Genomic DNA, 288358 nt, shown 5'->3' on the forward strand with positions numbered 1-288358 from the left:
TGGAAGTGAGTTCACGTTGGTTGTACGAGTGATGGAGAACTGAAATGTGCCTTTTTATGATATATAAAGCAAAGGAGCGGACAAATCGCCTGATGGTAAGCAATTATTGTCACCCATGGACACCTACTGGGGCCCGTTTTTCAAAAGTTTGTAACTTGTAAACTTGTAATACAAGCGGATGTCACTTTTTGACAGCTTTTGTTAGAAAGGGACTTTCACTTGTATTACAAATTACAAGTTTTTGAGAAACGGTGCCATGCAACACCAGAGGGGCACATTTTTCTTGAAGGTCGTATTGGACCGGAATACGGCGGGTGATAGAACAGTTTAGCTCTGCGAGGCAGGAAGTTTCTGAAGACACGCACAGTTTCTGGAAAAGGTTTTTCGGGACCTGATGAACACAACAGAAGAGAGGTATTTAATAATTTTACTTTAATCGAACTTTAGACTGAAAGGCCATGCTCGCTAAGCATTTGCAATTATGTCTGTTGGCATGGCGAAAGTAAATACAGCCGTAGGAACCTATTAGGAACTCGTTAGAAGCACGGAATCGATAATATTAAAGTAGAACGTTATATTAACAAGTCAAACGTTTGAAAAAGAAAGTCGGTTAAAAATTATTAGGTACCCGGTGATTATGATATCTGTTAGGTAAAAAGTCAAAAGCTGAGCGGGCTATCACTTAGGTGACACCAGTAACTATTCTAATAACTTTTTTCTACACGCGAAGAAGGTTAGAGTTAGACCAAGAAAAGTCTGCAGCGATTTTGATAGCCCACGCAGTGCAAGTGTTGTTTACAAGTCATAAATTCATAGAAGTTTGACGTTTAAAATGACGCTTGTACTGCGTGGGCGAGGCGTGGGCTATTAAAATCACTGCAGACTTTTTTAATCCAGTGAAATTGTAGAATTTTGTAACGTGGCTCTTCTGCGTCAAATCCGGTAGTTCTGATTTTGTGCAGACTTATTTATGATGTTGGCCCAATTAATAATCCAGGTTTGTGACCTCGAGCGCCGAACGCAACTTTGTCAAAAAACGAAAAAACCGCGAAAATTTCGGTTTTCTTTTAGATTTGGGCGATTATAACCCTATAAATGACTAGTTTTTGATAGTACTTTCCTTAAACGTTTTTAAAGAAGATTAAATTTTCTATAATCCGAGATTAGAACTGTCTCTGTAGATTGAACAGTTTCCGAGATAAAGGCTTTCTAAATTTAGATTTTTTTGAAATTGAGCTCGTAAGCTAAGTGAGTGCAGTGAGTATGAACTTTTGACTCAGGCGTTGCCGCTTGGCACGATTATTCCTAAGGTCAAACAAAGCTGATTTGGCCCAGTAGCTACGAGATCGTACCGTGCCTACCCCCAAAAAGGGAGGGGAAAGGGTCGGATCCCCAGGTCCAATCTAAACTATATTTCTTCCTGCTCTTAGCAACTAGAGCAAGTTCTATATGATTTTCATATAATTTAGGGCTTCCTTATTCTATAAAGTATCACTTCTAAGCAGGCATTCATACATTTTTTGTAAAAATATGAAGCGGATTGAGTGACGATTTCTATAGAAATGTAATTTTGGCCAAAGTCAAAAGTTAAAAATCTTTAAAAAACACTTAACTTGGTGTTTTAAAAGTATGAATGTAATGTTTTCATCCCTAAATTGTATGAAAATGATATATAACTTGCCCTAGTTGCTAAGAGTAGAAAGAAATATAGCAAAGATTGGACCTGGGGATCCGACCTTTCCCCTCCCTTTTTGGGGGAGGGGGGGTAGGCACGGTACGATCTCGTAGCTACTGGGCCAAATCAGCTTTGTTTGACCTTAGGAACAATCGTGCCAAGCGGCATCGCCTGAATCAAAAGTGCATACTCACTGCACTCACTTAGAGCTCAATTTCAAAACAATCTAAATTTTGAAAGCCTTTATCTCGGAAACTGTTCAATCTACAGAGACAGTTCTAATCTCGTGTTGTAGCAAATTTAGTCTTCTTTAAAAACGTCTAAGGAAGGTACTATCAAAAACTAGTCCTTTAGGGTTAGAATCGCCGAAAACTAAAAACAAACGAAATTTTCGCGGTTTTTTTCGATTTTTGAAAAAGGTGCGTTCGGTGCTCGAGGTCACAAACTTGGATTATTCATTGGGCCAACATCATAAACAAGTCTGCAAAAAATCAGATCTACCGGATTTGACGCAAACGCAAAATGTATAAAATTACTGGATCATTTCTCGGTCTGACTCATACTCATTGGTCTGACTCTGCCGACTTACCGCCATTGATACCAGTGATATCGCAGCTGACATTCACAAGGCTTCATGTTAAGCCTGTCTGAGACATTTTGTGAGTTATTGTATCAGGATTTAATCTTGGTTTAATCGTAAAAATCTGTAGCTAGCTTTTTTATCAAAATAGTTCACAACATGGTCGCCATTCATTAAACACAAAGTCAAAGACCTCAGTTTTATCATCTTATACATAAATTATAATTTCGGAGATTCGGAGACAGACTTTAAAAAAGTATGCAAAAAATCTTATACTGAATATTTTTTGTCGATAATAATTTAATAGATGTCTAGGAGCTGTACGCCGATCAACGGAGTTGTTAACCTTGATTATAATTGCGCCGTTTGAAAATATACAGAAAGAGAGAAATAAAGCGGTGTTTTCTTGCCTGGCCTGTGACCCTACAACTTGTGACTGTCTGATCGATGACCTTTCTGGCCTAGTCAGGGCTATATAACACTTTAAAATCTCTCGTTTTGTACACATATTTAATTACACAAACGGATCTACCGCGATATAATTTACTGTAATTAAATATGTTGTCAGGGCTAACCGCGAAAATCCAAGTTCGTCAATTGAGGGCATTTTTCTCTGTCACTCTAATTACGTCTTAATGAGAGTAAAAGAGAAAGATCCCCGCAATTTGCGATATTCGGTTTTCGAGAGTCAAGGATGTTTTCTATTTATAACAGTAGTTAGCGGCGGCCTTAGAATTCTTATAAATTACTTGGTTGACTCTGGGTAGGTATTAGCTTAATGTTTGCGAGGCCTTTATCTTTTATGCTAAGAAAAAAAATCTCTCCGCTCTGGTTGTTAAACTGCGACTGCCCTCTTAGCTAACCTCTAAGGCCCTACTGACAATGAGATACCTAATATCGCTACCTAATTACATACTTACAAAGTTCAAACCTTCTATCTCACGGTAGAATTTGTCACACTATGGTACTTAGGTACTTCGTGGTTTGCTAAACTAGCAATATCAAAAACAACAATAATTGTCGAGGTTCCCATACGAAAATACTTCTCATTGATCGGAGTATAATTCGCCTATCACAGTGACTCACTTTAAGAGACCAAATAAAGCAGAACCCTCTCTGAACGCTAATTCTTACAATGTAGGGGTCATAATAAATTGGTTCGAGAAACCAGACGTTTTAAAATCTGGTTTCGAACTGGGCCACAAATCTAAGGATTAGGAGCGTTCGTATAATAGCCGCTGTAGCTTCAAACTTCATTATTATTAAGGTTAGTACATTTTAAAAGTGCTTTTTAACAGCCTCCTTTGCGCTCAATTGTCCTAATGATTATTGTTCCTGACCTACAATACGAAATACACGCTTAACTACCTATCATCATCATCATAATCTTAAGCGTTGTCCCGACTCCCGCCTTTTGGTCAAAAATAGTCAAAATGACAATGCTCATGATATCCTGGGGTTCGTTTAGGTAGGTAAGTACTTGGAAAGTGCCTGGAAAGTATCTTAGGCCACAGAATAAATAATAGTACTAACACTAAGTACAGAAGACTCACTCTGTAACAAAACGCGTCTGTTACGATCAGCACAGATATGGCCGCTAGGTGGCGACAGCGCCACGCGCGGCTTATGGCTTTCCCCAAAATTGGGGCCGAACGGATGTACTTTTAGCGACGAAATCGCGGAGTGAGACACGCCTGCTTAGGCACCAAATGCCTAAGCTATCAAACGCTGGTTAGTTCGGCGATGCACCTGTTTCGAGTTTTCCTACAGTGAAAACGAAACCCAAACCACGATCATTAAATACACAACATTATAGTACCTAAAATCTAAAACATTATTTAACTTTGCTAAATCTGTAAATTACGCCATCTATGAAAAAACTTTTGTACAACATTAAATTTGATTTTAACGCCATCTATTTATTACGTGCGGCACTATCGTGTCGTGAATAGAGGAACTAATAATAATGTGTTTGTTTCATATGTTTTATAATATTTAAAATACGCAAATATTTCTTTTTTAACTGATAAAAATAAGTCAACGATACGAACAATATTAAATTCAACTGTTATTGATTGGCAAACAACAACTACGACATGTGAATAAGTTATATTTTTGAACGCAGCTCAAGGATCGAATACAAAAATGATACAGAAGAAACATGGCAACTCTGATTTTGACAGTTCACCGATTGCCTTCTGCTATTGCTGTCACTGTCAGTTAGTCAATTCGAGCGAGCGATGGTGAATGGAGAGCGGCGATGCGCTTTCTAATCGCCATCTAATTCGATTGTTATTACACGCGTCTAAAACAAAATAACGTACGTCTCGAATACCGCGTCCGTGGAAAATGAAAGTTTGTGTTAAAACTGTATAATTGTCTGTACACGAGGCGAAGCGCTCAATTATAAAATTATTTTACGGTTTATTTCTTAAAAGATGGACAAATATCGCGATCGTTGTCTGTTATTTGTGTCCTAACGTAGTGTTCCGTGAAATGTGATGTATAGTGGCTGATTTAAGGATTATTTAGCCATTTGTAAGTATATTCGTGTGTGCATTCGATTTGAAATAAGTGTTTTGCAAACATCCGTTGCGTCCCCTCTGGTTCAAGTACCTCGGTATTGTGTTGTACGCTCGGCATTATGACATCAATTTCTCAACAATGATTGGTGTCAATAGTTTATCAATGCTTTATTATGATATTTTCTGTTATATTTTACTTGGTTAATGAACTAATATACCTTAATCGCATTACGTAAAATGATACGTTACTAGTCATGGCTTCCAGTTGTGTTTTGGTTTGACTTTGTTTTGATACGTAAACTGACTTGTAAATGAGATAATCTCTGATAAAAGTAAACAGATAAGGAGATTCACCTTGAAAACGTTGTACACCAATATTTTGACACAGTATTGCTTTATGTTTTACTTATGAAATAATGATTTTATCATTATTTTATTGACACTGTTCGCATAATAGTATTAATGAAGATTGTATAGATAAGTTAATGCCTCCATTACATTTAGTACCTCAAAAATTAATCCTATTTTAATGGAGTTTTTTAAGGTGTTGGTAAACTGATAAATAAAAATAAAAAATACTGAAATTGGACTAGAAGTCTAGTAATAATCAGTTTACATAACTACATAGTACATATATACCAAAAATAGTTACAACCGAAAACAGAACCTCCTCCTTCTTGGAATTGAAGTTGGTTAGTAATATTGCATTTTGAAAAAGTCTGCATAGCTGGTTTAAACCAAAAATATATGTAAGTAACTCCGTATAAGATAAGTACAGTCTTAGTAAAAAACAGACCTCAGAAAATCAAGAAAAATGTATGCTTGAATAGTTGTTGCCGTACATTTGGCCTATACTTAAGTAGATGGTGACACCATTTCATATTTAACAATTTTAACACATATCAGTGAAAGAACATGGGTCAAAGTCATATGGCGTTCTAAATTTTTTTTTATATAAATCATTTTTCCATATATATATTTTTTATTCATTTCTAGTTTTAATCCTGTGTCGAAAGATGGCAGTAAATTTACTGTGACTACAAAATTTACTATGACAATAACCCTATACACTGTATTCTCTTTGTTTAAACTATGGAGATAGACACATATCTCCATACACTTACAACTTAACTTTAACAGTAAATTTACAGTTCTTCAATGTAATGTACAGTCATGTTCCATGATTGTTACGCCATTTAGGGTTCTAGCTAAATTGGACATTCCATAGCGCAGCCATACTCTAAGTGTGTTCCGGTAAGACACCCCTGCAGGGGTTCCGCAAGAATTTAGAACACTATGCTTTAGTCGCCTCGAAAAATTTTACTATGCCGCCACTGTATTGTAGGGTTCCATCAAGTATTTCGCTTTCCAAAAGGGTTCCGTCAAAAAAAAAGATTGAGAACCGCTGCCATAGCGTAAGTATGGAACAACCCATTTAGCTAGGACACTTAATGGCATAACAATCACGTGTGGTGACTGTACAAGTAAGTTTGTATAGTTTTCATTATCTTGCAGGTAGACCGATGCAGCCATGTCCAGCGACGAGTCAAGCGTGCGTGTTGCAGTCAGGTAATTGTTAACTACTTAAAAAATGTCTTAAGACAATTTCAGATTAGGTACCTGAAACAATCCTATGGTTGCTAAAAAAATTGCTGTTATTTGTTCTTTAAAATGTCATGCCAAGTGGACTATAATAATAACATAATGGTAACTTCCGTAAAATTGGATACTCTATTAGGACACCCTCTCTGTAGGGTACAGCATCATCACTCGTCCATGGCCCCGACGGCATGTGTTGTAATGTTAAGTGTAAGTTTTATTTTTGTTCCTCTTTTTTATCTGTTATTTCTTTATTTCTTTTTGCCACGTATAAACTATTTCTATTCTATTTTATTCTATCATCGTCATCATATGAGCCGAAAGACGTCCACTGTTGGACCGGTCTTGCCCCTCTCAATACCTCTCATCCATCGGCTCCCTGCGACCTTAACCAGATCGTCGGCGTCGATGCTAGACTAAGGGCCTACCGCAAACCACGTTCGACGTGATACCTCCCTGTCACACACACAATTACGTACGAATTTACAAGTGCGACAGAGAGGCAACACGTCAAACGTGATTCGCGGTAGGCCCTCTGTTTGCAAGATCGGACCATCTGGCAAACAGTCTAGTAAAGAGGAGATGGAGTATTTTACACCCTGTACCCCTAGTGTAAATTTCATTTGATAACGTGACGTGATGTGCGCGTTTGTGTTAAGTCTCATTCTGTATGACATTTTGAGTTTTGAGTGTGCGCTCGCTGTTCAAAATCCCATTGAAATTTACACTAGGGGTTCTGGCGGGTGCTGTCTCTACATTTTACTACAGCATAATCAGTTTGGTGTATTTCTTTTATTTCGTCATATTGCTGAAAGGGCTTCTCTACAAAATATAATTACCAACTATTTAATAAAATCACCATACTTACAAATAATACGTAAAGTAACTCAAGACTTGAGAACCGCCAGGACAAAAGCCTTGACACAAAGACCTGACCCTAATGACAATAGTTGACAATCTTTCAATGACAAATAAAATTTCCACCGAATTACCACACCAATTTTCATAGTTACGGCCACAATGGAAAGAATGGTGTGGGTACAGTAGGCAATAATGGTAAGCTTTTATTGATGTGTCATTCCTTGCCCAATGATTTATAACTCAAGATAGGTTATAGGCGTTCCAAAATTGAAGCGTTTACCTTGTGACAAATTGGACAAGTTGCCTTTAGACGCGGCTGGACAAGCGAGAAATGTGCACGTGCTAACGAGCTCCCGCACACCGAAAGAGAAAGAGACGACCTTATGTTTAACAACCAGTGTGACAAAGATGGATGGAATGAGAAAATTAATCAAAAATAACAAATTTCTTCGGAGGCACAGAAATAAATATGGAAGTATTTTTTGTGCTCCTCAAGTATGAGTATAACCTATCTATGGTTATATAATATCATTGTCCTTGCCCAGTCATTTTACCTATGAATTGCGGTTTAATGTTATTAGTTATTACTATTACTATCTATAAAGCGAATTTACAAAAAGTACACGCTTTAAGAAAAGATTGTTCAAATCTTTCGTTCGCAAAATAGATTCTTCTTCCTACTTCTGTTCTGACTAGATATTCAATTAAAAATGGCGACCAACTTTCAATATCATGCTAATTATCATACTATTTGGGGACTTGACTTTTAAATAAAACCAAAATTTTCTCAAATTACAAAAGCACGTTTCGAACCTATCGGTTATTATGCCTGAATATTTTGACTTTGACTTAGTTTGAAAAATGCCTAAGTACAACATGAAAAAAAACAAGAGGTGCGTAGATTAAATCAAGCCATATGACACATATTTCTAACATTTTGCTAACTCTACTTGCTAACAAACACTTAACCATCAATTATTATGTAAATTACAAAATATGTATGCATACCTATCTGTAAATGTGTCATACCTGTATACCTTTGTTTTATTTATAATGTAAGTGACATGTGACTAATACGTTCTCGTATATAGTCCGGGGACGTAATATTTCGTCTTTGACCGTCGCATGTTAATTTCACTTTCAGTATTTATGGCGGCAATAATTATGACCTCTCTATTAGGTTATTGTGTGGGCGTAGTTATAAATTGGCGAGATAAAATGTGAACATGTCATAGAGATTAACAAATAATTTGTGAGAATTTAAACTGAAAGGTACCACATTGTCGGTTGTCGATAAGGTTGATTTCAAATTGAAGCATTATAGAAATAGCGCCTTATTGACAACCGACAATAAGTACCCTTTTGGTTGAAAACGGCACATTTATTGTCATAGATAATTTTTAAAACAGATATGCGGTTGATATTATGTATTTCTTAAACTTCTCATCTTGGCGCTTTCCTGCTTGTGATCATTCTCATACAATGTGACAGCCTAATTGCCACGATTCCATACAATTTACAGTCAGCAGCAGAAGTTGCTAAGAGGGCCAGGTGTGATCTTGACGCGACTTTAATGTTAAGGGAATAAGAGTGTGTCAAGGTAATTTTAAACACCTCGCCCGCTTAGCAACTTTTGCTGCTGACTGTATAAAAGGTCTGATTATTAGATGCAACCGCAGACATGTTTTTAGAATGGTCGCATCCGCATGCATACTAAAAGAGTCCGGGGTCGCAAAGCTATTTTGTCCCATTCCCATCATTTGTACATTTTTCGACATCAACTGCTATCTGATCCCCAGCATAGATAGAGAAAGCACGAACTGCCAGGTTATGGCGAAATTCAAGTGCACCGAAGAACAAGTGTTACCTACCTAAATTACAGTATTGCAGCGACAGGGTTTTCCTAAATTTTTAAAAACTATTACAGCCCATATAACTCTGTCTGTATAATTTACTTCGATCAAAATGCGCGCTCGATGCTCAAAATCCTTGATATATTGCAACTACGGAAGCTGAATAAATATTGGCAGTAAATGCACACAGTTTGACGCTATACATGGATCGATAATTTTCGTGAGGAATGAAATGTGTTCTCAAAATACGTAGTCTCTTTAAAACTCGAGAGACAAACATTAAGAAAGCCGTAGTTTTTATAATTAGCAATGTTGGCGTCGGCAAAACATATTAGGAGGCAAGATAAACGCTAGAAGAGGAAAAGGAAAAGCGATCCGAATTTCTGTTGGGTTTAATAATGAAGTTTATTTAAATAAACTTATAGTTTAAATTAGTAAAGTGTTAAGGCAGAAATTAATCGTTTTGATAGGGCTCGTCAAATATCCTTTACGACTTTGTGCACGAATGGTCGCCTGTAGAATTGACTTTGCGTGCAGTGAAGGGAAAAAATACACCTACATCAAAGGTTTGCTACGTAAGACTAAAGTCCATGGAGCCTAATCATAATCATAATCATTTATTTGTACATAAAAAGGGTTTTACATAGAGGTGTTATAAAGTTACATTTCCAAGCCTTTTTAGCTGTTTTTGACAGCATGCAAATGGGTCCTTATAATACATTAAATTTGTAGGTACATACGACTGCCTTACATTAACTTAATTGCTAACTACATTAACTTAAATTAAACTAAAATAGAATGCACAATAAATTAACTTTACAATATACACATACAGTCCCAACCATTGATAATAAAATAATTGAGTATGTCACAGGCACAAGTACCCGTACCATGAGTCACTGACAGTGTCAAAACTGACATAAACGCTGAACGTCTACGTAATTTACTTTCTATACATCTCGCTCGTACTCGCATATTAGTGCGAGCGAGATGTATAAAAAGTAAATTACGTAGACGCATGCATAGGAAGTAGGTTACGCTCTTTAAGCGTTTATTTTATGTCAGTGCCGAACTAGTGGTAGCCACACAGGACTGTTCGTGCCTCTACTCCTATATGAAATCGTCTGTGTGGGCCTACACAAACCAATTGCACTTAAACTGCAGTCCAATTGGAAAATTGCATTCGAAAGCTGTTTTATAATATAAATAAGTACATATTAGTTCAATGGCAGTTCGTTGGCCTTTTGTGTAACTATCTAACAAGTTATGTTGTAAGAGTTATAGTTATACAAATACTCTTTATGGCATACCTTAATGTCCACAACTGAAGGAAATAATACAGAAATATCATAGCACACATATTTTATAGTATGTTTAACTCGTTTACGTCTTTCTTGTAGACATCGCAAAGATAAAGGAATCTAAAGCTTATTTTTTACGCTGCATCTTTATATATTATACATACATACACGGGGTATTTTTTTTTCAATAAAATCTCATTAATTGCACCCACGATTTACCTACTCTTGACTGTAACTAATTTCTAAAGAGTACCTCTACCAGTAGGCATGGTAAACATATGATTACTAATGAAATTATGGAGTACCCACCAACGCTCTGTCATCTGTTTGCCGTGAACTCTATGTCATATACAGTCACACACATACACAATTACATATGTATGACTAATGGCCAAAGGCCCCATATGAAAACAAGAAAATTTCGTATTATACTCGTCTCTAATATGAAACTGATAGAATGAACCTTTTGCATAACTTTTTAGAATCCATATTTGCTTAAATTAAATAAATGTTAATGTGGATGTAGGTTTGGCTACGGTATCGATTGGTATATTGAAGTAGAAAGTAACGTAAACTGCAGATTAGAATAATAAAAACTATAGTTCCGCTAAAAATAAAACAACAATTCAGATATAAGTATGAAAACTTGTTTAATTATTTATTATTGCAGGGCAGTGTATATGATAAGGCTAAACTGGATGTAATCTAGGATATAAGCATTGTCTGGGAGAGCTGAATAGATATATTAGGCCAAATAACCTTCGCAGTCTACCCAATGAACCTAATTTTATGAGGATCTATATCTGAATCCCTAAAGTCTTTTCTCCTATCTTTGCATTCCCTAATATTGTTTGTCATAATGATCAGTTGTCCTAACACTAAAAACCCTAATTTTGGTTTCCCTAATTATTGATTGCTTATCCTAATGTTATTAAGCATATTTTCTTTTTTGCGAGGGTCGCAGTTCAAACCCTAACCTAACCCACTTTTGTAGCAGCAAGTTCTAAAACCTAACCATTTTTCAGAACCTTACATTATGGAAAATAATCGTTATGACATTTGATCGTTAGGACATGTGCCCATTAGGACAAACCAGTTAGGGCAAGTGACTTTAGGACAAACGTTGTTAGGGATTCAAAATGACACCCATTTTATGATGACTACTAAAAATAATAATGAATATGGTAATAGAATTTGTTCCTCTTGCGTCCCTAAAGCTCTAAACAGCTTTCCCAGTGATGTAATTGAAAACATAAATAAGAAACCTAGTAATATTAAGGCTATTGTTAAAAAAGCATTGATAGAGATAAATGTAAAAAGACTCAGTAGCATGTAAAATATTTAATGGTAATTCAATAATTTCATAGGGGTTGCTCCCCATGTCCTTTAGTTCATATAATCTTAAAAATGTAAGATTAGTACTAAGTAATTGTAATGTAATTGTATAGAAAAATAAACAGTTTAAAGTTTTTTTTTTACGTAAATTTGTACAATCAAGTCAAACAACTTGATTTGTAGGTAGCCCAGCCAAATATCTTGTCTATACGACATTGATTTTGACGTTATAATGTAAGTATTACTTTTTGTAGTAGAGGCTGTATAAGTAGGTATAAAGTAATTTGAGTGTAGTCTTAATAATTTGTAACAGTCAAATTTACAAAAACAATATATCGCTGAGCCCTTACAGTAAACGCTATTAAAGAAGTCTCTATAAAAAAAAGTATTTCGATTTATAATACGAGTATAACATCTTCTTAAACCAGACATCATGCACAAAAAATACTTACAAATGAATTTATCTACCCATTTAGAAAATGGGCTGAAAAGTTTGGCATATTAATTATTAAGTGCTTATAATTTATATACCAAACTTCTGTAAAGTGTAGGTATTTTGTAAGGATACATATATGTATCCATGTTTACTTGTAATTGGAACAAGGAAAGCGAATGACCTCTAATGAAAGTCTAGCCAAACTCCTGCAATTAAGACTGTAATTTGTACCTATTACTGTCTCAAGTTTGTCTAATTGTTATAAATGGCTTTTGTCCTGAATGTTAAGGATTGCCTTAATTTAAATTACCTACAATGTTACTCAAAATAAGGTAGATTTAGTATTAACGGTTTCAAGAGAAAACAGTTTTTTTTTTAAATTCTGTTTTCATGGCTTTATTACACTTGCTTTTAATTTAGGGTTTTTATATGCCAAATACCAAAATGACAGTTTATGTTCCCTAATTACCATGCGGATCTATCATTAGCATACAATTGATCTAAAAGCAGGATGATCCGGAAATAAATTAGTCAATCAAATTCTCGAAAAGACCTAAACGGTATTATACTCGTATAAGCACTAAGAAAGCTTAATTCTAAGTAACTACCACATATGTTTCTGTTGCTTTTCATCACCGATTTCGCTTACGTCCAAAATCGCCAAACGCTATTAGTACATAAATAGTGCAATCGCAGAATTCTCAATGCTAGATCACGTCACTATTTAACGCGGGGCGTTTATAGCCGTATAACTGCCATTATTGCCATTAACGTAACTAACTGATGCAATAAAGACAATCTTAGAGGACAGTGTGAATTACTTTAGACTCGTTCAGTTCGTTTGTTTCTATTTATAATACTCTAAAGCTTCAGCCGACGAAACGCACTCTCCATACATATAGGTGATAAGGATGCCAACCACTCAAACAACTGAGTATTGCACCGACAAGAGATTTCCTCTTAAATTCGAACGATGGTTCACAGGAAAAATCCCCAGTTATGGCAGTGTTAGCTGTACGTCCAATAAATGAAAAAAAAAATATTTTCCATCGCCAGGCATTTAGACATCGTCAGGCATTAGGCGTTAGGCACTTTTTCTTCGTTGTAGTTAAAGTCCGAAAGTTAAAAATTCTTCAAACCAGTTTCTTAATTTCTACAAAAGAATGCAAAGAGAACTCGTTAAGCTTGACACTCTAAATTAACCTCCTTAGTTATATAGATAACACAAACATTAACTTCCGCATGTAATTCTCGTCTCGTTATGTATGGCTAATTATAAAATAGTATTCATTCCTTTTGCGATTTCTTAGTTAAGCGTGCCTGGCGGCCGTTCGAGCGAGAACAATGCAGTAGGAACATTCCTAAAGTTTGTTAATATCACAGAATAGAGAATAGAGCCAAGTCTCAAATCCGGCACAAAACAGTCTTTCTCGAATCAATACGGCAAGTTAATCGCTAAACTTTAGCAACTTTTTAAGCTACAAGTTTTCTGTTGTCAACTTTTTTCCATGCATTTAGCACACATACGTTCATTTTAATTTTGGCAACTTTTGCGTCCCGTCAGCAACCTTTGAAATTCCGAGTATCAACTGTTCAGCACTCTATTTTGCCTGATTCGACACGCACATCGCCGGTTGACTGTACCAAGGAATTGGACACATCAACTCACAGTTTAATAGTAACGTAATTAATAAATTAAATGCACCAGAAATATACCAACACTGTACTGTTAAGGTGACATTCGAATGTCAACTGTTGCTGCACTACTGTTCATTTTACTATGGAAATTGACAGTAATAGCGACGCGTTCAGTACCAGTAGTGTAGCTGCGGTCAGAAATGGAATGTTACCCTTATTCTCTACGCTTCGTTACTGCCTTTTGAAGATTCTCACCGTAGAGCAAAATAGCTTAACATCAAAGCACACGCTTTGACGGTTCGCGAATTTCCGCAATTAGTGTTCAGCACATTCGTCTTCGTTCAGAAGATCGTAAATCATAGCAGACTGCAAACTGGGGCCCGTTTCTCAAAAGCTTGTAACTTGTAATAGAAGCGGATGTCACTTTTTGACAGCTTATGTTAGAAAATGACTTCCACTTACATTACAAGTTACAAGAAACGGGCCCCTGGTTTAAATTTACCGAGTGGACACCAAACATAGTGCGGCGTCACGGCAGACCTCGAAGGAGAAGGCGGCACGATCTTGACGTCCTTCGGAAAGATTGGCCTAATATTGCCATTATAACGGGACGCGTGGAAGAAATAGAGGGATCTTTTCCGAAATGATGTAAGGCATTTTTGCGCATAGGAGGTTTTTTTAATTTTTTAATTTAATTGTTTATTTTTTTATGTAATTTTTAAAGCTGGCTTTGCAAACCCGTGCAAGTCTCAAGGCAGGGACAAACTAAGCCCACGTACGCAACATCATGCGTTGCGTATGACAAGATATGTTTCCAAGCATACAAATTTCAGACTTCGGATTAAAATCTCAAAAATATAGAATAGAATATAATATAATTTATTCGTAAGCACAAACAAACGAGACAATACATAATATAAAAGAAAACACAAAATAAGATTAAAGTGCCACGAAATGGCACGAAAAGCATGTTGCTGGTGGCTTCCAGCGCTGGTCTTCCGATAAGACCATCACGTGAGAAGAATCACGGAGGGTAACAGACAAGAAGAAAAAGACATGAAATAACATACAGTGAACAAATAGGTAGTTAAATAAGAAAAAGTTACACAGAAAAAAGATACAACATAACATAACGACTATATCTGTACGCTTTACCAGTAGACTTCAGATGTTTCGACAGCATTTCCTCTTCAGAAATAACTGTGTTCGATTGTTATGGCGATAATGTTAGCTGAATGGAGCGGCTCGATGGTTATGCAAATGGAATTGGACCTTTGAAAGGAAATACGTTGTTATGAAGCGCTCGGCATTCTGATCGCGTATTGTTGGTGCCTTCTCGTCTCACTGCGAGTTTCAACAGAGATATGAGAATATAAGAAATATGTGAATTAGAAACTGTATTTTGTCTTTTGAAATGGGTACTGCTTTATGGATGTTGGTGTTACTAATGTTGTACGGTGCATTTTCGTCGAGATTTAAAAAGTAATAAAAATTATTAAAATACGACCTGCAGAGAACATACGGACATACGAAAGTAAATACTTTTTCCTTAGCTGAAACGGAGACTTTCGCTTTGCTAACGCTCGGCCAATAATGTGTAAAAATCTTCATAGAACCTACGATCTTTCGATCAAGCAACCTTGTATATTTTCCGAGAGTTTGTTTGTTATCATTAGTCAGCCGTCATGAGGACAAATTAGGAACAAACCTTCCTTCCCACACACGTTTCATTTGACGCATTACTCGATGACTTTTGTCGCCTGCTCTTCTACTGCCATACTCCTAACCTAGACTTTATATCTACTAAATAATATCGCTTCTGCCGTAACTGCCGTAATAAAGGGGCCCACAGATTACCAGATCGCCGGACGATATCCGCCTGTCAATTAAACGCAAAAGGTGACAGTTCCGAACAACTGACAGGCTGATATCGTCCGGCGGACTGGTAATGAGTGGGCCCCTTAAGTATGCCGTCTGTCTGTTATTTTTCACGCTTTAACCGCCGGTTCAGCGATGAAAATAGGTAAAGGGAAGGACATAGGATAGTTACAAGATCATAATTCCATGCTGACGAATTTGCTGGCAGAAGCTAGAACCCTCACAAAAGTACAAGTTCCAATAAGCTATCTGTAAGTAACTTATAATTACACCTGTTTATAACTACCACAAAGTCCACAAACAAGCGTTATTAGACCTATACCTACTTATATCATCAACAGAATTAACAACACAGTTAACTCACCAAACATACATTACTGCAACGACATAAAGTTTAATACCTACTTACCTAAGTTACTGTACATACGACCTTTCGGATTTGATCCAGCGTTTGACCTACCTTTTTAATATTACATTAGACACGTGGGAAGCTATCGATTCCGTCTGTCATCCTCGTCGTCCTATTTCGTCAACACCTGGAATTATTAATGGTTTTACTAGTTTCCCAACCGTGTAACCTAGATGTCTGTCCTTCGACCGATATAATTTTTAATACCTAGCCTAGAACAAATTGTTGGATAAGGAATTGCTTTTATTTTCTTTTGACTCGTTCGCCTATAGACTGATGCGTATTATGGACTTATATTTGAGCGTTGTACTAAAATTACTAAATCATTTGCATGAGTCTACATTTGCCGTCAAAAATCGTATATTAAATCGGTAAATAACCGATTTAAGCTGTTACTGAAATGATACTATCCTATTAGTAGATTCGGTTCATTTAAACGTTAAGATTTAAATTAACTTGTAATAAAAATTGATACCTTTTTTTCAACCATTATTGTCTTAGTTCAGTCAGGCTTATGAAAACCATGATATATACCATCATATATGTACTCGTATACAGTCCTCTAATTTTAAGAATTACTTAATAAACTATCATTATTACAAGAATTCAATATCCAATCTGACGATGCGACTCATTGACAGTCTTACATAACAGTGACATCCGGTACAGTCTACGTGACACGACTTGTCAAAATGTAAACTTCACGTATGTGTATCCTTCCATAATGTCAAACGTATACAGGGAGGGCCCGAGTAAGACTACAATTTTTAATATTTCTCACATATATGATGCTTAATAGTCAAGAATCGAAACATGTCGAGTAGCGCTGGCGGTACACCGAGAAATTCAGTAAAATGCTGCAAATGATGTTAAAGGTATGAAAATCGGTACGATTGATCTTTAGAACATTTGAAACAATTTGACCCAAAGCACCAACAAATAAAAAAAAAACAAGAGGAGTTATGACGTCATCTTTTTTTTATATGGAATTAAAAAAAAGTGTTTAGAAACCTATCGTGTGTGATATTAAACGAAAAGGCTTTCTGAGCAGATTCCAAAAATATATCACTACATTTTTAGAAATTTTTCAAGTTTACAAAGTGTGATCTATGAATCTCTCAATTAAATATTTAAAAAGAAAGCATAAAATTAATATAAATATAACGGTTTTTTCAGAATGTCGCTTATATCTCGGAATTTATAAGTCGTAGTAAAAATTGTCTATGTAAGAATTAACTGAAAAACTCACCTTTAAGGGCCACCCCACATATAGCGTCTTTCGAGCGTCGGCGTCTCGTCGGCGTCTACAACTCTATGGCCCTGCTCGACGCAACGTCGACGCAACTGCGCAGCGACGTCATTTTCCATAGCGCTGACCGACGCCGACGCCTGAAAGACGCCAGATGTGGGGTGGCCCTAACGCTCCCCCTTTCCCCGAGTTCTCCACCCCCTACTCATCAGAACTTTTTCTTCTTAAAGCTTAGATATACCAAAGGAACATGTAAACCAAGTTTGAATACTCTTATTTTACCCGAATGACATTATACTCGTATTGAGTAATTCGGCAGGGGTATTATACTCTGTAAAATTGAAAAATTAAAAAAAAAAACTAAATGTAAATATTTTCAAGATTTCTTTATTTATATTAGAATTAGATATGAGGATATTAGGTATAATTTGAGGTATATTTTACAAAAAAATATTGAACGGTATTGTATCTGGAGAAGCCCAAACTTGGTGTGTTTTGAAAATTATTTTTATTATAATTTAAATTTTTTTTAACTAAAATGTAGTTTACAACACTAGTTTAAGTGTGTCGGGTTCTTTTGGCTCTCCCTGTACATATATGCGGCTCAACAATTATTCCACGCATCACCTCTTTAACAATAAACTTGACATGTTTATTGTTTAGCCGCCTGCATTGCCAAGACAATTAACAAGCTAATTAACACCTTATGTTTTATTAAATAGGGTTCATTTGTCGGCAAATAAGGTAGGCGGTAAAAGTTAAAGCTAGTCTGTCGGTAACATTGTATTTTGAATCGAATTATATATAGGCATATTATGCCCACGTCTCCACCTGTAAATATTACACCACACTCTTTAGCGGTGTGAATTTTGCAGGCCGAAACTACTGTATCTGTTTTGTGCCGAAACTGTATTTTTGGTAGTGTTCGATCGAAGTCGGTTTCGGCAGGCATTAAAATCATGTTTTTGTATTATAATGCACTTAAGAGCCACCCCACACGAGCGTCGGCTCGGCGTCTAGTAACTCTACGGCTGCTGCTCGACGCAACGTTGACGCAACTGCGCTGCAAGGACGCGATTTTCCATAGCGCTGGCTAAACGCCGCGCCGACGCTCAAAAGACGCTAAACAAGCGGGGTTTTAGCTAAGATTTTAAAGAACTATACCTACTTCTGCGGCTGTGCTGACCTCACGTATCACAATCATGTTAGAATTACGTAGTCCACCTACAATGTAGCGTGGAACTGTGTAGTCAATCGCATGAATATATTGTTGTTTGGTTTGGCATGAGAATGTGTCCTCGGCGATTGAATTTTTTATTCGATTGTGCAACGACTAACACAGCAAAGCTCAAGCGATAAATTGATATCTCTTTCGACCTCGTTACTGCTGCAGCTGTGCAGTCTGCAGTAATGACGCGCTGCAATACTGCAGCAGTAATGATGCTGTAGCCTAAATCCGAACAGAACCTTAACGTCAAAACTGACCTGATCTTGGTCTAAAAAATGTTTAATTTTTATTACGCGGGTGACATACCTACTCGTAAACTAAATATTTCAATAATTAGGCAAAATAAGGTTTTTTGCGAAAAAAAAACGGTATATTTTAAAGGTTTGTACCGTATTACTTACATATTTAAGGCCACCACCAGCGCCAAGGACCAGCTAAATAAACTTGAGCGCCTTCAAAACGCATGTATAAGGTTCATATTTGGCTTACGCAAATATGACCACGTCTCTGAATTTCGCACCCAGCTCAAGTGGCTCCCTATTCGCCATCGCCGCAACTCTCATATTCTTGTTCTTCTTTATAATATTCTCTTCAACCCCACTACCCCCCTATATCTTAAACAGCGTTTCAGCTATCTTTCTTCTGTCCGGTGTGCGGAGAAACTTCTCCTTGCTCCACCATCTTCTTCATCAAAATTTTATATAAACTCTTTTACTTTTCGTGCTGTTCGGTTGTGGAATGCTTTGCCATTAGACATTAGACGTGCTGAATCCCTTCCCATTTTCAAATTTCTTTTAAAATCACATTACCTTTCGCTGCCTTAATTTTGCCTTTATTTATGCCTGTATAATATTTTATGTATGTATGTATATATGTATTTATGTATTATATTAAAGTATGTAATGGTTTTCGTCTTGTTTTATTTTAATTCTATTTTTTATTAAATGTATATCGGCACTACCCGTTCAATGTTGTTAGTCCTTAGTTTCCTGCTACTGAAAGGTTGTCTGGAAGAGGTCGCTTCTTAGCGATAAGACCGCCTGTTGTTACCTAGCTTTTAATCTGAATTTAATTTCTGTGTATTTTTAATTGTATGGTGCACAATAAAGAATATTTATTGTTATTATTATCTCCGTTTTGAAACTCTCGGGTCTTTCGAGCCCGGTCATTTATAAGGCGTGCGTGGGGATATAGATCCAACACGTAGAGTCCATTTGGAGAGATTTGATGTCATGTAGAACGCCTGCTGGAACCCATTCACAGGTACATCAATAGATACCCGTGAACCGGTTTCAGCAGGCATTGGAAGCTATTGTAGAGAATATGGACAGAGTGCTGGTCTATGGTTTAAATCTGGGTGGAAAAAAGACTGGGCTATTGCAAAGAACACGGACACCTGCCATAACATTGCTCGCACAAGTTATCGAGGCAGGCGCCTGACTCGCCGCTCATTAGGTGGGCACCTGATGCGCCATCGTAAAGACGGCCAGGCGCAACACCGGCGTGAGCGACTCAGGGGTGTCGAGAGGTGTGCTGCGCTTTCTCCGAAGTTACTCGCGGCGTTATGCCCTTTAACACTTCCAACCCTGGAGCGTACAGCTCCAACGACTCCTCTCTGGACGGCCAATTAAGGCAAGCCAGAGCCGAGAGTCCTGCGGGTCCCCTTGGGGTTCCACTCCGACCGACGAAGACACGCCGGAGACGGAGGCCCTGACCGACTCTCTAGAGCACTCGGGTCCGTGGGGTCGTTACTCCCCAACAGCTCGCCACAAGCTGCCCTGCGGGCTTATTATTATTATTATTTCATTAGTCATTACAGTACCTAAAGCCTAATCTGCCAACGGCTGAAAATCATTACAAACTTAACGGAAATGGAAACGAACCAAAAGCAAAAAAAAACTAAAATACGATTCCAAATCGAAGGTCAAATGCTAACTAAAGTAATGAAAGTTACGCCGTTTTTACAACTTAATCGAATGTATTAAGTCATTAAACGAATTGCTTCAGGCCGTAACGCCAAATTGTCCTGTGGCACGGGCACGGATTAGCACAGATAGGCAATTGGCAAAATGGCGTGTGCCCATTGTCACCGATTGTGCCATCGTTGTCACCGGATATTATGGGGAATTGGCTCGATCGTTTATTAAACGGCTATTGTGGTTTAAGTTGAAAGATTACGAGCTATTTTGATAAAGAAAGGCTTTTCACCGTTGTTGTGGTTGGGTTCTTTTTTAATACATACGTACTCCGTTGGCTCAGCGACCCAAAAGAGACTTGGCCTCCGTCACAAGACAGCGCCACTTTTCTCGGTCCTGTGTGACCTCTCACCAATTGTTGACTCGATCGCGCAGATCCGCGTCCACCATGTGGCACCACGGCACCAGCGATACCTGGGGCGTCCGATACATGATGAACTAAAAAAGATGATAAATGATGCGCAGTAAACTCTACAAATATAGGAAATATGAATATTCTCTTGCTTTTATGGCAACACAAAATTATAGGGGTTCAGAAAACACCTAGGGGGCTCGACATTAAAAGATTAAACGCAATAAATTGCGCTAAGTTTTCATTTTTCGACTCTACATTTAAAGCTTGCTGGTTTGAAAAAGACTGGCGAAAGAAGCTTTGGTCTAGATCAGCGGTCGGCAACCTGCGGCCCGCGGGCCACATGCGGCCCGTGAACCTGTCACTTGCGGCCCGCGAGCCTTTTTGGCTATTTGGTATGTAATATTGACAAACGACAATGTCTGATAAAGTCATAAATATTAACAAAGTGCGGCCCGCGTCAACTTCGTTAACTACTATGTGCCCCTTGGCTGCTAAAAGGTTGCCGACTGCTGGTCTAGATCAACCACCAACGCTCTATTTGACTGCATTCCTATGTTTGGTAAGTAGGTACATTACCCCACGCTCGCGTTCGGTACAATGTTACCAAAGCATATAGCCCAAATCAAACTAGTAAGCGCAACAACGTGCAAAAACCTTAATCATAACACTAGTCGTAGCAAAACACTTCAAAAAGCAGTATGTTCATACTAGTCTTACATTAACGTGCGCCTTTTGGTATCATGGTGTAACCGGCTTAACCAGAGATTAGTGAAAATGAAGACTGTCAAAGTTCTTGCGAAATCGGGTTGCCATAGTTATTGAAAATGGCGTCAAATAACACTTGGGCTTCAGCTTTCCACCATTTGTTTTTCTCTCTCTGTTCAAGTAGCATAATGAGATATTGAAAAGTATGGAAATAATCCTCAAATAAACATGAATAAAACTTTAGATTCTAGTCAGGACAAAAGAATATATTTTCTAACACAAGACATTGTCAACGTGATCGAACATCATAGACAACCAAGGCGGGAGGATACATACCAGCTCCTCCACCCTTAGCTGAAGAACCGGAAGACATAAATAAACATTATTAACTAAAATCAATATACTGCTCCTAAGTTATACATAAATAACAACAAACAGAAACAAACATTAAACCTTATAATTTACAACCTTCCGGGGTCTCAGAACACGATCCCCTAAGCCTTCAGCCTCAACTGCCGGTGGTGATAATTCTGTTGCTTCCACCGTCACTGTAGGTGTGGGCTCTCCGACCTCTGCCAGCGGCACTTCCCTCTCCACGAGCTGTTGCGGCAGCTCTCCTACATCTACCTGCGCTTCCCCATCCGTCGCGTCTTGCCACTCGTCCGCGGGGTCATCGTCTATCAATTGGAATGGCGTAGAAGAGACGGGTGACGAATTTGCTACCTCGCGCTCGAGGTTTACATCTGGGCTACTAACGTAACGCCTCAACTGGTCAACATGTCGTTTACAAACTAAATTATTTATATCTAATTTAACTAAATACATCCGGTTACCTATCTTCTCTAATATTTTACCCTTATGCCACACGGGTTTCCTATTAACATATGAGCGACACCATACAAAATCATCCACAGCAAATATCCTAGAACCATCACTAGTTTGTATAATTTTCTCTAAGTCATCAGATTGTTTTTTACACGGTGGATGTAACAAGTCTAACCTACAACGTAAGTCACGGCCCATCATCAACCGCGCAGGGGACGCGCCGGTCGAGCAATGTACGGTATTTCGATACTCAAACAGATATTCTTGAAGCTTTTCATTAATTTTATGTTTACACGTTTGAGTATCTAAGATAGCTTTGATCATTTTTTTACATGTTTTAACGCTACTCTCCGCTTGTCCGTTGCTGCACGGATGATAAATTGGCGAAGTAAGATACGAGATACCATTAAATTTACAGCAATCAATAAATTCTTGAGAGGCTATTTTTACGTCATTATCGGACACAATCGTTTCAGGGAGGCCGAACCTAGAACACAACTCGTTTAATTTTATAAGCAAGTGTTTGGTAGTTGTACCACTCGACATATCAATACACTCTAGCCATTTGCTATAAGCGTCAATGACTACTAAATAGGTTGATTGTGCGACCGTCATGTAGTCAATATGTATCCTAGTCCACGGTCCCGCTGGTCGCGGCCAGGGTTTAGGTACGGCGCGCGGCGGCGCAGGTCGCAGCGCCACGCACACGCGGCAAGCGCCTACTGCCTCCTCGATGTCGCGGTCGACGCCGGGCCACCATAACCGAGAACGAGCAACGCTCTTGGTTTTAACGATGCCTTGGTGAGACCGGTGGAGTTCTTTTAAAATATCATTTCTGTACTTAGCGGGTATTACTACTCGATGCCCTCTAAGTAAACAACCATCGATTAACTCCAGATCTGTTTTACATAAGAAGTAAGGTAAGATATTCTTGCATACAATTTTACGTGGCCAGCCATCATTCACATATTTAACTACGGTTTTAAGCACGGAATCTTTTGACGTCGCTTCGCGAATGTCTTTGTAAGTGACCGGCAATCCTTCTAATTGAAGTGAATGCAAGGCGGGTGAACAATGTTCTAACTCGTCTCGAGAAACCTCTTGAGGTACCTTGTCTAGCGGGGCCCTTGAAAAAAAATCAGCAACCACGTTTTCCTTACTCGATGTGTAATGAATTTTATAATTGTACGCAGAAAGGAATATTGCATACCTTACTAAACGTGAGGCTGTGGTCACCGACATGCCTCCTTTCTGGCCAAATATTGCCAATAAGGGCTTGTGGTCAGTCTTTAGAATAAACGGATCCTGTCTGCCGTACAGATATTGATGGAAGCGTTTAACACCAAAGACAATGGCAGTCGCTTCCTTTTGCAGTTGACTATAATTGCGTTCACTCTGGGAAAGGGAGCGGGAACCGAAAGCTAGCGGACGTTCACAGCCAGCGGCGTCGATTAGCGCTAACACAGCTCCAAGACCCGCAGGTCCAGCATCAACGGTCAGGACCAGTTGTGCCGTCGGGTCGAAATGTGCTAACACGCGATCGCTGCTTAGTTCTCTCTTCACCCAATCGAAAGCCTCCTGCTGTTTATCCGTCCAAACCCACGGTGCTCCGTCACGCAATAGTCCGTGAAGTGGCGCAAGTATAGTCGAAGCATTAGGAACAAAATTCCGGTAATAATTTACCATACCTAGAAATCGCTTTAACTCTGTTGTATTAGACGGCTTAGGTACTTTAGCGATTGCCTCCACCTTTTTCGGACATTTGTGTAGACCATCTTTATTAATGATATGGCCCAAATATGTAACACTGTCCTGAAAAAAGGCGCATTTGCTTTTTTCTAATCGAAACCCTGATTCCTGAAATCGTTGAAACACTTTTTCTAATCTCTCTAAATGTATAGTTTTAGTCGGACCTGTCACACAAACGTCATCAAGGAAAACTGTCACACCTTCAATTCCTGCCAAGAGGTTCTCAATAGTGCGCTGAAAAATCGCCGGAGCGCACGCCAGTCCAAACACGAGCCGCTTGTACATGAACAACCCCTTGGTCGTATTGATGGTCGTCAGTTTTTGAGACTCTTCTGATAATTTAATCTGATTGTAGGCCTGACTACAGTCTAATTTCGAGTAATGTTGACCATTGCTTAATTTAGCAAAAACCTCTTCTATCCTAGGCAAGGGGTACTTATCAACGTGAATATCTTTGTTTAACGTTACAGAATAGTCTGCACATATCCTAATACTACCATTAGATTTCGGAACCGGTACAATCGGTGTCGCGTATTCAGAGTGGTTTACTGGTTCTAATATACCAACCTCAACTAATCTTGCGAGTTCGGCCTCAACTGTGTCCTTAATGGCAAAAGGCAAAGGGCGTGCTTTACAAAATTTCGGACTCGTACCTTCTTTCAACCGTAAATTAACTTCCGATCGTGTATAACAGCCTAATTCCTTGTTAAATAATTCTTTATACTTGTTAACCAATTCTTGTATCTCCGGGTTATTTGCTGGAAATAAATCAATTTTATTTGTTTTAGACGTTATAGTCATATCAAATGTGGACATAAACTCTCGCCCAAGTAGCGGGGAACCGCCATTTTTGACAACAAAGAATCGAATATTTCGTGACCGCCCTTCAAATTTGGCTTGTGTGTGAAAATGGCCTAAAGGCGAAATTTTATGTCCGTTGTAAAAGCACATTTTAACATTTGTTTTAACAAGTTTCTTGTGTGAAAAATGTTTGAAATAGAGCTCGCTTGACATTACATTCGTGCCTGACCCAGAGTCAATTTCCATGGTAAGGTTAACATTGTCATCAAGAATAATAGGAACTAGGAATGGTTCGTTATTAACTGACCTTAAGTTAAAAAGTTGACATTCTTTACAATTACTAATTGAATCCGCTTCATCAGAACTTGAGGTTGTCCCCACATTAATATTGTTAATGGACTTAATCTTGGAACTACACATTTTCAATAGATGGCCCTTCTCCTTGCACCTTTGGCAGCGGTAGTTTTTGTACCGACATGTCTCGGCCGCGTGGCTCTTCATGCCACAGACTGCGCAACGGTCTTCTTTCTTGTGTACCTTCTCCGACGCACCAGTTCGAGTAGCGTGCGTCCACAACAAGGGTTCCTCCTTGATTACTGTAGTAGCGGTCGACGTAGCGCAAGCTGTAGTTGCGCGCGCCTGACTCGCGACCACTGTCTGTTGCGCTACTTCTAAGGCCTTGGCGAATGTAAGTTTCGCCGCATCTTGTTCACACACGCGATCTCTTACCTTTCCTGGTCTCAGTCCGAGAACGAAGCGGTCGCGGTACACCTTATCGAGAGAAGATGCAAAGTCACAGTGTACAGCCAAGCCTCGCAGCCGCGCTGCCCAATCCTCCACGCTTTCTGCCTCCGCTTGCATTGCGTTATAGAACTTACTAAGGTCCGCAAATGTTGCACGTTTCGGAGTCAGATGTTTATTTAATGCTTCTATCAACTCATCAAATGTAGAACTTTCTACCACCTTAGGATGAAGTAAATTACGGAGCAAAAGATAAGCTTCGTCGGATAGATGAGTCAATAATACGGCCCGTTTCTTGTCCTCTGAATCTATTCCATTTAACAAAATGAACTGTTTTACCTTGTTACAGAATATTTCCCATTGTTGCGTTTTGGGTTCAAATGCACTTAACGTGCCGATAGTCATCGTCGCCATGTGAAAAGTATGGAAATAATCCTCAAATAAACATGAATAAAACTTTAGATTCTAGTCAGGACAAAAGAATATATTTTCTAACACAAGACATTGTCAACGTGATCGAACATCATAGACAACCAAGGCGGGAGGATACATACCAGATATATAATAAAGCTATTAGTGACGCATGGTGCATATGAAACTATAAAAAGCGGCCAAGTGCGAGTCGGACTCGCCCATGAAGGGTTCCGTATTTAGGCAATTTATGACGTATAAAAAAAAACTACTTACTAGATCTCGTTCAAACCAATTTTCGGTGGAAGTTTACATGGTAATGTACATCATATATTTTTTTTAGTTTTATCATTCTCTTATTTTAGAAGTTAAAGGGGGGGGGACACACATTTTACCACTTTGGAAGTGTCTCTCGCGCAAACTATTCAGTTTAGAAAAAAATGATATTAGAAACCTCAATATCATTTTTGAAGACCTATCCATAGATACCCCACACGTATGGGTTTGATGAAAAAAAAATTTTTGAGTTTCAGTTCAAAGTATGGGGAACCCCAAAAATTTATTGTTTTTTTTCTATTTTTGTATGAAAATCTTAATGCGGTTCACAGAATACATCTACTTACCAAGTTTCAACAGTATAGTTCTTATAGTTTCGGAGAAAAGTGGCTGTGACATACGGACGGACAGACGGACAGACAGACAGACATGACGAATCTATAAGGGTTCCGTTTTTTGCCATTTGGCTACGGAACCCTAAAAATCACATCAAATCATTAATTTACAGTCAACAAGTCCCATAGATACAAACATACCTTACAAACTAACATACATAAAATCTTAAATACTAATAACTCATTTCTGCGACGTAGGTTTTCTATTGAGTCACCTGATCTGTTGTAGGATTCGGCAGATGCCCACCGAACCGCCTAAATACGCCTTCTTCGGCCAGAAGGTTCCAGTAGCGACCAAATGATCAAAAATCAATTTTGAATGAATAAGCAGTCCGTTTTTCATTTGTCTCTGTCATCACTCGTAACGCAACTCAATAAGGTTATGTGGAACGCAAGTGGGCGAACTCCCGCGCAGTGTGGGCTGTTCTGATACTTCTGATTCACAAAGTTACACCAGCCAGCTTAAGCCTTACTTCCGTCTCCCTATAATTGTTATTATTGTAGAGATCAAGCTATACTAGTCTTTAAACTGTTTTTGAATCAGACAGGATAGAAATGCCCTTTCGCTCCAACCCTGACTTTTGTGCTAATTTGAATATTATCTTTGCTGGTTTTCCTTGTACGTTAAGACGAGATAATTTCCATTGGGGATTTGCGATATTGCCAAAATTTTAACACTTTAGTAAAGGTCACTTAATATAATAGTTCTAGAGACAAAAATTTCAGATGTGAATAACACCCAGGAAATCTATAAGTTTTCTTTATTACACAGGCGTTATCCGCGAAAAAAAGACAATAAAGATCGAAAAATCGAAGTTATTTATCAAATTTGCCGTCTTGTTATCGGCAAATCATACAGGACTTCGTGGAACCGCCGCCATCTTGAAAAATGATCCCCATTCTGGAGAAACTCTTTCTACTTGAAATCTACCTTCTCCGGTCTTTATAAACGCGTTCAGTCTAAGAATTAAGCTATTTTAAACCTTATAGTTTGATACTTAAGATTCAAATAACTAGAAACACTATAAAACAAATACCAGCCCCATTGTTATAGCAAGACGGTTTCTCGTACGTACATCATCTTAAATATGTACACGTTTTGGAACTCTATCTCAATGGGATAACGTGAAAATGTGTACACATATTTATGACAATGGATTCTTTACACGGTCTTCTGATAATTATATAGAGTGTCTAACAAGTTGATCGCTTAATTAAGATTAGTACAGTCGCCATCAGATATATCGGAGCGGCCAAGATGTTCACAATATCTGAACACGCACTCTAACGCCTTGACAATAGAGGCGTGTTCAGATATTTGTGATCGCCTTGACCGCTCCGATATATCTGATGGCGACTGTACTTGGAGTCTGAGAAATATTCGTATCATCAAGATCTAGATTACAAATTAGCGAAGAAATGGGAGCAGAGAATTTTCATGGAGACAACAATACTTTCGGTTAGTAACAGGTACCTAATGTAGTCTTTGGTTCGCGTAAATATACCGTTGATGTACCTATATACAGTGTGTAAGTCAAATACGGGCAATAAATTAAACCAGATATAGAATTTACCCGTCTTATCATTAATTAAGATGTTTTTTTAAGTTACACTTAATTATGACCCCGTGATTAATTTTTTCCACATGTACCGAGCAGCAATGTACTGTAAACATTAAGAAACAAGATGATAATGACATTACGAGATACGAGCTTTTCATAGTAACTGCCAACAAGCGTTGACAGTTACTTTAAAAAGCTCGTAACCCGTAACGTGTGTGGTGTATTACATTGCGGGCCGAATTATTTTGTATGGTTATAATTTTCAATGCATTTCTAAGTAAAATCTATCTCAATATACTTTTTAGGTCCTATGCTAACCACCGTTTAAATATTCGCCCGTATTGGATTTACACACTGTATAAGTATACAATTAATTGTACACAAGGAATCTAATGATTAGTACATTACATACCTAGGGAGGTGAATTCGTGAATGCTCCGAATCGCAGGTGTTTGTGTCCCGAACCGAAGGCGAGGGCCATAAATATGCGATCTGGGGCTTTACCAATTACCGCCCGTGGTTTGTCTAAAGTTTTACGTCTTACCTTGGCCAGGAAGTGAGATTTTCTCCTCGCGTAGCGGGGAGGTGACGTAAAATATTTGTTGTAGCTAAAAAAACTACTTAGACTTTGAAACGGAAGTTTTGTTAGTACTTTTTTTATAATTTCCATACATTGTTTTGTGTCCAATTTACTGTGATAAATTTCTTTTTTTTTGCTTCATTCCTTAATTTATTAATTGAATAAATTTATGATAAATAATTTCTTATTTTCTATCTCAGAATTTGATATAACTTTAAATATGTGTCATCATCCCAATATTAGCTATTTTATGACCATATTCGCCTGACAATGTCACGAGCACGGATTCCCCCGCAGGAACTAAGCATCACTACAAAGCGTCCACGATTGAATTATGCCTACAGGAAGGGCCAATTATGCGTCCCGTCAACAGCCCGTGACCTTTCCAGACGCGTTGGCTATTAAAAGGCATCCTACACCACATCCTAGTATGCAGTCTTATGAGTTTGTTGACGGATGCACCTGATGCATACATAAAAATTTGACGGGATTTTTTATAGTCTGCCTACAACCAAACATCAACAAACAGGCCAATTCGAACGTACCAGTGTATAAAAACGTTCGAATTGGCCTACAGGCCATTACAATGTCAGTACATTAGAATGATATTTGAATCATATTATTTAGTTATCTTGCGTCTCTCTCACGCCAATACATGTACAGACAAGTACGAGTTATTTAGGTACAGTCACCTGCAATACTATCTTTTGCAAAAAATATGTGGCACGCTCTCATGGCGCTGCAAATAAAATTATCGAAGATATTTTTGCGTCTTTCGTTGTGCAAAGTATTATTGCCGGTGATTGCACAAGTAACCAAGAGGGCCTAGCCAAGATGCCAATCGTTTGCGCCGTAGCGAACGAAACGGTAATCTCTCTCTATCACTCTTCCTTACTATTGCAACAGAGAGACATTAGCTTATCGTTCGCTACGGCGCAAACGATTGGCATCATGGCTAGGCACCGGTCTGATAACTGAAAATACCGACCGTAAAAGACGAAATTACCTTCATTTGAAATTGTAGATTTATATATTTAAAGCCACTTCAGACTGAGCCAAAAATACTCCCATACATCAAATGCACTTTACCCATTCATGTATGCGATGTGTCTTGCATGCTTCAGTGGCGGACCACACATGCACTTACTCGCACGTACGGCTTGGCAACTAAACGACATAAGTGCATATGCATATGCGCGCAGAGGCGGTGTAGTAGGCTAAAGGTTCCGCCACAAAGGCGCGTTTTCTGGGCGGGGCGTGAGCGGGTCTTGAGCGTTTTATATGTTAAAGCGGCGCGCCCCGCTCACGCCCTGTGTGACGAAGCCTTTAGTACAGGAGAGCGGCGCAACATATGTCGCGCGTAATACCCTATCTTTCTTTTTCTAACTGTATTAATTAGAGACGCAAGAAGCGCTGGTGGCTTAGCGGTAAGAGCGTGCGACTTGCAATCCGAAGGTCGCGGGTTCGAACCCTGGCTCGTACCAATGAGTTTTTCGGAACTTATGTACGAAATATCATTTGATATTTACCAGTCGCTTTTCGGTGAAGGAAAACATCGTGAGGAAACCTGACTAATCCCAATACGGGCCTAGTTTACCCTCTGGGTTTGAAGGTCAGATGGCAGTCGCTTTCGTAAAAACTAGTGCCCACGCCACTTACTGGGATTAGTTGCGAAGCGGACCCCAGGCTCCCATGAGCCGTGGCAAAATGCCGGGACAACGCGAGGAAGATGATGATGATTAATTAGAGACACTTTACGTTTTCATAGTGGTATTTTCCCCGTTTTTGGACAATCCTTATTATTATAATTATTGAAATATCGAGCCGACACTTAAAATTATCTAAAGTCACCAGGAATAAGTTCACGCTCGTATGAGTTGCATGAATGGATGGATTGGATATCCATTTTCCTCTTAAGACTTTCCAGTTGTAAATACAACACGAATCAGTCATAGCAACGCTTCCACGTTCCTTATATAGAACTTCCGCTTTTGCCCATAGCCGCGGTAATAGGTAGTATTACTGCAATGTTTTGCCGCCAGAGTGCAGCACTAGCGCCTTTAGTAAACCATAGATTAACTTATACATATTGTACATTAAACTGTTTTATGACAAGTTTTCACAGACAATCAAATGTGACATTGATACATCAAGGCGGTTTGTTTACAAAGGGCCTACCGGGAAACGCGAAATCGAAACTCAGCTATCTGCCTCTTTATCGCTCGAATATGCAAGGGTGGTAGAGAGGTTAGATAACAAAATTTCGACTCTCTCGTTTGCGGTAGACCCTTAGATTGTGACTTATTGTGGGAGTGGCGTCCCCTACGCAGAGTTTCGCGTAATATTCCCTATTGTGAATGTCGGCGATTCTTATTGATTTGTCAAGTGTACGCCGTTTTGATGGGACTCAGTTGGTGTATTCCCATCTGTCCCCGCCGGGGATATTTTGTTAGCAGACGGCTGTACAACACAAATTTAACATTCCATTGTTTCACAGAAATTATAAAAAAAATATATCTAAATGCTATGAATTGCAAAACCGATAACCGCTGGCGTAAAAGTACTCTCGATGTAGATAAATGTCACACTTCAATATAATTTATAATTATAAAAAATGATAAGAATTTAATTTGATTTCCTCGTATCTAGTTTTGTACAACAATGTTATCCCTAACCTGAAATGAAGTAAGTACTTAGGTTAAATGCACTGTACCTATTAGGTAATCAACTTCAAACTAAATTTTGTGTAACTTCAAGTATAAAATAAAAAAACCAAGCGAAGACTGTAAGGCTACGCTGAGATATTTTTCTAACAACATCAGCTAAACCACCATAGGTATTCCCACAGTTACCATACTTGTTACGAATTTCTAGGTCCTACTTATATTGGTCCGACGTAATGCCTCGGTAAATGGAAATCACAGGGCTGACGTCGCGTGCGGTGCACATTGCAGCCATTACCTCGGCTAACAATGGAAACTGTGTCAGATTCGAAGAGAGTAGTTGCGTGCCTATATGCACTACCTAGGTGTATAAATAGTCTAAACTTAGCTTACAGTCAATGGAGCCAAGTTAATGCTGTCCGACTTTTGGAACAGCTAAGCTACACGATTAGCTGCATAAGTACAACGCCAACCATGTCACTAAAGGTTTCCGAGTGCATTGTAGTAAATAATGGAATTAGTATGTTTTAGTGACGATGCAACTGACAGGGATGATTGGCTAGGCTAGCATATTTATAAAAATATTATATATCCCAGATCCCGGCTTCTCTATCATCTCTCTCTAAGGACATTTGAACATCCAGTCGAATAGGTTAATAAGAATATATCTCTCCGTACAAAACACCAACTAGGGGTCTCCCCAGATATATCGACGCGCATTCGGTAAAAGCCGATAGGAAAAAGCTTTATGTCCGCGCAATAAGAGCGAAAAAGTCGTCGTTCGGGTCGGCTCGCATCGGCCGGCGCCTGCCGACGCGTCGACGGCTTTTTCGCTCTTATTGCGCGGACATAAAGCTTTTTCCTATCGGCTTTTGCCGAATGCGCGTCGATATATCTGGGGAGACCCTAACTCCACCTCTCGTTTCAGGATACGGCCGCAAACGCCAGGAGAGGTCGTCGAAGGCTGCGCGATATGCGCGCGCGCGGGCGGCGCGGCCGGCGAGGGCGGTGTAGCCCTCGGCGCCGAACGGGGCTTCACCTTCGACTTCGCTTTCGAACCTAGCGTCGACCAGCAAGAGGTTTACGAAACATGTGTGCGAAAGCTGGTGGAGGCGGCTCTCGATGGCTACAACGCCACTGTTCTGGCTTATGGACAGGTTAGTACTCAAATACCAAGAGAAGTAGATTAGAGGTCGTCGAAGGCTGCGCGATATGCGCTCGAGATTGCAGAGTTCAACTGTTACTTAGCAAGGGAATTTATCGGAAGAGTAACCTACTTACCCCCATTGCATGTTTCAAAGCTGTAGGAACAAAGGAATTATGCAAGTGCACACTCCTTGACAAGAGAATTCTTGTCAAACTGTCTTGGCCAAGTCTTCTGTATTTGGAACCAATACATAAACGTTAGCAAAGTTTGCAGCATTTACCTATCGGTAGTTTAAAAGATCTGAAACGCGCAAATGTTGTGTTTATTTTATATACAGTCTCTTTATGTAACCGCTAATTAATTGTTTTTTCTGTACTTGCCGTGTCAGTGCACTCACTCTAATTGCGGCGTCTGTCAAAACGGCTTAATCGGACGAGCGTGATAAAACAATGAAGAATTATAACAACGTTTCCGTGATGATTTGCGGCAAAAACGCTAATTGTGAAGTAATACCGTACTATAACTGAATCGACATGCGGGCAGTGGACGGAATCTTTTATCAATCAATTAGTACATTCCATAGGCTTTTAAAGACGGACCAAGCTAACTCTGCATGGCATTTTCAATGATACAGTGTGGTAATGTCATCATTCATGTAAAATTTCTATGTTTAAAATAACATTGTTCTGTTATAATCGGTGAAAAGTTAGCTTAGGCTTAGACGGACTTTACATTAGGAATTTAAAAAACAACGAATACAATAGGTACCCATTTGCATCTAATAACGACATCAAATCAATTTGAATGATGTTAAATAGTAAATAGGCATCTTTGTAAAAATATAACCTGTTGGTGATGTCTAAAACATGCATAGCATAGCAGTGGAAAGGAGTCAACAACTTTAATAGTGTAGCCACTCCAGTCAATATGGGAGCGGCGCGGAGACCACCAGTCTAGCAGGTGTTACAACTGGCTCGAGGCGAACATTTGCCCATTTGATGGATTTTAGCTCGCTTATCGAATATCCTGCCTGTTATTACACTTATATGCACTCCAGGCAGATACAAATTGCTTGAAGTGATTAAAGGTGATGTTCATAAAAGCCATCCAGGCCGTATTTAACTTTGCATTACAAAAGTTAACTGTGGTGTGGATGCACCTCAACTACCTAAAGTGTCGTGGACGTGAGCTGCTTCGTTTGTGGATTGAGGTATATGGACAGTTGCCACCCGGATCTTATGGCTCCTCTACACGATGGGCCAACGCCGGCCACTCCAAGGGACGCATTTATGCGTTAGAGGGAGCAAGTGATATTGCTATCTCATTCTACCGCATGGCTGCGTCCCTTGGAGTGGCCGGCGTTGGCCCATCATGTAGAGGAGCCATTAAACAAGTAGACAAAAAAAGTTGATTTCCTCTTGATTTTTCTATCTGTTACACCATAGGAGCGGCAGCAGATGTTCATAGATATTTAAAAAACACTTTAAAAAAATTCTTCTTGAAAAACAAACCGCTGGGATTCCATTCGGCTATTTGGTTGCAGATTTTAGGATATAACATGGTGGGGCTGGTGTCACACAACTAGGAGGCTTACACACAGTACACACGGGTCAATTTTTACCAATTTTTTACCTATTATCTAAGTATTTTATCAAAAATTATCACACGACATGCACAAATACTCACACTTACACTGTACGATTGTTTCCGACGTACGTAAATACTTCTTCGTAAATATATTCTTTGTTGTGACCTGGGTCCCGGCAGAAAATCAGTGCTTTGCTCGAAAGAGCGAAGCGTATCACTGAGCCGTGACCCTTTTGTCCTGCTGCAACGCACACAGTTTGTACCTACCTACCTACTTTTATTAAATTTTACTTTTGTACCTACTCATTTCTATGTTATTTTCTTTGTTAGTGTAATAATAATTATTTTTTTTCCTTTTCTTTTGTTATGATGATTGTGTGTAAATTTATATTGTGTGTCATTGCAGCTGTCAAATAAATGATTTATCTATCTATCTATCTATCTATTTAAGACGCATCTGGTTATGTACTTGCATGTTTCTGTAATCTATTTTTTAAGCTTCGTATGGCTTCGTCCACTAGTTTTCAACATTCACGGCATTACAAAGTGAAAGAAAAACAAACCTATCCTTACTGTTCTAAGGAAAGGTATACAAAGAGAGCTTTTAGCAAACATTTTCGCAAGTCGCATGCATAGTTCTAAGTGTTCTAACCAACGCCTGTACTTGATTCCAAAAAGATGTAACGTCACAGAAGTGTCAACAGTGCTCCGCCCTTGTGTACACTAGTAAGGGTTCTTGACCCGTTGCATAATGAAGCCAACTGCAAGTATTGTTCAGGGATGGTATTCTGTACACCAACCGCCGTCTCTAAACCAGTATTATAATACCTAGAACCATAAAAGTTTTGAGGGAACATAGTTCAGACTTGAAATGGTTTTTCTGTTGTTGATTTTGTTTGGAGAATAGCAGGTGTAATTTTAACATTCGGGTCAACCTTCCGTTCACAATTTGGAGACTTCTAAAACATTGCAAAAACACTAGTTTCTTGTGTTGGTGATTGCACTGATAAGTTTGATTCGAAGAACAATACGTACTCGTGAAGTGAGTTGGAATTGGAATAGCTGTGAATTAAGCTGCGAGGTTTTTGGTTCTATTCATGGAGCAATTCCGACATTAATAATGGTTATTGAGTTTAGTAAAACATGGTTGAAAGTAGGTTTTAGGGTTCAAAATGCGAAGTTAGCTGCTACGCATTTTTCAAAGGAATAGGTACAATACAACGTCGTGTAATGACTAATTTCATGAGAATCAGCACAAGACTTGAATCGAACAAAGTGAGGAGTTTCATTATAAACGTCAGATATCTAAAATTTGTGATGGGGTCGATTTTTTTAATATCAGATTGAGATCAAATTGGGTGGATAGACAGAGGTCCATGTTTTAAGACAGAATAAGATCAATTTCACCATATGTCGTGAATAATCTTTCCCTGCGTTACGAAAAAGAATGGTATGTTCGAAACTCACAGAAAAATTTCATTTATTTTTATTTTGGCAAATTGTGATTCAGTATCAATTTCGCCCAGAATGAGGAGCTTTTTAAACTTACCAAAATCAAAAATGTGACGAAAAAACCGGCCAAGTGCGAGTCGGACTCGCGCACGGAGGGTTCCGCACCATCAACAGAAAATAGAGCAAAATAAGCAAAAAAACGGTCACCCATCCAAGTACTGACCCCGCCCGACGTTGCTTAACTTCGGTCAAAAATCACGTTTGTTGTATGGGAGCCCCACTTAAATCTTTATTTTATTCAGTTTTTAGTGTTTGTTGTTATAGCGGCAACAGAAATACATCATCTGTGAAAATTTCAACTGTCTAGCTACCACGGTTCGTGAGATACAGCCTGGTGACAGACGGACGGACGGACAGACGGACAGCGGAGTCTTAGTAATAGGGTCCCGTTTTTACCCTTTGGGTACGGAACCCTAAAATCTAACCATTTCCATACCTACGTCTTTTTAAAACTAAAATATCAGATGTGCCGAAAGACACCGACTCATTTGCCAAATTAAACGTAAGGTCACTGGCCATCTAACATCATATTTAAAAGAAGAATGCTACATAACCTTACACTACTGTACATATTACACTGATTATTCGTAATCCTTATTGCAACCGCATAAGGTATACCAATACTCAATTAAACGTGCCGCTGTTACGTATACAAACGACCATTCGCTTCCAAGCTATCCGATAACCGGCTTAAACACTTAAAGGAAAATAGGATTAACAGTGTATGAATTAGGTACAATCATACTTGAGACTAATGTCGCTTGTGGTTATTGGAAGTAGAGGGTTTACCGCGAACACCGAAGTTCGCAAAATTGCGGGCATCTTTCTCACTCACTCTAATTACGCCTTAATTGGAGTTGAAGAGAGATGCCCGCAATTTGCGAACTTCGTTGTTCGCGGTAGGCCCTCAGATCCGAGACCGCCTGGCTACTCTGAGGTCTTATCGTGACCCACATTGACATGTTACTGGTTTTAAATGTCGTGATACTTAAATTTTTATGTTTTGCCTTTTACGTGAATGGGATGGGAGAACGTATACGTATAGTACTTCATTCAAAAGTAATAATACTAAGCTGTGTTTTCAAGTGTAATTGTCAAATAAAACCAGGAGATTAGCTAGAAAGTAGATTAGCCAAGCAAGCTGTCCTTTTATTGTTTGGAATAAGTATTAGGTTTAAAAATTATAACTTTCATGTATCTTTTAATTTCTAATCGTGATATTATTAAATACTTAAAATACCTCCTCAAAGGCGCGACTCTGAGATAGCAGCTCACCACTCTACCAACTGAGCTACCAAGACTTACTCGTCTGCGGCGAACCATAGGTTTAGCCGAATCCTTTTAAACAATACAATTCTAAGGATCTGTAGTGTCGTATGATCACAGATGGCAATGTCATGCGCAGATCATATAAAGTTACGACAACAATCCTGCCACCGTGAAGGGCAGAACCGGGGCCGTGACTGAGTTAAGGTTAGCGCACACTTATGTACTATGGGTTAGACATCGTGTCAGCTCTAGTTGTTCAGTCTTCTAGGTATTATGTAACCTAATACAACAACGCGCATTTAGTGAGTTGATGATATCAGCTCCAGTGAAGCTCCAGTGGGTGTACAATGAAGTGAAAAATATGAGTGAAGACCACTTACTCGAAAATATGTCCCACAGTTCTTAATTCGCTGACATAAGAGCTATGTGACATCTTTTTGAGTATGATTTGTGCACCCATATTTTTAAACTTTCGATTAGAGTTGAACAGTCTGTCTGGTCGGTCTGGCTGTCCGTCGTGAACTGATCTTATTTTGTCGTGACGTTGTCATGTCTAATTTTTAATTTAAATGTCCGTAGTCCCAAATATGTATGTCAGTCAGCCAGTCCGTCAGTTGGTCTATGTCAGGTCGCCACGGAGGTTGGAAGCCACGACAAGAGTTGAGGCGCCTGTTGCATGGAAGCTTGAAAAGTGTAATACAAGCGCAAGTTTCTTTCTAACACTAGAAGTTAAAGGGGAATCGGGCGCCTGGTCGACGATTGATTGCACGCCGACTAAACCGAATACCTCGTTTACAGCAATATGAAGCTGCTAACCGGTGCAGTTGTAGTGTCCTATAAGTGTTCGTTAACCTTTAATTGTAACCGGTAATTAGTGCATCTGTTGCCTTTGAGAAAATACCTTATTTAGAGATATAGATAACCTTGTAAGGACAGCCTAGAAAGGAGTTATATTAAAAACTTTACGTTTTTATTAATTAAACTTAAAATTTTATTAATTAAACGTGCTGGAAATCAGTTTTGAAGAACAAGTAAAGAACCCAATGGGACAAAAAGAAGGGTGTGTGTATGTGTTATATGTTGGACGCCAATGTCTGTCTGTCTGTCTGTGGCATCTTAGTCGTAGCTGTTCGACAGATGGACCGACTTCCATGCGATTTTTTTAACGTGAAAGCAAGTTTTGTTGCGGTAGTTCTTCATGTTTGATATGGATTGGCGTGAAATGGATTTTGTGGCCTAAATAACGTAGGGGGTTTAGGGGGTAATTTATAGTTATAAATAAATAAATAAATATTATAGGATATTAATTACACAGATTGACTAAGTCCCACCGTAAGCTCGAGAAGGATTGTGTTGCGAGTACTCAGACAACGAATCTATATAATAAACAAATACATAAATACATAGAAAACATCCAAGACTCAGGAACAAATATCTGTGCTCATCACACAAATAAATGCCCTTACCGGGATTCGAACCCAGGACTATCGGGTTCACAGGCAGTGTCACTACCCACTAGACCAGGCTAGTCGTCAGGCAGTTATAGTACGACGCCTTCAACCAAATTCCAAGGAAGTATTTGTGACTTTCGTACAAAAGTATGGTAAAAGTGTATGGCTGTATTAAAGACCTAATTTTGCAGTAAACCCGGCCTTCAATAACATTAATCCACCAAACTTGGATCAACTGACGGTAATGTCAAAGTTAGAAAGTATCGCGTGTCGAAAGCTATTTAGTCGTACAAATTACATAATTGCACACTATAAGTTTCAATAAAAGTGTTTGTTGCGGTTGATTACAATCGTAATTATCGATTATACTAATCTTTAACGGCTAAAGAAATGACAGGCACAATGCAGTAAAACACTTTGGAGAAAGAGTTGCAAATAACAGTCGATGACAGGTTATTGTCTACCTGTAGTCTGTAGTTTTACTTATGTTTATACCATGTCGGTGGCAAACAAGCATACGGCCCGCCTGATGGTAAGCGGATAACGCATCAGCCTATGGACGCCTGCAACTTCCTGATAACGGCCGGTATTTCGCTAATCTTTCCTAAAACAGCTACCATAGACAGTCAGTATCTAATACCTTGACTGCAGGGCGAGTATATTATGTTACTCATGTCACAAGATACATACTATTAAAACACGAGAAAATAGGCTTGACTCTTGAGAATCTATGTTGACCGTATTGTTTAGAATTGCACGATTCAATTGAATATTGGCAAGATGAAAGTGTACGATAAAACTCGAACGACGGTACTGTGTGCATTTTGAAAGGCGCCATTTGCGATTTAAACGAGCTTTATTAGGACTTGTAAATTGATGTTTTACAGTAGTATAAGATGCTAGGTAATTTATGCATAATATTTACCACTGACTTCTGACCGCGACTTCGTCTCTGTAGAATTATGACGATGACTGTTAAAATACTACCCTGTGTCCTTCCAGGACCTCAAAGTTAATTTTGTATATCCGTTCACCGGTTTAAGGGTGAAAAGGTATTGTTACCTTTTCATCCTTTAACCGGTGAACGGATACATACAGAGTTACTTTCGCGTTTTTATATGTTTGTAGGGATATTAGTAGGAATTTTAAGAGCGCATAATAGTGTAATTTTTCAAAAGCCAATAGGGAATTTCCGACTGTGATATAAATGGGATAATAAAACAGAAAATATATCTAAAAAAATAGCAGATTTCAGAAATTGTGCGGCTATGATATCCTTATAAATAATCTTGCTTGAAGTCACGACATTAGCTATTATAAAAACCTAAAGAGGACTTTGAAATAATAATATGTTACCTGTCAAATCTTAATATATATCTATAAAGTAGCCATATTATTGATATCAGCTTGCGAAAATAGAAACCTTATTGGTTTTAAATATTAGACAGTAATAAATAATTCCATCCTTGTAGTAATAATACTTGTACAACATCCGTTAAAGAGTGACGGTTACTGGTAGACGCATTCGAATTTCGAAAATCCAACTAGATTTGATATTTATTTGATACTAGTTCCTGCCCGCTACTTCGTTGATCATGATGATTGATAAAAACTACCCTATGTCCTTCTCCAAGCCTCAAACTACATATCTCCATACAAAATTTCATGTAAATCAGTTCAGCGGTCTAAAGGGGCCCACTGATTACTCGTAACAGTCCGCCGGACGATATCGGCCCGTCAGTTAAACGCAAAAGGTGACAGTTCCGAACAACTGACAGGCCGATACCGTCCGGCGGACTGCTGGTACCTAATCATTTGGGCCCTTCAGCGCCTTTACGGCTCGGCCACGACATTACGCGAATGGCGACGGCGGCAGCGACAACCATAGGTGGGAAGTGGGAACGAAAGGTCCGATCGCTGTGTCTCACTCCATTCTATGGTTATCGCTGCCGTTGTCGCAAGTCGCTCAATGTCGTGGCCAAGCCGTTATAGGTACGAGCGAGTTGCACTGTGCGTGATGTCTAAAAGTTGAGACTTTCAAAGTTCGAATCCGGCCCTCGGATTAGGCAGCGTTATTCAAGATCATTAGTCATCCTATTAAGTTACCAAGGCCGTTGCAAATCCAACAAAAACTTGGCTAAATTTATTCTCTTTTTTAACACCATCACTAAATAAGGATTCCGTTCGACCAATGTGCTAATACGATGTATAATGTATTAAGCAAATAGTGACACGTCATCATTATATCGACCGAAAGACGTCGTTTCCTGGACTTAGGTTCCGCAAAGGGTCTCTAAAACTGACTCATCCAATGGCTTCTGTCATCAGTCAACCCTTTTTGAGGCCTTCTCTCGATGATCTTGAGTCCTTCGTCAATACAGAACAGAAAGAGTCATTTGTCATGCAAAATACTAAGTAACACACTTAAACATTATCTTGCGTATAGGGTATTTTAAACTCATAACCTTATTCTGAGAGGAAAATATAGTCCATCGAACCAATCGCGAAATTGCCAAAAAAATAGGCTCCCATAGAAAGCATCAACATCTGATCAGCTGAAATGTGTGTAATCGCCATTTTTGCAGGTTTCTGGGTTGACGAAAATCCAGCCGAAGATTGCCTAAGATGCCTAACGGTTGAGAGAACTTCTGTATGAAAATCCCACAAATACTTTCGGGAGTACCAATTTATGATACATTCACGAGTTTTGTAAGTATAGCGTCATCTCTCTTCAATTTGTTTCGCCAATTTTCGCCCTTTGACTCGCATAAAGGCGTTATTGCATTAGTGGTCACGGCCAATTGGCATTCAAGCTCGTGTCAATGAGCCTTTTTAGGGTTCCGTAGCCAAATGGCAAAAAACGGAACCCTTATTTTAATGGTAGAATTATACCATTGGTAATTTTATTCCGCACGTGGTTGGTTCATAATTTTATGATGTTTTTTATTGAATTTATCATTCCGTTGGCTCAGAAATTATGGATTAAGTCGGGTATTTACAACAGAATCTATCTTATAAGGCCAATCTAATTGCATTAAAGAAAGGCTTATAAATGTATCAAGACTATTACAGTCTTCCTTTTACTCTTCGTGAATGCTTACAATTCAGCTTTTTTATTGTGATTTTCGTAAATTTACAAAATAGAAAAGAGTATATTCCAAGATGAATTCCTACAGTGCCGATAGATAGTTTCACATGTAAGCTCCACGCAGATGGCGCTACCGTGAAACGGTTCAGGTAAGATTTAGTGATTTCAAATGCCATATTAGGGACATTAGGGTACTGCCCTTGCAATTCCTAAATACAGACGCTTTGAGGAAAGAAAGGGGTGACAGGGGCCTCCTGCCTAGCCGAGATGAAAATCGCTTATTGATTTATCTTTATTGTACAGTAAAATATATACAGTAACGAAAGGCGGACATTAATGCCACATCGTTGATAGGAAACGTCAATAGAAACTTAAATAATGAATGGAAATAATCACGTGACTTTTCGTAGTATCTGTCATCCCAATACACCTTTACTTTTCAGTTGCCCTTTAGCGATGTATGCTTGTCATCTTGGCTATGCTCTCTAGTTATATCTATCGTATCAATTTAAAACTCACAGCCATATATTTATCACCGCTCAAATGTCGAGGTACCAAAGCTGTATTTCCCTGAATAAGATTGATTCTGGATTCTAGACCCAGCTATTGATCGTCTTTGTTCAAGCATTGCAATATAGCCCTTTGTTCCCGTATCGCCTTTGTATGGTGCAGCCGTCATAAATAACACTGACGTAAATATTGAACTACTTAAGGTGACAGTCCATTTCCAACCGCAGCTGCAATACTGTTCATTTTACTATGGAAATTGACAGTAACAGCGACGCGTTCAGTACCAGTAGTGCAGCTGCGATGCGGTCAGAAATGGAATGTTACCCTTATTGAACGGTCTCCGTGTTGCTATGGAATGGACGAATAGAGTTATACCTATTGACAAGTAAATTCAATTGAATATTCACAAGTACTTCTTTAAGATCTATCGCACACTATCAAGTCAAACCAATTAGGTTATCCTAATGAGGCACGAGGCACACCAAAAAACAATACTAATACAAAAAAATGCAGTATACAAATTCCTACACCCACACCGCATAAACTCAATGAAACCTCTTAATACTTGTATAGCAGGCTATTACAAGGTCCTAATGCCATATGCTAATTAAAGTTACTTAGGATCATTGCAAAATTATATCAATGATACCGCCGCAAACGTTCAATGACACAAGGTTCCAACTTGTATGTTAATGTGGTGAGTTAAAACCTTGTAGTAATATTTGCATAAGTCATACTCATAACAATAAAAGTAGATGCGCGGGCGGCGGTCCTTGCGCCTACTGTTACAATCCGGAACCAAGATGGCATATGAGCTATGAAAAGTAGTTGTTGAAGGGGCCCACTGATTATTGGGGATAACTAAAGGGGCCCCTGAGCGCCTACCGCGAACCACGTTCGATGTGTTGCCTCTCTGTCGCACTTGTAAATTCGTACGTAAGTGTGACAGGGAGGTAACACGTCGAACGTGGTTCGCGGTAGGCCCTCTGATTATTGGTGACAGTTCCGAACAACTGACAGGCCTATATCGTCCGGCGAACTGGTAATCAGTGGGTTTCTAATCATTTAGTCACAGAATAAATAATAGTACTAAGTACAGAAGACTCACTCTCTAACAAAACGCGTCTGTTACGATCAGCACAGATATGGCCGCTAGGTGGCGACAGCGCCACGCGCGGCTTATGGCTTTCCCCAAAATTGGGGCCGAACGGATGTACTTTTAGCTACCTGTATTAGCAAAGCGACGAAATCGCGGAGTGAGACACGCCTGATTTAGTTTAGAGGAAAAGCATGCTAGAGTTCCGAACTCTAATTTTTAACTGTGACTTTCTTCTAAATTCAAGTTCAAGAAACTTTCACTCTGCGCACAAGCACACAAGCGTTATCCGCTTACGTAAAAAATGAAGGGTTTTTTTCTCCACTGAAGAAAGTAATGACGAGGGTTATCACTTCTTATAGAAATGTTCATACAGTCGCCATCAGCCATATCGGAGCAGCCAAGGTGCTCACAAATATCTGAACACGCCTATTGTCAATGCGTTAGAGTGCGTGTTCAGATATGTATTTTTGAACACGTCGGCAGCTCCGATATATCTGATGGCGACTGTACAAAGTGTATTGTTTTCTTCGCGCTGTAAAGGTTAAGGAATTTGTAGGTACATATTCTTGTGCGTTTCGTTCCGTTATTGAGCGTCCTCCGATATTGAATAACTATACCTCTTCCTACCTCTACCGCAGAACTGCATGACTGTAACCTCGAGCCGCAAGAGGCTTCCCTACCGCTCGTTATCTTTCGAATTTGCAAGAGCGATAGAGAGGTAGATAACGAAATTTCGATTTTCGCAAATTGCGAGCATTTTTCTCTGTCACTCTAATTACGCCTTCATTGGAGTAAAAGAAAAAGATTCCCGCAATTTGCGAAATTCGGTTTTCGCGGTCGCCCCTCTGTTCGTTGTCCTGCCTACAGCGGCAAAGTATAAACAAATTAATAGTCCTTTTGGTTTACACGCTGCGCCTACGCAGTTCCTTGGCTAATATGGATTACTATTTAATTACGGCTGCGGCAGGCTTAGCGGTGTCACGGTTTTTGACTTACTGGTTCCGATTACTCTTAATGACAGTTTTATTGCCTGTCCTTTGGAAGTTTATGAGTTTGATTTATGGTAGTTTTGAGATATAAATCCAAGAGCAAGGCCGTGATAACTTTCTAGTAACTAAAGTCGATTTTTTTATTCGGTAGACTAAAATGACATTTCTTAGTATGAACATGAAATGTCATTTCATACTATTAAATGTCATTTTAGTCTACCGAATAAAAAAATAGACTTTAAAACTATGTCCTTAAAAAATTGTTCCGCAAAATTTTTGCTGTTTTAACAGTGTTAACACATGTATAGGTATTTTTCAGCCGCATCCGATTCTAAGTAAATAATTAAATATGTAGGTATATAACAATACAACAACAGTACCTGTATACAATATATATCAGTACCGTATATTTCGTTTTTCTTTCTGATGTGTATAAACTTGACACAACTTGCGTTTCGCATCTAGACGCTAGAAGTCATAATTAAAAACAGATGCTAAGCAAACAAAGGAAACTTAACTATTGTCCTAAGTTTAGTACCGTGAACGTTTATCTGTCAAGTTATCACCGGAAATCCGGTACTTAGCCACTTATGGAGCCCTTTGTGGGAATAACTCACTGATAATTCGTATGGTGTGTCACCGCTACGGAAAATTCGCCTTGTGTAATCAATAACAAATATGTATTATCTACCCCTTTGCCTATGTATTATGATTGTTATAATAAATGCTTGATAATGTATAACAAATATAAGCGAATCCTCTTTCAGATACATATATCGCTCATACATAAACTTTGTCCGTTGTGGGCGTGCTATTTCAAACTCTTATCAACCAAATACGATCAGAAGCTTTCAAATAACACACCATATGTGAGATAAAATGTCGTTACTACACACGAGATGAAAGAATGAAGGAAATCATGCTAATACATCCGTTTATAAACGTATATAAACATGTAAACTTGTTTGCCGGCCTTGGCCTTGCCTTTACATAAGGCGTTGGCATACTGTTTGCTGACGATTGTGGTCGATTTTTAGCAATGATAATTTTTATTTACTATTCTTATGTCACTCCAATCAACTAAGGAAAAATATAGACGTATTGTGGTAATGTGGTACCATGTAAGTGAAAGATTAAACGGATTTTGCCAACAAGAATGCTATCTTGAATTAGAATATCGAGCTAAACATTTTAATAATCTAATGTCCTGTCCATAATAAATTAATTTAGAAAGTAGTCGTAGTTTTGTAGACAAAAATAGTTTATGTTAACATGAAAGTTTTATCTAGGTACTTTTCTTTTGCAATAAAGTGGTAAAATTTTTCACGAAGACATCACGGGTAACAAAAGAAATTGCGGCCGCGGGTAACATTTAATATACAATTTGTAGTTTCGGTCATATTCTCTTTTTGATTTGTATACAACAGTATTTGATTTGCATCGCTTATCATCGCTCATATCTTCAATAATCTTCATACAACATAAGCCTACAAACTTTACGTAAATACATTGCTAATGACCATCAAAATCGCTAACACAACATACCTCTCTATCCTTAATCTATTAAACATACTGATTGATCAAATGATATAATTATTGACCATTTTAATCATGCAAACGGTTATTTTTATGATAACCTGTTTCATCAATATTAAAGTCATAACAACACGATGATTAAAATCTGCCTTTATAAGGCAAAGTTAGCTTATGTATGATAATGTATGGAACTGCAATCCGTCTATATTAGTCGAGAATAATTATATGCACCACGTATATGTATGCTCCAACGGCAAAGTGCTTTAGATGAGGTAACAGACATTTATGAAGTCTAGGTTAACACTTGTTAAGGTATAGAACAATAGGTACTAACTAGAATACGCTATGATTACCATTACCATACTATTTACATACACATGAAGAAAATAACGCTCGACTATTCATACTAAATGTTGTAGGGTTTTTCATTTATTTAAATAATATAAAATCGTGTGTCATGTAATATTTAGTAAAAATATTAGTAAATATCAGTCTTTTGCTAAGTTAAATTATAACGTTTATTGTAGTTTTAAGACATTGAGGGTTACAGTACATATTCTTTCGTTGCGACTTTTTTTACCCGACCATGATCTTATGTTACGATTGCTTTATACTCTTCTGATTCGCCGTGAACCACCCGTTAGGTATTAAGGTATGTGCTTCCTTCATCGTCATCATTTTCCTTAACCGTTTTTCCCATTTAGTTGGGGTCAGCTTTTTCTTCCAGCAAGTTTTGCTTTAAATTTTGCATCTTTCATGTATTTTTAACTGTCGTCACACATGTTAGCAAAGTTAATGCGTGGTTCCTGAACGCTTCCTTATAATAATACAGTAGCTTTAGTATAGAACGCCATAAATTCTATTCTGTTTTCGCACTTTTATGTTTAACAGCTATAATACCGTCATCTAAGTAAAAATGTATCTTTTAGTTAATATATGTTAATACGTTGACAAGGCGACGTTTGATGGCTAACCATATACTAAAGATCACGTCATCGATTTACGTTAGACGCAGATATCACATTACGACTACTTCAAGTTCTATCGTCCTTGCCAAGGTGACGAATTAGCAAAATAACTCAACAGATCATTTATTATTTATCATACATGAGAATTAATGTATTATTCTGCATGCTTAAAGGCCTTTGCATAAATACAATTACATATTAACTGTAAGTAATCTTTTTATCACAGCAAGCTAATTTATTTTTAAATGTACCTATAGCTGGTAAAAAATGCCACAAACCAAGAAATCGGTAATCAGTACTATTTACCTATGTTGTTTTATTTTATTTTATTTTATTTTATTTATTAAGTACAACCACATCGTATGTATTACATCGTTGTTGTAAGTAAACCTACATAAATGTATTTCCAAAAGCAAAATGACATTTTAACAACTAAAATTGTACCTATAGATTCTTCATTGCTAAGAATTCCTACATCGGGCTATCAGAGATTTTGAAGAGGCTTGCTACACGCTTGATACACGTCTTAAGAGATCGAATTTAAACTGTTGTGAGACATACTAACATTGACAAGCGCGTCTAAAGTGTCTAAACCGTAAAATTATTCAATGTTCAGTCTTAAGAGATGTTTCTCAATTACATATCTATCTAATCTATCTAATACCTTTAAACGAGTAATTCTTGTATATTTATTTATTTATTTATATATTTATATGTATATACAGGGTGGTCCAAACCTTGACGTCCAAATTTTTTTTTTTAGATTCCTCACGTCGTGGGCTATCAAAATATACCCCCCTGTATGTTAGCCGATTTTTCGTAGTTTCCGAGTTATGATTTTTTAAACTTTTAACTTTTGTTATGAAATTCCGGGGTTCCCATACAGAGTGGCTAAAAAATAACTACATTCCCGTTGCCAGGGAGGTTTTGGGATTATACTGAGCAACTTTTACTATGGGACCAACCCCGAAATCGCGAACAAAAAATTTACACTTCCATAGAAAATGCGGACCGGCCAAAATGTATGAAACAGACAATTTTTTTTTGCGATTTCGGGGTTGGTCCCATAGTAAAAGTTGCTCAGTATAATTCCAACACCTCCCTGGCAACGGGAATGCAGTTATTTTTTAGCCACTCTGTATGGGAACCCCCGAATTTCATAACAAAAGTTAAAAGTTTAAAAAATCATAACTCGAAAACTACGAAAAATCGGCTAACATACATGGGGTATATTCTGATAGCACACGACGTGAGGAATCTAAAAAAAATTTTTGGACGTCAAGGTTTGGACCACCCTGTATATTTCGGGGAACTCGGGAACGGCTCTAACGATTTCGATGAAATTTGCTATATGGGGGTTTTCGGGGGTGACAAATCGATCTAGCTAGGTTTTATCTCTGGGAAAACGCGCATTTTTCAGTTTTTATACGTTTTCCGAGCTCTCCCAGATATTATGTTATATAGCTGTAGGTTGATACAGCTACTTTGTTACTAGTCAGAAAAGATACCTACCTTTTGCATCTCATTATATGATAATGTATTTAATATTATATTATATTTTTTATATTTTTTGTACTGTGACCTATAACTTTCATGTTTGGCAATCTGCTGTAAATGTAAGTTGGTTAAATAAATAAAATAAAATAAAATAAATAAATATTAAGATAAACACAGAACGCAGTCCCAAATACGACAGATGTGGGTGTACCAAACTGCATTCACGCATAATCGCAGAACTGTTTAAATGCTAATCGATTTGTATTTCGTAACACTTGCATTCAATTAGGCTCCCATACTAATATGTATAGAATAAACAGATGATATGACAAACAGGATAAACTTAGCCAGCGAAACCATCCAATCTCCATGGATTGATGATTGAATTGTTGTAGACCATGGATTGGGCCATGGGAAAGGAAAGGCACATAGAATTATAATGACATATGCATCGTAAGAGCTGCAGACAAAACATTAGCCAACCACGAGATCCATATATCCATATTTAGAGTCTCTACGCCAAAACAACCTAGCCCCACAACATCATCTTCCTGGCGTGGTCCCGGCATTTTGCAACGGCTCATGGGAGCCTGGGGTCCATTTGACAACTAATCCCAGGAATTGGCGTGGGCACTAGTTTTTACGAAAGCGACTGCCATCTGACCTTCCTAGCTTCCTAGCTTCCTACCCCCACAACACCGTCAATATACCTCTTCGCGACCTCACATTGCAATACGCATTCGTGTATGATGGCAATCAATCAAGTTTGTGTAACATCACAAGTTTATTTATAACCTTTTGATCGCCGTGCCGTTTGACAAATGACTTCCACTGCGTTCCGTAGAAATGGATAAAGTTAAAGGTTACCGAAATAGGAACTAATGGGATGATAAAACATATGTCTTATAATTTAATGCAATCACATGTTACTAATTTGGGAACACACATCGCGTAATCTAGAGACGCCGGTTTGAATCCGACCTCCGCCACTAAAGGGCTTAGTCGCTTTTTCTTTAGTACATATATGGCATCTATTTTAGTTTACAATGTAAACTGTGTGTCAAAATTTATGAACATTGATCAAGAAAAATTGTATAATATCGTTTATTGGTTGATTTATATGTTAAGCGGACTTTCTTCCGGAACACGTACGCATCAAATCCAAAACGTTGGAGGTAGTCATTAAATTCATTTATTTTTATACCTACTCCATTATTCAACTGAAACGGGACTTCCATTTCAGTTGGAAAATACATGAAAATCGGTAAATCACCATAGTGAATTTACCTAATAGTGCAATGTTTACACCCACCTCTTTTTCTCCCTTCCATTTGCATATAGAAAATTACAAAACAGAGGGCGCTCGCTGGCTTTTCTCGATAATTGAGGTATATTTAACAAAACCGTTCCAAACTTCTCCGTTTGATTTAACATTCATAACCGTTGACAGTCGTAGTCTCTAGGAATCCGGCTGCGCGCACCGATATAGATCGCATGCGCCGGCGCCCTTTTACGGACGGGACGGCGCTAGCGACCTTACCGTGTGTCATTCGCTGACATAATTGGTGCGGGACTTGACAGAGTTCATTTGCCTATAAATAGCTGAGGTTACACTTGTGAGAATTATTTAATTACTTAAATGGTACTTAGATGCTTTTAATTTTTAACCCAGAAAAATTCATCTTTTTTTTGTTACATTTTCACGCGCTCAGGTGCAGTAGGAGTTGAAATGTAGTACCTATGAGATTTTAATATGTATATTATGTATATAATTTTATTACATATTTTTATATACCTACCAAGAGGCAGAGGCTAGCAAACTCATTTTTATATCAGAATAGAGCATTTGCATGCGTGCTTCGAGGAAGAGGATAACTATACATATTAGTTAGGTACTTACTTACCAAAGTTTCCCCAAGATACAAAGCCATAGTAATACGACGAAAAAGAATACGCAAGGTATCAGTGCTGAAGTTGCAACATGACTGAAAGTAAATAGTATAGTTTACGTTGCTTTTTATTTTGGGGAAAAATAGATGATAATAAATACCTGTAGCTCACGAGTTTCATGGGAATTGTTGGCACGTGATTGAGAAAAGGAATCATCTAGGAAAGTAGGTGTCGCATGTTATTGTAGTATCGATGTGCTCATTTACCCATAGTTTGATAAGAGTTATCGATCGATACCGCGCTACTGTTCTGAGCGCAGATTATTTCTGTCGAGAACAACTGTGTTTAGGACCTAAACATCATAAATGCATTATTTTATTTGCGATTATAGCGTTATGTCTTGTAATAGCGTAGACATCACATGGACTTACTACTGTTGCGGAATTTTAACTAAGTACGATATTTCAATGTTTTGGTTAAATTATTATATCTGTAACAAAAGTGCTTTTATATATCTTTTGACGGCTTCCTAGCCTAGTTGACGGCGTCCTAGTTCAGTCGGTAATGAGTTGAGTTATGAATGTTTTCTATGTACGAGGGGCGTTCAATATATAATGAGAATGAGATGCAAACTCTTTAAATATTAGGAAAGTAAATACTGGCCGGTAAAGCTAATCTACCTAGCTGATTGCCATGAAAAAAAAAAACTAACTGTTTTTTGTTTAAAAATAAAATACGGCGATTTCTTTGCGATGCTATTGAGTACGTTAGCGAAAATGGAGAAAATTGAACTGCGCGCCGTTATCAAATACTTGTGTTTGAAAAATTTTTCTACGGACCAAGTCAATTTAGATTTACGGGACACTTTAAGGTCTAATGCTCCTCCGTATTCGACAGTCGCACGTTGGTGCGCCGAATTTAGACGTGGAAGAACATCGACCATGGATGACCCCCGCTCCGGACGCGATACTACAGCAGTAACTGAATAAATTGTGAAAAAAGTCGAAAACTTAGTTTTGGCGGATTGTCGTGTCACGGTTCGTTTTATTGCTGAAAATGTAAAGATTTCAACGGGGAGCGTGCATAATATTTTACATGAACGCTTGGGTATGAAAAAGGTATCAGCGCGTTGGGTATCCAGAATGCTTACTGACACACAAAAACTAACTAGAGTCGAGATTTGTCAAGAAGCTTTGGACCTGATACAGCAAGACCGGGAACTTTTTTGGCGCGATTTATAACAATGGACGAAACATGGCTCCATCATTACGACCCTGAAACGAAACTGCAGTCTATGACATGGAAAAGGCCATCATCTCCAACTCCGAAGAAATTCAAGGTGGGCCCATCTGCCGGTAAGGTCATGGGCTCTGTTTTTTGGGATGGTAAAGGGGTCGTAATGATTGAGTATCTCGAGCATGGAGCCACTATTACGGGCTCTTTATATGCCAAACAAATAGCAACATTGCGCAATGAGATCCGTGAAAAACGGCGAGGTAAACTCTCGAAAATTGTGTTGTTCCATCAGGACAATGCACCGGCACACAAGTCCGCCGTTGCAATGGCTGCAATACGTGATGCTGGGTTCGATATCCTTAAGCACCCTCCGTATTCACCAGACCTGGCCCCTAGTGATTTCTACCTATTTCCGAGATTGAAGGAATACCTAAGAGGCAAGAAATTTGAAGACGACGACGCGGTAGTCGCTGCAGTACAAGATTTTTTAAGTACTCAAGATGAAACCTTTTTTAGAAATGGAATTTTAAGTTTAGAAAAAAGATATACTAAGTGTATTATGCTAAAAGGTGACTATGTCGAAAAATAAAATTACATTTAATAAAAGTTGTATATAACATACTCATTCTCACTTTTTATTGAACGCCCCTCGTATTTATATACCCACAACACAAGCCTTATTGAGCTTATTGTGAGACTAAATCTATCTGTGTAAAATAATATTTATTTTTATCTAAGAGAGCTCTGTGTGCTCTCAATCATGTTAAAGAAATGGACTTATAGGACACGCACATCTTTCTTCAGTCAGCTAAAAACCTTCAAAATTAAAAATATATTTGTCTATCAATATCCAAGAATCATATGCTCTTTTATAACTACACTGCGAACGGCCACTTATCTCAGTGATGCACATCTCCACAAATAAGGCAACTGGGATCCGTTAGTCAACCAACATGTCAGGCAACCCAGGCAATTACAAAAGTTACCATTGCCTTACTGAGCACTCCTAAAGAACCTATATTCTAGATCTTCAGATCCGTAACAACTATTAAGGATTAGCTTATAGGTATCGTTTTTCTAGTGGTTAAGACTCAAGTTCCTTGAGTCCTCTGCTTTAAGATACGACTCAGTTTTCCACTCTATATAAGTCAGGTCGAAACTTGAATTATCAAGACCTGAGTCAAATTATGTACAAGATTTTTAAAACGCATTGTCTCTACATCTAAGTAATTACAATCATTCGATAACTCCCATTTTCAATAGTGTTCGTTTTGATAAAACCTACAGATTTTTTGTCGAAGTCTTCCGAAGGTTCGAGTCGTCTTAAGTTGCGCCTAAAAGATCATATTTATTTGTCTAGTTCCATTTTCCAACTTAGTGTATTTAAATTTATAGACAAATGACTCATATCTATTTTTCCCTAAGCGCCACAGCGAATTTATTCTAGATAAGCGTGATAAGCCTTAGATAACACGTCTACACACGATACAGATGACCGCGTGTGTACCTATATATAGCCTCGTGGGCGGCACCATACAAAATTATAGCCAAGGAAATTAGAATCTTGTTGTATTCTCAATTAGGTTGAATTTCATTTGCTCGAAAATTTTACGTGACAAATGAAATGATATCTACCTTGTTTTTAATTAAGGTTGACATTCCATCGAAACTGAGTGTACATCCTAATGTACAATGGGCGGCACGAGGATAGGTACGTATGACATTAGCTTATTTTAGGTTAACTCAATGCTTTAAAGATAAACTGTCCTTGAGATTAACCTGTAGTCAAAATGTTTGTTTAACATTGAGGGCCTATAAGCGGTATTTTTAAATATACACTTATGGATGCCATACATATGTACATAATAAATACATAGTTTGGATTTTTGTTAGTGTTAATTATCAAAGTAGGCACCTTTAAAAGCCAAGAATTAAGAGCCAACAGGAGCTAAGATTGAAATATTTTAGGTAAATATACCCGTCTCGCTAACGGAAGCGGCTCCTAAAACTAGTGCGATAAGGACAAGGCGAAAAATCCTGCGTAAAAATATCAAAAATCGAGGTTTCGTACTCGACTGTTTCCTCCTCCAAAACCTAACCAATCGTAACCAAATTTGGAAATCTAAATGATTATGACATTATCTGTGTCGGACCGTTTTGCTTTTTTGACTAATTGATGTCAGTTTTGAATAGCACGCCTCTCATTGCGGCATAGTCAATTAGGCCATTTTGGCCATTTTTGAAGGGCTCTAGCGCCTTAAGAAACAAAAATATCAAAAAAAACAAAACGGTCCGACACAGATATTGACAATATTAATCTGTGTTGAAAAAATCATTGCTCTAGCTTCAAAACCCACGGAGGAAACAGTCGAGTACGTTTGTATGGAGAAATGACCACTCCTGTTGGCTCTTAAAGAATAGACATCGTGAGTTGTGTTGTGTTGTGCCTATGCCTAATTGCCTATACCAACGAAAACCCTTGTCAATTACTAATGGCGTAATTTATAAGAGTAACCTTCATGCTTTCCAGACCGGCTAGCAGCTAGCATGAGTTGCGTTCTCGCGCGCGAGTCCATACTTGAAGTCGCGCAAGATGTATGGAGTCGCGCGCGAGAACGCAACTCATGCTAGTAGGTCAGGAAAATCTTACTAGGCCAGCTTGTACCAATATGTTCGGCGTGTGCATGATATTATTCGATATGAAAATGTCCATAAAAAGCAAAATAATCAATTGCGAACGAGGTACAGTTAGTGCTCCCATATTTTTGCACATGAAGCTATAGAATGTTAAACACGTGTCATAACTCAAGGCGGTGCATTTTTCTATGGCTAGCACGATTTTATGAGTATAGACACTCTAGACAGCACTGTTTTACGGCTAAAAATGCGCGCGGCATACTTACTAGATGCATTGTCACTTTCAGTTTCTATATGGTAGCAGCAAATTCTACGATTGACGCAGCATATGTAATAGCAATTACTTTCCGAATTATCTTAATCAACCTCTGCACGCGACTTTGTCTCTTGATCTAACTGATCTAAACCTAACACAAATATTTATCCCTTCAAAACATTATTATTGATTATCATAAGATAGTAGGATTGTCTCGAAGTAATTAGCAGCAACCGCCATTCTTTTAAACAAATTCCTATTATTACAATATATTACAAAAATCTTCACACTTATTATAGCTATTACCTCACAGTATACATTCGTATTCGCAACAGTTTACATAACACAGTTTACCTCGGACCGTTAAGATTCGCAGATGACATCAGAACAAACAGAACGTCATGCGCACGAGTTGATTCCTTGTCCACCTGTCCGGCGCAAGTGATAAGCGAAAACATACATTAACCATTTTATCATGTCAACATATCAAAGCTCTAGAAAAGTTGTTTTGTTAAGATATAGGAAGCAAACGAAAAGACGAATCGCGTGATTGATCGCGCGCTTGGACACTCGCAACATCAGAGTGGTACGTGCGTTGTTGGATTCAAGATGGGAGTACGCTCTTTTCTTGAAGATTTGAAGGTAGTATCGGTCCGGAAATACTGTAGGCGACAGTTCATTCCACAGTTTAACTGTAAGCTACAGCAGGAAGTTCGAGCATTTCTATGCCAAAAAAATGTACGAACTCGTGTCGTACAACTAATTTGCTCTATACCATCTCTATACGGCTTTTGCCATGCTAAATGCTGATCCACTTATATTGAATTTACATAATCGCTTTGACTTCTGACTCGGACCAGTTGTAAGATGATATAACAACACCATACCGTACTTACGGAGGATCTAAGTTGCTAGTAAACATATTAAAAATGTATTGATTTATTTCATGGCCTTGTCACCTTATAATTAAAAACCGAATATCCGTTTTGATTGGTTCTTCGATTCCATTTTGGCATGTCACAAATCAATATCAAAGGATTCAATTCCACATTGCTTTATTTTATAGAGTTCCGTAGAGCGAAGGGAAGACTAGGGGTTTTACATAGAAAACTTATACTCACTTTATTTTATTTGTACCTACTTACTTAGAGGATATAATCAAACGGAGACGCCTTGTCTGTAATTTTCTGTACAAAACAGTCTGCCGATTTTTGCGGGGGAGGGGAACGTCAAATGTATGCGTAACGTAAAAATAGCCATGTCAGATAAACGTCAGTCCATACATTGTGTATGACCATTGGCCGTCTATTTTCGACAGAGGGGAAAGCTTGTTAATGGCTACTCCGTTTAGTTGTATCCTCCAAGCCTACTTATAACAATTTTTAGCAAGAAAAACTTGTATCAGTTCACGACAAACGTTGTGAGAGCAAGAGTTGCAAAAATATGCCAAAAAATATTTGCGCGTTATGACTTGCGTTATTAGCTAAACATTATACTTAAGTGCATACTTAAATCTATTTATTTCAAATACGAGTACTTGATAGTGGCTATCAAACCTTATTTCATTTCTGCAATGCGCAGCGCGCGCGCTCTTATTTTCTTCCGTGTCTATAATGCATAAATCGAAATGTCATTCATTGTTGACAGTCTTAACCATAATTGACTTTATAATCCTATATCGTAGCAATAAGGTTTACAAATAGAATAACTATGATAGATTGTCTATTAACTCGTGTTGTCGATAGTACTTCATCAAAGATTCACAACACTCGACGTACTCTTAAATTTTCGCTCGGCCTTGTGCCGTTTACGTGGACATGTTTGTATGAAGACGATAATTTGATCGGCAAACTACCTTCCGCAATAATTATGTTGATAGACATACTTAGTGGAGGCCAGTTGATAGACAAACTTGAGCATACTTATTAAACAAATGTCAAATATTTGTCATTTGTTTTTGGTAAACTTTACTTTTACTAGCCAAAATACGCCTCAAAGACAAATATATTTATTCTTCCAATCAAGCATGCTTTAGCCGCCCAGACACCAAAACTTGCCAAGACAAATGCAATTTTGATTTGTCAAAATAAAGATTCAAATTACAGTGGAATGAAAGACCTTTTTATAGGCCTCTGGGCGGATAGAGGATAGAGGATTACAATGTTAGAGTAAGATCTGTCTGAAGATGTAAGTACCGTAGCTCGCTTAAAGTCAATAATGCATAAAACCAGACATTTCCTAGTGTTATCTCTAAAGAGAAAGTAAATGGACATTGCTAAGTGCTAAAATCTTACCAAAGCATCGCCTCTTTAAATTTAAGTAGCCAATCGATGTATAGAGGTATTATAAACAAAGCTCCATTGACATTTAGCCGTGTCGAAACGCTGACTTTCCCTGCACGACTATCTGAGAGTCACGAGGTGTCGTCACATACGGTCATATATATTTCAGCGCTTTGTCGGTACGAATGAACTCGGAGAGGCACTTGGATGCGTAGTGCCGTACAGCGAATTTCGAAAATCGGAGTTTTGTGGGTCGTTATCTCAGACATTATCGCAAGAGCGTGATGGCGATGGGATATATTCGAGTTTTGGAGTAGCCCTCCAGGTCTGGATGTTTAAAACATCCTTGGACCACTAAACGCCGTTTGTATAAACTGTCTTTGTTAACTAGCCGAATGTAAGCGTAAAATACATCGGGAACCGATGACAATAATCAATCATGTGCATATTTTTTCTGTAGGCATTTCAGTAGCGCCTTCAAGATTATTATCTTTTTATCATTTGAAATTTAAACGATACCTACATCAATTAATCGACACTATATGATTGTAACTCGTGGTATATGTGATGTCTGGACAACCTTATATCATAGATTTAAGTTAGTTCAGATACATTATAAGTTATGAGTCGAGGTTGCAGTGGTGGACCACTTGAGATTTACGAGTGGAAATTCTTCATTTAGGGCTCATTTAGACGGTTCGAGAACTCGCATGCGAGTATCATTACATTGCGTCATTTGGTCGGTCGGCTGAATTGATGTAACCTCAATGGTCCGCAATGTACCTAAAATCGTAGGTATACGAGTTCGCACGCCGTCTAAATGAGCCCTTACAATCTTCTTCAGTTTCTGTGAAACATATTTTATTTCAAGTTTCGAAATGCAAGTTTCTTAGAACAAAGAAGATTATTTTAAACATGATATCCTTATCAAAATCTTACAATGCTCGGGTTAGTCACTATAGAAAGTGAGTGCGGTTGCGCTCCGTGACCGTGGAACCCCTCTGACGTCATTCTGACGGTCTAATTGTTATATAGCTTATGGCGGTCACTCACCTTACCTGTGGAGTAATTCAATGTATGATTTAGAAGTACGATAGGCTTGGAAGATTTTGTTAGATGTTATAAATCCGATTGTATTTATTAATTTATGAAATATAAACTGTATTTGGAGTAACTAAATCCGATTAGAAATCATAAGAAAATATTCTATTGTACAGTCAGCAGCAGAAGTTGCTTAGCGGGCGAGGTGTTAAAAATTACCTTGACAGTCTTGACACGCTCTTATTCTCTTAACAATAAAGTCGCGTCAAGATAATTTTGAACACCTGGCCCGCTTAGCAACTTCCACTGCTGACTTGATTGTAGTTTATGTTTTCAATTGCAACATTTTGACGACAACCAGTCAAACCATTACACATTCAGTCAAACCATTTAATAACCCTAAAATTATTAATTTACCAACTTAATCCATCTTTTTTTTAACAGACTGGATCCGGCAAGACCTACACAATGGGCAGCGGTTGGGAGGGCGAAGACAGCGATGAAGACCGAAAGGGCATCATCCCACGCGCCATCAGAGAACTGTTTGCTGGCGCGGAGGCGAGAGCGGAGTCCGCGCGCGAGCAAGGCCAGCTGCCGCCGGAGTTCTCCGTGCAGGCGCAGTTCATAGAGCTGTATAACGAGGATATTGTGGATCTGCTGGACCCCGCTAAGGATCCCTACGCTAAGGTAACTAGAACAATCCTTACATACATAATGGGCAGTGGTGGAAGGACGACGGAGACCGAAAAGGCATCATACCACGCGCCATCAGAGAACTGTTTGCTGGTGCGGAAGCGAGAGCGGAGTCTGCGCGCGAGCAAGGCCAGCTGCCGCCGGAGTTCTCCGTGCAGGCGCAGTTCATAGAGCTGTATAACGAGGATATTGTGGATCTGCTGGACCCCGCTAAGGATCCCTACGCTAAGGTAACTAGAACAATCCTTACATACATAATGGGCAGTGGTGGAAGGACGACGAAGACCGAAAAGGCATCATACCACGCGCCATCAGAGAACTGTTTGCTGGTGCGGAAGCGAGAGCGGAGTCCGCGCGCGAGCAAGGCCAGCTGCCGCCGGAGTTTTCCGTGCAGGCGCAGTTCATAGAACTGTACAATGAAGATATTGTGGATCTGCTGGACCCCGCTAAGGATCCCTACGCTAAGGTAACTAGAACAATCCTTACATACATAATGGGCAGTGGTGGAAGGACGACGGAGACCGAAAAGGCATCATACCACGCGCCATCAGAGAACTGTTTGCTGGCGCGGAGGCAAGAGCGGAGTCCGCGCGCGAGCAAGGCCAGCTGCCACCGGAGTTCTCCGTTCAAGCGCAGTTCATAGAGCTGTATAATGAAGATATTGTGGATCTGCTGGACCCCGCTAAGGATCCCTACGCTAAGGTAACTAGAACAATCCTTACATACATAATGGGCAGTGGTGGAAGGACGACGGAGACCGAAAAGGCATCATACCACGCGCCATCAGAGAACTGTTTGCTGGTGCGGAAGCGAGAGCGGAGTCTGCGCGCGAGCAAGGCCAGCTGCCGCCGGAGTTCTCCGTGCAGGCGCAGTTCATAGAGCTGTATAACGAGGATATTGTGGATCTGCTGGACCCCGCTAAGGATCCCTACGCTAAGGTAACTAGAACAATCCTTACATACATAATGGGCAGTGGTGGAAGGACGACGAAGACCGAAAAGGCATCATACCACGCGCCATCAGAGAACTGTTTGCTGGTGCGGAAGCGAGAGCGGAGTCCGCGCGCGAGCAAGGCCAGCTGCCGCCGGAGTTCTCCGTTCAAGCGCAGTTCATAGAGCTGTATAATGTAGATATTGTGGATCTGCTGGACCCCGCTAAGGATCCTTATGCTAAGGTAACTCTATATACAATCCTTACGCCACGCCTATAGTGTACGGCACGTCATCATGAACCTTGTCTGAAAGCACGAAAGTTGATTTTGGACTGTAGCCGCGTGCGTCAGTTGACATATATGGCGGTTAAATGGCTGTAGCATAAACTAAGATAAGATAAGTACATATTTCTAAAATGACAGCAAAAATTACACACAGAAGCAATGAAAATAGTTCACTTGTGTAATGTATATGGTACAAGCGTGCGACTTTAAACACTGTGTGAAGAACAACAAGTTTACTTTGTCAGATGTTGCGATATTTTTAATTTATATTATCATTTAAATATGTGATGTAAGAACATCCTTTACTCAATTAATTGGTTAATCAGATCGCCAATCACGTCTCAATTGTAATTAAATCAGATAAGACCCCAACAAGTCTGATTGACCAACAATATCCTTTTACGTTTGCAATAAAATTTACATACGATTGCTGAATGAATTCGCTCAATGAACGAGGCGATGTTATCGGAGGATTATTGAGCCGTGACCTTTTTTATAGTACTTGTTAAGTTTTATTAAGACAGGTTGTTTTGACACTTTGAACATTTATTGGCATTCATGTTTGTTGCGCAAGAGTATATTGCATTGTTGAATTGTCGATGTTAACGTAATGACGGAAGGAAATCATAAAAATTCTAATAGTCATCAATGCAAAAGTTTAGGTAGCTAGTTACCCTTGTCTAGATTTTATTGCTTCAGTTGTGTTCAATATACTTAGAGCCACTTGCGCCATTCAGGGTTAGCCACTAACTTGGTGTTAACCGGTTAAAAAAAGTACAATTTAACCCTGTGTTAACGTCCGAGCCGAGTCAGTGGCTAACCCTGGATGGTGCAAGTGGCCCTTACAGGTTTAATGTCTACGATAATCTAAGAGTTGAATATATTATGTGTGTGTGTTGAATTTGTCATCTATAAATCGACATAATATGGTTCGCCGAAATGTATGAAACCGCAATTTTTTTTCGCTATTTCGAGTTTTGCCCCATAGTAGTTGTTCCGTATAAAAACATATTTATGTTAGGTTTATCGCAAATTTATTTTTTATATCTCAATTTTCTCATGCTCTGAAAGAGGGTTATTGTTGTTCTAAAAGGTGTCCAGAAAATGATACGTTTCTGCACTAGAGCATTTTACGTTCCAAGTACGATTTTATGTTTTTTTTTAGGATGAGCAACTGAAATTTGGGTTTAAATGGATTTGTTATACAATTACCATTCTGATATTTAACTTCCCGTTCCATAAATAACGATACTTTTGACTAAATTATTAATTGAAAGTACCCTCAAGATTTACTATAATATTTTATACTTAGTCATGTTTTTAAAAATACACATGCGTTTTACTTTCCTCGTATTCGAAATGAAACGTAGAGTGTTTAACTTGGGTGAAAGGCATCATTTCAGCCTCGGACTATTGGAAATGAGTGCCTTTCATCCCTTGGTTAACAATCTACTATTGTTAAGTACCTTTATTTCCGACGTTTCGGCGCCGGTTACACTGGTCGTGACGCGATTTTTAAAGTCCCTGTAAGTAATTTATTTACTCCGTGAAAAAACTGTAAAGGCATGTTCTAAATGGCCCTCGCATTAAAAAAAGTTCGAGAACTAAAGTATTAACGAAGTGTCTTTCTTTCCAGGGCGGCCTCAGAATAACAGAAGACGGTTGCGGCGGCGTAAAAGTCGTGGGCGCATCCATGCGCGCCGTCCGCTGCGTCAAAGAAGCTCTCTCCGCCCTGCGCGCAGGCGCTCTCGCTCGCACCACCGCAGCCACCAACATGAACTCGTCGTCGTCTCGCTCGCACGCGGTCTTCACCCTACTCATGAGACAGAGACGGCTAGCGGCCGACCAGGAGCGGGACGCGGAGACGGAAGCGCCTGAGCAGTATGAGACGTTGACTGCTAAGTTCCATTTTGTGGATCTGGCGGGTTCGGAGAGGCTGAAAAGGACAGGTACCAGAATCAAGTGCTATTTCATTTATTATCCTGGTAATTATGACATAGTTATACTCTGGCACAGCGACCTTGTCAGTAGAAAAAGGCGGCAAATTTAAAAAAATGTAAGCGCAGAGAGTTGACTTCCCATAGAAACCTTTTGTATTGTTTTCGAGCTCCCGATATATGAATCTTGTTCACGGGTAGTGAATGCCACTTTAGTAACACAAGGGTGTCAATTTATGTTCTGATCGAAATATATTGTTCTTTTATTTTTCAATAAACGTGCGGTATAATATATGTATAACTAATACACCGACCGGAGTTTCAGTTTCGGTTTCGACATGAAGATTATGTATGCCGTTTTTTTGCCGAAACTTTAGCCGAAACTGTATTTTAGATAATGTCAGGCCGAAGTTTCCGTTTCTGTTTTCGTGGGTTTCAGCATAAAAAATAATTACCTACAATTTAGATCAGCGGTCGGCAACCTTTTAGCAGCCAAGGGCCACATAGTAGTTAATGAAGTTGACGCGGGCCGCACTTTGTTAATATTTATCACTTTATCAGACATTGTCGTTTGTCAATATTACGTACAAAATAGCCAGGGAGGCTCGCGGGCCGCAAGTGACAGGTTCACGGGCCACATGCGGGCCGCGGGTTGCCGACCGCTGATTTAGATAGTAAGTAAAATCTAAACAATTTTAAACATGATTTTTTCTTTTCAGGGGCAACCGGCGAACGCGCAAAAGAAGGCATTTCCATCAACTGCGGCCTGCTGGCATTAGGAAACGTCATCTCCGCTCTAGGAGACAGAACACGAAAAGTCATGCACGTGCCGTATCGAGACTCTAAGCTCACTAGGCTACTGCAAGACTCGTTGGGAGGTAAATAGAACCTTTTTGTATATGTAACAAAGTTCATTTTAAATCAAAATAAAAAATGTCATCTCGGCTCTCGGAGATAGATCAAGGAAAGTCATGCAAGGACCATATCGGGACTCACAACTTACTAGGCTACTGCAGGAGTCGTTGGGAGGTAAATAGGACCTTGTTGTATATGTAACAAAGTTCATTTTAAAGCGAAATAGAATGTCATCTCGGCTCTCGGAGATAGATCAGGGAAAGTCATGCAAGGACCATATCGGGACTCACAACTTACTAGGCTACTGCAGGAGTCGTTGGGAGGTAAATACGACCTTGTTATATATGTAACAAAGTACATTTTAAAGCGAAATAGAATGTCATCTCGGCTCTCGGAGATAGATCAGGGAAAGGCATGCAAGGACCGTATCGGGACTTAAAACTTACTAGGCTACTGCAGGACTCGTTGGGAGGTAAATAGGACCTTGTTGTATATGTAACAAAGTTCATTTTAAATCGAAGTAGGAAACGTCATCTCCGCTCTAGGAGACAGAACACGAAAAGTCATGCACGTTCCGAATCGAGTCTCCAAGCTTACTAGGCTACTGCAGGACTCGTTGGGAGGTAAATACGACCTTATTATTGGTGCCATAAGGTACACTTAATATTTAAAACTCTTCTATCATCGGTAAGTACGGCTGTAGCTTACGGTTACTACTACTTAAAACTCGTTGGGAGTGGGAGGTAAATGCGATCTTCATGTCTTCATAACAAGGTGCAGTTTTGATTAAAAGCTTTTCCATGACAATGTCATCTCCGCTCTTGGAAATAGACCAATAAGAAAAGTCATGCATGTAAGTACCGAATCGAGACTAAACTTACTATGCCAGGACTCGTTGGGAGGTAAGTACGACCTTGTGTTCTATGTAATTGCTTGCTAAAGCTTACTAGGATACATTAAAACATGTTGGCAGGTAAATGCAACCTTGTATTCTATGAAATAGGGTGCATTTCTCAGTGAATTGTCTCGTGCCTTCGCCGTACCGAAACTTGAAGCTTTCTAGGCCACTCTCAAGAGCCAGTTGCACCAACTACAGTTAACATACTGATCAACATCACGCAGCAGAGATCTATGAAACTTGGAAGGAGGGTTATTCATTGTTTTTTCAACTTCCAGGCAACAGCAACACCGTAATGATAGCCTGCGTGTCGCCAAGCGATCGCGACTTCATGGAGACCCTCAACACGTTAAAATACGCAAACAGGGCGCGCAACATCAAGAACAGATGCGTCGTCAACCAAGATCTGACGTCTAGGACCATCAACCAACTGCGACATGAGGTGGCCAGGCTGCAGTTAGAGCTGGCTGAATATAAACAGGTAGGATACAAACACCGGCCAAGTGCGAGACGGACTCGCGTTCCAAGGGTTCCGTACAGAGATGTTGCGAATATCCGCATCCGCATCCGCAACCGCGGAACTTCCGCATGATTTTCAACATCCGCATCCGCATCCGCGTAAAATCGATGCGGATTTAATGCGGATGCGGATGTGGAACAGGTCGGTACTGGAACGTCTTAGCATTGGCGTAAGTGCTAGACTGCTAGGTAATTTAGTCATTAACCAAAAAAACCTATTAGAAATGAGCAGTCAAGCGTGAGTGGGACTTAATGTACGGAACCCTTGGAACGCGAGTCCGACTCGCACTTGGCCGGTTTTTTGAAATAAAAATTACTAAACTGTAATATTTGACGTTTTTTATGGTACTATCTTGACATCCGCATCCGCATCCGCATCCGCGGATGTGAGCCTTTAAATATCCGCATCCGCATCCGCGGATGTCAAAAAATCGGCATCCGCAACATCCCTGGTTCCGTACATTACACAATTTTTAACAAACAAATAATTTATTGAGAAAAGTATAGTACAGTGGTTGCTATTAAAGACTAAGAATTTATAAAGACAAGTGATTTACAAATGCCTGAACTAGGATTCCCTGTGTTTCAGGCAGCAAAGGACACAATATTAATTATTTATTACTTATTCACTTAATTATAAACTATAGGTAGATTACACAATATTAGTCTTATTACCTAAACAAAAAGTGGGTTCTTAAGTCTTAAATATCAGGTAATCATTTTACGACTATTAGTAAGTTCTCTGTATCATCGTACGTAATTTAACAATATGTTTATTTAATGAAAAGTGAGTAAAATGTCTTTAAAAAACCCGTAGGGGTCGGATCAAAAACTAAGCACTCAAGTCCGACTCACGCTTGACTGCACATTTTTAATAGGTTTTCCTGTCATCTATAGGTAAAGAACTATTTGGTGTATTTTTTTTTTCAAAATTTTAGACCCAGTAGTTTCAGAGATATGTTTGTTTACGTTACATGTCCGTCTTTGGGTCACAAACTTACATATGTGTGCCAAATTTCGACTTAATTGGTCCAGTAGTTTCGGAGAAAATAGGCTGTGACAGATAGACAGACAGACGCACGAGTGATCCTATAAGGGTTCCGTTTTTTCCTTTTGATGTACGGAACCCTAAAAAGCATAAAGTGGGAAAGTTATCCCGATTGCTCGCTAGATGGCGCTGTACCGAGCGCATCGCGCTAACGATGAGCTGACGAAAAAGCCTCAAATAAAGAGACTGCAGGTTTTTTTTTATAATAGAGTATGGAACTGAGCCACTGAGTCGAGTCTGAAAGCTGACGACTCCAAATATTTAAATTTGGCGCCAACACCAATATTATCTGCATAGGCCGGGTAGCCAACGTGCCAATCGCTTACGCTCCGTAGCGATCGAAACTCAACTGTCACTTTCGCACTAATATGGAAGAGTGATAGAGAGACACAAAGCGTTTCGTTGTCGAAGCGATAGCGATTGTCACCTTGGCTAGGCCGGCAGTACCTAAAGCCTAAGTTATATTACATTTCAAATACCTTGGTATTTGAAATGTAATTTTAAATGTAATTTTTAATCGGGCCTTGGCCCGATTGCACTTGAGACGGTCATTGGGCGTTAACGATAGGATTAGTGATAACAAAAGATACCTGGCTAGACCCTTTTGCTTAAACGCCTTTTAAACAATGCAGATTGCACCGACGCGTGCCAATTTGAAGTGCTCCAAATTAGATAACAAAAGGCAAACATTATGAGCCCCATTGTTAAGTTTCTAAGTTACCTTTAATGATTATCTTTCCCAGGGCAAACGCATCATATCGGAAAACGGCGAAGAGGGCTGGAGCGACGTCGCACAAGAGAACGCCATACTGACAGGCGAAGTTGAATCCCTCCGGCGAAGAGTCAAGGCCATGCAAGGCACCATAGACCAGCTCTCGGCGAAGAATAGCGACCTGATCGCCGAGAAGGCTCTCGGGAACTGGGGGCCGAAGGATGGGAGTCCTGAGGCCGCCGATTGCTCGCTTACTGCTTTAGTTCAGGTAATTCCACGCTTCCTATGGGGTTGGTAACTGGTTTGCAAAGATTGCGCCATCATGGCTTGCCCCTTTTTCTATTAGATTTGGCTTAAAGGGCTGGCATTAAAAAAAAAAACAAAAAAAATTACACATTTCTAGGGATTGACAGGGCAATGATGGCGCCATCTGCTACATACTTCGACCGGCCAACCCCATTGTTTCAAAATACTTCATAATATCGTTAATACCTAACATCCCCTAACATTGTGACTGTAGGTATTATCATGCCGCGATCAGAAAGGGATTAGAAATAACAGATTTCCATACACTTACGTCAAAATCAATATGGATTGACAGCTATCTCAATCCCTTTCTAATCGCGATTCAGTAATACATCGCTGCAGAGATAATTGAACCTAACACACACAAACAAGTATCCATTCAAGTATCTCTGCAGCTTACTGTACTTACAGAATTTGTAGAGTAAGTTTTTCTTTCAAAATTCTGGATGCTGAGCTGACAGCTGGATGATAAGCGATCACCTTAGCCTAAGGCCCAAGATACACTTGTAAGTTTTCCTTACGTAAATAGGGACACAGCTATACCACAGAATGATAGATGAATATCGTTATCTCATTCTAACAAATAGCTTTGTCCCTACTTACGTAAGTAAAAGTGTATCTCAGGCCTAAGGACGCCCGCATTTCTAGGTTATGGTAGTCAACTGATTTTCTAACTTTTAAGATACGGAATTGGCAATGTGCGAAGTCGGTGGAGGGGGAAGTGGCGCTGATCGTCACAAATTCAGGTAATCTTATGGAATGTCCGATATTAGTACTAGCGGCAGCCGCTTGAACTAATTTTACTCCATAAGATTTAACGTAGAAAGTCCGACAAAATGAGGGCAGCACCAGTCGTGCACGTAGCGAATAGTCGTTATGAACTTAACCTTAAAATTTAATTTGACAGGGCTACGTAGGCGAGATAGAAGAACTCCGCGCTCAACTCATGGAAGCCAACGCTCTATACGAAGGGAGTCGGCGACGTGAAGCGATGGTGGCACGGACACGACACGAGTCCGTGCACGACACGTCCTCGGTCATCGACGAGGCTAAACGTGAACTGTACAAGGTATGTGAAGTTTAACGTTCTCAATGGAGTTAGTCGGCGACGAGAAGCGATGGCGGCACGGACCCGACACGAGTCCGTGCACGAGACGTCATCGATCATTGACGAAGCTAAACGGGAACTGTACAAGGTATGTGGAGTGGAGTTATGACATTTGTGTTAGAAAAAACCGAACCTTTATTAAAAGAGGATATTACTACGCAGATTTTTTACGTGGAACTTCCAAAGTGACTGAAATAAAAATAAAGAGTGGTTGTTATAAGTTTATAACCCGTTGACTTGTTGCTTCTTGTGTTTCTGATTTATAAGTTTGTAACTTTATTTTTACTTATTGGAGCGATAAATTAATAACATTTACTTATACTTATTACCTATGTACAGTCGAAAGTTTTAATTTAATGACCCATTTTGTATTTTGTCACAACATAGTATGAGGTCTCTAGCGACTTTCATATTGATTGTCACTGTGATACGAAATTCAAGTTGGCAAACCTGCCTGACCAGCCTACCAACATAACGATAAAAATGCCAACTCGTGCCTACGTTCACCCAAGATACACCTCTTGACGTTCCAAAGCCTTCTACCTGTCATTTTAGTTCAACAATACGCCAATAGATGGCGATACTATCTACGCAACTTTATTATTCCGTTACAACTAAGTAATACGTAGCCAAACATTGCTAATCGACTTTATACAGGCGTTTAAAGATATGAACTGTAAGTCTGTAACGCTGCGTAAATACGTAAATACGTCTTTCTGGTGTCTCGCTCCGACACGTATATCACTAAATTTTATTTCCTTTACAGGAAAAAGAGCTCCTAGCCCGCAGCATGGGCGAGCTCGAATTCCAACGCAAGCTGAACATGAGCGACAGCATGACCAGCGCCGCCGACGCCGACGCCGACGCCGACGCGGCGCTCGTCGGCGAGCGCGAGCGCGCCGAGGGCGAGAGCGCCGACGACGAGTCGCCCTCCGACCACGAGTCCGACTCGGAGGCGGACGAGCGGGAGGAAGAGGAAGTTAAAGGTGAGAACTTATTCCAACGCAAGCTGAACATGAGCGACAGCATGACCAGCGCCGCCGACGCCGACGCCGACGCCGACGTGGCGCTCGTCGGCGAGGGCGAGAGCGCCGACGACGAGTCGCCCTCCGACCACGAGTCCGACTCGGAGGCGGACGAGCGGGAGGAAGAGGAAGTTAAAGGTGAGAACTTATTCCAACGCAAGCTGAACATGAGCGACAGCATGACCAGCGCCGCCGACGCCGACGCCGACGCCGACGTGGCGCTCGTCGGCGAGGGCGAGAGCGCCGACGACGAGTCGCCCTCCGACCACGAGTCCGACTCGGAGGCGGACGAGCGGGAGGAAGAGGAAGTTAAAGGTGAGAACTTATTCCAACGCAAGCTGAACATGAGCGACAGCATGACCAGCGCCGCCGACGCCGACGCCGACGTGGCGCTCGTCGGCGAGAGCGCCGACGACGAGTCGCCCTCCGACCACGAGTCCGACTCGGAGGCGGACGAGCGGGAGGAAGAGGAAGTTAAAGGTGAGAACTTACGGCCCGAAAACTGCCATATGTTAACTTGCCGACCTTTTAGGGATTTATATTTATACTCCTGTTAAGTTGTGTCCTATTCGCTGGCTTGGTCACCTGGAGAGGATGGGGGAGGATCGTGCTGTTAGAAGAGCGTATGTGGGGCGCCCGGGCGGAAAACGTCCGTCTGGACGTCCCAGGTACCGCTGGAGTGACGAAACCCAAAAAGACCTGTCCGCCCTTGGAATACCCAACTGGCGCGAAGTGGCACAGAATAGGGTAGAGTGGCGCTCTCTTGTGTCAGAGGCCAAGATCCTCTTTGGGTCACTGAGCCAGTGATGTATGTATGTATGTACTCCTGTTAAGAACTCCATCTTCAGGTACAATAAATTATCATACGTGTTTGTCTGTTAATTACTTCTCTACTCTGTGATATTTCTTTTTTTATTAGACTGTCTTTTGTTTTTTATGAAATTGAAAAGAATTTTGTATTATTATATAGTTTTGAACTTATCTTCTGTTATATCTACAATTTGGAATGAAAGGAAGAATTGCGATAAAACTCTTTACTCTTTATACGGCTTCTATTAATCTAGCCTGTAGTGACTTTGGCTACATGATAATCCGTCGATACGTGTAACGTTGTCGCATAATATTTATAAATTGCCATACTACTTTTTTTCCACAGCCCAACGCGCGCTCTCCGCCCAACTAACCGCATTAAGCGACGACATCGACACTAAAGCGCGTCTCATCGAACAACTAGAGTTGTCGCAACGACGACTGGCGGCGCTGAGACAGCACTACGAACAACGGCTCGACACGCTTCACACGCAGATCAAGGCCACACATGCGGAGAGGGACAAAGTCCTATCTACTCTTAGTAAGTGTCTTGATTTGACCAAATATTAGTAGTGTAAGACGATCAAAGCGCGTCTCATCGAACAACTAGAGTTGTCGCAACGACGACTGGCGGCCCTGAGACAGCACTACGAACAACGGCTCGACACACTTCACACGCAGATCAAGGCCACACATGCGGAGAGGGACAAAGTCCTATCTACTCTTAGTAAGTGTCTTCATTTGACCAAATATTAGTAGTGTAAGACGATCAAAGCGCGTCTCATCGAACAACTAGAGTTGTCGCAGCGACGACTGGCGGCGCTGAGACAGCACTACGAACAACGGCTCGACACGCTTCACACGCAGATCAAGGTCACACATGCGGAGAGGGACAAAGTCCTATCTACTCTTAGTAAGTGTCTTCATTTGACCAAATATTAGTAGTGTAAGACGATCAAAGCGCGTCTCATCGAACAACTAGAGTTGTCGCAGCGACGACTAGCGGCCCTCAGACAGCACTACGAACAACGGCTCGACACGCTTCACACGCAGATCAAGGCCACACATGCGGAGAGGGACAAAGTCCTATCTACTCTTAGTAAGTGTCTTCATTTGACCAAATATTAGTAGTGTAAGACGATCAAAGCGCGTCTCATCGAACAACTAGAGTTGTCGCAGCGACGACTAGCGGCCCTCAGACAGCACTACGAACAACGGCTCGACACGCTTCACACGCAGATCAAGGCCACACATGCGGAGAGGGACAAAGTCCTATCTACTCTTAGTAAGTGTCTTGATTTGACCAAATATTAGTAGTTAAAGAAGATCACAGCGCGTTTGTATTATGATGGTATTCCATTGCTTTACTTACAAGTTTAATTAACTCTTAGTATTCTCAGAAATATCGAAAGAGCAGCATTTGTAAATTACACTGGTGGAGTAGATCATTTGTGCACTTTTCTATTCCAAATTTACTGGAAATATGTTAAATAACAAAGGTACATCAATCTTTAATTTAATGCTCAACGCTCAGCTACTTAATAGTAGTTTATGTGACTGCTACATAATGCCTAATTATGTACAGTTACATACACTACTTTATCTAAACACATACTTAAAACTAACTAAAAGATAAACTGTACGTCAAATGGCGGTGAATGAAAACTTTTTTCACGCATGTCACACATCCGTAGTTTTTTTAAATTCCTAGACAAAAGAATGAAGTCCATATTCTCGTGTCACTCGAGATCAAATATCAAATATCGTGCGGTTTATATTAAAAAAACATACTAAATTGACGTTTCGTATCGATTTAACTGTTTTAATATCTACTACTACTAGGATACTAGAATAGAGACCCACTTGAGTTTTGACTGCTGTTCCAAATTTAAACTCATAACCTTACAAAAATCTATAACGTTACCTATATACTCGTACATTAAAGTACAAATTTTCCTACTACCACAGATAAGAAAGTTCTCATAGTAAAATTGGTTGTAATAAAGCTTGTCATTTCCTACGGTTTCTGAACGCATTATAGAGCACTAATGACATGTGTGTATATAAAATTATATTAATATATATAACTCCTATCTTCCACAGCGTCCCAAGCATCACCACCCAGCGAAAAACTCAAACGGGTAAAGGACGAATATGAGCGACGCCTCAGCGGCATGTCGCGCGAGCTCAAGCGACTTCAAACTGCGGCCAGGGAGCATACCAGACTGCAACGGTCACAAAGACAGACTGCACAGCAAATATTGACGTTGAAGAACGAACTGCACTCCATGAAGAGAGATAAGGTAGGTTGTTTTTTATGTAATATCTCTAAAACGTCTTTAAAATATACCAAACTGAAACACTAGCAATGGCAAACGGAGCAGCAGCTGACTTTTAACAATAGACGACACTACATTGATAAGGTAAGATACGTTTGTCCATAAAACTCAAGCGAATGCTGAAGCGTCTTCAAACTATGGCTAGAGAATATACTAGACTGCGACAGTCACAAAGACAGACTGCACAACAAATATTGACGTTGAAGAACGAACTGCACTCCATGAAGAGAGATAAGGTATGTTGTTTTATATATAATGTCTCTGAAACGTCTTCAAACTGCGGCCAGGGAGCATACCAGACTGCAACGGTCACAAAGACAGACTGCACAGCAAATATTGACGTTGAAGAACGAACTGCACTCCATGAAGAGAGATAAGGTAAGTTGTTTTATATACAATATCTCTAAAACGTCTTTAGGGATACTACAACGGTAGCTGTTATATATTGACATGTGTGGGTAGATAAGAAGATCTGCGGGTACCCCCAGTTCGGTTCTAGCCAGCAAGCCAGCACACGTACGTAACATTCTGGCGACGGGATTTAATTCGGAAATAGGCTAAAAGTGCATTAAACATAGTGTTTGAATGTTTAAAAGTGTTATTTAGTGTGGTGAATAAAATGGCGGTAAAATTTTGTGAATTTCATATGGACAAAGACAATTGGAAAAATTACGTGAATAGGTTCGACTATTGTTTGCTCGCGAATAGTATTCAGACGGATGAGTTAAAAAAGGCGAATTTCTTTGCAGTTTGTGGTCGTGATTTATATGATCTCGTTGAGTCGTTAATTTCACCGAAAAAGATCACAGACATAACCTATACAACGGTAAAAACCACGTTAGACGATCATTTTAATCCAAAACAAAATGAGATAGTGCAATCGTATAAGTTTCATATGAGGTGTCAATCGAGCAGTGAAAATATAAAAGAGTACGTGGCTAGTTTGCGTAAATTGGCTATAGAGTGCAATTTTACCGATTTGGATCGTACGTTGCGCGACCGGTTAGTATGTGGCATTCGTGATAAAGATATACAAAAGCAACTGTTGCAACAGACAACGTTAACTTTTGATCAAGCGGTAAAATTAGCGTTAACGGCTGAAACGGCGGACGCCGGAGTGATAGTCATGGCGACGCCAGCGACGGCAGCGACCTCTAGCGTGGCGCCTACTAGTACAGGCGGTGACGAGCCAATGGAGGTTAATAAAATTAAAGCTAAACCGTTGGAACCGAGCAAGGATTGTTGGCGGTGTGGCAAAAAGCACGGAAATTTCTGTAGGTTCAGATATAGTAGGTGCTATGTGTGTAAAAGAATGGGCCATATTGCAGAGGTATGTTCGGAGACACGAGACAAAAGTAAGTCAAAGGAATCGAGTCGGGTTAATGGATTGTATGAGGATGTCTCGTGTAATTGGGTGTCGAACAAAGTGGCTCCATTCTATGCAAATGTAGAATTAAATGGTCGACTAGTCAATTTGGAAGTCGATTCTGGAGCGGCATTTACCATGTTGAGAGAAAGTACAGCGAGGAAAATTTGGAATGGAAACTTACCAAGGTTAGATGACTCAAGAGTTAGGTTAACAACCTGGACGGAAAATCAGGTGGAGTTGTTAGGAGAAGCCACAGTTGATGTAAGGTTTAAGAACATACATACAAAATTAAACTTGCTGATAGCGAAAGGCAATGGGCCTGATTTGATGGGCCGTGATTGGTTTCCAGAGTTAAAGATTGATATTCATGGAATTTATAACGTGAAATTGGAGGACGGAGGTATAGATACTTTACTGGAAAAATATAAAGAAGTTTTTCAGTCTGGTTTAGGAAAGTACACCGGCCCGGTAGTAACCATACCTTTGAAACCTGATGCGAAACCAAAATTTTTGAAGTGTAGGCCTGTGGCGTTTGCAATTAAAGAGAGAGTTTTACAAGAGATTGATAGATTAGTTGCAGAAGATGTTTTGGAACCGGTGAGTCATTCTGAGTTTGCCAGTCCTATAGTACCTATCATTAAGAAGAATGGGAAAGTCAGACTTTGTGGGGATTACAGGGCCACTGTGAATACGGCTACTGAGACTGATACTTACCCTCTGCCTACGTTAAATGAAGCTTTTGCGGTTTTGCAAGGAGGAATTATTTTCAGTAAGATAGATTTAGAGCAGGCTTACACCCAGGTGGTAGTCGATGAACCGACTTCAAAACTACTTACTTTAAATACTCCTAAAGGATTGTTTCGGTGCAAAAGATTAGCTTTTGGGGTTAAAGCCTGTCCTGGAATTTTTCAGCGCATGATGAGCAACTTATTGGCAGGCGTGTCAGGAGCAGCAGTACTGTTGGATGATATTGTGGTCACTGGACGCACAATACAAGAACACAGTGACAGACTTCAACGCATCTTGCAGGTCCTAAAGGAAGCTGGGTTAAGAGTCAACAAGGAGAAGTGCAAGTTTGGGAAGGCAAGTGTGGAGTTTCTGGGACATGTGATTGATGCCAATGGCCTACATCCTTGTGGAGACAAGATCAAGGCTATAATGGAGACGTCAGCACCAAAAAATGTAAAGGAGTTGCAGGCTTTTCTTGGATTGCTGAATTTTTATGACAGATTTATAGCACAGAAAGCAACGGTAGCTGAACCACTGTACAAGTTGTTATTGAAAGGAGCCAAATGGGTATGGTCACCAAATTGCCAACAAGCTTTTAGTCTCTTGAAAAGAATGTTGACTACAGGGAATACATTAGTACATTATGATTTAAAGAAACCGGTGGTTATCACATGTGATGCTTCGCAGTACGGTCTGGGTGCAGTTCTGGAACACAGGATGGAGGATGGTTCTTTGAGACCAATCATGTTTGCTTCCAGGACTATGAGCTCTCATGAACGAAATTATTCGCAGATTGATAAAGAGGCTGCTGCAATTATTTTTGCAGTACAGAAATTTTACTCATATATTTTTGGCCGTAAGATAGTCATTCAGACAGACCATAAACCTCTTTTGGGTATATTTGACCCAAAAAAGCCAATAAATACCTAATGTGATATCACCCAGGATGTTAAGATGGGCTTTATTGTTAAACTCGTACGATTACGAGTTACAATATGTTGAAGGGAAAAAAATTGGGAATGCTGATGCCCTAAGTAGATGGCCCGGCCCTGAAAGCAGTGGAAAAGAAGAAGAGCTGCAAGAGGTGAATGTTTTGTTGCTCAATGAGACACCAGTGGAGTTACAGATGACGGCTAAGGAGGTGGCTAAATTGAGTAAAACCGATGGTATATTAGCAAAGGTGATGTTCTGGATTAGGAATGGTTGGCCAAGTACAGTAGAAGAGAAATATAGAGATTATTATGTAAGAAGGGATGAATTAACAGAATACAATGACTGTATATTGTGGGGAGGTAGAGTAATTGTGCCTCAGAAGCTACGTGAAGGCGTTCTTCAAGAGCTCCATAACAATCATGATGGTATAGTTATCACCAAAGCAATGGCAAGGAGTTATTTCTGGTGGCCTGGTCTCGACAGAGATATAGAGAGCTTGATAAATAATTGCCAAACTTGTAAGGAAGTAAGGAATATGCCAGCCAAAGTGACGCACAGATGGATTACCCCACCAAAGGCTTGGTCTAGGCTGCATATTGATTTTGCAGGGCCTTTCATGGGCAAAGTTTTCTTAATATTAATTGACGCTTACTCAAAATGGCCGGAGGTCAAAATAGTTAGTGACCAAAGTTCAAGTATGGTAATTAATAAGCTAGAGGAGATATTTGCTGAACAAGGGCTGCCAGACACCATAGTGAGCGATAACGGGAAAGCGTTTACGTCAGAAGAGATATGTCAATATTTTAAACAGAATGGTAGACATATACTGGTACCTCCATATCATCCTGCGTCTAATGGACAGGCAGAAAGAACGGTCCAGACAATAAAATTGAAGTTAAAAAAGATGTCACATCTCCCATGGTCAACCAGACTGCAAAAGATATTGTATGGGTTGCGGACAACACCCAGTTCTGTCACCGGTAAAACACCCGCGGAACTCCTTAACAATAGACGTTTCCGAACTAAATTTGATAGGCTACACCCTCTTTCGATTCAAGAAAAGGAGACAGAAGATATCCAGGAAAATGAAACAAAACGTGTGAGAGAATTTAGAGTGGGAGAGACAGTCTGTTTCAGGAACTATAGAGCTGGGCCGAGATGGTTAGAAGGGACAATAGTCAAAAGGATTGGAGTGTTAAGATATAAAATTAAACAAGGAAATAAATTATTTATTAGACATGTCAACCAAATGCTTGGTTTTACTAGAAGTGGCACAGAAGAAGAACCACAAGCGGAAATCAAGGCAAGTAATAGTAAAGAAGTTCAACAAGGGGAAGAAGAAAGAGAAGATGAGGGTTTTGGCACATTAAGAATCCCTCCACCAAGTCAGTGGGCAGAGATGATTGGTGTTAAAGGTCCAGAAGAGTGTGTAGTACTGGATTCGGATGATACAGTGCCTAGAAATGAACTGAACAGTAATAAACGACCCCGGTCAAGTGAAAGCCCACCGTCCAGCAGACCATCCTTGAAAAAGATAGCTCTTCAAGGATATGGTAGTACAGACATTGAGTCTGATAGTGGAGATGATGAACATTAGAGTGCAGATAGCCAATAGTTAGGTAGTTACTAAATAATAACAAAGACTATGAAAGCATGTTAGGGTATTAGTGAACAATATAGTTTAAGTGTATAAACAGTGTAGTGCAAAACTGACTTTAAATATTGAATTCGAAATATAGTGAAGTGTCATCTATCCAGAGGGAAAGGCATGTTATATATTGACATGTGTGGGTAGATAAGAAGATCTGCGGGTACCCCCAGTTCGGTTCTAGCCAGCAAGCCAGCACACGTACGTAACAGTAGCAGCAACCAACGGAGCAGCAGCTGACGTTTAACAATGAACTGCACTACATTGATAAGGTAAGATACGTTTGTCCATAAAACTCAAGCGAGTGCTGAAGCGTCTTCAAACTATGGCTAGAGAACATACTAGACTGCAACGGTACCAAAGACAGACTGCACAACAAATATTGACGTTGAAGAATGAACTGCACTCCATGAAGAGAGATAAGGTAGGTTGTTTTATACATAATGTCTCTGAAACGTGTTCAAACTGCGGCCAGGGAGCATATTAGACTGCAACGGTCACAAAGACAGACTGCACAGCAAATATTGACGCTGAAGAACGAACTGCACTCCATGAAGAGAGATAAGGTAAGTTGTTTTATATACAATATCTCTAAAACGTCTTTAAAATATACCAAACTGAAACACTAGCAATGGCAAACGGAGCAGCAGCTGACTTTTAACAATAGACGACACTACATTGATAAGGTAAGATACGTTTGTCCATAAAACTCAAGCGAATGCTGAAGCGTCTTCAAACTATGGCTAGAGAATATACTAGACTGCGACAGTCACAAAGACAGACTGCACAGCAAATATTGACGCTGAAGAACGAACTGCACTCCATGAAGAGAGATAAGGTATGTTGTTTTATACATAATGTCTCTGAAACGTGTTCAAACTGCGGCCAGGGAGCATACCAGACTGCAACGGTCACAAAGACAGACTGCACAGCAAATATTAACGTTGAAGAATGAGCTGCACTCCATGAAGAGAGATAAGGTATGTTGTTTTATACATAATGTCTCTGAAACGTGTTCAAACTGCGGCCAGGGAGCATACCAGACTGCAACGGTCACAAAGACAGACTGCACAGCAAATATTAACGTTGAAGAATGAGCTGTACTCCATGAAGAGAGATAAGGTAGGTTGTTTTATATATAATGTCTCTGAAACGTGTTCAAACTGCGGCCAGGGAGCATACCAGACTGCAACGGTCACAAAGACAGACTGCACAGCAAATATTAACGTTGAAGAATGAGCTGTACTCCATGAAGAGAGATAAGGTAGGTTGTTTTATATATAATATCTCTGAAACGTGTTCAAACTGCGGCCAGGGAGCATACCAGACTGCAACGGTCACAAAGACAGACTGCACAACAAATATTGACATTGAAGAACGAACTGCACTCCATGAAGAGAGATAAGGTAGGTTGTTTTATATGTAATGTCTCTACAACGTCTTTAGGGATACTACAACGGTAGCAGCAACCAACGGAGCAGCAGCTGACGTTTAACAATGAACTGCACTACATTGATAAGGTAAGATACGTTTGTCCATAAAACTCAAGCGAGTGCTGAAGCGTCTTCAAACTATGGCTAGAGAACATACTAGACTGCAACGGTACCAAAGACAGACTGCACAACAAATATTGACGTTGAAGAACGAACTGCACTCCATGAAACGTGATAAGGTAAGATCTCAATCTATTCAATAGGGAATATTACGCGAAACTCTGCGTAGGGGACAGACAGTAAACAATTTCGTCATTTTCGTTTGCCATATAACGAAAAGAGATGATGAAACGTGACGTTTTCAACTAAAAGGTATCACATTCTTGTCGATAAGGTTGATTTCAAATGCAATTTTTATGGAAATAGTAGGTACCTTATTGACAAGCGACAAGGTTACTACTTAAACCTTTTGATTGAGAATGGCACAAATGTTTAGGCAAATCGCAATACCAAACTGTTATGTAGCATCACGTGCATTTAAACCTTTGAACAATTTACGAATGTTCGTAAATGTAATGTAAAAATAAATATGTATATCAAAATGAATGTAAGCGTAATTTACTTAGATTAAACGCTTTACTTAGATTAATATTTATCTGTCACTCTTTTTTATAGGTGAAATTGATCCAACGCATGCGCGAGGAGGCAAAACGTCACCAACAGGCCGAAGCGGCAAGAGCCAAGGAGGTAAAAACAATTATTAATTAGTACAGATCAAAGATCTGTATTTATAAAATCATTTATTTTATAGTTATATTAACCAACGCGCGTTTTATACTGAATCACAACCAACTTGTCAGTAGAACGAGGTGCGAAATTATTTTTTTCTATAGGAAGTCAACTTTTTCTACTGACAAGCGCCAGAGTATAATTAATTTAGTGTCTGTCGACAGGTGGCTCAACTACGGAAAGAATCTCGCAAGAATGCCAACATCATTAGGTCTCTAGAAGCTGAAACAAGATTAAAAGAACAGGTAAAATACTCGGTAACTATAGTTCGTTTATTTAGCATTAAAAAAAGACTACGCGGTCTTGACGTGTCTTTTAATTGAAAAACGCTTTTAAAATCGGTAACTATTACTTATGGAAGCATAAGAATGTAAATAATCGTTATGGTTCATAATAGGCTACATGACAAAAAAATTTTTATGGTATCAATCGATCGGGTTTGTTTTTAGGATCAAATGTCTATATGGGACCCATTGCATTAAAGTAACACAAAAGTCAGAAATTGTAGTCAAAGTCCGACAGTCGCACTTCACTCGCGAAACGCCCTATACAAAACGGACAGAGGCCGTGACGTCATCGCCCATCTTGTAGTATGGACAAAACAAGAAAATTGCGTTTTTGTCGGTGAAATATTGCGTTTATGTATATAGTTGCTATACAATATTTTTTTGGATGAAATGTAAGGAATCGAATGGTACCCTTACTTTTATCGTTTTTGGAAGTTAAAAAAAAACTTAAAATTTTAAACTTTCAGGTCCTGTAATTTTGAAATTTTTTAATATTTTATTTTAATATCCACATTATTGTGATAAATTGCTCGTTTGCTATCTATTTTACTAGATTTTGTTATAAAATTCAACATGTGTCATCATCCCTATTGTTACATATTTGCCGTGACTTATTCAAAAGTGTTTTTAATTAAAAAGACACGTCAAGATTGTTTACCTTTTTTCTAGTGCTAAAAAACGAACTATATGTCGATTACTGCATTAGAATACTACATACCACTAAATTTGTGTTATGTCTCGTAAAAAATATTTAAAAGGTGTCAACTATACAATTTTCTTCCCCTAAAATCGATAGACAATACTTGCCTTCAGAATTAAATTTTATAAACTGCTTGTGTGGATGCGGGGAGTACAATCGCCCACACTGTTAACTGTCCATCGGTGGACCGCATGGTATAATAATATACTCCGACTGGTACTCTCTTCCGACCACGTGACTGACACAAGCCTACGTCATCATGCGACAGCGCTATATAAAGTGACAATGTTATTGTGACGTAGGCTTGTGTCACACTGGGAAGAGAAGACCATGTTTTATTAGACTATGGGTGGACCGTATTACAAAAGGCATAAGATCCACCGATGGAAAGTCAAGAGTGTTACAGTTTGTACTTGAGAACTTATCAAGTTTTTATATTTTATTTTATTTTGTAGGTATTAAAACGGAAACAGGAAGAGGTCTCTATATTACGACGGGGCCATCGCGACAAGCTCAGCAGTCGGGCAGCGGGAAGACTTCGCGGTACGCCCTTTTATTAACGCATCTTATTTCTTATACAAAATACTAAGAGAAACTCTCTTATCATATTAAAATACTTAATTACACAAACGGGTCTACCGCGATATAATTTCATTGTTTTTACCTTAAATTTCGACGTTTCAGCTGAGTTGCACCAGCTATGGTCACGGAAAGACCATTTTGTGTAATTAAATATGTGTACAAAACGCGAGAGTTTAAAATGTCATATTAAAATAGTCATATTGGTTGAGCTTGAGGCTTATTCTGATTGTAATAACAGGTTATGAATTTGATCTGTATTTGTTTTGGGTATGATTTTTCAGCTGTCAACAGTGACAGTTGAGGAAATGTCATCAATTGATGTGCTTTTTGCTCTTGGATATTGCAAGCATATCAAATATAGTTGGTCAAGCAGATCTTGTCAGTAGAAAAAGGCGGCAAATTTGAAAAATGTAGGCGCGAAGGGATATCGTCCCATAGAAAACTTGAATTTCGCGCCTTTTTCTACTGACAAGATTTACTTGACTAACTATAACAATCGATGTTGACGATGAAAGTTGTACCCTCCGATAATATTAGAATATTGTTTAGAATACGTAACTTGATTTGTGTTTCATATTTCTTCTCTTTGTCTACAATCCTGCACTAAGTATAAGTTTTCTGTTTGACCCATTGGTTGACTGGTAGAGAATGCCTTAAGGCATTAAGTCCGCCATTCGTACAAATTTTATCGTGCAATAAAGTTTAAATAAATAATAAAGTATACTACTTCCAGGCAACCGATCTCGTACCTCCTACCGCGAGACATGGGCCAGAGTTGAAGCCTGGCTATCCCGCGCCTGCGCAGCGCGTTCAACCCTCGGCGACCTCGAGAGCGCGCTGGAAAGGCACCTTAAGCAACGGGAACGGGCCAATCAGGAGGGCGACGGGCCTTTGCTAGAGTATCTGAAGGGCGCGATAGCTGATACGCATCATCAGATCATGCAAATCGAGGTATGTGTGAAATATTTTGAACTTTGTTACTATAGGGATAAGGCAGAAGTCAGAACGCGCTCGGTGACACGGTGACCTTGACAGCGTTCTGAAAAGGCACCTTAAGCAACGGGAACGGGCCAATCAGGAGGGAGATGGGCCTTTACTTGAGTATCTGAAGGGCGCCATAGCTGATACGCATCATCAGATTATGCAGATCGAGGTATGTGTGAAAGATTTTGAACTTTGTTACTATAGGGATAAGGCAGAAGTCAGAACGCGCTCGGTGGCCTCGAAAGCGCGCTGAAAAGGCACCTTAAACAACGGGAGCGGGCCAATCAGGAGGGAGATGGACCTTTACTTATCTGAAGGGCGCCATAGCTGATACGCATCATCAGATTATGCAGATCGAGGTATGTGTGAAAGATTTTGAACTTTGTTACTATAGGGATAAGGCAGAAATCAGAACGCGCTCGGTGGCCTCGAAAGCGCGCTGAAAAGGCACCTTAAGCAACGGGAACGGGCCAATCAGGAGGGAGATGGACCTTTGCTAGAGTATCTGAAGGGCGCGATAGCTGATACGCATCATCAGATTATGCAGATCGAGGTATGTGTGAAAGATTTTGAACTTTGTTACTATAGGGATAACACAGAAGTCAGAACGCGCTCGGTGGCCTCGAAAGCGCGCTGAAAAGGCACCTTAAACAACGGGAGCGGGCCAATCAGGAGGGAGATGGACCTTTACTTATCTGAAGGGCGCCATAGCTGATACGCATCATCAGATTATGCAGATCGAGGTATGTGTGAAAGATTTTGAACTTTGTTTCTATAGGGATAAGGCAGAAGTCAGAACGCGCTCGGTGGCCTCGAAAGCGCGCTGAAAAGGCACCTTAAACAACGGGAACGGGCCAATCAGGAGGGAGATGGACCTTTGCTAGAGTATCTGAAGGGCGCGATAGCTGATACGCATCATCAGATTATGCAGATCGAGGTATGTGTGAAAGATTTTGAACTTTGTTACTATAGGGATAAGGCAGAAGTCAGAACGCGCTCGGTGGCCTCGAAAGCGCACTGAAAAGGCACCTTAAACAACGGGAAAGGGCCAATCAGGACGGCGATGGGCCTTTACTTGAGTACTTGAAGGGTGCTATAGCTGATACGCATCATCAGATCATGCAGATACAAGTAAGTGTGAAGGATTTTAAACCTTTTATGTATAGGTATAAGTCACAACACGCACACCCCTCGGCAACCTTGAGAGCGCACTGGAAAGGCATCTTAAACAACGGGAACGGGCCAATCAGGAGGGAGATGGACCTTTACTTATCTGAAGGGCGCCATAGCTGATACGCATCATCAGATTATGCAGATCGAGGTATGTGTGAAAGATTTTGAACTTTGTTTCTATAGGGATAAGGCAGAAGTCAGAACGCGCTCGGTGGCCTCGAAAGCGCGCTGGAAAGGCACCTTAAGCAACGGGAACGGCCCAATCAGGAGGGAGATGGACCTTTGCTAGAGTATCTGAAGGGCGCGATAGCTGATACGCATCATCAGATTATGCAGATCGAGGTATGTGTGAAAGATTTTGAACTTTGTTTCTATAGGGATAAGTCAGAAGTCAGAACGCTAAATTAAGTTACTATTGGCAAAGAGAATAGATACCTAGTATAGAGGGGTCCTGTCATAGTAAATTTTGTAGTCACAGTAAATTTACTGCCATCTATCGACACACGATGAAAACTCAAAATAAAAATGTAAAAAACTAACAAAAAATGTATATATAGATAAATGATTTTATTATTTTTACATCATTTTGACCCAAGTTCTTTCACTGATACCTATGTTTTCTAATTGTTAAATATGGAACTGTGTCATCAACGTCATCCAGCCGAGCATAGGCCAAAGGTGTGTGCACCATCTATCCGAGAATGACTTTCTTGATTTACGAAGCACGTTTTTAGGGTTCCGTAGCCAAATGGCAAAAAACGGAACCCTTATAGATTCGTCATGTCTGTCTGTCTGTCCGTCTGTCCGTCCGTCCGTATGTCACAGCCACTTTTCTCCGAAACTATAAGAACTATACTGTTGAAACTTGGTAAGTAGATGTATTCTGTGAACCGCATTAAGATTTTCACACAAAAATAGAAAAAAAAATTAATTTTTGGGGTTCCCCATACTTCGAACTGAAACTCAATTTTTTTTTTTCATTAAACCCATACGTGTGGGGTATCTATGGATAGGTCTTCAAAAATGATATTGAGGTTTCTAATATCATTTTTTTCTAAACTGAATAGTTTGCGCGAGAGACACTTCCAAAGTGGTAAAATGTGTCCCCCCCCCCCTGTAACTTCTAAAATAAGAGAATGATAAAACTAAAAAAAATATATGATGTACATTACCATGTAAACTTCCACCGAAAATTGGTTTGAACGAGATCTAGTAAGTAGTTTTTTTTTATACGTCATAAATCGCCTAAATACGGAACCCTTCATGGGCGAGTCCGACTCGCACTTGGCCGCTTTTTCGTTAGACTTTATTCATCTTATACGGTGTATGTCTTTACTATTGGCAAATTTACTACTGAAATTGTTTTGTACAGGAAGAAAACGACGAGAATGAGCTTCCTCGCCTGCTGGAACAGATCGACTGCGCGGAGGCGGGCCGCTACGCCCTCTCGCGGCTGGCGGGGCTGGCGCTGCAGCACGCGCACGACGCCGCGCGCCACCAGCAGGCACTAGCCGACGCGAGGGCACAAGTCGCTCAGGCAAGATGAACCTTATTCTATGGTTAATGAAGTCGAATCTTTCAAGAGTCAAAGTTTGCTGAGTTGTGCGCTAGATGTCGCTGTACTTGTCGAAGAGATTTCTGCATCTCGCTCGTGATAATATATGACGACGTAAAATCGCTTTGCTTGAAGCTTTGGTTTACTCGGAAAGCGGTGCCGTCATATTAGTCATATAGCAGACGCAAACAGACGGCCGTCTTTACGGTGACATGTGGAAAGTTCCACGGCGTCATAATAACACACCGTCAGCCACCAAGGTCAAACGAAACGTACTTGATCACGCCTGATAAAACTACATTTTTATTTGTAGATGGAAGAAAGCGCCGAACGGGCGGCAGCGGCGATGCGGGCCGTCGGCGACCACAACCTCAACCCGTGGGGCATGGGCGCGGGCGCGCTGGCCGCCATGCTGGCCCGAGTGTCGTCCGGCACCAGCACGAGATCCGTGTCGCCGGTGGACGGGTAAACTTAGGGCTGACGAACTCGCATGCGATTATCGTTATAGTTTGTAGCTTTCTAATAGACCCCGAAGGCTAATCCTATTGTCTATTGTTAAGAAAAACCGCTCGTGCCACGTGCCACAACCACCTGCATAAAAAATCGGTACTTCGGTTACTGAGTGCCGGCGAGTCGAACGCTACAGAACCAGTCTAAAATGTGTCATCGAGATGCGTAACAAAGGCGCGTTATCGGAGAGCGCACCTACACTGGTTTTTTGAGCGTTGGACTAGCCCGCGCTCAGGTGCCAAATAGAATAATTAGGACCCTTTTTTGCAGGTAAGTAGCACGTGCGGTTTTACTGAACAATAGACAATAGGATTAGCCTTCGGGGTCTATTAGAAAGCTACAAACTATACCTTGCGGACTGTTGGTTACGTCCAAATCAACCGACCGATCAAAACCCGCAATGTAATGAAACTCGCATGCGAGTTCTCGCCTCGTCTAAATGAGCCCTTATCCATATCATAGTACGATGTCCAGAAAACACATCGTTTTCAACGCTGTGATTTTCTTTTGTCATAAAATCGGTACCAATTTTCTTACACTTGTACGGAAAGTGGTCGCACTAAGTCGGTCGGCATGGAAACTGCATGGCCTAGCCACACCAAGCGGAGTCTGCAGCGGAGGTATATAAGATAAGAGCATGAAGTGATGTTCAGAGCCCGGAATTTTCGCGGCAAAACAAAAGACTGTCGCAATCTTGCTAGAGTTAGAAACATTTTTTTTGTCGATATCGATAGTTGTGTAGGTGTGTTGTCTAATAGAAGAAAAAACAGTCCACCAAATAAAAAAAATATTAATAAGAAAATTTACGTGAGGTTTGTATAAAATTATGTACAAACAGATTGACAGATTTTGGGAACTACGAGTATATTGCTGTTCTTACATTGTTTGATATAGAAAGAAAAAGGAAACTCAGATTTTGGTTTAGAAGTAGGTACTACGTTGTTACACTTGAATAGCAAATATTATATTTTCACCTCAGCAGCTCGAACAAGGGTACTTTGCTACTTAAAAACAGTGAGCAAAATCGCATTTTGCTCACTGAGTGAGACAAAATGACATTCAAGTGACCTTAATATTCAAATGTCATCTCAACATGCGGGGTCTAATACAAGTTCGAAATACTTGGATTCTATTATCTGTGTCCCTTTCACGTCTTTAGCAAAAAGAAAGAGACAAAAAAGTTCAAACTACATTCAACGGTACATTGACGGTTTATAATAGACCCCCGAAAAACGTCAGAACGCATCGTTCCAAAATACATACGAGTATGGATTCTTAATAATTAATTAATGAAAATAAAATTTAAGATTTGATAAAAACTGATAAAAACACTATATTTTACGTAATTAATTGTACGATTAAAATAATGAACTCAAAAAATACACATAATATCACGTTAATTAAATAATTATAGTTTTAAGAATCTCTACTATAGTTTACAAACAGTAAGTATCCGCAATTCGGACCGTATCTTACAATGTTATTTTTTTTACAAAAAAAAGTTGTCGATTGAAGTGTCAATCAATTGATGGTCGTTGTTTCCATATATTACTTATTTAACTGAATTTTACTACGTTTTGTTTTTGTGTTTGATTGTGGTAATTCAACTTAATTGTTAGTATATCTTAAGAAAGCATGAGTGAATAGGTAAGTGATGAAGGAGGATTACATTTTTCAGGTTGTCTAATATGTTCTCACTGCTGAGGTGAAAAGTTTTGTGAACTACACGAGATCAAAGTTATTTACATCTCGTGCGCTTTTGAGTCCCTTACTACGCTCAAGATTCTAAATTACTACGCTCGTGAATCTACTATAGAATCTTTCGCTTGCATGGGACTCAAAATAAGCACTCGAAGAAATATCAAACTTTGATCTCTTGTTGTACAAATAACTATTTATTAACAGTTCGTTCCTCGAGCGGCCAGTGGTGACCACGAACGGCGCGCGGGAGTCTCACACGGCACCCGCTTCACCGCCAGATGACAACAGGAACTCGCCCTTCCAGCGTAACACGTAAGTACCTACTGTCGGGTACCGTGTTTAGGCAACGAAGCTTGCTGAGTTGCCTAAGTAAGGTACGAGATTGAAAAAATACTTATGTACTTATACAGCGTGTATTAATTAAGCACGTACTTTATTATTTGTTCCAAACATCGCACTTACCTGGGGTCGCCATTACATTCGATTCCTTACATTTTATTTAAAAAAATATTGTTTTGCAACAATATACATAAACGCAATATTTCACCGTGGTGACGTCACGATGTATTGCCATTTTGTTAGAAGCGTTTCGTCAGTAAAGTGCGGGTGCCAGACTTTGACCATCATTTGTGACTTTTGTATTGCTTTAAGACAATGGGTCCCATACAGACATTTGGTCCAACAAACCTGATCGACTGATACCATGCATAAAATTGTCAAATACCCTATTACAGTCATAAGTTTTTTTTTTTTGCTTAACATCGTTTTATATCACTTACGTCGTTAAAGTTGTGATTTTTCCTTGAAATGAGTTTATTTCTCTTAGGGTACGACGGGGATCAGTGCGTCTTCGAGACCTAGGCGTGTATGGCAGTGAAAACACGGAGGCCGACGTCATGACACAATCGTTATACGAGCCTGTGTCGCCAAAGCCCATACCGCTAAGTCGCGTGCCCAGTGCGCCGGGCAGCTTAAGGTAAATTGTACTTTATGCTTAATTATTTAGAGTCGAATTTACAACGTTACAATTCCTATAGGTACATACATCGATCGAGCCATAAGGATCTATAACCGGCCCAGTGCGTCGTCTTAGGCTGCTTACAGACGAGCGACAGTACGCGACACACTGTCGGCGACGGTCGCTGACGACCGCCTGCGACGGCTATCGGCGACGGTCGGTGATAGCTGTCGCGGCGTCGCTCTTGTGTTACAGCACGCAGTTGTCGATGTGTAGTTCAAGAGATAGCACGTATTTTCTTTAAACAATAATGCATCAGCATCAAAATCGTCATTACTCATTTTGAAAAAGAAAATACGTGCTCTTTCTTGAACTACACATCGAAGACTGCGTGCTATGACACAAGAGCGACGCCGCGACAGCTATCACCGACCGTCGCCGACCGTCGCCGACAGTCGCCGACCGTCGCCGACAGTCACCGACCGTCGCCGATAGCCGTCGCAGGCGGTCGTCAGCGACCGTCGCCGACAGTGTGTCGCGTACTGTCGCTCGTCTGTAAGCAGCCTTAACTTAAATTACATCTTATGTACACGACAAGAAAGTCGAATAGTCAACTTTATATCATATATTGTTCGAGAGTATTATAAAATCATAATGACTTAAAAAACTTATAGGTATATAATAATAGAGTAATAAATATTTCACGCAGCGATACAATTGCAAATGACTCGCGTCCAAAGCGTGCCAGTTTAAGGTAAACTGTATCTTTATTCAATAAATTTAAAGCTTTAATTTCAATGTCAGCACTATTGTCAAGCAATTTTTTGACCACGTAGTCTATATTTTTTAATTGTATTGTCTTAATTATTAACACACACACAGGCATAATCGTGATAATCGTCTTATCGTTATTAGCTATAAAATTGAACCACAATTATAGGAGTATACGTTCCACTTTCGCATAAATGTTCTCTGTCCACACTGTGACGTCACGCACATTTCCAGAGGGCTGCAGCCAATCGCGTCGCCGCTCACGTCACGGCGGGCCCCGCCCCCCGAGAGCCCTCGGCCAATCAGGAGGCAGCACAGCATAGCCAAGCCGGCATCATTGTACGTATCGTATTTTTTATTGTAACTCTCGTAGCACAGTTTTGTTATGGAACTGCAGTGGCTGTAATATTTCGCTATGTATTTCTTATTTGGTATTTTAATTCGTTCATATCATGGACATCGGAATGCTAAGACGCGTAGAGTAAGACGAAATAATCTGCTGTTTTGGGCAGATAAAGATAGTATATCAATGAGGCATATTTAATATTACAACGAACGTCAAATAAAGCTACACCGCACCGGCTCTAACTCTACACCTCTGCCTCTAAAGTTAATACCTAATGAGATTGTCAGGCGCTAATATTTTAGTTCATTTATTACAAAACGTATGGTGCTCTACAACGCCATCTGATTCAGCTTTGCGGCTACATAATTTTAATACCTACGCCTTTTAGTATTCTTTTGTCTATTTGAACAATGGATGGATATAGAAATCGATCAAATTACGCGATGGAAGATTATAATTTATTTATTTTTAATATTCGCTATTGCAGTTCTATATAAAAGTTATGCTACGAAATGAAACGATTCATTAAATTAATCTATTCCACTTTGCCAACTGCCATGGCATTTCAGTACCATTGTCTACACCTGACCATTCCTAAACCGTATTGCAAAGGAATAAAGTCTATAATTGGTTACTTAAGTGTTTGGCTGTTACAATTTGCAATGTTGGGCAAAGTGCGAATAGGGCTTAAAATATAGCAGGAACATATCGCTTGGTAACTGTTGCATGCTTCTTTATAATACTTTTGTTTTATGTACTATGTATATTTAGCAATTTATACAAATAATAACAAAAGACAAAAGTATATAACGTGTTTTAGTAGCCAACGTTTTGTAATATAACCAAATTGTCTTTACAACTTTAAACTTAACAATCTAGCTACCGAATAATAAATAAACATTTCAATGTTTTGTGTCAAAAACGTCACTCTCTGAAACAAAACATATTGGAACGACAGTTCACAAGTATTACATTTACTGCGAAAGTTACCAAGTTTGTATTGTATGTGTACCTGTCATGTAGTATGCATGTTAGTCTGTCTCTCGGAAACCTGTGTGCATGGTACACTGCTTGGGTATATGTGCTATGTAAGTAGTATGGGTGTAGATTTCTACATGCGCCTGGTATGTTTTTATGTCAAGACTTTTTAAAACATTAACATTTCTTTTATCATATATCATACGCTGTATAATACGAGTAACACTTTTTTTTTCTCTCATTAGAATCGATAGAGCTTGTGATTCTTAGTAGAAACAATATAAGATAAAATTATCCAAATCAAATAATGTGCTTTGCACAACTTTAATTAAATCGGCCCGCTTATGGGGTCATGTTTAAAATGTTGCGATAAGTAATGACATGAAGACATAACTGGCGATTAGTGTTAATATTCACTTAAGGATGACACTTTTCTGAGTTCAAGCTAGTGCTGGTCAAAAAACGTGCTAGAAGTCAAAGTGCTGAGACTGCTGAAGGGTACAATCAACCAATTTGATGCCTAGGCTACTGTGGAACCTTGTCGCGTTAACTACTAGATACATGTCATACATCACTAAAAAAAACATTGTCGTAGACGATAATAAAATTGATACATTATGGGTTCTACGTGGCCTAAGAATCAAATTAGTTTACTGTACTAACAACAATGAAAACTACAGAATTATACACAGATCAACATTTAAAAACTGAAAGCAATATCTTTTTAACTTATTAATGTGTATAGTCAGACGCTTAACCATTAATGTAGTTCCATAGATACAAAAAATTGTACTTCATTGGCTAAATAACCAATACCCGTGTATTTTTCTGTGTAGGTATATGCATTTCAGATCCGGAAAAAATTTTAGAAAATTTTATATTTTCTAGATTATTATAAATAATTTAATTTAATTATAAAAACTTTATCGGCGAGTAATTATTGGTTAGTTTTCGTATGACAAATACCTCAGCACTTTCACATGAACCGAAGGTTGGGTTACAATACAAAATATCACGATCGTGCGCTCAATACTTTAAGAAAATTCTTGTATATATTTATAAAATTAATTTGTGTATATAAATATAATCAATTATTTTAACGACCATACTTTGAACGCACGATCGTATGTAACCGTGGTGGTCGGGTAAACTGGGTGAAGTTGGCACGGGGCTCAAGCGTGTGCTTGCTTGCAGCCTGCTGACCGACCTGAACATAGTCGAGGACTGAGGACCGGGACAGAAGACGCACGTAGCAAAATGTACATATGTGTTAACCGCGCTGACATGACGTTGCTTACACACACTTATCTCTATTTGGTGTAAAATAATACGCTTTCAAATGTAGTAAAGATTCTTTTGCCATCGTATTTTCTCGGAAAAGTACGTATTTGTCATGCTACTTCAGTCAACCTCAATACTGGGACTAGCTAAATAGCATAACACGTTCGTGCGTTTCCGTGAAAATACGATGGTAAAGGATTATTACTACATCTGTAACCTCACAACTGGTCCGTGATTAGAGTTTATTTGTCTCTTTATTTGTTTATAGTCTTCATATTATAATACATGGTAGGTGTACGAGTACATATTAGAATAATAAAAAATAAGAGCGATAGATATTTTGACTAAAGTATCTTTTCAAGGTACAAAGTAAAATTAATATATTTTTTCTTATGACTTTTATGGGAGAGAGGGATTTGTATAATATAAAATGAATTGTAATCGTTTTTACTAGTCTAAAAATAGATAATAAAGGTAATTTAGGTTTTTAAAAACAAGTACTAAAGTCTGGGATCACCGTAAAAATAGGCCACGTATACAATTATATGTCGTACATTAAACTGTCAGTGCCATTATAAATAAAGAATTCTTGTCTCCAACCTTTTTTACCCGTATGTGAGGGTGATATATCTTTCGCCTCTTCCTAAATTATTCATTCAATTTTTTACCAAAATAAGATGGGACCCAGTGTACTGTGTAGGCAACGTATTTTGCAGATATGTTTATATTAGTCTTACTAATCAACCCAAAGGAGAATTGTATAGCTTGAAGCGTAAATATTGCATTTTCTTTGTTGTAATATAGTTTAGTAGCCAATCGCCATCTACGCCTGCTAGGATTAAGAGTACTAAAAGCTTTAACTTTTCATTAATTTTCGCCGTGAAACTTTGTACATGTGTACAATTAGCTAGGTAGTGAAAATGATACTGAGATAATTTTTCAATTTAAAATTATTACAAATTATGTTCGTATATCGGTTAATTTATAGCTACAAATTCTATAACATAAATTGAGACAGATGATGACAAGATTGTACTAAAAAGTTACTCGAATTATAATATGTACATTGTATACATATACATTTAAAAAAGCTAACTAAGCTAACATTATTAATTGATGTTCTTGAGAATCTGTTTAATCTTAGCTTTATTCATTTAGTAATTTAGTAGCATCAGAATTGCTATATTTTTTTCGAAATAGTTATTTTTGTTCCAATACTCACTGTATCGTAGTGTGAAAGTTATTTTCACAAATGTGGAACTGTCGTTTTCTCATACACTTACTTGTTAGATAAATTCAATGGCGTAGATTGTACATTGGAAATTTAAGCCGGCTACATACCACAGCGATTTAGGAGTGCCAACACTAGCGCCTTTTGAGCGTCGGCGAAAATGGCGTTGCGCAGTGGCGCCAACGTCGCACCATAGAGTAAACTAGACGTCGATGCTTAAAAGACGCTAGTGTGGGGTGGCCTTGACGTCGATGCTTAAAAGACGCTAGTGTGGGGTGGCCTTTATCGTACAGGATCGTACAGATTTCTCTGTGAAATTTTTTGCGTAGTCGTGTGAAAGTGTGTAAGGTAAATCTTTGCTGATTATTTCGTAAAAGTTGCGACTAATCGGTGCGATCATCCATACACAACTACGCAAAACTGCGCAAATGGACTATACACGTACAGTTACCTAAATAGTTGTGGTATATAGCTGACTTTATAGAAGTATGTAACGTCACAATGTAACCCTAGCTTTAACGAGGCAGCTATGTGTTATAACTGTAGTAGGTATGTATATATATAGACATTAATAAACAATTGAAGTAAGCTTGTTTTTGTTTGCATCTTGCATGGCGCACCCTTGCATGCTTGATTTTGTACCTTAATATTAGCCTGAGAGGCTATATTTGGAAACTTTGTGTATTTTTTTTTATTATAGTTGTAGTTCACAGTTAGTGTTTAAATAGCACTATTTTTGTATTGTAATTGAAAAATCCAGTCTTTAGACTGTTTTCTTGCACGTAAAGTAGCGTGTATATTTTTGACATAGGTGTGTATTAATTAGGTATAGTCGCTTTATTATGTTGCACATTTTGTTAAAATAAATAAGACGTTTCTAATGCTATGATTATATAAAAAGTAAAAGCCTGTACATAACATTTTAGTAGTTTTCATTAAATAATTAAACGCTTAATTACGTAAAATTAGTCCTGGGGTAAGTCATTTATGTGTTTTTGTGAAATGATACTATGTGTGTTGCTTTTGTTACCAACATAGCTACATTACATGTCATACCCTTATTGTCATGGCTAATTATGGTGTTCATTCCCATGTTTTCATTAATTTGTCAGATTTACGGCTTAGATCCACAAAACAATCAATTGAGCACAAATTCGATCATATTTGGCATATAAATATATAATTCATATTAATTTCAATTTCATTCATTAGGTATAAATAATATAATAATGACATTCGGTATTAGGTACTTCATCAGAGCAGGGTCTATTATACATCACATACATTAGATAGCATCTTTGGTTAATACATAAATTATTTAGGTATTTCGCCAAAATTGTTATAATTCAAGTTTTTCTTCGACTTTCGTCCTTTTAAGAAAATTCTGTATAGGTTACCTATAACTATATATTTCGGTCCCTTACCAAAAATATCATACTCATACTATAAAGGATTAGTAGGTAATACAAATATGTACTGCATTCCTAAGAATAAAGGGATTTACAGACCAAACCATTTATAGAATACTATACATATAATCAAATGACAACATAAAACGGCGAGCAAATCATACGGGTACTTCTGTAGATCCCTTTAAGTCTGTTCATGTTTACATACCCCATTTTGCTTGCTTCCCTAACGCTTGGACTAACACAGAGAGGCGAGCGGCGACACGCCGCCCGCGTCGCCCGGCGCTGCGAGACGGGCACGAGACGACGACGTGTTTCTGCGGCTCGCTCCGGCGTCAAATGAAGCACCCATGGGAACAGTCAAGGAAATCGCACCTAAGGTGAGCATCGAAAACCACCCTGATTTACTTTTGTACTATCTTCGTAAAGGTAGTGGTGAGATAAAAGTTGCCTGTGTCGCTTGCTGCTGTGAGACGGGCACGAGATGACGACGTGTTTCTGTGGCTCGCTCCGGCGCCAAATGAAGCACCCAAGGGAACAGTCAAGGAAATCGCACCTAAGGTGAGCATCGAAAACCACCCTAATTTACTTTTATACTCAGTTCGTAAAGACATAGGTGGTGGTGAGATATACGGTGCGAGACGGGCACGAGACGGAGACGTGTTTGTGCGACTGTCGACCGATGATGACAGTCAAATATGCGACATAACAGCCTATAAAGAGAGTTAAGCGCAGTCTGCGTCGCCTGGTCCTGCAAGACTAGCTCCGGTAAGCTGTGAGGCACCTTCACTAGGGCTATTTTATATTTATCGCCTCTCAATTGTGCCTCATCAAATTTAATATTCAACTTTTCTAATTTCTCTAGCATTATTTCGTGTGTTGCGTTCCCCTAAAATAAAGTTCACAACCATATTTAATACATGACACTCTTTTAACTTTGTGAGCAATGGATTAATATATGGTTTTTCCACAGCGAGTTAGTGGCGGTACTGGTGCGTGGTTACAATGCACTCACATAGCGGAAGGTCACGCGGGCGCTGCGCTCTCATTGGCCGTAGCACCGGATATCCTCTATAGTGGAGGCGTTGGTAAGTATTTTCGATATTTTATATCATATATGTTTTTAATCAAACTTATTCAGAATCAATCAATAAGAAAATACTGCCATAAATAATTAATTAAAAATCGATCTTGCTTTACGTTTTAGATATATATATGTGGGAACAAAGTGTAAAATTTACTATTTTTCGAACGCTTGGTAGAAACATGTAGTTGCCAATTGTAGAAGAGGTATTAAGTCTAATGGCCGGTTGCACCAATCACAATAATGACGGACTGATCAACGTCAATCAGCAGAGCATTGTGAAAACCCCTATGCAATAAATTTACCGAACGTTTTAGCGGTGATAGACGTGCTGTAACCGGCTCTCAGTTTGCTCTGCTCTGAGTTTGACATTAACCTGTCGAATCCCACGATATGACGTCACCATAAGCGTTCTGGCTCATATATGAGCCGTGGGAGCTGACAGATTAATGCAACGTTGCCAGATCGCACGATCCGCGGCTGGGACCTCCGCTGCGGCGTGGAATCCTGGCGCGGCTGGTGCGGCGGCGGCGTCAGCGCGCTGGCGGCCGGCGCCGAGAGCGGCGGGGACTCGCGGCTCGTGCTCGGCGCGGCCGGCGCGGCCGTGAGGCTGTTCGACACCAGGACACGGACGCCGGTGCATACGCTGTGGTGAGTCATGTGACATGTAGCCCCTGAGTCAACGTTTCCAGATCCGGACACCGGTTCATACGCTGTGGTGAGTCATGTGACATGTAGCCCCTGAGTCAACGTTGCCAGATCCGGACACCGGTTCATACGCTGTGGTGAGTCATGTGACATGTAGCCCCTGAGTCAACGTTGCCAGATCCGGACACCGGTTCATACGCTGTGGTGAGTCATGTGACGTGTAGCCCCTGAGTCAACGTTGCCAGATCCGGACACCAGTTCATACGCTGTGGTGAGTCATGTGACATGTAGCCCCTGAGTCAACGTTGCCAGATCCGGACACCAGTGCATACGCTGTGGTGAGTCATGTGACATGTAGCCCCTGAGTCAACGTTGCCAGATCCGGACACCAGTTCATACGCTGTGGTGAGTCATGTGACATGTAGCCCCTGAGTCAACGTTGCCAGATCCGGACACCAGTTCATACGCTGTGGTGAGTCATGTGACATATTGTAGCCCCTGAGTCAACGTTGCCAGATCCGGACAACAGTTCATACGCTGTGGTGAGTCATGTGACATGTAGCCCCTGAGTCAACGTTGCCAGATCCGGACACCAGTGCATACGCTGTGGTGACTCATGTGACAGATGAGTTATGTGACATGCAGCCCCTGAGTCAACGTACAGCGAAACAGCTGGGTATTAAGTGGTCTAATCAGGGATCAACAATTGAAATGTTAAAATTAAGTAAGGCTTTGTGTCTCTGGCTGAAGATGATGTGAAGTAAAAGTAATACGAGTATACTGTTGACATACAACAAATACACACAAATAGGACTTTTGGAAAAAAATTCCGGTAAAGTTATCTATTTGAATATTCGGTTTGAAATGCAACAAATTTATTTATATAACCTTGAGATCTTTATAAACTGAGTCGATTTAAAAAGCTTTATTTTTGCAGGTCATCAGGAGCAGTAGGCGCAGTGCCAGCAGCTAGAGGAGTAGCGGGCGAGGTAGCCATCACCGCTCTCGCTCTAGCATCACCTCGACGTCTCTATACCGCCGCTGGTGACAAGCTTCGGTTGTGGGATCTGCGCATGTGAGTTGAAAGGCATATACACAACTTTTCTTCATAAAAAGATTGCAGACCTTTAAGCTGTGTCCAGACGGGCTGGGCAAATCGACCGATTTGATCAGGAAAATAATTGGCGTCAATCTCCAATTTAATTACCAATTTAAGATTTATGGTGATATTTGAATAAGAATAAGAATTGTTTATTGCCACTATACATGAAAATAAAATAGAATTAGAATTACTTACATAATAAAATAAAACAGTTATCATATACAAAAGTGAGAAGATCTTTGTATTAGGCAAAGGGTTCCAGTCTCAGCGTGTGCCGGGCCTAGGTGCCCGGCGCTGGTTTTCAGACCGGTCCCAGACTAAGGACGGTCGGAGAATATTACCTACATTATTTATGACAAATTACAGTACGTTTGAGCCCTCTAAGTTAAAAAATAATCTCCAAAACGAAAATACTAGCGTCACAAATTAGTATTCTTGCGTCCGTACCCCATTTTATCGGTAATATCGGTCATAATCGGCGAGCCAAATTGGCGTTTGCGTCCGCACGTCCTGATTTAATCGGACAATTTCATCAGATTGGCGAAAAATTGTCTCATCTGAACAGAGCTATAAGCATTTTGACCGATTAATTTTCGTGTTTTTTCTTTGCAGGATGGAGTGTGTCTGCAAACTGTGGAGCGGTCACGCGGCCGCCGTCATGTGCTTAGCGCTAGGCCGAGCGCCGGCCGGGGACCTAGTAGCGACCGGCTCTAAAGACCACTATGTCCGGACTTTGGATATGTGTCCGCAAGACACAGGTATGTCTAATAGGGTATTTTACATTTTTTTATAAATGGTATCAGTCGATCAGGTTTGTTTTGAGGACCAAATGTCTGTATGAGTCCCATTGTTTTAAAGTAATACAAAAGTCACAAATGATGGTCAAAGTCCCCGCACTTTACTGACGAAACGCTTCTAACAAAATGGCAATACATCGTGACGTCACCATGTAACGTTAGTATGCGTTTCGATGTATCGAAAACAAGGAAATTGCGTTTTTGTCGGTGAAATATTGCGTTTATGTATATTGTTGCTATACAATTATTTTAATAACATGTGAGGAATCGAATTTTTTAAAATAATGTACAACTCACAGAACTATTGTTCTACCAATGAGTTCTGTATCAATATAATTATGTAATTGGTTTGACGACCGGTCTGGCCTAGTGGGTAATGACCCTGCCTGCTAAGCCGATGGTGCTGGATTCGAATCCCGGTAAGGGCATTTATTTGTGTGATGAACACTAATATTTGTTCCGGAGTCATGGATGTGTTTATCTATATAAGTACAATGTATGTATATCGTCGCCTAGTACCCATAGTACAAGCTTTGCTTAGTTTGGGGCTAGGTTGATCTGTGTAAGATGTCCCCCAATATTTATTTATTTATTGGTCGATTCGAGACACGTTTTTACGGTTACAATGTCTTAAAATATTTGTTATAACGTATGCGGTATAGACAATAATATTTTTTTTTTCAGGAGGCTGGGAGGCATGCAACCGTCGGCTACTAGAGCCGCCGCACTACGACGGCGTGCAAGCCCTGGCGCTCTCGGGCTCCGCCCTGTTCAGCGCGTCTCGGGACTCCAGCCTCAAGCGGTGGAGTCTCACCGACAACACGCTCACACACGTATGTAACTTACTAGTAGTTCGCCCCGAACTGAGAACTCGCGGTTCGCCAAAATGCACTGACAATCCAACCTCTAGACTGAGCTTAGGCCAATTCTTTCATGAAACCGATGCTGCCAAAAATACGGGGGTGCGGGGGGACGAGGTGAGCGAATCCCGTGCCGTGATTGGTTCGTTCAAAGACACGGACCAATCACGGCACGGGATTTACTCGAAGATGGAGTAACGCTACCGTATGTGTGGCAGAGGGGGTAGCGCGACTATGCTATGTCTAGAGGTTGGATTGTCTGTGCCAAAATGTTACATTATTATTTTAAAATGGTAAATTTAATAACTATATTATAAATGTGTAAGCCGAGCACTTTCGTTTGATACCAAACTCGACCATACTTTCTTGCTAAAAAGATGACCAGAATAGCAAGACTCCTCACAAATAGCTTTTTAGCCTTCTAAGCTCTTCTAGCTCAATAACCCCTTGATCGAGCCTGCTCATAATTTAATGACTAAAATACAATGCTCTCAACTACACGTTTCCCCAATTTCATTTAAATTAGAACAAATTTACTTAAGTTATTGTGTATCAAACTATCCTCTGATAGTTCAGCTTAAAAACATAGAAATGCCGGGACGTGCCCTAGCCAGCCGTGTGCTCCAAGTTGAATGTAAGAACTTCACTTCGCTTCGCTCGCTCGTTCGATTAACGGCTTATCTAAACGACTGTAAGGCTCACTTGCACCATCCCACTAACCCGGGGTTAAGCGGTTAAACCGTTTACCTAGTGTCAAATTGTACTGGTAACCATGGTAACTCCAGGTTTAACCGGTTAACCCCGGGTTAGTGGAATGGCGCAAGCGTTTTTCACTAGACTTATATAGCCCGGGATATGAACCGTGATTACCTTGTTTCTTTAGTTTGTTCATATCCCGGTCTATATAAGTCTAGTGGAACTAACCGTGAATCATTCAAAACTGTTACTTGCCTTTTTGACAGAACGAAGCTCGATATAGCTTGGGCAAAATTGCTTTCTTATGGCCCACTGCTCTTCTCTACAGATCGCATTTTGCAACCGATTTTCGTAAAATATTGCGAGCATAAATTATTAGTGGACTTTTTTGTCGGTTCAGTTATTTTATTTTTTCAAAATGGCGGATTGGAACTCGCGAGATCTACAAGTTATAGGGCCACTAGACTGGTATACTGAGTCATAGAGAAAAAAAATACATTGAGTAGTGGAACTATCAGTACTGTATCTGACAATAGATGTAGCACGGACCGGAGAGTCTTATGCTCAACAACATAAGACTTTCCGGTAGGTGCTACATCTATTGTCAAGTAGCAGTACTGATAGTTCCGCTACTTGATGCTAGATGTCTTTTTGGTACCAAAACTGACGTATGGAGTGAGCACTCTTGTCTTACTATATTTCTCTATTATTGAGTATACTGAAAAATTAAGCGAAATGATAGACCTTCTCTCTTCCCAGACCGTGATGAACGCCCACAAAGGCTGGGTGACGGGCGTGGCCGTGGTGGGCTCCGAGTCCGGCAGCGGAGCCCTAGTGGCCTCGTGCGGCCGCGACGCCTCCCTGCGGCTGTGGAGCGCCGCCCTACGCCCCGCCGCGCCACCCGCCTCATTACAAGACGCACCACACGCGTTGAAGGCCGGCCATCATGGCGATACGCTGTACACTGCCGGGAAGTGAGTATTGTTGATCAAATTGTCCGTCAGATGGCGCTGTTCCAATTAAATAAATAAATAAAATAAATATTGGGGGACATCTTACACAGATCTACCTAGCCCCAAACTAAGCAAAGCTACTATGGGTACTAGGCGACGATATACATACTTATATAGATAAATACATACTTATATACATAGAAAACGTCCATGACTCCGGAACAAATATTAGTGTTTATCACACAAATAAATGCCCTTACCGGGATTCGAACCCAGGACCATCGGCTTAGCAGGCAGGGTCACTACCCACTAGGCCAGACCGGTCGTCAAAATTGGGGCGATGTCTACATGCGCTAACGATGATAATGCCAATGGACCGAGGCCATTGTTGGCCACTCTGTTGTTTTAGATATTGAATCGTGAGAACATGCGACACAACATCAGTCATGTAACAAATGTGTACAGACAAGGGAGCGTTCAAGTATTACGTAACGCATTTGGGGGGAGGGGGGGGGGTCTTGTAAAACGTTACGATGCGTTACAGGGGCGGGAGGGGGGTTTGAACTACGCGTTACGTAACATTGATTTTAACCCTTCAGCCGGCCTAGCCAAAGTGACAATCGCTATCGCTCCGTAGCGATCGAAATGCAACTGAGACTGTCGCACTAATATGGAAGAGTGAGAGAGAGACACAAAGCGTTTCGTTGTCGAAGCGATAGCGATTGTCACCTTGGCTAGGCCGGCAGGTACTTTACGCCACATGATTGTGGCCTTTAGGTAAAAAAATTGTCACTTGGTGGTTACGTAACGTTTTACTAGGGGAAGGGGGGGGTACAGAAAAACGTTACGGCGCGTTACATGGGGGGGAGGGGGGGTCAAAAATGTCCAAAAATTGCGTTACGTAATACTTGAACGCTCCCCAATAGTGTTGGCCGAAACGTTAATGCAATTGACCATTAACCATTACAAATTGAATCCTAAACTGTAACCGTCCGTTACGGTTTACGGTTTATGTCTTGTTTGGCTGGGTGGCAATGAATGTGTTAAGCGACTCATGTGCAAATGCGGCAACGAAAGAAATTGACACTGTCCGAGTCAACGCCCCGCAGTAACGAATTTTTTTTTTTTTTAATTGGGAAACAAACAGCTTTCAATCTTACACAATATGAATTAATATTAATAAATCACAAGCCAAAACAGTTTCCACTAGTAAATTAAAGCAGATATGCTCAAAGGGAAGTACTTAATAGAATACAAAAAATACAAAACGTATTATCCAAAGCAATCAAGCAAACTGAAAGTTATTGAACTACATTATTGTTTCGTTTTAACTACTGTATTATTTTAACTAAACTTGTTAGTTAAAGTAATCTCAATCCTTATGTCAGTGTTAAGCTTTGGATTCCTCCGAAAACGGTGCCGTCATATGACGGCCGTCATATAGCGGCAGCAAAAGACGGCCGTCTTTACGGTGGCGACATGTGGAAAGTACCACGGCGTCATAACACACCGTCATCCACCAAGGTCAAAGCGGCAAATTTGAAAAATGTAGGCGCGATGGGATAACGTCCCATAGAAAATTTGAATTTCGCGCCTTTTCCTACTGACAAGATTTGCTCGATCATCTATAATTTACTTGGAGGATGAAATATCATCAGAAGAGGAAAATAATCGTAGTACGGAATCATTTATTCAAATCTCGTGTCATTTATTCAAAATGGCGTCACCGCTATCTAATAAAACGTTCACGAAACTATCGACAAGGTCATGACGGCCGTCATCTTACGTTACGTTGACAATCAACGTAACGTAACGCCGTCTAGGAAACCGCGCCATCTTGTTTACATAGACAACGTTCTAGTGACGTCAGTCAACGCTATATAGCGGCCGTAATATGACGGCACCGTTTTCGGAGGAATCCAAAGCTTAACAGTGAGTGTGTTGCAGCGGCGGCGACGTGCGCGTGTGGCGCGTGCTGCAGGACTCCTGAGACCCGCCACAAGGTTGGACAGAGTACTGACAGTTGCTATTATAGCTGCCATCACGCTACCGCACCGCGTACTTCAGACCTTGTTGCACAGATAGGATAATTCGCCAGTAACTGGCCACTGTTAGTAATAGGCTACATGACTATTTTTTTTTATGATATCAATCGATCGGGTTTGTTTTTAGGATCAAATGTCTATATGGGACCCATTGCATTAAAGTAACACAAAAGTCAGAAATTGTAGTCAAAGTCCGACAGTCGCCCATCTGGACCGCATCGCCCGTATGGACAAAACAAGAAAATTGCGTTTTTGTCGGTGAAATATTGCGTTTATGTATATAATTGCTATACAATATTTTTTTGGATGAAATGTAAGGAATCGAATGGTACCCTTACTTTTATCGTTTTTGGAAGTTAAAAAAAACTTAAATTTTGAAACTTTCAGGTCCTGTAATTTTGTAATTTTTCAATATTTTATTTTAATATCCACATTATTGTGATAAATTGCTCGTTTGCTATTTATTTTACTAGATTTTGTTATAAAATTCTACATGTGTCATCATCCCTATTGGCTACTTTCCTACTAGTCAAATCAGCTTCTTTTTTAGAACTGTCAAAACGATTTGCTAATATGGAATTTATATAAAATCATGTGTAGTGACGTCACGGTCAACTCGCCTACTTTTTTTATTTCAATCCGATTTATTAAATAGAAATTGTGTTTAAAAATAACTGCTATCTATGTTTTTCTTATAATTATCTGGTGTTTTATTTCGTGCACTGTGTGAAATAATTTACTTTTAGTAGAGGAAAGTACCCAATTGACCACCAAATGGATTCTATTCACCTATAAACAGAATTCATTTTAGTATTAAGGTTTCAATAACTCGCCAACCTTCAATAACTAGCAGCCATATACTAAAATGAATTCTGTTTATAGGTGAAAAGAATTCATGTTTATACTTCGTTTTTTTAGCTTTAGAAATAAGGTAAACAATTTTGATGTGTCTTTTAATTGAAAAACACATTTTAAAAATAAGTTACGGTAAATATGTAACAATTATGAATCTAATACGATCTTTTATAGTCTTCTGCTTTCATAAGTAATAGTTATTGATTTTTAAAAAGTGTTTTTCAATTAAAAGACATGTTAAAATCGCTTACCTTCTTTCAAGTTCTTTCTAAAGCTAAAAAAACGAACTATAGTTTAGGGCGGCCAGTTACTGGCGAATTACCCTACTAGACAATCTTTTAAAATAAGCTCTCTGCTTCAGTTTGTATAAGGACGTGCTATCCTGGAGTCTCGAGTACGCGTCTCGTCATAGTTAGATAATTTTTCCTTTAACCGTTTGACCGCCAAAGACGTCAGGTGATGTGACAGCCGATTATCAACCTTCGTGCATTCCGACAAGGTACACGATGTTGCGCCGCACACAATGCCGCGTCCAAAGGGTTCTAAAGGGGTTTCCAAGTTTAATTAAAATATGATATTGAAAATGCATTTGTGCAACTGGGTTTTTCGTTTTATCGGTGCTATTCAATTTTTATCTGCAATTCAAGACAAAGACAGTACCCTATAGCTACAGTCACGCTTGATTTTCTCAAATAAAAAAAGGTTAAGATAGTGTTAAAATCACATTTGTGCCGTGATACTTATCATTGTAGCTCGTTTTGATTTTTTAACTAGTTAATTTTGCAAAAAAGGAACAAAATAACATGTTCTTTTTTTTCGTATCGCTTAGTATCACGCATCGCCGCCGCTTCATCGCATATCACTGCAGGCAAAACTGCGCTTCACTACATTCCCCTACAATCTATTCTTCTATAACTGTCGTAGTCACTAACATGAGCTTTCGATGTATGTACTCTCTTACTCACACCTTTAACCAAGCGTACCATGTTTTTTTTCCACAAAGTTCGAGTCCTACCAAGTTTTAACAGCAAACAACCCACGAGACTCAGATATATAAAAAAATATTATTGTAATTGATAACATAATTCATGTAAACAAACCTATCGACCAAAATGCGATCTGATTTACTTGTAAGATCTATTAATAATTTATATTAATATGTCCTACCAAGTTATGTACCTCCTAAAATAGTTTGATAACCACACATCGATAGAATTTTCAAAACAAACATATGCATGTGTTATCTGTGTAATCCATTGACCTTTTCCTTTTTAATCTCAGATGTAGTACCAATGAATTATCTTGGTAGGATTCTGATTAAACTACAGTAGACATTCTTGTAGTTTTTTGAATCCAAATTTAACCTGTATTTTGGTGTTGTTTTCTAATTTTCACGTTCTTTTTTCCCTATATTTAGGTAAGTTTCATTTTCACATTTTACATTGCTATTGTTCGCATACAATACATACTTGGCTGTAACGCGGCCTTAGTGTGTTGTAAGTTAGTCGGGAACTATAAAACGGTGCAGTAAATATAATGATACTTATATTTCTATAATTTTTAGTCTGACCAACCATTTTCAGCCCAAAAAATACAAGATAAATCAGGGCTAACTTTCTGCCCTTATACAGGGTGCTTCCTGTAACAGGAGCAATAAATTCAACTGTAGGATGTACTCCTCAAACTGACCAACATTTGTTCAGCAACTTATAACTCATGTTTTGATTTTTATCAAGTACACGTTAAAGTTTATTCTAAGACGCAATGTATTGCAAATTTTGTTATGTTTAAAGCGTGACAAGCAACGTCAAACACACTGATGTCAGCGTACATTGAAGGCAATATTAATTTTGTATGAGAAAGAGGAAATCTAAAGGATTCGTAATTTTTAAAAGTTGCTGAACAAATTGGCCAAATGTTGGTCAGTTTGAGGAGTACAGCCTTTAGTTTAATTTATTGCTCCTGTTACAGGAAGCACCCTGTATATTTTAATTCGCACTATTTTTTATTGATGAGAATAGTTGGACAGACTAAAGGTACATAAACATATTGTCTAATTTGTACCTGCGATAATATGTTACTCTTCCAAGGCCACCAAAATATGTTACACGCTCTTATGGTTCTAGTACATCTACAAATAAGATCGTGATATCGTGAATAATATCTTTATTGCGGCCTTCCTTGTATAACATATTATTGCAGGTGACTTAACATTCAAATTTCAAGCATTATCATTACCTATCATAAGTTACCATAATGCCGGTTGTACACACTCGGCGAGAGGCGCTCGCCGAGAGTCTCGGGAGAGATGCTCTCGGCTCTTGACTCGGGCCCAAAAACCAAGCGCAATCGGGGAACGACGAGACGAGACAAGGAAGACCAAGACAAGACGAGAGCAGTCTGTACGCACTCGCTCTGTCTCGGGGTGTCTCGACGAGTGTGTACAGCCGACATTATGGTAACTCGATAGGTAATGACACTGACAATCCAACCTCTAGACTGAGCTTAGGCCAATTCTTTCATGAAACCGATGCTGCCAAAAATACGGGGGTGCGGGGGGACGAGGTGAGCGAATCCCGTGCCGTGATTGGTCCGTTCAAGACACGGACCAATCACGGCACGGGATTGACTCGAAGACGGAGTAACGCTACCGTATGTGTGGCAGAGGGGGTAGCGCGACTATGCTATGTCTAGAGGTTGGATTGTCTGTGGGTAATGATAATGCAATATATATGTTCTCCCGCAGTGACGGTCGAGTGCGGTGCTGGCGCATCCGAATGAGATGACCGTCCCCCGCCTCCCCGCGGCCGCCCGCCTCCCCCTCCCCCGCCCCGCGCCGCCCGCGCGTCTGGAGGTGACGTCACAGCCGCACCGCACACGAGTGGCGCTCTGGATACTTCTATTAGCGGTACTGTGGTTCTACTTTCATCGACATAGTTAACTCATTCGTAGACCTTATTGCCATGAGATAAGGTCGAAACTATTGGCACAGTGTAACTACTAGTTGAACGTAGACAACTTAGTACATCGACGAATTTGAATGACAAATCATGTTAAGTAAAAAGACAAATCCTAATACTAGGACAAATCACATACTACAGTAGATAAACATAACATTTTGACTTACCAGTTTAGAATTGGGCCAGTGCCTTTTACTATGGACTGGACTTGTTTAAAAGGTGATGTATAGTCTGTTACTGAAAGACAACTACCTACCTACCACGTATTATAATTTTTAGTTAATTATGTTAGAGAATTTTGTTTAACTGATTTCTCCATACCCAATTATTAAATAGTTCATATTTATGCCCCGCGTCAAACCCCCCATATGTTTTTTTTTTATTATTTTACACACAAATATCATGAAAGTTGAATCAATCGCCTATTTTCCAGTAAGTATTTAAAATACTTATGTAGATGAATTAAAATTATACAATCATATGCAGTGTAATTTTACAACCGAAGTAGCAATAGATTCAATTACAGTTTAAACAATTTTAATGAATTTTAGCACTTAAATCATTATGAGGACAAGTCAAAATATCGATCCTAAAAGTGTACCTTTGTGTTTCATATATATCGTGTTTAACTAAAACGTATTTAGTACCTAATATGTATCATACTTTATCTAAGTAAATTACCATGTTTGTTGACGTTAACTGTGGTAGAATATCACAAAAAAATAAATTTAAATGTCATTTTTTACAGCGCCGGCTAACGACTAGGTCTGTTTCACATCAAACTGTAGATGTAGTGCATAATAATTGTTTTCCATCGTATTTTCTCGAAACCGTTCATATTTGTCATGCTACCTACCTACTTCAGTCAACCTCAGTACTTTATTTACCGAGACTGACTGAAATAGCAAGACACATTCGTACGACGACAATGCACTATATCTGTATACATTATTTCAAAAATGCCCTACATTTTAAATAATGACTTTATAAACATATGTATACTTACCGATGGAGGAAATCATATGGTCACAACTTAATGAATTATATGTAATAAATGTGGCCAATAAATAGTTACTTTTTACGGTAGCTAGATTTAAATTAAAATCAATTTATTACGAAATAAATCAAACTAGTTTACGAATTCATAAATTCATCCATAATTTTTAAACTATTATTTATACGAATGGTAATGCAACTATCTGTTATAAGTACCTAGTTATATAAGTATACCAGGCGGCCTAGCCAAGGTGACAATCGCTATCGCTTCGCCATCGAATCGCTTTGTGTCTCTCTATCACTCTTCCATATTAGTGTGACAGTGACAGTTGCGTTTCGTTCGCTACGGAGCGTTAGCGAATGGCATGTTGCCTACGGGGCCAGTTTAGTGAATATAATCATACACTTATCAGCTATAGCAACAATGGCCTTTATAAAGATAATAAGTATTACTAAAACAAAATCCTTTTAACGGCCTTACTTAGTAATTAGGAAATCTTAATTTTAAACAATATGTTTTACGATTACCATGTTTTTATCAGTATTGGAATCTTTTACTATTTTATTCCTATTACCAGTTATTATTTTATAATATTGTTCACATCATATATTGTCAATGCCAACGCCTTTTTGCCAAAATTGACGCACAACAAATCATGTAACGGTAGTATAAGTCATCACATATAAGCTTTACAGTAGATATAAGTAGTGTCTTTTATGGAACTTGCTAACTATGTAAAAAGTCGCTAGTAAATCGACATTCAGAGACAATTTCAATATAGCGGTTTGTTTACATAGTTAGCAAGTTCCATAGAACGGCACTTTAGGGCAACATGCTTCAAGTACATACGGGTTTTAGAACACAAAGTTACCTCTACAAATAACGTTTTTTCGCGTAAGGTTTATTCGGGTAATTCCGGAAATCGGGTAATCACGAAAATCATTGTAAAATCACTCATATTCCGTTGTAGTAAGAGTCAGCTTTCGGAATTATCCGCCACTTTCGTTCATTCGGAAATACCCGAATACACCTTACCGCCCCAGTAATCAAAGCTTCTAAAAATGTCGCAATTTTATTTTAGCTCCTAACTTTATGTACCTACCTAAATAATAATATGACAATCATCAAATTGAGTAAAAAATAAAAATGTGTTCCGTAATGTCAGTATCTAAAAAAGAAAATGGGGATTATGTTTGTATGGAGATGTGGTCGTCCACTTTCCTAAGACTCATGGATACCTTAGAATATTATTCAAGTAATTGATTTCTAAATCATATAAAACTAATTCATTATACCTCCCTGGCGCCCGTTTCTCAAAAGCTTATAACTTGTAATACAAGTGGAAGTCCCTTCCTAACAAAAGCTGTCCAAAAGTGACATCCGCTTGTAATACAAGCTTTTAAGAAACGGGCCTCTGATCTGAAAATATAATCTGTCAGTACTTGAAGCTATGCCAATTAGGCTCACTATAGACTCACTTCAATTAAGGTAACCTGTGATTAACCGAGCAAATATTTTTGTACATTCCTGAGTTACGGGTAGGGAGACTAGGTAGCGTTTCACGTAGCGTTTGTAAGGGTAGCGGGTAGCTGACACTAGTAATCGATTGTATGGGCTAGTTATATTGCGATAATACTAGTGCATTAGAAATATAACACTTTAAACTCTCGTGTTTTGTACACATATTTAGTGATTAGGATTATCGAATTGGGTTGCGTCATCATGCGTGACCACAGCTGGTGCAACCAAGTTGAAACGTCTTAAAATAATGGAATTATATCGCATTAGACCCGTTTCGAAAAATGTTATAACAGGCCACAATAGACCAGTGACAATTATGAATTTAAACGACTTTTGGCATAGAATTTGGCCCGCAAATCCGTGTCACAAGGTATTTTATCATACAGCGTATACAATCGCATATGGTGTCATAATATATCGTCATATTTACAAATGTATAACGACGAATAGTTGAAAGTAGGCAAATGTTTCTATGCACTAGTGTTATTATTACTATAATGAAGGTAAGGCATGCTACGGTAGCCCTTGTTATTCGGACATACAGTAGCATGCCAGTAATACCTATAATAATTCTAGAGTCCCTAAATTACTTAGGTACCATGTCCAAATATTAACGTAGAAAAGACTAAGAAAGATATAATTTTATTCAAATTTTATTTAAGCTTATTGCGTTTGTGGTGATTAATTTTAAATCGATTTTAAAGTATGTTTTAAAAATGAAATTATTATGTTTTTTGTGTGTTTGCTGTGTTGTGTGTATTCTCAGTATTATTAAGATTTAAATTAAGTTAACTTGAAACCCATGATGTCTTATTATTATAAACTAAAACGGGACTTAATCGCGTCACGGTCAAAATGTTACAGGTTGTGTTAAATTTTATTGAATACGCGAATTAGTCTATAATATTGTGTAAAAAATATCCGTTTAGATTTGATCCGAATTGAGAGATCAGTACATACCCTTTGAATTTGTTAAGCGGAAAGCTTTTAAAAGTTTTAAAATATATTTATGTCGCGTTTTTAATTCATTTCAGTGTCAAAATAAAATTATAAAAATGGCTGTTTGCAAAAATTATAAGCAGATATATGTTTTAGTAGCGCTAGCATGTAAGGTATTGAAAAGTATTAAAGTATATTTTGCCTTAACGTCAACAGAGGTAGGAACTTCTGAAGATTACAATATCGTCAGATGACAAGCAAAACTCACTAATTACTAAACAATATATTATGTACACAAAAATCAACCATTAGTACTAATATGGTCACTATGGCTATGAACTTGTGGTTGTAATTAGTGAGTTTTGCTTGTCACCTCACGATATACTGCTGCAATAAGTATACGTATTACGCTTTGGGTCGACTAGTGGGTCAAATTTCCGGCGAAAACAACTGACTGAAAAATTTTTTTTATTTTTTTTTCGTGGAGACCCTAAAAATTATACACACGGTTTTCTTTTTTCGAAATTGGACAGAATGCGAGCGCAACAACGCTATGCAATTTCCACTGTTGACCCATAATATAAACATGCTGAGGCTATGATTAACAATAGGAGCTTAATTGATGATTATATCTATCAGTGTTACATTTGAAATATATAACGTATTGAAATTAAATATATATATATATCGCCTAGCAACTAGTCATGTAGTGACAAATATTTAATGACGGGGCCCCGTTTAAAATGAACTTGTTATGGCCCTATACTAGAAGTAACATTTAATTTCAGTGACTATATGGGGTCAGAAGTACTAGCACACTATGGATGGGGTTAGGAAATATACATCGCTAGGAAGTATAGTAACGTTGGAATACCTGTTTATAAAAGAATTTTACAATATCGCTTCCAAATCCTGTTTCATAACCTATTGAAGTACCTACCTATTATCCTGTAAAAATCCGTGAATTATTGACATTTGACAACTCTTAACTCGTGAAAGATATTGTAAAACAGAAAATGTGATCTTATTCCCATAGTCGCAAGGTAGAATTATACATTACCTATCTTTAACTACGTAAATAGAAAACTGCCTTTAGCGAGTTTCGTTTGCCACCTAAGTTTTCTTTAGCCTTATAACGATACCTAGTGTGCTAGTACTTCAAGATATTTGTGCGTAATTTTAGAAAATTATCATGGCTTGCTCAGTTTTCATGGATCTTTTATTTTACTTTAAGCTCTCTACTTTAAACGAATTTTTACGTGTGAAATAATTGTTTAGCCTCAAAAATATTTTACAGTGTGATCGAATCGTATAAATCATTTAGATATATTTTATTGATTTGTGATTAAATGATTTTTGTAAATGTTTTCGAATTGTGTTTGTTTTAGGTGAAATGAGTAAACTGCAATGAAATTAAATGTTTATTTAAATAAAAATTTACAATCATAAATTGTAATTTCATTTAACCTTTACAAATTACAATGTAAGCACAAAAGTGGTTACAATACCAAGGTATTGTGTGTACCAAGGTAGGTTGTGTTTGTGTGTCAAGACACACGAACACAAACACCATACCATACACACCATAAACACATTCACATTGTTAAAATTAATAAGCCCTTGATTGTCGTTTGTCCTTATCGTAATTTCGACATATGTGTTTGTTCGAAAGGGACAAAATTTAACAAAGGTTTGTTAAGTTTTATAAAAACATTGCTGTTAGCACCAAGCAATGCATACTACGCGACGGGGTACCGAAATTCACGGCTTTCAATCAAAAATGCAATAGTAGTTTATGCAACAGTGATATAATAAGGGTTCTTAAAATTCAAGGGTCGAAGTTACAAAACGAGACGTAGTCGAGTTTTGTAAAAAAAGACGCGAGAATTTTAAGAACCAATTATGAGCTGTTGCATACATTACTTTTTCTATGACAGCTGCACCCGACACAAAACAGTTGAGACTAAGAAAATGGGTTACTTTGTATGAATTATTATGCACACAGCAAAACATAGAAAAAAAAGAAAAAAAAAAAGTTATTATTGTAAATGAAAACTTATCTCTTTCAATCAAGATGATCGGAAGTTGTATCTTTAAAAAAAATAAAGCAGTTGTATTATACTTATAAGATGACTGCTAGCAGTCATCTTATGAGCCTATAGACAAATCATTCAAATGACATGGCTTTAGATATCACTGTCAGTCATTTAATTGACACATTTAAGTGCTGGAGTAGAAAAAGATATTTATGGCATTTGATATGTTAAAACATAAATCACTTCCATACACGATTTTTTATTTTAATTTATCTTAAATCTATTTACAAACACATAGTGCATTCTTACAAAATGTTTATAAGGTAGTAAACTCGATAACAGCTCAGAGCCTATCATCATCAATAGCATAGTCTAATAAAACATGGTCTTCTCTTCCCAGAGTGACACAAGCCTACGTCACAATAACATTGCCACTTTATATAGCGCTATCGCATATTATCATATAGCGCTGTCGCATGATGACGTAGCTTGTGTCAGTCACGTGACCACGAATAGACGGGAAGAGAGTACCAGGCGCGGTATATTATTATACCATGATCAATAGTACAAACAGCAACACTCTTAACTGTATATCGGAGGACCTTATCACAAAAGGCCACCGATGTACGGCTAACATTGGGCGATGGTACAACTAGGCTAGGTCCCTTGATCTATTTATTTCTGTCACCTTTGTCTAATCTCGTAATACCTTCTAGTATTTGTATTTAGAGTGTTTGGCGTGTTTCCTATGATGGTGCGAGGGGGGCGTGGCGGGCGAGCGGCGCCGCCGATGGTCGCGCTCGCGCTCGCGGCGCTCGCCCGAACGTTCGCGGTCGCGCGAACGGGAACGAGACTTGCGATCACTGGAACAAATGTTTTATAAGTGTAAGGCCTGTGTGGACGCTTGGAGCTCAGCGTTCGGCGGGGCGTGCAGCGTGGCTGTGGGCTCACGCGTGATGTGAGCAGCGTGCACTAAGGCCGCTCCTATACGCTTGCATCTGTTTAACATGCACGCCGCACGCCCCGCCCCGCTGCACGCCCAACTAGAGCGTCCACTCAGGCCCATATAGACTAGGAATCCTCTAGACTGAGTTTAGAGCAATTATTTCATGAAACCGATGCTGCCAAAAATACGGGGGTGCGGGGGGACGAGGTGAGCGAATCCCGTGCCGTGATTGGTCCGTTCCAAGACACGGACCAATCACGGCACGGGATTGACTCGAAGATGGAGTAAAACTACCGTATGAGTGGCAGAGGGGGTAGCGTTACTATGTATATGCTCAGTCTAGAGGATGTCTTGTCTGTGCTCAGGCCTTACACTAATAGCAGCTGCTATACCAACAGGCGACTGAGGTCATAATGCGATCTTTTTCACTATTGGTTGGTCTCAACAAGGGTAAAGGAGATAGCATTATGACCTCAGTCGCCAATTGGTATTGTGGTGAGTATAGTTGCTATAGAATTTGTACTGGAGGGCTGTGAAAGGTGCTTTAAATGAATGAGCTCGATGCCGGCAGAGGTGGTCATGATCTCATGATTAACCATTACTTTTTAGATTGGACCATGCTGGATTGGTGGACCATTGGATGTACTGTCAATTTTCCCCATAAAAATACAGTGAGAGCAAATTATATAATCACACAATAAAATTTAACGCATGGCCCCAGGGCCCCATCATATCATTGTCGGAGATTCCGTTGCGTGATCGTCTTACGAATAATAGGAAGTTCGAACCATACTGTTCTACCTTAGAGGTGGCCAGGGGGCGCCATAAGCCTTCAGTAAGAAGTGCATATACTTGGAAAAATTCGACCTATGCCGCTGTGGCCCGGTGGCCGAGAGGTAACAGGCACCTGCCGCGATATCAGAGAACGCTGGTTCGATTTCAGCCTGGGGCACTGGAGGCTTTGGTCACTTTTTCTTAGTATATGATATTTATTTGAGTTTATAATTTATATAGTAGTGTTTCTACTTGAATTAAAAACTAATTACAATATTTTTTGAAAATAATTTGTATAATTTGTTCTAATACTTCTAAGAGAATAGGAAGTTCCCTAAAATGATAGTAATAAGAATGAGAAACAATATTTGTTAAATGCTGATAGACGTTTTTGTTCTTATACTGACCCATAACCTAGAAGATAACATACATATTTATTTTAACAGTGAAACATGAGTGACGTTAACAAATTTCTGTGAAAAATTACATATAACCCGACAAGAAATTGTAGAAATTAAAAAGTACACTCAAACTACAATGTTGCCACTTTTTAATTTCTACAATTTCTTGTCGGACTGTGTGCCTACTCTGGCTGATTAAGCATAAGAATATTATTTTATGTAGAAAGTGGGATAAAATGGTTGCTGGTACAAAATTATGTATGGGCTACAAATAAACAACATACCTGTGCCGCGATCTCTTCACAGGAGGTGAGAGGGATGCATCGCGAGATTTCTTGGACTTTTTCGATGAGATCCTATAAAACATCGTATTGCGAATTAAAAAAAAACACCAATACTTACCAAGTTACGGATTGACTATAACAACCAAACATGAACTTAATGACAACTAACGAAATAATTCCAGTTTTGTACAGTCGACGTCAAATATATGTTTACACTATTGCACCTTACTCCTTTGTAATAAGGCGAAAAATGTAACGCTCCGTGATTGTTGAGCCATTTAGGGTTCTAGCTAAATTGGACATTCCATAGAGCAAGTATTGAACAAACAATTTAGCTAGGACCACAGAATAAATAATAGTACTGGGTACAGAAGATTCACTCTCTAACAAAACGCGTCTATTATGACAGATATGACCGCTAGGTGGCGCAAGCGCGAGCAGGCGTCCGTTCCGCAGCGGTGCGCGGCAACTACTATGGCTAGACACCAAAATTGGTGTGGGCCGCATGTACTTGTAGCCACGCCTGCCAGGACTCTAAATGGCATAACAATCGCGGAGCGTGATGGTATAGTTTGTAGCTTTCTAGTAGAGCCCGAAGGCTTATCCTATTGTCTATTGTTCAGTAAAACCGCACGTGCTACTTACCTGCAAAAAAGGGTCTTCATTATTCTATTTGGCACCTGAGCGCGGGCTAGTCCAACGCTCAAAAAACCAGTGTAGGTGCGCTCTCCGATAACGTGCCTTTGTTACGCATCTCGATGACACATTTTAGACTGGTTCTGTAGCGTTCGACTCGCCGGCACTCAGTAACCGAAGTACCGATTTTTTATGCAGGTGGTTGTGGCTCGTGGCACGAGCGGTTTTTCTTAACAATAGACAATAGGATTAGCCTTCGGGGTCTATTAGAAAGCTACAAACTATACCTATTTGTGAAAGTAACAACTTACGAGTATGTGTCGTCTTCGGGAGAGAGGGGCCGCCGTCTCGGCGAGGGCAACTCTAATGATTCTTCTACTGCCTCTTTCGCTTCTCGGGACGCCTAAAATTATAGGACGGGACGTTGTAGAACTTATCAATATAATAAGTATTACAAGTAACGTACACAGAGCCATAGAGAAATATAGTAAGACAAGAGTGCTCACTCCATACATCAGTTTTACTATTAATTTCAGTGTCTACATCTAGCATCGAGTAGCTTATGCTGTTGAGATAAGACTTTCCGGTCGGTGCTACATCTATTGTCAAGTAGCAGTACTGATAGTTCCGCTACTCGATACTAGATGCTAATAGTCTTTTTGCTACTAAAACTGATGTATGGAGTGAGCAATCTATGTATTTTTTTCTCTATGACAGAGCTAAAACCATGCTGTGTCGGAAACATCCTGTTTCTTTTACTAAAATTCTCGTTTGTAATTGCTAGCTCTCAGCCATTCTTCGTATTATGCAAACGCGCGCCTTATGTGCCATTACGGCGCACCATTTTGGGGCACGACAACAGTGGCGGAGCGACGAACGGCGCGGTTATGTAAAACGGTTAAGCTTAGGAATGTTAGTAATTACATAAAGAATTATTTAGCGGCCAACCAGAAGGCATAATAGGAAGGATTATTTATTCTTTTATTTATCTCCTCCTTTTATTTATCCTCGGTTTACAAGACTAACTCGGCACTTATCAAGGTTGAGTGCGATTTTACATCGTTTTTTTTTTTGTTTTTAGTGAATTAGTACCTTCTTAATAAGCTTCCGGCGGTAGTGTTGCAGCTGCTGCTGCGGCGTGAGCCCCGGGCGGCGCGCGCGGTGCCCCGCCTCCAGCTCGTCCGCGTACTTCAGGACTTTCACCTCGATGTCGCGCAGGACTGAACGCTTTAGGGAGAGTTCTTCTGACATCGATGTGGTGGTACTGGTGGTGGTTGGCCTATAATATAAAAAAAAAACGTTCTGGGGACTAAAAGACGGGAACTCGACCTGCCTCACCAGGGTTGCCAAGCTCACTGACGGGTTTAAAATTTATAGCTGGTCAACCAAATCTTGTCAGTAAAAATAGGCGCGAAATTCAAATTTTCTATGGGACGATATCCCTTCGCGCCTACATTTTTCAAATTTGCCGCCTTTTTCTACTGTCAAGATCTGGTTGACCAAGTATAAATACACTTTGACTATTAAGATGAGATTAGATGTTAAACCAAAATATTCATAAGAAACCGTACGTACAGTCAGCAGCAGAAGTTGCTAAGCGGGCCAGGTGTTCAAAATGATCTTGACACGACTTTATTGTTAAGAGAATAAGAGTGCGTCAAGGTAATTTCGAACACCTCGCCCGCTTAGCAACTTCTGCTGCTGACTGTACGTATGATTAGTTTGCTACCGAGTAAATTTTCCGAGTAGTCTTCTGTACTCTTGACAAACAATCACGTATTCGCGTAGATTAAATAGCTGCAGAACTTATAAATATTAGTAGCACAATGCTCCTTTATATTTAATTTTGAAAATGATCCCTTATTGACCAACATAAAAGAAGTTTAACGTAATAAAATGTGAGCTATAGTTCGTTTTTTTAGCATTGGAAAGAAGGTAAGCGATCTTGACATGTCTTTTAATTGAAAAACGCTTTTTAAAAATCAGTAACTTATACTTATGAAAGCAGAAGAATATAAATGATCGTATTAGATTCATAATTGTTACATATTTGCCGTGACTTATTTTTAAAACATGTTTTTCAATTAAAAGACACATCAAGATTGTTTGCCTTTTTTCTAATGCTAAAAAACGAACTATAGCTCACATTTTATTGTTTATTACGTTATGAGCATCATCTTCTTCTTCCTCGCGTTGTCCCGGCATTTTGGCCACGGCTCATTGGAGCCTGGGGTCCGCTTGGCAAATAATCCCAGGAATTGGCGTAGGCACTAGTTTTTACGAAAGCGACTGCCATCTGACCTTCCAACCCAGAGGATAAACTAGGCCTTATTGGGATTAGTCCGGTTTCCTCACGATGTTTTCCTTCACCGAAAAGCGACTGGTAATAATCAAATGATACTTCGTACGTAAGTTCCGAAAAACTCATTGGTACGAGCTGGGGTTTGAACCCGCGACCTCCGGTAGTAATGAGCATCATGTTCTTCGAAAAAAATTCAGTTTTTTTACAGATTTAACTAAGATAAGTTCATTATGAAAGAAAAAAAAACAAAACAGTTTGTACAAATAATCCTTCACTACGTACATATCAGGTTGTGGTGTGGGAGTGATGGAGGGTGCGGGCGGGGGTTGCGCGGGCTCGGGCCACGTGTCCGCGGGCTCCACGCTCTCCCACTTGGAGGGGATGAAGCCCCCCGCGGGGCGGGACTTCTCCACCTCCAGGGGTATGCCGTCGATGTCTTCGTCTTCCTCCACTGTACGATAATAGACAGGAATAAGTTGTATTTGAGATGCATCAAACACTACCCTAATGTTTGTCGTGAATAGATCTTATCGTAGAGTACGATTGGTGCGGCATCGGGCCACGTGTCCGTGGGCTCCACGCTCTCCCACTTGGAGGGGATGAAGCCCCCCGCGGGGCGGGACTTCTCCACCTCCAGGGGTATGCCGTCGATGTCTTCGTCTTCCTCCACTGTACGATAATAGACAGGAATAAGTTGTATTTGAGATGCATCAAACACTACCCTAATGTTTGTCGTGAATAGATCTTATCGTAGAGTACGATTGGTGCGGCATCGGGCCACGTGTCCGTGGGCTCCACGCTCTCCCACTTGGAGGGGATGAAGCCCCCCGAGGGGCGGGACTTCTCCACCTCCAGGGGTATGCCGTCGATGTCTTCGTCTTCCTCCACTGTACGATAATAGACAGGAATAAGTTGTATTTGAGATGCATCAAACACTACCCTAATGTTTGTCGTGAATAGATCTTATCGTAGAGTACGATTGGTGCGGCATCGGGCCACGTGTCCGTGGGCTCCACGCTCTCCCACTTGGAGGGGATGAAGCCCCCCGAGGGGCGGGACTTCTCCACCTCCAGGGGTATGCCGTCGATGTCTTCGTCTTCCTCCACTGTACGATAATAAGACAGGAATAAGTTGTACTCGAGATGCATCAAACACTACCCTAATGTTTGTCGTGAATAGATCTTATCGTAGAGTACGATTGGTGCGGCATCGGGCCACGTGTCCGTGGGCTCCACGCTCTCCCACTTGGAGGGGATGAAGCCCCCCGCGGGGCGGGACTTCTCCACCTCTAGGGGTATGCCGTCGATGTCTTCGTCTTCCTCCACTGTACGATAATAGACAGGAATAAGTTGTATTTGAGATGCATCAAACACTACCCTAATGTTTGTCGTGAATAGATCTTATCGTAGAGTACGATTGGTGCGGCATCGGGCCACGTGTCCGTGGGCTCCACGCTCTCCCACTTGGAGGGGATGAAGCCCCCCGAGGGGCGGGACTTCTCCACCTCCAGGGGTATGCCGTCGATGTCTTCGTCTTCCTCCACTGTACGATAATAAGACAGGAATAAGTTGTACTCGAGATGCATCAAACACTACCCTAATGTTTGTCGTGAATAGATCTTATCGTAGAGTACGATTGGTGCGGCATCGGGCCACGTGTCCGTGGGCTCCACGCTCTCCCACTTGGAGGGGATGAAGCCCCCCGAGGGGCGGGACTTCTCCACCTCTAGGGGTATGCCGTCGATGTCTTCGTCTTCCTCCACTATACGATGATAAATGAAAATGAAATGAAATGAAATTGTTTTGTTCCGGAAATCGCTTCCATAAAATTACAATAAAATAAAATAAAAATTAAACTATTAGACTGTACAATAAAATTAAATTATTCACTAAAGTCTGCAGATAAATACAAATTAAAACTTAATATTAACTAGACGTGTCGCCCATAAGACAGGAATAAGTTGTACTGCAGATGCATCAAACACTACCCTAATGTTTGTCGTGAATAGATCTTATCGTAGAGTACGATTGGTGCGGCAACGTCTAATTAAGTAAACCTACATTACACTGATATTAATTGTACGTATATACAGTTTTCTGTAAAAACCCGAATAATGTTAATACATAGTGTGTATTAATATAGACATGGGTTAAAGTCAGAGGTCAGAATTATTTTTCAGAAACGTGTTTTAATTGTGGTCGGGCCAAACGCCTGATTAAGCAGATGTGATGCTGCGATTATCTAATGGATAAATATGTCAAGACAGCAATTTGAAAATAAAAAGGCATTTTCTGTCGGAAAGCGAGACGTGATGAAGTGGAACCGCCAATGAAAATCATAAAATATTGGTCTAGGTATCTATCGGCTTGTAAAGTCGTTTTTTCTTTGTTAAAATGAAGTTAATGCCTGACCAGTAATATGATCATTGTCAAGAGGGCGCTGTTAATCTCATGTATAGGGTGACAGTTCAGTATAGTATGAAAAAAATAGTTCCAGTGAAATTCCGCAACGTGGCGCGGTTCCTGGTCAGGCTTTAGGAAGTTGTGTTTGAGTAGGGTAGACCGGGGACAATTGAACCATTTTTTGGATAATGGTTCCTAGTTCAAAATGTATAGGAGGTGAACCAAAACTGTACGTACATATGAAATAGTAGGTTATTGATTTACGTACTTTTGAGGGTAATTGTTAATAAACGGTAAGAGTATGGTAGATAATCCCGTTTTTCGTCAATGATTCCTTGTGGTACAATTGACCCTTAGTGCGGGTCAATAGTACCAACAATTCGAACGTAAATAAAACCCAAATAATATGTTTATTATATAAAGAGAGAGTTGTATTGTCTTCGATCAACACGGAAGGGATGCGGCATTCGCACTATTTCCCCTCTGCCTAGGTACAAGATCAACTGATCTAGCGCGGGTAATAAAACTAGTTGCGCTCGGATTTTTAACTAGACCGAGTCCAGACGCGCGAGTGAACACAGCAGCAGAAAAAATGCCTAATTGCTCGGTTTTTTGTTGTAAAAAGAGGTCGGGGACATCAAATTTACAAAAAGAAGGTGTTATATTTCACACGTAATATTTTTTTTACATGTCATACGTTTAATTATATTTAAACACAATTATTATATTTTAGTCTCATGTAATTGCTGGATTTATCGATTTTTCTCGCCGAGTACAAATTGCGGATCGGTCGAGCAACAAATCCGACTTCTCATCTCTTGACGAAAATGTGTTAGTGTGCGTGTTGTGACACTTGTGACTCGTCCGTACACAAAAACAGATCGACGTGTGCAAGATTTGTCTGTGTAGGGTGTCATTTTCTATGTATTTGTGTCGTCATTACAGATTGGATTTTGTATGCAAGTGTGTGAGAAGTGCTACTGTGTGCACGTTCCCCCCCGCGAAAAATGGCAGAATGATTTGAATGTCAAGATATCGCTTGGGCCTATCCCTTCCGACCTGTCGGAAGCCCGTGTTGATCGAAGTGTGTACGTTACCCGGCACGCCGTCGATGTCCGGCGCTTGGGGCTGGCGGCCGGCGGCGAGGCGGCGCAGCGCGGCGCCGTCCAGCGGCGCGCCGCCGCCCGCCCACGAGCCGCCCGACGCCGGCGACGACGACCCCGACCCCGCCTCCGACACGCCGTCTATGTCCTCCACCTCCGGCTGATCAATTACACGCTTTTACGATAAATGAATGAATGAATGAATAACATTTATTTCAGGACAAGTCCCATAGTATGTTAGTAACAAGATGAATACTTAAAATTAGTGTTAGTGCAGAACATAAATAAAAATTTAACACAAATAAAAACTTAAAAACCTATAACCTACCTACGTGGAGCGCGAGACATGGAACTGCGTCCATCGACGCATCAGCGCGGAGTCCCAGCGGTCCGCGAACGCGCTCAGGATCCCGTTGGTGCTGCAGCGAACTCGGGCTAACAAGGAGGCGCACCGCTTGCGCATTATGGCAGCAAAATCGTCGGTCCGCGCCTCCGCAAACATGCCCGACGCACTACAGTGCCGCGGCAACCCCAACAGAACCCTAAACGCGTTGTTATATTGGACTCGCAGGACTTATATTGGAATATCAGGGATGTTGCGGATGCCGATTTTTTGATATCCGCAGATGCGGATGTCAAGATAGGTACATAAAAAACGTCAAATATTACATTTTAGTATGGTATGGTACGTATTTTGTAATCTGTGTCTGAATTGTGTGTTGCCACTCGTTTAGTCTTAGTTTAGATGTAGATTAGTTTTAAGTCAGGTACCCACTGAAAATCAGCGTCATGGCTTGCCGTGGCATTATGCTGAGTGGGGATCCTGTTTAGCATCTAAGTTGTTTGTGTTACTTGTATTGTGTGTTACTTGTACCTGATGCTAAATAAATGTATTTCTTCTTCTTCTTCTAGTAATTTTTATTAAAAAAAAACCGGCCAAGTGCGAGTCGGACTCGCGTTCCAAGGGTTCCGTACATTAAGTCCCACTCACGCTTGACTGCTCATTTCTAATAGGTTTTTTTGGCTAATGACTAAATTACCTAGCAGTCTAGCACTTACGCCGATGCTAAGACGTTCCAGTACCGACCTGTTCCACATCCGCATCCGCATTAAACTCCGCATCGATTTTATGCGGATGCAGATGCAGATGCGGATGTTGAAAATAATGCGGAAGTTCCGCGGTTGCGGATGCGGATATTCGCAACATCCCTGATAAATATACATATACGTATTAATAACTAGTACCCCGTAAACGACACAGAGTAGAACAAATTCCACAAAAAACATTTTCATGCAAAATGTTGCCAAGACGAAACCGTAAGGCTCGCCCTGTCAAAAAGTTATCAGATCTCTTGTAGAGCCAAGCTTCTAACTGTACGAGCCCTAAATTCACAAACTTTACGCCTAAGTCAAAATATGTGCCTTGGCCGTTTCGATTCTTGGCCGGCCTTTTATCATACAGGTTAAAAAAAGTACAGGCTAAACATGTATCTATCTATAGGCTGTATAAAATGCAAAAAGACTAAACATTCGGTTAGGATCGCTTGTATACCTAGTGTGAATTTCATGAAATGATTTTTACGGCTCGAACCCTAATCTGTTAAACAAAGGTACACATCCCAGTCCGTATCCCTACCTTGTCCGTGCCAACAACAAGTCGGCGGGGTACACGGCCCAGTCGGCCCAGGCCTGCAGTATGTAACGTACCTTGTCCGTGTCCGTCCGTCCGCGGAAGGCGTCACTGGCCGCTAACAACAAGTCGGCGGGGTACACGGCCCAGTCGGCCCAGGCCTGCAGTATGTAACGTACCTTGTCCGTGTCCGTCCGTCCGCGGAAGGCGTCACTGGCCGCTAACAACAAGTCGGCGGGGTACACGGCCCAGTCGGCCCACGCCTGCAGTATGTAACGTACCTTGTCCGTGTCCGTCCGTCCGCGGAAGGCGTCACTGGCCGCCAACAACAAGTCGGCGGGGTACACGGCCCAGTCGGCCCACGCCTGCAGTATGTAACGTACCTTGTCCGTGTCCGTCCGTCCGCGGAAGGCGTCACTGGCCGCTAACAACAAGTTGGCGGGGTACACGGCCCAGTCGGCCCAGGCCTGCAGTATGTAACGTACCTTGTCCGTGTCCGTCCGTCCGCGGAAGGCGTCACTGGCCGCTAACAACAAGTCGGCGGGGTACACGGCCCAGTCGGCCCACGCCTGCAGTATGTAACGTACCTTGTCCGTGTCCGTCCGTCCGCGGAAGGCGTCACTGGCCGCCAACAACAAGTCGGCGGGGTACACGGCCCAGTCGGCCCACGCCTGCAGTATGTAACGTACCTTGTCCGTGTCCGTCCGTCCGCGGAAGGCGTCACTGGCCGCCAACAACAAGTCGGCGGGGTACACGGCCCAGTCGGCCCAGGCCTGCAGTATGCGCGTGACGCGCGCCCGGAACCCCTCCTGCTGCAGCCGGGACCCCATGCGCGACCACGCCACGTGGCAGTCGCGCATTATGTCAAGGAGACGGGATTGGATGCTGTCAATAAATATAATGAACATTTTAATAACCCCCCGTCTATAAGATTATTGGAGCTGATGATTTTCAAACGGCTGTACAGACATGAAACATGACTAAGAACACTCGGGATAAAATTATCTATGATACGGAAAAAAACGATAATCGGTTCATCCGTTTGGACGCTACGATACCACAGACAGATACACAGACAGACACGTTAAACTTATAACACCCCTCTCTTTTTGCGTCGGGGGTTAATAAGGGCTCATTTAGACGGCGCGCAACTCGTATACGATTTTAAGTACATTGCGGACCATTCAGGTTACATCAATTCAGCCGACTGATCAAATGACGCAATGTAATGAAACTCCCATGCGAGTTCTCGCACCGTCTAAATGAGCCCTTATAAGAGGAAAACGAGCAGACGAATCGCCTGATGGTCAATTACCGTCGCTCATAGACATGGACACCGATGTCACTATTTGACACTTTTGTTAGAAAGGGACTTCCGCTTGTATTACAAGTTACAAGATTTTGAGAAACGGGCCCCAGGTCGACGTTAGATGCACATCAATAATTAAGAATCAGGGATGTTGCGGATGCAGATTTTTTGACATCCGCGGATGCGGATATTTAAAGGCTCACATATGCGGATGTCAAGATTAGGTACTTAGAAAACGTCAAATATTACATTTTTAGTATTTTTTTATTTAAAAAAAAACGAAACATTTGGTATTTGAGCAAGAATATAGGTGCGTTATATTTAATAAACAGTAACTTGGCCGACTTTTCTGGATCTAGACGATTTCGTTATAGGTAATGACGAAATTACCTAACACTTACGCCGCCGCTAAGACGTTCCTGTACCGACTTGTTCGACATCCGCATCCGCATAAGCTCCGCATCGATTTTATGCGGATGCGGATGTTCGCAACATCCCTGTTAAGAATGTTCACGCAACAATGAACTTACGCGCTCCTAAACGCGCTGGCATTAGTCATCTTGGCCTGCGCGTTGTGCAGTATGTCGGACACCAGGTACAGCCGGGCGACCCGCTTGTGCGGCGCGGTGTCCTCGCCCGCGAGCGCCTCGGCGAGGCACTGCGCCACCTCGCCGGCCGCCTCCGCGTGCTCGAGGCACCACGCCATCGCCTCGCCTACGGCCGTGCGGGTGGGGGTCAGCCCACGGATTACATAGGTTCGATGCGCATCAATAAAAATGTTCACGCAACAATGAACTTACGCGCTCCTAAACGCGCTGGCATTAGTCATCTTGGCCTGCGCGTTGTGCAGTATGTCGGACACCAGGTACAGCCGGGCGACCCGCTTGTGCGGCGCGGTGTCCTCGCCCGCGAGCGCCTCGGCGAGGCACTGCGCCACCTCGCCGGCCGCCTCCGCGTGCTCGAGGCACCACGCCATCGCCTCGCCCACGGCCGTGCGGGTGGGGGTCAGCCCGCGGATTAGCTCTTCCAGGCGATCGCGTTGGCTGGACAGAAAATTCATATTGTACAAATAGTACGAGATATTTTCTAATAAATAAATAAATAAAATAAAAAGGGCCAAGTGCGAGTCGGACTCGCCCATGAAGGGTTCCGTATTTAGGCGATTTATGACGTGTAAAAAAAACTACTTACTAGATCTCGTTCAAACCAATTTTCGGTGGAAGTTTACATCATATATTTTTTTTAGTTTTATCATTCTGTTATTTTAGAAGTTACAAGGGGGGGGGGGGGGACACATTTTACCATTTTGGAAGTGTCTCTCGCGCAAACTATTCAGTTTAGAAAAAAATGATATTAGAAACCTCAATATCATTTTTGAAGATCTATCCATAGATACCCCACACGTATGGGTTTGATGAAAAAAAAATTTTTGAGTTTCAGTTCGAAGTATGGGGAACCCCAAAAATTTATTGTTTTTTTTTCTATTTTTGTGTGAAAATCTTAATGCGGTTCACAGAATACATCTACTTACCAAGTTTCAACAGTATAGTTCTTATAGTTTCGGAGAAAAGTGGCTGTGACATACGGACGGACAGACAGACGGACAGACAGACAGACATGACGAATCTATAAGGGTTCCGTTTTTTGCCATTTGGCTACGGAACCCTAAAAAAGCCTTTATTTCTTACAGAATTAAATCTACAGTTACGGTTTAAAGTTGTTAGTAATTAAGTATCTTGAAAAACGAGAGTTAGCGTTAGTAAATTTAAGATAACAAAAACAATTATTGGAATGTTATGAACATACATTATAACATAACATTTTCTAATATGAACTGCTAAAAAATGGAATTGACCGTTTCATTCGCGCTCATATTTATCACAAATAAGCTGGAGATTTTTAATATGTGTCCAAATAATGAAATAGATTATTTATTGTGACATAAAAATACAAACTAAACAATAAAACTAAACTAAGTACATGCATTATAAAACTAAAAATAATCTTAGAAATAAACTTATAAATAAAACATGCTCCCTAGGTCGCTGTCCTGAGTTATGGTGCCCAGAAGACTGGCAGCGTTACCTCTTTGAATGGCCAGACTTAGTATAATTAATTTGAATGGGTTATTTATTTTACCCTGTCGCCACATTCTATATTGTAAAACTAAGAGAAATTGTTACCCAAGAAAAAAATCAGTAAGGTATACCTTATTATTGTATTTGTGTAGCAATTCTATTTGACGCATTTTTGTTTTGCCATATGTTTGAGATAGAGGTATTAAGGCACTAAGTCTGCATTTAGTATTAATGTTACATGTAATAAAGTTGAAAATAATTAGATATCCTCACTTATTGGACAGCGTGCCTCTAATATTCTCCTTGGATTCGTCCTCGTCGACCAGCTCGTCCGGCATACCCGCGGTATACAGGTTCATGACCGGGGGACGCCATACTGAACCACCTGTAGTAAATTGTAACAAAGTTAAGAGAAAGATAATCCAATTATTTTCACCTCAGCAGCTCGAACAAGGGTACTTTGCTACTTAAAAACAGTGAGCAAAATCGCATTTTGCTCACTGAGTGAGATAAAATGAGCAAAATGCGATTTTGCTCACTGTTTTTAAGTAGCAAAGTACCCTTGTTTGAGCTGCTGAGGTGAAAACTTAATTGTTGGTATATCTTAAGAAAACATGAGTGAATAGGTAAGTGATAAAAAAGTAATACATTTTTCGGGTTCTCTAATATGTTGTCACTGCTAAGGTTTTATGAACTACACGAGATCAAAGTTATTTACATCTCGTGCGCTTTTGAGTCCCTTACTACGCTCAAGATTCTAAATTAGATTCGTTGTACAAATAACTATTGTTTGCCACAATACACACGAGATATTCAAAGTACAACAATGACATACAAAAAGAATCCAGAGAAAAATGGAAAATTACAAAGACAAATAATAGTCACACAGATTTTTACAAAATAGAAAAAGAAAGAAAACATACATAAAAACACTTTTCACACAAACAAAAATGCTGTGTGCGTCGCAGCAAAACAAAAGGGTTCCGGCTCAGTATTACGCTTCACCCATCGGAATGGAGAAGCACTGGTATTCTGGCAAAGTTAATAGAAAGAAGACTAAAAATCCACAAGGTTGTGGTTTCGGATCGAGATGTAAGATGGCATTTTTGGTTAATGAGAGAGGGGAGGGAGGGATAGAGGGAGGTTGATATGGAGGTGGGGACTTGGGGAGGGGAAAGGGGAGGGAGGGATAGAGGGAGGTTGATATGGAGGTGGGGACTTGGGGAGGGGAAAGGGGAGGTAGGGATAGAGGGAGGTTGATATGGAGGTGGGGACTTGGGGAGGGGAAAGGGGAGGGAGGGATAGAGGGAGGTTGATATGGAGGTGGGGACTTGGGGAGGGGAAAGGGGAGGTAGGGATAGAGGGAGGTTGATATGGAGGTGGGGACTTGGGGAGGGGAAAGGGGAGGGAGGGATAGAGGGAGGTTGATATGGAGGTGGGGACTTGGGGAGGGGAAAGGGGAGGGAGGGATAGAGGGAGGTTGATATGGAGGTGGGGACTTGGGGAGGGGAAAGGGGAGGGAGGGATAGAGGGAGGTTGATATGGAGGTGGGGACTTGGGGAGGGGAAAGGGGAGGGAGGGATAGAGGGAGGTTGATATGGAGGTGGGGAGGGTGATATGGACAGAGGGTTAGAGAGGTCAACTGGAGAAACGGAAGGTCAGAGGAAGGGTGATATGAAGGGAAAGAGGATTAAAAGTAGGGTGGAGTTGAGGGAAGGAGGGTTAGAGGGAGGGTGCTTGAGATTAGGAGGGTTAGCGGAAGGGTGATATGGAGGGAGAAGGGTTTGAGAGGGGGATATGATAGGAGAGGGAGTTCGAGCAAGGATGATATGGAGGTAGGAAAGGGATAGAGGGAGGGTGATATGGAGGGAGGGAAGGGGTTTTTAAGGGGTTGGAGAGAAAAGGAGGAGAGAAAGATGGAGAGGGAGGGCACTATACCTTTGAACATGCGGAAGTCGTTGCTAGACCAATGTTTAGGTGAATCGCCCTGTAGCATGGAGAACAGTTTCCAGCGGTAGTAGACGTGGGCGGGGGACTGGTTCTCGAACAGGAACCGGAAGAACGGGTTGTTCATTTCCTTGTTCATGATGATGGCCTCGAACATCGGGCCCTCGCGGATCACGAACTCCACCATCCGGTGGATCAGCATTAGGATGTTCCTGTCGAGGAATCATAATTAGTAGGATCATAGAGAAAAAAATACATAGATTATAAATAATAAATAAATAAATATTGGGGGACATCTTACACAGATCAACCTAGCCCCAAACTAAGCAAAGCTTGTACTATGGGTGCTAGGCGACGATATACATACGTATATAGATAAATACATACTTATATACATAGAAAACATCCATGACTCCGGAACAAATATTAGTGTTCATCACACAAATAAATGCCCTTACCGGGATTCGAACCCAGGACCATCGGCTTAGCAGGCAGGGTCACTACCCACTAGGCCAGACCGGTCGTCAATACATCATTCCTCCATACATCAGTTTTAGTACCAAAAAGACTATTAGCATCTAGCATCGAGTAGAGGAACTATCAGTACTGCTACTTGACAATAGATGTAACACCGACCGGGAAGTCTTATGCTGTTGAGATAAGACTTTCCGGTCGGTGCTACATCTATTGTCAAGTAGCAGTACTGATAGTTCCGCTACTCGATGCTAGATGTAGACACTAAAATTAATAGTCTAACTGATGTATGGAGTGAGCACTCTTGTCTTACTATATTTATCTATGGTAGGGTATAGTTATTTTCACCACATTATTAAATTGCACAACGGGACTTAAGCGTATTTAAGTTTTAAGATTTACCTCCGACGTTTCGAGGACGGCGTTGTCCCCGTGGTCTCGGAGAAGACTGGCTAAAGTGGACATCAACATCTACCCGCGCGAGTTTTTCGAACTAACCGCACTTGTGTTGTACAATTTAATAATGTGTAAAAATCGTGAAAGTTTAAATCAGTATTTTCACCACACCAGCTGGTTTGATACTTGTGAAAACTGTTAAGAAAGTTGCATTTTATCAGCAATAGTGGCAAATTTTTAGTCCTTACCTCTCGGTTGGAATCACTACTTTGACTATCGACTGTGAAAGTATCTGAAAAAGAAATATTCCATGTTAGTAAAAGTTATAGTTATAGCAAAAGCTGTATTACGTTTGTACAGTCGACGTCAAATATATGTTTACACTTTTGCACCTTACTCCTTTGCAATAAGGCGAAAAATGTAAACATATCTTTGACGTTGACTGTACTATTAGGTATACTCTAGCGGCCCAGACACCTATAAAAATACCTCCCATTCCATTTTATTATGAAGCTTTATTTTGACAAATGATTTCATTGACAAAGAGGCACGGCCGTACCATCCTTTTCTCGAAGCGATTCAGGCCATTTTCGACGTCCTGTAATTTTGTGCTGGCTAAAGCTAGAACCCTGAATTTTCAGTGACATGTAGGGTTTAACATGCTTTAGACATATTCTCAAAAACATTCAATTTGAACTTGTAGTTTAATTATTATTGATTGTCAGTTGTCTTGGAAGTTTTTGATGTAATAGTCAGCAAACGAGCAAACGAGTCGCCTGATGGGAAGCGGTCATTGTCGCCCATGGACATAAGCAACATCACAGGAGCCACTTAAGCGTTGCCGACCCTTGAGAACCCTAAATACCCGCTTCTTGAAGAATCCTATGTCGTAGCGCAAAGGAAATACCTCAGGAGGCAAGTCATTCCACATTCTGCACGTTCTGGGAAGAAACGAGCGAAATGCCCGCTTATTCTTAGGTTAGGTTGCTTTGTAGGCGGCTAGACGTTATACATGTATACACCGTGTTTTTTTTTTATTTCCGTTAAATTCAAGGGTGCATTCCTGAGCTTAAATCAAGTAACTTTCTCAAAGACACCGATATTCTAATTAACTCCATTTCGGAGATAATCAATAATTTATTTTTTTCCTATAAGGCCTCTACAAGCGTGTACACGTTTGCCGGTTTACATATTGATTAGTGTTTAGAATGAGTTCATACATTTGCTACTAAACTAAGGTACAATCTCGGTCGATCGATGTTCGAAATGACATTGATATGTCACAGATTTCAATTGTTTGGTTGAGTTAAATGTAATGCCCGTGTTACAACAACGCTATATGCTACATTTAATTAGTTTTTGAACTTAATTTTTTTTTGTAAAAAAAGCAAAAAAATTTTTTTTTTTTTAATTAACTATGCCGTTTAGTTCTCTTAAACGTACTTAACCATACCCCGAAGTTAACGGAATTCAATAAAAACACGGTGTATAACATTTCTCCATGGCTAAAATATACCCTGTAGGTATTCCAAAACACGTACCTCCTCATAAGCCTGCCTGTCCTCCGGGTCGCTCGGGTAGTACTCCCCTAGCCTTACTCGCGGTATCTGCAACAACACGAAATTGAACCTTAATTTAAATCTAGCTTTACTAATACACTATCGGCTGTAATGGCCTTGTGGCCATATAACTATAGATGAAGTAGATGCCTAGTAAGCAGGTAGTAAAAACTGGATCTATGTAAACAATTTTCAGAAATAAACAATTCTTATTAGCTATTACGTTTTTAGGGTTTCGTAGTCAACTAGAAACCCTTATAGTTTCGCCATGTCCGTCTGTTTGTCTGTCCGAGGCTTTGCTCCGTGATCGTTAGTGCTAGAAAGCTGCAATTTGGAAAAGTTAATATTTTCGGTAATAATCGATCTGAAAGAAAACAAATGTGTCCCTGTCCCCCCTCTAACTTTTGAACCATGAGTCCAACAAATGTGGAAAAAATCGTGAAACAAAAGCTTAATAAATACTTTGAATGAAATCTATAGCGAATATGATCGGTCCAGTCGTTTTTGAGTTATTGCAAAAAATCTTCTCTTCTTAGTAAAAAGAACAAAGCGCTGCAAAGGTACTCCCTTATACTGGTAAGATGTACAATGTACATGACACTTACTAACAGCCCCCGTTTGGCCTAGTTTGTCAGAATGGTAGGTAACTACGAAACCCTACACTGAGCATGGTCCGACATGCTCAGTGTAGGGTTTCGTGTTTCATGCGACGAGTTTTGGGGCTAAGACTAGTTTATGTATTACATTTTAAGTTACTGAACGCGATACAAGTCGGCTTCATGCTGCCAAGCCTTCGAACCTCCAGACCGGCTCAGTTAAATGATTGTTATAGACCACTGACAATCCAACCTCTAGACTGAGCTTAGGCCAATTATTTCATGAAACCGATGCTGCCAAAAATACGGGGGTGCGGGGGGACGAGGTGAGCGAATCCCGTGCCGTGATTGGTCCGTTCAAAGACACGGACCAATCACGGCACGGGATTGACTCGAAGATGGAGTAACGCTACCGTATGTGTGGCAGAGGGGGTAGCGCGACTATGCTATGTCTAGAGGTTGGATTGTCTGTGTTATAGACATACCTTGTTGGCCCTGTGCTTGGGCGGCTGCGCGTTGAAGGGCAGGCCGGAGGGCGGCGGCGGCTGGCGCGGCGCCTGCAGCGCGGGCGGGATGTAGATGGGCACGGGCGGGATCACCACGGCCTTGCCCCACCCCAGTTTCATCTCGTAGCTCATTATCTCCTTGCCTGTAACAACACATTCTTTTAAGAGTCCCCGGAAAACTCGGCCGAATTTCACCTTCCCATACAAACGGAGTTTCGTTCTCATTTTAAAACTATACGTGTTGGATTGTAATGAAACTTTGCACATACAATGACATGAGGTATATCTAGGTCTGTAATTATTTTATATAGCTCCAGTTTATAAAGCAAACGAAATAGAGCAGAAAACTGGTTTAATTTAGGTTTTGCTTCAAACTTTTCTTGAGAACGCGAACGTTTTAAGAACTTTAGTGTAACCTAAATAAACCAGTTTATTCAGTAAGGGAACAAGTGGTTGTAAGTTTAATTAGGGAGTTTCCTAGCCCCACTCAGGCAGAGATTTTTTTAACGGAATGTGATGATTTCAAGCGAGTTATTCGTGAAAATCTTTACATTATATTACTCCTCCTAAAATTTAGTCAACTATCTTTGGAATAAAGTCGAAATAAATTATAACAATTAAATAACTAAAACCCGCTAACTAAAACTAAAAGCGCTGGTGGTCTAGCGGTAAGAGCGTGCGACTTGCAATCCGGAGGTCACAGGTTCAAACCCCGGCTCGTACCAATGAGTTTTTCGGAACTTATGTACGAAATATCATTTGATATTTACCAGTCGCTTTTCGGTGAAGGAAAACATCGTGAGGAAACCGGACTAATCCCAATAAGGCCTAGTTTACCCTCTGGGTTGGAAGGTCAGATGGCAGTCGCTTTCGTAAAAACTAGTGCCTACGCCAATTCCTGGGATTAGTTGCCAAGCGGACCCCAGGCTCCCATGAGCCGTGGCCAAAATGCCGGGACAACGCGAGGAAGAAGAAATAACTAAAACCCGCATTGCTGACGTAGGCGAGAAAACCGCTAGGCTCAAATGGGACTGGGCCGGTCACGTATACCGCATGCATCCGGAGAGGTGCTAGCTTAGTCACAAAGTGGATGCCGGTAGAGGGACGTGGACGGTGCAGACCCGAACCAAGCGTGTCTCACTCCGCGATTTCGTCGCTTTGCTACAGGTAGCCAAAAGTACATCCGTTCGGCCCCAATTTTGGGGAAAGCCATAAGCCGCGCGTGGCGCTGTCGCCACCTAGCGGCCATATCTGTGCTGATCGTAACAGACGCGTTTTGTTAGAGAGTGAGTCTTCTGTACTTAGTACTATTATTTATTCTGTGCCCGAACGGAGATGGCGGGATGACCTGAACAACTGGCCAGAGGAAACACTAAATCGGGAGTCTTCGAAATCAAGGGGAGAGGCCTTTGCCCAGCAGTGGGACACTCAGATAGGCTAGAATTTTTAATAAATAAAAAAAAAAAAAAAAAAAACGTTTATTCAGAGATCTTTCTTATAACTAATTACATATATTCTTCTGCCAAACCACAGAGTGGTTTGTTGGCAGACGAGGCTCCTTTATGTATTTGCAAGCTAGGTAGTTGATAGGTAACTTAAACTTAGGTATCTACTTAACCCTTTACCTCATGCGCAGCCCTATATAGCAACTATTAAAGTTCATTTTTAAACAAATACTTTTTATTTATGACATGAAGTAAGAGGTTAACTCTATATTCTTAGCGTACAGTAAAAGAAAATCAAAATAAAATTAAAATGTAACGTATTATTGACTTACCGTTTACTTTTTATGGTTGTCTTACCGTTGATACACCGCAGCGCTCGCTCGCCGTCGCGGCGGCTCATGAACGCCACGAAACCGCAGTTGCGGCCGCGAGCCTTCTCCTCGTCCGAGCGAGGCCACATGATCTTGATGCTGGCTAGCGGCCCGTAGCGGCCGAAGATCTCCATTAGCTGCTGCTCTGTTATCTGCAGGCAATTGTTACATTTAAGACTTTGCATTTGCACATGTTAATGGCTTAAAACATGTTTAAAAATATGGTTTTTAACTATGTTAATAAAAAAGGGACGGCCCGGCTGGTCATATAAATTAGTCAATTTGAGAGATAAATGAGTTAAAAATTTATCGTTCATTTAGTTTAAGCAAGACTTGTTAGTAATAGTGTCAAACTGTAGCCAACACAAAATACTAACGTCACCATGCATGGCATGCATGAAATAAATATTTAGGAAAACCGTAGACAGCAATAATTTTTTGACACATTATTTTCTAATAAATTGAAAAGAACTACAAAGAGACTGTAAATTAACTGAGACGGCACAAATCAGGGCTAGTTGTTTGACAGCTCGAAAAAGGAGGTTTTCAGTCAAACACAAGGCAACTCTACCTTAGGATTGAGGTTGCCCAGGTACAAATTGGTTGTATTTGGGTCCCCAGTATCATAGGAGCCGACGTCAGGCAGGATCTCCAGTGACGCTGGCTCGGCGCCCACAGGAGCACCCCGTTCTCGCAGTACATTCTTATATTTGTGCCGTTCTGAGCGCTCTTCCTGTATCCTTAAATAAATAAAATATTGTTGCAAATGACACTATATTGATGACTTCAGCTATTTGAATATGTATCAATTTTGATTCAATGCTTAGCTCGAAACTCAGTCCTTATTTGAAGATGATTGTAGGTACTTTAAGCATGGGGTCTATTCATATACTGCTTTGACATACTTAGTCAAGGCATGACTTAAAACTTTTTCCATATGTCATCTACAGTCTAGTTTTTTATTCGGTAGACTAAAATGACAGTACATAGTATGAAATGACACATGATCTTCAAACTATGAAATGTCATTTTCGTCTACCGAATAAAAAAATAGATTTTAGTCATAAAGACAAAAATCTCACTACATTTGTTTTGGTATGATCAACTTTGAGTATTACAATATTTAGCATTTTAAGTTTTAGTATCTTCCTAAGGCCCAGCCATACAAATGAAAAATCCAAAATTTGCCACTGAAATTTGAACCTATGGTGCAGGAAGTCAAGTTGATATTGCGTTGTTTGAAAATCGAACGAAACAAAGCAAAAGAGACTTTGTTCCAATTGAATATGATTTAAATTTCATCAAACTGAAGAAGTACTATAGGTAAGGCCTTGGGCATTAGGATGGTTTTCTGGTATTAGAAACATACCATATAACATAATAATATAAGAGCCATGCTATAATAAAAGGTTAAAACATTTTTACATTCTCAATTCCTCCTTAAACAGTTCAAGATTGCTCTTCTTCTTATCCTTGCTCTGCTTGGCTCGGAGCCTGCTCTGCTCGGTGGAGCGCTGCGCCAGGCTGCGGACCACATCCTCTGCACTGGGCCGCTTGTCTTCAAACCTTGATGTTGGCTTGTAGAGCTTACCGCGCTCTGACGTGTCTTCCTCTGGAAATTTAATAATGTAAAATATATTAGAGATTTGTTTCTACATTACAACACACAGTGGTGGATTATCTTTTAGGAAAACTAGGCATGTAACTTTGGACTAGTGGAAATAACTAAGTAACTCTGTTGTTTGCCAATTTGAGAGAGATTGGTCTCTTGGAGTATTGGAGTAAGATCACCTGAGATGTATTATTCTAAATAAAAACTCACTTCTGGCGCCAGCATCATACGTTCCAGCTTTCACCCAAACCTTAGAGGTGGTGCTTGGTGCTTCTTGGAATGTCTCCACAAATTCCTTGAACACCTGCAAATACACAACATTACTTTCGTAACTAAGTACCACTGACAATCCAACCTCTAGACTGAGCTTAGGCCAATTCTTTCATGAAACCGATGCTGCCAAAAATACAGGGGTGCAGGGGGAGGAGGTGAGCGAATCCCGTGCCGTGATTGGTCCGTTCAAAGACGGACCAATCACGGCACGGGATTGACTCGAAGATGGAGTAACACTACCGTATGTGTGGCAGAGGGGGTAGCGCGACTATGCTATGTCTAGAGGTTGGATTGTCTGTGCTAAGTACAGATGAAAACATTACAAGCCAATGTATCTTAGGTTCAGTATATTAATGTGACTAGGATATCCAAATCTGGGCCAGACTCAATCTCAAATCTGTACTATGAAATAGGCAATGAATGTCTCAACTCTATGACTATTTGTTGTTAAGCAAAAACTGTCAGTGAAAGATCTGGAGAGAATCTTGGTCCAAACAGTATCAAGTAGGTACTCTGTAGGCTAGATTTTAATCACCAATTGGCAAAAACGTTTACGTCGTATTTTTTACATATTTACGTAAATAAAACACAGGAAAACCATCAAAGAAATCAACCACTAGTATCGCAGAATTTTGCCTGAAAAATATTATGTTACAACTTACATGAGCTGCTGCTTCCTCTTCTTCCTTCTTCCGTAATTCTTCTAGTTCTTTCTTTGATAGGTTCCGGGCTCCCACCGACCCAGCTGAGAACGCTTGCAACTTCTGCTCAGGTATTTTCTACAAATATTGGAGACAACGTAAAAACATTTGTAAATCGGCGATTACACGGCTACAATTCAGGGTAATTTTATTATTAATAATGACTAAGAACTAACCTTCATGGTTCCATGAACCTGATTCAGACTGTTTTATTACAAATTATAACTATAAACAATTATTATTTTAATTGAAAATGGGAAAAATATCACTATTTTGTTTTATAACCTCAATTTTCAGCAATTGGCTGTCACTTCACTGTCAGTTTATTTAGTCGACGCAACATACGTTCTTATGCACGCAGATTTTTTCATTGAATCGCTAGTAAAATCTACCACTAACATGAAGTCCAAACATATAAAGTTTAAAACTAAAATGAATTTTCATTTAACTTTACTTCATAATATTTAACTGTACTTCAAATTTTTCGTTCTTTATTACTACTGTAACCTATAGAACGAACGCATTTGATTAAACTTTAAAGTTTAAAGCGAACTGGAACGTCGTGTTTCAAAATGGCGGGAGCGTTAGCATTTGAAACATAGATGGTAGATTAGAATAGAAAGAAAATGAACGAAACTTGACAAAATATTAACTAATTTTAAGTAGTAAGTAATGAATACAATAGTGATTACTGTTCCCTCATTTTATTTTAATCGACGAATTGATTGTGGACTAGTGTTTCATCGCTAAGTTAAAGGTAAGTGTAATCCACTGCACATACTTTAGATAAGTAACAAAAGTAAATCTTATTTATTTTTATCAGACCTATTCAAGTCTGTATTAAGGATCGGATCGGAGGATCGGAGGGCTGTATTAAGTGATAGTTACGTTTGTTCATATCATACTCCTGCGATGGTATAAAATATTCGGTCCTAAACCTTTATTTTATTTAGTTGTTAAGTATGTTTATGGCGACTACCAGCTGTGTAATTAATAACCTCACAAATATTTTAAAGGCCGGCTTCTTACTAGTGTTCAGTCTGTGTGTGTGTTGTGTGGTGTTAATGGGTGAGCTTCAGAAGTTTATTGCGTGTATTTGAACGTCTCCTACAAGGTTGGAAACGAGGCTTCCGACAAAATTTACCTAGGTAGTTCCTATGTAGTTTTATGTGTGACGATTTGGTTTGCCACCAAATTGTAGGTATTATGCTCTGGCCTCAAGGTCATTTGACATTTATTCCAATATTATCAAAAATAATAACAATCGTAAGTTACATTGGGCAAATCAGTTTTTAATAGGAATTTATTGCGCAAGAATACACAAAAAATTTAACGAATTTTGAACGCACAAAGAGAATATAACCACTACGTTAGATATGCATGCGTGCTTGGGCAGAACCCGGCGGCAAAGTTTAGCTAAAAGGACACATAAGAAAAACACATCAATGTTATTGGTTAAATATTTATTGAAAAAAGTATACATCAAAAAGTTTTCGATGTAAAATTAAAAAAGAATGTGTAGGTAGTGCGTTTTACTATTCATGTTTTTGCAAAGGACTTCGTATGACTTTAGAGCATGAAAAAATCAAATCACTTGACTGAATTTAATTTCCATTGACTCCCAAAGAACGATTTCACATGACATTTTAAAGAAGAAATAATACTATGATTTCTGGTAATGAGTTCAATTTTACAGCCAAGTGGTAGATATTGAACTAGAAACGCGTGAAGAAAGAAAACTATTTGTTCAAAGTCTGAACTAAAGTACAAACATAAAGACGGACCCCACACTTAGCGTCTTTTGAAAGTCGGCGTCTAGTCAGCACTATGGAAAACGTTGTCGCTGCGCAGTTGCGCCAACGTTGCGTCGGGCAGCAGCCATAGAGTTGGGTAGGCGCCGACGCTCGGGAGACGCTAGTGAGGTGTCTCTCTAACATGTTTTTAAAGCTTGATAAAAACGAGAACGTGGCTTTGCTCTTTTACTATACATATGTAATATTTATATTGATCTATCTACAATGAGCTAATATTCTCTCGTGTTATATAATAATCAGTTAATACCAAGTGAAATAATGTTAGTCAACGAAAAGATTTAAAGCACCCATCTTTTGTTCCTGTCTTTATATTTTATTTCGATTTAAAAACGAGAAGATTTGCTACATTCTCTATTTAGTATGTTGAGATAGACACAAACAGTCACAACTAATGTCTTATATCTTTTATTATAATATAAACATTATAAACACCGACTTCGCTTGGTACTTGTACTTATTTCTGCCACATATGCCTCAATAAAATTACCTGTTGGCTGTAAATCCTCTTTCAAACTAACCGTTTACGTATACAAAACCGTTTTAATACTTACATTAGAATACATAAATAACACAACTGTATAGCAACAGAAACATTATCCATTCAGAGTAATAATAATGCATTGATATTCATAAAATAACGTCATCACATCATCTTTGTCCTGTAGGGTTACTAATTTTAATTTCAGTTCTATGCGCAAATATTTGTATGCTACAGAACCATTTTATAACCACGTAGACAATGTTTTAGTAACCCGTTATAAAATTAGATCATATTACTTATACAATTTTAGTGCAAGTATCAAGCTCCTTTGTGCGTGGTTGGCATTACGCCATACCATCGCTGTATCTTTCTCAATTCAGCCACATCTAGTATGTACAAACCGTCAAAGAATATTATAACTTGTCAATCTACAAAATCCAAAAGATACAGCTTCGAAAATTGTGCATTATAAAGCTTAGTACACAAGTAAACATGCCACATAAATTACACAACTATTTGTACAGAACAAATGTACACCAAACAGATACTTTATCATAAGACTGTGTGTACAGGCCTTTAGTCGGGCCTAATGTACACTGACGGAATCAATAAACATTTTTACAGTTATAGCCTGTGCGGAAAGATAAGAGTCGTGAAATGTAAGGGAGCCCATACATTCTACGACTCTTCTCTTTCCGCACAGACCCTACATAATATTATGAGGGCGCTACTCTTCAATTGTATACTTACAGTTAGCCAATGATAATATTCAACAGAAAATTGCTTTGCAGTCTTTGCACGAACTGCCAATTCAACACTTGTTAATATCAAAAATTAATTTTTCAGTTGAAAAAAATTAACAAGCTTCTATTAGTAGCACTTTAAAAATAAGCAAAAGAAACGATTGACTGGAATTTTACGCGTAAAGAAACTTAAATCAATTTTAACCAAAAGGTTGCACACGCGGTCAAAAGACCGCTTAGAATTTTTCATCGCGCGTGCTCGGTTCTCCGCCGGTGCGAAGTTACACGAAGTTTTGTCTTGTTTATCAGACTGCGGCTAAATGAGCTGGATATTGTATGTCTTATATTCAAGACCACGGCGGTTAAAAGGTTAAAATTATGCTGGCAGTTACATATCTGAAGGAAAACGTTTTGTTAAACCGCGTGTGACCTCTGCCTAAGGTGCAATATCTATAAAAGTGCTCAATATTTTCACAGGCTAAATGTAAGTATAACTTTATACCATACTTATAAAACGCCTATTACGAAAAGATATTACTTAATGTGCTTTGAAATTTGAACACATCACGCACAAAACGATAAGGATATGTAAGATGTCCGGAATCATAAACTGCGTTTATATTTCAGGTACTAAAATGACGGTCCATGCAGTGGCGTAGCGTGGGTCTCGGCCGCTCGGGGCGGGTGAAAATTTTGCCGCCCCCTAGCTTACGTATTTCAATATAATAAGTGCGACTGAAATAGTTCAAATATTTATACGATATTATTGGTATTTATTCTGAAATTCTGCCGCCCCCTAAAAGTGCCGCTCGGGGCGGGCCGCCCCCCCCCCCCCCCCCGCCCCCACTACGCTACGCTACTGGGTCCATGGCCAGTTTACTTACAAATTCATAAGTACTGCTTTTGTAACCTCGTGTCGCCCAATTTACATTACGATGTACACTCGGTTACAATTTTACAAATGTACATTACGATGTACACTCGGTTACAAATGTACACTACGATGTAGGTACATTCTTTTACAATGGCATACCTATCATTATCAACTTTCATAAAATTAAAAAAGTAGCATTTCGTTTGACTAATGAAATTTTAGAACAAATGAAATTCAACTCAATTCAAAATAGATTCAAACATTCTTAGCTATAATTTTGTATGGTAGGCAGCGTGAAGGTATCTGTACCTACCAATTTTGTACTAACATAACAGATCAGGCCCCTATTTCACCACCCTGACAATCTCCGCCCAACGTCGACAATGGGGTTGGCCGGTCGAAGTATTTAGCAGATGGCGCTAGCATAGCTTGCCCTGTCAGTCCCTAGAATTGTGTCAAATTTTTGTTTTTTTTAATGCCCCGGATGCCAGCCCTTTAAGCCAAATCTCATAGAAAAAAGGGCAAGCTAATGATGGCACCATCTATGCAGACCTTTGACAGTTGCTAACCCCATTTACCGTACATAGCTGGTCCATTAAATAAATATTGACGTGCTCCGTCATTACAGATGTAGTAACATAATCCATTACCATCGTATTTTCACGAAAACGTACGAACGTATCATGCTATTTCAGTCAGTCTCAGTACAAAAATTACTGAGGTTGACTGAAGTAGCATGACAAATACTAACGTTTCCAAGAAAATACGATGGTAAAGGATTATGGCTACATCTGTGTTTAGCGGTCCAAAAATGTATGAAAAATGTACAGGAAATCTTCAGTGTCACGTGTCAATTGCCAGCACAGGGCTCAGTTGGACAAATAGAATTAATCGAACTGTCATTCTTTGAATCATTTTCGTATCTGGAATATAAAAGTCAACAAATATAACATCTAATGATAATAATTCAGCTAGAGAATAAATTCTGTCTGGAAGGCCACAGCAGATCTCGACCGTCCTACCCCCGACTACAGTAAACACCGACTACCTACGTGACTATAGCGACGGACGCGGCGGCGCCGAGTACCGAATAATTGCATAGGTTTTAAACAATAGTGTAAATATAAAGTCAATGTGGCTAATTCCGTCATAGGGACTATTCCGTCTACTAGCGTTTTTCTCGAACAAAATTGATAATTTCATCGACAAAGCAGCGATTGCTTTTAGTTTCAGCAATCAATAGCAGATGGTCTTTTTTCCTATAATTGAAAATCAAGGAAATATACGTTCGTGGACGGAATAGTCCCCTATGGCGGAATTAGCCACATTGACTTTATACTTTTTTGTAACCAATCTCTTTTCTGCTATTTTAGACGTGGGGTGATTATTGGGCACTACATAGTAATTGGCCACTCCTAACAATAAGGCTTCAATTGTCTTGTTTCTTTTTGATTTGTTAGTAGTGGCCAATGGGGTTGGCCGGTCGAAGTATTTAGCAGATGGCGCCATAATAGCTTGCCCTGTCAATCCCTAGAATTTTGACAAATTTTTGTTTTTTTAATGCCCTGGATGCCAGCCCTAGAAAAAGGGACAAGCTACGATCGCGCCATCTATGCAAACCTTTGACAGTTGCCAACCCCATTAAATAAATAAATAAATAATAAATATTAGAGGACATTCTTACACAAATTGACTAAGCCCCACGGTAAGCTCTAGGCTTGTGTTGTGGGTACTCAACCAACGATATATATAGGTAATATACAAATACTTAAATGCATAGAAAACAACCATGACTCAGGAACAAAAATATCTGTGCTCATCGCACAAATAAATGCCCTTACTGGGATTCGAACCCAGGATCGCGGCTTCACAGGCAGGGTCACTACCCACTAGGCCAGACCGGTCGTCATTACTATGTAGTGGCCAAAACTATAGCACCCCAGGTACATTTGCGTTAGCTAAATCTTACCTATAAACCACTTAAACGTAAAATTCAAAATTAACCCTGTCATAAGTATATATATATATATATATATATATATATATATATATATATATATATATTACGGATGATATTACATATGGTATAAGCGTAAATTCATACAACAATATTTTCACAATTGTTTCTACATCTATACCATCATTGGTACTATTATATTACTTTGTTCTAGAACCAATAACCAAGATAGACAAATCCCGTGGCGCCGCCTGCGTCCTCAGCGCGATATAATCCCAGTATATTTCGTAGCATTTAAAACTCCAACAACAATAAGGAAATATATACTTACAGCGCTACTTCAAATTAAATTACATTACAGAGGTAAAAACTATTTTAATCTATTAAATGCATATTACCAACATATTGTACTATTTAAACAAATCGATGGCCGACCGTTTTAAAAAAAGCTTGTACTCGCATAATTTGATCAATAAAAAAAACTATTAAAATAAATTTTCATATACAATATACATCGAATACAATATAAAATCTCCATTGCATTCATTGAATTGTGAATAGTCAAATCCTCTCGAAACATTATACACTGTACAATTGTACATCGATAGAGAATATTTTTGGACAGTCGCTCATCGGTCGCGTATGTGTGTGAGCGAGACAGCACTACACGTATGTAGCGATATCCCGCTCGCTCACCGGCGCATCTAACGCGAACATTCGATTAAATCGGGTATTATGTAAGTTTTTACTACCAGATCAGTCAACAACATTGATACATTTATAGACCAGACGAGGACGCACATTCATATTTAAACAATTTGAAATTCGTTCACTCACACTGCGCGTGTCGATCGTCAAATAATATGTTTCCGTCGTGAAATAGTACATTACATAACTAGGGAGGTGAATTCGTGAATGCTCCAGATCGCAGGTGTTTGTGGCCCGAACCGAAGGTGAGGGCCATAAATATGCGATCTGGGGCTTTACGAATTACCGCCCGTGGTTTGTCTAAAGTTTTACGTCTTGCTTTGGCCAGGAAGTGAGATTTTCTCCTCGCGTAGCTAGGGTGACGTAAAAACATTAGTATAGTGAAATAGAGGTTAATAGAAATGACCAAATATTTTTGGCCATTTCTGTTAACATCGGATTGATATAGTCGGTCAAACAAGTTTGCCAGTAGAAAAAGGCGCGAAATTAAAAATTTCTATGGGATTATAATACTTCGCGTCAATTTTTAGGGTTCCGTAGCCAAATGGCAAACAACGGAACCCTTATAGATTCGTCATGTCTGTCTGTCTGTCTGTCTGTCCGTCTGTCTGTCCGTCCGTATGTCACAGCCACTTTTCTCCGAAACTATAAGAACTATACTGTTGAAACTTGGTAAGTAGATGTATTCTGTGAACCGCATTAAGATTTTCACACAAAAATAGAAAAAAAAACAATAAATTTTTGGGGTTCCCCATACTTCAAACTGAAACTCAAAATTTTTTTTTTCATCAAACCCATACGTGTGGGGTATCTATGGATAGGTCTTCAAAAATGATATTGAGGTTTCTAATATCATTTTTTTCTAAACTGAATAGTTTGCGCGAGAGACACTTCCAAAGTGGTAAAATGTGTGTCCGCCCCCCCAGTAACTTCTAAAATAAGAGAATGATAAAACTAAAAAAAATATATGATGTACATTACCATGTAAACTTCCACCGAAAATTGGTTTGAACGAGATCTAGTAAGTAGTTTTTTTTTTATACGTCATAAATCGCCTAAATACGGAACCCTTCATGGGCGAGTCCGACTCGCACTTGGCCGCTTTTTTTTAAATTTGCCGCTCTTTTCTACTGACGAAAATGGCTTGACGGAGTATATCTAATGTTTGATCCGTGTTCCTATATTATTCAAATTGTCTTTTCAAACGGCGGAAAACATCATGTGTGCGTTGCATTATGATGATATAGGTCGCGTGTGTGTGCGTTTGTGTGTGTGTGTGTGTGTGTGTGTGTGTGTGTGTGTGTGTGTGTGTGTGTGCGTGGCGCTCAGTTGTCGGCGTCGGCACCTTTGAGCCGGAGACGTGCGAAGTCCTCGAAAATTATATCGTCGTCCTGCTCTTGCCCGTTCTCATCGCTGAAACAGAATGATTCTACTATTAGAAAGGCTATTTATTACACCACTAGATTTTGCCCGCAACTTTCTGTGTAGAATCAGTATTTGTACTTCACTACATAGTATAAAAGTAAGTCACTTCCCGCTGTCTGTTTTGTGTTGTCTGCACGCAACGGATTTTGATGCGGTTTTTTTAAAATAAATAAGAGTGATTCAAGAGGAAGATTTATGTAGGTATAATTTGTTAACCCGTGCGAAGCCGGGGCGGGTCGCTAGTCAATAGTAATTTTTTCCACCCCCTTTTTCACAACCTGTTAAGGAATGATTTCTGTAATAAAAATTATCCTATGTTCTTTCCTGGGACTTAATAAAATGTATCTTCTTTGTGAACATGAACAGACAGTTACTTTTGCATTTATAATAAGTCTGTCCTAACAAATAAAAACAAGGAGTTCGTAACTAGTTACTGGACGTACCAATAAGTTGATTTTCCATGAGGGAAAACATTGTACCCGTAAAATACTGGACTATTCTCAAAAGCCCAAAAATGCCTATTAGTTTCTTATGGGACGAAAAGTCGGATGGCGACCCTATGTCAAACTACCCAGTTTTTATCTCAAAAATCACCCTTTAAGGGGGTGAAAAGGGGGTGGAAGATTGTATGGGGAATCTTAAAAAGCAGATTGGGTAAAAATAAGCTACCCAAACACAGACAATCCAACCTCTAGACATAGCATAGTCGCGCTACCCCCTCTGCCACACATACGGTAGCGTTACTCCATCTTCGAGTCAATCCCGTGCTGTGATTGGTCCGTGTCTTTGAACGGACCAATCACGGCACGGGATTCGCTCACCTTGTCCCCCCGCACCCCCGTATTTTTGGCAGCATCGGTTTCATGAAAGAATTAGCCTAAGCTCAGTCTAGAGGTTGGATTGCCAGCGTACCCAAATTACTAACTCCACGCAGAAGTCGCGGGCAAAAGCTAGTAAATAAATTATGGTAAGTGAAGTGGAAAAAGGCAATGAATAGTTACGGCTGCGGGTCCAGCTGTATGAGGTCGTGGTCGACGTTCGGCGCGGGCTCCGGCAGCAGCCGCGGCGGCTCCTCCTCCGGCTTGGGGTGCATCAGGATGAAGGGCAGCTCGGCGCTCAGGTCACTGGAACCAAACACTCATCTATGTCACAAACAAATGCTAGTTGCAGGCGTCCATAGGCTGCGGTAACTGCTTTCTATCACGCAGGCCGTATGCTTGGTTATAGTTTGTAGCTTTCTAATAGACCCCGAAGGCTAATCCTATTGTCTATTGTTAGTAAAACCGCTCGTGCCACGTGCCACAACCACCTGCATAAAAAATCGCTCGTTCACTTTACCCAGGTAATTGAATTACAACTCCTAAGGAAATTGCAATAAGATTCAAAATGAACTAATGGATAAATATTTTGTACCGATGTGTGTGGTCAGTACTTCGGTTACTGAGTGCCTGCGAGTCGAACGTTACAGAACCAGTCTAAAATGTGTCATTGAGATGCGTAACAAAGGCGCGTTATCGGAGAGCGCACCTACACTGGTTTTTTGAGCGTTGGACTAGCCTGCGCTCAGGTGCCAATTAGAATAAATAAGACCCTTTTTTGCAGGTAAGTAGCAAGTGCGGTTTTACTGAACAATAGACAATAGGATAAGCCTTCGGGCTCTACTAGAAAACTACAAACTATACCACCGACGTGGTGTTTAAAAGCGTAAAATAATATACAAGTTGTGAGCAAGAGGAACATTAAGGTGAAAGGAACACGGAAAGTCATGTTCCTTTTGTCCCGGTAAAAATTAACTACCTATGTCCTATGTCCTTTTTACCCAACCTAATGTCAAATATAATAAATTCATCTGAGTGACTATTCAAATTTGGCGAATTAAATTATACCTGTTCTGACCTCATGCAGACTAATTAATATATAGGTCTAGGTTTACTATCTGTTTAAATATTCAAATTAACGGTATGTTTAAGTTCTTACCCGCCTAGTGGTCCCAGACACAATTTCACTTTGACCTTGTATTGTACTATAATTCCCAGGTTCTCTCTTTGCGCCGGATCTGCGATTCTGTGAACACATCATAAAAAATTGTTACATAACTATATTTATTAGTTTTTTGTCAAAATTTTCATTTTTGGTACAAGCTTTTATCGCGGACTTTACAGTTTTTCTTTCAACGTGCAACACAACATACAAACACAAATTGGGTTGAGTTATTCTATCACAAAGTTCCTATGGCCACCTCCTGTCTCCATCATCAGGTCAGCAATATTAGTTGCACCTGTAAATTTTCACGCTGCAACATCGGTGCACCGGTTAGAGCAGTGGTTCCTAACCTGGGGGTAAAACTGGTATTTTACGGGGGTAATAAGCTTACCTAGTTTAACAATACAACAAACTTACACGTTTTATTTTTTATTACCATTGGGAGGAGGGGTAAAATCAGGTTCTCTAATTAGTCATAGGGGTGACCGGACTGAAAAGGTTAGGTTAGGGTTAGAGTAAACCGTCTCCAATACCTCGGCCACGGAATTCACGCTCACTCGCATTTACGCTTGACGCTGACGTCGATTGCCATACCAGGCCCCGTTGACAACATGCCAATTGCTAACGCTCCGTAACGAACGAAACGCAACTGTCACTGTCATACTAATATGGAAGAGCGATAGACACAAAGCGATTCGATGGCGAAGCGCGAGCGATCGTCACCTTGGCCAGGCCGCCGGGCCCCGTTGACAACATGCCAATTGCTAACGCTCCGTAGCGAACGAAACGCAACTGTCACTGTCATACCAATATGGAACAGCGATAGACACAAAGCGATTCGATGGCGAAGCGCGAGCGATTGTCACCTTAGCTAGGCCGCCTGTGATTTAACAAGTGTGTGGCGATCGGCGTCAGAATCATACTCACAGTGTGCTGGAGGCCAGGTTGGTGTCCTCGTGCTTGAGCTGTCCGTCCAGCGCGAGCCCCCACTTGTCCTTGTTGTTGGCCAGCAGAGGTGTCAGCGTGAACACCTTGCTCAGCGTGAAGCCCGGGCCCACGGGGCAGCCCTCCCTGTCGACAAACATTTGCTGAATAAACGCCGATATACATTACAGACTGTCTTTTTAACGTTTAACCATATGCGAGCAGAGCTGCACCACCAGACCAGCTATCATGGTCGCATTTTTATCACTTGTCATGCTATGCGTCACTTTCGCACTTACATATTTGTTAGAATGTGACAGCCGTGGTGACAAATGATAAAGAGCCGGACATCTTAGCGCTACAGGTAAAGATGGTTCGAAACTGGCCTGCGAGTATCAACTGTACCTAAATCATCAGATTTAGGTATGCCTATGTCATTTTTGGTGCGGTTTAGGCGATAGTGCCGGAGTAGAAGGTGTACAATAAGTACACATTGAATTCGCAATTCGCGAATATGGCTAAACGTTGCAAAAACACTCTGTTAAAAGCTAATAGGCGAAATAATTTAATATACAAGCTGTTTTACATCAGAAATATGCCTAGCTGCGTATGCTATGGATGTGTGTGTTGTCCATCAATTAGGATTATTTATTGACATAGTTTCTTAACACTCCGAATCTGGGTGCTGAACCTGACCAGATCTATCATGACGTAAATCTAGGTCTTGGCCTATTACTAATCATGTCTAGTTAATATAAAATAATATCTAGTAGTATTATTTAGTAGAAGATCCCTTTCCCATATTACCAAAATCCAAAAGCCCTTGAATGTAAATCCATGATATTTAATCCTTGGAGAACCATTTCCTAGTAGATATAAAATGATCCTATTGTAAATATTTTAAAGTATGAAACTATTTGTGTATGTTACAAAACTGGTATAATTTAGTGATGTCTAAATTGTACTAGCAGTTTGCAATAGATTAACTACGTGCCTAACTCCCAGATTCATTAAAACTATTGCGTGTAAGCGACCAAATTCATTTGTATTTAAATCTATAGGAAGGGGCACAACACACCAAACCAAGGGAAATATTAAACTTCACGTATACTACAACTAAACCCCATTATATTTCATTCAACAAACCGGGTTGAAAATTGAAATAAACTCACAAACTCATTAAATGACTAAATTCGAAAGTTAGTGAAAAACACTATAAGAAAAGAAGTACCAAAATTGTGATATAATATGTATATATGTACAGCTTAGAACCTTGCACATGCAGTGAAAAAAGCAAACAAACTTACAGAGACTCAATTTTTAAGTTCTTATCAGAGATTCCGATAAATGGGAATTTAAACTTTTTCTTCACCTTCGCTTTTGGTTGCCTGAATAAGAAATACAAAGTAAGAAAGTGTTAAACTGTTAAAAGTGTTGTCGGGTAAACATAGGAAGTAATATCAATGTGTTTCTTGGACACAATTGAACAAAATTTTAACCAATAAGATCTCATTTGTGCGCTTAAACCACTGAACTTATTAAAGCAGTTTTTTTTGTGAAAAGTATGAATTTTCCGAGTAGGTGGTAGTGCATATAAAATAAAACACTCTAAATTCGGCAGTCACTTAATATTGTCGCGCTTTCGCTACGACTATGAATGTAAGTCGCTTCATATGTACTTGTTTCTGTGGTGGTTAGTATATTAAATACCTAACAACTAAACTTACCTACAAGTTTCACTACTTACGTTGGCGGCGGCGCAATTCTATATCAAAGTATCCCACAAAGCCTGATTATCATCACCGAGCGGGATTTGTTCCCCACCACATAATAATGTGGTGATATGCTGTATTAATCTCCTCCATCTTAGCACATGTGTAGTCGATCGCGACACCATATTAACATTAACTACCCTATTAGTTAGTCAGCTACTCACTCGCTCTCTGCCTCGGCGACGGTGCACTTGTACTGCGCGGTGGAGAACGGGCAGATGTCCGCAAACTGCCGTACGGACACTGTTTAGGAAGAGACAGCTTGTGTAACACTCACTCGCTCTCCGCCTCGGCGACGGTGCACTTGTACTGCGCGGTGGAGAACGGGCAGATGTCCGCAAACTGCCGTACGGACACTGTTTAGGAAGAGACAGCTTGTGTAACACTCACTCGCTCTCCGCCTCGGCGACGGTGCACTTGTACTGCGCGGTGGAGAACGGGCAAATGTCCGCAAACTGCCGTACGGACACTGTTTAGGAAGAGACAGCTTGTGTAACACTCACTCGCTCTCCGCCTCGGCGACGGTGCACTTGTACTGCGCGGTGGAGAACGGGCAGATGTCCGCAAACTGCCGTACGGACACTGTTTAGGAAGAGACAGCTTGTGTAACACTCACTCGCTCTCCGCCTCGGCGACGGTGCACTTGTACTGCGCGGTGGAGAACGGGCAGATGTCCGCAAACTGCCGCACGGACACTGTTTAGGAAGAGACAGCTTGTGTAACACTCACTCGCTCTCCGCCTCGGCGACGGTGCACTTGTACTGCGCGGTGGAGAACGGGCAGATGTCCGCAAACTGCCGTACGGACACTGTTTAGGAAGAGACAGCTTGTGTAACACTCACTCGCTCTCCGCCTCGGCGACGGTGCACTTGTACTGCGCGGTGGAGAACGGGCAGATGTCCGCAAACTGCCGTACGGACACTGTTTAGGAAGAGACAGCTTGTGTAACACTCACTCGCTCTCCGCCTCGGCGACGGTGCACTTGTACTGCGCGGTGGAGAACGGGCAGATGTCCGCAAACTGCCGTACGGACACTGTTTAGGAAGAGACAGCTTGTGTAACACTCACTCGCTCTCCGCCTCGGCGACGGTGCACTTGTACTGCGCGGTGGAGAACGGGCAGATGTCCGCAAACTGCCGTACGGACACTGTTTAGGAAGAGACAGCTTGTGTAACACTCACTCGCTCTCCGCCTCGGCGACGGTGCACTTGTACTGCGCGGTGGAGAACAGACAGATGTCCGCGAACTGCCGCACGGATACTTTGATCCTCTTCACCGACCGGTTCGAGTTGTTCGCTATGTGCACGTTCACGGCTATGTTCTCGCCGTGGTGGTACAGCTCCTGAAATTAAAAAAAACGTCGGAAATTGGTATCAACAGTGTAAATTCAACATGGCAGCATTCATGTCATCTTGGCTGGTACAACCACGTTTTGCGAAAACCAGAAAGTTGCGTGGATAATGCCTCTGCCTGGGCCTGGAAGAAGGGGAAGGCGAAATTCAGGCTGGACCTTTGACGGATGATTCATGTACGAAAAACGATGTCGAAGATCGTACTTAGTGGGGGACCAAAGTACGCTAAGAGGGAGTGTAAAACAGTTGTATTGAGAATATGTATGCTTAGATCTTTAAAACTAAACAACAGATTTTGATGCGGTTTTTTTTTAATAGATAGAGTGATTCAAGAGGAAGGTTTACGTATAATTTGTTAACCCGTGCGAAGCCAAGGCGGGTCGCTAGTATTATATGATGAGTAAGTAAAAAGTTGAAAAACTTTGTCCAAAGTTACTTAATTGATAAAACGATGACAAATAATATATAGGTATGGTAAATAACTTTGAGCCATAAGCCTATTTTCAATATAAGTTATGTCAATTCATTAACAACTGTTTAACTAGGATCTATATCTGAATCCCTAAAGTCTTTTCTCCTATCTTTGCATTCCCTAATATTGTTTACCATAATGATCAGTTGTCCTAACACTCGTATAATTTTGGTTTCCCTATTATCGAATGGCCGATTTTTTTTGTCCTAATATGTTTTTCCCTAATGGCACTTTCCATATTGAGTATTTATCCTAATGTTATGTAGCATAATTCTTTTTTTGCCTAATTATTGTTAGGCCTAAAAATTATATATCCTAATCATCATGTTACCTAATTTTACTTAGCCTATCGTTGCTTGACCTAACACTCGTATGCCCTAACTTTGATTTGCCTATTATCGAATGGCCGATTTTTTTGTCCTAATATGTTTTTCTATAATGGCACTTTCCATATTGAGTATTTATCCTAATGTTATTGTTCTTATCTGGCCTAATTATTTGTAGGCCTAAAAAAAGGTCATACGTCCTAACCTAACCCACTTTTCTGGCAACAGTTCTTTTTCATGAGGGTCGCAGTTCTAACCTAACCCACTTTTCTGGAAACAGTTTTCTATCGGACTCCGCATCTGCTCCGGCGCTACGGGCAAATCAGCCCCTTCGCCCTTGCGTATCAAAGCGCAGGCCCTAATGCTCGCCTTCGTAGCTTCGGCTTACTGGTCGCCTTCGGCGACCAGCCTCAGCCGCTACGGCTCACATTGTGCTCTGCGCTTTGCTACGGCGGGCGAGGGCTGCTTCCCCTCCGCGCCTCCGGCTTTTTACATACACTCTAGGGGTAGGACAGACAAGACCACGTGGATAGTGGGGTGCTCCGATTCAGATTTTGTGTGCTAAATATATATATAACACGCTTTAAACATAACAAAATTTGCAATGAAAAATATTTTTTATGACAATTGATCATTAGAGCAATACCCATTAGATCAAACCAGTTAGGGCGTGATGTGTTAGGCCAAACATTGATAGAAATTTCGAGGAATATGGTAAAAAACATTAAGGATATTGATAGTTATGGTAGAAATGCTTAGGACATATGCGTTTTAGGCTAAACATTCATTATGGAAAGTAATTGTTATGATAATTGATCAATAGGAAAAGTAACTGTTATGACAATTGATCATTAGGGCAATAGCCGTTAGGTCAAAGCAGTTAGAGCATGTTATTTTATGCCAAACATTGTTAGGGATTTCGAAGAATATTGTAAAAAACATTAGGGATCTTTATAGTTATGGTACAAATGCTTAGGACAAATGAGTATTAGGCTAACCATTACATTATGGAAAATAATCGTTATGACAATTGATCGTTAGGACATGTGCCCATTAGGACAAACCAGTTAGGGCAAGTGACTTTAGGACAAACGTTGTTAGGAATTCAGAATGACACCCGTTTAACTACAGTATAAGTCAAAACGATACCTTGTCGAGTGACGCTTCTAAGTATAATTTGTTCGGGCTCATCATGAATTCTTTAGAGACTTCGACCGACGGCTGCTCGCCCTGCTTGCTCGGCGCGTACATTATCTTCCTTATGGCTAGACGAACGGAATTCCTGGAAATATTATTAGGTTTAATAAAGTTTTCCCTCTCTAGGTTATACGTCTCGTTGGTAGTAAATTGACAAGCCGAATTAAAAGAACAAAATTAAGGCTCACTTTAGGTCTTTTTTATCTTTTTTTATCTTAAAGTTATGTTAGAAAATGGCAATTTTGGAGAAAAATGTGTAAGTGACTTTAAAATTAGAAAATTACGTATGAAAAAGTAGGTAAACAGGTAGTTACTCCTAATTATGAGTAAAATAGCCATATTTGAAGTAAAAAGTAGTAGAAAATACACGTTTTTCTGAAAACGCCGATTGACACATGATTATTCTCAATCTGCACATATGAAGTAATTCGATAATTTATTCTTATAATTATAATTCGCAAAAGGTCTGAGTCAACAGTTATATTTTGTACTTGTTTACGTAACTCTTCCAGCTAAACAATGTAATTCACACACAATGACCAAGGTTACTCTTAAGCTACATAAGACTAAGCTACAAAAATATTACGGAATTTCTCATATGATGGTCGTGTTCCGTACGCTCGTAAAATAACGTACAAGGTTGCGAGAGGTCGTGGATCCGAGGAGTAAAGAAAAGGCGTGCCTTAAGGCAAACGTTTGCATACAAATATTGTCTCAGTACGTAATTTAACCGTCCCGAGCTCTGTTGCGTATTTATCTTTCGGATGTCTAATGTTAATCAATCATGCATAATGTCGGGCATATGAGGAAAGGAAGTCAGGAGTCAACACAGGGAATGTAGTTAGCGTCACAGGAAATTCGTTTCGTATTATTTGTTACTATTATTAGATACGGTCGATACGGAAAATTTAGCTTATCACATTTAACCTAAAATACAAATATATCATAAAATAATACAGCTACTTTAGGTTATACCAGCATAGGATTTTAAACATGTTATAAACACATCCCTGGATCACGAGAAAATGTTATCCTATGATCATATACCTACATATACTGCATATACATTTTATGAATAAAATAAATAAATAAATATTATAGGACATTCTTACACAGATTGACTAAGTCCCACAGTAAGCTCAGACAACTGAATGAAGTTACCGATGCCGGCGATTCAACATGTCTATTATTAGCCGAATTATTGTCAAGAGAAATTCTCCAGACTATAGAATAGAATAGTTTTCTACTCATAAACACACAGACAATACACATAATTTTAATTTTTTAACAAGCAGAAACGTCTGCGAACCACCTGTCCTGATTCATATCCAGGATTGCTATTAAGCTTAAAAGTGGAAAAATTACTGTCTTGGGTGAGACTTGAACTCACGGCCTCTGGATAGATACTCAAAAAAAAAAAAAATTACACAAAAAGAACATAGTGAAAATAAAGTGTCACGAAATGGCCCCATAATGAATTTGCTTTAGGTATTTCGTTACCTTTTATGCGGCTTGTCATCCTGCGAGTCAGCCACGAACGCCTTCAGCTCATAGTCCACCCCGCACGGCTTCCCAGTGTCTCCGGGCGCTGGTTGCAGCGTCACCGAGGCCGGACAGTGAGGGGGCAGCTCGAAGTAGAAGGGGTGCGCGGCCGGCCCGAGCTTGCGGACCAGCCGCTCTTGCAGCCGCGTCAGCGGTCGTTTCAGGGTCGTCGTTGCTGGGTATATCTGGAAGCAATGGTGGAGTGAATAAGCAATGTTGCTTATAAACGGCCTGGCCCCGTAGACAACATGCCAATCGCTAACGCTACGTAGCGAACGAAACGCAACTGTCACTGTCACACAAATATAGCAGGGTTATAGAGAGACACAAAGCGATTAGATAGCGATCGTCACCTTGGCTAGGCCACCTAATGGTATTAATTAAGAACATCTGTTATTGCCAGTATTATCACGGTTGAAGTTGTTCTCAACTGGTCCAACCTGTGGTCAATGATCAGCACGCTATCTAAAGTGAATGTAAGGGTGATATAACAACAACCTGTTCTCACCTGTTCCGCTGCAAGGTACAGATCCTTCCTGAAGGTGAGGCCGAGCACGTCCAGGTCCTCCCGGCCGTACCTGAAAGCTGCCAGCACATGTCCGAACACCTTTCTGTCCTTAACATATTCTGGATCGATTAGCACCACGCCGTCTGCAAGGAAAACCATGATATTTGCATAACAATACAATATTTCTAGTAATTTTAATGTGATTAAACAGTAGAGACATAAATAAAAGAACTAAATAAGTTTAATTTTCAACATTACATGAGGATACGTCAATTCTTGTGATTAGTTGACAAGCGGACCCCAGGCTCCATGAGCCGTAGCAAAATGCCGGGACAACGCGAGGAAGAAGATAACTACGGTATTGGTACATGGATATCTTATATACCTATCATTGATAGTGACTATTGACCCCGATTATAGTATATAATTGGCAATGATCAATTCAGAGGCAATTGCTACTTATGGCACCTAAACACGGCTTTAAGGATTAGCTGACATACATATGTATGTTAAGAAACTAAATGTAACTAATACTCGATACTCGATGACCAGTTGAATTAATATATTTAGACTTCAGAGGATATTAGAAGTGTCTGTGAATGTAATAAGGTAATAACGATATATTAGGCACGGAATATTTGCATTTAGTTTTATACTTACTTAACATAAATTTCAAACCCCACCTGGCGCTGTAGATATAAGCTCTTAACAAACTTAAAGTACCTACGCAAAATTAACCAGGCTAGGAAATTAGCAGATTCTACAGTTTCGGAACGGGTTTGGTGAACATTGTTTCAATGTTAAATCAGTTTAATTTATGAAAGCGAGTATCCCGCTTACAAACGTTTAGCGTAAGTAGCGTAACCCAGATTTCGTCAAATGGAATTTCTATATGTATAGTGAACACAAACTGGCTTCATTTATACTAAAACGTTCCTATTCCACAATTTGGAGCGGCCCGTATCAACCACTCTAATCATAAGTTTCGGGCGTTAAAATTGGGGCAATTTACTAAAGCCTAAAGCCATTGTAACTAGCACGAGGTTTCAATTACATTTACAGGTTCATTTGATGTGCTCGTAATATAAATATTTTATCTAGCGTTTAAGTATGATATTTGTTTTAAGAGCCAACAGGAGTGGTCATTTCTCCATACAAACGTACTCGACTGTTTCCTCCGTGGGTTTTGAAGCTAGAGCAATGATTTTTTCAACACAGATTAATATTGTCAATATCTGTGTCGGACCGTTTTGCTTTTTTTGATATTTTTGTTTTTTAAGGCGCTAGAGCCCTTCAAAAATGGCCAAAATGGCCTAATTGACTATGCCGCAATGAGAGGCGTGCTATTCAAAACTGATATCAATTAGTCAAAAAAGCAAAACGGTCCGACACAGATAATGTCATAATCATTTAGATTTCGAAATTTGGTTACGATTGGTTAAGTTTTGGAGGAGGAAACAGTCGAGTACGAAACCTCGATTTTTGAGATTTTTACGCAGGGTTTTTCGCCTTGTCCTTATCGCACTAGTTTTAGGAGCCGCTTCCGTTAGCGAGACGGGTATATTTACCTAAAATATTTAAATCTTAGCTCTTGTTGGCTCTTAATTAAGGACATTTTATTTAGTCAATTTGCCTATTGTTTTAAGAAATGCTATGCTCTTACTCGTTCTTATCACACTCTTTCGTCCGGACGGTCTTGAATCTTAATAGACTATAAGATTTTAATGTACTGGCGTTGCAAATTATCTATAAAACCCCTGCAAAATATCGTTTCGTAAGGTTTCAGCGATTTATATTCTAGTATATTAATAGTGCATGCTCTATTTTAATCAAATATATATTTATCCCTAAATTATGGATATAATAAACGTGTGAAAATCAAGGTAAATAGTAAAGCGGGACATACCAATCGGGTCTACATGTGAGATGTGGTCTACGAAGTCTCTCTTTCCTAAGTATACTGTTATCTGAAAAGGAAACAAAAACGTTGATTTATCTACAAGTATCATGCTGTTCTGGACTTCTGGTTTAGCATATACGGAACACGATCAGCGGAGAGGGTGGTTTATGTACAGGAGCGGTTTATTTTCAACAGAAATTCATAAAAGAGTTTATTTTAGAAGAATTCAAACGTATAGTGTTGAGTCGCTCACTCGTGAGGCACCTCATTTGTACCACTCATTTTGTTAATTTGTCGCAGTACTTCGTACCGCAAAAATGTCTTACTTCACTATTCATTTTACTTGATTCTAAAATTATCTTTCTCCTAAAAGTTCTATTCTTAACCTCCAGAATTGCACTCCAATTAAATGTTACTTTTATTTATTTATAAAGGAAGTGATGAATACATAAATATGTATATACATTAAATATTTTTGTCGCCGTTGGAATTAATGGAATAGTCGACGCTGAAAATATGCTAGTACCTCACCTCATTTGAAGTAAGACATTGTAACACCTCATTTTAGAAAATGAGGTACTCATACAAACTCATTTTAAATTGATGTCCTACCCATCACTACAAACGTACATTCGGCCTGAAAATTTTAGACATCCTTGACTTCAAAGCAAATGTAACAAAGTTCTCTCGGCCTGATTCTAATTTTAAATTAAACGTCAAAAATTAGATTTCAATACGTCTGGATACTGACAGATATGATCCATATCGTATTGAGATCAAATTTTTGACGTTTATTAAAATTACAACCAGGCCGTCTCTCTTTTTAACGCTGTGTCTATACCTTGGTAGTGCAATTTACTGTGTGGTCACTGATGCTTTATCTCATTCTCATTATGTAAACATTTTTGAAATTCCATTACCTACGTATTGTCGCAACATACACAATTTTTGGTAAGGAAGATCGAATCTAGTCATTTGGGACGAAGTTCAATTGTTCGAAAAGTTAACGAGAAAAAATAAATGCTACTTTAAATGTTTTAAGAAAGATTTAAATTCTATTGAAACCAAGTGTACATTGGGCGGCACGAGGACAGAACTATCAGCATGAAGCAATGCAGCAGGACAGTAAGAGTTACCTTGCCATTCGGGGAGCTCTTCTTGAAGACCCTCGTGGCCTGCCGCTGCTTGTTGCTGCCGGCGTCCTCCATCCTGCCACCGCGCCCTCCGCAACACTGCTGTCAAAATTGCTAAACTTTAGCAACATTCTACAGGGCTGTCCGGCAAAAATGTTATCATTTTAGTCTGACGTATTTAGCGTTCTTACTGATTTTTGAATCGCATTTTCTACTTCCTTTATTATAGAAAAAAACTCGTATACCCACAAAAAAGCGGTTAAAATTTTCGTGGATGGCTTCAATTCCCCTTTCAAGCATAACGGAAGTTTACAGTTTTTCTACATGTAATTGACTTTTTTTTGTTGTTTGTAAGCGTATCAAAGTTTGATGAAACGGCCTTCCAACATCTTATGTGAAATATATAGATTACCAATTGTAACGCACAGGAACAGCATACATCTTGAAATTAGTTGCATAGGCCTAAAATTACGGTCAAATATACACGACCCGCATGGATTTTGAAATAAAGGAATATACATTTAGTGCCAGCTTTTGTAAATCGACCTATACAGGTAATTGTGGGGAGGTAAAGTAATTGTTGAAGGAGATACTTACGTGGACCCTCGCGTGGCTCCAGGTTTCGCGCCACCGCTACAAACTAACGCTGCGCAGCCTTGCCGCCCTGCAACAATAACACTAATATTATATAAAAGCTGATAATAAACCATAGTTTCAAATATTGGCACTTGGCAGTGCATCGTGAGAAAAATCTGATTTAAAATGTGTGTGAATAAGTCAACATTGAGCTATCGTTAAAACTATAAGAGTACCCGTATATCGCCCTTTACAATCATCTAAAGTTGTCAAGCCATCTTGGAACACATTTGTTTGCCTCCTCTTAAAGTAATATACCAAATGTGTTCCGAAAAAGGAACCTCAATTTTGAGCATCAATCGTGTCGCAACATAACTCAATTAAATAAACAAAATACCGACAAGAATCCTCTTTACGCTAAAAGCTATGGTTTTCAATGCCATGTGAAGAGGTGTAATGTTTCAAATGAAACAGTATATTATGCCAAAACACGAACATGTCTACGAAATCTATTAACTCTGTTAAAAAAAATCCTTTCAAAGACAATAAAACCCGCAATTTAGATCGACGAAGTATCGGAAAAAACAAGAAAGATTATGTTTCTTGTTACGGTATTTTCACAATTTCGCAGATTTCAGATACCTAATCTTAAAGCTTTGGAGAACTCGTGTAGAAGGAATATCGGCTTTACAGAAATGCACGTAAGAATCAAATTACATTCTCGGATAATAGTTTCTTTGAAATTGAACCTTTTTATTATCAGGGCACGAATTAGGCGGGATAAAGCCGGGTAATACCTACGCTGAACCTACATCAATACAACTTTTGCGAAAATTTTGCCTGTTACTGAATAAAACATGTTATTCTAATCTAAGCATTAATGCTTTATATTGTTACGAGGAGATCCTGCGGTCGCGGTAACGTTACATAAACATGTGGTTTACATTTATAAGCTTCGATGGCTGTGTGTATATTTACAGGTATTTACGTAGACATAATTAGGGACATCGCCGCCCAATTACGCTTGTTTTGTACGGTCACTAACAGTAAACCATAGCCATACAGGGCTTACGTCAGGTAGTTATGTCCAATTACGTGGTTAACGCATTGGAAATTTGCTCGTACAAAAAAGTTAGAATTCCTACAAGGCACTTGTACAATGATGGTACGACGCTGGCATTTATAATGACGAGCATCAGGTTACCCAGCACGGATAGCTTAAACCGTATTCTAACAAAATATCACGTTCAAAACCATTCTGAATTCTGAACAGTTGTCACATTTTAATATTATCTTCAGCCCCGACTAGTTCGGATTCTTTCAACGTAAATAAATTAGATCGGTATCGTATCGGCGTGACATCTTATTATCATTGTTCGAATTGGGCCCTATATCTGTAACCTACGCATAGTACAAATAACACAATTTCGTCGAGTTGATATATTCCCAAAGAATAGTGGTTGGCTTAGCAAAGTAAAATGCTTGTATCGAATCGAAAATACTTTACAGTAACATGTTGGTTGGTGCGACACTTCCGAGTACGCGAATATATACCTAACATACCGGATCCTAACAGCTATCCTATGCCGGTATAATCCATCCCAAACTGATGCCGCGCTACGCCGAGCGTTACAAATTGCATTAAGGCAACTCTCATCTACGCGCATCAAGTCCGTGCATAAACCAGTGTAACTTGACTGTGAGTTCAGTAACAAAGGTGCGTAATGAAAGAGAAATTTTAGACTGGATATAGCGAATAGAGCGATCAATAAAATGCAGAAACTACCACCTACAGACTACGCATTATAAAGCGCATATGGATACGGAGACGGCGAGGTGACCATAAACAGGCGCCATTTTAATTGTAAATGCAACGCCGAAGTCGTTTGTACATAATACCTACAACAAGCCAAGTTTACCAGACCTTATTTTTTGTTGATATTTGCAAGTCTCTCTCATCTTAGCGTTGGTTGCATCTTGAGCTACTGCTTAGGAGCGCAGGATCAGATTAAATTTACATGAGCACGGGTCGTAAACGTAGGTACAACTGGCAATTACGCTTAGGTATATACTAAATTAGTATGGGAGCCACAATGCGTACCTACTGACCGCGAGTTACAACAGTGGTAAAGCAATTGATTTGCGATAATGGAACGGAAAAGAATACATAAATATCATAATCTTTAATTTTGTAACAGGAGCAGACATGATGATTGATGACATTGTAGAAAGATATAGCAGATCTATTATAATAAGGATGTACAAAATCATTTAGCGGAAGCATAAGTTTGACAGGCATTTGTTTCTAGGAAACAGTAAACGGCAGATTATTTAAAGATGGATGGCGTTATTCATAAACGTCTGTCAAATCTATTGTTGATAATCGTTTATCCGTATGTCATTGTGACATTTGAGAAATAGATTTAGTAATCTTACTCGCAGGTAAGTGGTCTGTGCTAGAATAACATCCAAGGCTGCATAGCATATTATCCGCGTGCCCGGGTAATCATTTTATGCAGATACGAGTGAATGTCGCCATAATGGAAATGCGAACAGTCAGTGAGAGCGGTTTCGAGAAACGGTTCACTTTGTACGCGTAGCGTGGTGGCGAAAAAATGAATGTCTATTTTGGGCTGTACCTAAAAGCCTAGAATTATGCTTCCGCACAAACGTAGTATGGTTTTAATTTGACAGTCAAAGGTTTTTCATACGAATTATATGATTATGATAGAATTTTAACGATTTTTCCACCACGATGATATCCCATCGGCCGCCTACGTAACCGGGGCTTCGTAACCTGGTTTTGATCGAAGCTTTTTTTTTACTTCTCCTAACTGGCTTCGGTCAAGCACTTTGTTTTACTCGTACGTAACATGCTTGATGATATATATGCGATTAGTCTAAAAAGATGCAAGCAAATGTGTTCCAAGATGGCTTGACCAATTTAGATCATAGTTTTGAGCAGGGCGATATACTATCGGGCAGTGTTGGGCATTCAAGAATAAAATCATTATTTGAATAAGAATTCGTAGGAATAAAATCATTTTCGATTTCATTCCCGTCAAAAATATTCAAATTATTTTGATCGGGAATAATTCGAATGAGAAAAAATTTAATGAGAATAACTTATTCTTAATCAAATAAATATAATCATGATTTTTATTCGAAATAATATTCCACGAATAAAAATGAAGTCTGGGTACCGTATAGGTACTAATTTAATTACGTATAGTTAGGTAGATGTAATAATAATAAATAGTAGTTAATCTCTTGTCTATTTTATAGGTACCTATTTTATGGAATAAAATCTTACAAATTGACTGTCGCATAGTTTCAGTACCAGTATTATTTCTAATTTAATAACCAAATCATTAGGTTCAATTTAGCTGGTCTAGGGGCCTAGCCAAGATGCCAATCGCTTGCGCTCCGAGAACGAAGCGCTTTCTGTCTCTATCACTCGTACATATTAGTGCGATAGAGAGACATATACCGTTTCGATGTAGTAGCGCAAACGATTGGCATATTGGCTAGGCTCCCAGAACAGCTACATTGTACCTAATGATTTGGTTATTAAATTAAAAACAAAAATTGTCATCTTGGCCAGGCACTTTGGGTGCTTAGCCAACATGCCAATCGTTTGCGCTACGACAACGAAACGCTATCTCTGTCTCTCTATCGCACTAATATGTAAGAGTGATAGAGAGAGACTGTACGCAACTCTACGGAGCGTTAACGTTTAGCATGTTGGCTAAGAACCCTGATCGGATGATAGAACTAGATAGACAGTGTATAACGGAATTCTTTAATGGGTACTGTACCTAAACTATAAAGTAACAAATATCAAATCAATCCAACTTTTAAATAGAAGGGTGAAAATCAACTTACAAAATATAACCGATTGTACTACAAAAATTAACTTAAATCTAAATAACATTTTAATTGAATACAACCTTATTTAGAATAGTCCCACTTCTAGAATAATTATTCTGTATTTTATTCCGCATTTAAAATAAAAGTCACATGATTTATTCACCTTAATTTTATTCTAAAATAACTAGTGCAAGAATTATTCTAATTCAAATCGATTTGAATAAGAATAAAATTTCTGTTTTTATTCTTATTCAAGTTAATTTTTGCCCAACTCTGCTATCGGGTAATAATGTACGTTACAGATTGACAATGTTTAAGTGCGTGTTTAGTTAGTTTAGAGTAAGTACTACACTTATTTGATATCGTAGAAATATTATTGGTGGCACAAAAGATACCCTCGATTAACATCCAATCATTTTATTGAATGAAAATACAATGCTTATACGCGCTAATAAAAGGATTTCGTATATTAATATCCGAGGAAACGCTTAGTCAGCGTTTTAATATTAAAATAATGAAACAAAATAGCTAATCGAATAATATCGGGTTACGCCTTCGCATTATCCGCCGGTATCACAAAGAGCTGGGTAATGGCATCTAGGTGACCTAAGGTAATTCTAGAACTGGTAAACGATATTAACCTAGATCGCTTCGATTCTCGGTACGGTTGGCAGAACAACTAACTACGCAATAAGATAAAGATTAACAAATATATTAAATCGTTTCTACTTCCCCGTGAAATAAGGTAGTTATAGTCCGTCAACCAAATCTTGTCAGTAGCAATGTAAAGCAAACTAAAGTAGGGCAACACTCAAAGAGCAGTATTGCGCTAAGAATAGCAGCAATGTACATCGAACCAAAAGATTTTTTTTTCCGCTGAGCGCGCCCTGCGTACGTTAATTCAAATTGTCACTCGCGGTTTATTGAAAAAATTTGAAACATGGACGGACAATTTAAAAGCGATGTTAAAACAATGTTAATCAAAATGATGAACAAATTTGAAGATATCAAAAACAACTGCCTATCGTAGTGCTTATATTCTCTTTGTTCCCTATCTATGTCTTCTATGTTTACTAAAATAAAATCATATCAAAATGCAGATAATTAGATAGTGCATATATTTGTTATTTACAATATAATATGCCACTTGTTAATGTAAATTAGTGTACTCTTCTGGATGAATATGACATACCTGTGTAATTTTTTTGATTGGTATATATTGTACAATAGGATTACATATTAAAAATAAAACAACTGATATTTGGGTGTTTATTTAATTTAAAGGTAAATAAGATAAGGGTCACTTTAGCTTACACTATAATTCAGGTCATTAATTGAAAAAATATAATGAAGTTACCAATGTTACCGGGTCACTTCAACCAAGCATAATACTCTGTAGTATTATTGCATCTTTGTAAATAGTTACAAGTGATTGCTGAAAATATTAGACATGTGGGCCTATGGACGGTTTCCAGGGCACAATTTATGGTCTTGTTGGATAGATTTAGGCATACGTTTTAATTTTATTTATGCCTTTTAACCCTAAAACAAAAAAACTGAACATAATCTTAAAAGTTCGAAAGAGTTCTTCCAGTATGTACTTGTCATAACCTCAATTTTTAGTAATGTTTACCGTCAACGAGCATGATTGTACATTGTAGGCCCCTTAGCTTTGCTTATTCTTATTTAATGTATTGGTATTTAATGGTGACAGCAGAAATATCTCTTGAAACAGAAACGATTCAGAATGAAAACCAAATGAAAACAAATAAGGTGACGGCTGTCGTTCACGATCCACATTCCACAGATAAAACACAGATGACACGCATTTTGGAATTATTCGAACACAGTGTTGCTAACCCGCGATTTTTCAAATTTGCCGCCTTTTACTACTGACAAGATTTGGTTGACGGACTTTAACGGTCAAGATTCTGTTTTGAAGAACAGTTTCATAAGTGGATTAGTTTTTGACTATTTTGTTGTACGAAAAGCAGGGATCGGATACCGGTATTTTTTGTATGGGAACGGAAACGGTATTTTTTCGTTCTTTGCTAATTACTTCATTTCTAATTGGGCAATCTAATAATACGAAGTCGTAACCTACAAACACAACTGAGTGCTACATTTCGAGTATAAAATAATTCGAAAAATATGGTTATTTCTATGTTTTTGCAAAAAACCGGTTCCGATCCCTGACGAAAAGAACTGAAAAATTAGATTTGTAAATACATGGGCGAATAGATGGGTCAAGTATCAGAAAATCGAAACTAAAAAACTAGCTGTTCAAAAGGAACTGTTGTCATAGTCTAAAGACTCAAAAGCTACCTACCACCAGTGTTGGCCGAACGTTAATCCCAATTACCATTAAAAATTAACCATTGAAAAGGTTAATTCGAATTAACCATTAACCATTGAAGGAAAATTAATTGTCAATTCGCATTAACATCAATTTGCATTAATATTAATTTATTTCGAACCATTAAAAATTAAAAAGAATTAATGGTTAATGCTTCACAAACCATTAAAAATTAAATCAATTTTTAATGACAATTAAAAATATTATTGATAATTATCAATTAACAAAAATATATCGTAATTTTATAAAGGCGCCCGTAATTTTTATCTAGCTAGTGGACCTCAGGTTTGGTGCAACATAGAAACACGCCGTTTGGTCATCCGACTCGTCTTGATGAGCACTTGGGAGACCAGTACCCAAGATAGAGCTGATGCTGAACCCTGGGTGTACCTAGTGGAATTCAGGTTTGGTGCAACATACACACACGCCGTTTAGGCAATTCGACTCGTCACAATGAGCACTTGGGAGAGCAGTACCCAAGATGGAGCTGATGCTGAACCCTGGCTGTACCTAGTGGAACTCAGGTTTGGTGCAACATAGACACACGCCGTTTAGGCTATTCGACTCGTCACAATGAGCACTTGGGAGAGCAGTACCCAAGATGGAGCTGATGCTGAACCCTGGCTGTACCTAGTGGAACTCAGGTTTGGTGCAACATAGACACACGCCGTTTAGGCTATTCGACTCGTCACAATGAGCACTTGGGAGAGCAGTACCCAAGATGGAGCTGATGCTGAACCTTGGCTGTACCTAGTGGAACTCAGGTTTGGTGCAACATAGACAAACGCCGTTTTGGTCATCCGACTCGTCTTGGTGAGCACTTGGGAGAGCAGTACCCAAGATAGAGCTGATGCTGAACCCTGGCAGTACCTAATGGAACTCAGGTTTGGTGCAACATAGACAAACGCCGTTTTGGTCATCCGACTCGTCTTGATGAGAACTTGGAGAGCAGTACCTAAGATTGAGCTAATGCTGAACCCTGGCAGTACCTAGTGGAACTCAGGTTTGGTGCAACATAGACACACGCCGTTTTGGTCATCCGACTCGTCTTGATGAGCACTTGGGAGAGCAGTACCCAAGATAGAGCTGATGCTGAACCCTGGCAGTACCTAATGGAACTCAGGTTTGGTGCAACATAGACAAACGCCGTTTTGGTCATCCGACTCGTCTTGATGAGCACTTGGGAGAGCAGTACCCATGTTAGAGCTGATGCTGAACCCTGGCTGTACTTAGTGGAACTCAGGTTTGGTGCAACATAGACACACGCCGTTTTGGTCATCCGACTCGTCTTGATGAGCACTTGGGAGAGCAGTACCCAAGATAGAGCTGATGCTGAACCCTGGCTGTACCTAGTGGAACTCAGGTTTGGTGCAACATAGACACCCGCCGTTTTGGTCATCCGACTTGTCTTGATGAGCACTTGGGAGACAAGTACCCAAGATAGACCTGATGCTGAACCATGGGTGTACCTAGAGGAATTCAGGTTTGGTGCAACATACACACACGCCGTTTTGGTCATCCGATTCGTCTTGATGAGCACTTGGGAGAGCAGTACCCAAGATAGAGCTGATGCTGGACCCTGGCAGTACCTAGTGGAACTCAGGTTTGGTGCAACATAGACAAACGCCGTTTTGATCATCCGACTCGACTTGGTGAGCACTTGGGAGAGCAGTACCCAAGATAGAGCTGATGCTGAACCCTGGCAGTACCTAATGGAACTCAGGTTTGGTGCAACATAGACAAACGCCGTTTTGGTCATCCGACTCGTCTTGATGAGAACTTGGAGAGCAGTACCTAAGATAGAGCTAATGCTGAACCCTGGCAGTACCTAGTGGAACTCAGGTTTGGTGCAACATAGACACACGCCGTTTTGGTCATCCGACTCGTCTTGATGAGCACTTGGGAGAGCAGTACCCAAGATAGAGCTGATGCTGAACCCTGGCAGTACCTAATGGAACTCAGGTTTGGTGCAACATAGACAAACGCCGTTTTGGTCATCCGACTCGTCTTGATGAGCACTTGGGAGAGCAGTACCCATGTTAGAGCTGATGCTGAACCCTGGCTGTACTTAGTGGAACTCAGGTTTGGTGCAACATAGACACACGCCGTTTTGGTCATCCGACTCGTCTTGATGAGCACTTGGGAGAGCAGTACCCAAGATAGAGCTGATGCTGAACCCTGGCTGTACCTAGTGGAACTCAGGTTTGGTGCAACATAGACACCCGCCGTTTTGGTCATCCGACTTGTCTTGATGAGCACTTGGGAGACAAGTACCCAAGATAGACCTGATGCTGAACCCTGGGTGTACCTAGAGGAATTCAGGTTTGGTGTAACATACACACACGCCGTGTTGGTCATCCGACTCGTCTTGATGAGCACTTGGGAGAGCAGTACCCAAGATAGAGCTGATGCTGGACCCTGGCAGTACCTAGTGGAACTCAGGTTTGGTGCAACATAGACAAACGCCGTTTTGATCATCCGACTCGACTTGGTGAGCACTTGGGAGAGCAGTACCCAAGATAGAGCTGATGCTGAACCCTGGCAGTACCTAATGGAACTCAGGTTTGGTGCAACATAGACAAACGCCGCTTTGGTTATCCGACTCGTCTTGATGAGAACTTGGAGAGCAGTACCTAAGATAGAGCTAATGCTGAACCCTGGCAGTACCTAGTGGAACTCAGGTTTGGTGCAACATAGACACACGCCGTTTTGGTCATCCGACTCGTCTTGATGAGCACTTGGGAGAGCAGTACCCAAGATAGAGCTGATGCTGAACCCTGGCAGTACCTAATGGAACTCAGGTTTGGTGCAACATAGACAAACGCCGTTTTGGTCATCCGACTCGTCTTGATGAGCACTTGGGAGAGCAGTACCCATGTTAGAGCTGATGCTGAACCCTGGCTGTACTTAGTGGAACTCAGGTTTGGTGCAACATAGACACACGCCGTTTTGGTCATCCGACTCGTCTTGATGAGCACTTGGGAGAGCAGTACCCAAGATAGAGCTGATGCTGAACCCTGGCTGTACCTAGTGGAACTCAGGTTTGGTGCAACATAGACACCCGCCGTTTTGGTCATCCGACTTGTCTTGATGAGCACTTGGGAGACAAGTACCCAAGATAGACCTGATGCTGAACCCTGGGTGTACCTAGAGGAATTCAGGTTTGGTGCAACATACACACACGCCGTTTTGGTCATCCGACTCGTCTTGATGAGCACTTGGGAGAGCAGTACCCAAGATAGAGCTGATGCTGGACCCTGGCAGTACCTAGTGGAACTCAGGTTTGGTGCAACATAGACAAACGCCGTTTTGATCATCCGACTCGACTTGATGAGCACTTGGGAGAGCAGTACCCAAGATAGAGCTGATGCTGAACCCTGGCTGTACCTAGTGGAACTCAGGTTTGGTGCAACATAGACACATGCCGTTTTGGTAATCCGACTCGTCTTGATGAGCACTTGGGAGAGCAGTACCCAAGATAGAGCTGATGCTGAACCCTGGCTGTACTTAGTGGAACTCAGGTTTGGTGCAACATAGACAAACGCCGTTTTGGTCATCCGACTCGTCTTAATGAGCACTTGGGAGAGCAGTACCCAAGATAGAGCTAATGCTGAACCCTGGCTATACCTAGTGGAACTCAGGTTTGGTGCAACATAGACACATGCCGTTTTAGTCATCCGACTCGTCTTGATGAGCACTTGGGAGAGCAGTACCGAAGATAGAGCTGATGCTGAACCCTGGCTGTACCTAGTGGAACTCAGGTTTGGTGCAACATAGACACATGCCGTTTTAGTCATCCGACTCGTCTTGATGAGCACTTGGGAGAGCAGTACCGAAGATAGAGTCAGCTCTATCTTGCATCAGTGCTGAACCCTGGCTGTACTTAGTGGAACTCAGGTTTGGTGCAACATAGACAAACGCCGTTTTGGTCATCCGACTCGTCTTGATGAGCACTTGGGAGAGCAGTACCCAAGATAGAGCTAATGCTGAACCCTGGCTGTACCTAGTGGAACTCAGGTTTGGTGCAACATAGACACACGCCGTTTTGGTCATCCGACTCGTCTTGATGAGCACTTGGGAGACCGTACCCAAGATAGAGCTGATGCTGAACCCTGGCTATACCTAGTGGAACTCAGGTTTGGTGCAACATAGACACATGCCGTTTTAGTCATCCGACTCGTCTTGATGAGCACTTGGGAGAGCAGTACCGAAGATAGAGCTGATGCTGAACCCTGGCTGTACCTAGTGGAACTCAGGTTTGGTGTAACATAGACACACGTCGTTTTGGTCATCCGACTTGTCTTGATGAGCACCTGGGAGAGCAGTACCCAAGATAGAGCTGATGCTGAACCCTGGCAGTACCTAATGGACCTCAGGTTTGGTGCAACATAGACAAACGCCGTTTTGGTCATCCGACTCGTCTTGATGAGCACTTGGGAGAGCAGTACCCAAGATAGAGCTGATGCTGAACCCTGGCTATACCTAGTGGAACTCAGGTTTGGTGCAACATAGGCCCACGCTATTTAGGTCATCCGTCACATCTTGAACCTGCGGGTACTGCCAGGGTTCAGCATCAGCTCTATCTTGGGTACTGCTCTCCCAAGTGCTCGTCAAGATGTGACGGATGACCAAAACGGCGTTTGTCTATGTTGCACCAAACCTGAGTTCCATTAGGTACTGCTAGGGTTCAGCATCAGCTCTATGTTGGGTACTGCTCTCCCAAGTGCTCATCAAGACGAGTAGGATGACCAAAACGGCGTGTGTCTATGTTGCACCAAATCTGAGTTCCATCAGGTACTGCCAGGGTTCAGCATCAGCTCAATCTTGGGTACTGCTCTCCCAAGTGCTTATCAAGACGAGTCGGATGATCAAAACGGCGTGTATCTATGTTGCACCAAACGTGAGTTCCACTAGGTACTGCCAGGGTTCAGCATCAGCCTTATCTTGGGTACTGCTCTCCCAAGTGCTCATCAAGACGAGTCGGATGACCAAAACGGCGTTTGTCTATGTTGCACCAAACCTGAGTTCCATTAGGTACTGCCAGGGTTCAGCATCAGCTCTATCTTGGGTACTGCTCTCCCAAGTGCTCATCAAGACGAGTCGGATGACCAAACCGGCGTTTGTCTATGTTGCACCAAACCTGAGTTCCATTAGGTACTGCCAGGGTTCAGCATCAGCTCTATCTTGGGTACTGCTCTCCCAAGTGCTCATCAAGACGAGTCGGATGACTAAAACGGCGTTTGTCTATGTTGCACCAAACCTGAGTTCCACTAGGTACTGCCAGGGTTCGGCATCAGCTCTATCTTGGGTACTGCTCTCCCAAGTGCTCATCAAGACGAGTCGGATGACCAAAACGGCGTTTGTCTATGTTGCACCAGACCTGAGTTCCATTAGGTACTGCCAGGGTTTAGCATCAGCTCTATCTTGGGCACTGCTCTCCCAAGTGCTCATCAAGACGAGTCGGATGACCAAAACGGCGTGTGTCTATGTTGCACCAAACCTGAGTTCCACTAGGTACTGCCAGGGTTCAGCATCAGCTCTATCTTGGGTACTGCTCTCCCAAGTGCTCATCAAGACGAGTCGGATGACCAAAACGGCGTTTGTGTATGTTGCACCAAACCTGAGTTCCATTAGGTACTGCCAGGGTTCAGCATCAGCTCTATCTTGGGTACTGCTCTCCCAAGTGCTCATCAAGACGAGTCGGATGACCAAACCGGCGTTTGTCTATGTTGCACCAAACCTGAGTTCCATTAGGTACTGCCAGGGTTCAGCATCAGCTCTATCTTGGATACTGCTCTCCCAAGTGCTCATCAAGACGAGTCGGATGACTAAAACGGCGTTTGTCTATGTTGCACCAAACCTGAGTTCCACTAGGTACTGCCAGGGTTCAGCATCAGCTCTATCTTGGGTACTGCTCTCCCAAGTGCTCATCAAGACGAGTCGGATGACCAAAACGGCGTTTGTCTATGTTGCACCAGACCTGAGTTCCATTAGGTACTGCCAGGGTTTAGCATCAGCTCTATCTTGGGCACTGCTCTCCCAAGTGCTCATCAAGACGAGTCGGATGACCAAAACGGCGTGTGTCTATGTTGCACCAAACCTGAGTTCCACTAGGTACTGCCAGGGTTCAGCATCAGCTCTATCTTGGGTACTGCTCTCCCAAGTGCTCATCAAGACGAGTCGGATGACCAAACCGGCGTTTGTCTATGTTGCACCAAACCTGAGTTCCATTAGGTACTGCCAGGGTTCAGCATCAGCTCTATCTTGGATACTGCTCTCCCAAGTGCTCATCAAGACAAGTCTGATGACCAAAACGGCGTTTGTCTATGTTGCACCAAACCTGAGGTCCATTAGGTACTGCCAGGGTTCAGCATCAGCTCTATCTTGGGTACTGCTCTCCCAAGTGCTCATCAAGACGAGTCGGATGACCAAAACGGCGTTTGTCTATGTTGCACCAAACCTGAGTTCCATTAGGTACTGCCAGGGTTCAGCATCAGCTCTATCTTGGGTACTGCTCTCCCAAGTGCTCATCAAGACGAGTCGGATGACTAAAACGGCGTTTGTCTATGTTGCACCAAACCTGAGTTCCATTAGGTACTGCCAGGGTTCAGCATCAGCTCTATCTTGGGTACTGCTCTCCCAAGTGCTCATCAAGACGAGTCGGATGACCAAAACGGCGTGTGTCTATGTTGCACCAAACCTGAGTTCCACTAGGTACAGCCAAGGTTCAGCATCAGCTCCATCTTGGGTACTGCTCTCCCAAGTGCTCATTGTGACGAGTCGAATAGCCTAAACGGCGTGTGTCTATGTTGCACCAAACCTGAGTTCCAGTAGGTACCTACTGCCAGGTTTCAGGGTCATTTTGTTGTCTCATTTTAAAATATCACGACCTGATAATTCACTGAAGCTTGTATTCATATGCTTATTTTTAATTTTAATACCTAGCTCCTAGTTTCTAAGCAATAGTAACATTAATTTTTAGTTTATGAAAAAATTGATTTAATTGCATTAAACGTTAATTTAGATTGACAATCAATGTAATTAAACGTCTCAAAATTCAATTCTAATTAACTTAATTTAAATTGATGCGTAATGCAATTGACTAATTGCGGATTTAATGGTTAATGGAAATGATTAATTGTTAATTAGAATTACACATTACGGCCAACACTGCCTACCACATTGACGTTACTAGCATATCATGATTAGAATTGACAACCGATATACATATCTTTTAGCTGAATCCGTCACAATCTTCATTAGGGTTTGCCGAAAAAAAGGGTAACTTTTAATTTACTACCAACTTTGCCATTTGCCAAACATTAATTGAGTTTCTGAATTTTTCATCAGCATAAAATATTCCGTAGCTTTTATTTTGCCCGAATTACCTATCCGTGGTCTGACTGCAATATTAATATTTAATAATAAAATCTGTGTGTAATTTTGAAAGGCAAATTAGGCAAACAGGTCAACCAAACCTCCCTCCTGCATATTTAAATTCGTCACTTGAATTAAATACGAACAAAATAATAATTCTACAAGCAAAGTTTGGCGTTGTAATATATTTTTTTTTGGATAATATATAAGAGTTGGGTGTACCTGTAAAACCCTGTTGTATTGCTAATAGTTTGGGTCTAACTACTAACGCACCTTCCATCTATATCATGAACATCCCAGGTCTAACAGGGGCAAAAATGCACCAATGCAGATTACGTTCGCTGCCAGCGACCCGTTAGGCGGGTTCTCTGGCGCTTTTATCTCCATACGCTTTTTCTCGTATTATCGGCTACGGTCGTAGCGCGTAGCTTTTTAATAGTTCCATAACGGTACTGTCTCACGTCATAATTTTATCGAATCACAAGTTTCACTTCTCCTCGCACATATTAAACGTCAAACCAATTTTGTAGGATCATGAAAGACAAACCGGGGTAGGATCATGAACCTCATCTTCTTAGGAAGGCTAGCAGTATTTCAAAGTACCTACTGTGACATAATTGGTGTGACAGCCATAAATTTCCGAGCTCTTACGTAAACAGTTCTGTTTCGTTTTGATAACAGGCAACGAATTAAATTAAAACATTAGCCTGGAGCTTGAAACCTCGAGTCTGCACCAAAAGAAATTAAATTACCTTATCCTTGTTTTGGACGAACCCAGGATTTATTATTGCGTCGTGTTTTAGTACGAATTACATAATATATACCTATCTTAAATAACAGGTATTTATAACAATACGATTCAAAAACATTAAATATCTTATCAAAAACAGCGCAGAACAGTGCATTATCATTATTGGGATTAGGGTATCCCCACACCTATCAACGCGAAATCGGCCGAACGGTATCAACATTTAAAAAAATAGAACCTATCCTTCCATTTACAGCTCCAGGGTAATAATCACACTGTATTTATCTTCATTTATCCTGTTCTTTATAAAACGGGCTAATTCATCAAGGACCCCAATGAATCAAACAAATTTAACAATACGAAAAAAACGCTGCTATTTTTATGGAAAAGCGGAATCATTGTTTACCTTGGCGTAAACTTTCTTTAGCGAGGAATAATGACGCGATAGATAAATCATCCGCTCAGATCCGTGTTTACTTTACAAACTCCCTCAATATTAAAGTTTTGTGAAATGAAAATGGTCCTGAAATCTGACTGTGTAATTCATGTAACTTACCGAGCGTATGCTAAGTAGTCGAAGCCGCAGGTTAAACAAGTTAACTGTGTTGGCTAGTTAAGAACAAAGTTGTAGTTCTTATACTGAACTTTTAGACATTGTAATTACACAGTTTAAACTAGAACCTCTAGGTATTTAAAAAAATGTATTATTATTATTAATATTTGCCACCGATGTGGTATAAAAAAAATACGAGTGGCGGACTAAGGTTTCTGACTTGAGGGCTTAGTGACTTTTTCTTTACAAATTACATCTATTTCAGTTATAAGGTAAAATAACACAAACCGAACCAGTTAAACATAATCCCAACAAAAACACTGGTCGACTCGCTTTCAAAACAAGCGATAGGAATTACCTTAAATACGACTTGAAGTTCCAAACACGGGAACAACCCTTCCACGGTCGGAATTATGACAGATCCCGCAAATAGTTGCCGTTTAGTTCTCACACGGCTTTTCCATTAGCAAAAAGGTTCTGAACAGGATTGATAACTTTGTAACTCTCAAATGAAACTGAATATTTTAGTAAAATATCACTTGAGAGTACCTACAGATTACTTACTTAATAGATGGAGCGTATGAGTGGACTCATGGTTACGTCGGTTACGGTTACCACAAATTGGCGAAACGTAGGGCAAAGCGGAATCATAAATTGCATTATGTGGACGAACTTTTTCAGAAAAAAAGAATGAGCCATTTACTTTTCCGAAATGTTTATAAGTTTTGGGTTATTTCTACACAGAATCAGTACTAGCCCTAACAGTATCCACATTTCTATAAAACTAGTATGGCGACGTGTATCATTGATAAAAAAATACGACCCAATATGTGTCACATTTTGGGCTATTTTTTACATAAGTATTTACATTTTGTAGGAACCATCACAAAACTGACTATTTAGTATGGAAAACTTGATAATACCTTTTCGTTATTTTTAATTATTAGGTATTTCTCATGATTCTGAGTAGAAATAATACAATATTTTATAAAATGTCCAATTAAAGTAGTAATGCCTAAATTATACACTTCTTCATTAAAACCCCGGGTGGTGGTCTATTTCAGAGTTTAGAGAGCCATTAAAACTTTTTTCGTATAAAATTACAGACGATATTTCGGCGGTAGGTCGCTAGTCGCTAATGTATTTTCGTGGAAATCAATCAAGATTGTAATGGAGTCGTTACAGTATTTAGGTAAACGGAGAGTAATCAAAGTTTGATAGCCAATATTAAAGCACTTAGGAGCATCCATCATGAATCCATCTCGTTGTGTTGGAGCCGTAGACATATAAATAAATAGACGCCGCATAGTTAACGCGAGTTACGAAAGTTGCTGGGTAATCCAGGGTTAGTAAAAAGCTAAATCCCGCTAAGTATATGTGCTAAGGTAAAAAGTGAACTTTCCCACCGTGCCCGTCAGTTTCCCGTCAAATGTGTTATTTTTTTATGAATTTATAAGTATCAACTATATTCGACAGGAAAATAGGAACGAATATGTATGTAATTGCTATTCTTAACACAAGTTTGGAAAAGCATATAATTTGCTTCTATCTCAAATACAAAAATTGTGCTCTGACTGCGCATACATTTTCTCTTGGCACGTGAAGCTGGCATTATTCATAAACTTCTGTCATACTTAAAATACCGTCGAATTTAGTTCGACCTTTTCCAGGAGACAAAACTGAAATATGCTTTTTAATGTTTACGAATAAGAGGCATAATAATAAGGGGTCGATAGGGCTATTCTAAAAATATTTGAGTATTCCAAAAAAATATGTCTGTGGTCGTGGCAATGACCCCGGTTGGCCCTTCTCAGCATTCGAAGAGTGTCTCCATCCATCACGGCCGGGGGGCAGGCAGGTGTCGCGGGTGCGTGATGGGAGGGGGTGGAGGGAGAGGGTGTTGTTTAGAATAAACAACGATTCCATGTATGAGAATGGGCTAGGGCTACCTGGGCGATTTCATGAAAGCTTGCAACTGCTTTGCTTAAGCAGAGGCCTCTTTTTTAACTCCTTTATATTAAGAAGAGATTTCGACTTGTGTTATTCATTATTCATTACAAGCTTTCATTCATGAAAGCTTGTAACCTTCAGGTGACCCCTGAAAACAGGGCTTTTACTGACATGTCACGAAATGTTGGTCGTTTGAATCTTATGGCGAATAAAAAGTTATAGAAGCAGTCAATTTTCCTGATAAAATGTAGGAATGTTAATAATTGCGGCAGTAATGTGGCGGGGAATGTCACTCATTTTATCAAGTATTTGACAGATACAGCGGCGGCAACAGCGACACCGCAACAGTAATGCAGCTGCAGTAGATATCCGGATAACATCCAGTTGACGTTCGGACGAACGTAACTTTTATTTATAAAACTTTACAAGCCTCAATTAATTAATTTATGTTTATCCCTTTCTTATAAGTATAAAGTCCAAATGCCAGATTACAACAACAATTATTAATACCTAATAGCCTTATAATTGTGCTCTGTTAATAATACTGACAACCCTACACCGGGTTGCGAAATTACAATACCCGCTACAAATACCGGGACAGCTCAAGTTTACGACAATATTAACACAGTGCAACCTTGATAACACTCAAGGGAAACGCCAAAACAATGTTCATCTTATGAAGGTTTAGCTTAGAGAGCTCCTTGGGTGACTTTTCAACTATTTTGACAAATGTCACAGACGTACAAAATTACACAAAGTGAATCTTAAAAATGTATTTGACTTACAAACGTTTTAGTTATTAAGGTCATAAGCGAAAAACATGTATCTTAAATAGATTATTGCCCGTTATATCTATAAAGGACAATAATTTTTCGATTTATGGAGCTAAAAATAATAGTGGACTTCTACTTCAACTGAATTATGTTGAATATTTCGTATTAACGAGAATTTCGCCTTATCGAGGTTCAACTTAATAAGGAACGGAATCTGTAATATCGCCATATTAAATCTATTAATAAGCTTTACCGTAATGAAGCTTGCTTCTAATAATAAACTCCATTAATGAGCCAGTTGTTTTGATTTAATTGAATTCGATACTACGGCTAATTAATCCGACCTGTGATATCCAATAACATCATCTGAGTGAGTCGTTTAAATAAATTAATTAAATCTATCTATAGCAGCCTTTATAGCGCGTCTTCGAACATGGGTCCCTTCGTTTCTCTACGCCTGTCAATTCTGTAACGAGTTTTCGATCCCTCGTTGACAGATGCGGTTATTTCATCTCAATTCTCGTGGATGTTTTATGGCTGTTTTACTGGACTTATATATTCACTTTGATCACCTGCGACAATAGAATTTTACTCCTAAGTATGATTCTGAATATATCTGTCCGCTAAAATTCACATTATAAATGTATTTGCATACTGATGGGCTCAGTGGCGTGCACTTCATAAAGGCAAAAAGGCACTGCCTACCCTACTATAATTCCGATATCTATCCTTTTAAACTACTTTAATTTATACTTGATCGTATCTGTAATCTATAAAACATTCTAAAAAATTAATAAGCGCTCCTTCTACCGGTGTCCGTTGTCGTCATCTATAATTCTACGCAACGAAGTTTACACCACGCGGGCCACGCGGCACTAGCGCCGCTGCGCGCCTGCCGCCTTGCACGGCAAAGACAGAAAACATTTCGGCCTAAACCTTTCTATGTGTGCATGTCCGTGAGTCGTAGTTACGCGGTAACAGTGTAGTGGGCCTTCCTATAAATACGAGCACACAATGATACAAGTAATGCACACATTTAGACGCTGATAGGCAGCGCCTATCGTTCGAATCCTTAACGATGAAGGCCGAAGGTTTCCGAATAGTTCCGATGCGATGCATGATTACGTGACTATTTTAAAAAGTAGCATTTGTTATGGTAACTTAGTATAAAGACGAGACTACTTTTTTATTCGTTTAGTTTACTTATTTATTTACATTTTTTTTATTTTGTTTTGGTGAGATAACGATAACAGTTACCGGCAATTAGAATAATTGTGATTAGTGAAAATATGGATATTTTAAATTGTGAACGTTGTACGGTGTGTGTGTGTGTGTGTGTACCGACTATTAAAAATTATGCATACTCAAAGCTTTCCTTTAGCAAAAAAAAGTGATTGAAAAGGGCCGATGAACATCGGAATTGCAGTTAACACAAACAAGTGGTAAAGTAAAATCAATCAGTTTTCGTATATTTGCCGTGGTTAATTACATACTTAATTACGTACGTCATTATTAACCGACTTGACAAGGATGTGAAACCATCACGGATTTTTGTTGGTAAGGTAGTAAGTAGCTCTTATTTGAAGGGTTCCGTACCCAAAGGGTAAAAACGGGACCCTATTACTAAGACTCCGCTGTCCGTCCGTCCATCTATCTGTCACCAGGCTTTATCTCATGAACCGTGATAGCTAGGCAGTTGAAATTTTCACAGATGATGTATTTCTGTTGCCGCTATAACAACAAATACTAAAAACAGAATATAATAAATATTTAAGTGGTGTTCACATACAACAAACGTGATTTTTTTGCAGTTTTTTGCGTAATGGTACGGAACGCTTCGTGCGCGAGTCCAACTCGCACTTGGCCGGTTTTTTTTTGCCTACCCAGTCTCAAATCTCTGTGCACGCCACTATGGGCTGTGCTTACGAGTATACCGAACTGGCGCATCCGGTAGGATTGATTGTAGCCTTATAAGGCAACAACGTAGATATCTATAATATCTAACGTACAATCCCAAGCAATAATAATATACACCTAGCGGATCTTGTATCTCTATCGTTGATTATAAATCAAAACATCCTGAAGCACACAGCCACAAGTGCCTATTCTATTACTGATAGCTATCATTCTCGAATTTCAATAAAATATCGCCATTCCCTTTTCCTTAATCATCAAGTTTCAATCCGCACGTTAAGCGAAATTCGCTTTATAGGGCCTCGATAAACTTTCATTGCGAGATAAAAACGTGCCCGGCCATAGATTGATTTCGGCAATAAATAAACATGCCGGGCCTAACGAAATTCCTGAGTTTCGTGGGCCGCATACAAGAGTTATTATTTCCCGTTAACTTTTCTAATCACAAATTTCAAGTTGCCGAGTATTATTTTACGTCGAAACGTTTAAAAGTTAACGTCTGCGAGTGACAAGAGCGTCCGACATTTAAAGACTTTCGGTACAGGCTTAGAGGGGAATGAGGGGGGGATGTTCCGAGTTTTAATGAGTGTGATACAGTGGAGACGTAATTTAGGTTGGAAAAGGCTTACGTATGAAAGGCCACGTGTTGAGGCGAGGCTATTGAGGCTGGAGTGCGGCTGTAACGAGCACGTTGGAGATCACGTGTTACTAAAGGAGTTTTTACACTCGGTATCGACGTCAACCGTCACCTGACGATCTAGCATGAGTTGCGTTATCGCGCGCGAGTCCATACTTGAAGTCGCGCTAGATGTATGGAGTCGCGCGCGAGAACGCAACTCATGCTAGCAGGTCTGATGTTACTGACGACTGCAATCTCAATCTGCTATGTTGAAGTCTTGGTAAGCAATATCATATAACCACGACACAAGGATAACCCAACACTGCTGCCACAATGAGTTCAAGTCATCCATATCAAGTGCGCCTAATATTGAATCGACAATGCGGAACAAAGCATCAAGCGGGAAGAATAGCTACTAACAATAGGAACTTTTTTCATACAATTTCCAATTCGGGAGAAAACGGTTTCCACTAACTAAATCTTCAATCACTTATAAACCTAGTTTTTCATTGTGTCAATAACATACTAAAAATTCATGGAGAAAATATTTAGTGTAAGGCCTGAGTGGATGCTCGAAGCGGAGCGTTCGGCGGGGCGTGCAGCGTGACGTCGAGCTCCCAAGTGATTTGAGCAGCGTGCACTAAGGCCGCTCCTATACGTTTGCATTTGTTTAACATGCACGCCGCACGCCCTGCCCCGCTGCACGCCCAACATGAGCGTCCACTCAGGCCTTACACAGAAGTGGAAAAACATTTTCTCTTTTTGTATGGACGAGTATGTGGTACCTATACTTCCCTCTTAAAGAGTATTCGTCGGTCACCGTAAGGGATTCCGTCATCCGTGCAGAAGTAGAACAAGTGACACATAACGCTCTTCTTTGCTTGCGTAAAAAAACGGTTTATGAACGCGTCTCCACGATTAGTGTGTTACCTCCATAACCCACTGACACTTCTTCGCTACATATTCAATAGCATAGGTTACAAGGGGCACTAACTAAGGCTTCTCAATTGACAAAGGCCCTTTTTGGACCCGTGGCCTTCGTTAGCAGGAAATAAACTAGGTAATTAGGGTAGGAAGGAAGCCATTGTGTTTAAATATGTATATTCTCATTCCACGTGATTCGTCGTGGTGATTTCGTGATTTAGTAGCGGTATAATGTAGGCGTGTTAATGCCTATCTATCTGTCGTAGTCAGATTGTATAATCCGCCGTATTACATTACGGCTAGCCGTTTTACAAAACAGGGGCGTTTTGAAATGCGGCGGTTCGACGATTAGCCGGATTGTCATTACGATACGTTCTTCAATAAGGCGGCCTACGTTTAGCCGCATCGTATCTACTATTTAAATTGTAGAGTGACCATTCTTTCGGTCGCCTACGTAACCGGAGTTTGACAATGTTTGCAATTTAATTTATTTTTACCATGGTCCCACCGCACTTCATGTGTTTCTTTTCCAAAACATTTCCTTCACAACTTAAATAGACGGAGCCCCGCTTCGCGGGGCTCCTATTTCTGGGCGGTTTGCCCTTCGGGCATCTGAAGCTACCTAACGAACCTAACCTACTTACCTACCTACGCTTTTTTCCCCGAAGTGTAATGTTTTCACGGACGTCTCACTAAATCAATAGCTAGGTAGGTTAGGTTCATTAGGTAGCTTCAGATGCCCGAAGGGCAAACCGCTCAGAAATAGGAGCCCCGCGAAGCGGGGCTCCGTCTAGTTAAGTTGCAAAGGAAATGTTTTTTGAAAAGAAACAGTCCGACGAACTCCAGATTTGATGGACACCCCAGCGTTTTTCATAGTTTGTTGTTGTTATGTCAGGCAGCGCCACGAGTGTTAAAAATGGGCACTAAAAACTGTCAAAGCGGCGGCTAATGACTCGCTGTATTACATTACGGCTAGCCGTCTTGAAGAACGTATGGCGCCGAATACATTCCGGCGGATTTTCATTCAGCCGCATTCAATCCGGCTAATCGTCGAACCGGCGCATTTCAAAACGCCCCTGTTTTGTGAAACGGCTAGCCGTAATGTAATACGGCGGATTATACAATCCGACTGCGACATATCTAATACCTTTAAACGAGCAATTCTTGTATATTTATTTATTTATTTATATGTATATATATTTCGGCGATCTCTGGAACGGCTCTACCTAATGATTTCGATGAAATTTGCTATATGGGGATTTTCGGGGGTGAAAAATCGATCTAGGTAGGTTTTATCTCTGGGAAAACGCGCATTTTTGAGTTTTTATATGTTTTCCGAGCAAAGCTCGGTCTCCCAGATATTTAAATTAATAAATGACAACGAGCCATTTTATTTTACAATTTACCAATTTACATGCAGTTCCATAAACTGTCATGTAAATTTATTGTTAACTGAATAGGTTAGTTCCCGATTCGCCGGATTCTTGTTTCGCCGAATTCTTGTTTCGTCGGATTCTCGTATCCGACCCCGTAGAGTCCGTTTAAGCTAACTTTACACCGGCATGAATAGAAAACGAGGGAGTGTCATTTATTAACCGTCATTTTTCATAGAAATTTGACACTAATAATGACATTGCCACACTTTCTCATTGCTTACTTCTCATGCCGTGCAGAGTTAGCTAAGTCCGTCTCTATAAGACAAACTCCAGAGACAAAATTACAAAAAACTAGCCAAAAGTAGGTCCTGGGGCCCGTTTCTCAAAAGCTTGTAACTTGTATTACAAGTGGAAGTCCCTTTCTAACAAAAGCTGTCAAAAAGTGACATCCGCTTGTATTACAAGTTACAAGCTTTTGAGAAACGGGCCCCTGGTCATTGTTGAAAAAAGATAATAATTATAATATGAATATCCAAAACGCCACGTACGCCACGGTATTGAAACTCATATTATTAATTCGAAACTCCAGTGCCCTGTTTATCAAAAGCTTGTATAACTTGTAATACAAGTGGGAATCTCTCTTTTTGACAGCTTTTGTTAGAAAGGGACTTCCACTTGTATTACAAGTTACAAGCTTTTGATAAACAGGGCACTGTTCTTTTCAACTTGTTAGAGACGCGAGTTTTTTGTAGAGCCGGTCCTTTTCAGAGAACCTCTCATTTAAAAAAAATTAAATGAATTGTCTTCATGTAAAATTTATTCAATAACGTTTATTTTCTTTACTGGTTTAGATTTTATTTAGATAAAGCCTACAAAATTGGTGACGGAGTACTTATTCGGAGGCTTGAGTTCTTTTGAGTTGCGCTAAAAAAAGACCCGACTCGAGACATAAAATCGAGTTCTTCAAATTTAAGACTTAAAACACTCGAGATCCTACCAATACTAGAATTACAGGGCTGGTTGCCTGTAGTTTACGTCACTACAACGTATTTTCAGAATAAACAGTCTACTATTCCACCGTACAACCGGCACGGCACGTGTACTTCTGGGAACAATACTGAAATAACAATTATATTCTATGATTAAAAAAACACACCCGGTTGAAGAAAATGAGAGTATTTTCTTTGCACATTGAAATGAAGCCAAGGAGAAATTATTAAACTGAAATTCATTTCGCCGCTTTAGGGCAGGTTACTAAATCTATAAACTCACAGAATAAAAATTATTCAGAACGTAAACAACAACTAGACTAACAAATGTCATAAAAACACTTTAGAACGTCGCTGAAAGGGTTTCCACTCAGCTGGTGGGTGTCAACGTACGAGTACGACTGTACACACCATTATGAGACATAACGTCAGCCTAAACCAGTTAGCATTATACTTATCGCGTGTAAAATCATAAACTCGAATAAAAGTCTCGGTATAAATACTAAAAGAATGGAAAATGTGCTCCTTAGGGGGTGAGAATAGAATTCTTGCCTTGTTTTATGAATGGACATGGCATGTTTTCTTTTTCTCTTTTATGCTGTAGAAAGGACAATAATGGACGTTGTACTTTTATTACATTGTTTATGGATAAACTGTCGACAGGTGGCATAGGTAATACTTCAGAAAATAATAATAATACACTTGTGTAGACGCGTGAGTGATATCAATATTAAAAAATTACATCATTAGTGTTTCATGAAGCAAGTTTAGTACGAACCGAATAAAAAGAGTTTACAGAAGTGACAGGTGTGAAAAGACCGCATAAACGTTCTTCTATAAGCCTGATTGACAATACTGGCACAGAACAGAATCTCTATAATATATACTTACGAGGGCTGTTTGATAAGTACCCGTTTATGAAAAAAATAATGAGTTGTTTTTGTTTATATGCATTTATTTTTCTTCATAGTCTCCTTTTAACTCTATATTCAAGCTTCAATAAACCATCCAAAAAGTATGATTTCGGAAAGTCATTAAAATAGGCCTCTGTGGCGGCAATGACTTCGTCATTTGATCCAAATCGCTTACCACCGAGCCATTTTTTCAGGTTGGGAAACAAAAATAAATCGCATGGGGTCAAATCTGGAGAATACGGGGGGTAAGGCAATAGGGCGTAGCGTAATTGTGTTAATTTAGCCATCACAACTCTAGACGAATGAGCTGGTGCGTTGTCGTGATGAGACAGTACTTTTTTATTTTTTAAATGGGGTCGTTTGTCCTTCAACCCAGCGTCAAATTCATCCAATAAATTGGCATAGTACTGCCCTGTTATCGTTTTCCCCTTTTCTAAGAACTCAATATGTATAATACCCTGCGAATCCCAAAAAACGGTCGCCATGACCTTTCCAGCCGATGGAACGATTTTTGCTATCTTTCGCGCAGGTTCACCCGGTAAAATCCACTGCTTCGACTGCCCTTTCATTTCCGGGGGGTAGTGGTGACCCACGTTTCGTCTACGGTCACGAAACGACGCAGAAACTCCTTCGGGTTACGTTTGAACACGGCCAAACACTGCTCCGAAGTAGTCAGTCGGTTCCGTTTTTGCTCCTCCGTGAGTAAACGCGGCACCCACCTCGCCGATACTGTCTTCATACCCAATTTTTCTTCTAATATGTTTTGTACCCGCTCGATTGGAACATTTACAGCATCAACGATTTCTCGAAGTTCAATTCGGCGGTCGGCTAAAACGATATTTTCAATTTTCTTAACCATATCGTCTGTAGTCACCTCAATTGGGCGGCCTGGGCGATCCTCATCAAAGACGGTTGTTCTCCCCCGCTTAAACTCGTTAAACCAGTATCTGACGGTTGTCATAGAAGGAGCACATTCATGGTAAACCGCTTGCATTCTTACTTTTATTTCATCACATGTTTTTCCTTCCAAAAACAAGAATCTAATTACAGACCGATACTATAAAGATAAGATAAAGATAAGATAAAAGATAGTTTATTCAAGTAGGCATAATTACAATGCGCTTATGAACGTCAAATAAAGCTAGGTAGACCGGCTCCAACCCTACACCTCTGCCCCGAGAAGATTTAAATCCCCCCTCAATTGGAGGAGGGTATCCCAATATGGGACCGGCAACAAACTCGGCGGGACACATCTTTTCAAAAATAATTACATCTTATAATTAACTGCTCTTTCTCCATTTTCACAATTTTAAGTTCACGCTTTCACTGAATCGCTGTCAAATGAGAAAAAAACAAAAGAATGCTGTTTTTTTTTAAATTTTCCCACCTCTGAAAAATGGCTTAAAACGATTGTATACATATTTTCGGCCCGTGATATTAATACATTTGGAAAACGGGTACTTATCAAACAGCCCTCGTATTGACAGGTCCGTATACGTTCTGCGAAGCTCTGATAATTCTGGCTGGTGTATAAGTATATACACATTTTATTGTAGGTTGGTGAGTGTTGTATTGAGTGCTCAATAAAGCAATAACCAACAAGCCTAATAACCGATACTCCAATAACCGCTTCACATAAAGTTCCACGTGGACGCCTATACATATGCCTATAACAGTTTATAGGCAGCACGTTGGCGGTGATACTGATATCGAGCCCCGATCGGAGCGGCACTTAGCCGAAGCACTTTATCTAGCTAGATCACGGCGCCTAAGTCATTAGGCAACTTCGCCGTCGAGACATCGAGAGACGTGCACTTGGGGCCGTGCTACGAACGAGGTGTCCCATACTAAGCGTATTTCATATAAACTTGCAAGTTGTATATACTCGTACTTAAGTATATACTCGTACCTATCACGTAGTCAGTGATATCTGGCTTCGATTAGAGCAACTTTCTCATAAAATTTGAAGTTCTAATAAACGAGGGTTGCGATCCCCGCTATAGGTAGTGCGAGCTTTAACAGACTATCCCGTGGCATCATGGAGGCTTTTGAGCTGGCCACCATTGAACCACATTTGCAGCTTTCTGACAAAGAACAAAGCCTGCTTTGCGGAATGCGGATTATAAACTACGGATTATTTTAATAAGTAAGTGTAACATAAACACCGCTTAACGGCCTCCTAGCCTAGTCGGTAGTAGCCCTGCCTACGAATCAGGACGTCCTGGGTTCAACATTTATTCCCGAGTTGTGGGTACAACCTACTATATCGTCGTCTAGTACCCACAACACTAGCCTTATTGAGCTTACTGTGGGGCTAGATAAATTTCTGTAAGATCGTTCCATAATATTTATTTACCTCCGAAATAATATTAGAAAATTTTAAAAGTTATGCGGCAGCCGGAATACCGTCTCAACCCTGTACCTCTGTCCGGGGCGTAGACAGCGGGTCACGAGGTGCAAGACGTCTCCGACACGTGCAATGAAAGTGGGACGCCATTACACATAATACCTACCCTACCTTCAGGAAAGTGCATTGGAACCGATCTAACTTAAACTGGAACACCGGCTAGGTATATAACTTGAAGCGCAGTTGAGACCATTAGCAATTTAAACGTAAATTTTAACGTAATGTGCACCAACGACAGTTGTTTCTTCTTTTTACAAAAGATAAAGACAATTGAAGCCTTAAGGACTATTGAATTGTTTCTTTCTTTAGTCCTTTTTATGGAAGGAATACATAAGATAGTTTTAAATACAACTCGCCCGCTTAGCAAGTTCTGCTGGTGACTGTACATAAACTTCCTTTCCACAGGTAAGGCCGTTCTATCTAACTTTAATTGGAACAGTCTGTTACTGAATACACAATTCCAGTGATTGTGAAAGCAATCATAAACTTCTGTAGTTCAGTTTGCGGAATTACAAATTTGACTGAATGTAATATTTCAATATTGTACCGGTAGTTACGAGAACGAAAGGTTGAAATTATGTACCTACAATATTAGAGCGATCTTTATAGCCGTAACACACTACCACACCGCACCGCGATCTTGGTGCGGTGCGGTAATAGTGTGTTATGGCTTTTAACTAGCGAGCGAGAAAAAAGCTCGTGTCCGTAACTCTCTGGCTTAAGAGAAGGGTGTAAAGCTAGGAAATTAGAAGGGAACAAAAGATAAAGGCGCGCCGCTCGAAACATGCGACGGAAGATTTAACGATCGCGTGTGAAAATTTTACTGATATAGTATGCAGGGTAACGATAGGCTACATGACTAATTTTCATTTATGGTATCAATCGATCAGGTTTGTTTTTAGGATCAAATGTCTATATGGGACCCATTGCATTAAAGTAACACAAAAGTCAGAAATTGTAGTCAAAGGCCGACAGTCGCACTTCACTCGCGATACGCCCTTAACAAAACGATAAATGAACGTGACGTCAAGGTCTCTGTGAGCCTATATTGTCGTATGGACAAAACAAGAAAATTGCGTTTTTGTCGGTGAAATATTCCGTTTATGTATATAGTTGCTATACAATATTTTTTTGGATAAAATGTAAGGAATCGAATGGTACCCTTACTTTTATCGTTTTTGGAAGTTTAAAAAAAAACTTAAATATTGTAACTTTCAGGTCCTGTATTTTTGTAACATTTCCATATTTTATTTTAATATCCAGATTATTGTGATAAATTGCTTGTTTGCTATATATTTTACTAGATTTTGTTATAAAATTCAACACGTGTCATCATCCCTATTGATTTTTTTTAAGGTTTTGCTCAGAGTCTGCCTTCGCAGCCTAGTTTCCGTGTGGTTTTTTTTAGGTTTTGCTCAAGAGTCTGCTCTCGCAGCCTAGCTTCCGTTAGTTTTTTTATCCCTTGATTAAATCGTTTAAAAACTACAATCTTGCGTTCCTCTTAGCATTAAGTAGATTTAATTTGGAACAAAAAAGGTGAAAATTAGGATGCAAAAACGTTTCGCCACTTCGTTGACGCTTTGCTCTCAAAAAATGGGACAGTGACCAAATACCATATTACAACAATTATGTACAATTTAATGCACCTCTTTTAAAATACATATTTCAATCATTGCAATATTTGAACTGGCAGAGATCCAATCACTCGAAGAAAGCACCCGTTATATCAAACCACTGTGGATAATGAATTAGCTTTAGAAAGTATGTAGCTAAGTTAGAAGACGCAGAGATTTTTCAAAAGTCAATGCCTCAAAGGTGGAAAGTTTAGGCACATGAAAAATTCAGGAGGAATCACGAACAAAAAGCAATATAAAATCGGCTGTAGAAATTGGAGTCGTGAGATTGTTTGATAAATATTTATGAAAACGAAATATTAAACTTAATGGATTCCATGAAACCTATGTCAAGAGTCAGTATCAGTCACTATCAGTGTCAAAAGTGATATTTCCTCAACCCGAAACTACTTACTTACAGTCGATATCAGAAGTGAGACACAGACAATTTAGCATACTGAATTCCCCTGGCAGTCCGCATAGGATAAAATATATGTGCTAAACCTTTCCACCGTCGAGGCTGCCTTAGCGTCCCTTGTGAAATGTAAATGAGCTCCACGTCACTTTGCATACTGATTACGGGGCTAGATTCTTGATCTAATATCTTGGAAATGTGAAGGACCGCTCGAAAATCTCTTTTTGTGTGGGGTCCGGCACCTTTTAGAAATAATATATTCTAAATATAAAAAGTAAAAACGTCGAAAACACACCTTGTAAAGTATCAACCCAAATCAATATCATTGAATACCGCTCAATCAGCTTTTACCCGCTGAGAAAGGCCGAAGACAGAACCTTTCAAGATAAAATCTGAAGTGTAAGCAGCTTTGCTACTGAACTCTGAAGCTACATTCCAATTTGAACTTACACTAACATCAGAATGATATTAGAATCATGTTATTTAGTTATAGTGCGTCTCGGCCGCGTCAGTACATGCACGGATAAATACGAGCGAAATGCCCGATATCTGAATTACATCAGTTAGGTGTCATTCTAATATCAGCGTACGTCCGAATTAGCCTGCTAGTGGATACAAATTGAGGGACTCGACAATTTCGGGATTTGAGAGCAAAGCGGGTTAATGTTAAATAAGATAGATCAGGACTTTTCACTAAATCGGGATTTAATCGCGTATAAATAAACTTGAAAATTACCTCCGAAGTGATCGTTGCTGTTTTCGAAATGTCGTAAGTCCCGTTTTAATTAAAAATTATGTGTAAAGAAAGACGTGAAAGTTTTTGGACTTATTCTTATGGATCACCCAGGCTTTGTGAAGCCGATGAAAAACGGACACTGTATCTCACACAAAATGACGCCTTTATTAGTCTTGAGTGTATAAAGATCCGTTCATATAGGAAAGTGTTTTGAACCTGGCTCTCACGGTCCTGAGCCTACCGTCTTCTTCTTCCTCGCGTTGTCCCGGCAATTTACCACGGCTCACGGGAGCCTGGGGTCCGCTTGGCAACTAATCCCCAAGACGGCCTAAGGGCCTACCGTCAACATCGGAAAATCGAAAATCGTCATTAGCGATTTTTGATGTTGGCGGTAGGTATTTGCTAAGTAAGATGGTTAACAACGTATGAGTATATAATTTTTTACTCTAGCAGGAAGTAGAGCTGCGCCCTGCCTTGCAGTTTTATGAGTACTACGTTTTTTAATGATTTTTCTATGTATCTAATGAAATAACACTCCAGCCGGACGGCGAAATCGTCCCGTCTTATTACAAGTCTTTTGTGTCGTGTTATGGCGGCATTGTCGTAAAAACTTGTAATATTGTCCTGTGGCTATAAAAAGACGCATTATTTGTTATAACTTTGGCTATGTACGGTTATTAACTATGATAGTAAAAACTTGTGTGTAATTCGGGAAAGTATGCCAGGATATTTCATATATTTCATTTTAGATAAAAAAAATCTCGCAGAGTTGTTTTTAGATCTGCTGATTACAAAGACGATCGTTAGGTGCTCTAATTCAATGAGGTATCTACCTACTATAAAAGACTGTTACCACAACTCAAATAATTCGAACTCAATATATTTGTAATTATAACTTTTAGCGATTGTTATTAATGTTGTTAATATTTCAAATAGCGAAATTAACGTTTTAAAATTTCATATAATTTTTCAAAAACGACATATTTGCCCAATGCCATAATTTTGACACAAGTTACATTTACCACGTAAAGATTAATTATGAGATATGCATAATTTGTTAATAGACAAGGTTGTCTCGCTATAGGACGTCGAACAAGTTCACCCATGGCCCCACGTCTGCAGACTTTCCAAGTATAAATACGCGACGAACTCCCGAAAAGTAACGACCCACTGGGTAAGCCCACAGCCGTCCCTCGGGTAAAGAGTGTTCTTTATTTTCGCCAGCCCTGTGTCAATATAATTATGTAGTAGTTGTAGCCATTGGCTATAAGGTATCGTGTATATAAATGTATATTTACTTTTTTGCTCCACTAGCAAAGCCTTGTACGGTCGAGTTCCGTTCTTAAAAAAATATACACAACTGTACAGTATCTTAGAGGCGTGTAAATATATTTTTAGACCTTTAACGTACTTGTAAGTCCCTAGTGCCGAAACTACCTAGACGATTTCGATAAATTACATGTAAAATTACACTTTCCTTATTACCTTGTGTAAAACTTTATAAACATCTAATGTACCATGTCTCTGGGAAAATAAATAATTTCAATTTATACTTCGAATAAGTTATACATAAAAATAACAGAGACATGATTTTAATCACGAATTCACGAACAATATACAAAACATGTATGAAAGACACAAAAATAAATACATGCAGGGGTGCTAAGACTGCTAAGCTAAAGTTTTGCTGACTGCACCTACCTACACAATCAAGTTTGATTTGGAAAGATTATTATATTATTATAAGTATTTCAATTAATCCGGTCCTTTTCCCCTCTCTCTATAATAGTTGCAATCCTACCTTGCCTTATTTCATAAAAAGTAAATGAAAAACTAACACTCTTTCATGCACCAGTCTAATTACAATCCCAAATTACAGTAGGTAAAATAAAGTTGGAACAACAGTAACTCCACAGTAACATTGTAGAGCAGCTACGCTTTCAACACTGATTGCATTTCAGGCTGTGTGCTCATTGCCTGCCGGCAAAAGGAATCAACAAGCGAACCAGCCTGTAGTTAACAATCAAACTTGTGCTACGGCTAAATGGCCCAGTCATCTCATCTTCAGCCAGTTTTACGGTTGACTATATCTTGAAATCGCTTGTTCGAAACATAACACTCTATACAATTCTTACCTAAATTAAATAGTATTAGACCTATAGAAACATTGATATTCGCGAAAAACCGATTTCTGACATTTTGACCTGGTTTTTTTTATATATAATAAACTGACCGGCGATTGGCTCTAGTCATACCTGATGGAAAGTGAAGACAGAGCCTAAGGTGTTCACCGGTTCAGTATTAGCCAAGCCTTTTAGAATAGAATAGAATAACTTTTTTTATTCGTAAGCACACAAACGAGACAAAACATTATATAAAAGAAAACACAAACATTTAGAACACCGTTATGAAGGTGTATTATGAGAAGATTTTTTTTACTTGTCAATTATTTTCACGCAGCTCTATTTATTGACACATTTTTTGGTAAAATTATTATTTTAATATTTGAGGCGAAGTTAAAGTTTCCTACCGAAGATAGGTGAAAAATGAATTGCAACATTGATAACGAGGTTTCGTAATAGGAGAGCGCACTTTTACCGGTTCGGGTCCCCGTGCTCTGCGAGTGATTCTAATAATATTCTAGAGCAGGGCTTCAAATGTAATAATAACAGCGCTGAACTTACAGGGTTGTCATAACAATTCCAATGAGTTTTCCACTTTCCCTTTTATAGACAAATTGAAATCATTTAACATACAAACGTAGGCATCTGCTTGATAATAGTCAGTTATTTTTTTTTACTCACTTATGTAAGGTAAAATCACCTGTTACGCGACATCCTTAACGGCCCTTAATATTTACCCCATGCTGCCGCGTCATAATCTATTCCAATATGACGTCTGACATTTATTACATTATTTTGCGCCATATACCGTTTAAATCGAGGGGATGGCATGAGTGGTGGGGATAACTGACAGAACGGGATAGTCTTATGTATCTTTCACTAGGAGTAGCAGAGAAAGCGCTATTATTGTTTGTCTTTGTCACAGTCTCATATTTTTTTATTCCACACCGTAGTTTATGGTGGGATACAAACAATGCGTAAACGTCAAATTGGTGTGAAACATATGAACAGTGCAAAGATTATCAGGAAAAATATTGAAATCAGTGTTTCGTGTGCATGTAGTAGTACTTAACAATTCAACAAATATGGTGAAGTGCTCAGTTTTGCGCTGTACAAGTGACTGCCGGCAAAAACAGGACAACGTAACATTTCACAGGTAAATACAGTATTTTATACTTCGGTCACATTATCATGCTTAGTAACAGCATCCTACAAGCTATATAAATTAAAATCTGAGTAGAAAAAGCATTTACAGTAAATAATAACTCGGGTAAAAATATTAACCTATAAATATTTCCTGATAAATTAACCGACCAAATTACGTACGCATATTGACAGTAAGCCGTCACCCTTTTAATAACGTGTATTCAATTTAGTCGCATTGCTATTATTCGAGGGATACCAGCCCGTGATGCATACAATTACCCCAAAATTCGGGTATTTTGTATTTTAATAACATTTTTATAAATAATTTTGCTGTAGAACTGGACATATACGAACAATAAAATTGAACAGTGTTTACATTTTTTTTTTAATTAGAATGTAAATTATATTAACGTTATAGGGGGTTTTGCCACGACTCAGAGAATCTAATTCTATGATATGCTGCAGGCACTAATTCTTAATTTTGCAATAAGAGTGACAGATTACAAAATGAATATTTCGTTTATTACCTCCAGATTTCCACAAGATGCAGGCACGCGTGCTAAATGGATTTTAGCAACCGGAAGGAGAAACTGGGCACCGACGCAAAACTGCCGGATATGCTCAAAGCATATTACGAAAACCTATCTTTTCTATTTCTTCCTGTGGCACACAGTATGCTAAAAATTCTTTCTTTAGGTGTACTTGTAATATGTATAATGAATCGCTTAATGATATAGACATTTTTGTTCATAGTTTGTCCGTTTTCAAGAACAAAGTTCGGCATATTTTGTTTACTAGTAATTGAAAAATTGTTTCAAGTAAATATTTTGCATTGTTTTCTTACTTTATTTGCGTGTTGTACTCACAACTATACCTACGGGTAATTTATAATTAAGTAACCTATTTACTTTTCATTGTAATAGTCAACTTAGTAACGTATGAAACTTTAAGCCTATTTTTAGTCATTTTTGTAAGACTTATTTGTAAAAGGCTGTTTGTTTTCTAAATAAATAAATAAATAAAATAAAAATATTGGCCCATTGATATTTTATTTATCGCTGCGTCTTACGTAGGCGAACAACTCGCGAACGTGATTAAAATTACCCCAATATTTGATAATATTGGGGTAATTTTTACCTATATGGTATCCCCGGGTTTGTGACGTCATCTATGTCTATCCCTTACGAGGGCACGCGGTAGGCCACATCTATAGAAATACTACCATCTATGGTTTAAATGTAATGTTTTATATTTGTATGTAGGGGAAACATTTGGGAGGTTTGTGAAATGTGATGCTTTTATGATATTAAAATTTGACTTGATGTAGGTATTGTGTAGACGTGGGAATATACGAGTAAGTATTATGAAAAAACATAAGGTAATACGGATAGGTGTGGCTGCGGGGCGAGTGTGGCTGGCCTTTAAATTGGGGTCGCACGAGTAATACGTAACGTACGTAAATGATTTGTTCACCTTAAAGGTGGGATAAGAAAAATATTTTTGTAAAATCAGTCACAAACGTCTGCGATCAAAATGTCTAGTACCTATTGTGTTGAACCTAGACTTTCGAAGGTTGTTTTGTTGTTTAGCAGACTTATCGATTGCTGGTTTGGTACCTATGCGTGTTTAAACGTAGTTTGCTGTATTCGCTATGTGTGCAAGGTTTGAGCACTAAAATAGGTTCGGTCATGTGCTTGCTATTGGGCAATATTGGCATTACAAATGTTTACATTCCGTATGCTTTCGGACGTTTATGCTTCCCAATGGCCTCTCCAACATTATGTTTAGGCAGCTGTGGTGATTTTCCTAGAAAAAGAACCAGCGGCAGTTTCTAGTAAGAAACGGTCAATCATTGGGTAGTTTACCCTATTTTACATGGGGATCACTTTTGTAACAAATGGTAATCTAGGCCATGGATAATCAAATTTTGATAAGTTTCGGGAAGTTGAGTTAACGTAAATAATCGAATTTACAAATTGATCTCGCTAACCGTCAGATTGAATTTTTTAATGAGATAACTGAGGGTAATTTTGTATTTTCTTTGATGCCAATCAGTTTAATTTCTATTCAGGATCAAAAGCCTCTTACAGAACAACCTAGGTTTGGGCACTAGAAAAGTCACAAATGGGAGAAAATAATTTCTATACCTTTATACCTAGGTTACCTAGGTACCTTGTCTATGGCATACCTTGACTATTTTATTATATAGCTGTTTTAATAACTTCCTTATGAAAATGTAGTTATTTTCTAAGCAAATTAAGTTCCACGTCTCAAGAGGTTACGAAGTTAGCAGTTCTCTTTATGAGCTCTTACTGCTCTTAGGCCTTCCTGAGTCGAGTCTAAGGCGTGTAACTGATTACATTATTGGAGCAATATACAGGCCTTACATGTAAATAACTGTACACTCGACAGCAGAAGCTAACAAGTACAGGCAAGGAATTTCTTTACTGTGCTAATTTGTATTACTAATAGTGTCCGATGGAAGTACCGGTATCAGTTTCGGCAGGTTTCGGCTTATAAAAAGCGAGAGCGTCAATTACTTTAGTTTTTTCTCGTATATTTTTGTGACGTATTTTATCTATAGGGAGTATTACTGCAATATTTTGCCGCCAGAGTGCATCACTAGCGACTTATACCATATATGGTATACTTATACCATAGAGTAACTTACGAGGGTAATTTGAGAAGTAACTTGTTTCGCCTACGTATAGATGGCGTTGGCGTCAACTCTGTATGTATTGATTTAGTTTAGTAATTAAACATATTTAGGGGTCCCGTTGTTTCCCATAAAGTTTTAAGTCATAATGTATTGTTTGTCATATTATCATTACTCATAAAACTGAAACCGTTAACATTTCAAGATTTTAGTTAGGTTATCCTATAGATAGGTTAGGTTAGGTTAGATTTGTTTTATGGCAATCCTGAAAAGTGACGCGTTTCTGAACTAAATGAATTATGACTAACGAAAATTCGAGCAAACAATACATTATGGCTTAAAACTATTTGGGAAACAATAGAGACCCACATATTTAATATGTGGCGTCATGTCATTTTTGGCAGGAATTTGACATTTGACAGTAGTTCAAACCAAACTGGTCTGAGTTACGCGGGAAAATGGAGAAAATTGGAATTCGTGGAGTTTTTCAGTTCTTTTTTTGGAAGGCAAAACTGTGAAACAAATCAATAAAAGGATTTTACCTACGTTGGGTAGTTCGTGTCCTTCCTAGGGAACGATTTGACTTTGCGTAAATGAGTTTAAGCGAGGCAGGACATGCATTAAAGATGCACCTCGCCCTGGAGCCCCGAAAACAGCACTTTTACCCGAAATCTTCGATAAAATCCATGATTTAGTTTTAGCCGACCGAAGATTGAAAATACGCGAATTAGCTGAAGCCACAAACATCTCTTCTGAGCGGGTGCATTTTATTTTACACGACGATTTGCACAAGAAAAAGCTTTGTGTAAGGTAAGTGCCGCGATTACTGACTCCAGAACAAATGCGTATTCGCATGTGAACATCTGATGAAGATTTGCAGGTGTTTAAAAAAAATCCAACAGATTTTATTCGCCGTTTTGTTACTATGGATGGAACCTGGATCCATCACTACATCCCGGAGACGAAACATCAGTCGAAACAATGGGCTGGTCATGGTGAGCCAACTCCAAAGAAAGCCATATGCATTCCGTCTGCTGGAAAGGTGATGGCGTCTGTGTTTTGGGACGCAAAGGGATACTTTTAATTGCCTACCTGGCCAAGGGAAAAACTATAACTGGAGCATACTTCGCATCACTTTTGGATCAGTTACAGGCGGCAATAGCTGAAAATGTCCAGGTTTGGCAAAAAATAATGTGATTTTTCACCATGACTACGCTCCGGTGCATTCAAGTCGTGTCGCTGCACAAAAATTGTCGGAGTTACGATTGGAACTTCTTCCACACCCTACTTATTCACCAGATTTGGCTTCGTCGGACTATCACCTCTTCCCGAAACTGAAAACATTTCTCTTAGGGAGAAATTTTAAGTCCGATGAGGAGGTTATATGGGAGGTCAATGCGTATTTTGAGGCCCTTAAAGAAACGCACTTCCGTGAAGGCATAGAGAAGTTGTAGACTCGTTGGGACAAGTGCGTAGAACTTCGGAGGGATTACGTAGAGAAATAAAATAAATACATTTGCAATACTATTATTTTTTGATATGAAACCAAGTTACTTCTCAAACAACCCTCGTATACATACTGTACCTTAAACTGTTTTTTTGACCAGTTTTCACAGACAATCAAATATGACATTGATACATCAAGGCGATTTGTTTACAAAGGGCCTACCGGGAAACGCGAAATCGAAACTCGGCTAACTGCCTCATTATCGCTCGAATATGCAAGAGTGATAGAGAGGTTAGGTAACAAAATTTCGGCTCTCTCGTTTGCGGTAGACCCTTAGATTGTGACTTATTGTGGAAGTAGCGCCCCTTACGCGGACATTCGCGTACAACAACTACTATTATGTAGTAACATATAATACGCGGATAACGCTATCAAACTATCTGTTATGACGTCAGGAAGCAGAACAATGGAAGATATGGATACTTTAGATAGAATTGGATCTCTAGCGTTTAAGTAACCTGAGCATGCTAGTGACGTAAATGTGACGTAAAAAACATGCGACCTGCAGAGAACATCCGGACATACGATAACATTGTTGCCTAAGCTGAAATGGAGACCTTAGCTAAAGCTTGGTCAATTATTCGTAGCATGCTAGTCAGGTAATTGTGACGTAAAAAACAATATATTTTATAAATAATAATAATTAATTTGTAAAATTAAATATGACTACGGCAATGCCAATGAAGACGAAAGGGGACAAAGTAAATGGACGTTATTTTTCGCTCCTAACACGCTATGAATACTGTACAATAAATTGTAAATAAATATTTTAAATAATGTCCAATATCCAGGGAAGAAAACCCGAACTATGTTCACAATCCTTTTAACCTACCATGCCATCTAAGCATTGTCTGGCTTGAAGAAACAGTGATTCTCTACCAAACAGCTGTCTAAATCTAATTCCTAATTTTAATCCAACGAGATGGTGTGACCAAATATCCGCCCATATGGACATCACGCTAAGCAACGCTTTCCACAAAGCAACCGATAGTGAAAAGTGGAGAGCTGCCATAGGGAAAATTAGCAAGCGGAGTCACGATTCTCAGCAGTGAGGGACCGACTTAGAAGAAGAAGAATGGGAGATAAGTAAGGCGAATTAGACAACTTAGACATGGTAGGCAATGTTAAGGAAGTTTACGATTACGATACAGTAGGAAGGGTTGGTAAATTGGAATTACATTCTGGAATTACAATCGGCCATAACCTACGGATGTTCAGACGAGTTAACTACCGGCATTGTAGCAATCATTCGTTCTCCAATTCCCAGCTCTCTTTTACAATACCGCTCTATTTGATCCAATGCAAAGGTTCGTACAATCACGAGAATTTTCCGTGGCCGTTCCCGATGTACGGAAGTGGAATTTTTAAACAAACCGGTTTTTATTTTTAGATGTTTGTTTGGTGCGCAAACGGGTTTTCTCGCTTCTGAAGTTCTGGGCGGATGGCGATATGAAAACTGGTACGAGTCAACTCACGTTGTAATACAACTATTTTTATGAGTTCATTTTATAAACTCTTGGGCCCCAAAGCCGGAGGTGAAGAAAAAAATATATTTAAGGCAAGGTCACATTGAAACTAGAAAAAAGAAAAACTTCGGGGATCAAGGAGGATAATAATAAGAGGCCCTGACGTGAAAACCGAAAACTGAAACGGCTTTATCTGACGAGAGAGAGCTTTGAGAGAGATATAAAACGCAATTTCTCAGGTAAGCTACGCGGACCCAATATTATCTACGCTGAAGTGTGTTTTTATATCTTAGACATTAAAATGACAAGTTAATACATACTTCAGACTGACACAAACACATTATACCGGATTAACAAAGTACGAAAATATAAGGACTTTTTTATCCGAAAGTGACATCTGCTAGAACCCCTAAAATAAAAGCTTTGAAAAATAAATTTGAAAGAACCCCAAAGATTTAATGAATATAAACTTTCCATCGTACTCCCGGCGACGTAATCCGTGAACATTTGTCCTAATCTAAAGAACGTTGGACGCGCGAGAGTGCCCTCGTGGCCTATTTGCGGAAAAGTTTGCGATAGTTCGCGTGAAAACCTATGGACCAAATGAAGAAATCAGGAAGAAATGTGGACCTCGTCCCGCGGTAATAAAAGCTAAATTAGCCATGTACGGGATTGTAGAAGTTGTCGTGGGGCTGCGTTTGAGTAAATAGGGAACTATTGTGAGAGAAGTTTAACAAACAATTTGTTGGGTAAGGGAAATGAGTCGGCTCGAGTTCTGTATCTGATTAGTTCTGAAGTTACCTCCAATCAGCTGTCTTTTGTATGGATCAGTATAATAAATATAGTTTGTTTTCATAGCCGGAATGTATTTATTGGTAGCTCTCTTTATGTACCCAATTTTCACAAAGGTTTTTAAAACAAAATTAAATTCATGTATCATTTAAATACTTAATTGGATCAAATCAGGAAAACGTTCGATGTATATAACTCAGAATTTAATATAAATGTTAATCCCTGATACATATTTAATTTAGTACAATCAAAAAAACAATATTAACAACGTTCCGTTTTTCCCCTCAAAAGCAATAAGGAAAATTATTTAATATATTTCCAGTTCAGTTAATTCATATAACAAGTATTACATATTATATAAGTATAATCTTACATAAATAAGGAAGTCATAAGGAACCTTTGAACGAGTAATTCTTGTATATTTGTATATATATATATATCGATAAGTTTGCTATAATATGGGGGTTTTCGGGGGCGAAAAATCGATCCAGCTAGGTCTTAATATTTCTGAGAAAACGCGCATTTAATTTTTTTATGTTTTCTCTCCTCCCAGATATTAATAATAAAATAAGGAAGTTTCTTAGTATTGCCCGACACATGGCATGAGCGTTTTATATAGAGGCCTATTTCTCGAACGGTACTTATTGCCAGTATTATATGCGTGTTGTCAAGGAAAGATACTGGATTTCACAGTTCGCATACTAACAATATTAGTCTAATAATAGACTACGAGGGTGTTATCCTTTTTGCAAAAGATCAACATTCTGGTTATAGTAACTTGATACTAGTTTCAACAGTAACGTTTCCAACGCTCAAGTATCACGTAAGGATTATCCCACCCGAGTTCCTTAGCGGTGCGAATCGTTCTATTGTTTGATTAACTTAGCTCACGGAGGGCGTGGGAAAGTGTGTAATGTAATCAAAACATTGTGTTAATTTAGCTAGAAAAACAGTTTTAATTTACATTACTAGTAAACTAGGGCCCGAACAATATGGTTTAATACAGTGAAGTCGGTTGACTGCCTGTACTTGTACAGTAGTGCGCGGTTTAAATGCTACAAGGCAACCGCCTACAACTTATCTGCTTTGCCCGAAGGTTGACTGGTAGATAATGCCTTATAGCTGTAAGTCAGCCTTTTGTACGATTGTGTTTTCTTTTGTGCAATAAAAATTAAATAAGTAAATCCATATACGACAAAGAAGAAGGAGAGCTTTGCAGGCAACTACGTTGTTGCCACTTTGGACTGCTACTGTAGGGTACCGTTCGCTTCCCTCGCTTGGCTCGCGCGCTCTTTGGTCATGGCACGATTACAACCTAACTTTACAGGTATATGAGAGATTAGAGCCCATACCATGAGTCACTGACAGTGTCAAAACTGACAAACACACTATCGAGAACGTAATTTACTTTCTAATCTTTCTCTAATAAGCGAGTACGAGCAAAATGCATAGAAAGTAAATTACGTTCTCGATGTCGTTCATGTCAGTGCCAAACTGGTGGTTAGTTTGCGGCTTCAAATTATGTTACCGTATAAGCGGCGTATATATACCGGCATATGATTAAAGAGACATACTTAATAAAGACATGTACTTTCATAATCTACATATACCTATTAGGGATGTACCGACTAGTCGGGAAAGCTGACTATTCGGCCTCATTTGTAGTCGGCGATTAGTCGGCGACTAGTCGGCGACTAGTCGGCAAAAATGGCCGATTAGTCGGCACTTCATAAGTGACAGAAAAACAGGGCAAAAAGAAATAAACAACACATATTTTCATAAGCTTTTTAGCTATTTTACCCAAATTTTTATTTAGGGTGCTTACGAAAACTTTTGTTAGAAATTATTGACCTTGTGGTCGCTTTTTTATGTCCGATTGTGCGGTCGCCGTATGAAATAACCTTAGGATTTTTTATTTAATTTTTTAGCGTTACTATATGATAAATAGCGCGACGAAAGAGTAAAAGGACTGTTTTTTAGTGCATTTGAACCGAACTTAGACCAAACTAATGATCTCGCCGACTAGCCGACTAATCGGCCATCCGAGCGCCGATTAGTCGGCTAGTCGGCCAAATCAATAGTCGGTACATCATCATCACTAATACCTATTTCGCAATGGGTACTGGCTGAATAGATGGAACCGTCCGCATATCACGTGCGGATCATGCCCGGACCCGGACACTGCATAACGTCTGTTTGTTTAACTTGGCCCACAGGCGTGGGAACGTATAATGTAATCAAGTCGATCAGCGCGGTAATCTGGTTACGTTGGAAAAACAAGATTGGGAAGCGTTTCGATTATTTAGGTCATCGCCTGTTTACGCATTAACAATGGATGTTCGATTCGATTGAAAAAAATTGTTATGTTCGCTTACTTTGCAGCATTTCCTCAATGTCGCTTGCCTAAAAGTAAGTATTATTTTAATATTGGCTTGGTTAAAACTAAAACAGTGTTACCTTTTTTAAATTCACGCAGATGGTATTATGGACTCAGAATGTACTTCTGTATTGAATCATCGACTTACCTGCAAAAAAAGAAAAACCATTAAATAAGTACTGTAAACAAATAAATAAAAAAAATAAAGCTTACGATGCAGCATATGTACCTACACATATGCTGCATCGTAAGCTTTATTTTTTTTATTACACACACCTTCTTTTCACATTTTTATACAGCGCAAAATAGAAAACTGTTATTCTATATTCATCAAAATTCAAAAATGGGCATTAAAATTTATTACGTTACTCTCAGGAAACGTAAAAACGAAGAAAGCATCAAAGAAAGAATAAAATTATAAAAGGGAATTTTAAGTCGCACCAACAGTTCGCAGCTCGTAAAATATAAATTCGGCTACAGGTATGTCGCAGTCTTCTAGCACTGAGTTTTTATTCCCCTAGCTAGGTTGGTGAACGCATCGCTACAAGATTATTATTTTCCATTTAGAGTAAATAAATGCATAAAACTGCAAACACTTTGCGAAAACTAGTTTTCACAGAAAAATCCCAGTTGAAACTAGTTTTCACCAAAGCCTTCCAGAGCCCGTACCATGAGTCATTGACAGTGTCAAAACTGACATAAACGCTTTCTAAAACGTAATTTACTTTCTATACATCTTGCTCGCACTAATATGCGTGTACGAGCGAAATGCATAGAAAGTAAATTACTAATTAGTTTATGTCAGTGCCAAACTGGTGGTAGTGGTACAGAAAACTAGTTTTAACTACACGTTTTCACTGAGGTGATACGGAAAACGTAGTTTTAACTAGGAAAACGCGTTTTTTTGCGAAAAATTGGTAATCGTTCCATTTTGGCTGATTTTTTGCCTTGGTGTCCGGTCTATATAAGCCCAGGGGGATGGTACGGACTAGTACGGAGGGTTCTCGGGGGTGTAAAACAGAAGACCGTGCGTTCAGTACATAGGTTTATTACCGGACCGACAACCATTACAAAATAGCCGGCCGGCCCCAGAGGGCGCGCTGGGAGACTTAACCCTACCCAATATCCAATATACATACATAACAGTATTCTCTCATACCAAAACGTCTTGAGCCTATCAGCTCGGCAGGCCATTAGAACACCACCCGTGTAGTCTGTAACAATGTGTCAGTCACAGTGAGTCCCGCGTCACACCCAATTCCAAATAAACTGACACGAGACAAATTATTGCGAGTATGGGTAATCGCGATCGCGCGATAACGACTTTTCTGCTACACAATAAAGGCAAAATATCCTTTCCGCTTACAATTAACTTACAAAAAAAATCCGCACTATAAGGTTTTTATGTGTCTTTAGAACAAGTCAGAAAACTGTTCGTTCGAATTTCAAAAAATAAGGTAAGTAGGACTTGGGTTTTCTTTGCAATTGGCACAAATAAATAAAATCAGCTTCAAATTGGCACAGATAAATAAAATCTCAAAATAGAAATACGCAAACTCGCTACTGTCAATGTCACTGGCACGACGATAAACATTTAAAATTCTTTGATCAAACCGTGATCCTAATTAAGTCAAAGTCAAACACGAGACACACTTCTGTTTAAATAATTAGTAACCTTTTAGACCAACTCGCAGATTTGAGCTTTATTATTTAAATGAAATCTTTGTCAGAGGGCCATTTCAAATGCCTAATGGTTTTATCCTGTTGTGAGAGTGTTTTTGAACAACAAATTAATAATATATGTGTTGTTATATTCAGCTAAGGCTATGTACATACCGATTCAATAAATTTGATTTAATTTTTTTTTTTTAATATAACAACATACATACTATATTGTTGGCCATGGCCATGGCAGGCAGGCCATGGAGCCACCCGGTAAGCCAATAAATGCCTGTGTTGGGAGAATTATGTTTATAATTATTTTCCATTGATTTTCTGTGGTTTTTTTTTTACATTAATTTAAACATATGATTTCATAAATTAAGCTTAAATATACGCGACTAGCAGCCCAATTCACGAACTTTAAGATACGTCAAATATTACGGCTAGATACGATATGGATTAGGTATGTCAGTATCAAAAGTGACGTTTTTGTATGAAGAAACGTCACATTTGACACTGACATATCTAATCCATACCGTAATCGGGCCGTAAGCGTCGGTTGCATCAAACCTTCTGTCATCGCGTTATCGTTAAAACGTTCGCAAAATTTTATTGCATCGGAAGTTTCATAATTAACCACTGAGTGACGTTGGGACGTCCGTTAAATATGGTTGGTGCAACTGGCCCTAAGTCCCATTAAATTAATAATACGTTTTTTAAGTAAATATGATACACCAATGATAGCATGTCTCAACTCAATACCATTTCGTACATTTTCACTCCTCTCACAAGCCACGTAGGAAGAAAATCGTTCCTCATTTGTGTTACATCACTAAATTATCTCACTCATTCACTCACTCACACTTAATTATGTCAATCACTAAATTAAGTGAAAACGAGCGTGTCGTCAATTAATGTTTCTTCGAACGACTCCGATTCCTTTAATTTGCGAAACGCTGAATCCATACAAACCTAGCAATTAGTTTAGGAAAATCAAGATGCTGAAACTCGTTTCACGAGTTTATTGAGAAATATCAACCGTTTAAGGTTGCACAAGATATTCGATCGTCAATACTATTAATAGATTTATAAGTATAAGACAAACAGTGGTTTTCAAGTTTCAATTCTTATTTTTTTACTTTAATAATACATGTACCTACTACCTCGTTATGGCGCAGAACTGGCTTAACAATTTTCATTTCTAATTGTGTCTAAAATATTTAAGTTTCTGCATATGCATGGGGCATATTCAAGCATAACTGTACCATTTCTATTCTAAGTTACGACGCTACAGCGCAGAACCGGCTTAATAGTTTTCATTTCTAATTATCTTTAAAATATCTAAGGGCCCGATTCGGATTTTGTAATAGACATCTATTAGATATCTTTTAGACATCGCCAAGATACGATAACGATATGTTTAAGATCTAACCTGTCAAATTTGACATTTCCGCGATTCTGGAGATACTCTTAAACGATTTCCGCAAGATATTACTTAGAGATCTAATTCACATCTAATAGATATCTAACACGATCTATCGTAAAAGTGACATTGGTTGCCCGAATTGAGCTGCAAAAGAGAACTAGTTGAAATCTAAACTATAACGTATCTAGAATGGATCTAGTACGTGTCGTCTCTTGTGAATATCTTAAAGTTCGAATACGGCAGTAAGTTTCTACATATTCCCGGAGCATATTCAAGCACAACTATACCATTTCCATTCTAAGTTACGTCGCTACGACGCTACGCCGTAGAACCGTAGCACGGGGCGTAGCACCGTTAATTAGTATTAATGGAACGCGCACCAATGTATACTACCGGTTTACTGTTAGGGCAGTGGCACTAGGGTTGCCAGATGGTCGGGATTTTACGGGATTCTCCCGATTTTTAGCATGTGTTCCCGATTCCCGACCAAGTGCAAATTGTCCCGAAAAACAGGTTCACGTTATAAAACAATGATTTCAAGTTTCGAACTGTCGATGAGCGCGGGGCGTGCGTGGCGAGAGATTACGCGGTGAGGGAGCGATGGTTTTTTTTTTCCCGACTTAAATCCCAAAATCCCGAAAAATTAATATTTTTTTCCGATAATAGCGCCTTGCGATCTGGCAACCCTAAGTGGCACCGAGGCAGTATTCTGTTTGGAATAGCAGGTTATAAATGTATTCTGGATTTCTTACGGATATGATCGGTCAGTGTCAAAAGTGACGTTTCGATGTTCAGTCGATTGGGACTCACAAACTTACCGTCAACTTGATTCCATTTTGATAAATCAACCGTGCATCATCATTGGTCTTAAAGTCTATTACAGACTATTGAAACAGTGTCAGGTAGGGGGACAACGTTTTTCGTGGCTATGTAAGCCAATACGGGAGCGGCAAACACGACCACAGGCCTGGCAGGTGTAAATTACCCGTGGCGAACAAGTGTCGGGCTGATGACGCTTGGCTCGCTTACTTGCGAGTGTCTTAAACCAAGCGTCGTCGTGAATTTTACGCCCATCGAACACCAGTTTGCGCCACTTGTCTCTGTCCTCGGCAAGCTCCTCCCATTTATGAACCGGGATGTTGAAGGAGTGCATGTCTCGCTTGGCGCAGTCTTTGTGCCGTAGCATCGGCCGACCGACGCTTCTCTTGGCATCAGCTATGGCGCCAAGCAAAACACGCCGCGGCAAACGAGAAGGTTGCATTCGATGCACATGCCCCAGCCATCGTAAGCGTCTTTGCTTTAGCAGCGCAAAGAGGCTGGGCAGCTGAGCAATCTCAAGAACCCTCTCGTTCGTGACCCTGTCCTTCCAAGATATGCCCAATATGTTCCGGGCGCAGCGCATGTGGAAAGCGTTGAGACGACGTTCGTGCTTGGTATACGATACGATGTCCAGGTCTCAGCTCCGTACAAGAGTATGCTCAGGATGCATGTTTGATAGACAACCATCTTGGTTTTCCTGGTTAGATGTTTATTTTGCCATACTCTTGCACTCAACTTCCCAAACATCGTTGCGGCTTTTTCGATTCGAACGTCGATTTCTGCATCCGGTGAGAGATTGCTAGTCACAGTCGACCCGAGGTAGCAAAACTTGTCGACTGACTCGAGCGGGGCACCATCCAACAGAATTGTCGGTATTTCCGCACACCCTTGAGCCAGTACAACAGTTTTCCGGGGATTGATGGACATAGAGAACAGAGCACAGGCACGAGAAAACTTGTCCATAATAGTCAACCGTGCAACTGTCGTACTTAAATATGCGCTACAAATAATAATATATCTGTGTCGCATCTCTTTCCTTGAAATAGAAAACCAAAATAGAATATGCCTGGTTGAAAATCACGCTTTGAAGTTAAGACACGTCTACCTTAATCTCGCTTATCACGGATAACCAGGCCATTGAAGTAGTGGTAGTAGTAGTAGAAGTAAAAGTTATAATACAATAAATTTGTACAAAGGCGAACTACCGTAAATCCGGGTTACTTAACTCACTAAAGGATAACTTAAGAACCACAAATAGGGTCTAATAAAAAATATAACAACAACTGGAACGGGTTGCTAAAACCAACAACATTCATTCATTCATATTTTTATTTTATTTATTAGAGATAAATCACAATTACATAATATTTAGATCCAAAAGCATCTTTAAACCACAGTGGTTTGTCTCGATACTCCATTCCGCAGTACTTAAATAATTAAATATACAATAGGCACTTAAAAACACATCTAATTCGTAAACAGCATAATGAATATAACTATTGCAAAAAATTACAAACTGAGCACATCTGTTATCACACCGGCCGGCCGAGCAAGACAAGAACCGGTCGGCGCATACTCGGTACAGGCTGCTCCATTTATGCTAAATGGAATAACATAATTATGCATTTTAGTTAAAATAATTTAGTTGTTTAAGCATTTCTTTTTTAAGAATATTTCCTATATTATTTGGTGTTATCTTATCTTTCCATTCTTTAGGTAACTTATTTATTAAATCTGGTATGATATAATCTGATGTTCTTCTACCATAAAAATTATTAATTATCTGGTATGATATAATCTGATGTTCTTCTACCATTAAAATTAACATTAACAATTTATTCACAACATAAATATTAGGTAGGTAAGTACTTAACAGGTACATAGGGTACTAATTTATTTCTGCATGCATGGCATTATTTTCCAACGTGACAAGACAATATGCCATAATTTCTGTGAAATGATAAAAACAGCAACTAATTAATTCCAATTACCATAGTTACCCCACAGGGACCCGTCTTATGGTATTACATTATGGTGACAGATTAATGCAAATCTCGTGCTAACTATAATGAATCAATCTATAACTAACCCCCAGTACCCCCACGTGTTAAGACGACCTTGTAACAGGGAAACTATATCAGTCAATAAGCTACCAAAAACTCGCCCGGGAGAACGGTGAAATCCGCCTCCGTCTTATATTAGGTGATGTTGACAGTTAGCTCGTTTTCCTTCCACAATCATTATCAGAGGTCGGATAGGGTGAGCTATTTTAATTTATAATTTGGCATGCCTTACGTATGTATGGCAAATAGACTCACCCTTTCCGACCTCTGATCATTATATAACAAAAAACATGAGCAAAACTTTATACAGTATGTGTAAAACCTCTATTAAACAAATTCCTGCGCGATGTGGTTATTCTCGGAAATAAAAAAGGAATTATTGACAAAAATAGCAAGCAACTAGAAGATTGCCAGCTATGACTATCTTTTATCCAATAATCCCTAAATTTCCAGGACTCTAAATTTGCCAGCGAAAATACTACCTTATTTTTTTCATTTAGAACAGAATTTTCTTTCTGCTGGCACGATATCACTTCGGTGGCTTGCGAAGGCTTAAAGTTAAATCCAAAGATGGATTGAAAGGATCGACTGAGGTCTTAACTCTGATATTCACCTGAAATTTTAGTAACGTATGCATTGTGAACGGTATTATCGTTATCGATTCAATGCATCCAATAATGGGATAATAGCGTCCATGGAATTGTTCCCATACGTTATTGTTGGGGCGAGGTAATAGGAGTGGACAATGAATAGGGCGTTTTAATTTATCTTCATGTCGTAAATTGAAAAGCGTATGATGATTGAACTTTTATCGCTTATCGTGTTGTGCGTCACTCTCGTTTTTAGGGTTCCGTAGCCAAATGGCAAAAAACGGAACCCTTATAGATTCGTCATGTCTGTCTGTCCGTCTGTCCGTCTGTCTGTCCGTCCGTATGTCACAGCCACTTTTCTCCGAAACTATAAGAACTATACTGTTGAAACTTGGTAAGTAGATGTATTCTGTGAACCGCATTAAGATTTTCACACAAAAATAGAAAAAAAACAATAAATTTTTGGGGTTCCCCATACTTCGAACTGAAACTCAAAAAATTTTTTTTCATCAAACCCATACGTGTGGGGTATCTATGGATAGGTCTTCAAAAATGATATTGAGGTTTCTAATATCATTTTTTTCTAAACTGAATAGTTTGCGCGAGAGACACTTCCAAAGTGGTAAAATGTGTGTCCCCCCCCCTGTAACTTCTAAAATAAGAGAATGATAAAACTAAAAAAAATATATGATGTACATTACCATGTAAACTTCCACCGAAAATTGGTTTGAACGAGATCTAGTAAGTAGTTTTTTTTTATACGTCATAAATCGCCTAAATACGGAACCCTTCATGGGCGAGTCCGACTCGCACTTGGCCGATTTTTTAAATACTTGTTATAGAGTGAAGGCTAATGACAGATGACAACAGGCGCAATCGTCGAAGGGCTGCAGGAAATGAAATAGATACAGAAATAGTGCAAAAGAAATGTTACGCTAATTTTATGTGAAAACTATACAAGAATATCAATGTTTTGACAGATACTACAGTCTACTATGACTACGAGTGCTTGAAAGGGCTCGACACGGTTTTTATTAATCGTTATATTCGATATAATTCCTCTAAATTGTTCTATTTCATGAATAACTATCGCAGAAACCGAAGACGACACCATAATATGGACGACTGGGCGTGTCATAAGTTTATGCATGATTCATTGTGCAAGATATTATGGAGGGATTGATTAAATTACGAGGAGTACAAGTAGATACTCATATTTTTCAATATTACGCCAATTAGCCCTGTTATGTAGTTATTCTAAAGCCACATATTCGATTTTGTACGGATACTGGCAAGCGTTGGCAAAAGAAACACAGAACGCCCTTGTATTACACAACCATTGTTTTCCAGTAGATATACACGCTGTTTCCGCCCGTAAACTTCAAAACAGATTGGGAGGAAAGCGCACCAACATTATCTAATATCCGGCGACGGGGGCCGACATTGATTTGATTCGGGCCCCGGGAGATTGTTAGTTTATCGACTGGTCAGGGATTTCGCGTTGTGTCTAATACAGCTTCAAAATGTTGAGGAATTTACACGAGATTTATTGTAACACGTCAGTATTTTTGTTATATGTAGACATTTCGTAAAGTGTCATTCTATAGAACTTGCTAACATGTAAACAAACCGCCATATTGAAACTGTCAAAAAATATGAATTTACTAGTGACGTTTGTTTACATAGTTATTTGCAAGTTCCATAGAATGACACTTTACCTTAGGAACCAACGAATAGGGTATTTGACATTTTTTTATGTATGGTATCAGTCGATAAGGTTTGTTTTGAGGATCAAATGTATGTATGGGACCTATTGTCTTAAAGCAATACAAAAGTCACAAATGATGGTCAGTCTGGCACCCGCACTTTATTAACCAATTAGGGGGTGCAAAAAAACTAAATTCAGAACCCTCAATTATCAAAGCTAAACCAACACCAACGGCAATTTAGTCAGCAATTAAAAAGCTAATAATAAATAAGAGTTGGCCATTTTTCTCATTAACCGAGTACAAGTTGATAGGCGGGGGTTTATATCTTAATGGAGGAGCCATTAGAGTAATGGCCACGGCCGCGACAATACAGCTGGGAGATTGGGGAAAAATGGTTACTGAAATCACTAATTACAAGCGCTCAATAAAATTCGACATTGCTTTTTCGACTGTTCCGGATATCGCTGTGTTTAAGTCCTATGACGATGTTTCTGTGAACTTAGTAAACCTTTTTAGGGTTCCGTAGCCAAATGGCAAAAAACGGAACCCTTATAGATTCGTCATGTCTGTCTGTCTGTCTGTCCGTCTGTCTGTCCGTCCGTATGTCACAGCCACTTTTCTCCGAAACTATAAGAACTATACTGTTGAAACTTGGTAAGTAGATGTATTCTGTGAACCGCATTAAGATTTTCACACAAAAATAAAAAAAAAAAACAATAAATTTTTGGGGTTCCCCATACTACTGAAACTCAAAAAAATTTTTTTTTCATCAAACCCATACGTGTGGGGTATCTATGGATAGGTCTTCAAAAATGATATTGAGGTTTCTAATATCATTTTTTTCTAAACTGAATAGTTTGCGCGAGAGACACTTCCAAAGTGGTAAAATGTGTGTCCCCCCCCCTAATTTCTAAAATAAGAGAATGATAAAACTAAAAAAAATATATGATGTACATTACCATGTAAACATCCACCGAAAATTGGTTTGAACGAGATCTAGCAAGTAGTTTTTTTTTAATACGTCATAAATCGCCTAAATACGGAAACCTTCATGGGCGAGTCCGACTCGCACTTGGCCGCTTTTTTATTAGTTATTTATAGCCTAGTGTCCCACTGCTGGGCAAAGGCCTTCCTTCTCCTTTTCACGTACCATCGGAGTCTTGACCCGTCTCCCACCAGTTCCTATCAAACACGTCAAGATCATCTCGCCAACGCCGACGAGGTTCGAGTAAACCTGCCCTAATAAAAAATACAATGCACCTTGCATTGGGGTAACTTGATAACTTCGAAAGCGGGGTAATTTTGAAAATGTCAAATATCTACTAAAGTAGCACTTTCTACAGTGGTAACAGTAAGCATGATGCCTTGGTAAGCGTTGCAGTAATGTACGTAAGTGTTGCTAAAGTATTAAGTGTTTGTAGTTTAATAGATATTGTGCCATTTTGAAAGTCACGTCGCTTTCGAAGCTATCCAAATGCACTACATAGGTATATACATAAATATGTCATACACAAATATAATGGCTAAGATATAAAACACTAGATAATTAATGTGATATGAAAATGTAATTACTTGACGAAAATAGTAACATCATGAAATCCCCACTCATTTAACACACATCATCAATTTTCATAAATAATGGTATCAATCCAATTAAAATTGACAAGCCGCGAGGAAATGCAATTATCCGAGCTGACTGATGGCTTTAACACAGCTAACCCCATTTAATAACGGGTACATTTTATGTTTCATAAACGGAGCATGTGAGGTGAAAAAAGTGAGGAGGCTTCCACCCAGCAATGGGATCTGCAGTCAGCCCCAAAACAAAGTTAAAAAAACAAGAATAATAACAACCTGACTGTAGAACAAACGAAGCTTTAATAAAAAAAACGGAGCATGTGTGCAATCGATACATGAGTAATTCACAAGGGAGCAAAACGATGGCGTACATTGAATCCTGATTCCGTCAGATTTGAAAAATGATTTCCACCTTGGGCGTTAACACTTGAATCCCTCACTACGCTCATCATTCTATAGTACAACATAGTGGCTTAGAGCATTTAGTAACTGGAGACGCCTTGTCTGTTATGTTCTGTACAAAACAGTCTGCCGATTTTTGCGGGGAGGGGCACGTCAAATGTATGGCATGGCTATTTGTACGTAACGTACAAATAGCCATGTCAGATAAACGTCAGACCATACAAAAGTATGTACAATTGTGCAAGGTTTTCGACAGAGGGGTAAGCTCTTAAAGGAGACTCCGGTTATTAAATGCTCTAACAATAGTGGGAACACGGCCTTAGTTGATTGTCAGTAAAATATCATGATTCACCACTAGAGTCTGTTTGGAAAGCGAATAGTCGTGAAATTTATGGGATCCAATACATTTTACGACTCTTCTCTTTCCGCACAAGACTCTACCTATATTCCTTTCAATATAATAATTGCTGGGAGTATCTTTTCCCGGTTAAAGCTCTTCAATCCGTGCACCAAACTGAAAGTAAATGTAGCGCAAAATAACGTGATTCGTAATAACGACTCCCGATGCCCGCGTTCGGACCGGACTCGGCCAAGCGCGACGGTAATTGGTAATGACATTAAGGTAGGGACCACTGGAGCGGTGGGATCAACTTTGAACAACTTGACGTTCGGTTACAAGGGTATTTTTTCTCTATGATGTACGGAAACGTGGTCGTAAATTTCGAACCCACCCACAAATCAAACCGTTTCGGAAAACACAAATCATGTCGTATGAATGTTTATTTGTACAATATCTCAGCTCAAATCTTGCTGTTAATGTTTGTGTTATAAACAATGCAGGTTATTTTGCTTTATAAACAATCCTACAAGGTTTAATTTTAGGAAAAAGCGTAATTTAATTCAGCAATGTACGTTCTACGCTATAAATTAGACTTAATTACAATTTTTGAAGAGCACAATACATTCATCGGCCTAAATACCTAGAGAGTGCGTGCTTCGAGTTACTAAACAACCTAGCTTACGCTTTGCCGTGAAGTCAATAATCCTATTTGCTCTAAAGACTATTTTCCCTAAGATAAAACCTTATAGGATTGTTTATAATACAAAAATTGACCCATACAAAGATAATTTAAATTGATCGAATCTTTTTTGTTTTTGTTTGTACAAAAATCTAGGACAATGGTTGATTATATTTAACAAAATGATATAAACAACAGTGCAATAAATTGTGTCCGCGAAAAGTCTTGTAATCATAAAAATGTTTTACCAAAAACTCATTACATTTGACAAGTCGCAAGGGACGGCGCGGTGGGCGCGTTAATATATCACTTTGAATAAAAGTCAGCGTCAGAAGTCGTTATGAATGTGGAAAAATATAGGTACGTTCACATAGAGCTAGTGAAAGGTGACCCTATTAAAATCAAATACAAATAACACGATGACGCATGAAAACTGTTAGCTCATATTTGAATGGAATTCACTTTTCTCACTCAAGACTTTATCAACATAATACGTTTAATCGAACGAAAAGCCAAATCTGCTACTTCAGACGATTTTACTCGTATTTTAAGTACTTCAGTGCCACATGAACGCAAATCAAATAGGGCGTCAGTCGGATTGAATATTTTTATCCTGAAAATATGTAACGCGACACTTTCATAGAAAATAAATATGTCAGCTATTACCATATATCCCGTAAGGGAATATAAGCCAAGTTGGGTGAAGACGTGACTCGAATAAGGAATTTGTGACTATAAGTTTCGGTTCAATCGAGCGAAGGTTTGTTGTATCATGGTATTCATGGTTATTTTCATATTTATTGAATATTTCAGAATTCAGATTCTACTTTAGGGCTATGATAGAAGCGGTAAGAATAACAATTTAAATTGATATTTGAACGTTATTAAGGATCAGTCAACTAACAAAGAGTTGATATTTTATCAAATACTTAAACGGCCTCCTAGCCTAGTCGGTAGTGACCCTGCCTACGTAGCAGGAGGTCCCCGGTACGAATCCTGGCACGGGCAGTTATTTATGTACGAGTATTTATCACAGATATCTTCTTTCATATCTTTTATTCATCACAATCACATCACAAGCTTATATCGTAGAACTTATTCGATTTGTGTAAGATTATCCCATAATATTTTTGAAGTGAAAACTTCTTTAGCGGCGCTGGGCACTTTTTGAGGTGGGGAAAAAATGATAAACTCGAGACAGCGTAAGGCGTAAGGCGTAACCCTCTCTTTCTACCGCGCGGCGAAAATGTATGCCTGAGCCTGCTGTTTCGTTTTTATTCACCAAAGAACTTTAGTCATAACATATCATAATCAGGTCAATTATTTAAAACTGGACGTTTATATTAAGCAATAAAGCTCAATGTTCTAATCTTGTACGGGCTGAAATACGAGGATCTCACAGTTACATTCTAACTTTATATCACTCAAATATAATTCAATAAAGCTACATCTTGATGAAATCGCTAATAAAAGTGAACTCTAGTACTGGCGAATAAAACTCAAAATATCATGACCAAATATATTTAGATGCGAGGTCTGCAAGGTAACTTTACAATTTCTATTCGAATTTTAAACAATTAACGCTACAAATTTGAATTTCGAATTTTAAACAAGCTCACTGACCAGCAATTTCGGAACTAAAGTTTTTCAGTAGAAAGGAAGATGGGTCGGATCAATTATACATACTTAGTGCTGCAGACATTTTCGACTAGTCATTGAGTTTTCACTTCTGTCGGCACTCCCGGAGTGCAACCCGTTTTTTTTTATTATTGTTTGTCTTTACAAATAACGGAACAATGCAATGGTGTTCCGGACATTTGGACGACAATGCGCGGAGCCGAAGCCAACACGTACAGCGGATGCTGCCCATGCTCTTTCATGGGGCGCATGCAGAGGCAGCACCCGCCATCGCCTGCCCGCTATTTGGTGAAAGTGATGAACCAAATACTGGGCTATGGGATGGGACAGCCCAGCAAACTGTGTTACACACTATCAGATCGATACACGATCGACACATCGGTCAAAGCTTAACAACTGATTAGAAAAGTTTATCAACTGACGATAATTTGTCATTGATCGATGCGTCGATCTACGACCGATGGGTGATGGGGCTGATTGGGAAAGGCAAGGGTCATTAACATAAATATATGTCTCTCGAAGACACTGTTACCACTGTTAGATATGAGAAGTCTATATGGAATAACATATAAAACAAACACCCCACCTGCACGATGTCTACGAAAAATCCTCTGATAAAATGTCCTCTTGAAATTTTTCTAGCAGTTCCTACGTTGAACGTGCAACACGTCCGAGGTTACATTTACGATACAAATTGCCTTTTCATTGGATGGCTAGACGGACGGTATAAAATATGTATTTATGTACCCCAGTGGTGCGATTCAGACAATTCGCACAGATACATGTGCTGTCCGTTTTAGTTTGGTAAACCGATTAGAAGACGGATGCAGTTGCTGGGCATTTGCTTGTTTACTAGTTTTACTACATATACCTACTTAAGCACCGGGGATGTGTTGCAGAGGGATGAAAATCATGTGACGAGAATGGTATTACGAATGAGTGTGGAGGGAACTAAGAGGAAAGGAAAACCGAGGAAGAGGTTGATGGATTGCGTAAGAGATGCTATGAATTGAACATCATAGATGAATGATTAGATGACGGTCGATAGGGAAGTATGGAAGAAAAAGACACGCAAACCCTAAGTGAATGGGTTAAAGACAAGCGAATGATGATGACCTTCCTAAGTGTACCTGGCCGCTATTTATAAGTGGAAGACAGGATTAATCTTCATTTGCAAAAATATGTATGTAGCAGCTAGCAAGTATGGTTACTCTAGTAACATACTTAAGTAATCTGACAACAATAAATTAAAAGAAATATTTTATTAGGCACTTGTTCTTATGTACTTATTGTTATTCTGCTAGTCTAAAGCATTATTGCGTTATCACTGGACAAACATAAGCCAACTCTCTCTCATTTTACAACGACCCTTATTTATCCAAATTACTCAACCAATTTCCAAGTCCAGAAATAAAAATTAAAGAAGTCGAGTAAGTAATATCACACAAAAATAAAATAAAAGTACTGAACGCTGAAGAAATCGGTTAACAATTTCCTTTTTAGTGTTTCTTAGAAAACTTTGTACACGGAACACTTACGGGATCACTTCGGTCTTGTTTGATACTGTTACGTAAGATATACAATAGCAGGCGAGGTGATCCATCAAGTGTGACAAGTCACCGGTAGCTAAGTACCCGTGACCACCTTTCACGTTCACTCCCGAGAGTTGTTTTCTATTTTAATCGCTTTTATACAATGCCTTAGCGGAGAAGGCATCATAATCTCGTCAACGAAAGTTGGCACTTTATTATTTCTTAGGTACTGTTATGTAAGGCCTTGGGCTTGACATTCTAATAGCAAGCGAGGTGATCGATCAAATGTTACAAGTCATCCGTGACCACCTTTCGCGTACACGTCGAGGTGGCTTTTATCAGTTAATCGCTTTCTTTTAAAATCTTATCATTTATTTTCGGGCATCTAAGCCCCAAAGATACGTGTCTTACGTACTAACATATTTACAAAAATATACATACTCGTAGGTACATCATTTCTGTTTTTTATTGCATCAGCGGTGAATCCATCCATTTCAGAAATCAGAAACCCGAAAGATAACACATATAAAATTTAATACTAACTTAACTGTTAATTCTTTTTTTTTATTGTAATTATGAAAAACGACATGTAATATGAATTATTATGAATATACGAATATGAATATGAATATAATCACACAACATTAAATTTCATAGCTTTTATAACATGTTTGAGCTCAGGAAGTAGCCGGTACAAGATTTTTCATTTTTTTAATCATGTGCAGTAAATTGAAAAGCAATCGCGTCCCGTAAAGTGTACGTAATACGTTTCATGTGTCCGAGTTAATTATTTTTCAATTGTGTTATTTCGAAATAATTGACGCGATATCAGTTTAACTCCACTCCACTGTATTTTAGTTAGCTTCACCTTTTCACAATATTTTAATTTTTAATCAAAATATGCACGTGTTCGTTGTAGTGTTATTTAATTTCATATGTTTAATTTTCGAAATCCGTCGAGATCAAACATTAGGTCGACTTAAGCATATAAGCTGAGCCTTTATCCCATATTTCATACAGACATATGTATTACCTAAACGAGAATAACAACACGCCACGTACTCGTAGGAGGCCTAAAGTAATTACTTTGTATCTTAGTGAAACCTCTATAATTGGCAGACTGGCACCTGGTTAACGAGCAAAGTAATTGCTACCAAGAACCCGATTAAATCCAGGTATACGTTTATTTATTTAGGCGCATATTATGAAGGATATGGTAGAAATATTCGCTGCCATCGGGTAAGTTTCGGTAGCTTAGTTAGCAGAGCGATGGCCTGGTGTCCAGAATTAGCGAGTTCGAGTTTCGCCCAAGACAGTAAGTTTTTCTAATTTTCCTTTATGTGTCAAGTTTTCCTGCTGTAAACTAACAACGTCCTAACTAAACCAACATGTTTGTTACACTACCAGTTTCTTATAATTCAATTTACCCAGGTTTCACTGTATCTAGTTGGCAACAATCGCACGAATACTCGGGTTTCATTAAAAGTAAGTTTGCGCCAAGGACGCTGGGCTCGGGAAATATCTCCGTAGCGAGCTATTGACTATCAGCAGTATCAGCTATCTGCCTAGTCACAGCTAAAATGTAAACAGTACAGTAAGTCCGAGCACTATAGTTCGTTTTTTATTAGGAATTGGAAAAAGTCGCGTACTTGACGTGTCTTTTAATTGAAAAACGCTTTAAAAAAATCAGTAACTATTACTTATGAAAGCAAAAGAATGTAAATAATCGTATACGAGGGGTGTTCAAAATATTCTCGGTATGAGAATGAAAACAAACAAGTACGAAAAGTTTGATATTTTTATTTTTCAATATACTCCCCCCCTATGTTCATACACTTAAAAGATCGAACAATTTTTTTTTTTAATCCCTCGTAAAAATATTTTTTATCTTTCGTGTAAAAATGCTCCTCCACTGCCGCCTTCAATGCTTCATCGTCAGAAAATTTATTTCCACGCAGATCCTTTTTAAGATTGGGGAGCAAAAAGAAGTCGCTGGGGGCTAAGTCCGGACTATACGGTGGGTGAGTAACAGTTTTAAACCTACATTCAACAATAGCTGCCTTGGCAATATGAGCAGTATGGACGGGGGCGTTGTCATGCAGAAGCAGAATACCTTTGGTTAACTTTCCTCGCCTCTTTTCTTTAATTACATCCTTTAATTGACGTAGAATGTTAGCGTAGTACTGTCCTGTGATATTTACACCTTTTTCTTTATAATCGATTAGTAATACTCCTTCACAATCCCAAAATATCGTGGTCATGACCTTGCCAGCTGAAGGGATGACCTTGAACTTCTTGGGATGAGCTGAACCCTTAATGTGCCACTGCATGGACTCTTGTTTACTCTCTGGGTCATAATGATGAACCCAGGTTTCATCTCCAGTAACTATTCTTTGCAGCACCTCATCAGGATTTTCACCGCACAGGTCAATAAAATCGGAACAACAAGCTACACGCATGTCTTTTTGAAGCCGAGTCAGCATTCGCGGAACCCATCTTGCACTTACTTTTGACATATTAAGATGGTCATGTATAATATCATGTACGGTACCAATAGAGAGATTGGTTACTTGTGCTATAGATTTTACCTTCACTCGACCGTCTTCCAATATAAGTTTTTCCACTTTATCAATATTTTCTTGTGAAGTAACTACTACAGGCCGGCCAGGTCTAGGGTCATCTTCAATACTCTCCCTTCCGCGTTTAAACTCGCTTGACCACTTTTGAATGGTAGATAAAGAAGGAGCAGACTCACGGTAAACACAATCCATTTCCTCTTTTATGGTTTTTTGATTTTTACCCTGTTTTGTCAAGAATTTTATCACGCATCGATGTTCTAATTTAGTTAACATTGTCAATTCGCACATGATGTTCATGTTTGTTCAGCAATTGCAGAAAAACAAAAGACTATCTCGGTTCGAATTATACTTTTTTTTAATGTCAATGAATAAACCTTAGCGGCCAGTAACGAAAGAAATTTTAGAAGAGGTCGTAAGATATCAATACCGAGAATATTTTGAACGCCCCTCGTATGATTCATAATTGTTACATACTAGCCGTGACTCATTTAACAAAAGTGTTCTTCAATAAAAAGACACGTCAAGATTGTTTACCTTTTTTCTAATGCTAAAAAACGAAGTAAACGAACTATAATAAAGGAAGCGGCATGTTGTAAATTTTCCCCCCACGTCTGTTGTCCGGTCATCGGTCACAACGCACATCCGCAAGAGATTACACAGGTGTAGAATTGATATGAAGTCATAAAGATTTTTTCGCTTTATAATCATGAAACTTTGCTGACACTTACCGAAAGAAACATGCCCAAAGAAGATGATGACGAATACCGGAATGAGCCGGAATAAGAAAAAGGCAAACAACAAATATGACCAAAGATGAGAAAGACCACCGACGAACGTGACGAATGTAGAATGGGTGACGAAAGCAGAATAGGACTAATTTAAGAACTTGGCAAAAAACGAATAGGACGACCCAAGACGATAAGTACCCATTATCTAATACGTAAAACTCGCAATCTTTTGGTAGTTTAAAAACCGCAGCAATAAATCCAGCCTAGGAGCTTGATTGCACTGGCTATCCTGTGTTATTGATCAGTCGATCTAGGGTAAGTAAACTAGTTTTAGCTAAAGTCACTTGATGGTCTCGTCGGAAGATCAGCCTGGAAGTCACCAGCAACATGCTGAGATAAGGCCATTTCATGGCACTTTATTACTTTATTATTTCTACGTAACTACGCATTATAAAACAAAGTCCCCCGCCGCGTCTCACGCGTCCGTCTGTATTTATATTGCGATTATCACCTATCAATAGAGTTATTCTTGAAGAAGGTTTAGGTGTATAATTTGTTAAGTTGCTAACCCGTGCGAAGGTCTCTAGTTTTTTTACATGTTCTTCGTCTCGTTGGTGTATTTACGAATAAAAATATTTTTCTTTCTACTTCAAAGTAAAAATCCTGCCAACACTCACAACAATATCGCGCCCCGCTCACCTTCAAACGCGTTAATCTCTGTTTACCGCACACCGGGAACAATAAGTTCCGCAAACTCTTGCCGATAAAATTAATCCCGGGAGTTACCAACTTTGTACGTTTTGCACGGGGCTTAGAGTTGATAAAACCTGGGCTGTTGTTCGTAACGCTTGTCAGTTCGTCACCTTGGGAGTGTAAGTGTGCCAAGATTACAATCGTTGATAGAAAACGCCAATTTAAACTTAAATAATGTATGGAAATAGTCACGTGTCTTTTCACAGCATCTGTCACCCCGGGATAAACATTTTCTCTTCGTTTGTTATTTGTCGATGTACAATAGGCTACATGACTAATTTTTTTTATGGTATCAATCGATCGGGTTTGTTTTTAGGATCAAATGTATATATAGGTCTCATTGCATTAAAGTAACACAAAAGTCAGAAATTGTAGTCAAAGGCCGACAGTCGCACTTCACTCGCGAAACGCCTTATACAAAACGGCCAAGGGCCGTGACGTCATCGCCCATCTTGTAGTATGGACAAAACAAGAAAATTGCGTTTTTGTCGGTGAAATACTGCGTTTATGTATATAGTTGCAATACAATATTTTATTGCATGAAATGTAAGGAATCGAATGGTACCCTTACTTTTATCGTTTTTGGAAGTTAAAAAAACTTAAATTTTGAAACTTTCAGGTCCTGTATTTTTGTAATTTTTCAATATTTTATTTTAATATCCACATTATTGTGATAAATTGCTCGTTTGCTATCTATTTTACTCTTGGAGGATACAACTAAACGGAGTAGCCATTAACAGGCTTTCCCCTCTGTCGAAAATAGGCGGCCAACGGTCATACACAATGTATGGACTGACGTTTATCTGACATGGCTATTTTTACGTTACGCATACATTGACGTTCCCCTCCCCCGCAAAAATCGGCAGACTGTTTTGTACAGAAAATTACAGACAAGGCGTCTCCGTTTGATTATATCCTCCAAGATTTTACTAGATTTTGTTATAAAATTCAACATGTGTCATCATCCCTATTATCACCTTTGCTAGGCCCCCTGGTATGGTCAGTCCAGATGTGACGAACGAATGCGTCGTTGGCAAAACATTCGTGAATTGCTCGACGCCCGTTAAACATCATAGTACAAATTGTCACATGAAATCCGTGAATTCGGCGCTGAGCAGACTAGCCCTCTAGAGCTATGCCCTACGCTCGTGATTCTTAACACTCTCCCGTAAAGGGATCCCAGATTTATTATAAAGGGAGGTTAACGCAGCGGGTAGTAAGCTTTGTGAATTATGTAATAAAGTTTGATGAAGTTTTGATTCCTTAAAGCTTATTTGAATCTCGTAATGGTCCAACTATCGAGCTATCTGACGGTCAAATCTTAATTATTTTTGACAGTATAATTTAAGATTATGATTGGTTAGGGATTATAATTGACATAATACGTATAAGGAAGTTTGTATGGGGAATCAATAAAAAGCAGATTGGATAAAAAATAAACTACCCAAATTCCTAATTCCACCTACTACTACTCCAAAAGCTACTCTCCTTAATGAGTATTTAGGCGGGGGAAGAAAAAATTTTGCTTGCATTAATTCGTACAGTTTCGAAAGCTTTTTCTAATCAATATTTAGGGTTTACAGATGCCCACGATACGATTATCTCGAGTACCGTAATTGAGCTCTTCATGAAATTAATGACCCTAGGGTCAATATCTAGAACACTATACAGACTAAGTCATACAGTCGGGATAATGTATCAATTATATGTCTTAAGTTAGTTCATGATTAATAACAAAGAAATCCCGAGAGTTTCCTGTGAGCTGTGTACAGTAAGCTCAATCTATAGTTATTTTTTAAATAATCGATATAAATGTAACTTAAAAATTCCTACACAATTCGAAAATTTGATGATTAGGTCATAATATTAATCTCAATTGATATGGAAATTTGCACCACTCGGATACCGTGAGATCTATTTATTATGATTTTTAATTTTTTATTTTATGCTTAAAAAATATGTTTATTCATCCTACACTCGAAAATTTTATATTTCTACAATTATCTGTTTATTTAACACGTGTTATCAAAAAAATATTGGAATAATAACAAGTGCTTTGCGAGAAATCAAAATAAATAACAAATAACTTGAGACCAATACTTTTAAAATTGCTACGCTTAAAATAGCTACGTTCAAAAAGCCTAATGACAATACTTTGAAAGTCAATATCAAAAAAAAAAGTCACCTTTCTCACTTGTTTGACCCTGACATATCCCATCCATACAAGTGTCAAGAGTGACGTTCCTTCAAAAACGTCACTTTTGTCACTTGTTTGACACTGCCATAGCCCATCCATACATGTCAAAAGTGACGTTTCTTCAAAAACGTCACTTTTGTCACTTGTTTGACACTGACATAGCCCATCCATACAAGTGTCAAGAGTGACGTTTCTAAAAAAACGTCACTTTTGTCACTTGTTTGACACTGCCATAGCCCATCCATACATGTCAAAAGTGACGTTTCTTCAAAAACGTCACTTTTGTCACTTGTTTAACACTGACATAGCCCATCCATACAAGTGTCAAGAGTGACGTTTCTAAAAAACGTCAATTTAGTCACTTGTTTGACACTGACATATCCCATCCATACAAGTGTCAATAGTGACATTTCATAAAAAACGTCACTTTTGTCACTTGTTTGACAACGACATATATCCCATCCATACATGTAAAAGTGACGTTTCTTTAAAAAAAAAATGTCACTTTTGTCACTTGTTTGACACCGATATATCCCATCCATACAAGTGTCAATAGTGGCGTTTCATAAAAAACGTCAATTTTGTCACTTGTTTGACACTGACATATCCCATCCATACAAGTGTCAAGAGTGACGTTTAAAAGTCACTTTTGTCACTTGTTTGACACTGACATATCCCATCCATACAAGTGTCAAGAGTGACGTTTCTTAAAAACACGTCACCTTTCTCACTTGTTTGACCCTAACATCCCATCCATACAAGTGTCAAGTGACGTTTCAAAAAAAAAACGTCACTTTAGTCACTTGTTTGACACTGACATATCCCATCCATACAAGTGTCAAAAGTGACGTTTTTATTTGAAGAAACGTCACTTTTGACAGTTCATGAACGACCAAAAATCGTGATGTTAAATAAAATTATCAGTTTCGTACGGCAGTCCCCACGCTAGCCCAATGCGGATTGGGGACTTCACATACACCTTTGAATTTCTTCGCGGTACGGTAGACTTTTTAAACTTAGGTCAGCTAAACGTGGGACACATGTCGTTACAAGTTTCGCAATTTATACATTTTAAACTTAGGTCAACTGGACGTAGGAAAAAAGGTCGTTAGTATTTTCGTGCACTAGCAGACATTTAATTGCTGGTGACTGTACGCGTACGCTCGTATAAAACGCTACTCTGTAACCGCCCTAAGATACCTTCATCCTATCCAATCCGTTGCTTTGCGGCCGTGCGGCCTTGAGGTATCGCCATCGCTTCCCCTCCCGCCCCGCGCCGATCATTTAAATAATTTAACGATAGCCATTTTTACAATTGTGACAAAAGCTCATTGTATTAATAGGAGATTCTTTGACGTTGTGATAACATTAATTACAGGCTGTATGGTGCATTAAGAAAATATACTGTAGAATTAATGCGCGTGGGGTAAAATACGTTATAATTGTTTAAAAAATAGTAAAAATAAAATCCCCTGGTTTTTTATTTTATTAGATTGAGTAGAATAATTGGCGTAACAATATAGTGGAAAATCACCAAGTGTTTAATTAATGTTGTATTGTAATTATTTATTTCAAACATTTTTATTGCTCGTGACGTATGCACCACTAAAAAAGTGGTGCATATTTTACTTACAGTGTAAAATATTTAGTTATGCCTTTTGAACAAAAAATCGCTACTGTAGAATTTGATGTTTACATCTTTTTAAAAACTAAATTTTTAAATTTTTTTTTCCAAAAATCTCAATATATTTTTTAGAGATTACTTTACACATACATTCACAAAATAGTGTTCTATTATATTCCAAACACAAATATACTGTAGGATATAATGTGATGCTCTCGAACAATTTAAAGTTTAGTAACCGGCCTAATTGTTATTGATGTTACTTACGTTTCTGTTGGCGGCTAGGCGGCTTGGAGCAACTTCAACATCGGGTTTACCTGTTGAAATAGATAATAATAAATTAATTTTCAAACATTGGGACACTTTTTTGCTCCTATTAGGCCTGAGACACACTTGTAAGTTTAACTTACGTAAGTAGTAATAACAGTAAAACGCACTAGGTCTTGATTAAAGGATTTATTTTTAACTGGATACACGACAATGCCTTCGACCGACGCTTCCATGGTTTTCGCGGGAAGCCATCTTGACAGAATGCCCCGATGACAGCTAGCTGCGCTGTCAGTTAGGGCTACGTTCGAAATGCCGCTAACAGTAGGGACAAAGTTATTTGGTCACTTATTTGTTAGAATGAGCTAACGATATCCATCTCTCATTCTGTAGTATAACTGTGTCCCTACTTACGTAAGTATAAAACTTACAAGTGTATCTTGGGCCTTAGAATCAAATGAGCTCGCGATTATGAGTAGAAATAACATAGTTTTCCAAATAAAACCAAAAGGTGAAGTGGGCAACTTAAAATAGAATGGCTCTTTTAATACCAATGTATATCTACAGAGCAATTTGGTAAATAGAAAATATCTAGGTCACAGTTCATAGAATTTTTATATTGCACTTTTCCAGTTAAAAGAGCAGCCATAGCGCACTAGATCAGATGTTTTTGGCTGTGTGCCAAAGAAAAACTTACTTTATCCGGACGTAGAAGAGTACAAGTTTCTGCATTCGGGCGTATCGTTAAATTAGCATTTTAAAAGTTTTACATTCTAAACTGCTGCTACGTAAAACTCTATCGGCGCGATTCGGAAAATGAATAAGAGATTCACTAGATATGAAATAGTAAAGATATGTGACGTTCCACGGCAAAAGGTACCATTGCCCCGGCTGAATATTGGAGCGGCGTTAATAATAGCGTAGGCCCCAGCCGCCATAAGATACCTTTTACCGTGGAACGTCACATATCTAGTGAATCATTAATTCATTTCCCGAATCGGGCCGTATCTATAGTTGGTCGGTCAAACCAATTAGTCAGTAAATAAGAACGAAAAAACCATTACCCATCCTTTTCTCTTGGGTGCTAGTATTTACTAGTGTAAGACAAAGATAGTATGGTTCTCTCTGTCTATGTTTGAAATGAGAGAGTCCTTTGACAAACTATATTTACTTGATTGGCTAGGCCCTCAGGCACAACTCAAGCCTTACCTATTGGGCTTCGGTGTGGGCACAGACTAGGAATCCTCTAGACGGAGTTTAGAGCAATTATTTCATGAAACCGATGCTGCCAAAAATACGGGGGTGCGGGGGGACGAAGTGAGCGAATCCCGTGCCGTGATTGGTCCGTTCAAAGACACGGACCAATCACGACACGGGATTGACTCGAAGATGGAGTAAAACTTAAGGAGTCCGGTGTTTAAGCGCTGCATTTCTGTTCACATGGACCAGAACAGAAAATGACTCGGCACTTAAAATGTGCGATCTTGATTTATTTTAACATTTTTAATATGAGTGGCACCCCTCTACAGTGTCAGTAGTTTTAGTTTTAAATTAGTTTTAATGCAATTTGTATATGGGTACTGCCTGAAATAAAAGCATTTTATTTTATTTATTTATTTTTATTATAAGTGGCAGAGGGGGTAGCGTTACTATGCTCAGTCTAGAGGATGTCTTGTCTGTGGGTGTGGGACTAATAGGTGTAAAAATAGTCATAACAAAAACTAAAGAAAATTCCTCATTCACTATGACATTCCAAAGCAATGACGCGATGACGCCCATCGGTGTAACAAAGACACTCATAACATATTCTATTAACCATGGGCTAATTTTAGATCACTTAAAGACCCAGTACAATGACGTTTACAAATGCTAGATGCTTCTTCAATGACGCGAACCGCAAGTGACGCGCATGTTCGAATACAGAACGCCGCGTGCGCATAATGCATTATTACAAAGCACGTGGCATAAGTATTATGATAATTTATATGGAAAGAGGCGTAAATAAAGTACAATAACATGCAATTATATCTTACATACGTGTATAACGCGCAACGAAGTGCGAAAAAATATAGACACTATGCGTTTGGTACAGTCGCCATCAGATATGTCGGAGCGGCTAAGGCGCTCACAAATATCTGAACACGCCTCTATTGTCAGGTATTGTGAACACCTTGGCCGCTCAGATATATCTGATACTGAGACTGTACTGGTCGAACGAATGTGGGTCAATATAGTAGTTTAATCATTAGCCTTTGTTTGAATGCGATGTAGAGCAAGTGTATGTTTGTAGAGCCATATTAGAACGTCTCATACATTTCTGGGCGTCCCGTTGTGAAAGAGAATTAGTATTGCTCGTTCACCGACAATCAGCTTTTGAATTGAATACTTTGGAACTTAAATCAAAATTATAATTCGTCGCATTAACACGTTTAAAAATCCTTTGAACGCACACCTATCGAGCGCGACGCGTGACCTTGTTAGAATGCATGAAGGTTGATATGGCGGTTAAAGTGGTACAACATAAGGCATACCCACTCCGTCAAAATAAAAAGAAAAAAAAGGTGTTAGCGAAGTCAATTTAAAAGTTTGAAGTAAGAGTTGGCAAGTTTACACTACAATTTATACTGTGTAGTGTAGTGTTATATTGTACCCATGTTTTCAATGCACATGTGAAGTATACGTTTTCAATGCATAAGTAAGCATAACTGACGCAGCCTGTTCAAAAACAATTTAGCGTGAAATTATGCAAATATTTGTTACAGGCAACAAATAAACATTAAATACAAATTTATTGCTAAATTATGCAAATTTAATAAGCTTAAATAAACTGCCACTAACAGCGACATGTTTGCTCACCGTAATTCAGATTTCAATGAGTTGCTTTTTAGGGTTCCGTAGCCAAATGGCAAAAAACGGAACCCTTATAGATTCGTCATGTCTGTCTGTCTGTCCGTCTGTCCGTCTGTCTGTCCGTCCGTATGTCACAGCCACTTTTCTCCGAAACTATAAGAACTATACTGTTGAAACTTGGTAAGTAGATGTATTCTGTGAACCGCATTAAGATTTTCACACAAAAATAGAAAAAAAAAACAATAATTTATTGGGGTTCCCCATACTTCGAACTGAAACTCAAAAAAATTTTTTTCATCAAACCCATACGTGTGGGGTATCTATGGATAGGTCTTCAAAAATGATATTGATGTTTCTAATATCATTTTTTTCTAAACTGAATAGTTTGCGCGAGAGACACTTCCAAAGTGGTAAAATGTGTGTGTCCCCCCCCTGTAACTTCTAAAATAAGAGGATGATAAAACTAAAAAAAATATAAGATGTACATTACCATGTAAACTTCCACCGAAAATTGGTTTGAACGAGATCTAGTAAGTAGTTTTTTTTAATACGTCATAAATCGCCTAAATACGGAACCCTTCATGGGCGAGTCCGACTCGCACTTGGCCGCTTTTTTAAAATTAAATTTATTCCTCGATTAATTTGTTAATTGACAGTTGTCCACCGAAGGGACCGAAGGTCAGTTGTGCTGTGCGTACTAGCGATGCAAGTACTCATATATAATTATCTTACTTTTTTTTAAGATGTAAATTAGTTTAATTTATATCTATATTGTTACACGATAATCTAAATGACCATTTTTTTTCATGAATAACAATTTATTTACATAAAACACGTATACAGTGATACTACTAAGCTAAATTAATAACTAACTTAAATCTAAATAAAATAGGCCCTTGAGTTGAGGCATTGTATTGATTCAATTAAAAATAAATAAATTATTCATATTACTTATTTCTCAAGTAGAAATTAATTCAAAGATGCTATTTATATAATTTCATATTTAATAAGTTAGTCCCTACCCTACCCCAACCGTGGATGTACAATTTATATTAAAGTCTCCACAATTTCACGGCGTCGTCGAATTTGGCTTCAAACAAGAATCCCTTGAAATGAATTATTGGGTCAGGGTATAAACCTCTTCATAATATTTATAGCAGCTCTTAAATTGCAGATTCCAGTTACGAACACAATTTTATATCACTTTTGGGCCTTTTGGCCATTCTATTTTAAGTTGTACAGTCAGCTTTAAAATGATGTATCTATGTTTTCTCCATTACAATGCAGTAAGGTGAAAATTGGATACATCTCTTTGTTGTCGACTGTACACTACCGAAATTTCAACTTTTGGAATTTTTATCATTTACCATTTTACGTACTCTTTCGATTCTAATTGGAGAAAAAAAAAGTGTTCCAAAATGTCAAATCACTACTAATTGTTTTTATACATACCCACCTATAATGCATCTCACTCGAACTAATGCATAAGTGCGAACGCGATACAATACGCTACGAGTGAACTCCAAGGGACCTAGCCAAGATAATGCACTAACATGGAATAGTGATACGTTTACAATAGCGTCTCGTTTCGTTCTCTGCAAACGAATATCTTGGCTATATAGGCCCCCTGATACATTATGAATAAGTTGGCCTCAAAGCGATAAATCAGTGCCGAAGTATGTCGTATCACGGGCTTTGTTTTATTCAAGGTTAAGTTCGCGGTGGTGTGCAGAGAATTTGAATATTGTTTACAATTTTGGCCGCGATAAGTTACGCAATATTCGACAGTTTTGAGGGCTAACCAGAGGGCCTACCGTGAACCACGTACGATGTCTTGCTTCTCTGTCGCACTTGTAAATTCGTCTTTTATCGTACGTAAGTGTGACAGGGAAGCAACACGTCGAACGGAAGATCAGAATGTAGCAGAGATAGATATTATTTTGGTGTTTCATTATTTTGTTTGTGATAATGCGGTTCCATTTTGGACGCCGTACCGAGTGGTCGTGCCCAGAGCGAACAAATAAACCTCATAAACGCGCAACGAAACAATAGCACCCATCGCCAGATGGTCGAGCATCGCCGCGCCAACATCTAAGAGCCATCTCGCGCTAAAGCTCTCGGGTCGCTTGCTTACTAAATTACAAAATCCCGTGAAAGTGTTTATAGTTACGGTTATCAGTGCACCCCAATTATAAAATATTTACGTGTACAAGTGCGTTAATCTGTGTGCGGTCCGTGCCTGCGCAAGCCCACCGTGACGATCGTAGGTGCGATCGCTGCTTCATCAGCGGTCCAACGTCAAGACGCGGTGTCTGTCGTCCCCGCCTACACCACGGCCGAACTTGGTGAGATCGCTCCGAATCTGCTTGCTCATAGGCTAAAGGCGCCCATCAGGCCCTAAACCTATATCCCTACCCTATGTAGGCAACCTAACTACGACTAAAGCTAGGCCCATAATACTACCCTAATCTACATAATAACTAGACATATTTTGACAGGTCTACTCTTCGACAGCCGCTTGTTAATCCTAAAGAGCCTTAAATAAGCGAATAAATAACATAGGAAGGGACACATATTTACCTTCAACCGACTACCAATTGTTAGATAGTACTCCATAAACGGTATAGTATATAGATCAAGTATTGCACATAGTTTTCCCAGCTTTAATTTATACCAGCACCAACAGGCCACTGTTGGCTTCTACCGACTCATATCGTTTTAGGTCTATAAGGAAGGTAGATCACTTACCTACCAGTTGATTTCAGTTATATCTAGTTTCATCTACCTAGTCTTTTATTAATAACGCCTTATTTTGCCAGCCTTAATTCCAGTACCTCTAGCCTACCACCATCGAGCTAGCTTTGGCCCAAAGCGCGATTATTTAGTAGGAAAGCTGATCTCATAGCCAATTTAGTCCGTTTTTATTATTCACGAATTTAGTTTGGTGCCATTGTTCCACATTTAATAATATTAAATGATATCCTGAAATGGTAAATTATCCTACCTTAACAAGATATCAATCGTATAGGTACAGAATAATATATATATGTTGTATTCCAGAGAATCAATTATCATAAAACAAACTATATCGTAACTACTTACATATAACAAGAACGATCTTTAGTATTACCTAGGTACTTTACTCACAATAACCCGACGAAGCCCGCCCGAAGGCATATTGCTCCCCGGAAAGCCCGAAATATCCACATCTGCCGCTCAAAAAAAAGGGATTTCTCTCTGCAACTAGTTGAAACAATACCAACGCAACTTATTTGTAAAAGAGTACACATCTGGCACTATTCATAGTAGTTCTACAAAATACGGTCATTAACAGTAATACATTACGCAAGGGACTACCTACGCAAGGGTTGTTAGCCTGCCATTGTCTCCATTTACAGGACGCCAGCGTGAACACCATCACGTACGGGCTCAAATGCGCGGCTCAAACTCAGACGATACGAACGAATAATTTTAAGAGACATGCTAAATCAGTCAGGAACAACATCGAGGCCCAGTAAGATTCGCGATATACTACACGGCAAAACAATAACCAAAAGGATAAAATGCCTACGAATGTGCTACCTAGGACACATCCTAAGACGGCCGAAACCGCACCTCCTAGAAGTAGCATATAACTATAGAGCCAAAAAACTTGAAGTTGGCAGACCAATCTAAACTTGGGAAAACTCGCTGACACAGGACATGGAATATTGCACCAGGCATCCATCTGAGTGGATCAACATGGCAGACGACGAAGGCGAATTCATCTAAGCAGCAAGAGAAATATATCAACTGGACGAAACCGACAGCGAATCAGACGAAGAAGAAACAGCACCTCGAATCGACGAGCAAATGCCATCTCATGAGAACATCGACGCTTGATACAAGATACTACGAAGATCGAAACGGAAACGGCGAGCAGCATATCACCAACGCTCTCCTTCAACGACATAACCTACCCCACCTATCTTCCAATATTGGCTTGAGGCTGCATAGCCGGCTGATTGTAACTATCCCTCCCCATCCCAGAGCGTGTCACTCCCTTAAAATTTCGTCCCCTGGTATGCCGGCTAGTCCGGAGCGGGCATGTCCCCGGCTGGGTGTGGCGCATTCTTGTCTTGTTGTCTTGTCTTGTCATTATTTTGTTTGTGATAATGCGTAACAAGGAGATAATACAGAAAGACATTGATATTAAATTCCGCGCCTTTTTTTTTTAAATTAAGCTGGTGTTTGACCGAAACCGAATCAGCCGAAACATGATTTTTATACCGAAACCTAAACTTCGGTCGGAGACTAATACACACATGATTATGATATGGTTTACACACGACTCATACGAGTATAACGGTCATTTCATTTTAACGCAGCCTCTGCTGTTAACTGTAGAGTCAACGTTATCAGATTGTAGAACGCTTCTCGTGTGTATATTTACACTGTTTATCACCTGTTACGCGTAATATTTGCTACCGTGCTCATGTGAGCTGAAACAAATATTAGAATTAGAATATGGTTTACTTATTTACTGTCACCACAGACATAGGATTACTAGGATACCACACATAGGTGATAACTTCTTAACCTCCTAACTAGTCCTCACGACCGGCGTCCTACATGTAGTATAGCCAGCAGCAATAGTTGTTAAGCGGGTGAGGTGTTCAAAATGATCTTGACGCGACTTTATTGTTAAGAGAATAAGAGCGTGTCAAGGTAATTTTGAACACTTCGCCCGCTTAGCAACTTCTGCTGCTGACTGTACCATCGCACACACTGTTTACTGTCCATCGGTAAACCTTATTACAAAAGGCATAAGGTCCACCGATGGACAGTTGAGAGTGTTGCTGTTTGTACCTACATCATAGGCTCCGATTAACTTTATGTGTTTTATTACGATTATTACGTTATATGTATATTCCAATTTCACTTTTTCCAAAAGCACTTTTTGTGTTCAGAGTTAGATACCTTTCTACTCAACATTTTAGCCCCACCCCACTCAACTGATAGATTGGAGCTATCACAATTGAGACGACGGGAAACACCCGAATCATATTATCCGACAACGGAATGAATGAACTGTAGGAGCTAGTCGGTGGAGTGTTTTCACGCCCACTATTAGAACCATCAAATCGAGTGTTGCTTTAGTGTTATGATTCTTCGCAGTCTTTCCGGGTAAAAAGAATAAAACTCTTGTGTTTTTTCATAGACTTCGTGAGATCGTCACAATATATGTAACCATATGTCGACTTAACTTTCTATGATTAAAAAAAAACTTTGATTAAAAATTATTTAGCTATTTCATAAAAATTGCCATACAGGATGCTCTGATAGAACCTGCAGTTTCCTGGGGTCTAGCCTTAATGACAATCGCACATCGACAATTGCTAAACGAAAAGAAAAAATGTATCGAGATGTCAGATGCTACGAAAAGTCACTCCATATATTCCTTATTTAAATTTCGATTGGCGTTTTCTATCAACGTTTGTCATCTTGGCTAGCCCTCCTGAGAACCGGCCAACCGGGTTTGAACCTGGCCACGAACATTTTTCTATCGAGCATACTGTATAATCGCTCCGTAACAAGCACTAATACAGCACCGTATTAAGCACCTTATTTCTGTACCTACGAGGGTTGTTTGAGAAGTAACTTGGTTTCATATCAAAAAATAATAATATTGCAAATGTATTTATTTTATTTATCTACGTAATCCCTCCGAAGTTCTACGCACTTGTCCCAACGAGTCTGCAACATCTCTATGCCTTCACGGAAGTGCGTCTCTTCAAGGGCCTCGAAATACGCATTGACCTCCCATATAACCTCCTCATCGGACTTAAAATTTCGCCCTAAGAGAAATGTTTTCAGTTTCGGGAAGAGGTGATAGTCCGACGAAGCCAAATCTGGTGAATAAGTAGGGTGTGGAAGAAGTTCCAATCGTAACTCCGACAATTTTTGTGCAGCGACACGACTTGAATGCACCGGAGCGTAGTCATGGTGAAAAATCACATTATTTTTTGCCAATCCTGGACGTTTTTCAGCTATTGCCGCCTGTAACTGATCCAAAAGTGATGCGTAGTATGCTCCAGTTATAGTTTTTCCCTTGGCCAGGTAGGCAATTAAAAGTATCCCTTTGCGTCCCAAAACACAGACGCCATCACCTTTCCAGCAGACGGAATGCATATGGCTTTCTTTGGAGTTGGCTCACCATGACCAGCCCATTGTTTCGACTGATGTTTCGTCTCCGGGATGTAGTGATGGATCCAGGTTCCATCCATAGTAACAAAACGGCGAATAAAATCTGTTGGATTTTTTTTAAACACCTGCAAATCTTCATCAGATGTTCACATGCGAATACGCATTTGTTCTGGAGTCAGTAATCGCGGCACTTACCTTACACAAAGCTTTTTCTTGTGCAAATCGTCGTGTAAAATAAAATGCACCCGCTCAGAAGAGATGTTTGTGGCTTCAGCTAATTCGCGTATTTTCAATCTTCGGTCGGCTAAAACTAAATCATGGATTTTATCGATGATTTCGGGTAAAAGTGCTGTTTTCGGGACTCCAGGGCGAGGTGCATCTTTAATGCATGTCCTGCCTCGCTTAAACTCATTTACGCAAAGTCAAATCGTTCCCTAGGAAGGACACGAACTACCCAACGTAGGTAAAATCCTTTTATAGATTTGTTTCACAGTTTTGCCTTCCAAAAAAAGAACTGAAAAACTCCACGAATTCCAATTTTCTCCATTTTCCCGCGTAACTCAGACCAGTTTTGTTTGAACTACTGTCAAATGTCAAATTCCTGCCAAAAATGACATGACGCCACATATTAAATATGTTTAATTACTAAACTAAATCAATACATACAGAGTTGACGCCAACGCCATCTATACGTAGGCGAAACAAGTTACTTCTCAAATTACCCTCGTACCACATTTCTAGCAAAGTTAAATAATCATTTATTTACCAACAAGATATATACAGTGGTATTACTAAAAGAAATTAAAAACTAGCTTAAATCTAAAATAGGCCATTGAGACATTGTACCAAGGATGCTGGCGACATTTCCTCGCTGTATCGCAATGCTGATACGTTGTGCGAGGTAGCCGCCAACTCTTCGGTCACCAGTTACGTCAACCAGACGCTTCGCGATTTCTGCGAACAACTTATGCGCGCTGGGACCCCATGGACTTAGAGTTTCAACTCCAAATGGTACAAAATGGTACTCTCTACCGAGGCTCTTATATTTGTTACGTTTTAAAATTTCTTAATTTATTTCTAGCAAATAAATTTCTATTTCTAAAGCAAGTTAAATAGAGTCCCCGGTCAAATCAGCCATAATTTGGGCCGTCGTAAAAGGCTTTAGGAAAGGTTATGAGCTCCATAAACGTCCTACGACTCTCCCTGATAAGAAAATACGCTCTATAGCACCCACTCGCGCTTACTGCGATTGTAGCTTGCGCCCACACCTCATGCTTTCAAGATAGAATTCTAGATTAGATCTTTACTATAAAGGTTGAGTTCAAATGGAATAGAATTAGTACATCTTATAGTATCTTTTACGACACTCCCGTAATTAGCGAAACATGCTATTCAGAAGAACAAATATCGTAATACGAATTTCATTCGATCAAATTATCATGCTCATTGCGCATTGTAGATCGTAGGCACTGCAGCTGTAACATTATCTGATATATACCAGTTGGTTGCTCTTTGGCAGACAAAAGCAATTTATCTGCGAAGTAATTCAAAAGCGTAAGTAAAGTAGGTACTCAATGTATATACTTGCCGTGGGAACTCTGGCGGCTATAGTCTTAGTCTAGCCCAATTTGCTATCTAATTCTCTCATTTTAGCTTTTACTCCGATCGTATTCTCACCTACTCTTCCAGAGCCCAAGATTCGCTTCCTGGCTTTGTCTCCTCCATTTCGCACAGACTTTGACATCCTATTATTATTGACCTGCGGTTACCAAACATATATAAGGTCACCCAACCCTATAACCTTCAAATTTGTTAATTAATACCTAATTCAACCTAATGAATGGTGCATAAAATGAGTAAAATAGACTGTTTGTCGCCATACATGCTGGTATCGACGAAGTGTTATATTATAGCTGTACTGATACTGTTATCGCCTATTATCCAATAGCGTCACTTGGTGTATTAGCATACTTGTTGTAGGGTTACCGACATCAATATTTCCCGGACTATGTATTTATGAAAATGTACCTGCTGCCATGATACTTTGTAGAACCTGTTAAAGCTAACCATCATGCATAGACTTGGCAGCAACAGAGTATGACAGTGTCACTATAAATTTAAAGGATAAAAAGTTTAATGTCCACACTCTGTCGCTTGCCATGTCGGCGTAGAGTTAATTACCTTAGAATAGACTGTTATATTTAGCAATACAAATCGTGAAAAAGTTTTATGAATACTTCGATTGAACGAACACATCTCATTTGCAGTACTTACTGTTGTTAATTGTGTCACAAGTTAAAGAAGAAACTATTGTTCAGTAAAGTTATTATATTTTGTTCTATAATGTCACCTTAAATTGTAAACACGCATCAGTTTATAATCTCGCTAGTTAAATTATAAACTGACGGTATGAGATTATAAACTAACCCAACGGTGTCATATACTCTAGTATTGAGCGTTCATCCATTCATTCATTCTTCATCCATTAAACTGAGCAACTGTATTTCTCACATTGTCCAATTAATATTAGTATAATTGCATTTGCAATGGTTGTGGATTTATCAGGCATCTGGCAACCCTAAACAAATGGCGTGCGATTTATCGTGACGTTAGCGATAAAACGAATACATACACTTAACACCAATGTTGGCTTTAAGTTTAATAATACCTAGTACCTACACAGAATAAGGGGTAGCCATGGGGTAGCCGTATATGGAGCATTCCATGTATTTGAGACGTACACAGCAATTAGGTTAGTTTCTCGGTTATAAAACAAATTTTTCTGATTGAACCCTTATCAAAGGGTTACCCTCATTAAGGGTAAGGGACACCCTTATTTTACGATTTTCAGAAATTAATAACGTGTCTACATAGGTTTTTATTACCCCAAAACACTGTACATTTCTTATCCAAATAAGCTGTTAACTATAACCCAGAGGATTGACAAGTTTTGATATAATATTAACATCTGTGTATCAAGTAGGGCTGTGTGTGTAAACCGGGTTCCCGTACAAATGCAAGTTTTCAGAAGATGCCATTACAGGAGGTTATTTTTCTGTGACTAAGCAGTTAAAATGCTCAGAAAAATGTATTTTAGGCAAACGTCGAAAAAATGGCCTTTGCGGGACCACCCATTAAATTCTCTATTTATTACACTTCTTATTGTAAATTTTAATTAATTTTATGTATACTTTGACGATCATTTTGTGATTTAATGTTATTTAGATACATTGTGACATTTGTTAAATATCATGTAGGTAATGTTCAATAAGACAAACAAAACAATGAACCATGTGCTAAATACGCTCGCAAACTGTAAGACATCGTACTAATCTGTAAATAGTTGTTCACTGAAGAAACTCACCCGGATTCTCCTATATACAAAAGAAAGTTCATCCCATTTCAACTTTGCCGGACATCAAACTACTATGTTTCTTTACAGTTCGTTTCACATAACGAGCTTTGCATTTGTTCACTTTGTTAAGTAAACACAACAATATAAACGTATAGGTATACGTATAGGTATAGTACATTACTACAGAGGCTGGGACAAAAGGCGTTGCCGGCCGAAGACATATAGACGGCCGAGCGAAGCGAGGGCGGATAGGTCTGAGGCGGGCAACCCCATATTTCCCGCCGAGGTATGTATAGTGCTTTTCTCAGACATGCAATGAAATAAATAAAATAAAAAATCCACGAAACCCAAGTTTTATTTATAGAAAAACTAAAAGTAAACTACACCCAAAATATGTTAACACGTACCTATATCTTTATCACGTGTATGTTTTACACGAGTCGTGTATTTTTACTACCCGTATATTTTCATGTATCTTTGATTTTTTCGCCTTGTATCCGTCTGACTGTCAAGAAAGAAAAAAAATCAACAACGCACCATAAATCCAATAAAACAGAAATACAGAATGAAAATTTTTCAACTTTGCCTCCATAACAATTAAAAAAAAAGAAAACTACGCGTGTTTGAGTAGACCTTTTTACCGCTAACGTTTAGATGAAATATTTTAAATGTTTTTATTTGTGTAGTTAAATTTGTAATTTAAAATTATAGAATTTGGTTAATAATGTATTATTTATTATGTTCATGTTGATTTTATACAAATAAAACTGCAAATTCTAGAAAACATTGTTTTTTGTTGTTGTTTTTCTTATAGGCGTAGTGGCAGAGTGTCATTACGAACCATAAAGCAAATACTGTCTCTAGTTTTTTTTAAATGGATGAATGCCACGATGCTGTGTCACAAATATCTGTGAAATGGAAATTAAAAAAGAGGACTTTGCCGGCCTAGGCCTGCAAGATTTGTATGAAATTCCATTAACGACCTCTTGTCCTAGCCGCACCTGAAACGTCATACTTCGCAGAAAGTAAGTTATAAGGAACATAACATCAATATTTCATTGCATGTTTGAGAAAAGTATCTAACATTCGCAGCCGAATAACTTACCATTGCAGGCCAATCAATTTTGACTAACACAAATCTGGCCACAACTTTTAAACTTGGTTGTAAAATTTCACCTTTAAATAATGGTGTAGGTACGTTAAAACATTCAAGGCCCCAACTGTCAAACTGAATAAATAGAAACGAATAGTTTCAAACTATGTAATTATGTATATTAGAAGCCCGCTTGCTTGGTAAATCCAGATAAATTTTGAGTAACGCAAGAGACAGTCAAAACTGCCGTAAAATTGTCCGCCCACCTACCACGGAATAAGTAGGACTTTAATAGCGTACCGGAACTAATAGTCCAATATAATATTATTTTAAAAGGCACCCTGTTTTTATCCCTCGCTTTATTTATCACGTGTGTCGCAATCCGCCAAGTCGGCGTGTTTGGACGATCAGTCTCCATTATTCAGAAATCGACAGGCCGTGTTTGCTCTGATGAATGGCGCGGAAGCGGTGTTTCTCGTACACTTGACAGCCTCTCAAGTGATATTACCGGTGTGAGAGCATTATTCAGTAAAATTATTACAGAAAATTCAGACGTGATTTACTCCGCATTTTCTTTAGTGCTGCTAGGCTAGTACAAGTACGTACATGCGACATTTTGTTGTTTGAGTCAAAATTAGAGGGGCGCTCTTTGTGCTAATTTGAACAATATGTTTTATTCAGCAAAGGCACAGAACGAGCCGCTTTGCGAGGAAATTGCCGCGAGAAGCAGCGTGGTCGGTGAAGAGTTGAAGCACATTTGTTAGTCAGATAGTTACTTAGGTATAGGTACTCAATAAGGAATCATAGTGTATGGTTTTAAGTCATTCTACTATTAAGACTTCTATGAAGTGCGTCATTAGTTGGGAGCGATTAGTATCCAATATGTGCTAATGAATATTATGAATGTATTATTATTGAAATGGATGTAAATTGTGCTGGTACAGTCGCTGTTAATTTCCATGTATTATATTTGACGACATAGGTTATGTTAATGAATGCTTGTGTAACTGTATACCTACCGTACTATTCAATATTTCATAAATTTACAATATTTAGCTACATCCAGCACAGAATAATGGCTCAAAATAGTTAATGCCTACTCCTACAATTTAATATCAAATGATTATATAAATATTGTACATATTCAAATTAACATTTGAATCCACTTGATTAACGCTCACGAAACAAAACTGATTTCGGCAGGTTTCGGCATAAAAATTTTGTTTGGGCCGAAGTTCGGTTTCGGCCAAAAAAGCTATCAAACTTTTCAACCTTACAAGAGTGTCCGACCAAAGTTACTGTTTTGATTTCGGCAGGTATCGGCATAAAAATCGTGCTTCGGCCTAAACTAGAGCAATCGGCAAAAAATCCGGTTTCGGCATACTATTATAAAAATTTAAATGAATGAACTATATTTTATCTTTATCTTCTTCTGTGGTTTCGGTCGGCCACTAAAATAATAATTAATAATACACTACAGTACGTAAAAGCAACGATAATATAAGTAGTTTTCAAATCATAACACCAGTTAGGGTGAATAACCGCAATAGATTGTCCCTTAATCTAACATTCTTATCAGTGGATTAATTAAAACTTATGTGATCATGGCGGAATCAGTATTTAACGAACTTTTACGTTTAAAGTAACTAAAGTTTTTTACAAACCTGAAGTAATTACTGTATTAAACTTGTTAATTAGTATTTCCACTTCGGGCTTATAACCCAGTATCCAGTTTCCTAAATATCTTATTTTGTTTAGGTGCCTGTTACGAGTAGGTATATGAGTTACTATTTTGACAAGGTTAAGTTTTTGGGTATGTTAGTACTTACCTAAATTTTATACAAGGATCAAATATCACTATCATTAAGTATTTACTAAGTAAGGTCAAGTTGGGTAAGAGAAACATTTGTAGGGAATTATCATGACCTCACATTACATTACCTTACATTAGGTACGTATTACTGAACAGATTATGATTTATAATAAGTACGAGTATTATGAAATTTACTGAAATACGAACACTTCGTTTTCGGTTTCAGTTCGACTTAAAAATGTAATATACATATATACTATATTTTAGCCTTAGCACAGAAAGTTCCACGCATAACAAGTTTAACACTGGAAGAGATCCCTTTTAGGGATAAGTTCGCCTTTGTACATATACATACTTTGTAACATTTTTACTTTAGTTTTGTCTGTTATATGTAAACTTGCTTATGTGCATTAAAGTGACATATTATATTACATACATGCAATATTACAAACACATCATGCCCGTTACCGTAACGTACCAGTACCACCATTGGCATATTCATCTTAGTAGTTTGTACATACTCGTAGGTATAGATGGTCAAGCAGATCTTGTCAGTAGAAAAAGGCGGCAAAATTGAATAATGTAGGCGCGAAGGGATATCGTCCCATAGAAAATTTGAATTTCGCGCCTTTTTCTACTGACAAGATTTGCTTGACCATCTATATATACCATCGGTACAGAGCATCGAGTAAAAGCACATTGTTACTAGCTTTCCCAGTAAATTATTCATATCCAATTAGGAGTCTTGTCAACTATGAACGTTACCCGGGGTCACTCAGGCCCAGGGGACCACTCGGACCCCTATACCACAGAAAGAGCAGGCCCTATGAAGTTAACACGGGACTATTAAATTTGTTGGTTGGGTAACTGGGTCGTTGTAATAGATTTGTCATATATTTAACAAATGAGAATTCTCGAAGGAGTTGTAATACTTCTACGGTGCCAGTTAGCTTAGATATGTCACAGAAATTGTAATACAAAAAATAACTTTGCCCAGTGTGATTTTTAAAGGACATATGAAATCTTTTGTAATTATAATAAAAAAGCCTGGTTAGGTTCAGGTTACACTGAAAATTCTTTTTTTTTCTTTCAATGGCTTAATCTGAGTATGGTGGGCAGGACGAGGATAGAGTAGAAATGTATAACGTAATGAGAGTAGAGAGAGCTGGAAGAGCGGGGTCTCACACAAATATTTATAAGGAGGTCCCAACCCTTTCTCAATTTGTGACACAAAGATTGCGACCAATAAATCATTTTTCACTTTTCATTTCATAACATTTTCTAGCATTGAAATCTAGATATACGTAAAATGTTTATAATTTAAGCAAGCGTCATTACCTCATTACGATTGTATGGCAGCGTCTAGGGACGTGTGACTCTTACAACTGACATCACAAGATCAAAACAGATGGCACACCATAAAAAAAAACTCAGTTGTCCGTCACCGCGCCCTATGCGGCATGCCGCTATAAGGCCACAATGCAGTTAGCATGCTGCACCAACCTTGACTCGGCGCCGTCCATCTGGCGCCGGCGATTCAGCTGTTATAGCTACAACTACACTTTTATTAGCAAATTAACAATATTGCAATTGAAAATAACGGTGCGTTTTAGATCTACATTCGTTATTTTTTCTATCAAACTACAGCAATTTACGAAGTTTTATGAAGTTACTAGAGAATGACCTCAAGATTGCTATTATTTTTTTTGGTAACCGTATTATGATTTAAAAAAGCGCTACGATTTTCCAAAAACAGCTGTCTGAGTCCACTGCACCTTAATCGCCGGCTCCCAGCCTCGGCCATATGTTTATATGGTTGACAGTAAACATTTGATAGCGCACATTAAAGCGCACACAAGCGTCTGCGGTTCCACAACAACCTACTTACGTTCCAGGTCATAATACGCTGAAATCTTGGAAATAGTTGTGCGGAATTAAAGTCGGAACACACCAGAAGGCCTCTCTGTCGCACTTGTAAATTGGTACGTAAGTGTGACATAAACTCGAAAATTGGCACCTGTATCCCGAGTGTAAATTTCATTCGATAGCGTGACGTACGCGTTTGCGTTAAGTGTCATTTTGTATGGGATTTTGAGTTTCCAAAACGTCCCGCTTGGCGCGCTGTTGAAAATCCCATATAAAGTGAGACCTAACGCAAACGCGTACCTACGTCCGTCACGCTATCGAATGAAATTTACACTAGGGGGTTCAGGCCCCGTAGACAACATGCCGATCGCTAAAGCTCCGTAGCGAACGAAACGCAACTGTCACTGTCACACTAATATGGAAGAGTGATAGAGACACAAAGCGATTCGATGGCGAAGCGATAGCGATTGTCACCCTTGGCTAGGCCGCCTGATCTGACACTGACATTTTCCTCTAGATTTCTGATAGTCGGTTAATAACGGCGACGATACATATCGTCAATGTATTGTTTACTTGTTGGACACAATTTCATTTTAGTCCAATGGCAACATAAATTTAATTAAGTTTAATAAAACAAGCTCATCTCTAAGTTTTCTCTTGTACCCATCTAATTCCATTCAACTGGAACTGATATAAAATTCAACATGAGTCCCGATCCCTATTACCTTCTAAGAACCCTTGCCGTATAATCAATTCACTTATTAATCAGTATTCCTTACATAAGTTCTGGGAACAGAACATCCAAACAAATTATACGAGATCGTAAAATCGTAAAGCATCTGCGAGCAAGCGCCTCAGTAAACGTTTACGAGCTGCCACGTAAAACCGTTTGATGTACGGTATTGTCTCCGGTATAAACATAATGTACATGTACCTACTAGATGTCCATGAAGCGTGATTTCCAGGTTTCCTGGTATTTTTCTGAATTTGCGACGAAAATTTTCCGTGTTGGCTCTCTGGAGGGTTGCCAGTGTTGCCACAAACATAAAATGTACTAGAGACGAGCATAATATGGAGTTTGAAAAATACGAAAATTCGGCAGAATTATTCGGTTCAACTGTATCATTTTTAAAAACCGTTTTATGTACGGTATTGTCTCCCGTCTAAAATACAAATACATGTAGGTATGTACTAACAAGGTAAGGTGTGGTAAGGTACCCAATTGACAGGCTCCAATTTGATTTATTTTTATATATGTTATAGAGGAGTCTAAAATAACAGACATGTACTTATTTTTTTTAGCGGCCCAAACTCAACCTAAATATTGGGAGAAACTGTAGTCCAAAGAACTGAAAAGTAAGAAAACCCTCTAACTTCTGTAGAGAGTTTTGTTCAAGCAAATTGCTAGTTAATTACTGGGTTGATTATATGTTGGAGAACATGAAAAAGTAATGGACACGCGTGTTTGTTATTTCGGCTCAAACTAATATTTTACAAAAACAAAAACAACTTCAAAGTTTCATACTTCTCATCGTTTCACTAGAGTACGATTGTCAGACTTTAATTGTAATTTTTGGCTTTTGTATTGCTTAAATGCCCAATTGTACCCCATATAGGAATTTGATCCTCAATACAAAACGTGTCGATTGATACCATGAATAAATAATAAACACTTGACATCTCTAGCCTATTTCACGTGAAGTTATAGAAAACAAACCAAAAGGTTATGAAGGAAGGAAGAGGAAGGATGTTATACAGACATAATATTGTGTGGTCAAACGTCAAAAATTGACAAGATAATACAATTTTGATTCAACAAAATTCAAAATAGAATGGAATGGGAGCCTTTTTATAGATCTCTAGGCGGCTAGATATTGATATTGGTATACCCAATATAAACATGTAGGTAAGTATATAAACGAAATACGATTCAATAAAAATGAAACCTGAGGTATTCTGAGAAAAGGTGGGTACATGTAACAAAACAGCGTATTTATTTTGGGCACAATCGGAAATATAACCAACAATATAGGTACTAGATAAATATTGCGAGAATCCTTTCTCTTTGAAACGAAAATAAATGTCATCTTTACTCGAAACGATTTCGGCTTATCGTTGGATGGTTTTTCCTTATCTTGTACTGACAGAAGCGCACTATACATTATAGACCTTATCTCGTAGGAAAACGGTTTATATATTGCCAATTAAATGTATGGACGATGATAATACCGCACAAAAAACTAATTTTCCATAACATTTTCTAAGAATTCTGACGGGTCGTACACGTGTTCGAAAAAGTAAAGTAAAAGTAATCATTGAACACTAAAGGTATTTAGTATCGCAAATTTGTATTATGCTTTATTTTACGGTCATCTTTGGCAAACCAATTTTTTAAGAACGGAAACCAATGGAATGTAACGGAATGGGTACTTATATAGTCCGTCAACCAAATCTTGTCAGTAGCAATGTAAAGCAAACTAAAGTAGGGCAACACTCAAAGAGCAGTATTGCGCTAAGAATAGCAGCAATGTACATCGAACCAAAAGATTTTTTTTTCCGCTGAGCGCGCCCTGCGTACGTTAATTCAAATTGTCACTCGCGGTTTATTGAAAAAATTTGAAACATGGACGGACAATTTAAAAGCGATGTTAAAACAATGTTAATCAAAATGATGAACAAATTTGAAGATATCAAAAACAACTGCCTATCGTAGTGCTTATATTCTCTTTGTTCCCTATCTATGTCTTCTATGTTTACTAAAATAAAATCATATCAAAATGTATAGTGCATATATTTGTTATTTACAATATAATATGCCACTTGTTAATGTAAATTAGTGTACTCTTCTGGATGAATATGACATACCTGTGTAATTTTTTTGATTGGTATATATTGTACAATAGGATTACATATTAAAAATAAAACAACTGATATTTGGGTGTTTATTTAATTTAAAGGTAAATAAGATAAGGGTCACTTTAGCTTACACTATAATTCAGGTCATTAATTGAAAAAATATAATGAAGTTACCAATGTTACCGGGTCACTTCAACCAAGCATAATACTCTGTAGTATTATTGCATCTTTGTAAATAGTCACAACTGATTGCTGAAAATATTAGACATGTGGGCCTATAGACGGTTTCCAGGACACAATTTATGGTCTTGTTGGATAGATTTAGGCAAACGTTTTAATTTTATTTATGCCTTTTAACCCTAAAACAAAAAAACTGAACATAATCTTAAAAGTTCGAAAGAGTTCTTCCAGTATGTACTTGTCATAACCTCAATTTTTAGTAATGTTTACCATCAACGAGCATGATTGTACATTGTAGGCCCCTTAGCTTTGCTTATTCTTATTTAATGTATTGGTATTTAATGGTGACAGCAGAAATATCTCTTGAAACAGAAACGATTCAGAATGAAAACCAAATGAAAACAAATAAGGTGACGGCTGTCGTTCACGATCCACATTCCACAGATAAAACACAGATGACACGCATTTTGGAATTATTCGAACACAGTGTTGCTAACCCGCGATTTTTCAAATTTGCCGCCTTTTACTACTGACAAGATTTGGTTGACGGACTTTAGGTTAGTTATCACAACAATATAACTATTAAATTATTATTTTTTTTAAAACCTACGCTATATGCCAATAATTCCTTACATTATTTCAAAATAGTTCCAATGGAATTCCGCAACATGGCGCATGATCATTTCACGTAACTCGAAGTAACAAAGCAGAAGCTCCCTAAACTTAGTGATATTTAGAAGCGTTCACATTAAGAATGCCAGAGGCATGCCTAAATAAAATGTAATTCTTGAGCAAGGGACAACAAATTGACAGGGTGACGACTCCTAATTCGCAGCACGGGCAAGTCTCATTAAAATTCATGAGGCAATTCTGACTCGATTCAATCACCGTGGGTAATCCATTTTTCGCGTTTAAATACGGGTATTGTCTGTTGCGGACCTAGAAAGAGGTAGTTGAATTCATTCTGATTTATCATTCCATCTCAGAATTGTTTAGGTAAACGCTCGATCAGTACAGTGTCATTTTTTTTAAACCTTCATATGTATGTTGTTTGTACGGGACTTCGTTTGTCGGGGCATCAAACGAACTTAGTAACTTTTTAAAACATAATCACGATAAGCTGCAGTCAGGTATGGCAGAAAATCTTATTAACTTCAAATTTAGCCCGGCTTACTCACCGCACTTCGGCGATCTTTGGGAAGCCGCAGTAAAATCAACAAAATATCATCTCAAACGCATTCTATCTCTTACACATTTAACGTATGAAGAATTAAATTGTTGCCTGATTCAGATAGAAGCTATTTTAAATTCTAGACCCCTAACACCTTTATCTTCTGATCCATCTGATCTGACCTACTATCGCCCTCTCATTTCCTTATTGGACGTTCTCTTCTGTCAGTCCCACAAGAATCGCTGACTGAAGAAAACATCTCACGGCTTGAACGGTTCCAGAGAGTTGAAAAACTCAAGCAGCATTTCTGGAGCCGCTTTTCTAATGAGTATGTTGCTCTCCTCCAGCAGAAGACGAAGTGGCACTCCTCGACGGACCAGCTGCAAGTTGGGACTATGGTCTTAGTCAAGGACCGCGCACTTCCTCCTCTCCTGTGGCTGCTGGGACGCGTCACGAAGCTGTACCCGGGCACGGACAACGTCACCAGAGTCGCCGACATCCGTACGAAGAAAGGAGTCATCCGTAGGGCTTATAATAACTTGTGTCCACTCCCTATTTCGTAATTTGTCGCTCTAATTAACTACTTTTCAATACCCTAACTTCCATTTTTTTTCTTTGTTTTTTGTTGAGTCTCTCAACGCCCGGGAGTATGTTGCGAACGCAACCTTTATGTTTGTATAAAATCTCAATACCTATATTCCTAATGCAGTAGCTAAACGCGGCCGTCGGGCTCGGCTAGTATTCGGAAGCTTTTTCTTAAGCACCAATAGGAGCGCTCCACATACTTTGTATCGCGGCCAATTAGAGGCACCTAAATTTAAACCATCTTTTGTACTGATCAAATATTGCAAATCACTCTCTCATCAGCCTTCATACAATAACCACACCACTTCCACATTTAACCGTTTTGGCAAGAAACCTTTTAAACCAGTACTTGGAAAATTATATCAGTTCACTAAGAATTGAAGCTTTTATTTGAGTCGTCGAGCTCCTGACCTGCACGGCGGCTACAATCACGAAAAATAAATGATTTATGATTTATGAAAAAGTGCGACACAAATTATAGAAAAAATTACTATTTTGTCGCTCAGCCGTTTCTGGTTGATTGGGTCTGTCTGAGAAACAATGGGGGCACGTGCATCTGTTGTTACTAGCCGGTTAACTGACCTGGCTTGTGCAAATTGTTTTGTTGTTCCTTCCTGGTTATTTATTTGTGCTTTTGTTTTATTCTGCCACGGTTTTTCTTTTGTTCGTTAATATCTCACGTGTAAATAGTTGAAACTAGCAAACAGTGTCCCTTTATTTGATAATGTCATCATTTTGTAGTTTAATGATAAGGAATTGGTTGAGGACCCATTTCTAGTGAAGTGAACAATGTAGTAAAATCAAATTTTTACTACATTTTCTACACAAAAACGCGCGTTTCGTAACATGTGTTGGGTTATGACAAAGCAAAAACATAAATGCAATAAATAATACCTAGTATTTTTCTACATTCCGTCTACAGAAGAAGTATGGCTAGCTATATCGGAAGAATTTGAGAATAAATGGAATATACCCCATGTTGCTCCAATCAGCAATGGATGAAAAACATGTTATGTTTCAAGCACCGATTATTTAAAACTATTATAAACCACCACCAGTCCACACCGAACGAACAGCGCACACTGAGGCACCTTTGAGCATGTCACATTTACCGACAGCGGATGGCTCGACCCCGAGGCACGCTCGGCCAAGCCAACGTGCGCCCGAACGGCCTCGAGGCACGTCCACATAGACCGAGCATTTGGCTCGCGAGACTGCCTCGCGGGCGCGTGCGCTTGGTGGAGACGCGGCTCAAGAGGTCGATTTATACACGCTGTTTATTTTAAACCTTCAGCAAATATTTGACCTATATAAGTCAATTATTTTCCGCAATTAAGGGGTTTATCTCATAGTAAAAGTTGCGCATGAGCGAAAACATTCTAACGATGTAAATAACCGACAAACTCTAAGAAATTGCAAAAAGTACAAGATAACAAAATCGTAAAGCATTCAAGTAAAGAACCTTAAGAGACCCGTAAATAATACCTCGGTTCCGACAATTTACGAGACTTGGGCACAGAATAACTAATAGTACTACTGTACAGAAAATTCACTCCTTCACAAAAGTCAGATTTAGGTATAAAATTACACCTATATCGCCGCCTGCAAGCAAAATTGAAACTTATAACCGCGCACGAACCGTGAATCTCCTTTGCGCGCCGCAGTTTTATGACCAAGCTGTGAGTGTCGGCACGGGGTTATCACTTGACAAGTTTTTATACCTAATGTCTATTTTTTTATTCGGTAGACTGAAATGACATTTCATAGTATGAACATCATGTGTCATTTCATACTATGAAATGTCATTTTAGTCTACCGAAAAAAAAAATAGACTTTATACCCACTGATTTATTATTTTTAAGATAAATATGTAGGAATTACAAACGTTGATTATGTAAACATACATTTTTTATCCGGAGATAGTATGTCTGATTCTCACGGAAGTAAGTTTCGAAGCCATTGTATATTTTCAATTTTGCGCGAGCGCCATGTGACACGACTATCGTGCACGCTGAGCGGCAGCCCACTGCCATACGACGCCTGTCCGATGGGCGCGCCGGCCAAATGTACCTAAACTGCGGAGTGACACCCCCCTGACTTGGATTTTATAAGAGTTATAAGCGATTCTGTCTAGCCTTTGTGCGATATGAACGTATGGATGAATAATAAAAACAGCCGCTGTCCTGCCCCTTTTACAGTCGAAATCAGATATATCGGAGCGGCCGAGGTGCTGAAAAATATCTAAACACGCACTCTAACGCCTTGACAATAGAGGCGTGTTCAGATATTTGTGAGCGCCTCGGCCGCTCCGATATATCCGATGGCAACTGTACGATCCAACATATGTTAACAGTTTTGCACCTAGTTCCTTCATAACAAGGCGGAAAATGTAATGTCGACGGTACGTAAATACGCGCACAAAAGCCTTTGTCCTAGTCTTTAGTTCTATTCTGCTGTAACATGGCCTTTGGATTTACAACCATTATCTGTATTGGAAGTAAAAATTATAAGTATAGCCTGACCAGTAATATATGATAATTGTCAAGAGGGCGCTGTTATTCTCATGTATAGGGTGACAATTCAGTGTAGTATGAAAAAATTAGTTCCAGTGAAATTCCGCAACATGGCGCACCCTCAATAGATCCTGGTTCACCTATACTGGTTTCAAATAGTTTTGCGAATTGCAAATAGAACACTTACCTTGCTGAATAGAGCATACAAGACGACTAGGGGTCAGCACACACATGGTGTACTCCCTAACTTGTTGTGGTAAAGCGGGATTTACATTATGAAATTAGTGTTGAAATCAGTTTCACGAAAGTAGTTTCGATATATTCGAAAGTAATTTCGTTAAATTATTAGTGTCGTGAAATTCACAGTAGATATCGCAGTGACCATGGCCCCATCAGCATCTAAGCATAGAGAAATATAAGTAAGACAAGAGTGCTCACTCCATACATCAGTTAGACTATTAATTTCAGTGTCTACATCTATTGTCAAGTAGCAGTACTCATAGTTCCGCTACTCGATGCTAGATGCTAATAGTCTCTTTGGTACTAAAACTGATGTATGCAGTGAGCAACCTATGTATTTTTTTTCTCTATGATCGAAGCTACACGTCCGCACAACGCAGGCACTTTCGCGACACTAAGTTTTCACGTCGCATTTACACTACGAAATTAGTTGCATGACACTAATTTGGCCAAAGAATCGCCTAGGACACGAAATTCATTTACTTTCATGAAATTAATGCATGCATTACGACAATATTAAATTACACGTGAAACTGTAGGTAAAACTAATGACACGAAATCAATTTCACGCCACCAATTTCGTAATGTAAATCCCGCTTTATACATTGCCACTGACATGTCTCGGTGTAAGGTGTAGAACAGTAGACTTACCGTAGAAGGACTCCTATTAGTGACCTCGCCGTCTTCGTAAATGCTTTATGAAGCTGTCTGTGGGTCTATAATTGCAAATCTCCGCTGTCATGATAAAACTGAACAGTTTCATGAAAGTTCAAGTCAACTGCGCGTCTAGTAGATGTTTCCAGAAATAGGTCGAATAGTTATTGAACAGGTTAAACCATGTCTCAGACTCAAATCTTATGAATGTGTAAAGTTATGTAGGTGCCCTAATAAGAAAAGGGATCTAAGATAAACTGACCTGATATATGGCATGCTTGTAAATTGTAAATACACGTATTTGTGACGTTATCTATGAAAAGGGACCTTATTGTCGATGGCGCTTACGCCATTATAATCATTATTAACGTTGCTCCGATATAAATACAATGCCGCGCGATGCTGTGCGGCTTAAGCATTATCGACAATAAGGTCCCTTTTCATAGATAATGCCCTATTTTTTATCATATTCAATTCGAACAACACTAGCTAACTAGTATGTATATGCGCAACAGTAACCGCATATTTCACACAATGTTATTAAATTTTCTTATATCAATAAAAGCCACGTCACAGCATAAAGACAGTAATCTACCACGGCACTTGAATTTACTACAAATCCAGTACGTTCCTTAATCCAGGAAGCTAATCTCGACTCGAGGCAAGTGTCAAGTGTAATTTTAGCCTTCCATCCGTCTGGGTGTTCCCAGATTTGTTTTAAATAATTCGGAGCCTGTTCGGCGAGCGTTCAGCTAGAGTTCTCGATGGCGTCTAATAGGTAAAATCCTGAAATAAAAGTCTCCGGCGTCCGAAACTAAGATCAGGCCAGCGAAATTGCTTTGGCTTAAAACTGTACCACATAAATCTACTGTGGCGTCGTTCTCAAAATTCTCGCAGCCGCTGGAGCTCGCTAACGATCCCGACGGGCACGCTGCTCCGCAAATTTGATTTGCAGACCCAAATGGACAGTAAAATAGAGTGGTTTTGCATTTCCATACAGTAAAACATATTTTACTGTATGGAAATGGGAAGTAGACATCAGCTCTGATGTGATGTTATGGACAGGGACTCGTTACTAATTTCTAACTCTTTGAAGTAGAATAAGGCTGAAAGAGTAAATCATGCTCCTACAACATATCAAACACTAAAGTACACACGCCCTCGCTTTGATTGTACTTGTACCGCAACCTCCTATTGCATAATTGCTATATATTGACGGAATTCCGTCGCAGCGACGTTCCTATTTCTATGTATATTTCTGTGTGTATTATGCACTTCGGGAATCTAAAGTTCCCCAACGAACCTAGCCTATCTGCACTACAAAACCTAGTTTAGCACTCAAATCATGTAACTTAGTTATGTACAGGCAACAAAGCCCGCATCCTTTTATCCTAGCGAACGAGTGCTAGGACTTACTCAGGCTACTCTCTGGCGGACTGCAAGTGTTTAAGCCGCGATAATCCCCGCTTGACCGGTATCTGGAAGGTCACGCTCCCTGGATCAGCACTAGACAAGCGGCTTAAGGCTACGTGATTGTTTACCCTTTCGTTTCATTCCAGTATTCCAGTAGGCTTAGCACGACGATAGAAAACTATAGGCAAAACATTAGTCACCGGAAACCGACCGCAAACTTGCTCACATTTGCTAAATACGATAAAAGCCTCCATCCGATCCTTTGGGGCGTTCTCGATCAACGTATTAATTAACTTGGGACCAAATTCCCTATGTATCTCCAAAAGGTCTTAGCTGCAATGATATTTGTATGAAAGAAACGTCGTTTTTTCAAGAGGGTTAGATAAATTAATCAGCGAACTCGTCGAGTTATCGACGCGGCCTCATTCGCCCAAACTGGAGAACTAATCAAGTAATCACCCAGGAGACCTTTTGTTGGATTAACCTGAATATTGTAAAAACTGCCCGACTGCGAGTCGAACAACGCAAAATGGTGCGTCCACTAAGCAATTATCAAACAGATTACAAATAATACGATTAGGAAAATGTCTTGCAATTAGTAATAGGACTTCATTCGGTTACTGAACCCTAAAGACCTTTAGTAGTCTGGAGATAAATTAAACACAAGTCGTCTCCTTCACGATTTTCGTAGACATCTCTTCTAAATACCTAAAACTGGTATGGATGTGTTCCTCGTGGTCTCTAGAATACGAATTGACCGGTTTTAGTTTATGGAGAGGGGGACGTGTCGATAAAAAGGGGGGGAATGTGGGCGGCCGACCAGCATTGATATTTGTTCACATCTTGAGTCCTATGGGACCAATCGGTTCGTTTGAGGTGTCGTTTGAAAGAGTATTAAACGTGCTATTATTGCTTCATAATAACTGTAGTCATAACTGTAGTCGTTTAGAAAATATTTTAAAATATATGATTTTTTACCGTGCATGGATGGCATAAGTACTGACAAAACATGCGTCTAACTCAATAAATTATAACTTTACCGCAATTAATGTTATTACAAAATATACGAGAAATTTTATTAGCTTTCTAAAAACATAAGGTTTATTGGTGTATGGTATTATATAACCATGTAATGATGAATTTTGTTCAGCATGGGTCCCTACGCACCGTCACGTAAATGGCGGGCGACCGACCTCAACTGTTCATTGTTTCTCGGGTTCTATTTTACTGATCAATTGGTGATGGATACCATTAGAAAGAATATTAAGTGTACAATAATTGGTTTCTAATAACCGTAGTCATTTACAAAATAATTGAAAATATATGATTTTTACCGTGCAGTACATAAGTACTGGTAAAACATGCTTCTAACTCAATAGATTATAACATTACCGCAATAAATATTTTCAAAATATACGGGAAATTTTATGAGCTATCCAAAAATATAAGTTTTATTGCTTTATAATGTTGTATAACTAGGTAATCATGAATTTTGTTCAGCATGGGTACTGTGCACCGTCACGTAAATGGAGCACGGCCATCGTTGAGTTTTCATTATATTTCGGGTTCTATTTTTCTGATACATGGTGGATACCATTTGCAAGCATATTAAATTTTCTGTGAATACTCGATTGTTTGAAATCTGAGGCCCAAAATAACCATTTTAAAAATATTAAAGAAAATTTTTAATTTTTACCTTAGAGGTTTGCTTAGTGACTGAAATAATTTGAGAAAGAGATAATGTAGTAAATATAGCATAACATTTTTAGAATAAAATCAACAAACTATTTATTAACTTTCCAAAAATATTGTTTAGTTACCGTACAACTATAAACATATATGTAGGTATGCCAGGACCAATTTCGCCAAGCAAGCAAACACACGGCGCGGCGAGCGCCTGGTAGACCAGCAGCATTCTATTATTGTTTGACAGTACATTTTATAATGTAGGTATCCAAAATGATAAAATATCGATATAAATGATGGTTTGTTTGTTTTGTTTTTTATCACAGGAAACTTAAGTATATTTTGACTATTTTGACAAAAGCCCAGTTCTAGGTTCATAACATCGTTAAGTTCGTAGCTTTAATGATTGCAAAACCACTGCATATAAAGTACTTAATATCTGTGTTGTTATTTGACTCACGCGTCTACACATAAAACGTTTTAAAACCCACTCCGTAGTTAATAATTTAAAATCACCTTTTTAGTGAGATCTGAGGCTTGTGGCGTTAAAGAGATATTTGTCGCCGCACGCTCCAGGATGCAAAATAAGTGACTACTATTTGAGTAGCAGCGTATGTCCACATAATAACTATCCGTGAAGTCCGCTTTTAAGTATAGTAATAGTAAGATAAGGTCAATATTGAGTAAACTATCTATATTATATTTATTTACTATTTTATTTTACGGTCCAATTTATAGTTTTTGCTTACCTATTGATTCATTGGCGTTTGACATTGTAGTTTTAGCTTGTAAGTATGACTCTATTGACAGTTATAAGATGTACTACGGTATTTAAATAACGCTCGTCTGTAACTACATGATCTTAGATCTATAATAGCGACTCATAACTTCTCTGTTCGACTGTAAGTCATACAAGAGAGTTAAGTAGCGATTGCGATATAAAAAGCTATAAGTAGAAGGCTTTATCACACGTTTAGAACCTTAAGTGCAAATTGCAGATTATTACTCATATAGATGTTAAGGTTGTTCAATTCACTTTGAGCTATAAGCTATAATACTAGCAGCTTAACATGCAATATAGCGCCCAAAACAGCTACTGTAGATCTTAAATCTTTAGATGAACCTTTTAAACACTTTTATGTCACCAGAGCCTGTAAACTGTAAACTAAGACTATAGATGTAGCTATTCTAGAGCCAGGCTGTCTTTAGGTAAGAAAATAGGTGCTAAGTGTCGCCTAATTGTTTGTTGGGATTTATATGACGGTGCGCAGTGACCCATGCTGAACAAAATTCATTATTACTTGGTTATATAATACCTTACACCAATAAATCTTCTGTTTTTGGAAAGCTAATGAAATGTCTCGTATATTTTGTAAATACATTAATTGCGATAAAGTTATAATTTATTAAGTTAGAACCATGTTTTAGCAGTACTTATGTGCATGCACGGTAAAAAATCATGTTTTCAATTATTTTGAAAATGACTAAAGTTATGACTACAGTTATTGAAAACCAATTATAGTACGTTTAATATTCTTTCAAATGGTATCTATCACGAACTGATCAATAAAATAAAACCCGAGAAATAATGAAAAGTTGACGCCGATCGCCTGCCATTTACGTGACGGCGCTTAGTGACCCATGCTGAACAAATTTCGTAATTACTTGGTAATATAATATCATACACCAATAAAACTTATATTTTTGGAAAGCTAATGAAATTTCACGTACATTTTGTAAGAATATTATTGGAGTAAAGTTATAATTTATTGAGTTAGACGCATATTTTATCAGTACTTATGCCATCCATGCACGGTAAAAAAATCAAATATTTTAAAATATTTTGTAAATTACTAAAGTTATGACTACGGCTATTAGAAACCATTTATTGTACGTTTAATAACCTTTCAAATGGTACCTATCAGCAATTGATCAATAAAATAGAACCCGAGAAATAATGAAAAGTTTACGTCGGTCGCCCGCCATTTACGTGACGGTGCGTAGTGTCCCATGCTGAACAAAATTCATTATTACTTGGTTATATAATATCATACGCCAATAAAACTTATGTTTTTGGTAAGCTAATGAAATGTCTCGTATATTTTGTAATAAAATAATTGCGGTATTGTTGTAATTTATTGAGTTAGGCGCATATTTAATCAGTACTTATGCCATCCATGCACGGTATAAAATCAAATATTTTAAAATATTTTGTAAACGACTACAGCTATGACTACGGTTATTATGAAACAATAATAGCACGTTTAATACTCTTTCAAACGACACCTCACACGAACCGATCGGTCCCATAGGACTCAAGATGTGAACAAATATCAATGATGGTCGGCCGCCATCTTTGCCCCCCTTTTTTTCGACCCGTCCCCCACACCATAAACTAAAACCGGTCATTTCGTATTCTAGAGATCACGAGGAACACATCCATACCAGTTTTAGGTATTTAGAAGAGATGTCGACGACTTTTCTCAAAACAGGCCGATTTCCACCTGTCTATAGTTGGGAAAATATTGCTTTCCTACGAAATCAGAGTAATCCTGCTTTCAAAGGTTTATTTTTATACCTCCATATTCAGCTATTTCTATATTCCTCATAACAGCTATTTTCTGTCCAACAGTCAACGGCCATGGACATAAAAATACTTTTATAAATCAACCATCTGATCTGTGACGTACCTGATAAAGCCACGCCTTAAGCCCGCTTAAGTGCATAGAGATAAAATGAAGGTTTATTGGTTTTTCCTTTATTATATTTCTGAGAAAATTAAGTGATCCAGTTTTTTAACTTGGCTTTAGCACGTTTGAGCTTAAGATGTACCCAAAATCATCCACCAAACTTCCACAACGACCGGTCGCTGCACGTATCTAACGAAAATCATCTGCTCTAAAAACCCGGGGTCATGGCTAATGATCTTAGTCCGGTAGATATATGCTGAATGGCATCCATTTTGGAAATATGTATTAGAATAAGATTATTAGGAATAGGTAGGTATAGTTGTTATAGGTTAAGTTTTTATTTCACACCACATTTTCTATTTCTATTTCTAACAGTTCTTGACAATCTTGACCGATAAGTCGTGGATAAGTCCATCTTTTCGGGAGCCTTTCCTTGCTACGTCCTCCATTTCCATCCTAAAATCTCTCGCAATTTTCATACTCCAACCCTTAGAATTACAAAGGTAATGACCCACTTACTTTCTAGACATTATTATTCAAAGGTCAAGCCTTTATCTCTTGAACACGACTGACTAAACATGAACCACGTAACAATAGTAACATCAACGCTTGTTCCAGCCAGTTACCCGATAACACTCTAAATATAAAATAGACTGAAGAATGCTGCCGACCGAAAACAGATAAGCCGATGAATGGAAGTTATGTTGTGACGTCACTAATGCGTTCGGATAGTAGAGTGGATTAAGAGTGAAGACGTCATTGGGCAGATTACTTTACATTCCAGTTATTTGGTACAAGGTAATCGTTTAGCTGCGACTGAATTGTGACGTTTCGGTGTAATATATTATAGTATAACGCTTGAAGCAACCTTAATAAAATATAGTAATATCACATAGATTCCATTACAAACGTTTACTCTTAATTTACTAATAGGACTTACAATATACAGCTTTGTTGAATCATCGGTAATCTTACCTGTAATAAAAAGAATAAATAAATAAAACAATACAACAACAACACTAATAGAAACGAAGTTAATAACAATCTTGCAGTATCTAAGCGTCGCTATTTTGTTTACTTAGTATCACAAGCTCTTTATTCGCTCCGTGCAAAGCGGGTGGTACGGGAAGCCGAAACGATCGCAGCGCTTGATACTTGTCGGTATTGGCCACAGTTTGGTAACTTTGTTTCTGTCAATTCCCATATTTCTCAGTTATTTTAGCTTTATAATCACACTTACGATAAAAATGGGTCACGATAGCTATTGTGTGGTAAACTGCAATAATACTGGACGAAACAGTAATATTAAATTTTATATATTTTCAACGCTGAGCTAGATATTAGCCTTTTATATCATATAGTACTATTCCAGGCTTAACAACGTAATGGCTAAACATTTTATCTAGTCTATGTCAACACAGAGTTTTTCTTGTATGTTAATAAAATAGTATGGCTAATACAGTGTACCAACATTAAGTGAATGTAATATTAGTTATTGAAAGCCCGTCAAAAGCACACTTTTGGCACGTAGGGTTATCTGTCGTCTGTCACAAGTGTCACAACAGACATTGTGCCTAAAGCGGGAGAACATAAATTTTTAACAAAAAATATGTTGATTAAAACCTGTGAAAAAAGGTCAAAGTTTTTATAATTGCAAGCATCGTACGTATCCACAGGAAGAGGATCACTAAGTAAGTCATCAAAACATAGTGAAACATACATTTTTTCATTGAATTTGTAACGAAACAACAACGAAGAAAATTGACCGAATAATATAAAATACACAGATAATTCTTACTGTTTTCACTAAAGCAAAAACCAAGTGTGTTTAACATGAAATAGGAATAGATTCCGCACATTGTTAAGTACATTATAGTAAATATTTTAAGGAATAATCTTTATTTTGTTGCGCTCGTTATTTGACAGCGCCGACCACGTTGCGAACGCTAGGCGGCGCTGCCATCGTGCACGGTCCCAATATCTTGCATAGGAGAAATACGTGTCCCGAATTCTATTCCTTTCGAAAGGCATAAATACCTACTCGCTTAACAAGTAATGGTGTATTTCATCATGTGTCCTGGCCCCTATTTCACCACGGTGACAGGTGCGACAATTGTAAAACATCAGTATTGCTGACGTTACAGACATCCATGGGCTACGGTTACCGCTTACCATCGGGCGGGCCGTATTCCTGTTTGCCACCATCATTGTATTATTGAAAAAAAAACTTTATTATATCGGAAATAAAGAGGTATTTCTCTTGCGATGTTTATGACAATTGTCACAAGATTTCAAAGAATTTCGTGTTTCTTGACAGGAAATGAGTTCTGTGTCGGAATTTCGGGACAAGTGTCGTGTTTCTTGTGACACTTGTCATTAGCTTCGCAAAATAAGGACTCGAGTACGCCACTTATGTTTGGGTGCATGATCAAGCAAGGTCAAAACCCCACGTCGTCTACGTTCTCGGAGAGCAATACCTCAGAAAAATCTAACGTCATTTATGCTCACTCTCTAGCAGCGGCGGCTGGTAGCTATGTATTATGGTGTCCACTCACAATAAAAAACAAAAACTAAACCTACACATTCAATTAACCGTCATTGAACTCTCTCATAGATTTTCGGTATTACGAATATCTTGACGACCGATAGACGCCAACTGCAGTTCATTTTACAAATGGATATAATGTTTTTATTTAAATTTTATGGAAAGATGTGCTAAATTAACACACCTGTTTCGGTCCAAACAAACTCACCGCACAGCGGTCGCCCGCGCCCGCGCCATACACAAAACATAATATACCTAGGTAACACGAAAAACAAAATAAGCTACTTAGTTACTTTTATCACATTCACACAACACAACCACGGTGTTTTTGCATATTGATCTGATTTAAAAATACATACGTTTTTGTTTTTGACTAACATTGTTACGAAAGTTCAAGGTCGTCCATAATTTAACTCGAGTCGATTTTGTAAACTTTCATTTCACATTCTCACGTTAAATTCATAAATTTTTAAACACCTCACAACAATCAAATTATGTGCTTTCACTGTTTTAACTTTTGTTTCATTATTTAGAATGAAAAAAGGTCAAAATTGCATTCCCGCGCACACTTTAAAATTGACTAAGGTCTGTTTAGAAACAAGTGACAACATCAACATGGCGCGCGGGATGCGCGCGCAAGGTCAACCGAGCTGGGAGCGCCGCTCCAATTTTGCCTCTTCCCTCATAGAAAATCTTCTGTTTCACGTGCGGAGCTGTGGCGAAACTTCTTTTTCGCTCTTATTGAATTTCCTACTGATCGAATGTACTAAATCTTTTTCCATAGGAGCGCAATCGAAAGCGCTCCGCTTCGCGCATTACCTTTGATTCCTATGAAATTATAGGAGTACCTACGCCGAGTAAGTAGTGGTGAGCTGTCTATAAACTTATAATAACGAATAAAGGTTATTATTTAATTGGTATTAAGTTTTTTACGATAGATCTTAAATAGTAATATATGAAATAGTAGGTGCCTACTATAATTTCATTCTGATTATTTATGGGAGTGCACCGCACAAGCGCTCCTTAAGGCGAGCCGCGCCTGCTCTCTAGCCATGACGTCGGAGTTGACCTCTGTATTGTGTACCTTTGACCTGATCCACGTAACATGCATCAACGACGTTGTAAACATTCAGTGTTAGTGTAGTTATTTTGACAATGATTTATGCGTTTGTATTTATTGTACGGTCGCTGTGTATCTTTTTTTTTTTGATGGGCAAGATCCTCCCATCGTTTCCTTCAGTCGACCCTGTCGTTGATATTTAAAGTATTTCATTCACGAAATCGCTTCAAATCAAAGAAAATCTTACGTCAAACTACGTATGAGTAAGCACTAGTTGTCCCTTCATAACGAGGGTTCAAGCGATATAGCTGATTTTAATTTCACGCCGCCGCCTATAGCTTACCTACGTCTGGAACTTTCTAGATAAACTTCAGAAAAAAATAATCTCTATAAAATGAATTCTTTAGTTTAGGGGCCAATTATAAACGTATTAGCTCGTGAGAAGACTTATATTCAAGGGAAATAAATATGAAAGGGCTTATTAATATTCGGAAAACATATTCTATTTGAGGATCCATAATAACTTTATGATGCGTGGGACGAATATATATTTGATAACCGCACATTATTTGTCCACAGTTACTTTGATGATATTAATATAGCACGTGTTCGTTTACGACGGTGAACCTCCTTAAATAAGATCAAATATCATTTAACTATGTATCATGTATGTATATCGTGTAAAAATATCCCGGTTAAATATGTTAAACCCATTTACAGATGTTATCATTAACTCAAATGATGAATTTGACTAATTTCAATTTGGAATTAAATTAAAGAAACCATGAAAAGATTGTCCCTGCCTCTATCAATCATTCTCAATGTGTGTGCCTTGGCCTGATCGAGTACTTCTTCCATTCTTGGTTTGTATTCTCCAGTGATGTTTTGAAGTTTTTCTGAACTCATTTCAACAAATTCTCCATCGAGTTTTATAATTAAGCTTCCCCTTTTCTCCACGTCCTTTTTAACCAGTCCTCATTGAACAAAATTAAGGCAAAATTACGTCTATTAATAACAAATAACTCATATCTAATAGAGTCGGAAAACAGTTTGATTGATTAGAAGTACTGTTGTATCATTCGCGACGGATACTATGATTATACGCCCCTAGTTGCCGACGGACGCAAATAAAGCGGAACAAATTGTCGTGGTCTGACAACCCAATCTAGACTTTAGTCTGTGGGGATTGGCGCTAAATTAGCACGTCAGTTGGAGGAATGCCGCCCGTGGGAAAAGAGCGGGACGTGTATTGTGATTGGTTGCGGGAGCGGCCGCGAGTAGCGGTTTCATAGGAATTAAAGCTACTTGGACTCGAGATCCGTTACAAGCATGCGTTGTAGAAGTTCGTCTTTAAGCTGGTTCGGCTAAGCATTTGGCAAGAGGCAAGGAGACTTGGCACAAGGCTCTTGGTCCGATGGCTAAAAACCAGTGTAAGTCTGATTCTGGTATCTATAAAACAATAGGAAAGGACAGACCATTTAAACCTGCAATAATCAGACATCAGATGACGCAGCAGACACTCCCTGGAGGGTTGAGATAAATTTCTGGCTTATTTTAAGATCCTTGCGTAATTAGTAAACAAGGCACTTTAAAGGGTCTGAGTTTTTAAAAAGACTTGGAAGGGCGATGGATATTATAAGGTTTTGTGAACTTTACGGTCGTCATATTTGGTCTACCATTAAACAGACGGTTGCTGAAATATTATGCTTAGCTATGGTGTGGTTGAAGATTTGGTTTACGTTTCGTTCGTTTCATAAATTAGTCCTACTATGAGACTCGATAATAAAAAGTTAAACTTGATTCAATTTGACAATGAACTACTTACATATGTATTTTCTGGAAGCAGCCCATTTCGAACTATCAATGATGTAACAATTTATTGGAAACCGAAATGAACATTTCTTTCTTGTTAGATTGTTTATATATTTTTGACTCTTGCCTGTTGACTTACACGCATGATGCTGACATAATATTCAGAGGACAAATAACAGAAAACAACCCATAAATAAAATAAAAAGATCTAACCTTAACATTTTGTGGTCAATGGACATTAAACGCTCCAAAGTGCCATTAAGGAAGACAGATGTTGTGGTACGCCCATTCAGCCGCCTAACAAATTATATTACCATAAAACACTCAGTAATTCACGGTAATCTAGTGCTAATCACAAATGGCGCCATTTGTCGAGATCTAGTATCGTGTAGTATAACCATTGGGTGCGCGAGCGCACGCGTAGATTTTTAGACGAGCCAGTGAAAGCTGATCCCCGAGATAAGCAACAACTACGAGTATTCGTAGCTGGTGGTGCTCTTATTAAGGCAGAATTCCACCTGTCTGCGACACTGCGCGGCTAGGTTCTCTGGTTCGCCCGAGCGATAAACAAATTCACACTCTGGGCAAGCGTCGGGAATGGCATCCCATATGACTACGCTAATTCGGGTGATTCATACTTTAATCGGCTTTTAAAAAGTTCTTAGAACGCCCAAGTAATTAAGGATTTCATAGTCGGTTCCGTTTGAAAATCCTTGATTCGCGCAGACTCATAAAAAATAAACACGTATGACACATATCTATTAAACATGACATAAGGGCTCCTATAATATTCGTGCAAACTTGCTTTTCTTGGAATTTAGAAATGGCCTCTTTCGACAAAGGAGGAATTAAACAAATAAACATACTGTTACTTTGCGTTCAGTTTCTAAACGTGAAAAGTTAAAGATTTCTAAGGCTTTTGGTGCTTTGTAGAAGAAGGATCAATCTGCAACAAATTATAAACTTGGGGAAATATGAGAAAGGGACTTCAAAAGGATTCTTGGAGAAAAGCAATACAAATTGCGAATGGCCTTAAAAGTGAAAGGGCCGTGTAGTCCATGGGACTTGATTTTGGAAAGGTAAATTCCGAGTGGCCCAATGTTATGCGCCTAGAGTTTGCAATCCGGATCCGAAATGTATGAAATTATCCGGATTCGGGTCCGCGCATATTCTCATACATTTCGGATCCGTCGTGCAAACCCTATAATTATGCGCCCTAAGCAATTGGGAGAAAAACTAACTTTTTATCCCGCCAGGTGGCGCATTAGCGACTGTACCTCACTTTGACATAAGAACTGTCAAACCACATACATTTTTTGTAAGTTATTCTAAACTTGTACAATTTTCTCAAAAATGCCTCAATGTAGTGCGCCAAATTGTACAAACAGAGGAGCTCATTTATTTCCCAAGGACCCAACACGAAGAAAACGTTGGGAAACTGCTCTGCGTATTAAAAACTTTAGGGCAAGTGATTCAGCCCACTTATGTGCAATGCATTTTAAGGAAGATGATTATTTTGGAAAAAGTAGATATACAGGTAAGTAAATTATTAATGAATAGGATAGAATATCTTTATTAGCACAAAATGAAATGCAATTTAACTTAAATGCTAGTAAGTTCGGCATAAATGTCTTGATTTCTAACATAAACTGTGTCGCTTAACTTCAAACTTAGGTAAATCCATTCTGCTGTAATGGTTATTTAAAAAATAATATAATAATCTGAAAGATAAACAACCTTAGAGCAGAATGAATTTACCTGAGTTTGAAATTAAGCAACACAACTGATATGAGGTGATGTGTCCTAGTTAATACATACCTGGCTCAGTATTAATACTATTTGTACTTTCTAAAGTTATTTTTTTAATTTTCAGACAATGAACCAGTTGCAAAGTTCTTAAAAAAAACTGCAGTACCAACCATATTCTGTTTTACTAAAATAAAACAAGTAACACCAGAAGCGCTTAAACGGCAGGAGCGTTATGAAAAAATAAGTCACAGAAAACTGTTTAAAGATGACAAACAGACAGAACCCGAAACGAGCACAGAAGCAAAAGAACTTGGAACAAGCACAGAAGCAATAGTGAGCCATATTAATCTAGGTGTAGGGCGGGAAGAAATATGTACTACTGAGGACATTAAAGTACCGGTTCAAAATACATACACAAGTCCGGAATATTTGTCAAAAAGCACTCAAGTAGATCATGAGCATGTATATGGTTCAATAAACAGGTACAAACTTGATGACAAATCTATACTTTTCTATACTGGCTTTGAAACATACAAGAAATTCCATTTTGTTTACTCCACACTGAGCCCGATGGCACCCAAGATTAGATACTTTAGCAGCAATGTAACTAGCTTATCTACTGAAGACCAATTTTTCCTCACTCTAATGAAACTACGGCAGAATAAATGTATATTTGAACTTAGCAGGTTTTTTAATATTAGTGAAACAACTGTGTCAAATATATTCATAACATGGATAAATTTTATTCATCAACTATGGAGTAGAATAAATATCTGCCCTAGTAGCACGGTCGCATTTTTATCATTTATCACCATGCCTGTCACGTTCTAACAAGTATGTAAGTGCGAAAGTGACGGACTTAGTGATAGTGGATAAAAAATGGAACCGTGCTGAGCCCGCTGGCCCAGTAAAGAATTGATCCAATACTACATGCCTCAACATTTTAAACAATATGATGAAAATGTTAGAGTTATATTAGATGGAACTGAAATAGCTGTTCAGAAACCAAAAAATCCAACTTCTCAGCAAGCTTCGTGGAGTAGTTATAAACATGCAAACACTCTTAAAGTGTTAGTAGGAGCAACACCAGGTGGATTGCTATCGTATTGTTCACAAGCATACGCTGGATCTATAAGTGACAGGCAGACAGTTGAACGAAGTGGTCTAGTGTCCAAGTGTGAAAGTGGTGACAGTGTACTAGCAGATAGAGGATTTACAGTACAAGACATGTTTGCAGACAAAAACATTACTGTAAAGATACCTACTTTTTTAAAAGGAAAATCACAGTTACCAGGTTTAACAATCATAAAAGATAGACAACTTGCAAGTAAACGTGTCCATATAGAAAGGATTATTGGATTGACAAAAACCTACAAAATATTAAAGTCATCATATTGATCTTGATCATCACTTGATCATAGTTATATTCCAATAGCAAGTAAAATATTTTTTGTATGCTTTATGTGTTGCAACTTTCGAGAATGTATAATGAAGAAAAATAAATAAAATAACATTACTTTTTAATGTTTTTTTATTAACAACAAATAATCCTTATACAAATATTTCCCTCCGGTACCATCGGTCCACTTTCCCAATCTGTCTACTTTACCAAACGGTCTACTTTGCCGATCTGTCTAATTGCTTTTCTCAATCCGTCTAATTACCTATCGGTCCACTTTCCCGATCCGTCTAATTACCGATCGGTCCACTTTCTTCATTGGTCTACTTGACCAAATGGTCCACTTCCCCGATCCGTCTAATTACCGAATACCGATCGGTCCGCTTCCTTCATTGGTCTACTTGACCAAATGGTCCACTTTCCCGATTTGTCCACTGTGTCAGTTTATTTGTAGAATGTAGAATTTATAACCACCAATATACAAATCCACGCGTACGAAGTCGCGGGCAACAGCTAGTTAATAAATAAAAACAAATTAATTAATAAACACAATTTTTAATCTAACAAAATATTTAAAGCAATCAATCTGTTAGCACAGAATCCAATGTGAACTGTGTCATCAGCAAAACAGACTTCATTATGTCAATAATGTCTTCTATGTGACCCACATTGAAGTCCGTCCAGTTGTAATCCGCTGAGGCTACTTCGTCCCAATTTTGGTTAAAACGCTGATGGTAAGCACAAGCTCGTGTTTTCGGAGAAATATACAATTTATATTTACAGATCAGCCTTGCTTTAAGTAGCATTGGTATTTCTTGTGGAACGAGCGGGCACCCACCAAAAATACAAACATTTTCATTTTCAGGGGTCCTTACTAGCCTACGGTTCATTTCTACTCTTTGTCAACCTTCTCCTGAATTCCTGAAATTGCGGTTAATATATACTCGTTGATGGCTGGCTTTTTACAATGACAATATATATGACAATATACAATATTAATCATAAATATTTATAGACAGTGGAGTTGTCAATTAATCTAATATTAAAACGGTTTTCTTGTTGACTGACTGATACTAATTTGATGTTTATTTAATGTATTAAAAAGTTTTAATATTGCCTAAAGGTTCTAACACATCAGTCAACACCACACACAATGACATTAAATACAAGGACGCCCAAATCCAAACAAAAATGTTAAAAAACCTGGGCCCAAATGACATTCCTACATTATTATTATTGATGCTAATAACGCTCTCTTCTTATCTTAGAAAAAAAACAACGGGTTGCACTCAGGGAGTGCGGGCAGAAGTGAAAACTCGATCACTATTGCAAAATGTGCAGCACTATGTATAATTGAGGTTAACGCCATCTAGCGTTATTTCGTCGCATTACTTGAAACCCCTAAGCACATCACTTTTATTACTCGAGTTATATTAATACCAGTTAGATCGAATCTCACTAAATGGCATTTAAATCAATAAAGAAAAACTCAATGACATTGAAGTGGATATGAGCGCTATAGGCATTTAGCCGGCGGCGGCGCGCCGGTCAAAATTGGTCGGCGGCGGCGGCGAATCGGCGGCGTGGCCTTGAAACACCTTCGATTAATGAAAAAAGAATTCAAACCAAAATTTTACCGAAAAAACATGTTTTTGCTGTAAGGAAGTTATAAAATAAATGCATTTTTTATTTTCAAGGATAATTTATTAAATAATGGTATGAAAAAAATTGATATCGTATAAACTGTGGATAAGCGGTATCGCGTGGCATCAGAGGCGGTCTTAATCTTGGCGAGGCTCTGACCGGAAGATCTTAGCGAGGCCCTTATCTTTTGTGCTAAGTTAAAAATTGCGGATTGACTGTATCAGGGAAACGTCTTGTCGAGAGTCCAAAGAAAATCGAGCTCCGTCATTAACCAATATCGACCCAACAAAACCGATTTATGTCAAAAAGTGAGGCCCAACGCCGAGCTCCATATAACACCGAATGCGAGGCCAGAGGATGAGCTGCAGGTAAGCATACAGCTAAGAATCGAACGCCAAGTGTAAAAGCTTGGCTGACGGCCGAACGTCTGGAGCGCCGATTGCGGCGCGCTTCTGTGCGAGGCCGAGCTGCAAGACAGCAGAGCGAGGGTGCAGGCCGATAAAGACTGAAGCCATACTGTTAAAGATCTGGAGCTTTCCTGCGGGCGCATTCGTGCGACGCCAAAGGCCGAGCTGCAATGGAGCTAAGATCGGATAAGGACCAATTGCTCAAGCGTTTTAAAATAGGCCGAAAGTTGAGCTCCAAACAGGGCCAAAAACTTGCAGGTTCAGATAGCGGCTTAATTCCATGCGAGCGATGCAAGGCGATAGATTGAGCTGCGAGAGAGCAAAGCTTGAAATTTGAATAGTGGCCAAGTTTAATTGAGACCCGATTCCGACGCCCTTCCGTGCGAAGCCAACGGCCGGACATTTGGACGTGGAAACGCTTAATATCTCAAAATTAACACCATTTTATACCTTTTAAAGACGTTTAACCATGCTTGCAATGGTTAAATTCGCGGTAAGTGACGGATGGTTAGCTGGCAAAATTAGTAATGCATTGGATCGGTAATCCAAAGATGTGGGTTCGAGTCTCACGTTAGCCAGAGTTGATCACAGTTAATTTTTTCATTGTGATTGACATATGTCTAGTGTATATATAGTTATATACAATCTATAAATTGTAATGTGGAACGTTTCACAATAAAATTAGTATGTTTATTACAAGCATATTGATGTTAAAATTGATATTAAATAATTTCGTTTCCCCAAGACTAGTAGCGCGGTTACTAGACAGATAAGTTTGCATTTGCCTTCGATATTTTTGAATTATATGTGCCTAAAATACCTTTTGAATGCCTATAAACTATTCGAAGTGGCGCCGTTAATGATCTAAACTCGATTAAAAATATAATTTCTGATTCTGAAAGTAGCAGTAACTACCAAGGTCACGCCGATGCCACGCCGATAGCGCAGCGTCGGCGGCGGCGGCGCGAAAATTTTGTCGGCGGCGGCGGCGCGAAAATTTTGTCGGCGGCGGCGGCGCGCCGGCGCGGCGCTCATATCTACATTGAAGTAACAGTTTTTCGACCAGGTCACGTGACCGTTTTACGTCTTACGGTCACGTGACACCTGTTACGAGTTTAACATTTTTTCCCCATCACAAAAAGTGCACAGCGCCGCTAAAGAAGTTTTCACTTCAAAAATCGTTCATACCATAACCAACTTAGCGTTTAAAGCACTAAGTATCAGAATTGCAAACGGAACTGCGACACACTAAAAACTCTTTATCTCTTTTCGTTCTGGTGGTTATCTGCAATAACCACCTTTTAACGACCTATTATCTAGTAACAGAGTCATCTATGGTCAAAGTATCCTATTACGTGGTCAACAAGAAAGCCTAAGTTGGACAAAGATGTCATTCGCAGTTCGCTCGACGGCTGTTTGTGGAACTAAATTTTTATTCGAAAACCGCCGTTTACGGAAATGTGAAAGTGTGATTTTGCTGGTAAGTAAAAAATTATAAATAATCGTTTTTTTGCTGTGTTTTGTGATACGTATTATGAAATATACTTATTCACTTATTTTAAGTGAAAAATATTTACATTTAGATTTATAACTTTTGGTAGAAGTGGACTTATTCAAAGTGGTTAACAGCGATAACCACCGTGGCACAATTGTTTTTTGTTACTCGACTTTTTTTTGTAAAAAATAGTTTCACATGTAATAAAAAGTGTTAAATATTCAGGTTTTAAAAGGTACCTTTAGGTAAAAGCTAACTTATTCAAGGTGGTTAACAGCGATGACCACCGTGACACAAATATTTAGGTAATAAAAAAGGTTTAGGTAATAATATACTTCAAAACGATCATAAATATAATAATTATTTCTGTTTTAGATAATGTATAGAAAAAGATTGACCCATCGAGAAATCGAAAACGCTTTAATATATGAAGATATACAACAGCCAAACCTGTCCGCACTGTGTGGAGCTGCAAAATATGCAAAGTACCACTTTGCTACCGTAAAGAGGGAAATGGGTGCTTTAATTCACATCACGGTCTTATGTATTAATTAATTTTGTTTTGTATATAATACAATATTTTTGCAAATAAAACTGTGTACTTGTTTCACGGTGGTTACACCTACTAACCACCCTATAAAACACCCCCTTCAAACAGAAAATGAAAAAAAGTCATGGATATTCATATAATTAGCCCAAAGCAATAAATAAATGCAAAAAATAAGTTTTTATTATAATAAACAAAAATCTGTGACACAAAGAGTTATCCCAATAACTTATATGTTCAAATGACTTAGGTACGTCAAAGTGAATAGCGAAAGAATATAGAACGAATGGAGTTGCTATCAATATAATATAAAGTTTAATATTAAATAATAAAGCGCTGGTGGCCTAGCGGTAAGAGCGTGCGACTTGCAATCCGGAGGTCGCGGGTTCGAACCCCGGCTCGTACCAATGAGTTTTTCGGAACTTATGTACGAAATATCATTTGATATTTTCCAGTCGCTTTTCGGTGAAGGAAAACATCGTGAGGAAACCGGACTAATCCCAATACGGGCCTAGTTTACCCTCTGGGTTGGAAGGTCAGATGGCAGTCGCTTTCGTAAAAACTAGTGCCTATGCCAATTCCTGGGATTAGTTGCAAAGCGGTGACCCCAGGCTCCAATGACTGAAATGTAATGATATGATATATTTTTGGAATCTGCTCAGAAAGCCCTTTCGATTAATACCACACACGATAGGTTTCAAAACATTTTTTTTTAATTCCATACAAAAAAAGATGACGTCATAACTCATCTCGTTTTTTTTTTATTTGTTGGTGCTTCGGGTCAAATTGTTTCAAATGTCCTAAAGATCAATCGTACCGATTTTCATACCTTTAACATCATTTGCAGCATTTTACTGAATTTCTCGGTGTACCGCCAGCGCTTATAGCGCCAGCCGCAAGAGGCAGAACTAAAATTGAACTTTATGAATGTGTACGAAGGTCTATCTTTCTCTGTGGTCTTGAACTTGATATCAAGTCGTGGGCGTATGGAGCACGGAAAGCACCGACTTTATATCAAGTCAATGGCGGCGAAAAGGTTAAGAATAAACATTTCTTAGATAAAAACTGTTTTTAATCGGCTAATATGAAAAAAATAACACAATTAGAAGTACCTTATATACTTTGAACAAAATTATTTGTAAGTAATTGAAAAATAGTAAGCACAAAACACTTCTTCACTTAAACTAAAGTCATTGTACCTCCGTTTCGTCAAAACTAAAAACGTTCGTCAAATAGTAAACTTACTTCGTCCTCCGATAAATTATTACATTAACTGTAATCTTAATGTCTACGTTTCCTTTTCTTAATGCGTAATTTAAAATGAACGCCCAATGATATTTTAGTCCAGATAACTTTCTTTAAGAAATTTATACTGCTTATCTGCCTGTTTTCAAGTTTTTGTAAGAGTTTTGATAGTTTGCGATCAAATGCTATATCGCTTTTTTGCCTATTTTTAGGTAACTTATTAAATAGGCTGTAATTAATTTTGCTTGACACATGTCTTGCTTCTTTCATCAGCTTGTGTAGGAAGTAGTAAAAATTGGGTCTTTTGGGTATGTAGGCATTGATTCTCCTATGCCAACCCTCTAATGGATTAGTAGTACGATGATTTTCATAAGAACAGCTTAACTTTTCGGCAAATTGTTCAGGATCCCACTGATTTCGGAAATATTGAAAAAAATTTAGGATTTCTGTTGTCCTTGGAGCGGAGTCAACAATACTAGACCAAGCTTCCTTCATTTCCTGTGGCGGAAGAAGTGGTAGGAGAGCACACATCCTTGTTATATTTCTGCCTTCTTTGGTCGCTTTCGTTTTTAACGTTTTATCGTTACGCCAAAACGCCGCATTAAAATGATGGAAACAGCCATGCACCTCGACTTCTGGGAATATATTTTTGACGGCATTAATCTGTGCTTGTTCGTAATCACATTTATATGTTGTGATATTTACACCGAGTAAGTCTCGAATGAGCTGAAAAAATCTAGTATAGGTGTTTTCTGTTTTATTTGGCAACAGACCGTATATGACTGGGACCACGTTGGTACTTGTTTTCGTCGAATTTAGGTCTATGTGCAGTGAGTAAAGTTGGGCAAACGGTTTAGGTACACACCTAAATGTTCCGTCGCCAAAATACGTTGTTGATATTGTTGCTCGTGCTCTTATTAACTTTTTAGCTACAGTATTTGCAAATATCAATATTTTTTCTTCATCACCATCTGCACATACTAGAAAATTTTTGTAAGTTGGAGGAACCTCGACCTCTTCCAATCTATTAAAGACCAGTTTATTGGCGGACAGGTATTTCTTTCGCGCTCTGTATAGTACATTTTTGACCGTAGAAAATGTCGGAGTCTCGCTTAAATATCTTCCGCCTTTCTCTTTTAATTTTTCGATATTTTTTTCGTATATAGGTTGGATCGGGCCAAAATCCTTACAAACTTCTTCTTTGCACTTGGCTAACGCTAATGAATGCCTTCGTTTTTTCAATATTGTTGTTTTAGTAATATCAATAGTTACAGTAGCCGAGCATTCTCTTCGATTACTGCAACGCCATAAGGTGGACCCATTTTGGTTGGTTTTACTGCAAGTATACCTATACCCATCGTCTATTACAATTTCATGCCCATTTGGCTGTTTTAAGAAACGCATTTTAAAATTATTCCAGAAAGCAATAATCGAATCACCACCAATATAACAAAATATAATAGCAATTGACAGTGACATTGAAGCATAAAATACTCGTACTACAATCTAATCATTTTTTAAGAGGCCAGTACTTATATCCTTAAAGGTGCTCGAAAGAGAATGATAGGAATATATGATGACATGTCTGTGCGGAAAGAGAAGAGTCGTGGAATGTATGGGGCCCAATACAATCCACGACTCTCTTTCCGCACAGCCTCTATTATCGAATTGATGAGTTTAGTTTGTAATTATAAATGTTAGCTCGACTTGGCGGGGGCACTGCCGTGCCCCCCAGATACGTGAATAAATAAAAGTATTAATTGAATAACAAAATAGTTTTCACTTCTCATGATCTTAAAATGTTAATTTAGTCTCTGTATATCGGGACTAAAGTTCCTTATTAATCTCTAGGGATTAAAGTAATATCATCTATTACGACCTTTATTAACTTAGCAATAAAGTCCAAAATCTGCCATTCAAACTGCCAGCCCCGGGCACGAGCTCGCGCGGCGCGTATCCCGCGCCCCGACCGGCCCGAGAACGATTTTCTTTAGTCTTGGAAAAATACGGTAAAATAACCTAAAATATAGGATATTTTTGTATATTTTACTCACACTAGAAGTGAAAAGCAGAGTGTATAACTCAGGCATAAATGTCCATTTTACCCTCGACTATTTTGTGACTACAACGAACAAAATGCCTGGGATCATTTCAGTAAACAACATCCCATGAAAAACATTTCATGTAAAATGTTGCCAAGACGAAACCACAAGGCTCGGACTGTCAAAAAGTTATCAGATATCTTGTAGAGCCAAGCTTCCAACTCTACAAGCCCTAACATCACAAACTCTATACCTTAGTCAAAATACGGGCTTGGCCGTTTTGTTACTACAAAAACTATTGTATAATAAAAAATAATGAATAGATTTCACCTTCCGCCCATGTGACGGTAGCGAAACGGCCAAGCCACATATGTTGACTAAGGTGTAAAGTTTGTCATGTTAGGGCTTGCAGAGTTAGAAGCTTGGCTCTACAAGATATCTGATAACTTTTTGACAGTCCGAGCCTTGTGGTTTCGTCTTGGCAACATTTTACATGAAATGTTTTTCATGGGATATTGTTTACTGGAATGATCCCAGACATTTTGTTCGTTGTAGTCACAAAACGGTAATTTGCTGCAACGCAATCAGTTAGGTAGGTATATTTGATTAAATACTGTCAGAACAATGACGGTGTCTCACTCGCACCTGTTACAATACTGATATGTCGGTCCTCTGTGGTTGACACATATTGACTTGGCATTATGCTGGCACTAAGCGTTTTTGGTATTCTGAGAAACTGGAGGTTTGCGTGTAAAAAAAAAACATTTCGCGGATCGCCAAATGAAAGTTCGCGAAGTTGGTACTTATGCTACGAAACGAGTGAACCAATGGCGAAAGTAGACAACATGCTCAAGTAGACAGATCGGGAAAGTGGACCGTTTGGCAAAGTAGACAAATCGGGGAAGTGGACCGTTTGGTAAAGTGGACACATCGCGAAAGTGGATCGTTTGGTAAAGTAGACAGACCGGGAAAGTGGACCGATGGTAAAGTGGACACATCGCGAAAGTGGACCGTTTGGTAAAGTACACAGATCGTGAAAGTGGATCCTTTGGTAAAGTAGACAGATTGGGAAAGTGGACCGATGGTACCGGAGGGAAATATTTGTTCATTATAGCTGGTTCGAGGTCATGAACATAAAAGTTTATTAATCCTGAGAGCATCTCATTAATATAGGAATCATCCCGCTCTATAAATAAAACTTTCAAGTCCTTAAAAGTATATACAATAAAATTGCAATACTTTCTTGCACTGCAATAAAGCTGCCCTTGGATTTGAGCATAGTAAGGGTGTCTTTTTTTCAGGCACAAATCACCATTTACCTTTTCAAGGTATGGTACTGACACCTCATTTATTGTGCAATATCGTGCAGCATATGGGCACTTTACCTCCAGCACAGTCTCTTCTCCTATCAAGCCATCTGGTGAGGCGGCAAGAAATGGATATTCTTGAGATATAAACAAACCACAGTTTTGCACGTCTAACCCATATACAGATTCATATTTTTGAATAGCGAGCGGTTCCTGTATTTTTCCATGTGTGACCGCTCTTGTGTGCACTGGCTTAGGCGAGAGAATTTTGTCTATTATAGCCTTTTTTCCTATATGGGTGCTATGGCTCACTGTGTAAAACATGCTGGCTGTAATCCTGCAGGACCGCATTTTATGCCAATCCGGTGAAGCATCTTGTCTTCGTTTTTTGTTCCACCTCTTTGATTTGGTCAGTACTAATGTTTTTAAGAAATAAATCTTTTAGTATTTTTTCCTGCATAGTATCCTCAGTATATGAGTGATCCCATTCAATCCCATGAGGATTTGCCGGTTCGTATGTTTGTAGTAGAGGCATAGATGTCTCCCCATAACCTATGACTAAATTTCTGACATAGTCCTCATAGTTTTGCATGATGTCCTCCTCTTTCAGGGGTTCGTAATTACAAGTTTTTATTCTCTTACTTGGCAAACTTTGTGCAGCAATGGGTGATTTCTGGAAAACCTTTGTAGGTTTCTTAAAGGTCATCAGTTGTTGAGTGCAAACTTGATGTAATAATATATACTGTTTGTTTACTATATCGTGCGCACCTAACAACAATACAGCAACATGCTTGCAGCTAGCTTCTGTACCGCTCACTGCTCAGCTGCAGCACACTCACAGTGGCACTCCTCTATTGAACCTTCTTGAGTGACTTTCACATCAACAACATATGTCAGGCTCTTCATGCTGGCTTTGCATTGTCCACGTAAATAGGTGTACGCACCATCGGACGTGTAACGAGCCGTCACAAGATGACGAGATTCGTATAACAGTTGTCCTTTTGGGTGAGTATTGAATCTGTAGAAAAATAGTGCAGACATTAGACATTTTATATACATTGTCAACAAGTAATAATCATGGACAGTGTGATGTACAGTCAAGAAACTAAATTATTAAGATACCTTTGAAAATATTCTTGTATTTCATGCTTGCTGATGTTGGGTATAGGCGAATCGGCGTTAATATCTCTGAAAGTATCAGACGGCGGGCACACATATGACCGGTCCTCCTGAACGTCCAGATTAGCACCAAAGTTTTGGTGACGATCGTAAGCCTCCAATCTAAAATAAAGATAACACTTGAGCATGGAAATTTTAAATGAACACTAAAAATATGAGACATAACCTCAAATATAATAAGTGATTACCTTTGTATCAAAATAGCCTTTTTTCAAGCCACTGTCGCATTTCTCCTTCGAAGCTCAGCTTGAAGCTCACGCACAGTCATTAAAGCGTACATTTTAGGTAAATAATCGCAAGGATTAAGCAAAAAATCGACACCACACACTTGACACGAAACGTAAACAAGGTATACTCGCTTGCAGCGCCATCTGTCTCGAGCTTTTAGTGTGCCTCCCAATTCGCCTGTATTCGGTGTGCAATTGTTTTGACCGCTTGGCGTCTGCAATGAATAATTTGTGTAGTCTGGGAGCCACAGTAAGTTTATTCACCTCGTTAACTTCACAAATCAAGCTTTAAAATCTAAACGTAGGCATAAAGTCCGTCTAGGCCCAGAGTCAGAAGTTTATAAGTTATAAAGCTCATTGAATACGTAAATCAAGCTAAAGAAGTTTGAAAATGCAGTTTACTGTAAGAGCATTTAGTTTAAAAGTCGATAAGTTCATTGAGTATGCAAATCGAGTAACTTATAAAATACACGTGAGAGCCGTTTTTCCGTTAGCTCAAACTGCTGCCAAAGAATGGACCTACACTTTAGACCTAACTATATTATATTCTTAACTAGCGACCCGCCCCGGCTTCGCACGGGTTAACAAATTATACATAAACCTTCTTCTTGAATCACTCTATCTATTAAAAAAAAACCGCATCAAAATCTGTTGCGTAGTTTTAAAGATATCTAAGCATACTTAGGGACAGACAGACAGCGGGAAGCGACTTTGTTTTATACTATATAAAACAGAAAAACTGCAGTGCTATATGTCAAAGAAGAGTATTACTTCTACAAAAGCGCGATACCTTCACGGACACTGTTTTCTGCAACAAGACGGCATGTAGGTTTATTAACATGCATTAATGCCGGTGCCGTACGGTGCGCGTACACGCACCGAGGGACCGCTCGTGCTTCGAATCCTGATTTTGATTTGACCTTTGGAACTAAAACAACACAAACTTTTCCAATACCTTCCTCATATACGACCTTCTTCTTCTAAGCTTCAGTAGAAATCGTTAGTTGAATACAGGTTTATGTTTCTTTGATGTGTTAGTCACTTGTTGCGTTTTGATTCTGTCGCTTCTGACCTCATCTCCACATAATAAATACCTTAATACTATTGAATGTAAATATACGTTTACCATTTAGCAGTAGGTACGTTGCCGAATTTAAGGGGTACTTGTATAAGACGTAGAGGTTACGTACGGTATGAGTATGACTCTGCAGGCGTATTATTTAATTTCTTTGTTTGCCATTAAAGTAGTTATAGTGCCACTTATTGGTGAAGTGCTTTTTAGGCACCGATGGCGTGATATTTGTGCTGCGGTATTATTTTTAACCGACTCTTCATCTGTTCCAGTCTTGCAGTAGGTATAAGCAATTAAGCATTCATCGGCTTCTATATGACCCATGATACCCCAGAAATTTTAGTATTTTCTTGAATACCGAACCTGAAAGTGACGGTATAATTTATCCGAAAAAGCATTCTTGGAAATCCGACCCGTGCAACATTAACCTACAGAATAAAGACAATTTTAGAAAGCTTTTCGGGTTATTTAAATATACTCACGGGGAGACCGAAACAGATTTGAGCCAGACACCCCATCTTAGAATACTCAGACTTGAGCCAGACATCTTAGAATACTTGACCCTTGAGTATTCACAACCCGTTTCGTTTTCGGCACGAAGAACAATGCTATATACTCGTAATAACTTGCGCTTGCTAGTCTATTCGTGCTAACCCGTTATACTTACATTTTCTTACGCATTTTAGGCAGGCATTTATTTTCCCATCCTCCCGTCGCGAGAAGAAATACGCACATAAATATAACAAGCCACCACAAAAAAGTACAAAACATGACACGTGTTTCGCCAGTCTACGAGGCATCACCAGAAGATGCTAGAGATGTTGACAATCTGTAGGGCTAAGATGGCCGGCTCTTTATCATTTATCACCATGGCTGTTACGTTCTAACAAATATGTAAGTGCGAAAGTGACGCATAGCATGACAGGTGATAAAAATGCGACCATGATAGCTGGTCTGGCCCCGATTCCACCACTTGACACTGACAATTTTCTGTACAGTCACCACACGGGATTGCTAGGTACGCCATTTTGGGTCCTAGCTAAATTGGTTATTCCATACTTACGCTATGGAATGTCCAATTTAGCTAAAACCCTAAACAATCCCGTGTGGTGACTGTACATTTCCGGGTCGATGAGTAAGGACAGTACGTAGCATCAATACACCTTTGTTTGACGAGCAATGTTCGGCGAATTGTCATTGACAGGTGAAGTCACGGTAGTGGAACAGGTCTGGTGTCCCGGCAACGGAATGCCCATATACACTTCTATTTATAAGAACTATTGTCTACAATTTTTTCCTTTTTCCGCAAATATGGCTTAATGTTTTTACTAAGAAATAATATATGTTATGATACTCTTATCATTTCAGAAGCCGTGTTCCGTTTTTGAAGTGATACTCTCCTGTTAGAGGTCAGAAATACAGTGTTTTTTAGACTTTTTACCGAAAGGTAAGGTTTGAATTCCAGCTGATCTTATCTTCACTTAATTCGGGTCGAGAGTTGACAAATAAAGCTGTTGTCGGGACACTCGCAAGTTTATTTAGACACTTGTCTCTCAAGTGGAAATGTATTATGTTTTGTGTTTTATTAAGTGTTGAGAACACTTGCTGAGTGAGTGGGAACAGAGGGAAACGTCAACGGTTGCGTGGTCAACGAAAATTTGTGGATTATTGTTCTGAGGGGCTACCGCGAAAACGGAATTTCACAAATTGCGGGGATCTTTCTCTTTTACTCCAATGAAGGCGTAATTAGAGTGACAGAGAAAAATGCCCGCAATTTGCGAAATTCGGTTTCCGCGGTAGCCCCTCTGGATCCTCCGTGTACAACTGTACAGTTATCATCACCACATAATTATAAAGTGTCTGGAAATAGAAGACGATATAATTCGTGGAGATTAATGTTTAATCTTCTCTCGTTTACGATATTACCCTGAAATTGCCGTTATATTCTAAAATCAGAAACTGTAACAAGAAATCATATAAAGACACCACACTTTTTCTGTTTCTCTATAAAGTATGCGACCAAGTTGCCAAGAAAAACCAAGAAGTTTTGTCGTAAGCTACAGAAAGAACCAATCTGTTAATTGCTTCTCATTTTTATTTCGAAACAGAAAATAAAGGATTGCCCTCAATGTATGTAGTTTAAATGTAACGAAAAGACCGGCAATGTTGTATTAAATTCCATTGCCGCCGAGTTTTATTAAAGCACTAATATTATCACGAACATAAAGAGAACATTTCCTATATGAAGCAGCGATTATAATCTTAAGTTATTTCATTACCCGCGGGCCTAAGATATTTGCGCTTTTATTATCTTTTATCGTGACCGTCACTTTTCAACAAGTATCACTACATAGTATAAAACAAAGTCGCTTCCCGCTGTCTGTCTGTCCCTATGTACCTATGTTTAGATAACTACGCAACGGATTTTGATGCGGTTTTTTTTAATAGACAGAGTGATTCAAGAGGAAGGTCTATGTATAATTTGTTAACCCGTGCGAAGCCGGGACGGGTCGCTCGTATTAATATAAACTGAAATATGTAGATGTCATATTATACTAAACAAAAAGAGTACCAATCGGATTCGAACCGACGTCTTCAGCTCACGCGGCTAATGTTTATAATTTATATAGGTACGTATATGTATATTAGTAAAGTGACTACTTAAAAACACAAATCAAAAATATTTCATAAAATAATTTGAATTGTTACCTTAAGTTACAATAATTGCGAAAGGTGCATGCCATGATAAACGATAAAAGTACATCATATTATTCATTAATATCTTGGTAATAATTCTTTATTTTTAGGGTTCCGTACCCAAAGGGTAAAACAGGACCCTATTACTAAGACTTCGCTGTCCGTCTGTCTGTACGTCTGTTCGTCTGTCTGTCTGTCTGCCACCAGGCTGTATCTCATGAACCGTGATTGGCTAGACAGTTGAAATTTTCACACATGATGTATTTCTGTTGCCGCTATTTCAGTATTTGATGTTATCCAAATACTAAAAACAGAATAAAAGAAATATTTAAGTGGGGCTCCCATACAGGTACAACAAACGTGATTTTTTTGCCGTTTTTTGCGTAACGGTACGGAACCCTTGGCGCGCGAGTCCGTTTCGCACCTGGCCGGTTTTTTTATAGTTTGTTTTTATCTCAGCAATAGGTATTGCACATTGCGTGGAAGGTCAATGCCAAGTGTCCGTGTCCGTGCGAATTGAGCCGGTTTGAGCAGCTTTCCGTTAATTATTTGTTAGTCTTATTACACGTGTGAACTATTAAGAACGTCTTGTAAGCTTTTTGTGAACTTGCAATGTAGCAATATACATCAATGAAAAACCAAATCGGGACCCTTTGTATTGAATTGATATAAATAAATAGGTAAATATTATTGGACATTCTTATCTTACACATATTGAATAAGACCCACAGTAAGCTCAAGGAGGCTTGTGTTGTGGGTGTTGTGTTCAGGCAACGATAATTATATACAAATACATAGATACTTACATAGAAAACACCCATGACATAGGAACAGTGCTCATCAGTCTTATCACACAAATAAATGCCCGGTATAGGTATATAAGGTCCGTTTTACTTCTCATTGGGTGAAACTCCCAGCGAAACGAATATCGTAAATACTGTCCGTTATTGTAATAACATGCTGCGTGTTTTTTCTACAATGTTTACTAGTTTTTAGAGTTCCGAGGGATGTAATGTAATGCTTACTAGGCATTCATATGCGTGGTTTAAAAAAAAATATAATGAAAAATAAAAGCAGACGCAACTATATTACACATATAAAGCATATTGTACCTATCCAGGGGTCCATTGCTCGAACGGTATTAGTCTATTATTATTAGTGTGATGCAATGGTAACCCATGTATGACTTGACAGTTCGTGGACTAAAAATTAGTCTAAAACCGTTCGAGGCCCCAGAGGCCTACAAACAGGTTTATTATTCCATTCTGTTTTCAATATTTATGTTTACAAATTAAAATTGCATTTAATTCTACAAAACCGTCACACAGGAATCCAACTCGCGCTTGACCGTTTCCGATTCTCCGTATCAAATCAATGACTAGCCTAGATACCGTAAACGGCTCGGTCATTATCGCGCGCCATCTACGTGTGACTCAAGATTGTCTTGTGAAATCAAACACTGACCCTAGATGAACCGTATGGCTTTGTGATAAGGTGTACAATGTGTCACTTAACAGTGTGTGCGCCTAATGATTCAGGTTTATGTAGACTTTAACATTGATTGGATAACTCTTTCTGAGAACATTACTAGTCAGAGGTGAAAACTCAGGGTAAATGCATCTTTCTCAAAGGGACCCGAAGTCTACCACGAAAATCGAAATTCGTAAATTGCGGGGGTCTTTCTCTTTTACTCCAATAAAGGCGTAATTAGAGTGACAGAGAAAAATGACCGCAATTTAAGAACTTCGATTTTTCCGGTTATAATAGCCCTGGTCTTAGCCAAAAAAACACAACACGTACCGATCTTTTGTAATGGCTAGTGTTACGGTGACAAGTTAAAGGCACCTCGAAAGAGACCTCCAATTAAAAACAATGTTTGTCTCTTTTGCAATTAATTATATTTATTTTGATAAAAATGTTGCGATTTTGTTCTCGCTAGAGACGAATCCGTCTGACTTCGCCTGGTAATCGCTTACCATCAGGTGATCCGTCTGCTCGTTTGCCTCCTATATCATAAAAAAAAAAAAACTTTCAGTTTTTATTTTAGTCTCGTTTACTATTTACCTGCGGCGGTAGCACGGTCGCATTTTATCGCTTGTCACCATGCCTGTCACGTTCTAACAAGTATGTAAGTGCGAACTGCGAAAGTGACGGGCATAGTGACAGGCGATAAAAATGGAACCATGCTGTGCCCGCTGATTTATTGTACAATAATATGATAACCATCGTTGGCCTATAAAATCAGGATCTTAACGCAAGGATCTTAAATATTCAGACTTAACTACATAAGTAGTTTTTTTTTTAATAAATCTGCAATCGGCTGTTCTGGCCATAATCAGATGGTTTATGTTTTTTTTTTAATTATTATTTAGGGTGATTAGGGTGGTGGTCCACTGAGCACCATCACCAGTTTGCGTGGGGGCTTATTGTCTCTGATCTAGCCCTAGAATGTGCCATCTTTTTAGCCTCGGTATGTAGTCTTGTTCGTTTAACAGGTTCTGGCTAGTTCAATGCAGTGGTTTTGAAGTCTTTCCTTATACTTTTTGCAGTTGTAGGGTTTTTGGTATTTAGCATACCTATTTAATTCGTTTTTAAAGTTACGGGTAGTTTGAAATAAGACCTAGCATACCTACTTAATACGTTTTTAAAGTTAAGGGTAGTTTGAAATTGAAGACTGTTATTGGTTGGGTATAAAAAGAAAGACACTTGGCGGACAGCCCTCTTTGGTTGTTGAGTCGTGCTAGCAGGCGGTTGTCAAGAGAAGAGATTATTGTGAATTGGAAGAAGACAAGAAAATAAATGGATAAATATCTTCAAGGTGTTGTTATTTTTACACTTCAGAAGTGTGCAGAACGTAAGTACACGCCTACTGCTATTACTTATTGATTTAGTGAGATAACTGATAACATGACCCTTATTCTGAGCTTGGAGATAATTAACTATACGAAATTCTAATGGATTACGTAAGAAATATGGTACTGCTAACATTTTTATTTAATTTAAATAAGTACCTACATAATTTATTAATAATATTATGATGATTATGATTATAGGGTATCTAATTGCATATCAGTTAAACTTAGGTTAGTTTGACCCATAAATGTAATATGCGTCAGTTGGTCGAGAATTCAAAGTGTTTAACCACCATGCCACCGACAGCTAGGCATAATAATATTCAGTTAACAAAATCAATTGCTACTTACTTACCCACACACATGTGGGAATTAGGCAGAATATGTCAACACGTGGGTCTTGATATATCTGTAGGTTGGAGTATTAAAGGGTGCCTTAATTTTTCATTATTTTTTCACTACGGCGCATAGTTTCAGAGATAAATTGATATTTATGATTTATAACCAGGTCTCGCAATTTAATTGAAGATTTTGAGTTTTGATTTTGATCCTTAATGTTAAAATTTGTGGAATATAAGTAGATGGCTTACTATGCAAACGGGGAATTGATTTTTCAGTTATTTTTTTCGCTACGACGCACAGTTTTTGAGATAAATGAATGTTTATAATTTGAACTACCATTAAACATTATTTTATGTCATATAATTTCTTTATAGTTTATAAGGTATTATGATATAGTATATAGGTATATGTAACACCGGATACTTTTACGTTTCATGCCGAGTTGTTGGAGAATATGGCTGACGATGACTCATGATGATCAACGGCGCTTGCGAACACCAGAAGCCTCGGACTTCGCGAAAGGGAATGTAGCTGGAATAACAGCGGCAGTGAAAAAGGAATCCAGACCGAAGCAGAGTCCTGTTGTGAAAGTCAGGAGTAACCCCGCTTCGACAGCCTTAGCGAGAGGCACGCGCCACTGGACATCAGGTCATGTACACCTACTTTTACTATTATATTATGAATGATTTGATATGGTAATGTGTGTTGGATACCGTGAATTGCTCGACTTCATCTCGTTCATCGACATCTAGCACATATAACATAAGTATAAGATGAATATATTGCCAGAGGATAAGTTGAGAAAAATAAATTTGATGAACCGATAGAAACTATTACTTGTGTACCAATTATGAGAAATTTTTGCCTAAATATGTCAATGCGATATAATAACGCGTATATATCTTATCTTACGAAATAATAGATACGATCTATGAGTGGTTCTCAGCCGGTCAGGCCTTTGACCAACTTTTGTGATTTCTATTTGAACTGCAAGGAAGCTCCACATTTATAATGCCATCTGATTATAAACAAAATTGGACAATAATTAGCTCATTAACGGCACATTTTCTGTGAATTGATAAACATAACATACATTTTTATTAATATAAATTAATAAAAGACATGGACAGGAATATAAAACTAAGACTAACTACAATTAAAATAACTAAATGTGAATTGATTGATTTGTTGCTTTGTTTATTTATTGGTCAAATATTGATATATCTAGTATGGAGTATCGAGTATCGAGTATCGAGTATCGAGTATCGAGTATCGAGTATCTGGTATCGAGTATCGAGTATCTAGTATCGCTGGTATCTAGTATCTAGTATGTAGTATTGATAGTCATTTGGTTGAATGAGTCATTTGGTTTACTAAACTATAGAGTCATTAGGTTTATTGAATTATAGAGTCATTAGGTTTATTGAATTATAGAGTCATTTGGTTTATTGAATTATAGAGTCATTTGGTTTATTGAATTATAGAGTCATTTGGTTTATTGAATTATAGAGTCATTTGGTTTATTGAATTATAGAGTCATTTGGTTTATTGAATTATAGAGTCATTTGGTTTATTGAATTATAGAGTCATTTGGTTTATTGAATTATAGAGTCATTTGGTTTATTGAATTATAGAGTCATTTGGTTTATTGAATTATAGAGTCATTTGGTTTATTGAATTATAGAGTCATTTGGTTTATTGAATTATAGAGTCATTTGGTTTATTGAATTATAGAGTCATTTGGTTTATTGAATTATAGAGTCATTTGGTTTATTGAATTATAGAGTCATTTGGTTTATTGAATTATAGAGTCATTTGGTTTATTGAATTAAAGAGTCATTTGGTTTATTGAATTAAAGAGTCATTTGGTTTATTGAATTATAGAGTCATTTGGTTTATTGAATTAGAGTAATTTGGTTTATTGAATTAGTCATTTGGTTTATTGAATTATAGAGTCATTTGGTTTATTGAATTATAGAGTCATTTGGTTTATTGAATTATAGAGTCATTTGGTTTATTGAATTATAGAGTCATTTGGTTTATTGAATTATAGAGTCATTTGGTTTATTGAATTATAGAGTCATTTGGTTTATTGAATTATAGAGTCATTTGGTTTATTGAATTATAGAGTCATTTGGTTTATTGAATTATAGAGTCATTTGGTTTATTGAATTATAGAGTCATTTGGTTTATTGAATTATAGTCATTTGGTTTATTGAATTATAGAGTCATTTGGTTTATTGAATTATAGAGTCATTTGGTTTATTGAATTATAGAGTCATTTGGTTTATTGAATTATAGAGTCATTTGGTTTATTGAATTATAGAGTCATTTGGTTTATTGAATTATAGAGTCATTTGGTTTATTGAATTATAGTCATTTGGTTTATTGAATTATAGAGTCATTTGGTTTATTGAATTATAGTCATTTGGTTTATTGAATTATAGAGTCATTTGGTTTATTGAATTATAGAGTCATTTGGTTTATTGAATTATAGAGTCATTTGGTTTATTGAATTATAGAGTCATTTGGTTTATTGAATTAGTCATTTGGTTTATTGAATTATAGAGTCATTTGGTTTATTGAATTAGTCATTTGGTTTATTGAATTATAGAGTCATTTGGTTTATTGAATTAGTCATTTGGTTTATTGAATTATAGAGTCATTTGGTTTATAGAGTCATTTGGTTTATTGAATTATAGTCATTTGGTTTATTGAATTATAGTCATTTGGTTTATTGAATTATAGTCATTTGGTTTATTGAATTATAGTCATTTGGTTTATTGAACTATAGTCATTTGGTTTATTGAATTATAGTCATTTGGTTTATTGAATTATAGTCATTTGGTTTATTGAATTATAGTCATTTGGTTTATTGAATTATAGTAATTTGGTTTATTGAATTATAGTCATTTGGTTTTTTGAATTATAGTCATTTGTTTTTTTTTGAATTATAGTCATTTGGTTTATTGAATTATAGTCATAATTTATAGTCATTGGGCTTGAATTATAGTCATTGGTTGATTGAATTGTAGAATCGTTGGTTGATTGAATTGTAGAATCGTTGGTTGATTGAATTGTAGAATCGTTGGTTGATTGAATTGTAGAATCGTTGGTTGATTGAATTGTAGAATCGTTGGTTGATTGAATTGTAGAATCGTTGGTTGATTGAATTGTAGAATCGTTGAATTATTGAATTGTAGAATCGTTGAATTATTGAATTGTAGAATCGTTGAATTATTGAATTGTAGAATCACTGGATTATAGAATTATAGAATCACTGGATTATAGAATTGTAGAATCACTGGATTATAGAATTATTGAATTATTGAATCATTGAATTATTGAATCATATTTTTAATTAATAGGTTACTGCAGTTAATGTTGCAGAATTACATTGAAAAGATTTTAATATGATGATTTTAATATAAGCGATAATGAAGAGTGCATGGTTGAACCTGTTATACTTACGATACCTTGATTTGTTTCGTAAGCTACTAGAACTCGCCACAATTAAACCGAGATCGAGGAGGATTGATGGCCTCTTATTGATTATATTTATGTTTAAATTAAGACTTGAGATAAGCAGCTATATTAAATAATGCATGAACTATATAAAATAATAGTAGATTACCATTGAGGCAGTTTTTAAAAGAGATTATTAATTTAATAATAAGATATATTAATTTCAACTGGGAGGTTATTAAAGACACGCATTGCGGTAAAGAATTCACTTTTATACTTTTACTTATTGCCAAACTTGAAATTTGATAATTGTTGTGGGTAGTTATTATTTGTACATGGTACCCGCATTCATGTCAAATAAACAGTTGCTGTTTTACATTGACGTGTTTTATTACATGGTGGCAGCGGTGTTAGTTATTTAAAATAATTTTGTGGTTCAACGATTAAAAACAAGTTAAAGTGCAGTGCCCAAACACCGGACAGCTACAGATAACTAAGTTCTTTTGTGTAAGACAGTGTTATTGGTGTAGTTAAAATATGGAACACGCCAGACCACCACCCGAGTTAAACATGGAGGGCGGTCCCGTTACGCGGGCCGATGCGTGGAAAAGGTGGAAACAGCAATTCCTACTTTTTGTGAAGGCCTCCGGCGTGAGCAGCGAGTCCGCCGAAGTACAAGCCAGCCTGCTTGTTAATCTGATCGGTTCAGAAGGTTTCGATGTGTTTCAAACATTTTCTCAAAAATGGACGGCAAAGTCGACGTTGCCGGTTAAAAAATAGGTCGCGAAGTGCGTAGTTTATGGTCATTCAAAAAATTAAAAACATTGCAGTCTCGATTTCGGGACTGCAATGTCGCATACAAATTCCATTATTTAACGAGTTCCAAACTTTTTAAAACTTTAAATGGCCATATCAAATGAAGGCATAGGTCCCTTAAACAGCCAAACAGATGATCAGCACTTATATTATTATTATTATAAAGCCTATAACAGACTATCGCACCGCACCGCGACCATGGAGCGTCGCACCCATAAGTGAGAGCGAGAAACAGATATCTCTTTCTCCCTCTCACTTATGGGTGCGGTGCGATAGTCTGTTACAGGCTTAATGTTGGTACCGCGATTATTTAGGTGTCTCAAATAGGTTGGCGTATTTTCAGCAGAAAAATACACTTCTTTTTTTTTTAAAGGCGGCAAGCAAATTTTTTTAATGGTTGTATTTTTTTCTGTGACAATTAGAATGTTGCTTCTGTAAGTTCTGTAAAATATTTCTATTTCTTGCACCATTTTTGAGAAAAGCACTATATATGACTCGGCTGGAAGGCTACTTGCTGGCTTCGGATTCAATTAAACGGACTCCCAAGGTCGTCCGTTTAAAACGAATCCTCAGCCTGCAAGTAGCTACTTCCGAACCTCGACAATAATGTACTATTACATTTGCCGCCGACACGGAAAAAGACGACGTGCAAGTCATTATTAAAAAGTTTGACGCGTATTTCGGCGCCAAAGTAAACACAACGTTATTGAGGTACAAATTTTTTACACGTAACCAGGAGGAAGGCGAATCGATTCAGGCATATGTGACAGCGCTGAGGCTGTTAAGTAAGAACTGCGAGTTCAGCACTCTAGAGGACGATTTGCTTAAGGATCGCATAGTGTGTGGCGTTCGGAACGTCACCGTGAGAGACAGGCTTCTTCGCTGTGAAGACTTGGATTTAGACAAAGCTATCAAGATGTGTCAAGCCGAGGAAGCTTCCAAGGAAAGCGGTAAACAATTAAGTGTCGCGAGCGATGGGTCCACTAGTGCACAGGTACATGTAGTGGAGCGGCGACGGGCGCGCGGCGGCGCTCGGGTCGCTCGTCGCGGCGGCGGCGGCGGCGGCGGCGCGGTCGGCGAGAGGCGCGCGCGCGGCGGCGGCGGGCGCGCGGTGCCCGGCCCGGCGGCGGCGCAGCGCCAGTGCGCCGGCTGCGGCGGGACGCGCTGCGCCAACCAAGAATGTCCGGCACAGTATGTAACATGTTTTTCTTGTGGTCACCGAGGACATTTTGCTCGTATGTGCAGATCTAGGTTCGTAAACGATGACAATGCGGTGAAACGAGTGTATGAAATAGAAAAAAATGAGTCCGTGACTAGCGATTCCGATGAACTTGAACCATTTTATATAGACATGGTGTCGTCTTCGAGTGGCAGGGGGCGATGGACGGAAACTCTGTTTTGTGAACACGGGTCTGAACAATTTAAGCTCGACTCGGGAGCAGATTTTAATGTTATGTCTTTTGATAGATTTATATCACTAGGTTTCGACGTAAATATGTTAAAAATACCGAAAATAAATCTTGAATCGTTCACTAAACACGAAATTCCTATAAAAGGTGTGTGTAACTTAATATGGTGGTATAAGAATAAAAGTTATGACTTGGAGTTTGCGATTGCCGATATGAAAGTTGCAAGCGTATTGGGACGAGACACATGTGAAGATATGGGCTTAGTAAAAAGAATTAATACCATAAAACTAGATGATTATTCTGATCTATTCACGGGTTTAGGGTGCCTGCCAGGTAAATACCATATAGTTGTAGATAAATCGGTGCCGCCGGTCATAAGCGCTACTAGGAAAATTCCATTAGGCCTGAGAGATCGCCTGCATGATGAGCTCAAAAACATGGAAAAGATGGGGGTAATCAGGAGAGTAACGCATCCTACTCAATGGGTGCACCCCCTAGTTTTAGTTGCAAAAAAGAACGGCGGCATACGCATATGTCTTGATCCGCGCGAGCTAAACGTGGCGGTGCGCCGCGCGCATTACCAGCTGCCCTCGCTCACCGAGCTGGCCACGCGCCTGCGCGGCGCCACCTGCTTCTCGGTGCTGGATGCCAACTCGGGCTTCTGGGTCGTACAGCTGGACGACGAGAGCGCCGACCTGTGTACGTTTGCCACGCCATTCGGTAGATGGCAGTTTTTGCGCTTACCTTTTGGTATTAATTGTGCTAGTGAGGTATTTCATGGTAAGATGCGGCAACTTCTGGAAGATTTAGAGGGAGTAGACAGCTTTATCGATGACATTATCGTATGGGGAAAGACTAGGCGCGAGCATGACGAGAGACTAGGCGCGCTTCTGAATAGAGCAAAAGAGATTAATCTTAAATTTAATAAACAAAAATGCAAAATAGGTGTACAGTCAGTAACATATTTAGGGCATATTTTCGACGCAAGCGGAATGCGGCCTGACGATAATAAGGTTAGGGCAATAAAAGAGATGCCGACGCCACACGACAGGAAAAGTTTGGAAAGGTTTTTGGGGGCAGTGAATTACCTATCTAAATTCATACCAAACCATTCGCAACGTGCGGCACCGTTGACAAATTTACTAAAAAAAGATAATGACTGGCGATGGGAGCAGAGCGAGCAAAAAGCATTCGAAGACTTAAAAGAAGTCGTGTGTGGGGCAGGGGTATTGGCTTTGTACGATGTAGAAGCTTCGGTGCTGCTATCAGTCGATGCGTCGCGCGACGCCCTGGGCGCTGTGATCATGCAGGGCGGGCGGCCAGTGGAGTTTGCTTCGCGTACCCTGACCGACGCGCAGCGCCGTTACGCACAGGTGGAGAAGGAACTGTTGGCGATAGTGTTTGCATGCGAGCGCTTTCACCAGTACATTTTCGGTAAGGAAAGGGTACTCGTAGAGTCAGACCATAAACCCCTGGAGAGTATTTTTAAAAAGCCGCTAATGTCTGTCCCAGCACGCTTGCAGCGCATGTTGCTGCGATTACAACACTATGACTTGCATGTCACTTATAAACCAGGAAAATACATGTATATTCCAGATACCTTGTCTCGTGCCTCGCTACCGGATCTATACAGTGACGATGTGCATAAAAACAATATATGTCAAGTAAAATTACTCGTGGGTAATTTACCAATGTCTAATAACAAACTTTCACAAATTAAAAAAGAAACCAAACGCGACTCTGATTTTATAAAATTGAGCGAATATATAAATAAAGGTTGGCCAGATCACAAATCTGAGATTCTGAGCGAATTAAAATTGTACTGGTCATTTAGAGAAGATCTATTTATAGTGGACGGAGTAATATTTAAAAACAACTTAGTATTAGTACCGCGAGCGCTAAGAGCAGACATGCTCGAAACTATTCACGAAGGGCACATGGGTATTGACCGGTGCAAGCGGCGCGCGAGGCAGGTCGTGTTCTGGCCTGGCATCACGCAGGATATCGAGGCATTTGTGAAGCGCTGCCGCACCTGTCAGGAGAGTCTAAACGCTCCCGCGAGAGAACCACTGATTCCAGTTGAGATTCCTGAGCTGCCATGGCAAAAAATCGGATCCGATATATTTGAGTTAAAGAAGAAATATTATTTAATTATTGTAGACTACTACTCTAACTATATAGAAGTATGTAATTTGCCAAATATAACATCTAACGTAGTAATACAAAGCATGAAGGAAGTTTTCTCGCGCCATGGCATCCCAGAAACCCTGATTAGTGACAACGGAACTCAGTATAGCAGTCGAGAGTTCAAAATGTTTGCTAGGCAATGGGGGTTTAATCATGTTACGTCATCGCCGAACTATGCACAGTCGAACGGTAGGAGCGAACGCGCAGTACAGACAGTAAAATCTCTTCTTAAGAAAGCGATTGTTACAAACGGGGATTTTAATTTAGCCTTATTAAACTATCGTAATACTCCTAGGGACGGTTTAAGCTCTCCTGCACAGCTTCTGATGGGTCGTCAACTTAAATGTAAGCTCCCGGTGCATCCTAGGCTATTGACCCCGCGGCTAATTGACCCATCAGAACATTCCACAATGTTGCGTAATCAAATAAAAGTAAAAGAATATTACGATAAACATACAAGAACACTTCCTTCGCTCAAGGCAGGCGATGAAGTTGTATGTATAGACGGAAAGACGAGAACTCGAGCTACCGTTGTAGGTAACGCCGAGACGCCTCGCTCATACATAATAGAAAATAAATTAGGTGGCAGGTTTAGGCGCAATCGACGCCATTTAATTAAGTGCGAAACTAGTACTAACGCACCGTCCTCGGATTCGATGCAGCCAGCGTCAGCTGATGCCCACGACGAGTTCAAGGACGCGTGCGAGGAAGTAGGTCAAACAAGCGAATGTAAAACTGAACCTAATGCTGTCGACAATAAGGCTGATAGTGGCAGTAGGCCTACTGTTATAATGACTCGTAGTCGAGCCAAACTTATTAGTCAAAAATAAACATACAGCTAGACTAAGTAAAAATATATATAATATACCTATATATATATATATACATATATATATATATATATATATATATATATCTATATATATATATATAGCAAGTACACATTTATAAATATAGAGAAAAGTTTATTTAATGTAAATAAATAAAGTACAAGATATAACTAAGTTCTAATTAATGTGTCTCGATCGCATACACATACCTAAGTCTGTAATACCGTACTGAAAGTCTGTAATACCTGATGATTTTTTTTTTGTGTACAATATCTACGAGTACCTATTATTTAAAATAAAGTATGTAAAGGTGTGTTAGGTACGAGTATGTCATAACTTTGGGTAACAACAAAGATCTAACATGCTAATAAAATGTCCCTTATTCAATGGTCTGTGAACCTTATTGCTATGAAATAAGGTCTCATTATGATCGTTTAAGAGTGTTCTCATATGTAAATAGGAAATAGTGTAAAATAGAAGGAAAAGTATTAAACATAAATATGATTATGTATCGAAACTTTAAGGGGAAGGATAGGATGGTAGTCAAGTTGTAAAATATAATAATTGTATTTATGTTTATGCCTATGTTTATAAAATGTAAAACTAAATAGGTACTTGTAATTGTAATGTATAACTTTGGTGTTGGGTTTTATTCCTTTTGGGGGAGATGTTGTGGGTAGTTATTATTTGTACATGGTACCCGCATTCATGTCAAATAAACAGTTGCTGTTTTACATTGACGTGTTTTATTACAATAATTATATTTATACTAGTGCGCAAATCGTAACTAAAAGATTTATTTTTAATATTTTGTGTTTACAAAAGGGCGAAGCTCCAGTATGTAGATCTCAATTAACGCAAGTATTTCCTTGAAGAAATTTCTGAGTGGATATTGGTGATACATGTTGCGTGGGCAGTTTTCTTACAACCTAAACATAATTACAACGTCGTCGTAATCACCCCAGTAGTTAAATGATACCATATTTCAGTTACAAAATATGCGATTCCATAGTATACATTTTTGATTGTATTCTAGAACAAGTCGGAAGGTACGGATAGGTAAAACATCAGGTTTTTGCAGTTCTATCGTTTGTCTGCCATGTAACATTTGAAACGTATAATTTATTTAATTCAACGTGTAGAGAAAATATTACTGGTCCTTTTTCTGCGGAAACACGCCTATTTAGGTGCTATGTTTATTCCCGAACTGCGGGATTTAGTATGCTGTAAAGACGTTTAGTGAATTAATATACTGTTCGTCTTTCATAAAACAATATGCATATTATAAAAAAATCTAATAGTCTGAAAATCCCAACGCGTCTTGCAATTGATGGACTAAGTACTTTGTCAGCTTGGATAAATCCTAACAATAGAATATACGACTTTCTCTGAAAACATTGGGAGGGGAGCTATTAGGTATAGGTTTTTAGTTACCAGATGATTGAATTAATGCATTGATAATGGGAATATAATAGGTCAAGTTGTACACAATAATTATTTAATTATCGCTGTTATTCATCATAGTAATATTTTATAAATTATAGTCAGGGTTAAAGTTACTGAAAGGTTCTCGGGAAATATTCCTGTCTCAAGAGCGAGGTTTATAATTGAAGATTTCTTGACATGATAATTGAAAATTATGTTGAAGCCACGAGAATTTGATTTGATTCGTGTGCTGACACAGCTGAGTACTACCATTTTAGAAAAGATTTGAACTGGTTCATATTATATATGGCAGGAAGATTGATAGTGCTTCAGTCACGAGAATTGAATTGGTTCGTGTACTCTGTTGTTTCAGTCACGAGAATTGAATTGGTTCGTGTACTATCTACCTGCAGATAGAGATGATCATTACTCATGAAAATCGAATAATAAATGGCAATTAATGATCTGTTACCCTGAATTACTAGTCGAGGTGTACACTGTTGTGATTATTACACTTATGTTGGATATTTTTAGCAAGTTGAGCGCCGCACCTCTACCGGCGTCCCCCGCCTCGCGCCGCCTGAGTCCGATGCGAGCCGTCTCCAGCAGGAGCCCGCCTCGCGCCGCCAGAGTCCGATGCGAGCCGTCTCCAGCAGGAGCCCGCCTCGCGCCGCCAGAGTCCGGTGCGAGCCGTCTCCAGCAGGAGCCCGCCTCGCGCCGCCAGAGTCCGGTGCGAGCCGTCTCCAGCAGGAGCCCGCCTCGCGCCGCCAGAGTCCGGTGCGAGCCGTCTCCAGCAGGAGCCCGCCTCGCGCCGCCAGAGTCCGGTGCGAGCCGTCTCCAGCAGGAGCCCGCCTCGCGCCGCCAGAGTCCGGTGCGAGCCGTCTCCAGCAGGAGCCCGCCTCGCGCCGCCAGAGTCCGATGCGAGCCGTCTCCAGCAGGAGCCCGCCTCGCGCCGCCAGAGTCCGGTGCGAGCCGTCTCCAGCAGGAGCCCGCCTCGCGCCGCCAGAGTCCGGTGCGAGCCGTCTCCAGCAGGAGCCCGCCTCGCGCCGACAGAGTCCGGTGCGAGCCGTCTCCAGCAGGAGCCCGCCTCGCGCCGCCAGAGTCCGGTGCGAGCCGTCTCCAGCAGGAGCCCGCCTCGCGCCGCCAGAGTCCGGTGCGAGCCGTCTCCAGCAGGAGCCCGCCTCGCGCCGCCAGAGTCCGGTGCGAGCCGTCTCCAGCAGGAGCCCGCCTCGCGCCGCCAGAGTCCGGTGCGAGCCGTCTCCAGCAGGAGCCCGCCTCGCGCCGCCAGAGTCCGGTGCGAGCCGTCTCCAGCAGGAGCCCGCCTCGCGCCGCCAGAGTCCGGTGCGAGCCGTCTCCAGCAGGAGCCCGCCTCGCGCCGCCAGAGTCCGGTGCGCGTCTAGAGCACGGCGACCGCCGCTCCGCGCTCCCGTGCCCCGGCCGCGCCGCAGCCCGCGTGCGCTGACCTCCAGAGCCAGGACCCTTCTCACCGCTCGATGATCGTCCATTCTGATAACATTGGTGTCGGCCTCTGGTCTTATTAGGTTATTTAGATGATATTTATATTATTAGATGATGTTTTTGAGATTTTGACATGCTGATGCCTGATTGAAACTGTTTCGTATCCTATGCGATTATCCACTGTTAAGTAGTATACGTAGTCTGTCGGCCAAGTGTAGGGTTTCCACCTGGCACGTGTATGAGGACATACACGGAGTCAGGATGGACGAGTGTAGGGTTTTTGGTATTTAGCATACCTATTTAATTCGTTTTTAAAGTTACGGGTAGTTTGAAATAAGACCTAGCATACCTACTTAATACGTTTTTAAAGTTAAGGGTAGTTTGAAATTGAAGACTGTTATTGGTTGGGTATAAAAAGAAAGACACTTGGCGGACAGCCCTCTTTGGTTG

At 39.2% G+C, this 288358-nt stretch overlaps 3 protein-coding genes across 5 annotated transcripts; 1 reads left to right on the forward strand and 2 right to left on the reverse strand.

Moving 5' to 3' along the window:
• Positions 1-4456: 4456 nt before the first annotated feature.
• On the forward strand, positions 4457-104299 carry LOC134663101 (kinesin-like protein KIF21A). Its single transcript, XM_063519434.1, has 29 exons — positions 4457-4793; positions 6296-6349; positions 32535-32763; positions 58046-58288; positions 61147-61459; positions 62167-62325; positions 63479-63681; positions 65511-65747; positions 66693-66854; positions 67660-67879; positions 69075-69269; positions 70832-71031; positions 77855-77926; positions 78133-78213; positions 79411-79498; positions 80271-80488; positions 83067-83231; positions 83563-83714; positions 85665-85772; positions 86287-86436; positions 87424-87528; positions 92682-92814; positions 93408-93522; positions 93983-94169; positions 95104-95241; positions 95881-96026; positions 96750-96898; positions 98381-98595; positions 104221-104299. Exons 2-29 carry the CDS (start codon positions 6312-6314, stop codon positions 104258-104260), a joined length of 4461 nt encoding a protein of 1486 aa, XP_063375504.1. The 5' UTR covers positions 4457-4793; positions 6296-6311; the 3' UTR covers positions 104261-104299.
• On the reverse strand, positions 28574-219599 carry LOC134663071 (beta-arrestin-1). 3 transcript variants are annotated; one of them, XM_063519390.1, is made up of 13 exons: positions 219547-219599; positions 155381-155447; positions 154787-154885; positions 153657-153717; positions 151751-151893; positions 151201-151427; positions 149653-149785; positions 147535-147695; positions 144585-144728; positions 143652-143738; positions 142676-142798; positions 141568-141662; positions 28574-28585 (listed from the first exon to the last, which is right to left on the reverse strand). In XM_063519390.1, the coding sequence occupies exons 3-12, from the start codon at positions 154856-154858 to the stop codon at positions 141575-141577; spliced, it is 1239 nt and encodes a 412-aa protein (XP_063375460.1). In that variant the 5' UTR covers positions 154859-154885; positions 155381-155447; positions 219547-219599; the 3' UTR covers positions 28574-28585; positions 141568-141574. The 3 variants fall into 3 exon arrangements, with proteins under 3 accessions (XP_063375460.1, XP_063375459.1, XP_063375461.1); XM_063519389.1 differs by lacking the exon at positions 28574-28585 and adding an exon at positions 134725-134734; XM_063519391.1 differs by lacking the exon at positions 28574-28585 and adding an exon at positions 134725-134734 and having other exon boundaries at positions 154787-154882; positions 219547-219594.
• Positions 110624-134002, reverse strand: LOC134663107 (U2 snRNP-associated SURP motif-containing protein). The gene is made up of 19 exons (XM_063519440.1): positions 133849-134002; positions 133634-133750; positions 132909-133002; positions 132512-132698; positions 131658-131826; positions 131073-131238; positions 129250-129413; positions 128151-128216; positions 126858-126901; positions 125731-125951; positions 124066-124177; positions 122515-122757; positions 121095-121290; positions 118770-118935; positions 115553-115721; positions 114061-114232; positions 113280-113371; positions 112333-112404; positions 110624-110790 (listed from the first exon to the last, which is right to left on the reverse strand). The coding sequence occupies exons 1-19, from the start codon at positions 133852-133854 to the stop codon at positions 110640-110642; spliced, it is 2607 nt and encodes an 868-aa protein (XP_063375510.1). The 5' UTR covers positions 133855-134002; the 3' UTR covers positions 110624-110639.
• Positions 219600-288358: the final 68759 nt, after the last annotated feature.

This window comes from Cydia amplana, chromosome 4, assembly GCF_948474715.1.
Source record: "Cydia amplana chromosome 4, ilCydAmpl1.1, whole genome shotgun sequence".
Lineage (NCBI taxonomy): Eukaryota > Metazoa > Arthropoda > Insecta > Lepidoptera > Tortricidae > Cydia > Cydia amplana.

Excerpts from the sequence above, each read along its gene's own strand:
- LOC134663101 (XM_063519434.1), top strand. The coding sequence starts at position 6,312 with ATGTCCAGCGACGAGTCAAGCGTGCGTGTTGCAGTCAG. Across the intron at positions 83,715-85,664 it reads TCCGTGTCGCCGGTGGACGG|TTCGTTCCTCGAGCGGCCAG; the intron begins GTAAACTTAGGG and ends ATTTATTAACAG. Across the intron at positions 96,899-98,380 it reads CCGACAACACGCTCACACAC|ACCGTGATGAACGCCCACAA; the intron begins GTATGTAACTTA and ends CTCTCTTCCCAG.
- LOC134663107 (XM_063519440.1), bottom strand. Across the intron at positions 131,239-131,657 it reads TGGGCAACCTCAATCCTAAG|ATAACAGAGCAGCAGCTAAT; the intron begins GTAGAGTTGCCT and ends AATTGCCTGCAG. Across the intron at positions 114,233-115,552 it reads CCCACACCACAACCTGATAT|TACCACCACATCGATGTCAG; the intron begins GTACGTAGTGAA and ends AACCACCACCAG.
- LOC134663071 (XM_063519390.1), bottom strand. The coding sequence starts at position 154,858 with ATGGAGGACGCCGGCAGCAACAAGCAGCGGCAGGCCACGAGGGTCTTC. Across the intron at positions 153,718-154,786 it reads AGAGCTCCCCGAATGGCAAG|ATAACAGTATACTTAGGAAA; the intron begins GTAACTCTTACT and ends TTTCCTTTTCAG. Across the intron at positions 147,696-149,652 it reads TAGAAGCGTCACTCGACAAG|GAGCTGTACCACCACGGCGA; the intron begins GTATCGTTTTGA and ends TTTTAATTTCAG.